Source organism: Acanthaster planci, linkage group LG02 (assembly GCF_054643075.1).
Source record: "Acanthaster planci isolate LZ-2023a linkage group LG02, COTS_SCS, whole genome shotgun sequence".
In the NCBI taxonomy this organism is placed as follows: Eukaryota; Metazoa; Echinodermata; class Asteroidea; order Valvatida; family Acanthasteridae; genus Acanthaster; species Acanthaster planci.
Window position 1 is genome coordinate 6,116,730 of NC_141778.1, and position 251,595 is coordinate 6,368,324.

At 40.8% G+C, this 251,595-nt stretch overlaps 8 protein-coding genes and 1 pseudogene across 22 annotated transcripts; 4 read left to right on the top strand and 5 right to left on the bottom strand.

Moving 5' to 3' along the window:
- Nucleotides 1-3,058: 3,058 nt before the first annotated feature.
- On the bottom strand, nt 3,059-16,216 carry LOC110985739 (monocarboxylate transporter 11-like). 3 transcript variants are annotated; one of them, XM_087133607.1, is made up of 6 exons: nt 16,015-16,216; nt 15,386-15,771; nt 9,253-9,456; nt 7,008-7,151; nt 6,091-6,900; nt 3,059-5,433 (listed from the first exon to the last, which is right to left on the bottom strand). In XM_087133607.1, exons 3-6 carry the CDS (start codon nt 9,392-9,394, stop codon nt 5,309-5,311), a joined length of 1,221 nt encoding a protein of 406 aa, XP_086989733.1. In that variant the 5' UTR covers nt 9,395-9,456; nt 15,386-15,771; nt 16,015-16,216; the 3' UTR covers nt 3,059-5,308. The 3 variants fall into 3 exon arrangements, with proteins under 3 accessions (XP_086989733.1, XP_086989732.1, XP_022102670.2); XM_087133606.1 differs by lacking the exon at nt 16,015-16,216 and having other exon boundaries at nt 15,386-15,917; XM_022246978.2 differs by lacking the exons at nt 15,386-15,771; nt 16,015-16,216 and having other exon boundaries at nt 9,253-9,619.
- A 19,144-nt stretch (nt 16,217-35,360) lies between these two features.
- Nucleotides 35,361-48,440, bottom strand: LOC147799817 (neuromedin-U receptor 2-like). The gene is made up of 2 exons (XM_087133719.1): nt 48,020-48,440; nt 35,361-37,949 (listed from the first exon to the last, which is right to left on the bottom strand). The coding sequence occupies exons 1-2, from the start codon at nt 48,375-48,377 to the stop codon at nt 37,138-37,140; spliced, it is 1,170 nt and encodes a 389-aa protein (XP_086989845.1). The 5' UTR covers nt 48,378-48,440; the 3' UTR covers nt 35,361-37,137.
- An 8,269-nt stretch (nt 48,441-56,709) lies between these two features.
- On the top strand, nt 56,710-82,082 carry LOC147799818 (methyltransferase-like protein 27). The gene is made up of 5 exons (XM_087133626.1): nt 56,710-57,097; nt 77,731-77,853; nt 78,371-78,506; nt 80,695-80,787; nt 81,184-82,082. Exons 1-5 carry the CDS (start codon nt 56,951-56,953, stop codon nt 81,384-81,386), a joined length of 702 nt encoding a protein of 233 aa, XP_086989752.1. The 5' UTR covers nt 56,710-56,950; the 3' UTR covers nt 81,387-82,082.
- An 11,010-nt stretch (nt 82,083-93,092) lies between these two features.
- On the bottom strand, nt 93,093-115,801 carry LOC110986691 (O-acyltransferase like protein-like). Of its 2 annotated transcripts, none has more exons than XM_022248793.2 (16): nt 114,950-115,801; nt 113,453-113,607; nt 112,722-112,803; nt 108,742-108,811; nt 107,495-107,654; nt 106,824-107,037; nt 106,137-106,304; nt 105,322-105,418; nt 103,931-104,204; nt 103,094-103,173; nt 102,316-102,420; nt 101,311-101,464; nt 97,858-98,041; nt 96,498-96,640; nt 95,956-96,083; nt 93,093-94,635 (listed from the first exon to the last, which is right to left on the bottom strand). In XM_022248793.2, the coding sequence occupies exons 1-16, from the start codon at nt 115,650-115,652 to the stop codon at nt 94,623-94,625; spliced, it is 2,730 nt and encodes a 909-aa protein (XP_022104485.2). In that variant the 5' UTR covers nt 115,653-115,801; the 3' UTR covers nt 93,093-94,622. The 2 variants fall into 2 exon arrangements, with proteins under 2 accessions (XP_022104485.2, XP_022104486.2); XM_022248794.2 differs by having other exon boundaries at nt 95,928-96,083.
- Nucleotides 115,802-134,287: 18,486 nt separating this feature from the next.
- On the top strand, nt 134,288-150,703 carry LOC147799819 (O-acyltransferase like protein-like). The gene is made up of 15 exons (XM_087133784.1): nt 134,288-135,676; nt 136,488-136,642; nt 137,442-137,523; nt 138,636-138,708; nt 139,931-140,087; nt 140,482-140,695; nt 141,419-141,586; nt 142,479-142,575; nt 143,187-143,460; nt 144,145-144,224; nt 144,600-144,704; nt 145,222-145,375; nt 146,422-146,605; nt 146,947-147,089; nt 147,329-150,703. Exons 1-15 carry the CDS (start codon nt 134,302-134,304, stop codon nt 147,458-147,460), a joined length of 3,393 nt encoding a protein of 1,130 aa, XP_086989910.1. The 5' UTR covers nt 134,288-134,301; the 3' UTR covers nt 147,461-150,703.
- Nucleotides 150,704-152,440: 1,737 nt separating this feature from the next.
- LOC110986720 (O-acyltransferase like protein-like) lies at nt 152,441-168,135 on the top strand. The gene is made up of 15 exons (XM_087133824.1): nt 152,441-154,173; nt 155,083-155,237; nt 156,117-156,198; nt 157,125-157,194; nt 158,869-159,028; nt 159,419-159,632; nt 159,970-160,137; nt 160,744-160,840; nt 161,868-162,141; nt 162,914-162,993; nt 163,349-163,462; nt 164,282-164,435; nt 164,985-165,168; nt 165,453-165,595; nt 166,689-168,135. Exons 1-15 carry the CDS (start codon nt 152,814-152,816, stop codon nt 166,818-166,820), a joined length of 3,387 nt encoding a protein of 1,128 aa, XP_086989950.1. The 5' UTR covers nt 152,441-152,813; the 3' UTR covers nt 166,821-168,135.
- Nucleotides 168,136-170,206: 2,071 nt separating this feature from the next.
- zc2hc1a (zinc finger C2HC-type containing 1A) lies at nt 170,207-189,217 on the bottom strand. Of its 6 annotated transcripts, none has more exons than XM_087133826.1 (8): nt 188,996-189,213; nt 179,308-179,504; nt 178,360-178,495; nt 176,355-176,503; nt 175,459-175,633; nt 174,316-174,430; nt 173,152-173,280; nt 170,207-171,670 (listed from the first exon to the last, which is right to left on the bottom strand). In XM_087133826.1, exons 1-8 carry the CDS (start codon nt 189,048-189,050, stop codon nt 171,481-171,483), a joined length of 1,146 nt encoding a protein of 381 aa, XP_086989952.1. In that variant the 5' UTR covers nt 189,051-189,213; the 3' UTR covers nt 170,207-171,480. The 6 variants fall into 6 exon arrangements, with proteins under 6 accessions (XP_086989952.1, XP_022104536.1, XP_086989953.1 ...); XM_022248844.2 differs by having other exon boundaries at nt 175,450-175,633; nt 188,996-189,209; XM_087133827.1 differs by lacking the exon at nt 188,996-189,213 and adding an exon at nt 182,471-182,675.
- On the top strand, nt 182,770-232,635 carry mtmr9 (myotubularin related protein 9). Of its 6 annotated transcripts, XM_022248839.2 has the most exons (15): nt 182,771-182,918; nt 183,128-183,173; nt 212,258-212,433; nt 213,788-213,947; nt 214,290-214,435; nt 215,540-215,668; nt 215,995-216,151; nt 217,631-217,762; nt 221,499-221,624; nt 223,403-223,505; nt 224,215-224,353; nt 225,052-225,206; nt 225,987-226,086; nt 227,806-227,933; nt 228,928-232,635. In XM_022248839.2, the coding sequence occupies exons 3-15, from the start codon at nt 212,287-212,289 to the stop codon at nt 228,980-228,982; spliced, it is 1,677 nt and encodes a 558-aa protein (XP_022104531.1). In that variant the 5' UTR covers nt 182,771-182,918; nt 183,128-183,173; nt 212,258-212,286; the 3' UTR covers nt 228,983-232,635. The 6 variants fall into 6 exon arrangements, with proteins under 6 accessions (XP_022104532.1, XP_022104531.1, XP_086989951.1 ...); XM_022248840.2 differs by lacking the exon at nt 183,128-183,173 and having other exon boundaries at nt 182,770-182,918; XM_087133825.1 differs by lacking the exons at nt 182,771-182,918; nt 183,128-183,173 and adding an exon at nt 185,430-185,502.
- Nucleotides 232,636-233,403: 768 nt separating this feature from the next.
- LOC110986711 (uncharacterized) lies at nt 233,404-251,450 on the bottom strand (annotated as a pseudogene). Its single transcript, XR_015424592.1, has 6 exons — nt 251,350-251,450; nt 248,119-248,300; nt 239,599-241,337; nt 238,553-238,900; nt 236,049-236,126; nt 233,404-234,796 (listed from the first exon to the last, which is right to left on the bottom strand). The product of XR_015424592.1 is annotated as an uncharacterized LOC110986711 (transcript).
- Nucleotides 251,451-251,595: the final 145 nt, after the last annotated feature.

Sequence of the window (251,595 nt, forward strand, 5' to 3'; positions counted from 1 at the left end):
GATACTTGCTGAGATGATAAAAATTACTGTGATTGCACCAAAGCCATATTTTTATCATGTAAGTCGAACACCGCACACTTTGACCTGAGCTAAAGCATTGTCATTGGCTAACCGAAAACTAAAAAACCGCTTCGCTAACAGGAAGTGTTAACCTCGCGGTCGAAGGTCATGCACAAAGCAGCCAATCACAGTGCAAAAGCATCAGCTTTTCCCAGCGCCCGCTTCGGGCGCTGGGCGACGAGGGAACTGGCTGCGCTCCTGTCAGCCAACCGGGGGCGCTGTGTATTAAAAGCAGCCGTTAGCACTGTCAACTCGGAGCAAGCACGCTTTTAGATTACAATATGGCTAACAACTGCCTTAAAATTCAACACGTACATGTTTGTGTTCGAATTTAAAACGATGGTTTGTTTTTTTTGTTACACAACTTTGACTAATTTATGTTACCAGCTTCAATCAGAAAGCGCCGTCTTTAACAAATAGTCGATCAAGCCTGTGCAGGTTTTTAATATCGAATTCCCATTAATGTCAAGTGGGGTCAGTGGTCTATTGGATAGCGCAGATATCTCAAGATCACATGTTATGCCTCCAGCCAGGCCGATCTTTACCTGCAGTCATTTTTGCCCCCCGAAATTAAGAATTTTCTTCTTTCTTTAAATTGACTCGAACATTCAATTACAGAATATTTCATTTTCGTGGTTTGTGGCTCTAGAGGACTCAGGCAAAAAAAGGCCAAAATTGGAAATATGATGTGATTTTCACCTCACCTATGTTGGCCCAAAACGAGACTTAGATTTACCACGGTAAGATATCCAGTGCTTTTTTTGTTAAGCTGCAAGCCTCGCTCAGCTACCGCAAGAAAAATAATTTTATTGTAAAGTTTGAAATAAATGATTTTCTACAAATGGCTGTAATAGTGAGACTCTTAGATTTGCCTAACTAGCACTAAACGAGTTAAAAGCTTCTTCCCGCTTCAAGGGGATACAACGAATGTTCAAATTACTCTCAGCAGCCGTTGGGGACAAACACTAAAAGACAAAAAGGACTCTATATCAGAATTTAGTACAGGACTTATCACTAATATGATACTTCAATTTCATTTCCATCCAACAATGCACGTGGACTTGTAGGCCTACAGTGTACTAGAAGGCTACACGTATTACGCACCTAGAGCAATACTGTGACGCTGTCCATTATTTTTCTTTTGAATTATGCATCTGCCAGTAACTTTTTGAAAAGAAAGTTATAGTTGTTTTGCATCCCAGGACTTGGCCCTTTTTTGACCTGATGCCTTCGGTCATTTTACAATCGATGTTGGCTTATTATGAGTTGCACAACAGAGAAGTGCATGTAGATTACAGGTAAAATGTGTTTTAAAGAATACGTTTGTAAATGCTACATTATCTTCTGTTTAGACTGATTCCAAGTTTGGGATTACGTATTTCAATGCTCAAAATAAAACAGTTTCAAGCCACGCTAGAATGTTTGTAACAAGCTGATTAATTGGTCTACCATCAAATACAGAATAATCAGTTCAATCGAATAAAAAGCGACATCCCGACAGTCTGAATGTTGGACAGTCTTTAAGGTCTGTCCGAAGGGTCTGTTTCTTTTCAAAATCATACTGAGGTTAAATAGCCTAAAGGTTCGATCGTCTGAATGAAAATAAGGTTCCAGAGACTAAACTGACATTGGGGCTCGATAGTCTGACTTGATGACTTTATCATCACAGGGACTATCGGACCTTATCTTCGATTCTGAATGTCCAACCTCTCAATCGATTCGGAATAATGAAATGACCTTCCGACTGCTAAACCTTGTTATCTATGGGGAACTTTCCAACTGATGAGCCCCCATTGTAACTTTAGACAATGATCAGATATTTGGATTAACGAACCCTATTTCCTTTTTGAACTAATGAACCAGTTATCGGGAGTTAGCGCACTCGGACTACAAAACCTTCAGACTAATGCACCTTCGAATTATCTGGCGGACCCCTAATATAAGTCATAAGTCTTACAAAGAGCTATCAAATTGATGTTCATTTTGTAATTTTGAGTTGTTATACCGAAGTATTTTGCCATATGTCTATAACAAAATCAATGAAGCATTACGACACCAAAAACTCGATTCCCAGGAAAACAGCTGTCATCACAAACTGCAGCTTGAGTAGACTAGGCGAAAAAAGGAACGTTGCTTAGTAATCTAGGCCTGGGGCACTGGCAAAGGATATGTGCATAAATTAGGGCACCTACATATTTAAGTGTATCTCTGCACGGTGAATGACAGTAATATTTTTGCTTCTGAAGGGAATTACTATGGTGTTCTACATCTGCCATATAGCATTTCACATTTCACTTGCTGCAAGTTCTCCACAACTGACAGATATTGACATAAAAGTAAAAATACCAAACGGAAGGTTCGGTTGGCGTACTCCTGTCGCAAGTCTATTATGCTGTCTTGGCAACACTGCCGAAGCAGCTGTTGCTTTCCTTATTTTTCTATTATCCTTTTCAGACCTTTCTCCATAGGGTTTGTAGACGTCTTTTTGTCCAAGGGGACATTGGCTTTCCTGTATGCTCCCCCAACATCATGTTGAATGAACCCAAAGACGCATTCACTGTTGAATTTGCTGTCGCCCCCCCCCGGCAAAAACTGGGTACGCCCCTGTGAGTGCATGGACATCTACCACAATTCAGATCAGTGTGTGGAATATCTGAGAGTATCTAAAGTCCAAAGGACAAGATGCTAAACAGCTCTGTTTTGGGGGAAGAATTCATTTAACCTCCAGGCTTCGCCAGGGACAGCCGGGTTAAAGAGAGTTCATGCTTGAGGACAGTTGCCACTCTTGCAGTAACAACATTGAACAATCGCCGCAGTAACTTCTTGTATGGCGTGCAAGATTAACATTTAAACTGCGTATACAGATATGTTTATTCTTAATAGAGATCTCTATTCCTAATAGAGATATTTCTATTCTTAATAGAGATATCTCTATCAATCATAATAAAGATATCTTTATCCCTAATATTCTTATTCATCATATTCTGCGTTTTGCATTTTACAAGTCCTGTTTGCTCACTCAGAGGCTTGATCACCTTGAACCTACTTAAAGCGTCTCTGACATAACTTCACAACAAACCTGCCAATCATGAACACGGCATGGACTTCCGGCGTTATTTTCTTATTTCAAAATCTGAGCCAATAAAATCAGACTATCACCTGCCCATCCATGGAGCTACAACTTATTGTCAAGGATACTCACATGTATGTGTGCATTGTGTGACTGCACATGTATGCTATTACTTAATAACCGTCATGTTGGACATTCATTGACTTAATCTGTCACAAGAGCAGCCTAAATTTGTCACAAAGGATTAACAGATGGTTGTAGGAAACAAAAGTAATTGTTTAGGTCCGAAATGCCTATGTGAGCCAGTTCATTTGTGCAATTTTGAAAAGGGTGGTTCGTTTGGAAAGAGTTGTATTTATTCCTTGCAAAACAAAATTTCAAGAATTCGACATTATGTTTTCTTTTTCTTTTGTATTACATTTGTGTACAAAATAAAATTTTATTTGACGTTTGCATAAATGAGAGCCATCAAATGATGTTGATACTGATTTTATAGATAGATATACTGTATAGCTGTAGTTGAAATTTAAGTCATAAAACAAAAATGCCAATTTTGACCTCAGTTGACCTTTAAAGACTTCTAGGATGACATCCGCCCGCGTCTTGTTTGTTATCGTATAAATAATTGATTGAACATGGTTACTTGCTGTTACCGACTTTTTCATATTTGGCCGGCCGACTATTGTATATAGTTGGGAAGGGAAAGGTTAGACCCAACTTGATTGACCTGATGTGCTGACGACGTCATCAGGTGACAAGTCACTTGACATAAAAGGTGCACTCTTTAGAGCACTTTATCTCGTGAAGTACGAGTCCGATTCGGTTGAAACTTGGCAGATGGCTAGAAATGGAATTACTCCAGAATAAAATTGATACCATGGACGACAACGTCATTATGTCATAAGCCACGTGACGTTAAAGAGGCACTCTTCAATGAAATATATGTTCTAAAGTCCATTCCCAATGGGGTTGAAACTTTCTTTATAGCTGTAAAGGGAAATGCTTCAGACCCTCATTGACCTGACGTGATGATAACGTCCTCAGGTGACAAGTCATGTGACATTAAAGGTGGTCTGTTTGACGCACTATGTCTCCTGAAGTACACGTTCGATCTCTCTCTCAGATAATCTATTAATAATAGAGACATCTCTATTCTGAGATTAAAATAACGTTAATTTTACTCTCCATAGGCCCTAAATACCAATCCGATTTGGTTGAAACTTGACAGATTGCTAGAAAGGGAAGTGCTACAGATGAAATCATGATGTCCTGATCATGCAACAGGCCAAGTGACAAGTCACGTGACATAAAATGTTTGTACTGTGTATATTGTCCATGCGTCATTAATCTTGGAACTAGTTTGTCAAGAAGATTTTTACTGGTTTTCAGATAAATGAAACCAGTAGCTGTGTTTTCCACAAACACATTTCGTTTTATGTTGAAACTTTTCCAAACAGGTCAAATGCAAGTTTTTGCACACCCCGCTGTTGGGGTTAATGTTTAAAATCAAACGCGGCCCACACACAAAATTTCAGACGCAAGAAACCCATACGCCATGACCACCATTTTACGATTATTGCACTTTGTAAGTACGTGTGTATATATATATATGTACGCATGATTATGTGCATGACTCAGTCATGAGTACGTAGGGTTTTGTTACGGAGACATTTTGTTACCAACATGAAAACAGCAGAAAAGGTCAGACTGACGAGCATTGCCTATGACATACTGTGAATCTGCTTATATATACAACAGTCAACAGTGCTTATTTTGGGCGAAAAACCTGCGACATGTACATAAATAATAAAATTGTACACTGGCCGAAGGACGTTCCACAGTAACAGTGGCGTGCTACAAACAACATGCGAATGTACCCTCATTTTGTACACCACTTAGTATTTTAATGAAACACAACAGTCACCAAGGAGAAGTAATACATGCTCTTAAGACTGCCATATATAAACAACTGAGTTTAGGCTTTGTCCGTTTTTACATAAATATTAATATAAGGACTGCTTAAACTAAAGTCTTCGGTCCTGTTCCTTTACGGGGCAGCACGTGAACTTGAAGATCCCGAAATACCCAGTAGCTCCACCATTTTGGAAACCTCTTTTACCGACCCAACTCCATGTGGTGGTATTATACACGGAAATTGTTGACAATACAAATTAAAAGTCAAAACTTTCGATTATGGCGTTCTAAATATTTGAGGGCGGCAAGAGAAAGAAGGGGAGCCAACTGCACACTGCCGAGGAAAATAAATGCAGCGTCATAACTTCCAGTGGTGTCATAAATCAAACCTGGAAATGAAAAGTAGAGAACATAACGAGAATGCTTTAAATTTGTATTTCAACTGAGCAGCTTTAATTCTTTTTTTTTGTAATAATGAATCCAGTTTGAAGAAATATCAATTATGACAGAGGTTTTTACTCCAAGAAGCAAAGAGATAGACTGAAGTGTCAAGTAAAAATCAATTCATTTTTCTCCATCCATCATACAAATGGAAAAACTCATAACGCGAAGGTCATGATTTTTTTGCATTATGTAGGGCTTATGATGTTTTTGTAACCTTTGATCACAAAACACCACCTCGAATGAGTGCTCAATGTATGATGAGGCCTCGTGCATTTTCGAAAAAGCACGCTTCTGTCTGTTAAACACTGAGCTGAACTAATTGTTAACATCTGGCAAAAAGTGTACACATGACGTTGGGACGTGTGTATTATTCCTAATCTGGATCCCTGCTCGACAAGCACTGCTTTTAAGGGACCCCATCCTCATTAATCCTTCCTGTAATATCTTTATTACATACCTTCTGTTATGTGTAAAATATTAAAGAAATGACTGAATGAATGCATTAAAGTTCATGAAAGATTTCTACCAATCCATCCTGACTGTTTCAACAGCTCACAAGGATGGTTGTCTATTGGTTTAAATCAAAATAAAATTGGTTTTACCTGGGATACAGCCGAAGAGGAGTCTTAATATAGCGGCTTTGATATCCATCCAGCCGTGTGCACTAGCCAACAACTCCAACCCAATTATTTGCTTAATAAGAACATCTTGCAGACAATACAGAACACCGCTGCAAACGACCACCATCGACGACGTGAGCATCATTGCCCAATACCAAGACAGCAAGGGGGTGGCAAGGAACCCAGACGAACTGACGAGGATGCATATGGCCATCAGTCCCCAGCAGGATATTATCCCTGCGTCTACGATGAAGCCCTGCAAGACTTTTGCTATCAGGTTCCCAAAGCCCGCCACAGTGACAAACACTGCTGCGTCGTCAAGGGAGTATCCCTTTGATACAGCGTGGGACACAAAATAGATCACCCACATCTCATAAGTAAAAGTAAAAGAAAAGACAACAAAAGCCAACAACCAGTACCGAATATTGCAAAGCAATGACAAATCAAAATTGTTAAAGACACTTGTCCAACATGACGTGCAGTCAGTGCGAGGAACTGAATTCGGTAGGGAGAGTTCGTCCTGAGGTAGCTCTTGGTAACGTGTGCTCGGAGCTTTCCCAAGCGTCCTCATGAGAGCACCACAGGGGACAAGATGCAGTGATATTCCACTTATCATTAGCATGGTTCCTCTCCATCCATACGTGCTGAGACATAGCTGAATAAGAGGTGCGACTACGGCCAGACCAACAGAAGCGCCAGTCCTTCCGATGCCCGTTACCAATGCATGTTTCCTGTGATAGCCTCTGCCTAGCGCCTCTTTTGAAAGTACCAAAGGCACTCGCAATGCCGAACCTATTTCAGTGATACAAAATAATTAGAGAGTGAACAATTTGTTGCTAAGAGTTCTCTGGTCGGCCTTTGATACATTCAGTCAAACTAACAAGGTAAAGGTTTCTTACCTGCCAAAACAGTTAAAGCCAGCAACAGTTGAATCGGAGTGGTTGCGTAGGATCCAACGATGAAAGAAACGCCAATCATTATGCCGCAGACCATGATGACGTTTCCGGCTCCAAAACGTCTACCAAGAGGGGCTGCAGTGACAGCTGGCAAGAGAGATTTCAACTGCAATGCTAAATTGCTTTCCCAGAATCACTCAAAAGATAGCTTCTGTACGTTAAAAGCCTTGATATCTTTTGCCCGAATAAAATTTGGTAGAACCTTTTATATAACAGGAACTGTTGACTTTCATTTTAAATGAGTTTAGATTTAGTAAGAAACTGAGAAAGTTTGAGAAGAGCTGAAGGCTATAAAATACTGGCTCTGGCAGACAAAGAGAGAGAGGGGGAGGGAGAAGGGGGGGGGGGAAGGGGAAAGGAAGGGGAGGGGGGGGGGAGAGGGGGTATTTAGGGAGGCAAGAGTAGTTTACGCGGGCAGTGAAATTAGTCGTGGACTCATTGAGTTCTGCACCATTTCAACCCGTGGTAGCGAGTAGTCTGTGGAGCGAAATTTGTACAAAGCGTTTGTCCAGATCAAGTGAAGTGCAGAGCAAAATATTACTCCGGAAGCGACAGCTTGTGAAGTGAATCCAGTTCCAGAATGGGGAATCATCATTTTATCATCATTATCCTGTATTTGTCACGGTAATCACGCCCTGGCCGTTTCGTTTCAAGCCCTGTCGTTTCTATTGGACGTGATCTTCACCCCGTTTTGCTCGGTCAAGGAGTGAACTTTTTCTCGCCATTTGTGGACTGCAGCGTTCTTCATTGTATAGTGCCTGCCAAGCTACACTGTAAAAGCTCGGGTGTTAAAATCAATTTTGGGTGTTATCAGACGACCACACCACAGGGTGTTACTTTGACATTAATGATGTTATTTTGCACACCTATAAGTGTTACAGTGCACTAGAAGGTGTTACAACTAACACCAAATAACACAAAAATGTTAACACCAGTGAAAAGCGTTGGTGTAGTCTTCTGATAACACCGTGAGTGTTAAATTTAACACCCCAGTTTTTGTAGTTTATTGCCCGTAAGAGCTTCTTGTTCTTGATTCCTTATCTCTTTCATTATAAAATAGTTCCAAACAACACCGTTCTTTGTTAACCTTATTTTCGACAGGCTAAGTGTATTAAACGTTCTCAGTAAATTATAATTATGTTTGTTCCTCAGGTCAGCGTGATCATGTTTGATTTCTTTGTTGCATCGGAGAAAATTCAAGGTTCAGAATTCAAGGCTCAGAAATTTCGACGCATTCGCGTTCGGATTCCCCCGACACCAATAGTTGTATACGTTGCTGCAAACATTCAAACTCTTAGTATCTCTTACAGACTCCACAGCAAGTCCAAAACCATTAAGACGTTGGCGTCAATAAATTACACGTTAGTATTTTGCAGTTGATCGGATGACCAAGTGTTGCATCACAAATAAAAAAACATTCAAGATACTGGGAATTGGCACTAGTTTGGTTTAACCTTTTTCAAATCTCCACTCCTACTGTCCCTAATATTCTGAAACACCTCTTTAGTTATTCAACACAAACGTGTCCACATTTGGAGCTGTGTTTGGGCTGTCACAATGCGTGTATCAACAGCATAATTAGAAAATATGCACGAATTCATTTTGTCTGAAAACGGGGAAAAGACTATTTTTGGTAATAATTGACACTGTTTGTTCTACATCACGCACTACGTTGTGCTGTACCAGCTATTCAAGGCATCTTCACTGACGAACTTCGGCTGTTTTATTTTACAAAGTATCGAGGAATCTCATCCAGTTCTTGCTTTCGGTAATTAAACGTCAATATTGAATTTTTTCATTACTTGAACACTTTCAGACTCTGCTAATACATGAGAGAAAACTCACAGAGATAAAAACGTTGAAAAATCTTATGACCGTCAGCATTCACCAAAAATGTTTGATTATTTTCCCCACGATAAGCCTTCGTTTTCTTTAGGTCTCCTGTGAAAATTTGTACGTGTTATTTCAAAAATGGTCAATTTAACATAATGGTCACAGGTGTAAACGATCCTGCCACAGCAAGGAATAATAACTGCAGAGTTGCAAATAACGGTACCATACTTTTGTAGCGCAGGAACAAAAACACAAGGAGTATACAAACAGACCAACAAATACACCAACAACCCAACAAAGAAACAAACAATTTGAAACCAACCAACAAAGGATTGAACAAACAAAACCACCTTACCAACTACACCTCCGACAGCGACTATCATTGAGGTCATCCAGCCAACGACCGAAGCAGTTGTTTTGAATTGATCCCTTAGCGTTGGCAGCATCATTCCAAGCCCCTTGAGTATAGCTGCTTGCACGACACCCCTCACCCACATTGTCAACACGGCGCTCCATCCTGCTCGGCCCTCCTTGGTGTCGAACGGCGTCTTCGATATAGCTTTTCCGGAAAAAAAATCACCAGATTCAACCCAACTAGTGGCTGTACGGTGTTTCATGTTTGGTTCGAAATATTTACCAAAGGGGATAAACTGTATACGGGAAAATCGAATGTGCGATACCCAAAAACAATGATACCTCAGTCTGGCTGCACCATTGACTAAATTGTTTCTGGCCACGTCAGGCGCGTTTAGCTTGGTAGCCTCTAATTACGGAGCCCCTGAAGAGACACTTATTGAAATAGAAAAGTTGGGCAGGTGGGAAGTGACTTTTGAAATTCACTCCCACGAAAAAAAGTTCCTTAATATGATTTTTGAAGTTCTGTCTAAAACGCTTAAGCTGTTTAGTAATACTATTTCATATTCCTTGTGTGTAATATTGAAACTTTTTCACGGTCTTTGCTGTTTGAACCTCTTGTATTAACCGTGGTGGTAGTAAGATTGGCCATTACGGATTGATTTTTGGGGGGTCAACCGTTGGAGTTTGTTTAGGACAATGAACCCATCCAGACACAGCATGTATCTGTATGACATCAACTTGCACCATCTACGAGACACCTTGTACACTGCTTTCATTCCACAGTCCCTGTTAGATACTTGTCATGCGTACTGAATTATTTCGTTGTGCGAATGATTTCAATGAGCATGTCTTGCTTGATCGAAAAGCATTTACTTATGGAAAAAACGAAACATGCAGCATTTTGGCGTTGTTTCTATTCTGTAAATACCTACGTATAAATTTGTTGGATTTCTGACATATTTGATACACAATAATGTTCCAAAATACAGACCTGATAATATTTAATTTTAAGCAATTGATATTTAATTTTTTCAAGCCAAGCAGCAGCACAGCACTTGGAATAAAATACGTCAGTATCAAACAAACAAACATACAAACAAAGACGCAAAAAACCCCACCAAAACCATTAATGTCCCGCTCACAGCCCAAATCATGAAATATAATTGGGCGGGGCTTAGTAATGCGCTGAAACAGGTGTAGGCATGGGTGCCAGTCTAATATACACTCTTCGAAGGGTTAATGTATGCGTGGACTAATTAGCGGTGCGTATTGTAACGGACGGAGCAGTAAGGAAACCTGGAAGTGGGGTGACCCCCAAGTAGGCAGCAACAATAAAAAATAATTTACCGAAGGCCAAGAAATAAAGTGATCATGAACAAAAACTGCACACAGTTGTACAGGTGTTCCAATGGGGCCCCTCCAGATGATAAGAATTTAATTACTCAACACTTACAGTAAGAATTGCAAATAAAGAAAAGGCGAATATGGCTGATTATGCATTAGGGCGTGGCCCTACATAAATTACATGACCGTATCAAAATTAACAATATTAACAGCATAAAGACAAGTTTGACAAATAGCGCTAGGGGCTGGAGCTGATAGTAATGTGCTTGAACAAGAACAAATAGAAACTAACTGAAGTTTGGGGGAGAAAGAAATGCATAGACTTATCTGCTCAACAAGGAAACCAAAGACCCCCAAAATCGGACCATGGAGGAAGGACACAGAAAACGTTATAACTGGCACATCAAAGTGCTTGATGATCAACGCAGTCTGGTTAGACGAACAATGGTAAACATTCCAAAAATGCCTGATTACTGAATGGAGCTTTTCTGGACAAGTTGGGCCAGTAATATCATAGCAATGTTTGTGTTGTTTTCTCTGCAATAAACTACAACTTATCGCAGTGACCAGGAAATAGAAAAAAAGTCTAACATTAGATTTACTTTTGCCGTAGCGAATTGTTTTATTTTGGGATTTTGATTCACTTTTCCATTTACCATGCAATGTTTGTAATTAGATTTTGTAACTCCAAAGCATAAGTTTTCAAAGTTTTTGTACGAATTTGACTAAGACTGCAACGCATTGACCACCACGGGACAGCAGTGATGTATAACTTGAGTACAGGACTCGGACTCGAGTTGAGTCACATTAGATAATGACTCATACTCGACCACGATAACTCGGACTTGAGCTTGGTGACTTGTGACTCTAGTCATGGGTCGTCCCAAGTGGGTTCTTGCACGTGTTCTGTGTGTAGGCAAAGACCATACATGCCGGAATAATTTAGTTACGCGTACTCAGCGTGCTCGACGTCAAACGCGCATTATACTTGCGCGCCTCATGGCGCGTCTATACGGTGAGTATCCCCCCAAACGCCCTATTTTGTTCCGCTCGGAGCAGATTACCGACTTGAACAATTTGCAAGCCCTTTTGCTACCAAAATTGGACGAAGCACTCCGATTGGCTAAGAATCCCAATAATATGAATATTCATTTCAGGGGCAGTTTGATTGGTCAGTTGAACGCTTATTAACAACCACAGTCTTGTTCATTGAAGAGGGTGTATACATTATCCTAAAAAGATGATTCTCCATAAAACATCGATTCTCTTATTGAAAAAAATAATTGTTGCAGTTCAGTTTTTGCACACATGAATGTCTATCCAGAATCAGGCCGATCAAGTCGTTAGGCGGCCACAAGGGTCGTGGGCCGACGTGTGCCGAAACCCGGAACTGAACAGCCCACGAGCAAATCGGTGTGGTATGTTGCATAGATAGCGGGCAACAGTGAACGCGCTCTGCACTAATTGTAAAAATAACGCAGAGAATGGACGACAAACACGACCGACTAACGACTTGATTTCAAGTCTATTTACACGCAAGTACGGACGTACATATTTAGCCTCATAGTCTCCACAACCAGTCGCGAAGATGAACCCTATTCGCAATATGGACAGGTTTGCGTGACTATAAAAGATGCGTGGCCTGCGCTGGGCGTGACTATAAAAGGTTTTTGAATACCCTCATCCTCGGCTCACGCATTCTCCTGAGCCTGTTTTCAATGTACTTTAAAACCAGCCCAGCACTTCATTCTCTAAACAATGAAACAAACGAAAATAATGAAATATAAAGTTTAAATGGTGGATAAGCAAAAAGTACCCATAGCTTTTGCAATGTATGTAATTAATATATTGAGCGAAACAGATAGCACACAATAAACCTGCAACTTTAATCATGGATGTTCCTCCATCGTTTGTTACACTTACAATAATTGTCTGAACAACTTGATTCATGGCTTGTGACTCGTGACTCAGACTTGGACTCGAAGTTTGTGACTCGTGACTCGGACTCAAGATTTGTGGCTCCAGATTTGGGCTCGGACTCGAGGCTTGAGACTCGGGACTTGGACTCGATATTGGTGACTAGACTACAACACTGCAAGACATTTAAGTTCACAAAAAACTAAATGTGATGTTTCTACTCAAGAAGTGATCAAGAGATCTCATAAAATACCTTTTGTGTAAATTCCGTAATTTAGGTTTTCCCAGCCGAATTCATCATCTTTGCACACGAATTAGCGACAGTTCCATTCAAATTAGCACGAAATAGACTGACAATCTCGATCACCATTCAAAGAGCAAAACTGATAATTCAATTTTCATTCTAAGAGCATGCAACTGCACAATCTTTTTATTCAGAAAGTATGGGTCAGCATTCAATTTGGAAAAATACGCCAAAAAGCATTCAAATTCGCGCAGACAACTCGTGGTATGTGCTTTGGCGTTCAATTTCAAGAATCGGCAAGCGTTTATGAGATTTGTGCAATGTTATTCAATAAACGTTAATTTTTTGGGGAGGAGGACTAATTTATGCAAAGGTACAGATACAGATCTTTATGAAAATAATGATTGATCAATGTTTACTTTCTAATTTGAAGTTTCTTTCTGTTTGAATTGTCATGAAAAGAATGAATATCAGCAGAGTAAAATTATTTATATCACAATGCACTAAGGGGAAAATGTCTTAAAAAGAGATGAGAAATAGAATGAAACATTAACGCAGAACATTACTCTAAAAATGTTGCAAAAAAGAAAATAAGCCATTGATTAAGAGAATCCAAAAAAAATATCTTAGTGTACATGCACATTTTACGGAGAAAGAGAGTGTTTCTTTTGAAAAAAAAATAAAGAAATTACCAATCAGTAAACTGCATCTAAAGGATTTTTTTTCAGCATCCGTGATGAAATTCCCAGGAGTTTCATTTCTACATTTTAATTACAAATGGGCAATCAGTATTGGAGCAAATGTACTGTATTCTGTATGTGTAATTTGTTTGAGATATATGCAAAAAATATACATTCAAGTCAATACAGCTATGTGTGCCAGAACGGCATAGAGCTACTACGTGTATCTCGAACCGCACAACTCTGTTACCCGTTTCATGTATCGGATTGCACAGCAATTTGTGGTCAGTGTCGCAGAACGAGCGGTCAGGCCGGGACACAAGACGGCAGGAGTTGTTGTTGTTTGTTTTAATGGCGCTTTCAGCAACTCAGCTATTTGCGCCGGTAACTGTACGTTTATTCATACACTTTATTAACCTCCGTCTACTCTGTACATAGAGATATAGCAATTTATACATAATCAAGGAGGCAATAACGACATTGCATTCGAATAACAGATAGAAACCCGATTCCTTATATAACGTACGAAGAAAACAGCTGTCACCACTGCAACTTGAGTAGGTTTGGCGAAAAGGGAATATTGATTGATGTACAGTCATGTGTTGGGTGCTGGTAAACGATATGGCATCGTGCTTATTACGGGCACAGAAATTTTAATGTGCATTCCTGCACAGTGACAAAGACAGACTGAAATGGTAACAGTATGAAATAATGCTGCTCCGAGTCTGCCATTTGGAATTTCACATTTCATTAGCTACCAGTCCATTGGCAATTCTACATGTTTTTAAGATTAAAGTAGATCACCCAAACTGAGGGTTCCGTTGGATGCAACAGAACTTTTAGTTAATACGTAAAACTAAGAGGTTGAAAAATTCCGAAATCCCGTTTTTTTGTAACGCATACCATTGAAGGAATAATGTGGTGTTAAACATGAACAGCCCGATGGCCACTTTCATCTCATCAGTCTTGCGTACATAACCTTTGTTGGGGAAATGGGATTCGTTTCAGAGTTTTGAATGAGAATGAATTTTTTCCCTCATTTTACAGACCCTTACAGTCTACATGTTCCATCTCACTGCGATCGCAGTCAATAATATTTTTCACAGCCCAAGGGACACAAAATGTCAGATGCGGCTAACCATTAGCCATGCATCATTTGAGGATTAGGATGGAGCTGTCAAAAAGTACCTTATAAGTATGTAAGATTAATATGTCAATGACTCCAATCATAGGTACATGGGAGTTTAGTTACATTGGCACCAACAAATGAAAACGATTAAATAGTAACTAACAACCTTTTTCTGTGACATGCATGTACTTGGTGTGTACCTATACACCTACAACCGCCATCATTGCTTGATATGGGTGCCGGGTGAATCGTTCAACTCTTGTGCAATAACAGCACCGGGTAAAATGTGGAGGTATAAATAACATTTGTTCCAACCGTTGGGTAAAATACGACAAGTTTGCCTATATTTCAGGAGAGAATCAACACAGTTGGGTAATAATGCATGCTCAACAATTAGGTGACTCACCTAGTGCCCAACGTTGGGCAAAAAACTGCCCAGCGTTTTTGCAATGATGTATTTAAAAATAATTCGAATTTATAATAATCATAACGAAATAACGATACGATACAATTAAAGTGTGATCTTCCTGTACGTTGTATAATAATTAATAGCACACAACTGTTACTCATTCTTAAATTGGAGCAACAGTGTTTTCAAGTTAATATATTTTTACAGTGGTGCAACATCATCTAGTGCCAGATACCCAAATATTTTACTGTTTCACGATAACTGGAATAAAGTTCATGTCATTGATTTCTTCCACTTGATCATGATTGAAATGTCAAAGAAGGGTATTCATAAGGGTTGCTGTTCAGCTATAGAGTATCGATGAACCACTTATACGATAGTGACTCGCCCAAACAATCTTTGATTTACCTGGATAAAGCCAAAAAGGAGTCTAGATATAGTGGACTTGATATCCATCCATCCATGGGCTCTAGCCAACAACTCCAACTCAATCACTTGCTTGGTAAGAACGTCTAGCAGAAAGTGCAGGACACCATTGCAAACTACCACCATCGAAGCCGTCAGCATCATTGCCCAACACCAAGATAGCCATGAGGCTACAAAGAACCCAGACGAACTGACGAAGACGCATATGTCCCTAGCAGGATATTATCCCTGCGTCTACGATGAAGCCTTGCAAAACTTTTGCTATCAGGTTCGATCCTGAAGCCCGCCACGGTGACAAACACTGCTGCGTCGTCAAGGGAGTACCCTCTTTGATACAGCGTGGGACACAAATTGATCACCCACATGTCCTAAACGAAATCAAAAGAAAAGTACACAGAAGCCACTAACCAGTACTGACACTGGTACTAACCAGTACTGCAGGGACAAATCAAAGGGTACTTTACTGTCGTTCAGTTTTTATGCTCGTGGACATTTCCAGATTCATGATCAAAACTCTGATGTCATCACAGGAAGCAACCAACGATGTTACATTGGTTTGTGTTTAAAAACTCCAGCTTATTACAACCTTTGCTTGAATAAATCTTCCTCACCTTTGGAGCTTCAATATTGTTGAGTACAATCAACCCTTTCTTAGAATTGATTTTAGTGCCTAAATTCTGGGCTCACAACTTGAAAAGAAAAACTCATGCACTGGACCATGACTTCCTGGGACATCACAACAACAGCCCCCTCAGATGTCCAGGAATGCATGGATACAATTTAAATATTTTAAAAAGGTACATTTTTTATGCATTTAACCAAATAGGAATGAAAATTTTATTTGTACATTAAGAGTGTGAAATTGCAAACTCTTATTACACTTGCAATTGTATTCATTAATGGGTGCACAGACTGCAGTTTTATATATTTTAGCAAAACGTGTTTCAAGACTGCAACACACAATCTGAAAGAAATATTGGTGGTTTACTTTGCAAACACATGGACAGAACCCTGGAGTCAGGGAAATCCTCAGATCTAGGTGTCCATATGTCTATGAAAGACGGTTTTCCCGGTAAATGTGTCAGGTAACAATACGTAGTGCTCTTCCGAAATCGAACTTATAATTGGAGGTCTATGACTATCTCCCAAAAGAATTCCCAAAGATATTTCTCTCTATTGTGTGTATTCATCCAAGAGCATTATGAATAAAGGGACTTGTCTACTTGCTGAAGTTGTACATAACTTGGAAAACTCTAAAGTCAAACTAATTATAGGTGATTTTAATGAATGCGGTTTGAAACCTGTGATGCCTCACTATACCTCCAGTATATGGACATTCCAACTAGAAGTGTTCGAACACTTGACAAATGCTACAGGAATGAACCCGATGCCTACAAATCATACATCAAGGCATGGCTTGCCAATGTAGATCATGAAGTGAACACCTCCATACATATAAACAAAAAAGCCACTCAGCTGGAAAGTCTGGAGTTGAAGTAAAAACAACATTGAAACTCTTTGAAGGTGTTAAGAATGTACATGTACTGATTGTCTATGGTGTTTATTGCTAGTTCAGGGTCGACCAATGTTATCACCGCTTATGTCAAGTTTTGTGAGACCCTTGTCGTTCCAGAAAGAATCATAGATATTTATTCCAACCAGTAAAACCATGATTTTCTAAATATTTGTGCGATCATGCATAGAGAATGCCTATGGTTCACATTATTATCAGTCTTGCAGAAAAACGGCAACAATGCAGAGAAATCAAGCGTCTTGTCAATCGATGCTAAAAAAGACAACAAAAATACGGACGTTACATACAATGTACATTTGAGAACGACTGATCTTAATCAGTTGTACAGTTGCTTTGACAGTGCAAGTACTCATCAAGACACACCTTTTACTACATGCGGCCTCCCAAGGAAGTACACACGATGCTAATGTACTCACAGCCTCCAAAAGTAAGCCTTTAAATCTGACAACACAAAGGCACTGGACCAGACAGGACCTCTGCTAAACTGGGAGCGTGTGATAAAGAGCTCGCAGGAGTATATCAGCTGTTATTTCAATGGATCCTCGATGTTCCCAGTTGCGAATTCAACTGATCCAGTGATGCTTGTGTGAAATTTGAGATCTCAGAGACAACGACAGCCCCTTTTGTTTTTGTTATTTACATGTGACTTAAACACAGTTATGCTCCGCATACTCCGATAATTTTTCAACCTTAATTCCTACCTGACGGTATTAAAGTGCTTGAAGTACTTGATTCATAACTGCTTGTTTATGTGTAAGGAATGGTTCAAAATGATGTTGCCGTTGTAACAATACAGTTAAATCTATGTCAAACGTCAGCGGAATCAATGACCCGTATTTTTCACTTGCAGTTGGGCGTAAATCCTGACGCGGGGGCTATTAATCCCCTCCACCTTTTGACTAAGGGATGGGACTATTGAATCATCTCTCCCTATTTTTCGAAGCACGGGAAATAAACGGATTTTGACTTTTTTCGGATTTCCTAGCATAAGAGGTATTCAAAAGGGAGAACAATAAATATTACAGAAATATGCCGTTCTGATTTCAGATTCTGCAGGAATGTAAAACATATTACAGATGTATTAGGAATATTGGCCCCTTCAGGGTCGGTGTCATACGATGTCAGCACCACCCCCTTTTAAATTTCCTTGGCCGAGGAAGTCAACCCCCCCCAAAAAAAAATTAAAAGTTAAAAATTTTCCATATCCCCATTTCCGGCATAAAATTTACACCACTCACAAGTACCAGTCTCCGGCGCAAGTTTGAAGCTATCAGCGAAATGTTAATAAGTTAAAGTACGAAACACCCCTGTGACAATTTATGCGAACGCAAATGCCTCACAAGCATACACACAGACTCCCAGCGGGCGCTGGACACTACCACATGAAAATGTTGTGAACATTTTCACATTTCCTAAATTAAGATAAAAAATAAATAAATGGTACGCAAGGTATGAAAATTATCACTGCATGGGTTGTAAGTCTACCCTTGCTTCAAGGAATACAGATAGTTTTACTTTTCATTTCAAAAATAGAATAGCATAGCCTTATATCCAGCTACGAAGAAAATGTGACGCGTGGTATTGATATTAATAATTTACCACTTTAAGCTATAACATAGTGCTGGAGTGAATTAATTTGGCAAAAATAAAAATAAAAGAAGAAAATCATCTTGTTAAAAACACTGTATGCAATGTTTAGAGCTTTACGATGATTTCCCTTGAATGTTCTTGCCCAAAGGTCTCCGAACAATGCAGAACTGTGTGTCAAGAACCCTTGATAATTTATTTTATCGCTTGAGATAAAATGCATTATTCACCACAAACGCATGACGTGAGACCAAACCCTTTGGATCAGCTGGTTACTGCCATTGTAAGCAAATTTGTAAACACTACTGTTTGGCCATGCCTTGCATACGAGACAGATATCAGACTGGCTCATACATACTTAATGGCACGTTTGAGCACTCAGACTGAGCGCAAAATGATTACAATTACTAATCCAAAGCTTAACCTTTTTTTCTTCACAAATTTAAACAAATACGTGTTGATGTGTTAACAAACTTAGACACAATAACACATTATGGTGTTAATAACAAGACAAAAAACACGTTTATGGGGTGGTCAAACTTTCTGAACACCGAAACAGGTTTATTTCCAGAAAGACGTTTATTTTAATTAAACAGTTACTTTTTAACGATTGACGCAAAAAAAACACGTTTAAAATAGTCGTTAAGTTTCTACAGATACATTCGTTTCTGGTCTGAGTGCTCACTGGCCAATAGCGTATTTTGCGATATGACATACACAATAGGAGGGCGCTTTTTGGTTTTGATAAAATCTGTCGAATTTACTCCAAAGCTGTATAAGCGCATAGACCGCCAGATCACATGCAAAACAATGTGGACGTTTCGTGATCTGCTTTGCGCCCGACGAAAATCAAACTACGTACAAATTTACCACTCAGTATAGGGAATTGATATGCAGTTAAAGAATTCCTTTACTTACTCTGGTTCACATAGATTCAAAATAATGTGGTTGCAACATTGGAAATGATGGCAGCACTGAAGAGCAAAAAGGTTAGGGTATTTTCAAATCACACAGATAGAAGGCAGCGTAAGTTCGTTAGCGTAATGCACACTGAAACCGCTGTCATTCAACCTTTTTTCCCTTGCTTTAAAATCTCGGGTGTATCCTCGTATGGCGTACTCTTTACGACACACATTTCTGCCGCTCTCTAGCCTTTTCCAGAGCGACGCAACTACAAACACGACGGAACGACGGCCCTTTTCGTAGTGCCGTCGCGTCTCTCCGTCGCCTTCTTGCCATTACATTTGTACACACGAAGCGCTGCGTCGTGCATCGCGTCGTATGTCGTGTCATGCGTTGCATCGCGCATTATTACAAGGTTTAATTTTGTTGCATACAGGTAAGCGTGGCCTGACAAAGAATTGAGTTAAAATTGAGAACTGACAGGGTCATAATGATGCTTTGGTCGAGGATGTTTTATTAGGAAAACACAGACTAATATCATTGGACATTAGCGAGGAAGACTGAGTTGAAGACAGAGGGAAGACTAGAGGGAAAACTAGTGGACAGACTATGGACATACTATGGACAGATCAGACTTACCATGTAACATTTTGGGGGCGATTATATATAGAGGGGGGTGCAGGCTCGCTGGTATGACTTCCTGAAACTGTGGTCAGGCTTGTGGTTGTAAAATTATGGCTGAGGAGTCTTGGGGAGTGGGGGCAGTACTTTGAAATTGACCACAAACAGGAGCTTCATTAGGATCTCAATTACCAAGGAATTAAACGAAAGTAGGATCATGGGAAACGTGAGATACCAATGACTAAATAGTTAATTCTGGGCATACATTATGCCACCTGAAGCACGAATCGACGCGCGACATGGCTCACGTGTGCTGTCGCCTTTAGCTTCATGACGTTTTAGAGGGCGCCATCACAGTTTTATTTCATTTTCGTCCCCTACGCTTGCAAAATACATGCCCTGAGCAGCGGGCGTTGATTTTTTTTCCTTGATTTTATTTCATCCGTTCAATTTGAAATACTTTCTGTCATATTTTATTGAGAAAAGGGAAAAAAGAGCAATTTGAAAATCCGAGTACCTAGGTACTGCTCTCACGTGATTAGCGTAAGCCCAGAATTCGTTAGTCTTTAATTACCCGGCCGGGTTAAGTTCCAATTTCCGTCCAATCACTTTTTACTAAGACCTTTGATGAAGTTCCCATTCGTGGTAGATTAAACCTCACACATATTTCTCTGTGACCCATACAGGCAATTTACAAATAGTACTCCCACTCCTCCAAACAATTTGTCTACAACTGTACGCAGGCAAGTTTGACCACAGGTTTAGGAAGTTACCAACCAGCCTGCACTATCCTCAGAATATTCTTTATACATTTTGTAAAATGATTGTTGTATCTTAGAATGAGTTTGCAAATGATTACTAGAAAGATCAGAATTAGAGCAGATAAAGCTAAAACGTTGTGGCTGACGTAAATGTTATTTATTTCCTGGAGACAATGCTGACAGTCGGTCGCAACGCTCTTCCTAATTACATTTGATTTAAAAAACCAACATAAAAAACCATAAAAGAACCTTTTCTTTAACAACTCACTCTGAATGAAAACACAAAGTTAGAAAGAATGCATGAAAAAAAACAACAGGATCAAGCCCTGCTACCTACGGCAGGTACTGTATAAGCACGGCTACATCCAGTACCAGAACACCGCCAATTGCTAGTTATCAGAATTACCGCGAATCAAAAAAATTAATAACGACCTGGATACATATTAAATACATCCTTCTCCATCATCATCATTCCTCATAGTTAGGTCGGGTTTTTCTTCCCCCAAAAAACTGCTGGGGCATTTTTTTTTGTAATTATCCAACCTTACACTCTATTCCTGGCGCATATAAAATATGTAGGGAGGCACAACTCTTTGAGTTGAGCATGTTTTTCCCCCTGAGTTCTTCTTTTGGGCCGTTTTTCAACCGGCCTGGTAGGATTTTGCTGCCTGTCCAGACGTCAAACTGTTCAAATTACAAAAAGTCCCTTGCGTGTATAGGCTCACCCGCAATCATGTGTGTTTATTGTTTCGATACAAATGAGTTGCTAGTTGGAATTTCGTGCCTTATCTCTTCTGTAAGTGTGGCTTCACTTCCTGGCAAATCGGTTAACCCAAACAAAGGAAGTCTTTAATCATTTAGCTCTTTTGTGTGAAGTGTGCGCATTAAGAAGCAAGATATGGGACGGAGAGCACCCCCCCCACCCACACATACCCCTTTGTGGTGGTCATTGTTTTATCAGAATCTCAGGCTTTCTTTTCAGACATTTGGGGGATGTGTTAGGTAACAATAGTCTAGAGTGTGTAGAGGGATAGGAGATGTAGGAGGGTGCCCCTCTGTCCCATATCTTGCAGGGTATGATTCAATTTCGAGTTACTCAACAAAGGCATGTCCGCATTGTTGTGGGCCCGCGCATGGGGTCCACTTAGTAGCAGCGTCCGCACGTTTAGGATGTTTTCCACGCTTGACTCAGCCAATCAGGACTGTCTCGTTAATATGCCAACTGCAGGCATGATGAAGAATTCTCAAACGAGTGTACACGTCCTACGTGGAACAAATATGGGAAATAATGTATTTACACCTCATGTGGCGACAATTCATTAAAATGGCCTAGGTGATTTCATGGGTTTTAGCTTCTGTGAAAATAATTTCTACCATAATTTCTGCCACAAGGTAGATTTTTTTGCGTTATATTAAGGCGTGTTCTAAGCCAAGGATCAAAATTTCTCCTTTTCAGTCTAAAGATCTCGACTATTTGGAAAATCTCCAATTTTGTGAGTCCTATTTCGGACAATACTGATCCTGAGCAGAGCCAAAATACCTTCTCTTACAAAAGAGCACTCGGCTCTTTATTAAGCTTTTTTGTAAGCGGTAAGAAAAGCTAGGTTGGTCTCTCTGTGCGAAATTGCTACCATGAAATTTATTCAATTATCAATGCTATCAATTTCAGTTGAGGTGTGATTAAATGAGAAAAGTACATCATACACTTTCAAGGACATGCTCGATACGTTTAAAGTCTCATCTGACTTTAATCTGGACATTGCCGTATAACGTGATGGTGGGCTAGGACAGCAAATACACCTTCAGTAAAATTCAAATTATCAATGTTTAGCCTACGCTAGTCAACAATCCGTAAATAAGTAAGATTTGATACCTTGAATATGCAGATTGCAGAAAATCTCGGATTTGGACATAATTGCCCACTTTCTCGTTGTCTTTTCCTATTATTTTAGGAAAAAACAACAAGAAAGGTCGTCTTTATCATTTCAAAAGCTCATCCACGTGATCTTATGTTACAGGCATTCCAGGAAAGTCACAGAATACGATAATGTTTTAATTCTCTAATTAAACAATTTGTAAGGCTGAAGATTTGGGCATTATATAAAAAAAAAGATCTTTCCAACAGGACGTTTTTCGGCCAAATTTTATTCAAACTGCTCAAATTCCTTATTCAGGCAAAGCCCAAATCAGGGTGAGTACACCTTTAAGCAATGGTGAAAGCTTTGACTGAGACTTTTCCGAGGGCAAACCTAGACAGAGTGGCAGGCCCCATCTGTAGGCTACAAGTTGTTTACCATGCCATTCATTCCCTGGGCTTTTAACACATCAAATCAATCATTCCGTCATCGTTGAAATTTACAATTACTTTTTGAAAAACAAAACAAAACAAAAACACACTCTCTATCTAATATAGTGACACTTTGATGAAGGATTGTGCTCACCAAACATGACTACTAAGTGAAATTCCAAGGTGCTGTTAAAAACAGTATCTCGACGCAATGATGCGTCGATTTTTGCTCAGTGCAGATAAAGAGTTCCTACTTTTACACCCTGGAAGCCGGCTCGACCAGACTTCTTTTGGTTTTCACCCTCTGTTGTTCCTAGAAACTCCGTCTAATGGTGCTGAGGGTGCATTTGATTAGCTTACACGGTGAAACCCTGACCTGGGATCTCTCTATGTCCTATGTCAAACAATCAGGAAGGTGAGGATGAGGTTGTACACGAGTTAATTAACTCGTTTAAGCTGATAGAACGTACCGAGGCTGTTATGTATTTCAGCCTGCCTGTCATTATTCATTATTGGCATTTTGCCTAAAAGCTTCTTTTGCTAAAAGAAGGGTATCCGGACAATTTCCTTCTAATTGATTGTAGGAACGGGAAAAAATTCAGTAGACCAAGTAACTCTAAAGTCAATCATTCAAACGGCTGGTTAAGTCTTTTTCATTTTTGCGAACTCTGCAGACACTATGCCCGCAATTACTATTACTACTAATTATTACTACTAATTATTCTTATACTTGCCAACAAAAGCGCTTTGGTTCGAGGATGACAAACATATTTAGTGGAACATTTTGGCCTTAGGGAGAAAACGCACAAAGTTTAGGAATATGTGTTATGCCAGAATGTTGTAGGTTGCTTCAAAAAGAGTAAATAGGGTGGATCCAAGAGGAGGAAACATGTTCCCTGAGCTGAAAAATAATAACGAGTAATAAAATACATCATTAGGAAAAAAGCAATTTCTTGTCTCTTTTAATTCTCTTGCTTCCAAAAGCTTGAAAAATCCCCAACTTGTAGTTCTCCTCAGGGAGGCCTTTAAAGGTTACACAAAAATCACAATTCCCCCCCCTCCCAAAAATGGCTCTACTTGCCCTTGCAACTGACCAGCTGTGCGTTCCCTTAAAGCACAAATTTCACGGCAGTATTCACAAACAAATTCACGAAAAATGTGAAATAAAAAAAAACTTGAAAACTATTGCGTCATTTTCAAAAAGATATTATTTGATTTTTTATTTTAAAAATTGTTATTGGAGTGGTTTGCTCTTTTGTTTCCACCCCTCTTCTCTTATTTGTTTCCTTTTGCCCCGCCCATTGGATATGCCTATGAGTTGTGTTTGACTACCAAACATTTCCTTTCTTCGACGATTCTCACACAGAACTAAGGATTTTCAAAAATTGCCCCATGCTGTTGTTTGAAGAAGTAATTGGGCATTATTTGCACAGACGCTGGAGCTAATGAATGTCTAAATTGAATGCCTCTCTTGAGTATGGGTGACAGGACGCATTGCATGCAAATTGACGTTTATGCTCCAAGTCCATCAGTGATGTGTATTTACCTTGAGGTTTAGTCAACGTTGTTTTTTTTTTTGTTTGTTTTTTGTTTTTTTTGCCCTTTCTGATGTGATCTGAACTGGTGAATAAGCAACAAATACCAAGTCAACAAGACCGTGGTAGGTGAGCCTACATGGATGAGGATTTGTCCAGAGAGTGTTCACATGTAACAATTACCATTTCAGTAATACTGGCGTTGGGGATAGTTTTTTAAAATCATGGGCAGGCCTGTAATCCGTTATAGCAATTTATATTGGAAATACTACAAAAATTAATACACTGGCGAGTTTGCATAGTTGGTTTAACTGCTGTCATTTATCTATGAAAACTGACTTAATTAAACCATGGAGGAAGGACACAGAATATACAACATCTAGTCATTTACTGTTTTCTGGCATGCCCGGGATGCCCATAGACAGAGCGCAGCCATATTTGGTCATTGATGCAATTTTTCGCTGGTAATCTGCATCTTTAAAACGTTGTGTACTGCAGTAAAGGAAGTTGAATATTTAGGCCATAGTTGGTGCTTGGTATGGTCTGACAACATGCTTGTCCATTAGCTTTTATTAGGCTGTGTACCCGAAGTGTTCGTGTGCAGTTACTACCCTTACGAACGTTTGTTTCTGGACTTATTTTGGGAATAAAATACTAGCCAGCTGTTTATAAGATTTTGTGTTTTATTTGAATCATTTTTATTGCAGAATTTATACAAATAGGTATTCTATGAAATCACTCCTTGTGATCAAAAAGGGCATTTTGTTTTTCGTAAATTCTTTCCTGTGGTTGTCAACATGTTGTTGGACAGTCTTAGCCAAATTTGTACTAAGACTTTGAAAACTGATGGCTTGGAATGACAAAAGAAATTTACAAACATTGCATGGATAATGCAAAAGTGCACCAAATTCTTTTTAAAAATACTTCACGACGGCAAAAGTAAATCTGTTGCATACTTTTTTCTATCGATTTTCTCGTCACTGCAATAAGCTGTAGTTAATTGCAAACAAAACACCACAAATATTGCTAGGATATTACTGGATCCAGTCGTCTGGCTAAGTTGCCGCATTTTTGTAATGGTTGTTATTGTTTGTCAGCGAGCACTTTGATGTGCCAGAGTTGTAACTAACTCCTTATGTGTCCTTCCTCCATGATAAATCTTTAAGTGAAATGTATTCATTTGCCCTTCTAACTTGGCCTTGTTCAAATTTCTTCAATGTTAAGATCTATTTTTCCCGTTTTTACCAAATTTTATCTCTTACAAGCGCAGAGAACTGTGCTGTAACTTATAACCCTGTTTACTTCTTCGCGCTTTGTAACATATTTACGTACACATGCCTGGTTATAACGTTCACCGTGTTGTTAGTATTGCGACTTCATGAGGTGTCTGTTGTCAACTGGTTCATGTATATGCATCGGTCCAAAGCCTGTAAACACAGATAAATACAAATTAAAAGGAACCCAGCACAGAGCTTGTTTGCTTACTTGCTTGCTCAGGCGCTCGTCAGGGACTCATAAGATTATCACTAGATAAATAATAATGGTCAACACTTCAATGTGCGGTCCACGCGTGCGCACGGGGTGTAAGACATGGAATAGCTACTTCGGAAGATATTAAGGCAGCATATGTGAAAGTTAAGGAACGAAAAAGCGGCTGCCCTCAGCACATTCCCTTGGATATCTTGGAACACGCTTTCAATCCCATCAGATCAACCTTCTGTATTAACACTTCAACCGTGGTAGCCTCAGGCTGGCAAAAGTCCCTTCAGCAGGGAAGGAGGAATATGGGTTCGGGTCAACACATGTGCACACGTGTGAAACCAATGTAATTCATTATTGGGGCTTTCTTTTAGGGTAAGTTGTTGCCAACGAACCTCGTGGCTAATTTGAAAACACCTATGGGTTTTTTGAGCTATCAACGTATAGTTTGCCTGTGAACTTATAGCATATACATGGAAATTGGAGGAGTTTCATAACTGATTGCAAAATTATCCTGATAACGCTGAAAATAATATTTGACATAGTAATGACATTTAAAAGACGGTTTCTAAAACACCCTCATCCAAAAATAGGCCTATCTTGTTAACTTTTTGAAAAAATTTGAATATAGATCAGAATGACAGTTTATGAACTTCTGCAAAATGTTCGGGATTTTTTTAAACTAAAATAATGAAAAAAATCACAAAGGTATCAAAATACCATTACGTTTAAAAAAACCTTTGAAGTGTAAACTGCTTGCGATTTGCGTTCCCAAGCCTGTGACTCGAGGGAAATCTCAATCATTGTTATCGTTCGTGTAGCGAATGAAACCGTGAATGAAACTTGGATCATGCATTAGGCTATTATAACAATGAATGTACGCCAATGCCAATGCGGAGTTTCAACTTTACTGACGTAACAGCTCTCCATTATATGCATGTTCATAATTCGTATCTGCTACACTATTGCTGTCCTCCTCAGTCAAGTCAACCAATCACTATATTTGTTTAGTTAAACTCTTCTTGGCAAATTTGCTCCTTTGGACTATCGATTAGTATTAAAACAAAATGTAAATTGCAACACCTTACAAATGTATCGAAACTGAAAGTCTGTGGTGGAAAATATGATAAATTTGTTTCACAACAACCTGAAAGTTAGGCCAAATTAGCACTATTGTATAGTCATGACAATATATCCATGTAGCACATTATTTTATTAACATAAAATCATGCAGAATAATATCATGAAACATTCACACAATACGTTCACAACACTCTTGATGAGCAGTTTAAATGTATTACTAAAAGTTCTGTGCGATTGAATAGTGACGGCCTGCTCTGATGTTTTTCCACTGTGTTAAAAATTTCACGGTGCATATTTGTATTTTCAAAAAAGTAAAATATACAGTTCAAACTAATTGTCCACTTCTACGTGACAGTAGTGAATGAATTTGCGATGTCTTAAAAATTCTGAACGTCGTGGATAGTTGCGTGAACTCAAACATAGGAAAGATTTTTAATACAACTGGAATCTTTTTTTCAAGATGTATTTTTGCGTTGGGGAGATGTTAATTATATATAACGGTTTGCCCGTACCCAACGTATATTAATAAGCACTGTATGCTCAAAAATACATCTTGAAAATAGTTCGCGGTACCCGCTGCTTCATTTGACTCGGACCGGCCAGCCGACCCCAGCAAGCTTGGTGGTCGAGTGGTTAAGACATCTGCACTAGTGAGCAGGAGGTCGTGGGTTCGAGTCCCACCCGAGTAAGCTTGTGAGGTTTTTTTTCCGCAAGCTCTCGGACAAGCACTGAGCATACAGTGCTTATTAATATACGTTGGGTACGGGCAAACCGTTATATATAACAACTGGTATCATTTCAAATTATTTGCATGAAATTCATTTCATTAATATAACAGAAAAATTTCATCAATGAAGTGATAATATCAAAATATTTGAAAAAAAATCAAGAATTTTGTCTACAACGTTCTCATGTTTTTGTGAAATTGACAAAGCATATTTTTTATAGCTAATATAGCACACTTGATTAATATCATACAAATAATGCCGATATGACGGTATTTAAATGAACCTTTTCCAAATTAAAATCACCTGCAACAACCTTTGGGATGGAATTTAAATTGCAACATCACAACATATTAAAATAGTTCAAGAAAAATGAAAAATCTTCGGTTTACAGTAACAAAGCTGAACTGTTTTTCAGAAAAGTAAATGAAACTTTAATGTTTTGTAAAACACTGCAATTGTATGTTGTGATATGAAATCTACCTTTTTAAAACAATTTATCATTGTCTTAATTTCGTTAAAACAACGCTTTCCATTTAGTCAAAATATTATTCAAAGATGTTTTACATTACAGATAATTAAAACTGGAAAGGTAATATTTCATGATTGGTAAGTGTACTATAAATGCAATATTGAAATTGCACTTAAAACTGCATACACGTTTGGGCATGACATTTAAACATTTAAAAACACGTATAAGACACTTTGGACAGAATATATCAGTAAAGTTGTTTACAAACATAGGCCTACAAATGAATTTGACGATGGAGTTATGCTTTAAAATTAGTTGGTTTCATTTAAAGATATTCTGAATGCACTGAAAATTTGCTTCAATATTGCCGAAGAAGCTTTCTCCTAGCCGTTTTATTTAATATTTAATTGCAGAATGCATTTCCAATGTTATACTAATGATTCAGGTATATGACTGTGGTAAAAAAATTATATGATCAAAATAATATAGTTCAATTGTTGCAATAAAAATCAAATTGACAAGAGCTTCACAAAACATTTGAATAAAACAAAATACATTTTCCAAAACTGTAATCAAACATTTTAAAAAGAGGTTACTTTTTAAAATGTTATCATACAATAAGTTATACCTAAATGTGCCAACAATGTTTTCAATATGTTTCTAAATATATTGATATCTTATACATATATTATATCATACAAATGTTGTCACTAAATGCATTGTGTTTGACGCTAAAAAGCATTTGAAATAGCTTAATTTAAATAAGGGTTTTTAATGGGGTTGTAGCCTAAGGATTATCTCTACATTAAAGTTTTTACATTACAGAATATTGGAAATAAGAGTGAAAATTTGAACATAAGAAAGGCAATAGCAATACTAAGATCAGCTTTTTTCTACATTTATGATACACGTATATGCGGTTTTTAGTTAATTTTTTCTGTGTACTTTTTATACCACCGACCTTGCTGTTTCATCAATCCTTATACATATATGTAATTAACCTTAGAGATCCGTGCCAACTGTTTGCATAAAATAATTAGACGAGACATTTGAAGGCATGTTGTCGTGGGCACGTGATAACCATAAACCGGCTAAGTTAATTTAAAGTTCTGCAGCGAAAGTTACCCTCGAGGTCAGGCTCCAATTTCACTATTGTAATGATGTGTTGCGGATCGCAACGACCGAAGACAAACTGATGATAGGGAATTATTTGCGTTGAACCTATGCAAAAATCAAAGCTTCCGCAGATAGCAGCGATGAAAAGGCATTGAAATACTATTGACACACTTATTGAGTTTCTTGGATCGCCACGAGAGGAAACCGACTTGAAACATATTACATGTTATTAATTTTCTCGGATTGCAGAGACAGGAGAAGGGCTTTTTCTGTGCTTCCTATGTTATTGGAAGTCGTCGATCGCTTCAACAGGAAAGCTATAATGCCAATGAATCAGAAATGGAGCTGGCAATAAACACCCTTTGAGGCCGACATGACTCAAACAATTTATGGCTTCCAACACACTTTTAGTAAGACGGATCTTGACAAGCCTGCTCTTTTTACCCTGTGCGGTTCGATATTTGAAACGAGGCCAAATAGCCAATATTGGCATAATAAACTCAAGGAATGGTTAAGCAATTTTGCCCAAGCAGTTTTGTTTCCGTGCAAGCCCTCCACTTAACTGCCACCTGTTGAGTAGGCCTAAGTCCAAACAATGGCAAGATCAACATTAGCCCAATTCTGGAGTTACACCATCCTTGGCTGCCGAATGGAACCAGAGAGACTTTCCTCCCGTATCCCGTTTTTGATGTTTCAGAGCAAAGAAATTGAGGTCTTTTACAGGCCCAAGGCTTACATCTTTGTACCAAAGTTTCGGTTCTGCATCCTAATTTGGGAGTTATATATTATTTGAACATGAGAAAAGGGCATGCTAGGAATATGCTTTTTCCCAAGTACTCTATGATATATCTATTATGTAGCTGAGCCTTTCTGTGGAGTGTTCTACTACTACTGACCTTGTTGTTCTATTAGTCCCAATAAAAAAGTGGCCTTCGATATCCCGCTACATGTTTGTATAAGGTAAACGGATAAGAATTATGATGGCATGTTGTGCTGGATCGGCAGGCGGTAAACGGTTCTCCAACGTTATAATACACGAATTGCTCGGGACTTAAACTTAATGTTTTGGTTTTAATGATGTCTCGGGATCGAACGACCGGACACCAAGGAATAACGATGAACTACTTTGGCTTTGAACCGTTCACGCTTTCAAGGATTGCAGCGAGCGGAAGGCATTGAAAAAGTATTGGCACAATTGTTTCACGGATGGCCTTGTAGAGGAACAAATTTGATAATTGCTTGCACGATATCAATGTTGCAGCCTGCAAGCGACACTGAATGAACAGTTGCTGCTGTGTTACTTGGATGTCGTGGATGCACGCAATTTGGCCAAGGTTGAGTTATATTGGCCCAGTTTGGGTTATATTGGTCCAGGTTGGGCTATGACATCAGTAAGCTGGAGATTATCACAGATCGCTACGACCGGAAGGCAGTGTTTTGGAATGTTATTTAATGCTATTTAAAAGTGGTCGTAATACGAATAAGTGTTCGCTGTTCGCCGCCATGGGAAAACTAATGTCGCTACTAAAACGTTCTGGCAATGAACCTTTCTGACCGTATACGGCCGTAAAAAGCTTGAAGTTACCTTATCAATACCTGAATTTCTCAACTGTCTTGTCGCATAGAATAATAACGTTTTTACGTTGGCAAGAACGGGGTGCAAGCTAGGAATTTTTGCCTATAATCCCTAGCAACCTAAGTAGTATTTCGTCAAAGCTCTAGTACGTTTTGTAACGCAAGACTAATTTAGAAAAATTACATGAACTTTCAGTCAACTGTGATATTCACAATGATATCAAAATCTTTCCCGTTATTGAAACCTAGATGAACTTCCTACAAACTTGATCGCAGTTCTAGTGAATTTGTCGTTTGCATATCAAGAATCAATCGCGTCGGCGGTGGTGTAGCTCTTTGTACAAAATATGAACCCATAAACGAAACTGTAAACATTTTGATAACCTTGGAATTGCCTTGGTCGAACTATTTACTTAAAAAGACCATACGCCTATGTTCTATCTCCAGTACTTTCTGTGCAAACGTTTATTATTCACTAGTCGACAACGATGCATTCGATACGTTCAACTAATAATGCTTTTACTCGCAATTATCCCAATGCCAGTTTCACCCTTTCACCTATCACTATCACATGAGTAGATCGAATGACACCATATTGATCACTAACGTAATAAATGAACATTTATATCAACTGCAGATGATTTAGGGCCACTAAATCCCGCTAGACCTCCCTTTTACCTTCCTTCACCCTAATTAGCACGACATTAATATGACAGCAGACTGAAACAGCAAATACATAGTTAGTAAACTTCGTATGAAAATATTTCTTCGTGGAAAAAGTCAATCCCACAGGCGTAGGTTAACCAACTCTCCTTCGTAAATACCTTAGACAAAAATGGATATCTTAAGCATTCAGACTATAATTGGAGGTCACAACACTCCGTCAAGGGCCCTGGCCCGCTTGGAATGAACCCGTCAAGCATTTATTTACTCATTAAAACTGGATGAGTCTGGGAGTTTTTGTTCAGACTTTTTTACAGACCTAATGTCCCGTAGTCGAAGCTGAACGAGTCACCGTGGATACATCTCTTTTTGGGCATGTGGAGCTCTGAAAAGAACCAGTGGTACTCAACGTTTCGGATAGCAAGGGCATAGGCTGGGGGTGCAGGGGTGCCAACCCACCCCCGCGAGCGAAGGGAGTTCCGCTTGAGGTGTTCATATTTTTATTTTACTAAGCACCAGTTTAAGTAAAGTGAAAGTACGTGGGATTTTGATACACAATTACCAAAAAGTAAACATGCAAATACGGTCTACTCTCGTTTTTACAATATCGGCGGGACCCAGTGGAAATGTTCGTTGTATCCGAAATTCTTGTAGGTGGAATGCAGTGCAATGGCTTTTTGTGTATTGCATGAATAGGTCTGATTGTGTATAATGCCATGTACAGAACATTTACAAGTTAATGATGTCAAAAAGATCTCTCGGTTCTGAATACTCAAATATAGTGTGATATATTTAGAAAAATCAATCTCATTTTCATAAACAATGTAAATGTAAGACACTGTGTATACCTTCGAGAATGTGAAGTCTCATCAACTGATGCCACCCATCCATGTAAGTAGTCTTTCCAACACAAATTCTGTCATGGACAGACATTTTATTTAATTTTCCGTCTCTCTTTTAATGTTTGGCACTACGTGCAAGACCACGATTGATCGATAGTCTGAGTTCAGTCACCCACTGCAGCGTGGCAGCCAGCGCCCCAGAAGCATGACGTTATGAGGGAATATTGTGATTGGATAACTATGTCTTGCAAAAGGTACGACGTGTAAGCACAGAATCTCATTAGCGTGCGCTAGTTCTTTTAGCAGCAATATAAATAATTCAGTGTTGGGCGATGAGTCTGCATCTCTTGAGAAGCGAGAGTAGTCAAGCGAACTTATTTGGGGTGTAATTTTTATCGGAATTGAGAAGGGGTTTTTGTTCTGGCGTTGCTATAATCAGTATGCTAAAATCACCGAGTTTTCAATCATGCACCATGCTAGTCATGAGGCCAGGTAACTGGCGAACAATGTCCGTATATCGCCATATATCGGACGATAAACCTCATATGCTGCAGCAGGAAATTTCGTGGAAACACGCTTGCTTTGAGTATGAGCTGTACAACCTCAATTAAATTCATGAACACATAAAATACAACATAAACAAGAGATCAATTTCTGTGAATAACTTCCAGAAATTTTGAAACGGCAGTGATTTTGTTTTACTTGCAACTGTAGAGCAGCATTCGTATACGATGTAGTGCAACGTTAGACGCTTTTTGGCTGGAATGCGTACAATTGTGCTCAACATTTATAACCTTTGGAAAATTTCATACTTTTCTAAAGTTGTCATTTGTAAATGCTATTACGTTGGTACTTCAACTATATTTTTTTTTCTGTTTGTTGCAATACACAAACCCACATGTGTATTGGCTAAGCTTCACTTGTATACCAACAGATACGGACCGGGTTTCATTTTGCTCCTGGTCAAAATTATTCGTACCCCAGGTTTACAAAGTCCATGATATTGATAACTGCCTCAAGACGGTTCGTATACGGCTCTACAAGCTTTCTGCACGTCTCCTGTGGGATGTCGGTCCATTCTTCCTTAACGAAAGCCTCCAGCTGGGTCAGGTTGGATGGTCTCCGGGCCATCACTCCAGTCTTCAGCTCCCTCTACAAATTCTGTATTGGATTTAGGTCAAGACTTTGTCTTGGCCATTCCAGTACCTGGATACCACTGTCTTTGAACCAATGCTTTACTACCTTGGTAGTGTGCTTGGGGTCATTGCCCTGCTGGTACGTCCAATCAGGTTGGAGCTGGAGTTCCTCAGCAGACACTTTCACATTGTCATCCAGGATCTTGATACAATCCTCTTTTTCATGATATCCTGTATTTTAATGAAGTTCCCGGTGCCACTAGCAGAGAAGCAGCCCCATAACATGTTGCCACCTACATGCTTGAAGGTTGGGGCTGAGTTCTTCGGCTTGTATACATCTCTTGCTACCTGATGAGGCAGCTTAAATGGTGTGTAGAGGGCAGTGAGGTGTGGAGAGGATGCCAACTCAGGATCCAACTGGTGGCTGGGGTGTTAAGGTGTGAAAAGGATGCTAATTCCGGATCCAACTGAGGTGACTGGGTTGCTGGAAACCAGTGAGGCATATCAATCTGAGGGAGGAGAGTGTTGGAGAGGGTAGCCAAGGTTACAGGGGACCCATAGGTTGGAAGTGTCCTTGGGTATAGGGGACCCATTGGACTGGGATGTGGGGATGGGACGCCAGATGTCGCTCATGTGGAAACCGGTGTCTTGGGGTAGTGTAGTGGGGCGGGTACCAGTGCTTGATGCTTGTGAGGTGTTCGTCTTTGCTCCAGTCGATCTTGTGGTCTTTGATGTAGGAGTGCTTGGTGATGGTAGATTTGTCGTAGTCCCCTTTACTGCCATGGGCTTTGTGTTCATTGAGTCTGGTAGGGGGGTTCCTGTCTGTCTCGTCGATGTACACTTTGCCATATTGGCAGGAGATCTTGTATACTCCTGGTTTGTGCAGTGGGTTGTGCCGGTCCTTGCGGGAAGTCAGCAGGTTCTGCACTTTTGGGGGGTTGTATGGAACACTCAAATGCCATGCTGGTGGAGGTGCGCTGGATGGGAGGTACTGCCTAGGTAGGGGAGAGTAGGGGTCCTACACAGTTGGCTTTGGATATAAGAGACCCTTCGGGCCAGGGTGGATCTTGGGTCTTGACTTGGTTGGGCTTGTATCCATTTTGTTGTAGGGCCGTGGAGATGTGACGGAGTTCTTGGACTGAAGACTTAATCTTAGGGTGATGGAAGGACGCGCTGTGGAGGTACTTGTCTGTGTGGGTATGGTTCCGGTATATTCGGTAGGTGAGACTGCCATCCTGCTTTCTGGATACTCAACATCAAGATATGAGATGTTGCTATCTATTTCTTGTTCCGTTTGAACTAGATGTTACTGTGAAGTCCGTAAGGCAAAAATGTTTCCAACAGTTTGCATTGTTTTGTGGCTTGGTGTGATGCGTCATCGATGTTCAGACCGTTGTCCGCTTTGTCGTTGCGTTGTTCACTGGCTCCCAGCCCTTCCAATGTCGTTCTTATTTTAAGCGATTTATTATTGATGCTTTGTCGTAACTTGTAAGTGACCTTTTGTAAGTATTCTTATTGACAAAAGTCCATTGACAATTACAGATAACAATCGACTGATATAATGGCAATAACAACCGACTGATAATGTAGTACCACACGATAAAGTCATTACTAAAAGCCAAACAAAGAGGTCAATAATTGTGATCACCACAATATTGCTTTTATTTGGCAAAGTATAGAAAACATTAAGAAGCAATTGCTTGTTTTGTACATTATTGGCCTCATTCTTATGACATAATCGGTCGGCATAACATTATTTGGCGATTAGATTATTTGCCGTAACAACATCCCTATTTGGACAAACTTTCCATCAGAATGGCGATGGGCATTGATGAACTTGATATATTGATAAAAGAAGCTAAGATACACAACCTTGACAGCTTTGTAGCAAAAAATTAGCTACAGTTTACTTTAGTACATATTGTAAGGACCTAGATGCAGCGCATTACTTTTGCGCGCGATTTTCTGTGGAGTCTTGTGGCTTTGTGGTCTGGATTTGTGATTCACAGACACTAAGCTGGGGGGGGGCTCAAATCCAGATGCTGTTTTGCGTGTGTGACCTTTTGGGAAGGTCGGCTTGCTCCCACTTGCATCTTCCCACCCAGCAGTATGAATGGGTATCTGTGAGTGTACAGGTGGTCATTGTGTTTTATCAGGCGTTCTTGCCATGTGGCAGCATCAATCTGTGTACTGCTTTAGGAGCTAAAATCATTTGATGATTGCTTGTAGGGGGGTGACCAGCGACAACAATAAGTGCTTGCATCTCCTGTTTATTTGGCGCGATGTAAGTACAGTCATTACCATAATAGGAGGGAACATACTTGTGGCCATTTAAAGCTCAATGTATATCCTTCCTATTTTACTGGCGCCAGCCAGCCGTTTCTGTTTCTGGTTCACTAGGCTTCGTCAAGGCGACTATTGTGAAGGACAATTATTGGCTGGTCTTATAACAGCCCGTGGCGATCATTGTACATGGTCAAATACCTTGACAAAGGAGAATGTACCAGTAAATAGTCAACGGCCTGTGACACTAGTGAACTGATAAAGTTGGAAAGGCAAGTGTCGAGACAAGGTTAATCGGTACGTAGAGAGTACCGAAGTTTGACGTCATTTCAACCAGCAACTACAGTGCAAAGGAATGGAGCGAATCTTGGTTCGCACGTTGGTTTCCGTGCTCATGGCTTTTACAAGCATAATTTTGCTAGTGAAGTATTCACTTCCCGGCAAAATGAGGGGCTGGATTCGTGGAGCCTTACTTTCAAAGACACTTGGTTTAATAAATTTTGAAAATAATAATTTATTTTGGGGGGTCAAAGGTCACAGACGCGTGTCAAAGGTAATCTTGACTTTTGATTCACAAAGCTAAATTTCTACAACATCAGTGAAAAGAGCATGTTCCTCTGATTATTTGGATACCACATTTGCATATGTTCAATAAGAAATGAGAGGGTTTTGTGTAATTTTTATTCAAAGGTGGATTCTCAAGTGGAAATTGTAAATTTTTATTGATCTCTGACCTGACCACATGGAAGGGCGATTTCCACAAACAAAATGAAAAGCCTTCATTATTCATTGATGTTTACAAGCACAGCAATATTAAAATCTGAAGACCTAAGGTCAAAAAGTGTGTTAGTCTGACATGGAATGGCCCATTGATCTAATTGATGATGCAATTATATCTCATATAACTTACTAAAGAAAACTTAAATAAGCATTTAATAAAAATTATAATTTCACACAATCTTATCGGGAATATAGCTATCATTAATCTGTTCAAACCATAATTAACTTTCAGAATTTTTTCAATGAGCTTTTTTTCGCCAGCCCTGTTTTGCATTTACTGCTCATACAGTCCCAATGTTTAGATTTATGGCCACTGTAAAAGAGGCTTAAGTCCTCACAAAACGAAACGTGCTTAGCAAGAAGTCTCAATCGGCCCTGAACCTGGGCAAAAGGCGTGAATAACAGCCATTCGGTAGCGCTTGTTTGAAAACGCATACAAAAGAGGGTTTATGACAGAATTTAAATTCACAAGAATGTTGGTTGAAGTAAAGAGAATGAATAGTACACCTTGAGGGAGGGCCGGGGCACCAGCGAAATGATTGATGTAATAGTACACACTCAGTACTGTGCGAGGTGCTAGTAAAATGTAGAACACGGTACCAGCGATCACCAGCATCTTAGCTACACGATCACGCGTGCGACGAGGTGTCTTCTGATTTGATGACAGTTCGCAAGGTGTCTGTCGAATGCGCTTGCTGAGCTCTCGCACGATCAGGAAATATAAGACAAAGGTAACAACGATAGCCAACAAATTCGGAACAGTCAAACCAAAAGCTGCCAGAACTTGTGCCCACAATGCTGGGAAAAAACACCTCCCGATGGTCTCAGGAAAGTTCATGTAATGGTCAACGTCGGGCCATACGACACACGTGACTACGTAGTCGAAGGCAGCCGGAAGGAGAAGAGCTTCACAAAAGATGGCCACCAACCAAGTCACAGCAATTAAGGCAATGGCACGCCCTCTTGTGTTGATTGTCAGGTGTTTGATTGGATGACAGATGGCAAGGTATCTTTCGACTGCAACAATTGTCACAAGTAATGTTGAAGCGAAAAAGGGCGTAGAGTTCAACACTTGGGTAATGATACAGCCGTGGAGTCCTCCAAGAATGGAATAATCACTGGTCACTGGTGTCGACAAGAACTTCCAAAGGCCAAAGCCGGCCCCTGTGCAAAAAAAAAGAGTGACACTGTTCTTAAAACCATAAATACATATCAATAGCAAAATACTGAAAATGAAGCTATACGATCAAATGTCGGTTGAAACAGTTATTTTTTTAAAATTGCATACCTGGGTAACCGAGGCTAACCTGATAAATTGTGTATGTCTTGTCGTGTGTAGCCTATATGCAATTAAGGGGTAGATACTAAAATGAAAAACACGTTGTTCAGCTTGGATGAAATACACACAAATGCAGATTGCGGATTTCATCCATGGTGAAAATCAGCATTTTTAAGTTAACTTAGCTCCTTCACCTTAACAGGCCGGGGCAGGGTCAGCCCCCGAGATGTCTCCGCTGAGTATCGTCTCATGCATTCATTCGCACTGAACACTCACAAATTTTTCCACTTATGTCTTAGCAGCATTTTGACTCCACTTTTATTTAAAAGCGGACGTAGGCCTACCATTCTCGCGAAGTGTGCACTTTTTCTGAGGCAGGTCAGCTCCCTCCCCGAAAAACGTTCCCACTGACGTGCTCAACGCACATGGCCAGGCCGAGCCACGGCCGAACTACAAGTATCAATTTCTCTAACCACTACACCAGACGTTGCATGAATGGATAGGCCTATTCAACTGAAGCATAAATTCCAAGTTTACAAATATTGGGAATGGGACAACCGAGACGTTGGCGAGGCCATTGGATGATCCGATAGAACGGGCCCTTTGAAGGTAAAAGAAAAGCCTTCTCATTCGCTTCGGCTTCCTGGTGTCAGCTCGAAGGTGCACTTCAAACTTGACTGCGCACAAACTTTGTATCACTAACGTTGGTACTGGGAGCTTTTTGTTAACAGTCAATTCATTTTCCTGCTGGAAAAGGTGGGTTTTTTTCATAGGCATACATTCTTGTTGTGGGAGTACATACTTTTACTTTTTGAGCAGAGGAATAGATTTTGAATTATCCGCTCACGTTTTAGTAGTGAGGAAAACATAAGGCGGTTTTAGAAGAATTTTTCGAACATGCTAACAACCTAAACGCATTCAACAGCATTAAGTAAGAGGAAAATAAAAAGTAATAACTAATCCGCTCTTATGTAAGGCTCGACAGGAATGTAATACATTTCCGATATAGTTTAATTTGACCACCAGTATTAGAAGCCATTACTGCGGTGGCACAACGCTCGTGGACAGGTGGTACGCGCGCGTTACATATACATGCCTCTTCGACCAATAGTGGTGTCGTGATTCGCCAAATGCACCTGCGCGTCAAGCTGAAGAATGTGCGTGTGAGTGAGATACCACCGCAGTTATGACATCTAATCAGATTAGTCTACTATCTGTATCATAAACATTGCCTCCTATAATAGTATCATGTGGTGTCCGATGACCGAGCAATTCATCCCTCCACAATTCCCCATCCCTCACCCTCACCCCCGATTTCCTAAACAGATTTCCGCCACTGCATGTTATTCTAAAAGCGCACAGATTTTCACATTTTCTTTCGAAAGGTGGTACCTTGACCATATCCATGAAGGGGGGTTTACATTTTAAAAAAACAAAGTGCTCAGATCGTACACGAAAAGCACACAGCTGTATAATAATCCCCAAAAGTATTTCAATTGAACATGTACACCACGCTATGCGTCCCTCGGTCGTTCAACTAGTCATATCCCATACCACAGCGGTCAACAATTGTTTTGTCATACCTCTGTCCTCAGGAATTTATCAAAAGAAAAAGGTTCTGTATTGCAGAAGACGATGGGCCTACTGTGAAACTGTACAATTAACGTAACATACGTAAACGATATCGTTTGCAAATGCACTGTCCCCTCACTTTCGCTAATTGCGTAAACTCTATTCCGTGAAACTAGTGGGGATACCAGTGAGTACATTTATATAGGGTGCGTTCGATTACCATACACATGTAAGTCAAATTTACACGAGAGAGTTCGTTTAGCCATCATGTGATCTCTGTGCCAGCCCTGGTGTCAGCCACCACTACTCCGTCAGGCGAGCGGGTCTCTGCAGGCTGCCCGAGTGTAATGACGTCACGGATAGACTGTTCGTGCATGGACATGATGGGACGTGGCGGGGACTTGACCCTTTTCCCCGAATACCTAGGCAAATACACTGCAGCGTTCGATTAGCCTCATTTCGAGGCTTCCCTTGCCTGTAACACCGGTGTATTCAGGGAAGCTCATCGAACGCACCCATAGTTTAGTTAGCAGTCTCCGCATTACCTTATACGCTGCGGGGACGGGAACGAGTCTGTTATACGGGCGCTATCATCGATCGAATTCCTTGGCAGCCTTTGCAAAATAGGTATCGTGGGTACCACGCAAACCTGACTGAAGGACTGCAAATGTTCGTTCTTGAACATCCCGAAGCTCTTCAGTTTCGCGTACGTATACGCGTGGGCGTACACACACCATCGGTAGAATGAAATGTCTCACGGTGAGTAAGATATGCGGATATGTCGCCCTGTCGTGGTCGTTCTGGGCCAATAAACGGACAGTATCCAAGACAGAGGTATGTACATAATACATGAATTAATGAAACAGGTCAATTTTGTATTTTTCATTTTTGTGCAAATGAAAATGGTGCTTTGTAATATAGTCACTTCCCACTGTCGTAATACACACTGCATCTTTTAGGGTGATGCATTTCCTATTACAGATATTCTTGCAACATTTTAAAATCAAACTACCCTATTTTACAATTGCAAACCAAATTACGTTATAAACTAGGAACTGAAACAGTAGCCACGTTGGTTATCCGCGTTTGATCCAGCTGGATCATGTGTTTTGCACGTTTGGTGGCTTCCAATGGGCTCCCTCCGATTTCCGCCTCCGCGGCAAAATCTTAGCCAAGTCTTTGCTGCTCCACCCTCCTTACACAAGTTTGATCCAACCATGCAACCGGGATCCCCCAGCATCGCAGATCGCTTCGCACCCTGTCCAGAAACTGCAGAGTTGGCCAGCCCTTTGGACGGAAGACTGATGCTGCCTCGCTGAAACGTACCACCTTTGGTATCGACTTCCTAATAACCGGCTATCAGGAATTCAGGAGACCAAACCTTCTAATCCGTCTGATTGAAGAAGACTGGGTGCATGCAGTCACACCCACAAAAATTGAAGCATCTTAGCGCTTGATACGGTGTACTTCCAGCTAATCCACAAGATGCGCATCAGATTCTACAGGTGAAACGTGTTTAGCCTAATATGCTTTGGGAAGACCGGCCAAGTCTCTCTGTAGGACAAAACTGAGGCAATGCACGCCTTCAAGACCGAAACTGTCATCTCTATCATCAGCTTCTGGTTTTCCCACACTTGCTTCCGCAGCGCCCAAAAGAAGCTAGTAGCATGTCGGCTGCGTCTGTAGAGATCTAGCTCCATGTCCACATAGCATAGCTGATCTACAACTGTCAGCTGTGTGTCATTCAACTTTAAAACAAACTTGATCCAGAGACGCGCCCTGGTGTACCAGTTCTTGACACATAGTACTGGTAACCCTTTTTTCTATTTCCTGATCATGAGACCAACAATAGAGCATGAGATAGCAAATAGGTCAATCAGGTTTTGCGGTGCCATTAACGAAGCAACAAGGGCAAGCACGAGGATAGCATTATCGACAAAGAGAAGTTTGGATACTGTGGTGCAAGCATCTTTGCACTGGCACAGAACACGGAGTGCTTTTGTCTCAAAGGCGGGGCGCAGGATGGCGAAAAGTAGATAGCAATTAGACTGGGAGCCATCATGCAGCCCCTTCCATCCCTTAGTAGTGGAGAAAATTCTTTGCAACATTGCCATAAAAAGAGGCGAAGGTCCGTATGCCGTCACGTAAGAAGCACTGACCCCTCTGTAGAAGCACTATATAGACGGAGTCAAAGACCTTTGTGTTAAGGTCTACAAGAGCCACATGCAAAGGCAATTTCTCATCTGCATCTCTCTGGCTTTTGACGGAGGTGAATACCATGTCCACTGTGGAGCAGTTGGATTGAAGGCCAACTGGCTCTCAGGATAAACCCATTATCCAAACACTTGCCGCCTCTTTAGAACAATCCCACCCACTACCTTTCGGAACATGTGAAACACAGAAGTCCCTCGATAATTGTTGCCCTCTAATTTATCTTCATTGCTCTCACAGATGAATTGTCTGTCCGTAAGAATCCAACGTACTTCTCCGCACTTCTTATTACCAGTCATAAGCCTTTGAACCTCTTGAACACAGGATTTTCAAAAATATCAAAGAGCGTCAGTAATTCTGGAGAAATTTAATCACTCTCAGTCAACTTGTTGTTAGATCACCCAGAAGCTCACTTACGGACGGGACGTGTGCAGCGTCGAGGTCAGGCTGAGGAGGGCTTGGAGTTAACTGATGGTTTGAAAGTAAATCAGGGGTTCGCAGCTGGAAGCATAATTCTTTTCCTAGGAGGGTAAGGGGTAGTTTTGTTATCAAGACCCATACACATGGGTGTTATTAAGAGAGGTCAGCGTTTGTCGTTTAAGCTACCAAAAGTACATGTACAGGTGGCGGCTTTTTTACCGTTCTGAAAGTTTGAGAACAAAACGCTAACCTATGAAAGACTGCCACGAAAAATATGCAATATTAATTTCAGTGCACCACATTCGATTACTGCCCAATTACGGCAATGATCAAGTATTAAGAACAAACTCTTGCAGATGGTGTCCTTGTCTCCTGAAAATTCACTGAAGGCCGAGTGTTAGCGTTCACAACAAGTGCTTGTCTAGTTTTTGTCGCTTATGCGCATATTCTCAGCGGGATTCTCTGAATTTTTAGAAAAAGGGATTTTCTTTCACAAGAACTGAAACATGAGAGGGTTATGCTGCCTTGTGATGCCGCAGTGTGCAGAACATTTGGCAAGACTAACTCCAATTCTCAGGCATGTCAGGAAAGACTGTCCTTTACATTTCACTGGTAGATTTCTGACGATAACCTTTAATTTAGAGAGAAACTGAAGGGTGCTTTAAGACATTCATGAACCCCTCCCCCAAAAGAAAACAAAAGTTAAATCCATTTGACAGGGTATGACATGCATGAACTTAAACATTGTGGAGATAAGTCTTTTGCATTTTGCCATAACACTGATACCGCATGAAAGTAACAATTCCAATTGTGGGCCTACAGTATCGTATACGTACGCTCTTGTGTTTAGTACCTCGAGTGGACGTCTCCAACACGGAACCAGGCCCTGACCTGACTTGGGGATTCATCCAGGTGGTCTTGTGGGAAATTCCTGCAGCAAAATATGTGTTTGGCACAGCTGCTTGGGACAAATGGCTCGAGTACTTACTGTCCATCGCTGCCCATCTTTCCAACGTCCTCCTTCCCAGGACGGGTGGTCAACCTGTTAAGACTGGTTGGCCAGCTATTCCAATTGCAACCCACTCTAGCATGGAGGTTACCCAAGACCAAAGGTGAGTCATGTACCTGACCTTTTCTAACCTCCTCCTCTGGGAGCCTGTAGGAAGTTTCTTTCTCTTCCTCATCTGCGTCCATCTTGCGTGTATAAGAGGAGCAACAAGTGCCCCTCCGCGTCGTAAGCCTTAGCTCCACCATTTAAGGGGAGAAACCAATAAGAGTTCCCGCATGCTTTACGAGACAGTTCATCACGGCAGACAGTTCTTTACATCATGCTGCCGAATGTCCTTTCCCCACCACTAACCAGTAAGTTTCTCCTGAATGCTACCTGAAGCCAAGCCAATAGGTCTTTGACAAAGCTACAAGGTCGACATCCAAACGGGAAAAGCTTTTTGTCTGAGAAAACCTTTTTCCACGGATAGCAATCAAAATCCATTGGCCATGACCCAGTCCAGTTCAAAGTTGATCTGACCATTGAAAGAGCCAACCCAAAGTTGATTTTGTTTCTACCAGGAACAGGGGAGTGGGGTTGGCTGTTTGGCCCTCGGTTTCTCGGGCCCTCAACAGACTGTGGCGATCAGACCACCCGTAAATACGGCTGCTCGGTTGCTGCTGCAGGACACGAAGTCCTCCTCCAGGGAGGGAGGGAGGATGTAAGGGCAGATCCGCGGATCCATGCTTGTCCAGGACAAAAATCCGTTTCCAACTATAATTATACGCAATCATTTTGCAACAACGTCATCGCAACTGCCGCAAACAGGGACGGCGACAGTCCGAAAATTCGAAGGTTGCCGACTGTCTGCACTGAGTCGCCAGGGTAGGCATATACAATCACCCACGTCGGCATGACTGGCGTACAACGATGGCTCTCTTGCTTAGTACCACTTATTTCGCCCATTTTCTCCTCATTAATGGCACAATGACACCGCAATCGTCAATAAAATTGCTGATCATGCACATAATGCACCAAACTTGAGTTGACGTTAAGAGGTGGCATTGCCACTTTGATGTCTTGCATGCTGTCGGTGTTCGTTACAACCATATGGAAACTTGTCTATAAAGGACATAGTACCGGGTTACATGGTTACTGATAACAGGTGTAAAACCTGACGGGACAAAAAATTAGCAAAATGAAGACAGAAAAATGGAAAAAAAACACTTGAAGATTTGTTTTAAATCTTTGCTATTCATATTTATTAGCACCCATCAGCTAAGAACTTAAATGAAAGCATTTAACAGTTGGATGAGGTCACTTTCGATTTCCCTTTTTATCCTTCTTTATGTTTTCCTGGGACGGAGAGACTCCCCTTGCCCGCACTTCCCGGCCCTGCGATGCCCATAAATGGTGTCCAATATAACAAACCCAGAGAATCGAACTTCGGGAACAAACACCGCTTGTAAACCCTTTGTAAACAACACATTAGGCAACTTCATCTGAGAAAAGTATTGTAATTCCTTCATGAACGATTACTGTAAAATGCAAGTCATTCATGCTGGACGGCATACCGGTCCCAAAAAATGAAAAATAGGCAGAAATTCAGCAATGAATACAATAATGTATATACAGGGTGTCCACATAAAGCATACCGAGATAAAAATTACTGTAAAAGTAAAACTACTTTATGTATGGGAAAGAGAAATATATCTCTAGAAAGGGCAGAATGCCCTCTTTGCAATGGTATACAGCTTGTGATGTTATTGACACAGATGAGTGAACAAACTAGACCTGTGTTAAGGGTGCTGAAGTTGGCACTGTGACAAGTTTGCATATGTGATATACAAGGCTAGACCATGCAAGTGTGCAAAATACCAAATGCTTTTGCTATAAGAACACATTCTTAAAAACAAGGAATGTACCTAAATCAACCTTATCTGCTTTGTTTTCGCTACTTACCTTATTAGTTTAATGTGCTAAGTCCTCCACATGGCCACCATTCCTGTCAATGCACATCTGACATCTTCGTAACATGTCCCATACTGCTCGTCTGATCATTTCAAGGTCTTGACGGAGATAATTGACTTCTTCCACTATTCTCGCACGTTAATTCCTGAACATTAGCTGAGGGTGTATTGGAAATTTGGTTCTGCAGGTAACTTCATAAAACGAAATCGCCTTCACCCTACTTGCAAACTTTTGTTATCAATATGCAACTTCTCACAGTTCTCAAAGCAAAAAATTGGTAGTCTGCACACTTGCATGGTCTAGCCTTGTTAATCACATATGCAAACTTGTCACAGTGCCGATTTCAGTACCCTTAACACCGGTCTAGTTTGTTCACTCATCTGAGGACACCATGTATAGTTAATTTTCGCTCTCCCTATTGATCTTTATCTCCCCTATTCCATTCAATATTCCGATTATTCGGAAGGTGCGTGAATGAGGAAAAAGTTGCAACAAGTTTAAGATAATTCCCAAAAAGAGTCAACAAATTTCGTTAATGCTATTTTGAATTCAAACGTGTTCAAGAATACCAATTTGTTATTTTGGCATGCAAAATGCTGACTCTGAGCATCCAAGGTGTGAGTAAAGTTGTACTGATATCGAAGGACTCATCGCTGTTGGTCTAAAAACTTTGAGAGGTGTCATTTAAATTTACTTGAAGGCTGAACTCATAGCAAACCAACCAGGAATGCCGCCTAAAATGAACAACGTAGGCCTCAATTAAGCTTAAGAAAAGCTGAATACTCCAATCTAACAAAAACTATATTCATTGATGGAAAAGAGGAGTATTTCTTTTAGTAGAAATATCTCAGGAGAAAGATACAAGAGAGATGACACGCCAAGAGGACATGAAATTAAACATCCACCAATAAACTTAATTGTAAGAAATGAACCCATATAATGTCGCGACAATTCGAATTGACTTGTTCTTATTTTTGCTCTTAAAAAAAATTGTCTCGCAAAATTCATCTATCATGTTGTTTGCGTGTGTACACTGTCACGTTCCCAACCATTCTTTCAAATCCGAAATGTCACAGGAATTACAAAACAATTCCACTGTGTTGCAGTTTGTTTGACGTGCATTTTATTACGTCCGTTGAGCCGGTAAAGTGTGTGTTTCAATGGCAACGCCATACGCCGAAACAATAGTGCTAGCCTCGATCCAGTCGTGTTTTGTTTAATTTGACATTCTGTCGTTCGGGAATAAAGGTGCTTCTTCTATATTCATTTTCTAATGGTTGGTTTACGTCAAGGATAATGGACTGGAACTGTGGATTCGTGCTAAGAATGGGCGAGGCGAAGCCGTTAATCCTTCACTTAAAGTGCACACCTTTGTTTTATTCATTACCGTGCACGGGTTGGGCTGCGTGACACATCGACAGTATTTGTGCAGTCAACACCGTCAGTGCTGGATAGGCCTACTCTATTCTCTTCCTCTTGGGCCTTGGAGTCATTATTACACGTGTGTCATTGCAGCCAAACCTATCGGATTTAAAACCGTCATAGGAATCTCTGATATTGAGGAATGCTATATCAACTTTATGAAAGTATGATTAGCACTTTTCGAACCACCTTACAAACCACTCAAAATGAGGTTCACAGATCCTCTTATGTAGGAATAATAAGGAAATGCCCCCTCACCACAGGTTGCTATTTTGTTTGGAAAATGAGCAACTTTGGATTCAACTTACGATACAGATTTTGGAGAGGAATAATAACATTAAAGTATTTATATGAAGTGCACATGTCCACTTAAAATTGCTTAAAAATTACAAACATTTACAACACAAAAATAATTACAGGCTATAAACTCTTCAAGCAAGATTATAGAGGACCGACATGATTTTAGAATAACAAGAAAATGTACCAAGTTTGCGTCAATTCAATTAAGCTATAATCCAACGTTTTAAAAACGATATTGGGCAAAACATAGAAACAGAGAAACAGCCACACACATGAAATTCATTCCTCATTGAAAGGTGAGGAGAATATTCAAATCCCTGATGAAATTTTTGCTTTATAAAGCAGTGATCTTGAAAACACGAGATAACAAACTATACGTCATTTTCTATGGAGAAAGGCAAACATACGCAATTAGGTCGAATGTGGGCGTTCATGGTATCCCTTTTCCCCCACTGTGCATGTTACAAGGCCCAGTAGAATCAGTGTTACGAACCTAAACCACCGTTATGTTTTTACCCAGACCTTCCTCGTCGTTCGTTACGAATCTACAATTTGCTGTAGATTCGTAAAAATAATCTACTTTGAACAAAGGCTTGACGTCGCAGAAATAGTTTAACGTAAGAAAAAGGCTAGTTGGTGTACATTGAATATATCTGTAAGCGTGCAGACGAATTTGCCTACGAAACTTTTCACTCTGCATCAAGAAACACGATCTTCCTTTCCTGATGACGTAAAGTAATGATACATGCTGTTTATAGAAACGTCAGGTACAGTTATTCATGCAATCTAGTCCATTTATAAAGTGTTTTAAATTTATTGATTTCGATACTTACCCCGGTTTTTGCCCTCATAACTAAATCATCAACGAAATAATTTCAGACAGTAGAAATAAATGAAGTTTCAAATTCATTTTAAACTGGAATTCATTCGAATGAGACAAATCGCCCAGGACAATAAAGTTTCAGCACGTTAAGTATCATTGTTTCGATTACAAATAAGAGAAAGCAGTGAGGATATATCCTTGTAAACGTACTCTAATGTGTCCCTTGTATTAATTAATCAATGTCTTACCTGTAGACAGAAACATGATATCCGACACCGCCAAATTGCTCAAATAGATGTTGGTTATAGTCTTCATGTACGGCACCCGAACAACTGTCAACAAGAATATCGAGTTGGTCAGAATACCGAAAAGGCAGATGCACGGGTAGACGATGGTGACCAAAGCTGTCTGAACCGAGTCATATTCGTGGCGAATAGCAACACTCGGATCCGAAAGATTGAGTATCTGTGCATCTTGAATTGGGCAGAAGGTCTCGGGTTCTTCGAGAGTTAACACCCTTGACATCAACCCTTCTTCGTGCTTAGCCATGACGACCGGTAATTCTCCTAAAGCCAAGGCATTAGCAAAGTGATAAATTTCACCCATTGCGTTTTATAAATAATAGGCGCGTGCTAGATCACTGTATTAAAACAAGGACACTCGCGGGTGTTGTGATGGTGCCGCCACAAATACTGAAACAGCTGTGATCTACGTCCAGTCCCCACTACACCAGTGTGGTCTCAACTGTGTAGTGTGGCATGCAGATCTAAATGCAACTGCAAAATATGCAGATAATTTGTGGTGATGTGGATGACATCAGTGAAAAGCGTGCCCAATCTGCCTGTGTAGTCATGATTTCTCCCTTTCATAATGTGCTCAAGCCTAACCACCCCCTCACTTTAAAACAGGTAGAATGCATCTGGAGTTTTGCGGCACTAATCAAATTCAAAGTATTTCAAAGTATTTTATTTTCTGTTCCTGTTTAGTGTCATTCAATAAATTTTGGGTAATTTCTCTCCAAGGATGACCACCCCGTCTTGGTTTCAACTTGAAAATGATACAAAATAGAGTACTTTTTATGGAAAATTGTATTCACAGTCTACAAACTGCAAGGTCCGAGTCTCAATGTTAAGGGTAAAATAAAGCGCCACGGTTCATTCTAGAAAGTTGTAAAACGATGCATTTTCCACGGAACATACGTCCAGAATTACTTTGGGAACAAAAACAGTCAGGGAATTAAGAAGCACAGGCATAGTTCTCGGAAACATATACGGGTTTATGCATCAGTGGCGTAAATCTTGGGGGTGACGGGACAATTTATCCACCTCGGAATGGCTCAATGGACCATCCTTCTACTTCAGGTGATATTAACTGCACCATAAAAGATATGTATTGTATTATTTTGAAATTTCAAAGAGCATGAATGGAGAACAAACGGTACAAATAACTTTAAACACACACCTTCCAGCTGCACATCAGCATCCCAGTTAGCCTTATTTTTATCTTTTGTTTCAATATTTCAAAGCGAAATTTATGGCCTTGTTGGTTTTCGTACCAATAAGTATTTCCATATTCATCAGCAAAACCGTGATATCCCAGGAAGGAAGCCTTTATGTTACTCAGGTTTGTAACACAAAACGTGCTGCATTGTTGTAGATTTTGCTGGACTAAATTTTCTGTGCTGATTCACTGCTGTTTACGTGCATTCTCTGACAGGTTTTTAGTAACAAAATCCTGGCTTCGTACAGAAACGGCTACATAATAAACTGTGTCTTCCCAGGCCTGGATGACATTTCAGCAACACCGCCCTCAGTTGTCCAGTAAAGCAGGGATAATTTTAATTTGTTTTTCAGTACATCAAACAAATGGGAGTGTAGAGTCTTCATAGATTGAAGAATTATGCAGCAAAAGTTTGTCTATAGGAAGATTCATGCGACTACACTTAAAATACAAAGTTTCGACGTAAAGTATTCCTCAAATTTGAACAAGATGAGGCAGGTTGATGTATCATAATCCTTTTCAGGTGTTGTATTTTATTTGAAAATGGAGAACAAACGTTACTTTTACATTATATTTTTTTGTCATTTTTCTTTGTGTTTTTCTCGGAAAATATTTTCATATAATTAATTTTACTTTTAGTTCATGACATTAGTTTTAACCTTTATTAAGAAACGTACCTATCAATACTTCCAAGATGATAATCTAAATATTTTCCGAACGAGGGATACTGTAAGCATGGTCTTAATTTGTGGAAACAATGAAGTGTAATTCTCAAATCAGCTGTTTGCCAAACTTGCAAGTTAGTGGTGTAAAATCTCCTTGCAGTCAAATCAAAAGTATTTGATAATTTGAACTAGCATATTTCTGACGGAGACGGCTTATACATACAAACCATTTGGACTTTTGAAGTAATGGAGACATGTCAGCGCCCTGTGATCCACTGGTATAGAGCTGTATAGACGCAGAAGATTCAAATTTTAGAAACAAAATAGCCGTATTTTATGTACAGTATACAGTAGAGAGTGCAGCTATATAGACTGTTTCACTAATAAATTCATATTTATGCACGCGTGTGATTTTCATAATTTATTACCAGGTTTTCTGGCTAGCTGTGTTCATTTTTATCTTCAGAAAATCCCATTAAATCGTTTTTGCTGTTAGTTTCTAATCTAAACGGGATTTTTTTCCTGCTGGATCTCGCGCTAACAGGAAAAAGTATGGTTGTAAAGGGTTTTTGAAGAGAGCAAAAAAAGAAAAAAAATTAAAACCTTTAGCAAAAACTATTTTAGCGATTTTCTGAAGAAAACACTGAACAAAGCCAGAAAACCGGAGAGAATTAAATGATCACAAAATCTTACCCCGGTAACCTTTTCAATGGCCCTTTTCGGAAAGGTCAATTGTGTGCAATTGAGCTTAATCGTGAATTTATTGGTGAAAAGGTCTATTGTCTGCTGTAACAAGTTAAATCCCTCTAGAGTGTGTGTAAAATCACAATGCAGTCGGAGGATTTGAGACTGTTAGGGTTAATGCAACGTGGTTGTGTCTACCCATTTTCCACTCTGGGTGAGACTTGCTTTGTGTTAAATTCCTACCGTCTCTTGGAGTTAATACAATATACTAGCCATTGTGGGTGGACCTTGGTTACAGTTCTGTGCTGGGTGAGCCACAGTCTGTTGTTAGTGCATAGTTTTTACAGTCTCGTTGATAATCAGTCAAAGAGACTACATGAAGAGTTATATAAAAGTCACTGACACTAGTTCGAACTGTAGTCATTTCACCGAAGTCAACTCCTTTCCGTCTCTGGGCCAAATGTTTATGCACCAGTGGCGTAAATCCTCGGGGCGGGACAATCTCTTTACCTCGAAACGGCTCATTGGTTCATACTTTCACTTCAGATGTTATTCAGGAAACCCTAGGTGATGTGGAGGGAACCGAAAAACTGTCTTATTTTGAAATTTCAAACAGCGTGAAAGGAGAACAAGCGGTATAAATAACGTTAAAAGTATACTCACAATCAATTTGTTTTTTAAATGCGCCACTCATTTAACTTAGACCATGTTTGGCTACTTTGCGTAAAAAAATATATATATATTTCTCTTCATCAAATTAACCTTACTTCGTGATAGTACCTTTGTGCGATTGTGCTCTCTAGTATTTCATGAATTTACGCTCTAATACCGGAAGCTCATTGCCTTGTCCAACATATGAGAGGTTTTTATCTGGCGTACCAATAGCCAAACCAGACACTGAACACAGACTGCAATCTTTCTATTGGCTTCCCATGATTTTGTTTTTGAGGGAAAACACATTGGTGTAATGTGTTATCAGTGTCTTTACACACTCTTTGCGTCCAATGCATGCCCTACCTGTATGCACTGACAATAAAGTAACAGGAGAAACTTGGTCGTGTGGCAGCCCCAATCTTCAGCAGCAGTCTGCTGTTGTATACGAGGACATAGATCATACCCTGGAAAAACAGTGTTAGTGTTCAAACACCTTTTAAAAACCACCTATAGTTACTTTTATTTCAAAGGGCTTCTTAGCTCCCACGTAGCAACAAAAACAAAATGGGACCCACTCAGGTAATTGGGCAAAACTGGGATTCAAGTGGGGCCCAATTTTGCCCATCTGGCCCACATGAGAAACGCACCCGAGTATTTTAGTGTGGCCCAAGTGGTTAATCAGGGCAAAACCGGGTAAAAATTGGGATTTACATGGGCACACATGTGGTTTAAAAGCGTTACACAGGCAAATTGCCTTTTCATGACTAACTAGCTGATCGTTTTATTGTCCAGAATAAGATTTCACCTTTGCAAATCATCTCACACAGTTGTTCATAAAAATGTAACAGTACATTTACAAATTGAGCAGATATAATAGGAATGTGACACCTTTTAAAGAGGAAAGATTGAGGCATAACTAGTATCATCAAAAAGGTCGTGGAGAGAGATTTACAATGGTGATGGAATCACTCTATTCCGACATATAAATGTAATGAAGATCAAAGCCAATTGGTTCCATGTAAAAGGATCAAAAGAACTCTGTGACCTCGCATCTGCTATATGACGGCCCATCACAAAAGAAAATTGCAAAAGAATAATTAAATATTCTGCACATCCCGTGCTGCCAATAATCCGCAACCCGCAACAAGTTACCTTTATCCGCACTCAGATGATTGCACCCAAGATACTGACGGATTATTGGTGCTAATTATCTAACCCAAACTAACAATAACCTGGGGCGTCTGCCAACACTCTGGCTATCAAGTCTTTTACCACTTTCCTAGACGATGGCCTTCCGACAACCCTGTCCACCTCTCTCCCACACTGTATCGTTCTACCCACCGTTACCGTTGGCGTCGCCGATCCGTTGTAGCGAACTCGATGAGGGCGCACCTTTACATTGAGGAATCAGTACCTGAATTGCTCTTTGCAGTAGCGCACACAAAAGGAGCGGTCATACACAGCAATCACACACATGTAGCCAAACCACGGTTCACAACCATGCACAATGCATGACATCAATAAACCAACCATAAAAACTTTACACGTGTAATTAGGCTCCTGCAACAATGGGGCTATATTTTTCTAAAAAACCTCCCTGTCCACAATTTCGACCCAGGATTCGAACCCACACGCCATTCATCACAAACCATTATAAGCAGACTAGAAATATGTAGCGGGCATGATATGAAAATTATGGCACCTGCTTACATTATTTATTTGTTTACTAGTTTACGCCATTTTATTGTCAGCCAACCAGTGGAGATTAGTGCGTTTCCGGCTAAGCTAGCGAAAAGTTTTCACACGCTGTACGAAAATACAAATATCCGAAATCTGAAGGATAGGGCCTAGATATGTTTAAAAATAACAAGAAAAACCCAGGGATTCTGTTCACAGAAGATAATTATTAATTAACAATAAAAATAAATAAAGGGCCTAGCTCGAAGTTGTGTTGAAGTTGGGGATGACTTGTCCTGGCTTCACTTGGCACTAAGCTGGGGAGCCTGCAGTTAAAAGACTTGCAGTTCAAGGGGGCTTGAATGAATTCTGAGGATCGTTGGCTACGTGAAGATGGTTTGCAGGGCTCGAATGCACAGTCTCTCCTTCCCCGGCTTGAGTAAATCAGGAGTGGGGAACACAATGCATGCGACTCCGCTCCAAGTCACTCCCTGTCCAGCAGTACATACAGCTCAATAGGCTCACTGATGTTACCCTAGTGCTTCAGTACTAGTGGTGTCTTTGCCTAGAGCAGGACAGGGACGAATATGTAATTGTGGCAGGTTCAATGCAAGGAGAGATCACAGAGACAACAGAACAGTCTGTTGAGTTCAGTAGCCAAGTCGAGTGAAGAACTAACTGTACTAAGTAAAACAGTTGTATGGACTATCAAAAGTGAAAGTCCCTTTAAAACACTACACTGTGTGTGAGGTTGTCATGGTTACCAGTGCTGGTCAATGCTCTCGTCCACCTGGGTACCTCATTTGTCTGTGTGGGTTGGTCTACACAGACATGACTAAGGTGCTAAAAGGACACTGTCCAAGACCGGTGTCTGAGGAATTACAAGGTTACAACTGTTGCGTATGGTGTTCCATATGTGCCAGTCGCATTTTTCGACGGGCGTCGCATTTTACAACGGGCGTCGCATTTTTCAACTTGCGTCGCCTTTCAATGTGAAAAAGCCATTAATCATCAATGGTCAACCTTGGTCCAGCCGGACCTGACGTTGTTAACATGGATGCTAAAAGTGTGCGTACATATTTTTAATGATTATGGAAACGGATAAATTAGCATGTATGCGTCGATTAACTGTATGTAAATAAATTAACAGCCCTGTAATGAACCCGATTACTCGTGGAAGTTCACCTCGCTCAATTTGGTTTCTCACTTCTGCAAGCTTTTTGAGTGAAAAATGTCCTCGTACTGATGATTACTAGTTGCTACAAAAATCAAACCCAGTAGAGTAGGCCTATTGTTCACTCTGGTTGGTATGGTATTTGCCATCTTGAAGACATGCTTCCCGAGGGAGCGCTTATCGCAGTACGGTCTATAATTTAAAATGTAACTACCCTTGGCGAAGAAATGTCACGCACCATAACTTAGAGAAATTTTAGTTTTTCTTGGTTGAAAGAAGTTGTCAGCAATACAAATCACGAAAAGTTTTCCGAAAACACTTTTTGAACCATGAAAATCTGTTTCCAGAGGAAGCCAAGACTGATCTTATTTTTTTCATTACAGTAGTAGAAAGGTATTTCACACATTGGAAGTTGTTCTGGCAATGGAAATCTGAGTCCGGGAAATATGAGTGACTCATAATCAGGAGGTAAAAGTTAATTAAGATGAAACTTTAAAATGTCAAGGTTCTGGGCAATTAAATCGATTTAAAGCAAAAGGAATACACATCAAAAGATTAAACACCCAGATATAAGAACTGAAATAGAATAAAGAAAAACTAACTACTGAATATATGGAACCGTGGTAAAAACTAGATAAAGGTGAATCAAGTCAAATGATTGAAACTAATCAAGTAATAAAACACAGAAGAATATTGCAAATTCCAAGACTTAACTTGTACAAGAGGGAAATATCCCTCTCTTCACTTTAGTCAAGGGAATGTGATTATTCAATGTATGCTAGAAGTAATATATCATGAAAACCTAAGTAAAACCTAAACCTAGGAATCACGTCTAAGTGAAGTTTTACTTAATTTAGACAAGTCGCCAGAGATCTTTTACATGAGAATGGTAACTTCCAAATCAATGGAAACTCATACAGCAAGTGAAATTCATTCAGTGTTCTGGGACTAGGAAGTCAGAATGTTTGGACGGATCGTGGACGATAAAAGAAATGGTGTTTGGATCTGGAAACAACAGATGTCAACATGGATAGAACTTCTAAAATAGACTTTGGCTTAAATTAAGACGTGCACATTCTTTTACTCTTTCAAATCATTCTCAGCCAAAATTACAATGACTGCAATTCAGAAACGCAATATGATATTGACCTATGACGACTTGGTCTAAACGTTGAGATAAGAATAGACACTTCAATCTAGGCATAAAAGTAAGACAAAAGTATAATCAAACTCACCTAGAGCAGGACAGGGACGAATATGTAATTGTGGCAGGTTCAATGCAAGGAGAGATCACAGAGACAACTGGACAACTGCTGCTGGACTCAACAGTCCCCGTTGAGTTCAGTAGCCAAGTGGAGTGGAGTGGAGGGTCACTGGCCACTGAATTTATCTGCTCCTCCTCAAGGACTCTTGTGGTTGGTTGCAAGTTCTGCTACCGACCTGCCCACACGCGCTGCCAAGCAACCCACACATTTCTACGAAACTGCATGACCTAACTCTGGGGGAGTTAGAATTTCAAAAAAATGGGGGGGGGGGCACAAAATTCATCCCATTACAAATATCAAAACACACACACAATGCAGTTCTGTGTGACTACACGCCTCATCCAAGTTTATTCAGTGCAGATTTTTCATATTTTTTCAGGGTATTCATGGTTGAGGATTGTACATCTGTGTATCACAATTAACTTTATTTTTACAACAAAGCCCATACACAGTGTGGGCACCAAAAGCCCACGAGCACCATCAGCTCTGAGCACCAAAAGCTCACTGAGCACCACAGCTCAATTCAAATAGGGGCAGCCCTCAGGCCTAAATGAGAATACCATCAACTCGTTAATACATGATTATCATAAATGTAAACTTGTTACATTTTTGGCCGGCGGTATTTCACCAAACCAATTGTCCTTTCAAATAAAAACAAAATCACTATTAACTGGAGAATGTGCCAGAATGCATCATATAAAACCTACCTTTGTAAATCAGATGAACATGTGACACTTTTTGCAGGCACTGTTCTTATCCAACGTTTGAACATACAGAAGGAAGGTTATTCTCCCCTGTTGCACTACTCAGGGGAAAACTTGTCGCCTGTAACAAAATAAGAAATGCCTGCTTCAAACTCTTGGTTAATTTACTCTGGGCCGAAGTCGGTCCCTATCGCAATACTTTTGCCCAGATTTGTCCAGTGCGAGCCCATTTGGGACCCATATGTGCGGAATGGGACTCATTATATTGCCCGGCCAATACCCAGCCAGGTCTAAATTGTTTTGCTAGCTGGAAGGCTACCATTGGTTCTAAAGGTGGAACCATAATCAATGGAGGGGGGTGGTAATGTCTTCTTTGTAGGGGCCAACCTATTTTGGAATTGATTATGCAATACATTTTTACAGGTAAGGATAAATATGGGGATTTTACACCCTTTTGCAAAGCAAGGAACTGAAAGAATCCTCCTAGTCGCCTTTCACTATTTTCAAAACTTGAACGAAAATTGCCCTTTGAAGACAAGGCCCCCGTCCCGCAAACACCCCTACACACTTGGTTCTTTCCAGGAAACAAAATTTAAATGTAGGTCATAGCTGCTAAATGCAGCTAGAATCCGTTTTGTCAGGTCAGTGATATACGTGTTGAACCCAGCCAATAAATTTACTTCTTGTACCACGCCGTATGGAAGTTTTGCGGCCCGCAATCTCACGGAGGAAACAAACGAACAACAAAGAAACAAAGAAACGAACGACTGGTTATCAAGTTTTGTACAGGCTCTGTTGAAACAACGCACTGGCAGATATATTAAATAAAAACGCAACACGCAAGGGATAGTACAAGATGGGCAGCGAGTTACAGCAAACTGAAGACGCAATGGCCGAAAGAAGGAGATTATTTCACGAAAATGCGTCGGTCACCTCTGAGGAGAAGCTGGGCAAGTTATCCGAAATATACGGAGAATGGTTTGCAGACAACAAGTACGACAAGGTAAGGGCAGGTTCAATTTCTGTTCACGTCCCGGTTCTCCATGAGTGTGACCTGGGATTTTCGTTGACAATGGATAATCGACAACCACGTACACCTATGTATGGGCTTGAGTTCGATTTTCTACAATCACTATCTCAGGCTCTGGGTCGTGAGTGTATGAGTTGAATACTTGGGTTTGTTCTAAAACCCCCTTGATCCCCATGAGCCCCTTGACCAACAACCCACTTGACCCCACGACCCCCTCAACTTACGTTCAAATCCCTAAACAGAATAACGGGTGCCCGAACCCATGGAAGGTGTGGTTCTATCAAACAGAGAGCACTACATGTACATGTAGGTACTGTGTTACACATCCCTGCCCCAGTTTCAGTCATTAAGCGCACCTCTAAGGAAAACATGTTTTCTCTGATTTAATCTGTTTAATATAAATATGGAAGCATCCAATTCGAACGCAGTGTCATTTGTCTGCAGAGCTCAACTACAACAAGCTAAAAAGCGCTTTTTCTGTTAATTCGTACATGCGAATTCTGAGTGTAGATTGCACTGTTCGTAGAAAATAGAGGAAACAGGGAATCCTCGCCTTGTGTTCGTAGTGGATGCATCCCTTGTGTGTGCCAATGGCTATGGTACATGCATCTCTCCCAAGATGATAAGTTTGTAGATAATAGACGTTTACAGCCATAAAACATAAATTGAGCAACACCTTTGCCCCAATTAATTGGAAGCAGTCTATAAGAAACTTGCAAGAGAGTCACAGCTGAAAGGGGCGTTTTGCTGAAATCGTCGGAAAAGTGGTCTTTTTTCTCCAGAAAATGGCCACATGTTGACTACTGCCCGCAGTCTGCAAACAGTGTACACCAAACCTGCCACAATCATTTGACCAGAATGGCTCAAGCTAGGGAGTGAGGGCAACAAAGCCACTTTTTCTACAGGTTTCCTGAAAACGACTACAACTTTCGTGACCCATGAATGACGGTCACAACTCACGGTCTGTCATTGCAGGAAAGCGGCAGACCTTAATACTTTTTGCCCCTGAGTTCCAGATGTTTCAACTATTCATCGTAAATTTTGAACTTACCCCGACCTGACCTTCTAATACCGTGAACCCTTCACGCTCTGGTGACACTCAAATACAGGCTACTGGCCTGCCGTTCTGTTGTGTATTGTTTTCAAATGCAGATCTTATGTTGTGTATTCATAATAAAGTGCTGAGCCCATTCATCGTTGCCTGTAACTTAATCCATCCAACAGAGTGCCACGCTAATTCGGCCCGTACGGCACGATGCGTGGGCTTTTCTGTAGCGGGTGTCTGCGCACTATGCGACCACACGGCCCACGACTCCACTGTGTCCGCTTAACGACTTGATCAACGTAATTCTAGATGGGACAACTGCACTGCATGCCTCAATAGTAGCTCCCGCTATATAACAAACTCATCCATCACTCTTAAAAAATGCGTGGTTAAAAAGTAACCGCGTCGCGGCCCTTTTTAAACCATGTTATCGTCGACAACTATGCACTGACGACATCCGTGGTCAAACTGACTCAGGAGATGTGGTCCACCCAGAAAACAACGCGAGCCATTGTCATTATTTGACTAGTAATGTGGTTAAAATGTAACATAAATTCCGTGGTCAAATAATACCCCCTTCCGTTGCAACATTGCGTACTGTCGTGGTCACAGCCTTTGACCACGTAACGTGGCCAGGGTCACTAAAATTCGACCCATTACTCTGGTCAAGATTAAAAGCGGAAACGAATCGGAATACACCGCAAAATGACATCCTTCATTCTTCACTCAAAAACCTGTTCATGAGGTGCAACCGTTTATATCTTATTTTTCAGTCGTACACACAACTCACTAGTATTAGTTTGAACAAATAGTTTAAAAGAAATGTGATGTGAAATAAAATGGATGTGAGATTACTGCAAAAGATTTGGGTTAATTAACATGTTTAGTTGTTTCATAATTATTTATGGGCAATGCAGTCTGCTGTGGGCTTGTTGTTATAATAGTTTGCCGACAGGAATACTGTGCGTTGTCACCGGTAGCAACTGACAACATCAATTCACAAATTCAGGAGAATCACTGGAAAATTCGAACATGAGTAGAGTTGCCCAGATTAGAGATGTTTCACTTTAAGAGATAAAAAGGAAGACCTTGACAACTCTAATTTCTGTACATCAAGTCTGATTTGAAATACACTTGCTTAATTTTACATTTTTGTACAATACTTGTTATAAATACCAGAACTATTGACCCAAAATACAAGGTCTGTAAAAAATCATCAACTACAGTTCGACAACTGTGGACCATTGAAAATAAGTCAACTAAGAACGATCAGCTTAGTTTAACTGCATCGCTGACAGTTGTGTAAATTAAAATGCAGCAGTAAGGAGACTGGAGTGTGAGTGGTCATCGATGACTTTTGATCATGGTTCGACTAGAGTTGTTTTCAGAGTAATCTTAGAGCAAGTCAAAATACGCCAAGAACCAAGCAGAGTCAACCAACATGGCCATTGCCTCCTTGATGTAACTTCCTCCACCTAACCCAAATCAGACAGCAGAATCAATGCCTCATTTATTGATTTTAGCCACTTGAAGACCTAACCAATGAAAGTTTTATGTCTAAAATTAAAATGGACAGCTGAAAAACACAACAACCCAACCAAGTGGACTGACCTGACAAATATTACCAAATATTGACTATAAGATATGTTGTATTTTTCTAAAGACTGAAAATATTTACTTTTTCAGAAGGCAAAGGTGAAATCGAAAGATGATCATAGACCATTTTCCTACAAATGACACAGCCTAAGAATTAATTGTTACTCAAACATGTAAGAATAATTACAACTTTGACTTACACTAAATTAAACAGTTGAATTATAACCTTATTACAGTAATTTTAACTATGTAGCTAACACTTGAATTAAACAGTTGAAATATTTATCTGAAAGTCTCATTCTTATTTCACGTTTTCGATGAAAATATGCAATAAAACACAGATGTATTGAAGCACTCAAGCATGTCCATGTTCTGTCATGCATAAAAGTGGCCAGAGGAGTGTTGTATATCCATTGGCCTTTGGCCTTAGGAAACACAACCCTGTTCAGGCTTATTACTCGCGGTACTATGGTGTGAATAAATGTGTATGAGTGACATCATTGCCAGTCCATGTGTACAAAAAGGCACACTGCAATCGCTATGGGTTTTAAAGTTAACAAGAACAGAGTTGTAGCCTCTCTTAATGTTCAATCTTCAGAAATAGATTCTCCATTAGCTCTACAATTGTGCAAACGGAGACTCCTTACTGCAGGTGATGTGGTATCTTTTCCCCTCCCAGCCTTTACTCCATACACCACCTTTTGAAGAAATTCCCAAGTGGGGCTGCACTGCATGCTTGGGGTATTCCATATCAAAGACATGTATCATTTTGAAGTATACGTCGACTGCTTTGAGAGAGGAATTTTGCAGAATAGCTCTTCCTTCAAAGATGACAAACGTCTGTGATGGTTGACTAAGGCCTCAAAGAAGAAGAAGAACAGATGGTTGAGGTCTATCTCCAGACTCAACCAAATTTGGTAGCAACCTGTAAGCACATAGAGGATAAAGAGTAGAAAATGGTTTTAGTTCTGAACTATACACGGCAGGCATGGCGTGCTCGCTCTTTTTACAGGGGTATCCCAAACTCTGGAATGCTAAAGACATTCCGAAAAACTCTGTAAAAGTGACCTGAAATGGTCTGTACATGTATATGCATACATGTTAATTCAGGCATGACCTGTTGCCTGAAGATTAAACAGGGACTTTGAGATTTTTGAGACACTCCCTTATCTTGCAAAAAGCCTGAACAAGTGTAATATAGTACACAAATATTTACTCAATGAAGATTTGCTGTTTGTCAATGAAGGTAGCAAGGGCTTCTGAGTGTGTGGCAGTCGCATATTTTCCCCCTTCCAGTTGGCAAGAAGAGTTGCAGACACTGTAATTTTGTTTGTGGGTCATCTAAAGAATTGAATAAAAAATTCAATTCTGCACAAACTGTATTTGAATCGAAAGAAATCGAAATTTACCCATAGGTGATTGCTTTCAGTTTGGTTCTACCATTTCTTTTTCGGAAAAATGTTCATGACCTATAGAGCTTGAAAGTAAAAGTTCACGCAGCGAGCTTCCGCAGCAAAAGCAAAAAAAAACACATTCTCCCATGGTCCCCATTCCCCTGTTAATACTGTCACGTGGAGCCGGAGCCCAGACCGAGCACTAAGACCCCATATTGAGAGAGAGCCTGTGGGGGGAGATTTGGCCAGGATTGTAGGCTTTAGGTTAAACACGGCCATTTGTTACTGGTATATTTTGACTGAAATTTCACTGTGCATGTCACTTCGAGTAATGTGTGCACATACACTGGTGACAGATGTGGACTTTGTTGCGGTGGCATTCTGCGATGAGCATTTCTAATCCTGTCCTCCAAATATCCTGATGCAGAGTGTTTTCCCTTGCTCTTTGTGAAATATGCTTCCTGAAATGAACCTTCATGAGTGAGGAGACAGGCAAAATCCAGGACACTGCAACTGGTATATTAAGATGCATGTAGTAATTTTCTCTTGAGGTAAAATATACATGACAAACTGAACTGTACACAAAAGGACTTCAACACAAGATTACTGAATGAATTCTATTCCAAACGTTCTGCTCCTAAATGTAACAATGGAGGAACCAATAAATAGAGGTACTTTATTCATGAATGTTTAGGCCAAAACGTTTGAATTTCTACTGAAAAGAACCCGCCATGTGGGATATGAACATCTTTATGCAAACATATCTGAAAATTGTTAAACGCAGTGCCCCAAAACCACACATTATGGTTCCAAGCTAATACACAGTGGAGAAAGCATTTGAGGCACACTCATAAAAGAAAATGCTTTAGGCCTACAGTTTTGGCTTATACGCACATGTATGACAAGCAAGTCTATATCTGTGCAACACAAGTATCGTATGTCATAGTTCTTAAAACCGACATAAAGTGATGGTGGCAATTTGCTACTTATTTCATTTATCAAGATGTGACATAACGAAAGTTACGCGCATTTGCTCACAGACCCACTCAGACAAAATCTTTATTATGGTTAAGTTTACAAAATGAGAGGCCCGTCCAACACTTCAGTCAACTGTACGTTGGAATGGAAGATCGCATCTTTTTAACCAAAGACCAAACTGCACACCATTCAGTGTAGTTTTTTAAGTAACGTTCAGCAATTTTCTGGTTAAAATACATCATGTCTTTTTAAGTTTTGCATTCGGAAGGAAGTTGACAACCCAATAGGAATTCTTTCGTTGCACACAAAAATGATGAACTCTCGGTGCCCATACTGACATTTCTTCGTCAAACGAGGTCGCATTGTCTAGTTGCAAGTGTCTAAATATAGCTGAATATATCATCTTTTACCTCGTGTACAAATCTCTCTGATTGGTTGATCGGTACCTTATGCCTTTTTGAGTTAAAAAAAAGTTTCAACCCGACATGTAATCGACAGCCGGCGCGGCGCGGTTTTGCACAGTGGAGATGTACATGTACATGTATGAACATGCACTGCGCTTCTTGCGACAGAGGTAAGAAACATTCACATTTACCTCCATGTAATTAGCTTTTTTGGAAAAAACTGTGCAGAAAATCGACGAGCTTAATCAGAGGGATTGGGTTGGAACCTACCCACTGGGCAAGTTGTTACCAATTACCAATCTTACCAGATATTACCGGTAATATAAGCCCACTACATGTATTTAACTAAGACCAAATATTACCGATATTACCATGTTATTACTTAAATGATATTACTTGCGTGATAACATAATCGTTATAACTTATTTTAGAAATTGGTCATTCATTGAGGTTATAGGACCAGGTATAACTTATAAGATCACTTAACATGCTCAAGGCCAATTTAGACCAATTTGTGAATTGACATTTGATGCATCATTTGTCCAAAATTTCAAATTCCATATGTTACTGTTGAAACCCAAATATTACCCAGTAACAACAGGGTAATATGAGATCATTTTGGTAATAATGAACGTGTAGTTGGTCCCCTACAGTCGCTAAATGACCCTAGCTATTACTCTTTGAGACCAAGGTCGACTGTTACCATAGCAATACTGCCCATTACACTGACCTAGGTTGCCTTAGGAATTTCATATTACCCCTTTGGGACTTTCCCTCTGGCTTTGCTCTGTTCTAAACCACTGCACCTTGCATTTTCCTTCCATGCACTCCTGCTGTATGTACATGTACATGTACATTGATCACCTCTTCCAGCTCCGAGCTCCACTCTGACAACCATATTCTCCCCTTGTTAGCAGTACCCCCAATGTGGTAAGTACCTTTTCTTTCCTTTTTTCACAGTTTACACATAATGACAATGTCTTAATTGTATTAATTAATGTCCCTTGTCCTTGAGCTCGTTGGGCTTTAATCTGTGAACAACACAGCTTGTTCAGGTTCTTCTCGTTGCTTTGAACTTGAAGTTAAAGGAAAGGCAAGCATGACATACACATGTACATCAAAACCTTTTAGAACTTCACCAGAAGTCAGCTGCTTGTCAAGATTTTACAGGCAAGCAACTGTCCCTCAGATCTGCTTATTTCATTGTTCGGTTATTTTTCCCTTCATACATATTCCACTGAAAATTGAACGATACTGTACAAAGTCTTAATTGCGTTTCCTTTCGTTTCGTTCCAAGTTACATGCGTGGCTTCCATGACCAATTTTTAGAACAATCCCTTCGAGACATCTAGAAACTTCTTGCAAAACCACTCATTTTGCGACACTTAGTAAGGAAACCGTTCTAGTTTTGTCATACTGCCACATTACGTACATGTACATCTAACAATAATACTAAACTGTTTACATTATTTCGTGAACATTTCTAATTATTTCGTAAACAGTAGGATCATGAGATGGCGTTAGAGAGGTACAAAATGAGGATGATCCTGTTGATGTGCGGAGAGTTGGGGTGGCTTGAAGAGCTAGAGACCAGGAAGGCTGTGAAGAGCAGCAGACTGACATGGTATGCGGAAGGAGGATTCATGCTGGGTAAAAAAAGATGGACAAAGTTGCAGATGAAGGTCCCGAACAGTCGTGTCCGCTGACATGACATGCAACTGCTGGGGGCAAGACCAGAGGATGTCAGGGATCGGATGAGATGGAGGGCCATCATTGGAGGAGACACAGCCAACCAAGCGCAAACTGGACAACCGGCTTCAAAACCGAAGATGATGAAACAGAGATGCACAGAGCATTAATACAATTACAGCCAACTTTCAATTTCAAGCTATAGCTTCCGTAATCAAGACAGTTTCCATCACAAAAGGAGGGTCTAAATTTGACTACATATGTAGAAAACGGCAGTCACTTGAAGCAATGCGCAAGAACAGGAAAGAGGCCAAAGAGAAATGGACAGAGGCAGAGGTCACAGTGGACACAGACACAAGCGATTAAAGCCCCCTCTACACTATTGAAACCTAAATTATTTTACAGGAGGGAAGGTGGTTTTCTTATACTCACCAGGTAACAAGAATTCGGAGTTATCATAAGTTCAGAGGCGCCTCTACTTTTAACCTGGGCGACCTGCCCTGTATCGCTAAAACTCCGAAAAGTACATTAGTTTCTCCTCGGGGCAACTCAGGTTCATCGGCTCATTTCACTTTATGGCGACTTCGCTCGACAAGTCGGTCAAAACCCGTCAAGAAAATGCTTTTTCTTTACTTGGGGACCATTTTGCCAACCAAACAGAGCTTCTGTAAGAAAAGGGGGTTTATCCTTACGAATACATGGGCTCGTTTGAAACGTTTAAAGAAACGCAGCTGCCACCGCAAACAAAGTTTTACAGTAGCCTCAAACACGAAACTGTCAGTGAGCAAGACTATGCCAAAGCCCAACGAGCTTTCACCACTTTCGATTGTAAGACCTTAGGCCACTATAACTCTATGTAGAAACAGACACGTTATTACTCGCGGACGAGTTTGAAAACTGCCGCAAGGCGTATCAAGCCAACTACGGTATAGACCCGGGCAACTACTATACGGCACCCGGTCTCTCTTGGGACGCTTTGCTTAAACACTCTAGCGTCGAGCTAGAGCTGCTCACAGACATCCACAAGCACTTGTTTTGAGAGAGTGGTATTTCTAGCGTGGGTACTTTAAAGCAAACAATTAATACTTGCCCGACTATGACAAACAGAAACCCCGGTCGTATCTGTTGTATCGTACTTGTAGACGCTAGCAACTTGTACGGGTGGGCAATGTCGCAACCGTTGCCTTACCGCAGATTTTGCTGGGTCAAAAAAACAGACAGGTTTACCACACAGGGCACGTGTTGTCGCCTTCTTTAAAATCAGACATCGGTTATCTACTCGAAGTGCACCCCGACTATCCTCAAGACCTCCATGATTCGCTTAACGACTTTCTTTTGGCTCCCGAGAACTTTAAGATACCCACGGATTTGGTGTCTGAGTGTCAACGAGACTTGCTTGAGCATGCAGAGCACACGAAATCCAGCCCTGCAGTCGTGTGCGCGTCTGCCTGAACGCAAGTATATGTTGTGTACTATCTTACGTTCCAACTGTACAGTGTACTTGCGTCAAGGACTCACGCTACAAAAAGTACACCGCGTTTGGGCGTTAAGCAGGAGCCTTGGGTTCAATCGTACATGTACAAAAACACTAAATTTCGCACCCAAGCCAACTCTGACTTTTTTTTAAATTCATGAGCAACAGAATTTTCGTAAAACGACAGAGAACGTTAGAAATAGAGTCAGCGGTTATTTGCTCCTTGACAAAAAGATAAATCGATAAATCATAAAGCATGTACATGGGCGTTTTACGCCCATGTACTGTACATGCTTTATTACACGCAACTAACAAGACTACCAAGACAGAGTGCGCTTGCTGTATACAGACACCGATTCTTTGCTTATCGCGGTGTATACCGAAGACATGTACGCAGACTTGAAAGAATTTAAAGGCTAGCTGGGTTTTTTCAACTACTCAATCGAGCATCCGCTATGCGATCCACAAAACAAAAAGGTCATCGATAAATTTAGAGACGAGTTTGGCGGTAAACTCGTGTCTGAATGTGTGTGCACCCGACCTAAGATGTATTTCAGCTAACCGTTAATCATCTCTGCTTAAAAAAAGCAAAAGCCGTCACTAAGTAAGTTACGAGTGTTTAAGCGAGAACCGACGTTCTTTCAACAACGTTTAATTCGATCTGAAAAACATCGGCTTTATACCATGAATCAAAACAAATTGTCGCTGAGTCCTCTGCATACTAAACGGTTTTTTATACCAAATGGAGTAGATACTGCAGCTTATGCTCACTACAGAATTCAAGCTCAACGGTAGCAGGTCTTTGGATACCACTTGAAGTTCTTCTCGCACGAAACTTTGAACTGCCCCCTGCGCTTTTTGATTAGGTTCACGTCCACACTCCAAATATCTTTTGGTCCCCGATGGGTAATCTTGCTACCCATTCAACGTTTTGCCTGCCGACGTTTCGCATTTCTTGCCTGTACTGATACCCGAACAATCTTTCGGATAGAATTCTGTTAAACTTTACTTCGATGGCTCACTTACGTGCACTTTAACGCCTTTGCTTTTCGTCAGCGCTTTATACTCTCCCTTTAACTTGGATCCAGCGTCTACTTGTACTTGCCGTGGGTACTTCAACGGAGACCTGCGTTCGGAGGTTCTGCTTCTTTGTATCTAGAAGCAATGTCAACCACCGTTAACGCGTATTTATACGTGTGACGGCGAACTCGACCCTAAGGCAAATACAACACATCCATTTGTTGCGTGTCATATAGCAAGACCCACTCTTCAGCTAAGGCGGTTTTCCCTAACGACGTTCTCACCACGCTCCTATCGAAGCCGTTTTTGTGCAAGTGCTCTATAGCGCTTTCGCCTTTCCAGTAGCCTGGGGACTCTAAAAAAAAAAAAGCTGTCTGAAACAATACGCGAGGTATTACCGACAACGGCAGTTCCTCCAAAAACCACACGAGATCGCGAGCGCGTTGGTCTTCGGAGGGCACGTAAAAATCGCTAAGCCACAGTTCTCACAGTAACTCCAGTGGTTTGTCTGTTCGTACCCAGCGCAGTTCGTTGCAAAGCTTCGTCTACGTTAGCAAACGTGCGTTGACTCACGCGCTCTTGCCTCATGCGTTCATGCGCAATGTGTCATTGCGACTGACTGCTAAGCAAAAAGTTAGATTAAAGTTAACTATCTCGTTCTCATTTCGTTCTCATCTCGTTCTCATTTTCGTCTTTTTATTATATACGCGTTTTACAAAAGTTGTTGTTTAGTTATGAGCTAAGATCTAACCCCGTGAGAAAAAGCTTTTTTGCTATAATGGGGTTTCTCTCTCTTCTTGGTTGGTTCTGGTCTCTTGTAGGCTGGGCTGGGGGTGCCCTCTGTTGCCACAGTATTTTCATAAATCTTTTATGTGGTTTGTCTCTGTCTCTTATACAGTGACGCTGATTCGTTTTTTTGGGGGGTTGGATCGATCTCTGCAACTAAACGTGCTCGTGTGTCGTCTGTTCGTCTTTTTCCTAACTGCGCTTCTAACGCTTGAACTTCTTGATTCAATTGTTCGATTTGCGCAGCGATGGATGTGAGCAGCTCTCCGAGAGTACCCCGTCTGTTTGCTTATACCAGCGAGTTTTCAGTTGGATGTACCACTTCTAGTTCTGGTTCTGTTTCCTTTCTACGCTCTGTGGCAATACCTACTTCGGTCGGTCTGCCGTTAACGTGTGCTCTCTCAGCGGGTCTGCCGTCTAGTTTTTTGTCCTACTCGATTTCAGTGGCATTAGTCACGTTACAATACCCAGCTTCAAACAGTAGGTTTTTTACTCTAACAACTTTGCCGCCTATTGAGTTATTTATGACGTGTTTCAATTTTAAAGTCTGCCCGTTTCGGTCAAATAAAGAGAATGCGTTTCTATCTGATTTTTCATTTAAATTAAAGTTTCTTTTACTATAAAGCTATTATAAAAGAGAGCGCCCTCCAGCGGTCTTCTTCTCGATTCTTCTAAGTCTAGAGTCTACAAAGTGAACTCTCAGCATCGCTCCAGTGTTTTTCCGAGACTTGAAACAGGTCTCTGACTTTGTTCCGCGTTTGGTCTTCCTTCAGGTCTTGGAAACACACGCCACCAACGACCTTAATACTTGCCCCCTCAATATCTTGCCTCGTAAAACTTGGTTTAACTTGTAAATCTATGCGCCCTACTTGGTGTTCTGTCAATTGTATCCCTAGTTGATTGAAGACTTTGCTTGTTTTAGACTTTGGCCTGTTATAAGCAAAATGTTGATTGTATTGACCCTCACAGTTCTCAGCTTCAAAGTCTATATAAGGGTATAGTTTTTACAACAATCAAGATAATTAACAAATCCGTTTTCTATTCTTTTATTGGCGTGTTTACATCTGCCTTTTTTATTTTCACTTTCACAGACGCTTCTGGTGGAGATTTTTTATTCAACAAATTATAGCATTCTTCTAAATGTGGTTAAAGGTAGTACCGGGCCATTGTATGTTTAATTACGCAGTTTATTTTTTAATTAGAAATAGACTATTTATTTACTGTAGTGAGAGGATACGTTTTGAACCGTGAACCCCAAACACTGCAGAAGACACAAGCGTATCCCTTAACTTTGCACATGTCTACACCCTAAACGTTCAGGTGTCAATCCCGGTTTCTAATGACGTTTGCTTGCATGACTAAATTCAGTTTACTGCTCTCTGTCAATCAAACCTAACAAAGAAAAATATACTGCCGGTATACCTCGCTATTTTTAGAAGTTACAAGCCAAGCTAGCTACGTACGTTCAGCCTAACCAGGAGAATTATACTGCCAGTATTACTCGTTATTTTTAGAAGTGACAAGCTAAGCTAGCTACGTACGTTCAGCCTAATCAAGAGAATTACACTGCCGGTACAACTCGCTAATTTTAGAAGTGAAAAGCTAAGCTAGCTTCGTACGTTCAGCCTAACCAGGAGAATTATACTGCCGGTACAACTCGCTATTTTTAGAAGCTACAAGGCAGGCTAGCGACATACGTTCAGCCTAACAAAGAGAATTATACTGCCAGTACAACTTACAAGTTACAAAAAAATCTTAAGACTGGCTGGCATCCATCCGGGTACCTATTGACGCACCAATACATAAATATATGAATGAATTCAAAACAGAATTCTTGTTCTGTTTTTCTATATGCCCAGTCCTTGTTAAACAGGCAAAGTCATCCCGTCGTTTTCTGTAAAACAAAAAAAAACAGTTTTGAAATCACTTTTAGGTAAAGGTATTTACTCCAAATCCTAATCATCAACCAAACCTTTACTGTTTTGTTGTGCCGTTTACTTGTTTTTCTGAAACATAGAGCTAATAAGATACTAACTTTACTTTTAATTTTACTTTACTCTTACTTTATTTCCACACACACAAAGGTGGAGGGACCGCTAAGAAGCACAGCTTGTCGAGTAGGGGCCCTATACAGACATAACTGGACATGTAAGACAAAAACATTACAGATAAATCATCTAGATATGGCAATTAAGAAAGAAAAAGTGTATATAAGTACGTGTACACGAATTCATAGACAAAATAATAAAACCTGTAATCTGTAGCCTGTAAGGCTCAGTTATTTCCCTTGTAATTATTCAGTAAGCACTTCATTATATTTCTGTTTAAATAGCGACAAGGCGGGTAAATCGTTTAATAAACCTAATGAGTTCCACGGCTTGGGACCCTCATGCTTAACTGTTTTGATTGCAAGTTTCGTGCGTACAGAAGAGAAATGAAACTCACTACATTGCCTTGTAAAATGGTAATGGATTTTATCATTATTTATGAACATTGAGCTGATGTAGTTGGGTACATTAGTATTATTTACTTGATACATGAGGGTCCCTAGCTGGAAATAATAAATATCACTGACTTTTAGTGTTTTACATTGGTAAAATAAAGGATTACTATGTTCCTGAAAAGATGTAGAATTGATAATGCGCAATGCTTTTTTTTTTAAGTTTTCTATATATTAGGCTAATTCCACAGTTGCCCCATGCAAGTATGCCATATGATAAATATGGTAGAACTAGAGTATTATACAGAGTCAGTAAAATATGTTGTGGGGAAAAATGCTTTTAACTGATATAGTATACCTATATTCCTTGATACAATCAAACACATACATATGTGTTTTCCAAGAAAGATCTTCGTCAATATACACTCCCAGAAATTTAGTTGACTCAGTATTTGAGATTTTAATATCATCAATAAATATATCAAGGATATATTTAATTGGCTTGTTACTGAACAGCATAAAATTTGTCTTCTTTAGATTGATTGTCAATTTGTTTGCTTCAATCCATGCAAAAACCTTTTTAGTTCTTCGTTAACTCTGTCAAATAGTGTACTGGCGTCATTATGACTGTAAAAAAGATTGCTGTCATCTGCAAACAAAATGTAGGAAAACAAATTAGAGGATTTACTGAAATCGTTGACGTTAATCTAGAACAAAAGGGGCCCCAAAATAGACCCTTGAGGAACTCCATGGGAGATTTGACAAGAAGATGATTGACAACCATCTATAAATACATACATACTGTTTACGGTTAGTAAGGTAACTCCTGAACAACTCCAAGACAATTCTCCTGATACCATAATGGTTGCGTTTAGACAAAAGAATGTCATGGTTGACTGTATCAAATGCCTTGGAGAGGTCCAGGAAAATGCAAACTGTGGTAAATGAGGCATCTAAGTCACTAGTTATCTTATCAATTAAATGAATAATATACTTGGTTATATTATGATTTATTTACTGTCTTTTTAGGATGAGTGTCATATTTCATTGATCTATCTGTATAAATAAACTAGAGATTTTCTATCCACAATCTGTTCCTTGGTTCTAATTGTTAATGAGCATCGTGTCTCTTGTGTAAATTACACCCTGACGAAACCAATGTGTAATTTCTATTTTTTTATCACGTGATTAGCAGTTGAACCTGGCTCGTCTGATGCTAAGTTCATTTTCTTTATTTCTTTCTTATAAACCTTCATTTTTAGGTCTTTACCTGGCTTTTTATCCTGGTTTTATACTTGCCCAATTGATGATATGTTCCGTTGTCTAATTGCATTTTTGGCGAGCCTATAAGCATACCTTGGTGGGAACGTCTGCTTAACTTAATGAAATAACAAATCTTCATGCTTGCTTGTGCAATATTTTGTGCTGGGCTGGCACAGCAACCGTGAAATGTTTGTGAAAACCAAATTTTACCAGCCTAGATTAATCCTACTTGAAGAACTCCAAGTCATACAGAATATTATTTTTTTCATGTGGTCATTGTTTTTAGTGCTTTTTGGGGGGAGGGAAGGGTCATAACACTATGCGCGTGGGTGTGGTTTTTTTGTTGTTGTTGTTGTTTTTGGTTTTTTTTAGTCTTTGTGGTAACTGATCTGGTAAATCAAACTCCGCATTTCTAATCACATTTTCCTGTGAGGTAGAGGCTTAGGTGGCAGGCCGTGAAACCTGGAGACTGAGTATTTTTTTTAAAAATCTAACATGTTTACTGAACATTCTCAAGGCCCAGCATTACAACCCCATGAAAAATGTTAACTCTATAAGTCTCACAGAGTAGTGACTTGGTGGGATAACTCTAACCTAAGCAAAGTTAATGTTTGTGTAAAAAGTAGGAAACCTGTCCTTATGCAGCCCGTGAAATCGGGCCTAAGGATCAATGTGTATTTGCAGCCGATTGTAGTAACTAAATAATTGGGTCACGCTAGATTAATTAGCGTCAACAAGAGTCAGGTTGGCTTAGGGGAGTCAGGTTGGCGTACTGGTTCTTTCCTCGCCTTCCACCTCTGTGGCCCGGGTTCGAATCCGGCCCGGTCCACATGTGGATTTGGTTTTCAGTCCCTACCTGATTCCGTGGGTTCTATCCAGAATATTCCTCTGGGGTTTTCCTCCCACCTCTAAAACTGTAACTGCTTCTCATTGTCTCCTCTCTATAGGTTTCTTCAGGCTTGCAAGCTACAGTGCCTAGGGTACTTTTGAAGAATCCTTGGTGTCATTACCAGAAATGTATATAATAATCAACAAATTATTCAAGCATTTTATGCAAATAGTTGTTTACAATAATAATAAGGCTCTTACATATCATATTCAATATATCACATCATCGAAATGACATTTGAGCGAAAAATTCAGGCCTGCATGCTCTTGCGAATCCCGAACGACCGTCAGCTTGTTTTGTGTAGACAACAAAAAAAATAAAGATAGCGGCCACAATACATCGCGAATTTTTTTTGTTTTCCTGTGAGAATCCAGCAGGACATTCGCTCTTTCTTCATCAGTGGCAGATGTTAATAGAGTCTGTAAAATATGATTACACCACTTTGAAATCTTTAGAGGGTGCAGGTATATAAGCTGTTGACGTTTTGTTGAAGCTGCTTCTGTGAGTTGATGCTAAATAGCTCGGCCGGAATAATTGGGATGTCACAGACACCAAACAATAGCCTAGTTTTGTGGCAAGTATCCGGACGCAGTTGTTTGGCATTCTGGCCTGGACTAGCCGAGGCCTATTAGGCCCTTGTACTAGAGGCTTAGGCTTACCACCGTATCCTTGGCGCCACGGTCCACCCAAAAAGTGGGGACTCAAAATGCCTTGTATTAGCCCATTTTACGGCTCATTCAATGCAGTGTCAGTGGGCGATTTTCAGTCTGTTTCAGTCTGCGAGATTTGGGTTTCTATTTGGTCGTCTTCACATCAGCTATTTGCTTATCGCGATCGTTTCATGGGTAATAAACACAGTCGCTCTTTGGTGTTGACTTTTCATTGTTTTTATCTGATTGATTTATTAATTGGGATCAATTTCAGTCATATTTTATTGAAAAAATGATAAAAGAGCAAAAGGAAATCCAAATAAATAGGAACTGCTCTTTCAAAATAAGTGGAAACTGCAAGCCCAGAATTCGTCACTCCTTAATTTCCCAGTTAATGATTTCTTTTGTTTTCTCTCATTTCCGTCTAACGCGCAAGCAAAATACATGCCCTGAGCCGTAGGCGTTGATTTGTTTTTTGGGGGGTGTTTTTTCCGTTCATGAAAATGAATTAGTTTTGTCATATTTTATCGAAAAAAATGAAAGCTAGCAAAAAGAAAATCTGCGTATGTAGGTGTACTCGCATAATAAGTGTAAGCCCAGAATTCGTCACTTTTTAATTTACCCGGCTGATCCTTGTTCGAATGTCCGTCCAGTTTCCTTTTAGGACCGTTAATGAAGTTCCCATTCGTGGTAGATTTGTAACCTTATAAATATTTCTCTGTTGCCATGCCAGCAGTTTCCAAGTAGTTCTCCCCCTCCTCCAGTCAATTTGCATTATTGTACGACCGCAAGTTTGACAACAGGTTTCGGTAGTTACCATCCAGCCTGCACTATATCATTACCCTCAGAATATCCAGTCTTCAGTCTTCCTTCAGTTTAGACTTCCTCGTTAACTTCATCAGCACCACACTTTCAATGATATTAGTCCGCCAGCGTGTTTCTTAATAAAACACTATAGATCCTACTGCCATTTTGACGGTGTCTTTTCTTCCTCTCTGTTTGGCCTTGTGCATAATTTCTCATCAGATCCGAATGTTTCATTTTTGCAAGCACGTAATAATGATTGATGTATTGCATCTTAGATTGGATTTACAATAATTATTAGAAAATCAGAATTAGATCAGGAATAGCTAAAACATTGTTGTGGCTGACGTTAATGTTATATATTTCCTGAAGGCAATGTTGATAAGTCGGCGAAGCTCTTTCTGATTACATTTGATTTTAAAAAAGGGAAAAGAGTTTTCTTTAACAACTCACTCTCAATGAAAACACAAAGTTAGAAAGAATCCACGAAAAAGAACAACAGAATCAAGGCCTGGTACCTATGGCATGTACTGCGCAAGCATGGGCCAGGGGAAGGAAATGAAAGAAAACAGTAAAGGTGCCCTCTATAAGCACCATGAAGCAAAGGGCGACAGCACACGACGCGTCGCGTCGTGCGTCGCGTCCTGCTTCAGGCGACGCGGTGCACAACACGACGTACAACGCGAAGAACGACAGCACGACACGACGGGCGACGGAAGGGGCGACGTTTAGGCAGAAAAAAAATGCAACAGGGAAAGGACCTAAGACAGCACGACGCGACGGTACGACGCGACGCATGACGCGACGCGTCGTGTGTGTACAAAATTAATGGCAAGAAGGCGACGGTGCGACCCGACGGCACGAGGCAAGGGAGCCGTCGTGCCGTCGCGTCGTGTAGTTGCGTCGCCTGGAGGGAGGCTAAGGAGAGAGAGAAATGTGTGTCGTAAATAGTACACCATAAGCTTCCAGACACATTCTCAATTATCCCAGACAATGGTCTGATACATTTTCCAAAGGGGGGGAGGAGTATTTTAGAGGAGAGTAGGTATTGCATTTATTAACATATGTAGTACTGTTTTGTGCACAAGTATACGAGGAGGGATATCCCCTCCCCCCCTTTCAGTCACTGCCAGGGCCATGATTGACACCCCTCTCAAAAGGTAGGTGGGGAAAAGTTAAGAGAAGTCAGGAAGATCAGGTGATGCGAGGCAGTTGGTAGAACAATCAGATCACGTGATTTCTGAGGTTGTTTGGTCTTGCGCTCTCTCACTGGAGGGATTTACATTACGTTCATGGGTCTAGGTAGTCTTGGTTTCAAGACGTTAGTGCTTGAAAGTGGACACGGTGCAAAGTGCGCCCCCGAACGACTCATAAGTAGACTGCACCAGTTTGCACTAACGTCTTGAGAATCTTGCAGCAGCGTTTTAACTTGTACTTTCTTTTTCCCTCGGCTTTCCAAGCGAACCAATCAGCACTCGCTAAACTGCATGCATAATAAATTTCGATGACCTCAATAATACACCATGGTATGGTCACATGCATCATGGCTGTCTGCAGTCCCGTCAACACAGACACGACAACACAACGTTCGTACAGAGTTAGCACGGAGTACAACGGTGATACTCAGACAAGGTTAGGCCTAGGATATCACAGAGGATGCTGTTCTTGGTGACCCATAATCATGTACAGGAAAGCGTCCTTAGAAACCACTCGAGGACGAAGTACCCGCACTGCAATTTGGTTGTCGTTTTCTTGCTGCGTGTATGGGTTTATTTGCCGCTTGTGTGAGTAATTTGGCCTCAAGCAGCATGCTCATTGTGAGTTCCAAAAAAACGAGAACGTATTTCTTGCGCGGGGTCAGACAATGATTTTGTTTTCCCAATTTTTCTGCCACAGATATCGCAAACATGATGCGATGCAGCACAAGTGTAGTCCCCGACGATATCTTTTAGAAGAGTGGTAATTCCATGTCTAGTACGGATTGAAAATTATGTCGTACATGTCACTAATGCTTTCCTGCAAACCAGACACTATCGACAGGGTACGTGCTCGCGTGAAGCCGCTATGTTGTTCGAACTTCGAAGTACATTAGTGACGTTAGTGAGAGTAAGTAAAATCTAGTTGTGCGAGGGCGCTTTTCAACAGAAATAAAACAGCTATTGATCACTGACGTCTTGGGCCAAGACTAGGGTCTAGGCCACAACAGCATTCTCTCATCCAACGTGTAGTCTAACATATCTGATCACACCCTTGAAAAGCTCGGCCCCTTGACTCTCTCGAGTAGCTTAAATAAAGTCCCTCACCTATTGCGAAAAGAAGGAGCTCGGCAGCACGAGAAAATCAAGATGGCGTAGAAGTAGTGCCCCAGCGCCCCAGCATGTGCCCAGTGTAACATGTTAAGTAACAATAGGCCTAACACATACACTTTCCTCAGTTACGCTTTTATCTAACAAGGTCCACACTAACAATGTTTCTCTGAAAGGTACCTTTAAACTGTTAAATGTAGTCGGCGAACCCCCCAGTCTGTCAGAAACTTCTCCATTACCGCCAAATCTGGTAAAATCTCGACTTGCAGCCCCAAACGAGCATGCATACCTATACGCAGGGCGCGTCAAACTTGGCGTAGCGTCCGATCCAGGACATTTCACGCGATATACATCCTGAAATCAGACTTTTTGGGGATTAAAACTTATTTCATTACCAATTACAATTTTGAACTTAAATTGCAACCGCACTCGTCACTTTTATAACGTTCTTGGTTGAAAAGGACATATTGACATGTCCTCAAAACAGTGTGTATCACTTCGCCCTGGCGATATGGCTTGACAAATTTCTAACCAATTAGAATGTCAAATTAATGTGACTGTTTCTTCCGTGGTCAAAATTTTCTCATAAACTTGGTTATTGAAAAACACATTAACCAATTTGTGGTTACTTTCTGCAGAAAATGACCCCGAAAGTCTGTGACCACGGAATTTTTAATCCCGTAAGTCTATCTGTAGGGAGGTCTATATTTGATTGAGTGTCAGTTTTGTTTTTCATATTTTGCATTAATAACCCTTTTAATAGAGCGTTTAAAGACAAAGTATGCATAGTTATTCAAGGAAATCTATTAACTTTCTTTGTTCGGTAAAAGAACCGATGCTTTATGAACGAGACCGTTGTTGTTGCTTATTTAGAAACGTTCAACTGACCAATCAAATAGCCCCAAAAATACTTATAAAGGTCTAATCGTGATTCTTAGCCAATCACTGTGCTCCATCCAATTTTGGTAGCAAGCTCCTTATTTTGTGCACAAAAGGGCTTGCAGATTGTTCAAGTCGATATAATTGGGCACCGGAACACGCACATTGGGGAGCAAGGTTGCACTGACCGTTCCTGCGCCTCACCGCACCGAGTAAGCATCGCGAGGAAGGTAGACAACGCCCGGCCTTTTACCAACTTGATTTCAAGTCCAGTTGTATTAATTCCATTGTATCTTTGGTATGAATTGTATGCAGTAAACCAACCTTATTTTAAAGCATTTTAACCTCCGAGTATGCAATATCTGTTTTTTTACGGCACCCTCCCCCACACTCCCCCACGCTATAATATCTGGATGTATGCCAATAAAGATTATACATTGTATTTGTATGCTTTGATAGTATCTTAAATCAATTTGAAGATATCTAAAAATGATTTCTAGATATGTAAAAAAACATCAGAGATGTCTCAATTTGATGTTTTCAAGATATCTTGAATCATTAACGTCAGTGTGCTAGAGAGGCAGAAGTAAGCCTATGTGTCTTTTAAATGTTTCAAAGGTTACCTGGAATAGATCTTAAATGTTGCCTGAAATGAAGCTTTCATAGTCAAGATATCTTGATGAAAAATTGCAGCTATCTTCTCATAGAAAGGGGAGACATTTTAACGTTACTGAGATGTCCCAAAACTAATTCTAAGACATATGGAAAACATTTAATTTATCAATATCATTCAAGGACTTTTAAATTGTAAAAATTCTAGAGGTCATCAGTGTAAATCATTGTTATTGTGCTGAAATAATGAAAAGCACTGATTTCACTTAAGCGAAATGTCACTCCTGCTCGTCATGGGGGATGCGTGTGAATTTGAAGCAGGGAATAAAAAGATCATTTCATTTGGATATAAGCAGCGTATTTCTATTATTTTTCAGAATATGGTCACGCTCGGATACGTTGGTCACAAGAGACTTGCGGATCTTGTATCGAGATATATACCGGAGAAATCAAGTCTACTGCTTGATGTTGGATGTGGCACAGGACTCCTAGGCCAAGAGGTAACATTGGGTATACAAATATACCAGCCTGGAGAAGCTGCACATGATTTGTTGTGTATTGTCGTTGTCAGCTTTTCTCGTTATGGGATGTTGAAGGTCTTGGTGATGGCTGTGGTGGAGGCAGTGGTTGTTGCAAATCGATACTTTTACTCTAACTGCCTTTTGTTGTTGTAGTGGTGGGCAGTGGTGGTGGTGGTGTTGGGGGTGGGGATGGGGTAGTGTTTGTTGTTGTGGTGGCGGTGGTGGTTCTTCTTATTTTGTGGTTTTTGTTGTCGTTTATTGTTGTTGTTATTCTTCCAGCTACTCTATAGGTTTCTGCCCCTGAAAATTTTCAGTAGGCCACTCAAGCTTTTGCCTTCACACTCTAGATACGCATGCACACATCAATTAGAATGTATCAGTGGAAGGGTATGGTAGCCACTCAGGGGCTAGCATCGTTTTCGACAGAATTGTTTGTAGGTTCCCAACAATCCTATGTTACGGTTTTTGAAAATAATCCATGTGACCGCATCTGCAGCTGAAAGGACGAGGTTACCTCACCTTACACGGCCTCGATGCATCTGAGGAATCGCTTGAGATCAGTCAAAAGAAGGGAGTGTACAATACCTTCTACTCCGAGTTACTGGGGCCAAATCGTCTGCCCATTTCAGATGGTAAGATTTTAATTTTCTTAAGTCTGCCGCAGACCCTTAACGATTTGACTGTTTCACCGGAACACTGGACGCTTACCATCGTACTTGAGAACAGTGAAACATGTACTGAAAACGTGGACCGATGTGACTGTACACGAGGTCACAGTATTTCTCATTATCGAAAATAGGTTGATCATGAAACAGGGTAATAGTAACTTTAAGATCTACCGCAGTGATGACAAAAACCCTACCGGTAATCCGGTCATTTTGGGAATGTGCGCAGCGGGCTTTTAAAACTCTAGGCAATATACCTTTACAACAGTTCTTTAAAATGCACCTTGTTTTGGTTAAACGTAATTTTGATTTCTCATTTCCTATTCTAAAAGGTATTTTGATACTTTTAGTTGTGAATTTCTGTGTTCAGGAAAAAACTTCAACGCAGCATTATTTTGTGCATGAAAAAGGCTGATATTTGTTTTTACAAATTTTCTTTTTATTTGAGAGTCGTTTCTTTTTCATAAACTTGGGAGTAAGCCGACAAAAACTTTAGAAATGCTTTCATTGAGCGAATTTTCGATTCACAGTACAGCAGTAGGATACCAGACCCAATGATTCCGACTACTCTTCTTATCAAGGTCCTGTATCGCCCTATGTCCACGTGACCAACACTCCATTCCGAACTTATCCTGTCCATATTAAATTCCGTTTACCGTCAACACCCATGGTGGCAATTCTCATTTATTTTTTGTCTTGCTAAAGTTCCTAAGTGCACCCTCAGTTGTGTACGTGCACAAACCCCACTTTCTCATCAGTTGCGGTCCAGATATTGAAGAATAGGCGAAGCATCATTGGCAACTACGTTCAGTGGAGGAGGTTATACTCTTGAATCGTATGACCTCCGTCCGGAACGGAAAGTCGTGAGATCAGTGTAATTTTTTGCCTTGGCAGGGCGAAGCCGAAGGCACCTGATTTCACTATATACCCGTCGCTGTTAACAAACAAGGTTTTTACATAGAAATGACCCTGTTCGGAACGGGGCTGAAATAGTATAATTAGGTAATATGGTATTATCTGATACAAGGTCTCGTTGAAATGAGTTTTTGTCCTTCAATGAAATCATACATGTACATCAGGGTTACAAAGTGTGGCTGTGAATATAATAACCTTTCAAAATTGATCGTTTGCAACAGGATTCGAACAATGAACACAACCAGCCATAACAAGCCAACCATAATATATTTCCATAATATATTTTGGCCCCGTTTAGGGGCACTTCTGTACAGAAGCCTCGTTTGTTCACAGCTGTGGGTAAAGTCGGATCAGGTAACCTGTTTAACTGAGCGGGGAGGTGCTGTATGGGCTGGGTGTTGAATAGCGTAAGAGCCTGTGGTAGAAACTCACATAACCTGCAGGATGAGAGGTCTTGAGCTGATTGTCTTGTGATTTTATGTATTATATGTTAGATTAGGTTTAATATGAAAAAGAGCAGTACATCGTAGTCAGACCTGCGATATTGTTGCCAGAAATTTGTTTTACAGTGTATCGAGATGTAGTCTGTATGATTTGTTGCCTATGACCCAGTAGTTTTACTGAGAGCTCCTCGACCTTGTGAATCCATGAGTTCAGTGGCACTCGAGATATATATATCTACATAATATAACCCAAGGTCCCACATTGTAGCGTGCGGCAATGATGTTTACAGGGTAGAGGTTTTATACTGATATTAATCCTCCGCTTTGAAGTATATCTCAAAACTGCGTGAGATTTTAGAGATTGCTTTGAGTTAACGAGGTAACCCTAAACCTCTTGAAAGGTTTGGGTTGCTTGTTGATAGTTTGTGGTGGTCAAACCCTCCTTGTGTATTATTTTGTGTAAGGTATGATGGCATTGAAAGAACCAGAATAAGTCACAAAGATTTGCGCGTTACTCTGCGTATTCCTCTAGGCAGAGGGCTCCTCGATTCTTACCAGTCTCAGTCAGTATACAGCCGAAAACGGACAGGCTTAGAAAACCAGTTCTCTGTTCGTGATAATTGCCCCTTCCAGTGTGTGTAACCACTAGAGTACCCGGGAGGATAACATGTTAGTTTGGGGGAAAACCGCCGCACAACCGAACACAAAACTGGTTCTGTAGAAGAACAAAATAAGCAAAACAAATATTAAATTTACCGACTAACAGAAAGAAAACTATTTGTCTCCATTTTACATAGACACGTATGACGGGGTGTGCTTTTCCGCAGTGTTTGGAAGCATGCACGTTGGTTTTGACTGTTTTCCGGAGTTGATTCGTATCACTAAGCCAGGTAAAAGCTTTCTTTCCTTTTGACAATCTGAAGCCGCTGGAGGCATGTACCTTGATATTTGCGGTACACTGACCCAAACTTAAGTTCGAAATGTCTGGACGTATCGTGGGGTGAAAGACAAAGAGCTATGGTTACGAAAACAGGCTAAAGATTTGCAAATACTCAAAACATCGAAGTGCAAAAGTGCCTGCCCTTACATTTCAATAAAATGTGTTAATTCTTGTTTGAGATTCGGAAGTAGTGACATCTAACCATTGAATGTGAAATAGCCGAAAAGGGGGTTTCATTGACAGTTATAAAAGCAGTGGAAAGGAGGCTTCCAATAAGAATGATTAATAGTTCATGAAGTGAACAGAGTTTTTCCTTCATTTGTGGATTAATTTTGATTGTCACCAGGGGGTTACATCATATTTGACACCTATGAATATGGTCTCACTCGATGTGAGCTTTACGGCAACGGTAAGTTAGATGGCGCTCTTCACAAGATGGCAGATGAAGGACGCTTTGAATACCTGGAGAAGAGGCGAAATGTGTACTACACAACCAAACCCGATGGAAAAGCTGAGTATTGCTATGCATTCGTCCTGAAGGTAATATAAGCACATCTCCACAGACCTATCGGCAATGATCTGACGAGGCTTGTCAAGAAATTTAATTATAATTAATTAATTAGCATGTAATCGTCATGTCCTCTCTTATTTTGTAATTCTTTTCTTTCTTTCTTTTTCAGTTTACTTGCATAGTAATGACCAGGTGCAGTGTTTTGTCTGTTTATTTGTTTTGGGTTCCAGGTTTACGTTATTGTTGTGAATTACAATAACTATTTACTGAATCAGACCTGGTGCATATTTGGACTTTGTTTTCCTAGAAAAAAGCCACACCCCAAATCATAAAAGAAAGTGAAATATTTTCCCATTTAGTATTGGATTCTTAAACGAATAATAACATTGCGGGGATTTTGACTGTATACCCCAACCTTTTCCACGGCAAAATACACATTTTGTATGTTTTCGGATTTTGATGTGTCGGACTTTGCATAACAAGGCCAGACTGGGTAATATAGGTTGTACTGACCGATTTCGGAAAAGGTGCTGTTTTAATTTGTAAAACAAAAATTTAATTTGGCGTGGATTTTGTAAACGACTTGAAACTTTGCTTCATTTTCGCAATACGAGCATTTGACTTTGTTTTGCATCCTTCAAATAATTGAATGACTTGTGCATTACGTTTCATTTAAGAGGTTAAAAAAGCAGTTAGGCTATCGATTTGACGTATCCGTTGCAAATTGTAACCCATGTCCAATTTTATTCACTTAAAATCTGTCTTTTACAGTAAACCGTCGTTATTGAGTATTCATTTTCATTTGCTGTAATTCAAATTCACAAAATTTGAGTTCAATTTCATTGGAAATATACAAGGCTACAGAAATCATGACACCACTTTGATAATGAATGTAATGTTACTCATGAAGGATTATATTGTGTTTGTCAGCAAACTTAGAGTCTATGATTTTTCTGTATCTTCCCGTTCAACTGTATTACAAAAAAGCCATACAGGTTCAATTACACAGAAACAATACAGCTTTCTCTCAGTGTCTGTCACTCAGAAATTCGGTATCATTACGCTCTTGCCTAAAGGAGATAAACTTCGTCAGTTTTTGAAAAAAAAAGGCGTCCCATTTCGGATTTTGATACATCTTACAAGCTAGCCTCTTCCAGTATTTCCAAGCAACTTGTTTTATCATACATCATTAACAAGAGGCAAAAGGGATTCATGGCAGGTCGTTACGTAAAATAAAACTTCAGTTTAGCGTAGACTTTGAAACGATTTAATAACAACTGGTTTCAATTTTGCAATAACAAGCATTCGACTTCGTTTTGCATCCTTCAAATCAATGAATGTGCGTTACGTCTCATTAAAAATGTTACAAATACGTGACTGGGATTTCGGATTGACAAAATATTCGCTGAAAATCTGTGTTTTACCGTGACCCTTCGGAAGTTAGTATTCATTTTCATTTGCTTTAGTTTAAAATCGCAAAATATATGTTCAATTTGATTAGAATATACAAGGTATGACAAATTATGACACCATTTTGATAATAAATGTCATGTTACTCATTTAAAGTGTGTTTGTCATCAAACTGTAAAAAATAAGGTTTCTTTGATTGAAATGCAGCACAAGAAGGACTCCCTCAGTGCCAGTGCTGACAGGTATCCCATAGTCGGTAGTTTTCAACGACAACATGAATGGTTTATTCCAATCATGAATATTCAAACAAGTTACCAATCAACTAAACATTTCTAAGAATTTAACTTCTGTTGGGCACACAAACGAATTCTAATTCTTGAGCAGGCACACGACCCTCCGACGAGTCACCTACGTCAGTTTTTGACGAAACTCGGCACGTTGTACGTGGCCAAATTGGCTCTGCAGATTTAGTTCTAGTTATAATCAATTCCTATTCAATGTCTGTTTCTGTTTCTTTCAAAACAAATCAGACGTAGGCTTTCCTATGCAGACTTCTCAGTATGTCTTGTGAAGGAAGTGTTCTTTGGGGGGCGTGGTCTGCAGTGGGGGCGCTGAATTTAACAATACTGAAATACATCGGCAATACTAAAAATACACGGGAAATTCCACTATACAATGTCATGCTCTAAACACAGCAACTCACTCATCCAAGGCCATTATAGCACTACAGCTGGGCCTAGACATTATGTAAATAATTCCACGCAGCCTCTCCAGGCGCAGGCTCGGCCCAATCAATCACAAGGGCTTCTCCAGGTCAACACGCTTTCTGTTTCCAGCATTAGCACCAACCACAAGCTTCCAGACACACCGTCAATTATCCCAGACAGTGGCCTGATACATTTTCCAAAGGGGGAAGGAATACTTTAGAGGGGAGTAGATATTTGCGTGTATTAACATATGTAGTAGTGTTTTGTGCACAAACATATGGGGGTGCATAATTCCTCCCCCCCCCGGTTTCAGTCACTGCCAGGGCCATGATTGACACCCCTCTCAAAAGGTAGGTGGGGAAAAGTTAACAGAAGTCACAGAAGTTCGATCAGGTGAGTGCGAGGCTGTTGATTGAACAATCAGATCACGTGATTTCTGAGGTTGTTTGGTCTCATGCTCTCTCGCTGGAGGGATTTACATTAAGTTCATGGGTCTAGGAAGTCTTGGTAGTGCTTGAAAGCGGACACCGTACATGGTGCACCCCCAAACGACTCATAAGTAGACTGTGCACCAGCTCGCACTAACTTCTTGAGAATCTTGCAGCAGCGTTTTAACGCTGCATTCAATTTCGCGCAAAAATGAATGCCAACATACTAAACTAGTGCAATATCAGGAAATTAAACGCTAACTCTACACAACTGAATGCACCCTCTTTGAAATAGAGTTGTTATTTGTTAAACAGAAACGGAAATTCGAATGTTCGTTCTATGTTGCTTGCAAAAGAATGCTGGTATTACTAATTCATTCCTACATTTTCCGAAATTGGCCAGGAATACCTACAGTACTGAGCCTGGAAATAAGATCCCTGAATTACTGGTCTCTGTTAATTTCGAAAAGGCGTTCGATTCTGTGTCACATGATTTTACATACAAGGTTTCAGATAAATTAATTTCCGTCCATAAATAGGTGGGTTAATACATTTTATAACCAGGCAACATCTTCAGTTCTTGTGAATGGATTTTTTGCTGAATCCTTCAATATTGAAAGGGGTTGCAGACAAGGTGATGGTCTCAGTCCTTATCTATTTCTTTTGTGCGCCGAAGTATTGAGATAGATGGCAGAAAATTTAATCTTTCCCAGTATGCAGAAGATACTGTTCTGTTTCTTGATGGGTCAGAAATTCTAAGAATGCTGCTTTTAAAATTCTAGATACCTTTGCTGATGCTTCGGGATTGAAAGTCGACATTGATAAAACGAAAGTGGTTTGGATTGGTTCAAAATAGGCAGTAGAGAGAAGTTCTGTGGCGAGCTTAAGATGCACTGGGTACGTGTCAGGGAAACATTTAAAATACTTGGTATTATATTCTCTATAAACCTGCACTCGATGGTTTTACTTGATTACATCAATGCTGTTTTATATCTACGTAATTTGATTATGAAATGGTCCAGGAGGAATCTTACGGTGCTTGGCAAGATTACCGTAGTTGATTCTTTTGTCTAAGCTTACGTTAAATTCTTCTTTTAAGCATACCTGATCCCCCCACCATACTGTTAGTGAACTAAACACTATGTTGTTTGAATTTATTTTGAGGGGCACTGACCGGAATAGTAGAAAATCAAATGGTACAAGATTACAGCCAAGGTGGGCTGCGCATGGTGGACGTTAGGGATAATGTCTGAAGATAATCTGGCTCCGCAAACTCCTGGTTGCAGATAATAACTGGGGGTTGGGTATTCCTGTGCCATAAAATATTTGGGATTCCATTCACGCTTTTACTGGAAGGGGGCTCGTTGAATTCACTTTTTGTTAGTACAGATTTCTTTAATGGGAACCGTTTTGGATGGATGTCCTTACAGCTTGGTCAAAATTTACCCAGGCGCACACCACAAGACTATATGTTTTGTAAACAGCATTCAAATTTGTGAACGTACATTCACATTCGAGCGATTTCTTGAAGGCCGTTATTCCCGTGGTTCATGTTCGAAACTTTGCGCATTCAATTTCGTTTGAAGACGTCGAATCGTTCACTTTCAAGGATTCAATTTAGTAACAGTATCATAATTTCATGAAGCACAGGAGTCAATCAATTTCGCTCTGGGTGACAGGGAGGCGGATTGGCACCCAAATTTTATTTTTATTTTCATCAATGGTCAATGTAAGCTTTTAAAAGTACACGTGGCCTGAATATTGGAGACAATATAGAAGTTTCTGTATAATTATAATAGATGTACAGTTCTAGAAACTTCTTGATTGCTGGCGATATTTGCTCTGGACCTTTATTACCCCAACCTTTTCATTTAACTGTATAAATATATACTTTTCTTTTGTTAAATGTTAATGGAGTTAAACGTTAAATGGAGTTTTTATTCTTTATTTTAAAGGAAAAAAATTCTGTATTGCACGAAACAATTTTTTCTTCCTTTTCATAAATCGTCATTATTCCAAGGTTGACTACCAGTTCTAGATAATCTTGGCAATTTCCCATAAATGCTTCAATCAAACGACCACGATCAACATTAGATATCCTTGTGTAGCGAACAAGAGCTGCTGCCATCTTATTTCAACGTTTGAGCTCATAGGATAAGAGGTTCTCTCACCAAGGTGGCTGGTGTACTAAGACAGATATTTTTGCCAGTGAAACATGTTTTCTACAAGATGTAATTTGAATAAATTATTCAAACCTCAAACATTTCAAATTTATAAATTGCATTTCCATTAAAAGCATTGCACGGATTTCAGAAAACCTCACCTATTCACGAATCACATGCCTGTTACGAGTACCACAGAGTGACCGTGCGAATTTGACTGCTGTTCCTAGGATTTTCCAAATTGAATAGCGGTTAACCTGAATTTGCAGTCGCATGCTCAAGGAGTTAAATTGATCGATTACTTTGGCTGAATGAATGTTGATCTGGATCGTCAATCAATTTCGCTCTAAATTGAATGAGCCTAACGTTAATTGGAGCGCCAACTTTAAAACGTTGCGCAGGAAAACCTCTATTAAAGACTTCCTTTTTAATATTCTTTGGCACAACGACAAAGTCAAAGTTGTTGAGAAATGCATTTATTACAAGCATTAGGAGTCTGCTGGTGTCAATTTTGTTTTCGATCTCTTGGGTGAAAATGGTCAATTTCTTTCATGTCATGGATTTAAGGTAAAGTATAATATTAGAACTATTTTTTTGGAATACATAGGTGTAATTATGGGGGTTAACAAATCATTTCCATTTTTTTTTAATTTAGATGAATGTGTTATCCAATTTTCTGTCATACCTTTTAATCTGTACTCTTTTGAGGGACAAAAAAGGCTCTCGTACTATGTTTTTGGTGCTGACTTCTAGTAAGAAAATCACTCGAACGTTTACAACCGAGTGGAATAGTGAGCTTCATATAGATTACGACTCCTCAAAATGGTCCTCCATTTTTAACATTCCTTTTAAAAAGTACCGTGGATACCAGGTTACGATGGTTTCAATATAGATTAACGCATAGAGTCTTAGGTACAGATAGTTTTCTGTTTTAAATTAAAAAGTCCATCACTAAAAGGTGTACCTTGAAAAACCGAAGAGGAAACTCGTGTTCATTTATGTTGCTCATGCACTCACACGCTCTCCTTTTGGTCTGCAGTAGTTTCCTCGATCAAGGAAAAGACTAACCTTTTTATCAACTTGGATAATGAATCATTTATATTAGGTTGATCCGATTTCCAAGATAACACTGTCAATTTAATTTTGTAAATCTGCCGTTTTCATATCTATAAAATTAAAATGAGCGCGAAAGTGCCTTCCTTTCCAGTTTTCAAAAAATTATTTTTAGAGATTTTTTTCTGCCGAAATATATATTTCTTGTAACCACACGGGGTCATTCTGTCGCAAATGGAATTCTTTCCTGGTGCTTTTTTCGACTAACTAATTGCATTTTGTGGTTTTTATAACTTGTATAATTTTACATATTGATGTTCATTTATTTATTTGCCTAAACACATGTGGGCATATGCTCATATATTGGTGAAATGTGAGCAGTTTTTTCCTGGAATATAATAAACGAGATGTGATTGTGGACAAATACAGAACTGTTTCGGAGTTTTTAATTTTTATGCTTATGAGCTCATGGCCCTGTAGCAGATATACTCAACTCCTCGTATAGTGAGGGAGTAGTCCCGCAACAATGGAAGAAAGCTGTGATGGTTCCAATCCCTAAAACCATGCCTGCTACTTCGGACAAACTGAGACCAATCTCTTTGATGGATCATTTCGCCAAGATTGGAGAAGGGTTTATTGTTGATTGGTTGTTGGACGATATTAAATAGCTAAATTGACCCAAACCAATATGGAAATAGGAAAACAGTATCCACGACTCACTATGTGGTAAAACTGTTGGATACCCTGCACAGAAATGCAGATAAACTACGTAATGTGAGCACAGTTGCTCATAATATACTCGTGAACAAACTCATTAAGCTTGGAGCTCGCCGATCAGTCATCACATGGATGGCCGACTTCCTGAGCGAAGAGAGCAGTGTGTCCGCTATCGTGGTGAAACCATGCAGTAACTGGAAATTGCTTAGTGGTGGTGTCCCAAAGGGAACGCGCATTGGCCCCCTGAGTTTCCTTGCAATATTTAATGACTCCCTTGTGAACTCACCACTCACTATCCTCAAGTATGTTAATGGTAGGGAAAAGTAACAATAACACTCCATCGGATAATAACAACGCTTTGACTTTATGCTACTTGGATTTATTTTTTATTTTCTACACCCTGTAAACCTCTTCAATGTCAGTATGTGTATGCGTGTCTTTTATGTCATTTTTCCACAAGTCCGCCACTGGCGGTGAAGGAATGAAATAATAAACCAATTATTGGTAATAGTAATACTTTTTATCTTTTTTGTAAGGAAAAGTTTCCTCTGCTTTGTCTGAAATTCTCACAGTAATCCCCTGGCGAACCACTGATAAGATCGATAAAAGTGCGAAGTGAAAAAACAAACTGAAAAAAACGTAGGTTTTGTATACAACTTTAATCTCGTGTCACGTGACGTCATCGTGACGAATTTATTTTGACAGCCCCACTGGTTAATGGACCCAATATAAAATCACTCAGATGTATGAGAACACTCTTTGACTTTAGAAAAGCGTGCACAAAACCTATGGAGAAAAACTGTTACTTGAAGTCATGTCACGTGACTCGCGTTTCTATTGAAATATATATGAAATATTAGTTGATAGTTTGATTTGATATTTGAAATTCAGGACTAATAATATTGCGTAGTAGAAAAACGTGTACAAAACCCAGGGAGAAAACTACAACTTTAATCTCATGTCACGTGACCCCTGATGGTGTCGGCGTAAAGATTTTATTTTGACAGCCTGGAGCAGTGAGCCCCAAACCGGGACCTGAATAAGTCAATAGATCTATCTCAGGGTTACGTCACTCATGACTCACCCTTCAATCGACCGTGAGCTCTCAAAAGGAACACTTACCGCACCATCAAATAGCCCCTCAACCTAACAATCCCCTCAACGACACACGCATCACTCGGGATTAGGCACTATATAGCCACGCCAACAGCCCTTACACCAACGTACCAGGTGTATAAAGCCTTGCCTGCATGCCCGCTCAGTTGCTCATATACAGCAAGGTATGAGACGGAGAGAACCCCCCCCCCCTGCTTTGTGTTGGTCATTGTCTCGCAGGAATCTGGGGAATTCCTTTCAGACATCTTGGGGGGGGGATATGTTAAGTAACAATAGTCTGGAATGTGTATAGGGATTGGACATGTTGGGAGGGTACCCCTCGGTCTCATTTCTTGCTGGGTATACAGTTGCTCACTCTGCTTAAACCACAGCTCTAGGTATATTACGGCAAGATCGAACAAAATGCAAGGTTCTGCCTTAACGCAGTTCCCTTGCGCCTTCTGTAGAGTACCGAAGTGTGACGTCGCCCTGAAACAGAAAGTGTAGTGCAAACGAATGCCGTAATACGTGCGCATGTTGGTCAACGCGCTGATTCTCGCTCTAATGCCTTTTATACGCACAGTTCTGCGCGTGACGTAGTCACTTTGGTACTCTATCCGGTTCGTGAGTTCGTCACAAAGGTGGACGCCCCACAATTTGCAGGCTCTCATTGGACGATCGCAGAAGTTGTACGTTAACTTCCGGTTCCATGACGGCACCCTACTAAATCAAAAAGCAAAAATGGCTTCATAGTATTTTATAGCTGGAATTCTTCAAGAGTGTGTAAATTCCCTATACCGAGGGGAATTTAGTCAAGTGCTGTATCGGCTACAGTACCCCGCCGTTGTTTTGAATGGGAGCTGTCCGTCCATTTATGGTTGCATTACGCCAAATACTCACCCACTGGGGTGCATTCCTCCAAATGGTTGTATTTCCGCGCGGGAGCTCCTTAATTCTTGGTGATCCCACGGGATTTTTACAAAAAGACTTGCCATAATAAAGAGGGATCATAGAAATATTTCTATTAATCCCGAATTTGGGACTGATAGTTTACAGTTCTGGGTGTTTCTTTCACAAATTGTGGACCTATTTTGGATAGAAGCGGGCGGCTACGGTCAGAGCTGTGCGCATAGTTTTACTACTATTTGGCGATATCTTTGGGGAGAGGTGAATTTTTTAAAAATGCTAATGCTATGGCTAACCCCAATAAATTTGAAATAAAATGTCATCTTCTGGCCGTAATCTTGAATTTCCAGTGAAAAAACGGAGGCCAACCTCTTCCCCAGAGTAACTAGGCGGCGCTTTTTCAGACCGATTTTGCACTATTTTTTATGGGTGCGTATTTGGTGTAGTGCAACCTGTAAAGACAAGATGGCGGCGCCCATGGCAATAGATCAAATTATTATAAAGGTACGTCTATTTGAATACCAGAAGTTATGAAAACTAGCCAACAGTTTTTCAAATAACCTCTTCATAAAACGCTTGAACCCAATAGCGTTAGCACTTTAGCACGCGCGCAACGTCTTCATCAAAATGCATTTACAAATAGTACTTTAGGCGTTAAGTTTTGGTGATGCGGGTACAGTTCTTTTAGCCCTGACAAGTAACATAGCAAAAATAGCTTATGCCGTGTGACTATCTCTCGGCCAGTTAAGATGCCAATTCGTATGACAGTCACATTGTTCGGTTGTTCCATAATTCACTTTTTAGGTATCTTTCAAACGAATTGTAGATGGGTATAGGCTATTTTAATTACGAAATTGTTTTCATATTCCTCAAGCTTACATACCGGGCGTTAAGATCTCTTACCATACGTGTTTGCCTTTTGGTGTAGTATTTGGCGTGGCAATTGAATAAATTCCTGTTCATTGTTCAAATACAATTTTTCACCATTATCATTATTACATGATTTTTATTGTCCTGGATATTTGACGTTTGGGAACCAGCATCTGACATTTTAACCTTTGAACACATTGGTTTAAAGACGCCGTGAGATAGGATATCTTCAGACTACCATGAACAGTGCAAAACGCATGTTCATGCCATTATTGATACATTTATTATTGTAGTAATAAAAAAAATGTTTAAGATCACTGTGTATTTCAAAGTTTGTTTGGTTTGGTGTTTCTTTGGTTCTGAGGTCGCAGAATATGAAGAGTTGATCTCATTTGATTGGACATTTTTGTAAACGTTCTTGAAGCTTATATATTCAATTGCTGCTGTGGCGTTTTATTCCCCAAAGAGCCAGCCAAGCTCATTTTTAGGGCAAACAATTACAACTGTCGGGGAAAGTCACCTGACATAAACTTAAACTATCTGCCTTGGCCCTTAAGTTTGACGAGCAATCTAAAGTCCAGGGGTTAGGGGTCGTTTGGGCGGAAATATACCACCAATTGGTAATTGATTTGGTGACCCGGTCAACTGATACGACAATGAGCCTGTGCGAGCACAAGGAATTTTTTACTGGCTAGATCAAATGATCTTATTTAACATACTGTCTGGTGGCATAAATCAACGCAGGTGTGAGTGTTGGTGACAATACAATACTATAAAAACCCTTCAGTGTCTGACAGTTCAAAGTGATGAATTGGTGGTGTTTTGTACCCGTATTTGCGCAATCTAAACCAGTGCTTCACAAAGAAAAGACCCTGAACAACCATTCTAATCATTTCAGACAAATTTTGAAAATGACATTTATTACAAGACTCAGCAGGTTTGGGTTTTTCACTGAAAATTTAGACAGTTCGTAGCAGTACACGTTGGGACAAACAATATCCTGTTTTTCACAAGACAGGTATAAAGTTATTGCTGTCTTACGGGAACTTGTTTTGCAAATGTATTAGTATGGCTGTTATTTAACTTGGGGGCTGCTGCCGACTAAATCGGGATTCCTTCTTATTATGCAACTAGCACTTGGCTCGTATCCATTTGTCGTTAATAGTTTTTCGATCTTTGCGGTGGCACCATGGATATATCTCTTTTTTTAAGTAAGTGGGGATCTTGCCTCGCATGGAATTTTTTAGAAATGAATTAATCAAGTAAATGTAACTGGCATTCTGGGTGTGGGCCCACTTCGTCTGTCTTGAAATTTGCGATGTGGCGACCGGAGTGTGTGAGTGTGGGGGGGGGGGCAAATTTAAAAGCAAATGCACTTTCGGGCTCAGTCACTATCACAGGGGAAAAAATATAGCTCATTTATTTTATAATTAAATGTACCCATTTTTTTCTTTCCTACTCACCTATGAAGTATTTTCTGTCAAAAAGAAATAATAGAAAATAAAAATCAGAAGGGTCCGTTGGGGGCAAGTTGCCCCCTGCCCCCCACCCCCCAGCCAGATATGCCACAGACACACTCACAAATATATTGGGATTCTTACACGGTGACTTAGAAAATACTAAGAAAATGGCCATGACCAGCGCTGTTTAGTCCAAAAAGCTGATCTATGGAGTTGTTAACTTGGTTGCCAAAGTTCATTGCATTGGTTTTCGCCCATGCCGTGATCAGTGTTTAATTAACGCCTTGATTATTTAAATGTTCACGTGTGTATGATATTGAAGTGGTCTGTATTTGTAAATATTATATGTTTGTCGTATTTGTCAATTTTACTTTTCATTATGAGTTTCTAACTATTGTATTAATTTATGTTCGCAGGGTCCCAATGGAAACCAGTTTGAAACTGTTTGGGCATACCCTGGGTAAAGAAATGGAATAAATAAAGAAATAAACTGGATGGAGCATGGCTTAGCATCAAAATGACATGCAAGGTTCAATTCTTACCAGTGCTACAAAATTGATGCTTGTCAATGGCAACTACAGCAGAGTAAGGCCTATACAGAACACTTGTCAATTAACATGGGCAATGAGGACATACTCTACGTCATTACTGTAAGGGACCAACATCATATTGCTACTAATTCGTGGTGATCACGGGTAGTTGTGAAGACGTCGATAACCATATTTGGTGTTGGTACCATCGAGCTCGTTCCACGACCAAGACATTGCGTGCACGTCTTGCCATCTGCTCTTTAAAAGTTATCACACTTTGGCAGTCCTTTTCTATTTCAAGAGGAAACTTTCGCAATATGGGTTCGAAATCCATGTCAATGTTTACGTTTAGAAATAAACAGTACACACACTTTATACACACTCTCTTTTGTAAAACTCAGGAATGTTTAATTACATGTAATGTTTAGTTAAATTTAATGGGTGTTTTTGTGTTGCATTACTACAAGATCTGGCAAATTCGAATCACTTATACAACGTGTGCATAGCATGTGCAATGGGGCGTTTTTCGCCCACACCTGATCTATCCTCAAAGTCGGTTGGATTACTTGTGTGCAAGATAAATGTAGATAACCATGGAACGGTGCCGAGGCAACTCTTAATACTTCAACGCACTTGTAATGTTTCTTCTTGTGCGAATCACCTCTCTCGCACCAAGACAATTTACTGATACTACCACTTGCTAACTTGGGTGTTTTGACACAGTTCATGTTCCAATGCAAAGGTTGTTAATGTTACATTGCATAGGTTCAATTTGGACAGGAGGCATAAATCCAGAAATGAAAATTACTCGACTCGTGCGAGTGAGCTATCCGCGTGTATGTTTATTGTCGAAGCTACTACCACGATGTCTCATTATGACTAAATGAATGGACAACGGAGACACGGCATGGTGTCTTGATGCTTCGCATGCAAGAGTGAAAATAAGCCTTTTGCGATCGCGAGTTAACTTTGACCCAAAACTGGTGCACTGGGTTCTTTAAATTCACGTGAACATAACAACTTAAATTCTCCCTGCTAAAACCGCTGTTGCTATACCTCGTGATTCGGGACAAGTTTTTGCTTAGTTACATAAGAGACGCCTTGCAACAATACACCGTTCTCAATGGATAAGAAGGGCACAAAGGAACCAGTCCATTCCAGAAATGGTGGTCGCTATGCAAAAGCTTGCCCCGAATCACAAGGTATAGCAACAGTGTCTTTAGTCTGGGGAATTCAAATCGTTATGTTTATGTGCAGTCAGATCATAACTCAGTGCACCAGATTTATTCAAATTTAACTCGCAAATGGCTTATTTAGTACACACTCTCGGGTCAAAGATCATAAGAATACATTGCTCTGGGACACGTGCAGAGAAGATTTTTCTATTGTGCCTCCTTATCGCTAGAGGGGTATTTCTGTCTTTTTCATTTCTCTTCCGACATCACTAAACAGCTCAATCGGTAGAGCGGCAAAACACGTAAAACGTGTCTTTTCTCTCACTTCCATTGAACTGTTCTCACATTGTGAAACCGTGAAGGAAAAAAGAACAAATATTTCCTAGTCATTAGTTCATTCAGTTATAATAATTACGTACACAGCATTTTGGAAATGCCCCTCCCCTTGGGTTTAGTTCGGCTGGTGGCTGCCAGAACAACGTTGGCCTGGGTTCAGAAAGGAGGTGCGAGTAAATGGTATACTTACACAGCATATCAAACTGGGCTCAAGAAGGATTCAGGGACAGAGTCCTGTGATTAATTTTCATCTTTTTTCCAGCTTAATATTTTCTTGAACAAAGGAAGCAAGCTGATGCACCCACTTCTTACAACCAATCTAGGGCGTGTTTTGTTGACCAAACCCGTGAATTTGTGTTGAGTTGCGCGAGCTGGTCACTGGTTAAGTGTTTTCCCGACTTCGGTTATGCCTCTGTGATCTGACATCAATGTTCCAACCTAACGAGAACCAAGAGTTGGAGTTGGTTCAGCACCGAGTCAAAATGGCGGAAAATAAACAGTTTTTGTCACCCCTAAGTGAGTGAATTATACATTTCAAATTTGTTCTTACATGCAGTGAATCAGGGAGATACTTCAGTTCTTCTAGAACGTACGCGAAAAGAGAGATTAGCACTGGAGAGAAACATGCCTAATATTGAGCGAAAATGATGTTCATCAGCAGTGTCGTCGCTTGTCTTTCCGTCAGATGAATTAACCATTTCTGGTTCTTCGTTTTCATGCTCCTGATTATTGCTTCGACGTCGCAAATATGTTTTTGGTTAGAGGTCGCCAAAACACGTCCTTGACAGCGAGAGTTTATGTGGGGGTGCCGTTGACATTATTGCAGTTATCCTGCTGTGCCTCAATGACGCTGATAACAGACTACACAGAGACATTAAAGGGGCACAGGCAGCTACAAGTATTATTTGCCGCATGTGCAAATAACATTTTCTTTCAACTTCATGGTTGCAATTCGATTTTAAAATGTAAAATTTAATTTTATTATCACAGCTATTTTCTCGTCATAACTAAATAGGCTTCTGATCAGATATGTTGCTTGCTCTCTTCGCCTGCTTTTAATATTGAATGTTCCACATGAAAATAGCAACACTGTAGAAGTATAATTAATCATTCCAAATTAATTATGTATTCCAATAATGTTGGTTTAATATGCACAACTACTCAACCAGTCGATGACTGTCAAACAAATGACTTGTTTCAGTTAATGATACAAATTGTAAAAGTGTTGGGGTGACTGCTCTAGCAACCCATGGGCTAAGCAGGAGTGAGGGTAAGATTTTAAGAAGTATGAAACTACGGGAATTTGCAGCAGCACATAAAAGCCAGCCCGCACCCAGCGGGGATGCCAACTGGAACGCGACCTGGATAGCACAAGACAGTCGCTAGAAAGTTTGTCCAAATTTGGTCGAACGAACTGCAGCTTTGGCAAATTTTGTAGCGATTCATAAAGGGTTGACGACGCTAATTTGCTATTAATTACACTCAATCGTTGGTGCACCAAATACGAGTCTGAGCTTGCCCCACCATCTCCTGTCGAGAGATTGTTTCAGAAGAGTATTCCGTAAGTTTCCACCCATTGTATATTTTTGGTTTGAGTAGAGAAAAAAAAAAGGAATATGCGGCATGTTGAACTTCTTCTGATCTGCTGATTCCTTCTGATTTGTTTCTTAAAAAGAAAAAAAGGTTGATCTAGTTTGCCTTCTATCCAGTGTCTCTAAACCTCCTCATACCGAGCATTTAGCGAATTCCGTGCCTTACTTCTTCTTTCCCCCAACTCTGCGGCCGAGTAGAGCTTTCTCCAGTCCCATGACAGGACCTTCCACGCCGATAGCTAGTATAAAGGCCGCAGCGTAGGACAGGACGGTGTTCGAAATAACGGTTGAAGCCTGTGGGAGATTTGGTTGAAAGAGCAGTACAGATCTATAAATACTGTGAAACAAATGTTTCTATCATAACAGTTTAGGAAGGATAGTGATTGCAACGTAGAATCCCGCAATTTGTTGAGTGGAGAGCACAATTTATAAGTGTTGGAAGTCAAAGATTTCTGAAATAAAATTAATACCGTGAATTTTAAAGGAAATTTTATACGACCATTAAAAAATGCGTCCTTTTAAATTTCTTTCCATTTTGGGATGTTTCTTTGTTCGTGTCGTTTGTTTTTTGCGGGGAGGGGTTGAAAAACAATAGTGGCAGTATTATTGTAAATTCTCAGTCCCGAAATTGGATAAGATCTCCAGTTTAATGAAACAACATTTTGAAAGTGGATTTGCAAGAAAGCAAATGGGGGGAATGTTACTCACCATCATCAAGTAGGTGAAATGATACTGGGACTTGGCAGAGGAGTAGAAGGTGTAAATGAGGTTTGTATGAAGGAGGTAAGCACAGAAATTGATGCGGCTCAAGGGGGTCCAGAAACTCCAACTCAGGAAGCTGTTGACAGGTCCTTTGGATAAGATAAAAGTATTCTACACTGTTGTTATAAATGCACTGTCACCTGTTCCATCGCTGTGTCGTTAGCTCTCACTGTCATCGTCATTATGATCGTGAAGATATCATCCTCTTAATCCAAGCTTAGATTTTTTTGGGGGGGTGCTTCACTATTGAAGTTTTCATTGTAGGTAGTGGCGTAAATCTGTGTTGGAAATCGTTGGATGGGGGATGGGGAAAGGGGGGATGACTTGCCCGGCCATGGAAATTTCAAAAGCAGGGTCGGCAACACCATGTACACTATATAGGGGGCAGTATTCACGAAAAGGATGTACATCTGCAATGTGTATCAAATTCATGCAGAATGACACAACTATGGCTTTTTAAGAAAGGTTTTCCCATTTTGGTGAGCGCCAACATTTTAGTTGTTAGAAAATCCTAAAAATTCGTCATAATTCGCTGTCAATTTTTGCTCATCCCAAAAGGGGGGGGGACTCAATATCCTATCCCCGACCTCAAAAAGTGGGAGGGGGGAAATACCCCCATCCACCCAGGATTTACGCCCATGTTGTCAGTCATTCTCCTAGATGAATGATTATGTAATCCATTTTTGCACCCGGAACTGGAGTTATGTACACGTGACTTTTATTCCGTACGCCACCTTTTAACACACGATAAAGATGTACATCGTAATGTGTATCAAATCCATGCACAGTCTTACATCAGAATGGTAACTATATCTATGGCTTTCAAAACTGTTTTCCCTTTTAGTTATATTGCAAAAATTTCAGTCGTTGGTAAATCCTGAAAATTCTTCACAATGCGCTATATTTTTTTTCTCATCAACTTCCCACTCAACTTCACCGTTAACTGGAAATGTTCCGATTTTCGCCCATGATTGTGAGTAAACTTTACCTTTAACTGTCATAACATCACAATAACAAGATGCCTATGTGGGAAAGAAATCTTGACTGGCGCACGTATTTTAGGGCTATGGTCGACTCACTGGATCGCCCACATTTGGTTATAATCATAAACTTCATTTGTCATTTTCAACCACAAACATTGCCATTGATACCACCACTGCCAGTGCTACTGCCATTCGCACTGTGATTGGCAGTGTTAACAGCTTTGAGAAAAAAACGATATTATCACTCAAGATTCACGAGATGGTGTGAATTACACTTTTGTCTCCACTTGAAATTAAAGGAAGTTGTAAGCAAGATGCATTACCTCCGTAGCCCACGACGCAGGAAAACGTTACCCAGCCCACAGCCACGGCAAAGCCTGCTCGACTAAGTGTAGTGTACATCACCGCAGCATACTGTGGTAGGGGTTCTCCATCGCTCCGAAACGGTCCGTAAATGATAGCCAGACCCGCACCAACGGCTGCAATCCACATGATGACGTTGACCCACTGAAAACAGAAATGATACAGGGATGGTTGTTGGTTTGATAGGAGTGAAGTTGGCTCCGGCCTCTCATCATATTTCTGGATCCACTACCAATATTGGCATGGAAGGTGTATCATGCATCAGTAATCAGCAAGATGTTTGTCGGCTCATTAGGTTTTGAGTTAAGCCTGGTTTCCATATGATCGTTTCTAACGCAGACGGTCCAGAAGTCGTCAAGGCGCAAAGAAGAGACGCTGAGCGACGTCATTCCACCAAAAAAAACAAAACCGCGGAAATTTTTCCCAAAAAAATACCTATTTAGGGGGCAATCTTGGCTCTTGAAGCTAAACTGATATTCCACTTTGATGTAATTTGTTAATGTTCAGCTATTTTATTGACGATCAGGTTGCATTTGCTAGTAATAAGGAAAAACTTGACAAAATGAGTGGTACTAAGCGAGAGAAACATCGTTGTACTCCAGTCACGCTAGAAGTAGTAAAAGGAGAGTTCTAGCTCAAACCCCCAAAATTGAAAAAATCTCCTCCAAAATCCCAACCCCCACAAACACCATGCCCCTCACCTTTGCCACCCAATTTCAACACGCCAAACTAGTCGCAGCCCACACCGACTGGTTAGCCATCTTTTCCACGACGGTGAAATGTGACCTCATAGTCCAAGCGAAAAAAAAGACGTGCAGCGCCAAGGCATCGCATCTGCTTGGTGCGGGAGACGAAAGACGTTCTTGAATGTTATCGACCGCATCAGATATTTATTCCCGAGTATTTAGTTTGACCATAAAATACAAAATGAAAAAATAGTGACATAAAATAAAATCAACTCGCAACATCCATCAAACATGGAAACTAAAAAAGTGTAACAGTTGTCACAAAGAAAAACCGCTGATGGAGTTTAAGGGGTTAAAAATGAAACTAATAAATCACATACGAATAGCTGTTTAAATGTATTATACGCAATGAAATATGGAGAACATGCAAACACTGATTATATGCAAACTAGATACGAAAGGAGAATCTGTGTACCAAGGGTATATAAATGTTGTCACAACCATTTTAAATATAAATGCGTAAAATGCAAAAAAGCACTGTCTTGTTCTTAAAATGAAATTAACCCATTTAATGCGGCGTTTGCATCTTGGATTTATCTAAAACGTTAATGTACAATTTTTATTACAATACGTTGAAACAAGATTTGAACGACAAAATAAAGTTGATGTACACCGACACAGATTCGTTGTTGGTACATGTCGAAACCGACGACATACAATTTGGGGGGTTTGAAATAGAACTCTACTTTTACTACTACTCCAGTGTGCGTATTTGTACAGGCCTACTAAGCGACTCAACGCAGACAGTCGACAAAGTTAACCGGGCTCAACATTACCGATCAGGCTGGGTCTGGTTTGCATTATGTCTGGGTTATCGGTTATACTTCCGTTTGGCATGTCTCCATTTGTCTGCGTTGCAATTTGCGTCTTGGTTGAGTTGCTCTCTGCCTTTCTTACTTCGATATGGAATCCAGACTTTAAGCTGGTTCGGTGTTCCGTTCTTTTAGTCATCATTACTTGCTTTTATGGTATAACAGTCGGTTATGATTAAGCTGGTTGGATTTGGGTCGAATTGGGTTGGACTGCGTGAACGTTGGTCGAATGGGTTGTTACGGTTGGACTTGGGGTCTGTAGTGGGATGGGGCTGCAAGGGCTAGTATATAAGTTGAGCTTGGTTAGCTTGATTATTCCAAGGCTCCAATGGGCCCTATGTGGAGTTAGAGTCAGGTTGATTGGTTTTTATCAGCTAAGCCCCAACTTGAAGAACTGCAGAACAAGTGTGACGGAACGAGCCGTCAGGGGCGGTGATTCTAAAAATATTCTGGTAAATGTACAATATTAAAGTGCGCCCCCAGGTGAGAGCACGAAACACACGTTCTTGACAATTGCTGCTTAGGGGTCGAGGATTACACCACGCTGTGGAAGCTTGGTGAGGTCAGCAACGTGGGTCCCATTTAGAGGGTTATACTCTTGTTCAATCTCTGTTCGGGACGGGAGGCTGTGAGATCAGCTTAGTTGTTGGCCTTAGCTGGCGGAGCCGAATTGCACCCGTTCTATTGAGCGGGGCAGTGCTGTACTGGCTAGTGTGTAAAGAGGGGCCTTCGGAAGAAACTTACAGTGAGAGTCAAGACTTCTTTACTGAGCTGAAGTTCTTAGCATTGCTTTAAAGTGAATCGTTAAAAAGCTAGGGATTGTATGAAAGTCAGGCTGTTGGTTCGGATTAGGCTAAGTGATCAGTAATCGAGCGATATTATCGCTGGTAATTTTGGTAAAGGGGTATCGAGGTTTAGTCTGCGTAATCTATTGCCTATGATCCAAAAGGTTTATAAAGAGCTCCTTGACCTTATCGATCCGGAAGATAACCTGTGGTCACGTAATTATTGTGATGTGCGATAATTATTGAGGTTTCAAGGGTAGAGGTTGATTATTTTAATAACCCTCCGCTGAGAGGTATGCTGATTGGGTTGATACTGAGAGCGGTTTTGGTAATTTCAATAAAGTTGCCGAAGTAACCCTCAGGCCCAGAGAGTAACAAACCTCTGGTAAGCTTTGGGACACTTGATATTGGTGTATTTATTAGTGAGCTTTCCTCATTATTTGTGTCCTACCTATTGAGCGAGAGGGCCAGAATAAACCCGCTGAGAGTTGTATAAGGCTCTTGCGTGTTTCTCTTCACTTGTGTAAGGAAGAGAGCTCTTTAATCCTTTCCCGTCGGTATACTGTCAACAAACGGGCAGGCCTAGAACAACAGTTCCCCATTCGTGACAACCCCCCCCCCTCCAGCGTGTATAACCTCTCATGCCCATGGGAGGATAATAAATATTCTGGGTGGGGGAAGAACCACCGCACAACGTTTGGGCTAAGGTAAGGTGTTGAGTTTGCGTAGGGATGGCTTCAGTGGCGTATCCAGCTTCGGTTTACTGTTAAGTTGCACTGGCGGACAAGTTACATGTGTCAATTATAAAAATATTTAGGCATCGAAATCGCCAGTATTCCAGAAACAGATAGTGATGAGAATTTATCTTAGATGGAATCATGTCATCATTCGCTTTAAAGAAAGGTGCTCATTCCCCCTGTCCGCCAGACTGAAAACAAGTATACGCCACTGCAAGGTCTTTCAGCTCAGTCTGCGTAGGGATAGGTTCAGCTGAGCTGGGTCTGATAGATTCGCTTGCATTGGGCTAGGTAATGGTTGTTTTGGTCTAGGGATTTCAGCCACGCTCTTACCTTGTTCATCTTGAAGGGCTGACCGTTGAGCCTGTAAAAGATGTACCCAAATACCATGCCCACCAAATAAGGAGGGATGCGACAATATGGCTTCATGTATATGACATCTGCAGCAGCATTTCCATAGACAACAACAGTATTGTTATTGTATGGTCTGGTAGTAAAAATGATAATAAAATTTACAAAAAATCATCTATATTGTCCCAATTTTTCCGTTATGCAGCGCAAAGAAGTAGGAGTTTAAGCTTACACAAACAGCCATGTGTCATATAATTTTGATCAAAATGCATGAAAGTCCTCAAGTCAATGTAAGGTCGTTACTAGACCGATTCTTTAACAGGGTCAAGCGTCTTGAAATAAATTAATGGACTGATGAGCATGCTTTTTTTTTAGCAAATATGTTCATTTGACGAAAGCACTAACTTGTTGGGATACACGAAAAGCGCCATAATGGATAAATTCGCCGTTTTGTAGGCTTGGTTCTGTTCCGCATACAGAAATGACAATCGGGTAGGAACGAGCAGATGTTTTCGAACTTCGCATTTTGTGTGGGTAAAAGTACTGACGTATTACAGAGCAAACTCCATAGATCCAATAAATCAACTCATTGTACTACATAGCAACTTTGAGTAAAATCATAGTTTGAGTTTCATTTGTAATGGATAATATTTATTTTGTAATATTGGGAGGTTGGGACAAACGACCATTGACGTTGACTTTCATGACAAGTGTTGCTAGAACAAGTCCCAAATTTCTTACTTTTCATAAATGCTAATGATGTTTCATTTTTTTTCTTTTCTTGGTCTCCCTTTCTAATGGCTTCAACCTTTGACCAATCATTGATCTGCCGGTGAATAGGATTTGGTTGATTTTTTCATTTTTTTAATAAATACAATTCATCACGACAAAGCCAGTTTTACAATTCAACAACACTGATGTATGTTTACAAATATAAGAAGTCTAAAGCAGCAGTCAGATTATCATCAATACAGGTTGAATACGTACGGGCTGACTCCAAGCGATACACCATAGTAAGTGGCTAAGTAGGCAGTGATGCCAAAGGAACCCAAACACAATGCAACAATCAATCCAATTCCAAGCTTGGAATACCTGAAAAAAGGAAACATCACGGTGTATTAAAACGGGTTATGTGAAATACAGAACTCTTGATGTTTTGTATTCGATAAAGTAGTAAATTATTAGTTCGAAATAGTGAGAATTAAATACATTCTGACTTCACAACGCAATGAAAAATTATGATATTACTCTGTTCTCCCCCTTTTTAAATTGTCTCAGACTGGAACCGGTAAGACGAGCCAGTAAAATTTGTTTTGTCGAATACGAGATTTTTTCTCCAGTTTTCATAAGCCTTTTTTGAGGTAAATTTGAATACAATCCAGTACACAGACTCATCTTACTGCACATAAACATAGAAATTTAAATTACCCACACCGAAGACACTGTTGCTAGACCTTGTGATTCGGAGCAAGCGTTTGCATAGCGACCACCATTTCTGGAATGGACTGTCGTTTTTGCCTTCCTTTTCCATTGGAAACATTATATTGGTGCAAGGCGTCTCTTAATACTGAGCAAAAACTTGTCTGTGAGGTTTAGCATTTGTGTATTTAGCATGGAGAATTCAAATCGTCATTTTCGCGTGAATTTAAGGAACTTGGTGCACCAGATTTATTCAAATTTAACTCACAAAACGTTTATTGTAGTGTTTCCTTTTGAAAAATATTTCCATTTTAAGTAAATAGGATAGATTTTCTCCTGTACTTACCTATACAGTAGATAAATGATAACAGGACTGATCACGAAGAACTGCATGTCGTTCGCCAGATACCAGGACCAACCCACACACTATAACAGTCATGAGAAAAATATAGAATTATGTGAAAGTTTGACACAACATAGATTCTCATGTTGATTTCAATTAAAAACAGCTCGGAAGTTTATTTATTTGAACTGCACAAAGCAATGCAATTACATGTATTACTTGACAGCGCTTTAATTTAAACTTCTGCAAAACAAAACTTGATATGGATGTGAATGAAATGTTTGTTTACACTCAGCAACGTTTGACGAGACGATGAATTTTACTCTTAGATAAAATTGAGAATATCACAGAAGTCGTATCTGAAAAGTCGCGTCATATGTCCATGACTGCAGTGTAAAGTATTTATCTCCTTTTGTATATGTCTTTCAATTAACAATTTATACCGAATACTTGGATCTTGAAGGCCGTACGTCAGAAGTAAGGCCTATCGGCAAGCAATGTGCGAGCCGTACCAAACGACAGGCCCTGGAAAAAACTGGTGTATCTACAGTATAATATCAACGTGCTCAAAATCGGTTCTCGTCTACTCTGGCCTCGGTTTTTACGTTTATGAGACATATTTATCTAGAGTGAATTCCTTGTAGTTGCTGATCAGAAGCAGTTTTCATGGCACAGAGGAGGAGAGCTGTTACTTCTCAGCAAAACGTTTTGTTGCCCATTTTGTTGTGCAGTGTACGTTTCCAGATAGATTTTTGACTGGTGACTTGCAGGGCATTTTTAACAGATTTGTGTCTTAATTCTGCTTATAAAATCTGGAAATTTTGGGTCCGTGTCGTTTACCTGTTCGCCTAAACTACCGGGAAACGGATACAAGTTGTTGATGTAGAGTAGGTTTGTCCACCATCGCTCCCGGCAGATTTTCGCTGAGCTTTCGAATAGTTCAATTTGGCCTGGACCCTCATTGAAATGGACGATCAAGGTGGAAAAGACAGCGATGCAGATCATGTAGGCCGGAGTGATGCGGATGAAGCGGTGGAGATAGAAGAGAGCCCAGTTCATGCTACCGTTGGATTTCTTGAGATGCTTCAAGGTATTGTACACAAGAAGGAGACCACTGTGGTATTGTAAACAAGGAAGGAACTTAAGAACAGCTCAAATTCTGCAAAGGCAGATCCATAGTTAAATGTTCTGGTGGTCGGAGAATTTTTGTGGGGTGATTTGGGGTATCAATCTGGAAATTTCTTCAAGTAACCTTTTCAAGCCTTTTTAGAGGTGAGGCTAAAGGCGGGCACCAATTACATGTACACGCTTTTGGAAGTGAATGATACCATACCAGGTGAGGCTAAAGGCGGGCACCAATTACATGTACACGCTTTTGGAAGTGAATGATACCATACCAGGTGAGGCTAAAGGCGGGCACCAATTACATGTACACGCTTTTGGAAGTGAATGATAGCATACCAGGTGAGGCTAAAGGCGGGCACCAATTACATGTACACGCTTTTGGAAGTGAATGATACCATACCACCCACCCCCCTCCTCTTGAGGGGCAGCCTCCGTTGTCCCTCCCCATCATTCAGCAGAGTGGGAAGTTTCCGGTGAATTTCACAAAATTAATTGTAAATCTTTTATTAATTCTTGACGCGTTCCGTACTGGCTACGGCATGAGAACAGACAAGAAAGGGACTTTTTACGACGAATAGGGCCTATGTTAATATGCGGTGGCATGCTTTGGTTTTGTTTCCCCCTGCGAGAGTGCACGGCAATGGGCATGATGATAGTGTTAGATGGTGACGATACTGACGAATGACTGCGGTGACTATACATGGTGCCAAGGATGATAACCTGTCACTGAAAGGATGGCAAAGATGGAGCCCCTAAACAACAAATACTGCCATGGGCGTCGCGAGGGAAGGGCAAGAGGGGCACTTGCCCCCCCCCCCCTTGAAAAATGGGGGAAACATTGAGAAAAAAAAAGGCAAAAAAAACGTAGTGAATAGAATTAAGAGAGGAAATGGGATGAAAGTCACGGATTTGATTTTAAAATATCACCCCTGCACCTTTTCATTTCACCACTAGACCAAGCTTGCCCTTTGGAATTTCCCTACCCAATGAAGAAAAAGTCCCCCCTGGAAAAAAATCCTAGCAACGCCCATGAATACTGCCATGATATCGCAGATCAGAGCAGAGCGGAAAAAAGAAGCTGCACTCATATCAGTGCACATGAGTACCTGAGGAAGAAGAAAGTGTCGACAGACACTGAGAAATACATGACAGCGGAGAACCAAAACGATGAGAACAGCTCCGTGGTCGCATAGCGAGGATCATCTGCCAAATCAAAACGCACAGGGTTTGACGTGAGAAGAAAATATTTCTCGAAGAACGGTGTACATAGTGGACAATGCGAACAGATCGTTGATTGGAATCGAAATGAAAAGTAAAGTTTAGCTAGTGGTGCACTAATGGAAGCCTCTTTGGAAGTTGCAAAGGGTCTCTTGTTGAAAAGGGAACAAACGTTGCTTCAGTGAAGATAAAAGCATCACTATATTACTACAGCTTGTGTTTGGATTACAACGTTACAGTTTAAAAATTAAAACCCGTGGCCAGAGTTCGCTGTCTTCGGCTCACGTGCGACTTGTGAATGTCACTGCAGAGCTACGATTCTTTAAGACGAAGAAGTAAGACTTTATAGCAATCCCGCTTCAAAGAAGTAAAAATATAATACGGATATTGGTTTTCTGACCTAAGAAAGGAATTTAAACCCTATTTTGAACAATGAATCGAGTGATTCACAATATTGGGCGCAGCCATGTGTTAGGGCTAGACCAAGAGTCCGCATATAAAGTTACACCCTTAGTGAGAACGCGAATTTAGGAGAGCAGATATGAAATGTTCGCGTTGCGAATTCGTAAAAGTTGAACACATTTCGTGACGTCAAATTCACTTCGCTTTCGCATTCACCTGCAGTGTGAACCAGCATTAAGGCTGTATTTAATGATCTACTTCAATAGTGACTGGCAACTTGTGACTTAGTGTGTGAAACTACCTAAATAAGGAGGAATAATATCAAAGGTGTGGCCAAGAATAATCCACCACATGCTGATGACACGGATCCCGTTCAGGACGCTCAGGTTTCCAGCCGCCTCTTCAGTGTTCAGGACCTTTGCACCGTTGTGCAATGCTGAGAAACCCATAAGTAAAGTATCCACAAAACCTGGTGGAAACATAAGAACGGCTGATAATGGCGTCTGTGAAAATATACCCAGAAAGTCTGAGGAGACACTGTGGCTTTTCCAATATTCGACTTCGTCTCCGTATTAGGATTCATATGTTTACCCCCCCCCTCACTTCGAAGTTGTTAACCCAAAAACAAGTCCAATAAGGCCACAGGAACATCAAATAAGATTCAAAAGCGTAAATTATTGCAATACCTTCATTTAATCAGACCTACAGTTGGGGGCAGTTGGCTCATTGGCCATATACCAGGCTGGAGAAGCAAGATTTTGGTACAGTAGATGTCAAGTTAGTCCATAGCAATTAGTGGATGCAGCTGCGATGAAATGGCTTTCATGCATGCGTATAATGGCCCTCCATACCGTATAAAAAATTGCTTCAAGTGAGGCTTTTCTCTCTGGATCAGATATTTATTCACAAGGGATTAAACATCTTTTTAAAAATCTTTACATATAGTTGTATGCTCTGGTGAAGTAATCCGTTTCCCTTTATAACTTACCCATTTTGATAACTTTTTCCTTACTACCCTTTATATCGCTGGCACTGTACGCAGGCGCGTTTGATGCAGGGTCGATATTTTCTGTTCTCTCCAGACCGCCCTCTACGTCGATGAACCCATCATTGTCATGAGCTGTTTGGCCGTTTTTACCTAAGTGCATCATCCCTGTCCAGTCGTTATTTCCGTTGATGCTAGCTTTTAGCTCGATTTGCGCCTAGAAGCAATGACAAAATCCATCAAGTAACTCTCAGATGTGCCGATTGCACTTAATTGTTTTCCTCACTAGTTCTTTTTCTTACGCCTTTCCTCCGACTCCATTTTAATCCAAACCTAGCCAAAATATGTTAAAACTGGCCTGCTGGCGGAAACATACGAAAGTTACTGATTTCAACGCAAGCATAAATCTGAAACCAGTCATTTGCAGTCTGAACAATGCCTGGTTCAGTGATCATAAGGAATTTATTTTTCACCACTGTTGGCAAAGCCAATAAATAACACCTAAAATGAGTCCGTAAACACATAGAAACTACGAAGAAACATGGATCTGCGACATTAAAACCAAAACTGTAAAAAAGAGACGAAAACGGGCTTTATCAGCTCGCTTACCAAACAAACAGCAGGATGGCCTTCTTGAAAGGCATTTTTCTCTAAGTCTGAAAAACCACACAAACCTCTTTGACAGAGTTCGTCATTTTCTCTTCAGAAAGCTTTTTCTCCATCTTTTCAATGTTGGCTTTTGTTTCAGTGATGCTGGCCTGGATTTGTCTGTGACAAGTCAGGTGGTACACTGTTCCAATGACAACCATAAGCAGAAAGACACACAGGAGACATCTGCAAAGATAAACAATGAATTGCCTACACCTTTACCACTGATCAACCAATCTTAGTATACAATTTTAGTTGTTTACCACTTGTACATCTTATTCAATGAACCGCTATCCCCATGTTTTTACAAGCTACATACAACCCACAGGGCAGCGGCTGTAGACGTGGACCAGGATGGGGCGTGGTAATAATAATAATCAAAATAATTGACATTTATAAAGCGCCCAATTCATTGAGCTGCTCTCAGACATAAGGGCTCTTATTTTATAATTATTAATTGTTATTGGAGATGATGTGTCGTCTTTTATTTTTTTCGCCTGTTTCTGATATTTCTTTTTTATTTTGGATTACTCTCTTAGCCAGGAGCTCTTTAAAAAATTTACAGAATGGGATTGTGTACATTTATATCTAGATTTCCCCTTATTGTCGACTAGGAGACGGCCGAGTGCACAAAGGACTTTGTTCATAGTCAACACACAGGGCGGACTGCTTCGACTGGAATTTATTTTTTTTTAAATGGCTGTTGATGCTGAGACCCCCCCCCCCGTTGCGCCACGGGGGCTGGGGTCTACAGCTAAGTTATTTGATAAGGCAAAAAGCTAAATACCTCTGGGGCTCAAGCTGAGATAGATAATCGCTGATTCTGCATTTCAGAGATACATTATCAATGAAAACAACTTACCTTTGAAATCAGTGTTATCTATTGCATATTTCTGTGTTTCAACGATACATTAGGCCTAATTAAGTAGAGTTGTAATATGCTTCCTAAAAGCTTCCTTAGTTTGCACCTCGTACTCAATGGACTGTATGAGAGGATAGGTTGACAATCGTGAAAAAATCCAGAATGCTGGGGCTTGTTTAGAAGGGTATAAACTGTTTGAAATTCTCAGGGAAACGTGATAACAATTTCTAGAACTGGGGGATATTCTTTGGATTAAAACATGAAGTTTGCAACTCATAGAAAAAGTTCTTGAGTTGTGGATAGTAACTGGCGAGAATTTCAAGCAGTGATCATAACTATTTTAGATTATATTAATTTATAATCTATTTACAAATTATAGCAAAGAAAGAATGGGAAATCTTTTATACTTACAGTGTCACAATTGCTCCTGTTTTCCAAGGATAGTCGAAAATACAATTAAACTCGGCACTTTTTCCAAGAGCTACGATACAAATAAAAATAACAGAAGTCAGCCTTCATTAAGATCTAAGAACCATTCCTGCCCTTCCCGCCTTAATCAACCAGATAATGATCTTAACCGTAAAAGAGCTGGGTTATTTTTGACCACCTAAAAAAGCCAGGGTGAAACTCGGGTGTCTCGTGCCTCTTTTTAAAAACTCTGAATGGTTTTGTTGTTAAAGTCAGTCGAAAATGAAGGTCACATACACGTGCAAACCGACGTGCATTGAAACAAAGTGCGGGAAAACCCATGTATTCAATTTTGGCCGACGTGTCTCGTAAAAAATGGGCGCTTTGTGAGAACCCTAAATTTGGTTGTGACAGAAATGGCACTAAAAGTACTGAAGAGGTACTATTAAGGCTCAGATTGTGAAAAAAAAATGTACTGCGGTGCAGAGTTTTAAAACTAGGCAACACACATAATAAGTAATTTGTAAGCCCCACCCCTTTTTTGCTTACGTTCGATTGGGATTGCCGGGAAGGAATGTAGGAGGATTGCGGTTATAATACAGACGGATTGTGTAAGAGTTGGTTTGATTGTCGTTTGGATATAAAGGCTTACGCCACTGTTGAAACGTAAGGGCAGTTCATACAAAAAGGCCCTATATTGCACTCAAGGATTAGTCAAGCGACGTCAAGTACGTGTTATGAAATGCCCAGGTATTTTATCAGGCCTAACAATATAACAATATACTGATAGAGTTTTTTGAGGACCTAATATCAAGAACAGGACCAACTTACAACAGACTACAGAGACGTACAAACCACTCTATTTGTGTTTCAGTTTTTAGAACTGTGTTGCACATTTCGCTTGTAATGTCCTAAAACGATCAAGCATCTACAGCAGCGTCAAGCAAACAAAATCTTGGAACACATAAAAAAACCTAAATTAAATCCTATGAAAGCTTCATAAAATCGTATGAAAAAACCACGTTGGATTACTGTTAGAGCCACTAAAAAAAGTGTTTTTCTTTCTATGAAAGGCATTATGCACTTAATTATTTTACGCCAATAAATCCAAATGACAATCACAAACTAACTCTAACACAATCCCTACTATAAACTTCCGGTAATCTTCTTATCCATTCACCACTTGCGTCAACGAATTCCCCCTCTTTCCTCTACGTTACCGCCACATTCCCCATAGAATATGCACACAAGGGGCGGTTCGTGAGGCTTTATCCACTCTGCTGAGCAACACTACTAACACGACATTATCTGCAGAATGTTTGGATCAGTTTTGAAACTTGAGTTTATAACGAATTCACAAAAGTCACAAAATGTTTCTACTTTGCAAAGTAATGTGATATCTAAGTAAATCTTTGGCAAGTAAAAGAAGAAACCAATAAACTTTATAAGAAAGTAAATTTACAGCGTGGCTACCCACGGGTGTGAAATACAGATCATTTTTTGAAAACATTTCACCGGGTAAGACAGAAACTTTTCAGATAATACAAAGCATGAACATCATCCATTTCAAAAACTTTAACAAAAACCAGTTAGACATAGGTCTGATGATTCTAGTCTGTGGTGTAAAGGTCCGGGAAGGGAATTTAGACTCTTGCTGGACACCACGACACAAGGAGGCACTATTCATGATAAAGAATTATTGAAAATATTTTGGTTGTAGGAAAGTTTAAGAAAATTCCTCAAAATCCATTGAGTTTTTTCTCACCACGCAAAGCGTATGTGTTTGGTGTGGGGGATCAAATAACCAAACCTCCGATCATAAAGGGGGGGATACCCCAACCCTCGGGCTCAACACCCTTTATGGTGGTCCCCTGTGTCTCTTAGACCATTTGAAATTCATGCGCACAGGCGTTAAAACATACAGCTGTTAAAGACTCCTTTCCGCGCCAGCACATATATTTCCAAGACAGCTGCATGATTCAGCACAATTCAGTCAGCTGATAGCCACTGCCCAGTCAACCGCAGAGAACTTAGACTGGTCCCCCTCCCTATTATACAGGGTGCCCCGGAAAAAAACCCTGAGGAAAGGGTTAATATGATGATTATAATGTATAAGGATGTCCGAAAAGTAGAAGCAGTATTCTTTCTAATGATACCTTGATGGTATCCCTCCTGTCATGCATGACTGAACACCATTATCTTGAAAATGGGGCATCCGAAAGCAGTTGTAACACTTTGGATAAACCAGTGAATGAGGTGGTTCTCTGTAATGATTGTCCTAGATAAGATATCAGGGGCACACCGATTATTATCTTACACATTACGTAATTTACACTTAATTGTGCACCGACATGTCGGTGTCCGCCTTCCCTTTCAATGCAGAGTTCAGAGCGGCGGCGCATGTCAGCCACAGCTTGTCTCACCAATGCAGGGTCATGTCGTAAGATGTCGACCTCCTGTTGAATGCGTCCTCGTAAGTTTTGGATGTTACGTGGTGAACTGGTGAAAAGTTTGTCCTTCAGATATCCCCATAAAGAATAATCACACGGGGTGAGATCCAGAACGGGTCGGCCATTCAATTGGATGGTTAAGAGCAATTACTCGATCTTGGAACAGTTCCCGCAGGAGATTCCTTATAGCGATGAGCCTGTGTGCGGGTGCCCCGTCTTGGGCCCACTACAGATGTCGGAAAACACCATTTTCATGCCAAAGAAAATGCATCTGAAGTTTGGGTATCACATGTTCGTTGATCATGTGCAAGTACCGTTGACCATTCACATTCTGTTCGAAAAAGAATGGTCCGATAATGACAATTTGACACCATTCCCACGCAGTCCTACCCAAACGGTGACCTTCTCACGACTCATGTTGGTTTCAAAGTTAAAATTTAGCAGCTGGGTGGCTTGAAAGCTGTTGTTTTCAAGAAATGTCGTCACGACAAACATTCTTTGCTCTTTGGTGTTTTGCGCCATGTTGCAGACTTGCTGTCCTGCTTCGAACACTTTTCAACACTGCACTGGCCTACCTCGGGGCAAGTCAACACATTTAAACCAGATTAGGCAAAAGACAATCTTTCCTCATTAATAACATGACCTGTTGTTGTCATTTTCAACCAGGACAAGCATGACAGAGGACAACCTCATTCACTGGTTTATCCAAAGTGTTACAACTGAGTTCGGATGCCCCATTTTCAAGACAATGGTGTTCAGTCATTCATGACAGGAGGGATACCGTCAAGGTATCATTAGAAAGAAATTGCTTCTACTTTTCGGACGTCCTTATACATTATAATCATATCTAACGGTTTGGGCATATTAACCCCTTTCGTCAGGGTTTGGGTTTTTTCTGGGACACCCTGTATAGGGACTGATGGCTACCTGCAGTTTAACGTGTGCGATTAGCCTTGATTTTTTAGTTTTTATCAGGCCTATAGCAATGCTTTGACATGAATTACGTTTCAGCAGGTAGGCGAATAAAACACAAGTACCTTTCCCTTGCTAAGTCTCTGTTAATCACAGTGTGGTAATTTACTTTTCAATGGTTATCATCGATAAAACATTTATTTCAAATCAGTGGTTACTGTTTTAGATTTTAGATAAATGAACAATTTATGGTAAAGTTATTTTCTGTAAAGAAGAAATAGCTAAATATGCTGTCATCGCCTGCCTGACTTGTGCATTGAGTGGGCATCGTTTCGTCATTTACATAAAACCAGCAGGATTCTGGCGGATTCATTACCGGCTACTGGTCCCTACCTTCAGATGTTGTTTGTAAGACGTCTGGAGGACGGGACGGGACCCAGTCTACTGAGAACTGATTACGTCACATTTTCTCTGATTGCCTCGGTTAGCTCTCTCGGAAAGTGGCATGAATTATTATACGAACTCTTTCAAAGGTCTCTATGGTTCAAGTACTTCAAAACGGTTTCCTTCAATAGGATGAGGTAATTTTGGAGGAAATCTATAGCGCAAGGATTGCCCTACCTGGAATAACTCCAAAAACTTCCTTTAGGTCGGCATTTGAACAGCTCGAGGGCACACACACACCAACGCGAAGAGTCGTTGCCTAAAAACAAAGGAATGATGTTTGCCAATAAACGATTGATGAGACACAGGCAGGGCCGATTACCAAGCTGTCTTAGAGAGTCATTTTATTTTTTTTTTTGGGGGGGGGAAAGCAAGCTTGTCTCTGCGGCATCACAGATAATAAGCTATACGGAATACAAGTTTCCTGGGCCATTTTCACAAAGTCGTTATTTAATTTAGCGTCTGGCTCATTCAGTTCAGAATGAAATTGACCCACGCCGATTGTCATTCAACAGAACCAAAATGAAGTTTTTTAAGATCATTAAATTTTTGTGAAAAAACGCTGAAATATTGAAAATAACGTATTCTTTAATCATTTCGAACTGATCAGCATAAAAGGTTTTTTAAGTATTTCTCTTTTTTCATTTATGGGCAGACAGTTTTCCTATTTTTACAAGCATCTTTTGAGGCATCACTCAAATCAATATGTCCATAAGAGTTTTAGCTACCTCAGCTCAATGCGTATTTGATGTCTTTGTTTCGTAGCTCTACACCTCACTGTAGGACAGATCAGGCGAATAAGATAGCGGATCGTGGAAATTACAGCAGGGTACAAATTGTAGATGCATGGAGAAATTGATGTATTCTCAAACAATAACTCCACTCATTGTATTGTCGTTGATACCTACCAAGGCCAAGTAAGAGAGGGTGCAGTATTGCGTCTCAAACGGGGCGTCTGGGTTCCAATCCTTGACTACCTGGCACTGCTCCACATTACCGATACTATGGGTGTTGTAAGTAGTCAGGACGTCCAGATTTAGAAAGTCTCCATTGGATAACCACACTACATTAAAAAAGACAAATGGAAGACTTGCACTTTGTTTTCTCCCTGATACAATTTTTTATTGACTAAAAGTGAACTGCAAGATATATGTCTACACAACTCAGATGTCTGCAAAACAATGCAGTTCTATGAGAGTAAAGTCTAACAACTTCTTTGATTAATTTTGAGTGTTGCATTTATAACGGGAATTGCGTAGCAAGATCACACCTATTAGGTAAAAGAGCATATTAACAGCGCACAACACGTACAGGGCAGCCTTTTGTACCGCACGTCGAATGGAAAGTTCCAGATAGACAAATCCCGGTGGCTATTGTAACGCTGTTGGCAGTGACCGCTAGCAATGGCAATAAGCATCATGACAATTACCTAATTCCTACAAACCCAACCCAATGCTGGACTGGAGCCATCTGGAATGTCGGATGAAACATCGTTGGATTTGTCACAAGGAAAGCACCTGTTCCGTCATAGGAAAGTCTACTCTTGGATTTTTAAACAATAACCTGTACGAGTATTACTTTAATTTTGTGAAGGACAGTAGTAAACATCTGATATTAAAAAGTAATTATTTTGCATTCATGGGAAAAGAAACTTTTGCCCAAGACAATATTCTATCAAAAAGTAGTGAAGTTGCCCTACTTAAGTCATAATTTTTCGATTTACTTCTCCTAAATGGGAGGAAAAAAGTTTCTGATAGGATTGTCAACTTTATCGAACTATATTAAAAGATCTAGACGTCGAATATCCATTTTGAAAATAAAACATTGGCCCTCTAACGAAAATGGCATTATAAGCAATTTTTGACAGCGGAAGATTTCTCCTTGGATAATATAGGCCTATCATAATTATATATAATAATAAGGGAAGATTCAAAAAAATTTTGGTTACTAATTGTTGGGCAACGTTTCTTTACTTTTAAGGAAGTTTCTTGAGGGGTGAAATTTAAAAAGGTTTTAGACACACATCTGAAATTTGAAAAGTAAGTTCTCCCCAAGTCTCATTATTTTTCAAAAATAACTAACCCTTTGTGAGAGGGACATGCCCCCTTAAGGTCAGCCCTTGATAATCAGGGTGTTATCGCTCAGAAACATCCGAACGAAAAAGGTAATTACTCAGAAACATTCAAACGGAAAGGGTCATAAAAACTGATCATGAAATACGACTGTCATTCTCTCTGCGCCTTCAGTAATTGGTGCCATCAGCTATAAAGTCAGAAATCATTGCAAACTTTTAAATACCAAGGAGTGCAACGATGACTTAGAATTTTGTGTATGGCAAAACGAGCAGGTAAAGATTCAACGAAATTCAATTATATAAATATAATATGGAAAACAAATCTACTTACTCTGGCTCGCATAGGGCAGGCCGTTGGCGATATCAGTAAGAAATTGCAAAGTGTTGTTGGCGCATTCAGTGGACACATTTTGGAGGACGTGGTTTTGGAGGTACCTCCGAAGCTCACCCTGAACAGTCAGTGCTAAGTATTGCCATTCGACCTCCTCTGGCACCAGGTCAAGATTTGCCAGAAGATGTCGTGGGTCTTGAACAAATGTCGAATTGTTGGAGAACAGGTCAAGCACTGTGTTCGAACCGTTTGCCGCAGCCAGCAGAAAGCCTTGGACTTGCTGGATCAAGCCATCCAGTGAGTCAGAAGCAAGCAGGTCGGCAACTTGCTCCACAACGCCGTCTGGGACTTGTGTGTCTCCTAGCAGCTGACGGGTCAGCTGTTCGACGAGAGATGCTTGGACTGCATCACCAAAAAGGCCCTGGAATTTCTGTAATCCGCTGGCTTTCGACTCGGTGACCGTCTTGGCACCCGTCAATAGCTGAAGGATGAGCTTTTGAATGACCTCAGCCTGCGCTGGGTCCACTGGAATCAGGTCCTGGAGCAGCTGAAGAAAAACGATGGGCGGTTCCGTGGCCACCACCTGCCCCATCATGTCACCGACGCTGTCCCCAGGAAACAGGGGCAAGTCCTCCCCAACCCCCATGCATGTCTGAGGGAAAAGCCCTCCAAGAAAGAAGACGAAGAGAAACACGCTGGCCATTCTACAGCTAAACTTGCTTTACTTTGTGGAATGCCCCCCACTTTTTACGAGGTGTGAGCCTTATATCCTTTTCTGTTGAGATCTACGGGCATACCTTCTTTGTTTAGTTTGTCTCACCATCACATGACTGTAATCTTAAAAGCACCATAGTCATAATTGCCAGTTAATATCTGACTCATAAAGAAAATCCTTTGATCAAACAACATGCGTTACATCACTGTATGTGAAAAAACGTATACAGGGCGAGCTCGTGACCACCTTTTATTGTGACAACGAGAAGTGTGTTTGGTGCAAACAGTGCCTCTGGGGAAGAAAAATTATATCGAAGATGCCACTCGCGATATTATTCCCGGAACACTGAATCATTAAGTTCGCAAGGACATACGATAGGCCTATACGACGTAAGTTGATATGCAAACGCGCTTCGTCGGGAAGAGCAAAAATTTAACGGAAAACTGTCCACAAAAATCTAAAAACTTTCACACTTTTTCACTACAAGTCACTTTTGAAAATTTCAGAAAAATTTCAATTTTTTTTGTTTCAAGCCTTCAAAAGTCGTACAAAACGTAAACAAACTACCGCTCACGAAAAGAACTTTACACGAAAATTATTAGTTTTGACCACTCCGTTGCTATTTCTAGATTTTATTTTCACATAATACGTGAGGAATAGGCCTAGGCCTAAACCTACTATGAAAATATTTGTGGTCAGGTATCGTTATTTCCAAAAATTGAAAAAAGACACAAATTTCATGAAATGAAACAGCTGCTTGCCCGGCACGAATTCTCATGGCCCTCATTTCGTATGCAATGGATCAAAATGGAACAAGTGCAGTTCAAAATGTCCTGCTGAAAAGTACGTGGATTCTTTTAAGTGTGCCGGGAAATCTGGCCAATACACCGACCCGTTAAGCCCCACCTCATTATTTGACGACCAATCACAGCTGCGATTCGTCTTCCGACCTTCATGGTCCGACATAAGTGCATGGAAGTCCGATATGCGTTCAAGTGCGTATGATGTGCGCCGGTGTAAAATTAAGTGTGGCAATGGAGAAAAACGGGTGCCAAGTGCCCACGTGTACACTAGGCGGGGTTTACTGGATCGCTCTTGCACTTGGCTGCGACCAGAGAATACTTGCGAGTCTAGTGGCCACAGCCAGTTTCCGTAAAGTTGTGTGCAATTTCAAGCCATAGCCAAGTGATTCATTGACCCGGCCTTGGAGCGCACTCTTTTCTACGGAGCTCTGGAAGTGTCGTTCGACTTGCTGAGACAGTTACAATTTTATATCCGGGTCCTACTGAACGAAACTAATGGATCCCGTTGCAACTAGATCCAATATGGAATTTTGGACAAATTCTGCTGGGTGCCACTGCAACAGGATCCCATAGGGTCCCACTGAAACAGGATCCCGTTGGGCTCATATTGCAACAGGGTCGTGTTGGGCCCCACTGCAAAGAGATCCCGTTGAGTCCAATAGCAAATCGGGTCCCATACTGCAACGGGGTCCGGTTGGGTCCCATTGCAGAGGGATCCCTTTGGGTCCCATTGCAACTGGATACCATTCAGTCCCATATATTGCAGCAGGGTGTCGATGGACTAGATTTAAAGGTTGTAACAGGTGAGATTAGTTGGGTGAGCGTTCAACTACACTTAATCCAGTTGACAATGGAGATAAAGTAACTGGAAACATGCAGTTCAAAAGAGACAAAAGAAATTCAATACTGTTACCAAATTACTGAACGCTATATTTGGCACTTTACAGAATGTTTATCAAAGCAGCATACTAGGCTTTGAACCATGACAAGTTTTCAAGATGGCAGTGAAAGTTCTTTTACAGTTAATAATTTTTACATTTTTTTTCAAAGGCAACATTGACATCCTTTATATGCAAGTTAACTTCTTTTAAAAAAATGAATAAGTTTGGAATTTGTCACAATAAAGTTAAAGGAAACGTTGGTTCCTTCTAATTTTGTTTTAACCCATGTTGCATTTTTACGCTGTATTGATTTATCGAGTCCACCCCTCATCCAAAATGGGATTATTTCAAAGTTTTTAACCAATAGCATACAATTTACTTTCCCGCCTAGACTTCCAGCAGCCACTAACAGATTGAACGTATGCAGATTCGAAATCTTAACCAATCTTACGTAAGATTTTGTGGAGCATAGGTCATGGCAGTGTTTCGATCTAGTATCACACCGGATATTTTTGTTATTAGATTATTAATTGTTCAAATTCAAGTTGTGTCTAGTTTGTCGTAACTGTTTCGAAGGATTATCTTGTGATTCTCCCGTGAAAGATTCTTTTTATCCTCTGGCGTTGATAACTTAGAAGCGAGCCCCGACTACAGTCACATATTTATCAAATTTTTTTAAGGAAATGTTCCTGAGCCAGTTTTCCGCGTTACATACACCATAAACAATCACATTTTTCGTGCAAATCGGTTTATATTTGTAACTGCTCCACCTTCAGCTAATTTCAAATTTACCAATACTGCACTACATATATACATTGTACACAATAATACTTAGTATTTTTTTCTAATAACATTAGTCCAGCTCAAAGTATAAAATGCTCTCAGACCAATTCAAATTAGCCAGGCTGGCCACAAATAACATTTTTTGCAGATAAGTATGATAAAGTGGCGGTGTGGTTTTTTTCCCAGGGCATAACCTAAGTTTGAGGATCTAACCTAAGTTTGAAGAAAATACAATGAATAGAGTTTATGTACAGAAAAATGAAAAGATTAAAATGGAAAACGAAATAGACACTGGGGTACATTTAAGAAATAAAACTAATTAAAGGTAGAACATTAAGAATCGAATACACAGGGGTACAGACAAATAGTGTGATTGTAGTAATACAAATATACGGGAAGGGGGCAGTCAGGGACCCGCAGACTTTGATATGGCTCTCGACACCGCTGTACAAAAGGCGAAGATAACAAGAAAATTATCCCCAAATCCCATCGCACTCAACACATTAAAAAGATAAGCGTGATCTACATTATAAAAGGCTTTGCGTTGATCAAAAATGACCACACCCAAAGGAAGTTCGTTATAATTACAATAATTAATAACATCGCGAATTAGATTTAAGTTATCGTAAATCGTACGTCTGGGAATACAATAGGATAGATCTAAATAAATCATATTGCCGATATAAAGTGTCAGTCTGTTAGCAAGCAGCTCGGTAAAAATTTTGTAGTCAGTGTTCAATAGCAAAACTGGTCTCCAGTTTGAAATCTCTGTGAGATCACCTTTTTTAGGGATGAGGATGACCTAGAAGATAATGGCCACGTCTAAGTGAGCACTGAAACTGGGTGGCTCCGTAGAGCAGGTTTTTCAGTATTCGATTACCTAGCCTATGCGTGCATCAAAATTTTACTAGCTCTCAATAAGGACGCACACAAGCTCAGGAGAACGTTTGGTGAGAAATCATACCTAGTGGACGAAAGAAAACCACACTACCTGGAAATGATCTCGAATTACCACCAGTATTATCGCCAGAGGGTGACAATCCAAGCTCAGCCTAGTCCATTCCCGACACTCAGTCTGCACACTTTGTCCTCAAACCCTGACAGAGATTCAATCTGGACAAAGTGAGTTACGCAACCGCATACGTAGGCTGGAACAGAACATCAACGACTCCACTGAGTTCCAGAGTAAGCTTACATTGTGTTGATGGCCAAGAATCGAGAATAAAAGAATTTGATCAGCTGAGAGCAACGGTTGCTAAAACGGAAAAAAACCGTGGCTGACCATGCCGAGCTGCTGAATAAGCTTGAGCGTTTCTCTCGGGGAAACGATATTCGGGTCATCGGCTTCCCACAGCAGAAAGGTGAGGACTGCCTGGCTGTCGCTCATGATCTTATTAAGGAGGAATTCAAGATGTCTGACGTGAAGCTAGAACGAGCGCACCGTGATGGTCCAAAGGTGGATGGTAGACCGGTAGTAAAGACAAGTCCTGCGCAGTTGTTTCTTCTTCAGTGTCGAAGACCTGACCAGAGCTAACCTACGGGAGAAGAGGAAATGATCTGTACATATCTCTGCAGCGTACAAGGAGGGACGAAAGTACAGATTTGTGGCCGGTAAATGGAGAAGTGCAAGCAGCGTATATGCTGACTTCTACCGCCAAGCCTAACAACCACTGGTCATACTTTAATACACTGTTCACACTGTTTCTGTTATTGCCGTCCATCCCGTAATGAATCATCCTTGTGGTTTTGTATCGTGTTGTTTTTGGTACATATTCAATTACCTTATATCATTTGGTTCATTTAATCCACTTTATGTTGCTTATTTCTTTGTGCTGCGTTTTAAGTTTATTTATTTCTTATAATCAATCAGTCATTTGTTCTACCTCCATTTTTTGTTTTTTTTCCTTGAGTCGTTCCTGCTTATTATTATTTATTTGATTTTATATATTTATAGTTGAACATTTTATTTTCATTATTTGGTAGTCACCAGTCGACCCTGTATTACTCTCACTTTCTTAAGCCTTTATATAGTTTACGTTGTTTACTTAAATTTGGTTTCACTTTGTTGTGTTCGTGTCATACTGTCCTATGAACTAATTGTGTTTATTCTGGGATGTTTTCCGATTACACCTTAAATAATTCTTTTGTAAATGATAGGTTTTTTATAATTTAGAAGCTGAAGGTTTTAATGCTCTTGACATTTCCAACCAAGGCTACTTCTCTATTTTTTAAATGAACTCCAGACATTTTTACGATATTAAGGATTATCTTTCCACTTTATCTCATGCCTTTTCCATTTATGGTTTGAGCGAAACATTGTTCAGAGAAAGTCCTCCTCCATAAGTAACCATGGCCAATTATCAGCTGCTCCATTGTTCTCGCTATAAAAAGCTTGGAGGTGGGGTGGCATTGTTTGTGAATAATTCTCTGAAATTTCATGTTCGACATGATCTCATGTCTTCTCCCGATGGTTGTGAGTTCGTGTTCATTGAAACTGAACATGATTCTTCTAACCTGATTGTCGGTAATGTCTACAGGGCTCCTGGTACTCCTTTCGATAATTTTCAGCAGCATTTAGTTTCATGCCTTAAAAACCATTGCAAAAGAGAAGAAGTTGTGTAATTTAATTGGAGACTTTACTTTAATATCCTTAGTTGTTCTGATCATCAGCCTACAAATGATCTTGTGAATGCTATTGATTCGATATGGTTTCCGTCCACTGGTTGATCAACCTACACGCATCACCCCACGCAGCTCCATCCTCATTGATAACACACTAACTAATAACGATACCGATATTTCTGACGGTATTCTTAACACTGATATCTCTGACCATTTGCCCGATTTCAAATCACTCATTCTTCTTTTCTCAAGTCTTCTCGTATCAGCACAAGCTTTGTTACAAAAAGCACCAATTCTACAAGCTTATCTTATTTTTATGCTGACATTGAACGTACTGACTGGGATGAAATGAATGCCAGGATGCTGAATCTGCCTACAACGCCTTTTTTCTCGTTTCTCTGACATTTATAATCATCACTTTCCTCTCATCACCAAAAAGTTTCGCAGACGTAAGAATCAACCCTAGATTACTAAGGCTGTCATTAATTCCTGCAACTGGAAAAACAGGCTGCATCTGGCGCTTCTTGCACTCTCCTTCAAAGGAGAATGAACACATCTATAAGAGCTACCGCCTGACATCCATTATCTGTCTTGCCAAGAAACGTTGCTATGGTAACCAGTTTGACAAGTGCAAAAACGACATGACGAGCACTTGGCAAGGAGATAAATAACATCCTGGGTAAAGGCAAAAGGGCCAACATTCCTGATGAATGTCATGACGACGAGCAGGTTTACTCAGACTCCGCCAGTATCGCCAACGCCTTTAATACATATTTTACCAATATCTGTGCATCGCTTGCTAACAAAATACTACGAATTACCTCCAACCTCACGGATTATTTGCTTAATTCTAATACTTCGTGTTTATTCATTACACCAACTTACGCAGTTGAAATAATTGATATTGCCAATAAGCTTAGCAATAACACCAGTTGTGGCTTTGATGATGTTAGCTCCTCTATCATAAAGCCAGACATAAGGATATTCATAACTACCGACCTATTTCTGTTCTGCCCTGCTTCTCAAACTTCTTGGGCGGCTTGTCTACAAGCGACTGTCAAAATTCCTTTCTCAATTCAAGATTCTTTTCGACAATCAGTTTTGCTTTCGTAGCAATCACTCTACTGACATGGCTCTCATTCACTTGACTGACCTTATCTCCGGTTCTTTGTGTGATAAGTTGTATACTGTCGGAGTGTTCATCGATCTATCTAAGGCTTTTGATACCGTAGAGGGATTTCACATTAGCGTCGTCTGCGCATATCCGCATCGAAACCGAAGCTCTGTGTGTTGAACTTCGTCGCGCGCCCGCGGAGTCGACACAGTACATGCAGTACCTGGTTCGTTAACTGTGACACCACTTCAATTTAAACCACGCCCACTGCACAAGATACACGACCATCGCAGGTACGTTAGTTCGCGGTAACATTGCCGTTATTTTTCTTTTGATTTTACGTGTCGAATCATCCTGAAAGACTCTTCCACAAAAATGCGCAGTCTGAAAAGTCTGAATTTAACATACCTTTATGTATTTTGTGTCTTGACTCCTTACTTTCAATCGTCTGACTGTATTAAGAATTGAAGGTGACACATACAGCCTCGTTTTCAAACACGGAAGCGCGCAGATCGACGCAAAAAGCGTCGTATTGGGATCCCTCCATTGTCCTTCTATCCTATCCTATGGCGTTAGGGGGTGTGCGCTTCAGTGGTTTGGGGATTATCTTGATAATCGCCTCCTGTACAACAAAGACTGATGACTGCAACTCATTTTTAAGCCGTAAAAGCTCTGGCGTACCCCACGGCTCCATACTCGGGCCACTACTTTTTGTTGATTTATGTCAATGATCTGCACTATTCCTCTTCCCTGTTATCTTTCCTTTTGTTTGCTGATGACACGAGTATTATCTATTCTAACCCTAGTTTTGACTCTTTTGTTTCTACTCTGAACAATGAACTCACCAAAGTCTCATCCTGGTTTAAGTGTAATCAACTCTCTCTACATTCTACTAAAACTCAATGCATTTTCTTCAATAAATCTGGCTATTTACCATCTGCCATTTCTCCACCAGCATTGACAATACCCTAATTACTACTGTTCGTTCAAATAAATTATTTGGTGTCATTGTTGATATTAAGCTTAGCCGGAGTGATCGCATTTCATCTGTCTGCAAGATTGTTTCCCGTAACACTGGCGTCCTTTCCAAACTTCGTTCCTTTCTCCTAGCTCGCACACTTTTTTCGCTTTATAACACACTTATTTTGCCTTATCTTAACTATTTCAATATTGTTTGGGCACGTTCAAGTAACAACAAACTTTATTAGTACTACTATTCAAAAACGGGCCATTAGAATACACACCCTTTCACACCCTGGGGATCATACACCACACCTCTTTGCTTCTCTTCATAAAACTTTATCTGATATAAACAAACTTCACTCAGGAATTTTCATGTGTGAGCATGTTAACAACCTACTTCCTTCAGTTTTTTCTTCTTTACCGCTGTTCATTTAGTGCAAAGCCACGGCACTAGATCACGTCTCAATCTGTTTTTTGTCTTTTGCACGCACATCCTGTTCCCTGAATACATTGAGATTCTCTGGACCCCGTCTTTGGAATAGTATCAATGGTAACATTAAGTCCCAATCATCTGTAGGATGCTTTAAGAGCAACTACAAAACACCTAGTTTCTGATTGTCTGAGTTAGCTCCTTCTCTTTTATCATTCTAATCTTCCTTTTGTTCTTCTAATGTTTCAAGTGTTTCGTAATTCCAATTTCTGTTACATCTCAGTCTTTGCCTAGATATCACCATTTACAGAGGTCACTCAAATATGTTCCTTTTCCTACTGCCAGTTACTCCAGAAAAGACTTAATATTTTCACGGTAACTTTGATCCTCAATAAGATAATTGCTTAAATGCCAACAGGCAATACCTCTGTGATGGGACGACGGAAGTTTAATATGCAATTGAACGGCAGAGGAATCGGACAAAGAACAAGGAATAATGCGGCATGACTAAGTGGCCGCAATTAAATTACAAGGAACAAAGAAGCGGTTGAGCCTGACTTGAGAGACTTTGTCAGAATCAAATAGTGTTTACGCATCCAGGTGTACAGTTTAGTAATCGGATTTAATCTGCGCCAGACGTCACACAGGTTAAAATGAATAAGTACATTTTGAGAACCATGGAGACACGGGGGCGGTGCTCAGTCGGCCTGTTAGCACGACCCATGAGCGGATCAGAAGTGCAATTAAAATCACCTCCGACCATATTTACAGTGTCATCACTAAAAAAAACAAACCATCAAAATGAGTACAGAATTTTTCAAAAACGTCGATGGTCATGTTGTCAGTTTGGGGAACTAGAAGGTTAAACATATTATACAGTGTGTTTTGACATTTAAGTTAAGTTAATTCGTTGTAAAGCTGGCTAAACCTGTAGAAGTTTAAATGTACATAGTTGAGCTATGAGTGCGAAGAACTTCTGTAAATCTCTGTACGGAACGAATTCAATGTAAGCGCCCCAAACACATCGCACGTTTTGTGGAGTCGGATGTAAGCAGTTGAAATCCTTGAAACAAAGCCTTGCTTCGTTACCTCCACCCGGCTTTGCGGAACATGCCTGATGTGTTTGGGAGCAGATCTGGTTCGGCGTTTTGGAACATGAAGGGGAAAATGGATTAGCGGTAGTTAAATTGTAATGGTTATGGATATGTTTGTAGAGGAATAAGCAATCATTAACTGTTCTTCTCTGGTCAAGAGTTGACAAATTCAATTGTTTTCAGGCCTGCTTTGTTCCACCATAAATGACAGTTTGAGGTTCCTGTTTTCATGATAGGCCTACACTCATTGCTTTTTATCTTTCTATGCAGATTCTTTCTGTTTGAGTTTTTTTCTAACCATACCTTGGAAACGTTTAACTCATAGTAATTGATTCCTTGCATTTATCACAAAATTTAATTGTAATGAAAGTCCTTTAAAGTGCTTAATGTCTTGTCATCTGACTTACTGGTGATTTCAGGCTACGTTCTACCTGTACATGCATGCATGTATTATACTCCCCAGACTCTGGAATAAAACAAAGCTTTTCAAATATGCAGCTTAATTTTGTTGTGTGTGTGTGTGACATCATCGCTCAAGAGATAACACAAAACCGCTAATTAATTAGGACAATTTGTAAGTGTTCATTTCAATTTGAAATGTATTCCTTTCAGAGATCCACAAGCCGTAAACCATCTGCACGAAGAGGAATTTCAGATGAGAGTCAGACGACAGGTCTACCAGTTTCTTCCCATGCACTTGAGCCACTGGCACCTCACACGCCAATATGACCTCATGCTTAGAACCCAGTTAATGCAGGAAGATCATGATTATGCAGATGTACCAAATTTCCAAACTGTATCTCAGTACAACAAAGCTGCAGTCAGTTACTGTCATGCACATAGGCACTGACTGACCAAAGTGGCAAGATTCATAAGTTTTTTGCTCTTAAAGACCTCGGGGGTCTACAGAAAGCATCAGACAGTGTTTATATGTGTGCTTGGAAACAGAAAAGTGTTTCCAAAGACTTAAAAACTTTAGATGGAAAACTTCCACAAGGATTTATCATCTTAGCAGCAATAGCATCATCTGTTCTCAATAACTGCGCATGTCATAATCTCTTTCCTGAGCTACAGTACACGATCACCAATTCCACAAACCTGTAGATAATAATCATGTACATTCCCTCATAAAACTCGTATCCTTATGCTACTCTCAAGCTGTTCCGTATGGGACAACAGATGACAACCCCTTTTACAGAACCAAAACTGCGGAATCAAATGTCTAAACTTATTTTGTTTAGCCATCGGTAAACTACAGAAGCTTAACTGACCAGCCAACTTTTTGAAAAACATAAGAATTTCTTGTATAAATATTCTGCATCGTATTACATTTCTTGTTTCAACAATATGTATGTTGTCAACTATGAATAAATGTATTGGTAATGATCAAAAACCTTCTTTTAATAATAATCAAAAACCTTTAAGCTTCCTTGAGTTTCCAGAGTGAACTAGTGTTTCATGAGAAACTGACAAATGTGCTTAAAGTTTGAATTATTCAAAGGGAACTTTACAGGTGTCAACATGGACTGTCCCATCCAGTGTTCTCTAAAGCCAGTTTTAGAAGGGTAGTTGTCCAGTTAGAATTTAATGCCGACCTCTCAGATTTTATTTTCAATTACAGTTCTACAACAAAGTTAACAATAATCCTTTCTTGCTTTATGAAAATGACATAGTACAAATCTGTGATGTTTATATCACACAAATATCCAATAACCAAGCACAGGTTGTCCTCATGTAGGGGAATTGCTTTTTGTATGTATAAATATACAAATGTGCATATGGCGGCGCTCACCTGTCCGGGCAAGGTCTAAAAATAACTGTGTACATGTATTTGGGAAGGCTGCCAGGGGTCACAGGGTCATTGCACGCCATGAAATGGACGAGGAAAAAGATTGTGGGACTTTGGGCGGGTAAAAAGGAAGAGCGCGGGAGATTGGTGGTAGAAGAAGGCAATAAAACGAAGGAAGATGGTGGAAGGCCAAAACAAAATCTGGTTCGTGAACCCTATTATTTCCTTATATATAACAGGTTTGCCCTTACCCAACGTATATTAATAAGCACTGTATGCTCAGTGCTTTTTCCAAGAGCTTGCAAAAAAACCTCACAAGCTTACTCGGGTGGGACTCGAACCCACGACCTCCTGCTTACTAGTGCAGATGTCTTAACCACTCGACCACCGAGCTTGCCGGGATCAGCTGGCCGGTCCGAGTCAAATGGAGCAGCGGGTACTGCGAACAATTTTCAAGATGTATTTTTGCGTTGGGGAGATGTTAATTATATATAACAGGTTTGCCCTTACCCAACGTATAACGTTGGGTAAGGGCAAACCTGTTATATATAATTAACATCTCCCCAACGCAAAAATACATCTTGACCTATTATTTTCCTCACAGGAACTATTGCTGAAATAGCGATCATAGCTAGCCATTTGCTAAAAATGGTAACACGTATGGGGTGCTGGATATTTGAGAATCGGCATCATGCGAACTGATTGTTGGCGAGTAACAGACGAAAACAGCAAGTGGTAGTAAGTTTGCTACGGGACTGAATTGCGGATGGTGTCGTAGGCCTATTAGCCGTTGGGAAAGAGCTTGAACCTGCATGCCGACAGTCACCGGAGGGTGGGCATACCGACCGAGCGACTGAAGGTTCAGGGACTTGTGGGTGCCGGGCAGAACGTATCGAGGAGTGGGAGAACGGACAGGGCTTCTTGCGGGACGTGGTGTTAACCTTTCCGGGAAACCGACGTCACGAGATTTCACCGAACTGGCGATACTGGCCCGGCTGACTGGAGCGGCGGGGACCGGCGTCGGAGAACACAAGTGGGACGTCGCGAAGGAACGACGGCCTGAACTGAACTTTTAAGGGATAGTGACTTCCCTTCTTGCATGTGTGTCCTGATGGGTGTAACTTTGACTGAATAGACACAGGTAGCATTGCTTCAGTGTTTATTATCTGGTTTGTTTATGAACTGATCCTTAGTACATGTACTTTGGCACTGGTTTTGTATTATATTGTCGCTGATTCAATGTGCAAGCCTAAAAACAATTATAAAGTAGTGGGTCTGTGCCTAGGCTTATACTGCTCTTGGGGTGTTTCCTTAATACATGTATATTTGAAACTTTCGATGACAATGGCTGAGGTAGACCTAATTGCAAGATTGGTGTCGGGGCTTACAGACGCTCTCCAAGCCAAAAACCATCCCCCAGCGTCCTATCAAACTCTCGAAATTCTATGGAAAACCTGTCAAAGTCGGGGATTTAGCAATAGATGATTGGCTAGATGATGTTGATGCAAATTGCAAAAATGCAAAGTCCCTGTAGAAGAGCAAGAGCAAGCCAAAGTGATAATTGGCTATTTGGCTGGGACAGCCCGTCAGGAAATTAAGTGCCACCCGGAGAGTGTCCGCAATGACATCCAAGCTCTAAAGAAATTGCTACGACACCATTTTGGGGAAGTACAAACCGTTCAAGGGTTACAAAAGGCTCTGTTCGAGCGCCATCAGCAGGAGGAAGAGTCCCTCATGGACTTCTCCAGGGCACTAATTCGGTTGCATGACAAAATTCTAGAGGTGGCGTCAGAAGAGGAAAAAGGGTGTCTTCTTGCTCTGAGGGACAGAGTACTCATTGGGTAATTCGTTTCGGGGGCTCGAAACCAGACAGTGCGCCTGGAACTTTGGCACTTAGAGCCGGAGAAACCAAACCAAAAATTCGGTGAAATTCGCAATGCCGCTAGGGAACTTTTCCGAGATTTAGAGAAGACACAGAAACCCAAGCGCAGTCAGGTAAACCCAGTGGTAGCCGAACATTGCGGTGGTACACAAGAAAAATGCCTGAGCCTGAACCCTGCCGATCACATTGAAAGTCATGATCAAAATGCAGGCGCAGAGATTAATGCAGTAGGTGGCGCAATGCTGCAGAATGTGCTCCAGCAACAGCAGGAGTTACTGAAATGTATGAAACAACAGCAAGAGCAGATTGGAAAACTTGCTACAGCGCGTACTAGAAAAGGATAATTCCAGAAGTGGTTGGGACAGTGCTACCCAGCCCAGTCCTACGCCTAACGGTCGGCCCCAGTTTCAGTGCTATTACTGCCGACGGCCAGGGCACATTTGTGCTGACTGCAAACTGCGAATGGCTCGGGAAAGGGAAAACCAGTCTCAAGTGGGGGTACTCAGCAAACCAATGGGCAGCCACAACCTACTTCTGAAGCAGGGGTAAACTAGAACTCTCCACAACTGTGGGCCAAGTTGTGGAGAGGGGACAACCAGAGGCCTCACCGAAAAGGGAATCGGTAGCGAGAGGGCAGTCACCCGAGGCTTCGGCCGATAGTCTTTCAGCCAGGTTAGTGGAGGAAAGCCCCAGGGCTTGTATCACACTGGCAGGTGTCTCTACAAAGTGTTTGTTGGACACTGGGGCCGAGGCTTCGTTGATTAGCTCTTCGTTTTATAAGAGAAATCTTGAGGGCAAAATAAACGGAGTTGATTCAATTGGATATGCATGTGTCGAGTGCAGGCGGCGAGTCAATACCTACTGAGGGGTACATAGAGGGGCCCCCTGTGTGTCTATAACCTTGAGGTTAATGCCCATTTATTGTTGTAAAAGATTCCCTTGGTAGTGGGGCATTTAACTGGGGTCACTGTCCCGTATTGCTGGGATGTAATAATTTAGAGTGGTTAAGGGGTTTGGTTACACAACCTGGAAGTGAAGACGCCGAAGCGTGGGAAACAACATTACGTTGGTATCGCATGGTGCATGATGAAGGTCCTGCTAAGAGACCGCACGGTGTTAGACAAGCCTCTGCCCGTACGGGCTGAAGTCCAAAAACCATCCTGCCAAATGAGGTCCGAAGCCTTATTTGCTACATACGCACGCCACCGCATGGGTTTGAGGGTGAGACTGTAGTCGTTGAGGGATTGAATGGTGGTCAGAACAGTAGTGCAGGTTTGGGGGAGTCGTGTAGAGTGTATGACACATGCGAGGTTACAGAAGGAAAAGTGGTACATGTCCTGGTTGCAAATGCTGGGATGAGAGCGGTAACAATACCCCCTCACTCAAAGCTGGCGAATGTAACTTCGGTTGCACCCACGGTAGATCTGGGGCTTGTGGAGAAATCGGATGGGATACACGTTTCCGTTAATCATGGACTTTTGCAAAGCGCAACCGATACGGATTGCAAAATCCCTGTGGGGGAGGATGTTGAGAAAAAGGTAAAAACGCAGGAACAAGAAACCTACGTTTTCGGTGATGGTTCGCAGTATACTTTGCCACCGGGGCTGGATTTAGGTTCTTGTCTCTTGAACGGAGAGGATAAGGATGATGTTGCTCGGTTGATACGGAAACACGACTCGGTTTTTCTCTAAGGATCAGTTTGACGTAGGGTCATGCGATAAGGTGTTGCACGAAATTCGAACGACAGACGAGGTTCCTATAAGCCAGCCTTATCGGAAGATATCTCCCCACTGCCTGGGAGAGGTTCGGGACATAGTACAAAAGTTGCTAGATATGGGTATTATTCGTGAGAGTAGCAGCCCTTATGCCAGTCCCATCGTGTTAGTGCGGAAAAAGGATGGATCCTGTCGTCTATGTGTGGATTACAGGAAGCTTAACGCGCGCACGGTGTGAGAGTCCTTTCCCTTACCACGAATTGAGGAGTCATTGGAAGCATTGCGAGGGGCATGCTTCTTTTCATCCCTTGATTTGGCACACGGGTGCCATCAAGTTTTGATGGATCCGAGTTCAGTGAGTAAGACGGCATTCCGGGTTCCGTTTGGGCTATTATTGCCTTTTGGCTTGGCCAATGCGCCAAGCACATTCCAGAGGGTAATGGAAATGTGTGTTGGGGATCTGAACCTGACTCAGCTATTGGTATATTTGGATGATATACTAGTGGTTTCCCCCACCCTCAATGAACACCTTTCTAGATTAGACCTGGTTCTCACACGCATATCTGAATTTGGGCTAAAGGTCAAAGGTCAGAAATGCCAGCTGCTACAAAGTCAGGTACGATATCTGGGTCATATTGTAAGCGCTAAAGGTGTCTCTGTTGATGACGAGAAGATACAGCGGATAAAAAATTGGCCTGTGCCCAAAACAGCGGACCATTTACGATCTTTTTTGGGACTGGCTGACTACTGTCGCCACTTCGTATCAGGGTTTGCGAAGATAGCAGCGCCACTACATGCAATGTTGCCGCCTGTTGTGAGCACCGCGGGTAAGGGAAAGGCTATGCGACATGCAGCGGCATATTTGTGGAACGCGGAGGCCCAGAAATCGTTTGATACTCTGAAGCAAGCCTTGACACGGGCACCCGTGTTGGCTTACCCAGATTTTTCATCTCCGTTCTTTCTTGAGGTGGATGCGTCACTCAAGGGTTTAGGGGCATGCCTACTACAAGTAGGGGAGGATGGAGAGAAGAACCCTATTGCTTATGGTAGCAGGGGACTGAGAGGGGTGGAAGCCAAATATACAGATTATAGCTCCTTTAAATTGGAGTTATTAGCCTTGAAGTGGGCGGTGGTTGACAAATTCCGGGACTACTTATTGGGTGTGTCGTTTACTGTTTAACGGATAACAATCCGTTAGCCCATATCAACACGGCTAGACTAGGTGCAGGTGAGACGCGATGGGTGGCCCAGTTGGCCTCATTCGACTTTGAAGTAAAATTCCAGTCCGGCCGGAGTAATTGCTGTGCCGATGCCCTTAGCCGCTACCCAGGGCATCTTTCCCCCGAAGGAGAGGGGGCGGTACGGCAGATCTCTCAAACGAGCACTATTCCATTGCGCACCGAGGTAAACAGGATCAGTCAAATGCGACTGGCTACGGAGGCACAGTCTAACGGTGGGCCCCCTGGGTTATTCCCTTCGTGGTCGGCAGAACAATTAGCGGCATTGCAAACGGAAGACCCAGACATCGGGGTCCTGTGGGAGCACTGGGAGCAAAATGCAGTTCCGGGTGAAGTTGAATCCAGTGGTAAGCGCGGTACGCGAGACCTAAAGCTCTGGCAGTGGCCACGATATGTTGTCCGTGACGGTGTCCTGCTTAGAAGGTGAAAGACCCATTGCACGGAGAAGTTTTTCAGATCCTTTTGCCAAAGGTTCTCCAATCAAGAGCTGTTCAGGGTAGCCACGATGGATGGGGGCACCAAGAAGTAGATCGCACGTGTTCACTTCTTAGGAGGCGCGTGTACTGGCCACGTGTGACTGCCACCGTGCGACACCATATTGCTCATTGCCAACAATGCATAACCGCTAAGGCGGCTCAGCCGCAACCGAGAACTCCGATGCGACATCTAATGGCTTTTCGACCGTTAGAGGTACTTGCTATTGACTTTGTCAAGGTAGACAGAGAAAGTGGGGGATATGAAGATGTGTTGGTCCTTACTGACGTGTTCACGAAATTCTCGCAAGCGGTACCATGCAAAGATCAGCATGCTGTAACAGTGGCCAGTGTCCTACGCAATCATTGGTTCACGAAATTTGGCATCCGGTCGCGTTTGGACAGTGATCAAGGGCGGAATTTTGAAGGCAGCGTGATCCAGGAGTTATGTACCTTGTATGGAATCAGAAAATCACGGACAACTCCTTACCATCTGGAGGGAAATGCCCAGGCAGAGAGGTTTAATCGTACTCTTTTTGGATTGATTAAGTCAATAGATGAGCGCAGCCGACACAAGTGGCCTGATATGAATGGCCCCTGTAGTGCACTTCATTCTGAAGATATGTGGACATTTGTAAGTCCACATTTTCAGATTCAATAAAAGCACCTTTCGAGAAAAAGCTCAAAAAGTGTAGCACTTGGTAACACAATGCTATGCAGGATTTCCTAAGAAATGCTCATTTTTTCATCTTTATTCATCAGTATCCATGTTTGTAGTCACAAATTCTGAGAATATGAATCTTAGAAGACTATTAAAGGAAAAAACACAAAATCACGTTTTGAAGAAATGTTGCCCTCTCCAAATAGAACATGCCATAACATATTTTGGCATTGCAGGACTTATTACCCTTTTTTTGCAGAGCAGGTCACATATTAACCCCATAATTAATGCCAATAATGCTAGACTACCCCTGGTTCCGGCCAACTTATCCACAGCCTTATTCTAATTTGCATATTGTAAAAATGTGCTGACTTGTTTTCATGAAATTCCAGAAAGAAATCTGCCAGCCGATACAGATATTCCATTTTGTCCTCTCAATTTCACCTTGAAAGCCAGAAATACTAGACAGTGCTGTAGATAACAAACTGTTTATTTAATGTATTGTAAGGAGGCAATTTCCACTTGGTTTAAGTTTCAGAAATGTGACGTGTTGGTTTTTGTGGGTGTGTATGCCATGGTGAATAAACCAATGAGAACAGGTTGTCCAGCGCATCAGCATTATTTATGGGTCTAAGAAGTAACGTTACTGTTGAAAAGACTTCTGTGAGCCTACCTGCAACTCAAGTCATGTCTAATTTGGGGTATACAGCAGATTTTATCATAGGTAGACCCGCCCTCAAAATAACGTTGAATCAGTTCGTCTTTTAACAAATCTATTAAGGAATCAAGCATTGTAAATAATTTATTATTTACATTCAGTTCTGTGGGATATCGTGCAGGGACAGACAGAAATATTACATAGGCTATAGACCTAACGTCAGGCTGTCAATGAGTAAAGTTACGTCTGGAGCAAGTTATCGATGTAACAAAAATGGTATTATTTCATATACACGTCACTTACCGATGTCAGTCTTTAAACATGAAAGGATATTATTTTTTCTTTCAAGTGGAGTTCGGTGCAACTACTAAACCGAATACATCTTCTAGTTCTACTGCTAAAATGAGAGTCAGGCACGATGGATCGATTGAACAAGTACATGGACATGTGAAACGATCAAGGGTCAAAGTTAAAAATACCACTGCGCAATCGAGACAAAGAAAAAAAAGGGCGACGGACGACGCACGACGGCGACCCACGACGCACGACGGCAGATATGGAATTCCATATATATTGGTATGCAATAATTTACCCCCATCTTTAAGGACAACCAATATTTCTGCCAGTTATGAAGTGACAGCGAGAGCACGATGCGACGGCTGACGCGACGTCACGACAAAATGGGTCGACGGCGCAACGCAACCTCACGACGCGACAGCAGAAGAGCACGACGTGACGTCAGACAGCTCGACGTGACGCCACGACGGCACGACGCAATACATTAAACACTGCATTGTTTTGATCAATGCACAGAATAGAAAATTCCCGAAACTAAGTTATGGCAAAATCTGATTTTGTCCCACTTTTTCAGTGTTAAAGTTTACTCAACAGCATTTGTAAAACAGCCGAAATCTCCGAAGAAATCTAAAAGGTGCTTGTGCCTTTTCCAAAATCATTTAGGTTTTGAGGCACAAACTCAGTTTCGATAACTTATGCAAATAAAATGTAATGATAAAATCATAACGCAGCGTATCCTCTTTAAAAGTTACAGCTATCATCGGGTGACATTTTATGTAAAAACTAAACGGTTCTAATCCCATTTTGTTTTAGACATGCAACAATGATAAATTGCCTCAGCCTCAGAAAAGACTTGCCTCAACAAATATTACGTAAAAAAAAGTAGATTTCACTTTCAAATATCCTTTCTTAGTACGGCAAGTGACATTTTCAGTTTTTGCCCAACTACACTATGATTCCACTTTCAAAAATTATTCGCTGAGTCACTCGACAAATTGGGTCTTGAACACGCCCTGTAGGTCTTTTCTCACATGAAAAATGTCCACTGTTTGCTCGATGGATTTTCTTTAGGTCTAATACAGACTGCTTATTAAGGTAACCGTATTGTGAAAACCCAGCCAGGTAAGGAAAATTAAACAAACACAGTCTTGCCATAAATCTCCACAAATAGACACAGATATAAGGTCTACAAGGTGGGAGCCATTCCACAGAGAGGAGCACGTTTAGACCAAAGATGGCAAGCTTGTTTCTCATCGTGTTCCTTCTTGGTAGTTTTTTCCCACAAACAAGCAAGGGGCTTGGGGATGACTTTCCCTTGGTATTTCCTGGGGACGGTGCCGGTGACATGATGAGGCAGGTGGTGGCCACGGAGCCGCCCATCGATTTTCTTCAGCAGCTCCAGGACTTGATTCCGGTGAACCCAGCGCAGGCTGAGGTCATTCGACAGCTCATCGTTCAGCTGTTGACGAGTGGCGAGACGGCCACCGCGTCACCAGCCAGCGGACTACAGCAATTCCAGGACCTGTTAGGTGATGAAGTCCAAGCAGCTGTCGTCGAGCAGCTTATCCGTCAGCTTCTTGGAGACACGCAGGTCCCGGAAGGCTTCGTGGAGCAAGTTGCCAATCTACTGATCTCTGGCTCACAAGACATATTGATACAGGTACTCCAGGATCTCCTTGCGCCCTCAGCCGACGAAAGTAACGGACCTCAGGTTGTATTACTCGGGCAAATTATCAACCAGCTGCTTGGTAATGCAGAAATCCCGAACGGCTTTGTCGAGCAAGTGACCAATCTTCTGGCCTCTGGTTCACTAGACGGATTGATCCAGGCTGTCCAGGAGCTTCTCTCATCCTTTGCAGATGGAAGCAATGGAATTCAGGATGTCATTATAGAACAAATTCTTAACCAGCTGCTTGGTGATGCAGAGGTCCCAGAAGGCCTCGAGGAGCAAATTGTAGATCTGATAGCCTCTGGTTCTCTAGACGGATTGATCCAGGTTCTTCAGGAGCTTCTCTCCTCTTTAGCAGATGGAAGCGATGGAGTTCAGGTTGTCATTATAGAGCAAATTATTAGCCAACTGCTTGGTGATACAGGAGCCCTAGATGGCCTCGTAGAACAAGTTGCTGATCTGCTGAACGCTGGCTCGCTAAACGGCTTGATCGATGTTCTTCAGGAACTCTCTTCCTCGGCCAACAGAAGCAACGAAGCCCAGACCATTATTATGGAGCAAATCATCAACCAGCTGCTAGGGGACACACAAGTCCCGGACGGCGTTGTGGAGCAAGTTGCCGACCTGCTTGCCTCTGACTCACTGGAGGGCTTGATCCGGCAATTCCAAGACTTTTTACTGGCTGCGGCAAACGGTTCAAACACAGGGCTGGACTTTTTCTCGGATAATTCGACATTCCTTCAAGACCCACTGCAACTTCTGGTGAATCTTAGCTTGGTGCCAGAGGAGATCAATTGGCAAGACATAGCACTGACCTTTCAGGGGGAGCTTCAGAGGTACATCCAAAACAACGTCCTCCAAAATGTGTCCACCGTATGCGCCAACAACACTTTGCAATTTCTTACTGATATCGCGAGCGGAAAGCCCTATGCGAGCCAGAGTAAGTAGACTACGGTTACTTTCCACGTTGTATTTGTTTCCTTGAATTTGGTCAAGCCTGACATGAACTGTTTTTCACGTCGCCAAATTCCAAGTTATAGTAAAAATTTAGAAATTTGCATGGTATTTAGAAATTCGCAATGATTTTCAACTTTCACATGAGTGGAAAAAAAATTGTCAACTCTTTTAAAGAAGACGAAACTACATCCGAGAGGCTCATAGACGATTGCAACTGTACCTTGAAGTTCCTGACTAATTTTGTACTAAAACCTTTTTGTATGCGTGGAACTTGGAGATACAGTAAATACTAACTGCTGAGCATGGATTCAGAGGAGCCGCGTGGGTCATAACCCCTTTCAAAAAGGGGCTTTGCTTAGTTTCGGAAATATAAGGAAACAGGCAAGTTAAGGTACTTTTCCATTCTTAAAATACCGAGGCGCTGAAGTACTTTTCACAATAACTACACCTTACACAAAATGCTATCATTTCCCAGCTCTTAAAAAAACCCGGAATACGTTTTCTCCATGGATCCAGAGAGATCAGATAACAAAAATAACTTTTTTTCTCAAAGATTTCGGAACAGCGTATGTTTTAAAATTTAATTGGAATTTCCCAATTTTGATGTGGTTTCCTTTAGCAAAGCTTGATGCAGCGACGACAGTTGCGTTAGTATTGTGCCAGAGCAACACATTAACCATATTAACCAAACAGTCACTTTTTTGGTTTTACTTTTTAAAAATTTCCATTGTTATGCAGACATTGCTATGCAGCCATAAACTGAAATACGCAAATTCATTTTTATATTTATGTAGTGTGGTTATCCAATGGTGACTTTCTGAACATGGAGGCCCTGACTACTTACAACACCCATAGTATCGGTAATGTGGAGCAGTGTCAAGCAGTCAAGGAGTGGAACACAGACGCCCCGTTTGAGACGCAGTACTGCACTCTCGCTTACTTGGCCTCGGTATGTATCAGCGGCAATTATCGAGCAATGGTAACAAATGCAGCGGGACAATACTGATTGCTCTGCTCGTTTCACATGAAGACCTTTATTCTTTGGCCAAACAGCGACTGGCAAAACTAGGTTGACCATGGGTATACGAAGAAAATAATAATTCACAGTGTTAAACAATTTTGTGAAATGTTGACGACTTAATAATAAAAACTTCTATTAACCACTTACAATGTCAGCCATTTGAACCGTATGTAGGAAAATGTCGATTACGAGGCAGAAGTTCTTCTCAGTTGCCCGACCCTACAAAATAAGAGAAAGGTCTATAATGCGATCACTATAGCTGCGTCTTTCCTCGTTGTTGGAATACCGTAATCTGAAAGTCAAGTCTGGATCAAAATTATGTTTCCAACATGTGAGAGCAACGCGTGCCACAATACAGGGCTACCCCACCCAACGTACAACAGAGTACACGTGTTTATCACGTTTAACCCTCCCCGTTCAGTGTCGCGTGTAAAATGCTAAATATTCGGACAGAAAAAATGGAGATTGTTGGAACTGGACCGGTTTTGTAAGGCTTGTTGCAGTGAAAGCATTTTTACCATCAATGATAGCACGTATTTATTTTCAAAGTATTACGCAATTTAATTAAGTGAAAAGAGTAGGATTATCCTGCCCAGAAGTGAAAAGTGCGGGAGTAGAATGTTATCACTTAGAGTGGTGTTTTTTGTCGAAACAGTCTCCCTGAAACAAGTTGCAAATCGGTCCTGTCTATCTCCTGTTGTGACTAACATTATGACTTAAATTTCAGGTAGCGACTCTTAGCGTTGGCACGTGTGTACCCTCGAGCTGTTCAAATGTCGACCTAACGGAGATGTTTGGAGCCATTCCAGGTAGAAACAGCCTTGCACTAAATTTTCTACTTCAAATCCCCCCTTATAATTTATCCCTGAAAGGAGGTTCAACTTTTTTAAAACAATGGTTCATTATTATGTACATACAGTATTTCTTTATACCTCACGAGCCAGCCAACCGGAGCGGACTTTGAAAATGAGCCACACGATCCTGAAAACAAAGAAATGGTTTAAAAATAATTGAGCTATCAGCCGACTGAAATGCGCTGAACCATGCATGTGCCTGCCATTTTGGCGTGCACGTAGAGTTCTTGAAAGCTTGCTCTTACTGCTTGTTCCTTGACGTGAATTTCAATGCTGTCAGAGGCACTATATGTTCAACTTGTTTTGGTTGAAGCTGAAGAACTGAATAATATTTATGGTTTATATTATCTAAAAGCTTTCAGCTCAATTGGGCGGAATATTGCGGAGTAAACTAGCTAGCAGGGTTTATTTTCTCTCCAAAGGGGACACACATGAACAGGATTTCCAAATGTTAAAATCTTTGAATTATTCATAAAAGAACACCACGGTTGATTCCACAACACAGTTAGCACAAGTATCAACATAACAACATAGTATATTTCCCTGCCCTGGACTTCCTGAGAAGCCAAAACAACAGAACCTCAAAATAGTAGCAATTTCAGGTGCGCATCCAAAAAGCATCCAGAAAAAAGCTCCTCAAAAGGGAAGCAGGCGGCTAGCAACAGCATTAATTGGCAATAAACAAGGCTACATAAGTGTCCGTTACAATGTTTTCTAGTTATAGAAAATATTTCTAGTTATTTCTAGTTACTTCACATCTCCGTGGTCACTCATTTGTACGTTGATCGACTCACTAACTCAGGCCCCAGTTTCTGCAGCAAATTTTCACTGCAACTTGTACAATTTTCTACATCTTCAGATTATTTGGCAAAGTGTGTACATGTAGTTGCAACTTTAACATAAATCCTAAATTCGTACAGATGATAATGTGTTGTTTATGAGCATCATACCCGTGTTCTATTATGACAAACATGTTCTTATTCCTGTGTGTAATGCACTTCACAACCAAATATAAATCCAAAAATCTAAATCTATTAAGTAACCATTTCTTTCAATTTCTATTACAGGTCTTGAGAGACAAAGTATCGTTTTCAGTTGTATGGTTAATTACCCTTTGAAAACAGGAGCGATCGTAACAATGTAAGTGCTAATGATTTTCCTTTCTTTCTGTTCCCTTCCTTTTTTAATCCTTGATATCATGGAGTGGACCACAGCGTATACTTGTCTTCTAACACAAATACGACATAAAATACCTCTAAACATATCTTTACATGGGATGGTCATTGAGCATTCTCGCGTAGCCTACCCTCTAAATGCCGATCTTTTATATGATAAATTTGTCCAAGTCTGGTATAAATCAATGCCATTCTCTTTACAGATTAATTAATTAAACAACGACATATCTCTTTTTCTACGTATTCTTGCAATATTTTTAACAATTCAAACAAGCCATAGCATTCCAATCCATTTCCCCATGCCACCTTTGTCCACTTGTGAGGACTTTCGTGCAAGTACAGCTGGATTCCGTGAACAAAGATAACGCCCCACCCGAACGAGGGCTGTAAAGCACAGTACAAGAGTTCACATTCTGTAATAGTTTTGCCTGAAGATGCAGTATTTGTTGCCCATCTCGCATGGGCGGAGCCAGAATATTTTCTCGACTAAGGCAAAATGTTGTGCTCCTGAACGGCAAACTGATAAAGTTTGAAATCGGAATGAATCAATTCCGATCATACTTTCGACCAAACGTAAGGCTTTTAACCCCGCCCCTTTCATGTCTCTATGTCAGTTTCTTAGCTTTTTAAAAATTACCTTTTTTATTTTTCACCCTCAATATCTTCCTGACTTGTCTGTAAATCAGGTGTCCGTACATCAAAAGAAACGTCTGCGCACTTAGTATGCATAGCTCTACTGCTAGCAGAGCGTATTTGCTTGTGAATGTTGACTCTTGGGATTTTAAGTGAAAAGTAATTGTCCCTGGCTGGGAGCCAACAACATTCCATTAGACGTGACAACAGAAGGCGCGCCCCTTGTTTATGAACGAATCCCTTGCCCACTCGATAAAAAAGCAAACCATGACATGCAAAAATAACAGTGGCCTTTATTTGGTGTGCTTTCTACTGAAACGTACATAAGTGCTGTGATTGAACCGATAGCTTGAATCTGTGGTAATGATTAATAATTAACAATATATTAAACGTGCACACAAGCTTCGTTTTGATCCACGTCGTTGACCACTATCTCGTAACTTGTAGGGGAATATTTGTTTTTGAACAAGACGAAAGTGACAAACAATTTCATAACAAGATGAGTCGATCAGTAGCACAAGACTTCGTATTTTATTGCTCCCGGTACCTTACAGATGCATCTTGTGGGTGTTCCTGCTAATGGTTGTCATAGGAACTGTGTACCACGTGACTTTCCACAGACGAATCCGGGCCAATATCACTAAAACAAAGGCTAAAATTGAAAAGATGGAGGAAGCCCTTTCTGGAAGGAAAATTAAATCAGTGAAAGAGGTTTGTATTTCACTGTATACTGAAGAATTGTGTCCATGGCCACAACGTCACTCTGTAGTGTCCCCGGCGATTTATTCGGTCTGTGATTTTACATATTCACATGGTGTCGAGATCTTTATACGAATCTTCTATTTTATGGAGTCATTTTAGGTCACATTTATTGGCTTTGCCGACACAATACATAAATCAATTCCTTATGATGATAAAATCCAATCATGTTCATACTTATTACGACATGCGGATATTTAGGGGCCACTGGGGTTATTGCAGGTACACCGGTTTAAAGTTTTGATTAAGTTTTGACTAGAAAGCCTAAAGAGAAGTATGAAATGCAGTCGGTATGCTGGAGAGTCACTTGACGTGCAGAATGCTTGTCACCTGCATCCTTTTGTAGAAGGAAATCGAGCATGGGGCCGATATCAACGGAAACTTGAACTTGACAGGAACGAAACACTTCAGCAAGAACAGCCACAATGCTTATAACAATGATGGCTTCGTCGACGTAGAGGGCGCTTTGGAGGCCACAGAAAATGCCGTTCTTTCAACCCACGCACCTGAGTACTGTACATGCGTTATTGAGGGCAATAAGAAAAAGGCGAAGAAAATGGGTATGTTGTAACGTTTTTATTTTAACTAACTGAAAAAAATTATACCTGCACCAGAAAAATACAGTATACATGGTTTTACAGACATACGTTTGACACAATTAAGACCGGCTACAACACTTGTATTAATGGAAGGTGCAAGCCCGTGGGCCGATCGGGCACTTTTCCTATTAAACGCACAGATGACTTCTGCTAAGTAGCGTAAATCTGTGTTGGAAATTGGGGATGGGGAAAGGTGGGGGTGATTTGCCTGGCCATGGAAATTTGGAAACCGCGGGTGGGGTAATACCGTATACACTATATAGGGGGCGATGTTCATGACAAAGGTGCACGTCTGTAATGTGTATAGGTCCTATACGTATCGAAATCCATGTAGAATCTTACATCTGAATGGCATATTTATGGCGTTTTAAATTGCTTTTCTCTTTTTAGTGATATTGCAAACATTTTAGCCGTTGGGAAATCCTGTAAATTCTTAACAGCCGCTTTAATGTTGTTGCTAATACATGTACATAAAAAGTGTGTGGGTGATTCAGTATCCATCCCCTACCTCAAAAAGTGTAGGGGGATATATACCCCATCATCCCAAGATTTACGTCCATGCTTTTGCTGAAGCGGAGACTTCATGTGTAGATAGATATACACCTGTCAATGAGCCAGTCTTTCTCTTGAGACTTCTGAATGCATTTTCATGGACACGATGTCCATCTGTTGTTGTTTTACCAGGTTTCCTGGATACCTTTCTGATGGGATTTTCGGCGCTGCACAACGGTGCAAAGATCATGAATACCAAAGAGGTAGCTGGAAACCTGGGCGCCCTGAACGGGATCCGTGTCATCAGCATGTGGTGGATTATTCTCGGCCACACCATCTATTACATGACTACGTTTTTAGGTATTTTTTCGCATCTTTACCACGAGACACACGTCACTATTAAAACTGAATCAGGAAGTATGTAACTTGGTCTTAAGATACATGATCACACCCAAACATTAAGGCCACGCTTAACTTCACGCAAAACTCAAATCTCTCGATTTGCTGAACGTTTATGTTTATTCGCTCCGGGCGGAACAAAAGAGGGCGTGTTTTGTATACTCGCCGCATAGGCGCGCCACAAAGCGCGCAAGTATATGCACCTTTGACGCAGAGCGCGCCAAGAACGCGTAACTAATTTATTCCTGTCATGTATGGTCTTTGCGTACACACAGAAAGCGTGCAAGACTCCGCTTGTAACCACCTGTCTTTCTTTACGCCGATTAGGGGTGCACTTCAGCTCGGGGCAGATGAAGTGACTGAAATCAATCTTGCCTTCATTCGATTCGTCAAATAAAAATATTACAGTGACACAGAATGATCATTGCAAAGAGCAAAACGAACAAAGGAAGCTTTTCCCACCTATTGTGCAATGTCGGAATCTTTTTCTCCTGGGTTGAAAAATCTTACACAGTGTTAATATCCCTTAATCTATAATTTAGTCATTCGAGGAGGGAACACTCTTGGGTCTGACCCCTTCCCCATTCAAAAAGTACTGGATCGGTAGCTACATCAAAAAGTCACGCGTGAGACTAAAGAAGCGAGGTTTTGCCGCTTCTCCCTCCCTTGACAGCGTAATCCTATTAATAATGCCTTCCTCTCTAATGAGCCCAATTCATTCCACCAACAAGACGCCCCTTGCAACTCCCAAGGGGCTTCCATTTGATTAGCCCGATTCCTGGGGGAAATTCTAAAGGTGCGTGTACTCGTAGTTATATATCACATGAATTCTGTACTTTTTTTATTTTGGTAGATGATCCTCTCTATGCGGGCACCGAGCTGTACTCGTCGTTCTGGTTCTCCGTTATTTTGTATGCCACGGTCTCCGTGGACACTTTTTTCTTTCTTAGGTACTGTCTACACATTCTTACCCGCATTGCTGTGTGGATTGATATAGAATTATTCTTATAAATGTGCACTGAATCTTCATGTATTCGAGCCTTATCCTTTGTATCACTTCCGTGCAGCAACTGGTTATCATTGTCACCATTGTCACCACAAATCATCATCACCATCATCTACCCTCGCAACCACAGTCACCACCATACTTCATCACCATTCAATGCCATGGATCTGAGAATTAGCAGTGTGCCACCGTGCAGTAGTAGGCCTACAAAGTTATTCATAAAGAAAAATTCAGACCAATTGCTCTAATTAATGTCGTCTTCATCTCTTCGTACTAACGAGAAAATTACGTGAAGTTGGATAATCCACTAGAAATTGTCTACTGCATTGAAGGATGAGGAGGGACGTGCATGCCTCTCTTCCATATCACTTGCTTCAAAAGTATTGAAAAGGTACCCAAAATCTAGCTTTGCTGTTCAGAGAGCCTAAAAAGGGTTACAAAATTTCCAACCCTGCAAACAAAATCCATTCCCTCCCACTCCCGAAAATATTATTTGAATCTGCTTCGCATTCTGAGGTTGTTCCTAAGTTACTACGTTTGTGTACAATATTGCAGCGGTCTCCTTCTGGTCTACCTCACCTTGAAGCACCTCGAAAAAGCCAACGGCAAACTGAACTGGGCTCTCTTCTATCTCCATCGCTTCATCCGCATCACTCCGACCTACATGATCTGCATCGCGATCTGGACCACCTTGGCCATTCATTTCGGCCAGGGTCCGGGTAAAATTGACTTGTTCGAAGCCCAAGCGGAAAACTGCCGGGAGTCGTGGTGGACTAACCTACTCTACATCAACAACTTGTATCCGTTTCCCGGTGATTTGGGAAAACAGGTGAATAATGTGGGTCCCTCGCAGATCTTAAGCAGGATGCCACCGAGTTGATTTCCCTTCCAAGCAAATGTCGGTCGAGAATCTGTCCCAAAAGTATAAGGGCAGTTTGGTCAGGCACAATTTTTGCTATGCAGTAGCATGCATCTTCTGTGGTTTGCAAACTTCGTGTACGAAGTAACTCAAAGCCATTGACTCCTGAAAACATTATTCTCTGGAAAGTCAAAGTCAGGGTAGGCTATATAACTGAGTCAAGGCTCGTAATCATTAGAGTGGAGTGTATGCAGCCGCATGGCGTGCCATTTTTTGTGTAAGTTTGATCAATGCTTTAACCGACTGCCATTGTTACAGCTGTACAGCTATCGGGAATTCCAAATTTGTTTGCAACACTCAAGATCTCACATTTTTCAGATTGTTTATTGCAATTTCGATTACACTAAAATAAACAAAAAGAGTGGCATTATGTTACTGCAACAGACATCATGGCAATTTTCAGTTTTTAAAATGAGATCACAGTCTTGTCGATTGGATCTATTCTCCAGATTTGATTGTGTTCGCCAGAAGATTGTCCGCATCAAGTTTCACTAGTTGTGTATAATCAGAATCAACAAATATCTTCTCTTATTATGCAACTTTGGCATAACATGTCAAACCTTTCAATGTGTATTTTTCTCATGACTGTTATAGTGTATGGGTTGGTCTTGGTATCTGGCTAATGACATGCAGTTCTTCGTCATCAGTCCTGTCATCATTTATCTACTGTACAAGTGAGTGCAGGAATTTCCTAGCTTTTCCAAAGCATGAAACTAAGGACAGAGACAAGTACGAGTGAAAATATTAAAATGGAAATATTTTTATAAGGAAAAACTGTAAAAAAAATCGATGAAATCGACAGAATAAATTTACCGGCTCGTTTCGTGGCCATTTTCAATCCAAAAGATTATAAAAGAGTAAAAAGAGTGCAATGTATAATATCATCGCTGTGCTGTTAAATCGGAGTGCATTTAATTCTCAGTTTTTAAAAAGCATTTCGAATTAGTTCCTCATAGGGACATAATGCACCCTACCTCTCTCTTAACAGTAAAGATACATCGCCATTGAACGAGCTGTTTTTACTGAGTGATGTTCTCCTGCTTTTTCAGGCATTCGAAGATGGGAATTGGACTGATTGTGGCATTGTGCTTGGGTTCCTTTGGCCTCACTGCTTACATAGCCACCTACTACGGTGTACCTCTTGGAGCCAGCCTGTGTGTATTCATCCTGTATTAAAGAGAATCTAACTGCTTTTGATATAGGCGTAATTGGGATATCTTTTGTTCTTAAAAGACATCAGTGCTCTTTTTGGAATTTATAAAATTGGCAATGTTGGCGATGATTTTAAATAATCCGAAAAAATGAAATGCTGACAAAAGCCTCATCCATTGGCAGTTTCAGGGCTTTTTATAAACAAGGGAACTTTGATCTTACACACGTTCATTTTAGAAATTCAAACCAATTTTCGGAAAACCTTTGCTTGTTTCTAATTTTTTCTGTCTTCGAAAACGAAATGTTAACAATTTTAAATCATTTTCAGTAACCCGATAATTCAATAGGTCTTCCATCGTCAATTGAACGTCTGCAGGACCAACAGATATAAAACTGTCCCTGAGATGTAAAGTTTTTTATCTACTTATCAAGGGGTTTTAGTTCTGTCCCCAGCATTTTACTGAAAAGGAAGGCAAAATGAATAAATAAGTCTTGAATTTACTCTCATCTCACCAACAGACCTTACAACAACAACACTGTTGTGGTCTATGAGAACTTTGCAGCTGATATTATCTACAGCAAGCCATATTGTCGCATCCCTGCTTATTTGGTGGGCATGGTATTCGGCTACATCTTTTTCAGGCTCAACGGTCGGCCTTTCAAAATGAACAAGGTGAGAGCCTTACAAGGGTTGACTCCTGAAACCAAAACAAGCGCTGCCAAACCCAGCCTAAGTGAGTCTACCAGCGTCATCCAGCTGAACCCATCCCCACGCAGACCAGACCAAATTCCTATGCAGTGGCGTTTCCAGGTCTTCGGTCACGGCGGGAAATGGAAAGTTTTTCCAAAGACGAATGGTTAAATGTTTACATCGATAAAAAGTCTTATCCCCCAGAATATGATGGCTGCACCAATTTTAAAATGCTCCATTGTTTAAATTTACAACAGATGTTGGGGGAGGGCAACTCGTCCCTGTTCAAACCTAATCCAGCAACTCAAATCTTGCAATGCAGCAACATTTGTGTACTTGTAATAGCAACCGAGGGTTCAGTGTCATAAGACAAACTTAAAGCAAACCAGGGCCTCTTGCATTATCAATAGCCAAGGAAGCCAACCTTAGCTTACTATGCTTTGAAGTCTACTCATACAATACCACTCTATGTGACCCAATCCTCGTACCCTATCCCACACAGCCCATTTTACCAAACTTCGTCCTATCCAACCCAATTCAACCCAGCCCAAACCAATTATATTCTAACCGATACTTTCCCCAGCTAATCACCGCACGAACGAACCAAGCCCGATTGCACAAACTGAAACCCCACCAAACCAAATCAACATCTTGCTGATTGTGGATGTTCACCTGCATGCAGTAGCCTACATGTTGCACATCAAAATAATTTAAAGGAGCAGACCCCCTCCCCATTTCACCGAAAAATAAAGAAATAAAAAAGAGGGAGGGAGGAAGAAGAGAAAAGAGGGGTCAAACTGCCTGAAATTGCACCCCTAGAATCCAATCCAATCCTCGAACCCTTTAAGCGGCCCTGGACCCAAGGCCGTAAGGGCTTCGTGCTACGAGCTTAAGGGCATTATTTTTACCATGCTACTTAAGTCAGTGACCCCCCCCTTAGAAAATACTGTATCCGCCTCTGACGAGGAAGCAAACTTCTCATCCATCAAACCATCGTACGTAACATCCAATTCTTTTCCTTGTTTCAGTGGGTCAATATCATCATGTGGATTATAGCAGTCGGTGTAGGTCTGGCAATCGTTTACGGACCGTATCGCAGCGATGGAGAACGCCTACCACAGTACGCTGCAGTGATGTACACCACGTTTAGTCGAGCAGGTTTTGTCATGGCTGTGGGCTGGGTAGCGTTTTCCTGTGTCGTTGGATACGGAGGTAGGAAATCTGGCTCACAGGTTCCTTATTTTTCAAGTATCAAAAGCAGAGTAAGTCATATGTAAATCTTGACTTACGATACAGTCTTTCAAAGCTTTTTTATGCGTCCTTCCTTGAGGATTCTGATGTATGCTTCATAACTGAAGTGTGCAGCACCTGCAGCAAGCGTGCTCATTCCAGGGATTGTGAAGATGATCTCCTAACAATAATCATGACGATGACGCTGGGACTGGTGACAGTACGGGGATTTCACCAGTGACGACGACGTTGATAAAAATGAGGGACTTGTGTTGCCCTAATAACCAAGAATAGTTATTACTTAGTAATATCATTACCTGCAGGACCCGTCAATAGCCTTCTGAGCTGGAGTTTCTGGGCCCCACTAAGCCGTATCACCTTCTGTGCTTATCTTCTCCATTCTATCCTCATCTTTGTCTTCTACTCGACTGCGAAGTCTCAGTATCACTTCACCTACATCCAGCTCGTGAGTGACTTTCTGTCCTCTGTTGTAATAAACTGACACTCTTAAAACACACGCCCTTCTAGTTACGTCAGGGATCAGGGATCTTGTTAAGGTCTTACTGGCCTTACTGGCCTGGATATACAACAAAAGTGCCTCTGTTGTTTGAGAAAAAGGAAACGAAAAATGGAATAGCCACATTTTGATTGGTCTCATAACATCATTTATAAATTCGATCTCTTCTCTTACCAAATTCCCTGCAGGCTTCAAGTTTCATTGGGAACACGGTGCTGTCCTATGCCGCGGCGTTTATACTGTCCATCGGCGTGGAAGGGCCGGTCATGGGTCTGGAGAAAGCTCTACTCGGTGGAGGAGCTGGAGGCAAGAAGAACTAAGGAAGAGAACTCTGGAGGGGCTCAGAATGAGGTTGAGGATGTATCCCAACTTTGCTCGTACTGAATGAAGACGTGCTGAACAGATCAGCATTCAGAAATCCTGCTACAATCCCAAAATTTCCAGACTATATCAGCGTTTGTAAATTCCTCATAAAGCTTGTATTTTCTCCAATGAAACCAAGAAATCAAACCAGATGTCTGTGATTTAACGAACAGAAAACAATTTGATTTTAGTTATGAGCATATTTACCATGTAAAGTGTCAGTGGAATTCCTTTACGATAGTGTGCCATGATAAGGTCACGGGCAACCTCCTGGGCATGCTTTACAACAAATAACAACTTTAAGGATTTTTAAAATAATGGAAATTAGCTCAAACTTCAAAGTCCTGTGGTAGTCTTGTTGTCTCATAGTTTTCTTCATTTATATACGCATAGGTTTTTCCTATCTAAAGTTGCTTTAGGCCCAACAATTTCGCATCGCCCTAGTTTGGAGGCTTATTTTTAAGTTGGGATGAGTCCAGATCACAGGCGCATAGACCAGGGGATGAGCTATTGAAATCCCCATACTCATACACATTTCCTCTTTGTAGAAAAACAATTATGTGTGTTACTGACAACCCAACAAGTAAAATGAATTCAATAGATCTCAATATGCCGTTCTGACGTAATATTCTAGAGGAATATATTCCAGATCATAAACATTGCCCCCTCTGTAGTTTCATAATATGGTGTGACAACCCCTTACCGGTTTTCTAATTTCCATGGCATGACAAGTCTTCCCCCACCATTTCCCGCCCGAGTCCCAAATTTTCCGGCTCAAATCCACGCCACTTTGTAAGATCACGTGCCGGGTACTTTTTTAGAAATTATATACAAAACTCAGAAATAAGATTATAAAGCCATCTTAATGCTCGGCCTAACAGTGACAGCGAAAGAAATTCGACGTCTTGCAGCCACAGTGGCTTGCGTCAAAACTAGCTGTGAAAGCTGTTGGATGATTGTCTTTTGACATTCATGTCGTCTTTCAGTTAGAATTCACGCCCAATGTGAGATGGCTTTTGCTTGCTTAAGTTACGACAAGTTAAAAATGGCTGTGTTATGTTATACCACTTAAAGGCTGGTTCATACTTAGCGCAAAGGCGAAAACGGACCCGAATTTGGAAGGTCAAATAAATATCCGCTTTAACGAAATTCACAAAAGTTGAACACATTTCAACCTGAGCGAAATAGCGCTGCAATATTTTTCCTGACGTTGAAATGGCTTCGCTTTCGTATTCGCCTGAAATATGAACTGGCCTTTATACTAGGGGAAGATTGTGACAGAAATGTCCTGCATTATGCCGGGAATAGAAGTTCCTGTCGCCTCTAATCAGCATAAAAAATAACTAAGACCTTGGACAAGGAAGACAGAGTCGTTTCCTCACAGTTCCACTGTCATCTGTTCTTGCTCTGAAGACTCTGAGAACAGTGTAGCGAGTGAGCCGTGTAGGCCTACGATAAAAGCTTCATTGCAAATGCGGCAACGTAATACATGAAATAGATTTTAGTTTGCAGCACCTTTTATCACCACAAAACAAAACAGCACTTCGAAACTGCATGTTATTCAATATATATAGTTCCAATTGTTCTGAAGCGTTTGTATTTAATTTTGTTATGTTTAATTCGCATTTGCTATCAGTAACGTAGACAAGTATGCTACTGTGTACATTTGTTACGATTTTCCCTCGCTGAATTGTGGAGTTTGCAACCGCATTTGATACTAAACAGCGCGAGTGGATGGCATTGACTTATATCAGTTCCGTGCATTTGTACAGCATCATCGATTTTATCACTTTTCAAATTTCCTACGTGTACCATGTTTCCTTTATGTTTCGTTACACAGTACAGGGTGGGGCAAACCATGCAGCCGTGTCTTTTCAACTTTAGTTGATACTTCAGACTTTAGTTCATATTATCAGTCTCTTCAAAACTCTCAAATTTACCAATCCCAGAAAAAGACTCAACCGACAACCCTCCGAGGAAATGAAGCCAGAAAAATTAAAGGCAAAAGTGGGTGCTTCACTTTTCAGAAATCGCATCAAACAGTTAAATGGCATCGTTTTACCCACAACACTGTAGCATCAATACAAAACAATATACGTGTAGTCCACTATTTGACTCCCTGGAGCCGTTTAGGTTCAACTTGTCAAGCTGGACACAGGAGTTCCATCATATCCCATCTCGCAATAATTGAAGAGCGGAGTACAACGATGTTAAGTGGGTAACTCAAAGATTCCTGCAAAACAGTCGAAGTTATCTAAACATTTTCCGTGACATCTCTGAATATTTCCTATGACAATGCATGACTTTTGTTTGCACCGAAATTAGGAAACGTTATGTTCTTTGCTGGATCTTATAGATCTCAATTAAGACTAGATTAAGAGATATGGAGGCTAGTAGAGACCCATACCGAAGCATCAGTTCAGCACAAATAATGGCCCTTTTCTTTTCATGTAGGAATTAAGTATATATTTTACATACCCTACAGGTAGTTTTTATATACATGCATGTCTAACAATACAGTATAGTGTTTTGTATGGACCGGGAATATATTTCAAATCTGAGAATGCTAAAGGTGTTAGGTAGTTTCGATGTATCTTTAAAATATAAATTGAAATACTTCAAAAAGGGCACGTGAACATATGAACCCTTGTTGAGATTGTTTTGTTAGGTTTTTTTTTGTTTGTTTGTTTGTTGGAAATAGAAAGGGATTGCCAGGGTAAGAAAACAAGAGAGGTGCATTCAAAAACCTCTATGGCCCAATGCTTTGATTAACAAAAATGCTCATTGAGTCTGATTATCACACTTCGAGCGTCTTACAGCCATCAGTGATCACCTTAAACCCTATGAAGCTGGTCCCTTACAGTACTGACAGAGACAAGAAAATGATCTCATTGCCCGGGGTGACAGTGTTCTGTAAAGGCCGATACCGTTCTCAAGTTGATGGCGCCTATCATTTCATGTTCAACTTGATGCTGAGCTCCTTATGTGTTAAGTTGTGGTAAGCGGCGCACCAGCTATTAAGCTTCCCAGAAACATAAAGTGACAATAAGTAGGCCTATAGAAATGTTCAAACTGTGCTCGTTAATGTCACACTGTGATGTTTTTTCCCAGACCTTAAAATTTGTTGAAGGTCCCTTAATATCCCACAGCTCCGAGGCAAGGCTGTACCTTTTGAGCCTATTGAATAATCCTTTCCTAATTGCTTTGCCTATATAAACACGAAGTACTCTGTCTGGTTACCTCTATTTCTTCTGCAAATAATTTCTCAACAAACACCCGTGTCACTACCTGATAATTTACATCTTTAAAAACTAACTGGATGCATGCTGGCTCTCCCTGCTCTGTATGTATGAGAGGAATGAAGATATTCACAGCTTAAGGTTATCACTTAATACACTGAGGGAAACTGAATTCATTGTGTCAGTCAAACGCAAAGCTTACGCTATATACGTTATTTTCTTCTATAGGCGAGAGGTCCTAAGCATTTTTACAAAAGATTCTTGAACTTGAATCAACAAAGCAGGCCCAAGTGAGTCAAAAGTCGCCAGAGCAATATTTGAGTGAAGAAGCCTTCTAGAAAATCTTGATTCGTGTAAATCAATGGGAAACTTAACATTTTTTACCTTCCTTCCACTAGGATGCCTATATGGGAGATATGTCAGAAGAAAGAACTCATCTCGAAATTCAGTTTTACATAAATATGGTCACATTTGAGGGAATCCGGGCACGACTACCATTGCAGAATGCTGAAAGAGTTCCTATAACATGACATTATCCTTAGTCTGATGACGGGGTCATTATTAACAAATCCTGACAGGAAAAAAGAGAAAATGTCCAATGGAGGACAAGGTGTCGTCTTAATTCCATCAAGTGGTCAATGTGACCTATGTTTGTGTTGTCGCGGAGGCTGTTTCTTGGTATAAGACTGTTTGATAAAGGGTCTTTAAAGATTTTTACTCGATAGAATTGTTATGAGATGAGATAATTTATTAGCAACCATTAGCGGATGGATTATACAAAAATCAGTATTTAAAAAGCTAAAATTCACTAATGACTGGGAATTTATCGAAGTAATTATATACTGGAAACAGCAAATCTTGCAATAACATCAAAAAAGTCTTATAAAAAATATAAATCAAATGACATTTAAAACAACATATATTATTACAGCAGGCCTAGATTAAACATCGATACCCACCGAAATTACTAACAAGACACATGGCAAAGGATACACAAACCAACAAAATTTGAAATCACAATTCTGGCACAGACAGGAAGAAAATTAATGTATGGACAAAATCACAACGAATCAGGAAAAAAAAATAGGTCAAAGGGTCAAACTACAAATAACACACAACTACCAAGTTACAATAAAGATATAAGCAGGAATACTTATCTAACGTAAACACATGGGAGCAAATCTTGTAATTAAAATGTACACAGTAAAAGGTATGTGATATTAAAACAAAAAGAAATAATATCGACAACATGAATTACTGGTGAAACACGTAACTGATACAGTCTGCAGGAACACCTAAATCAGATAAAAGAGACTACTGATTAAACGGGCACTAGGGAAAAAATGAATTCTTATGATATTGAAAAGTTTACAAGGTGAATACTTCAACATCGATATTCAACTGCTTCGCAAGATTTAAAACCGTGCTTACTTATGCACACACTCATGACTGTTTATCAAGGGGCATTAGATAAACATGAATAAATGTTGTCACACTAAAAACGGAGGTGCTGAATCCAACTCTTACAGTGGTTTCGTCAGTGGCCCTTTGAAAATGGTGAATCTGGCATTAGGACCTACACATGTTGAACCTAGCACATTAAACGTTATTATCCAACACTTTTGCCGTTAATACCAAAATTTATATGTCAATTCAACTTTTCCTATATTAAAAAAAAAATTTCTGTTCAGATATAAAAGCTGCTGGTTCTTGTAGAGATAACGAACTGCATTAATCACACATATTTATATCACTGAATTTCCCAAGGTTGAAGTGACATCTCTATGCTTGCACCTGGAAACACTAGATGCTGCCCACACATTCGAGATACAAGCAATTGAACACACCCTTTTCGTCTCTTCTCACGAGATGATGTAAACGCGGCTGTTTATTCAATGGATTTTCTCCCGACCTTATATTGACAGGCGATGGTGCTGTGGAAACCATAGTCATGTGAGACAACTATACCAAAGAGCTTCCCGTAGACTTCTGCTTACTGACACAGATACAAGATCTACATCTCGTGAAGTGTGGAAACCATTCTGCATAGTGGAGGGAGTTTAGCTTAACGATGACCAACTCGTTTCTTTTCGTGTTGCTTCTGGGTTGCCTTTCCCTGCAGACATGCACGGGGCTGGGGGCAGACTTTCCCCTGGTGTTTCCCGGCGACGGCGCCGGTGACATGTTGAGGCAGGTGGTGGCCACGGAGCCGCCAATCGATTTGCTCCAGCAGCTCCAGGACCTGATTCCGGTGGGCTCTGCGCAGGCTGAGGTCATTCGACAGCTTGTCGTGCAGCTGTTGACGGGTGGCGAGACGGTCACTGACTCGCCAGCCGGCGGAATCCAGCAATTCCAAGACCTGTTGAGTGACGAAGTCCAGTCGGCTATTGTCGAGCAGCTGATCCGTCAACTGCTTGGAGAAACGCAGGTCCCAGACGGCTTCGTGGAGCAATTTGCCAATCTACTGACCTCTGGCTCACAAGACATACTGATCCAGGTACTCCAGGATCTCCTCGCTTCTTCAGCCAACGGAAGCAACGAAACTCAGACAGAAGTCATCCAACAAATTATCAACCAGCTGATCGGTGATGTAGAAGTTCCGGATGGCTTCGTGGAGCAAGTCGCCGATCTGTTAGCCTCTGGTTCACTAGATGGATTGATCCAGATACTTCAGGACCTTCTCCTTTCTTCAGGTGATGGAAGTGATGAAAGCCAGGCTGTCATCATTGAGCAAATTATCAACCAGCTGCTTGGTGATGTAGAAGTTCCGGATGGCTTCGTGGAGCAAGTCGCCGATCTGTTAGCCTCTGGTTCACTAGATGGATTGATCGAGGTACTTCAGGGGCTTCTCCCTTCTTCAGGTGATGGAAGTGATGAAAGCCAGGCTGTCATCATTGAGCAAATTATCAACCAGCTGCTTGGTGATACTGGACCACCGGACAACTTCGCGGAACAAGTTGCTGATCTGCTAAACTCTGGCTCACTAAACGGATTGATCGAGGTACTTCAGGAACTCTCTTCCTCGACCAACAGAAGCGATGAGGTCCAGGCCATTATCATTGAGCGAATGATCAACCAGCTACTAGGAGACACACAACTCCCTGACGGTTTTGTGGAGCAAGTCGCCAATCTGCTGGCTTCTGGCTCACTAGAGGGCTTGATCGTACAATTCCAAGACTTTCTCGTGGCTGCAGCAAACGATTCAGCCACAGGTTTGAACTCGACATTCCTTCAAGACCCACTACAGCTTCTGGTGGATCTTGGCCTGCTGCAAGAGGAGGTCAGTTGGCAAGACATAGCACTAGCTATTCAGGTTGAACTTCTGAGGTACCTTCAAAACAACGTCCTCCAAAATGTGTCCAGTGTATGCGCCAACAACACTTTACAATTTCTTACTGATATCGCCAACGGAAAGCCCTATGCCAGTCAGAGTAAGTAATCTTTCATTCCACATTTATTTCCTCAAAATATTGTAGTCAATCCGGACCTGCTGTGCAATTCAAGACACAAAATTTAAAGTTTACAATGTGCTCCATGGTATTTACAAATTCTAAATGACTTCCGACTTGGATTTCAGTGCAAAAATTAATCCTTTTAATGGTTGACGTAACTAAAATCGTAAATGATTAATTTTGAATGACCAATTAAAAGCCATGCATGGGTTTAAAAAATGTTCTGGATTCAATCCCTGATATTTCAGAGGCAAACCCAGAGGTGCAAACGTGGATTTTTTATCCTTTTGTTCAAAATTGTGTGCTTTATAATAAAATTGAAATTTGCAATCTTGGAATGGTATATTTATGGCTTTTTTATGGTTTTCCCTTTTTGAGTGACATTGAATTACGTTTTTGTCGTTGGAAGTCAGAAAATTTCTTCACCATCCGCTTTAAGTTTTGGCTCACCACAAATAGTCGGGGATGATTCAATAGCCAATCCCCCCTCAAAAGTGGGGGATAGATACCCCTACTCCTATCCTGGGACTTATGCCCATGTCACTGGACATATATGATTGCTCCTTTTAATGGCGGAAAGCGCTGTGTCTCGTTTGCGGGGAGTGACTGTCACAGAGCAGTGGCTCCACACAATATTACAATGTCCGATGCTCACTGCCATTGGTGCTGGGCACTGCGAAAATGAACAGAGGTAGCGTTACCATGGTCACTGGATTCGTCGTTTTAGAGTGTTCCATTATTTTGTTCGCATTTTGAACACACTGCGTCCTAACTGAAACCTTGACGTGCTCGTAATTATGTGTCATTTAATTTCATAAAACTTCATTGTTTTACAGCAATGTAAGCTGTGTATCCTACTGTTTTCCAATTTGTCTTGCTTGTATGTAGTGTGGTTATCCAATGGAAACTTTCTCAATCTTGAGGCCCTGACTACTTACAACACCCACAGTATCGGTAATGTGGAACAGTGTCAGGCAGTCAATGAGTGGAACCCAGACGCCCCGTTTGAGACGCAGTACTGCACCCTCACTTACTGGGCCTCGGTAGGTATCAATGGGGACAGCGCAACAAAGAATATTGAGCACGGGAACTGAGTTACAAACGAAGCTTTGTCAGTGTGCTAATAAGCCGTTGGAAAAATTCTGGCTGGCCTTGAGTACAAAGTAAAATATATGATGCACAAATTTACACAATCTCGTGACATATTACATGACTAAATATTTTTTTTAATTTGATTAAATACTTAATGTAGATGTTATCCATTAGAATATTACAAAGCAAAATGTCCATTTTGACCTAAGTTGTTGCCAACTTTAGCGACCCCTTCAAAATGGCCGTCATTATACTTTTTTGCAAACAGAAGAAAGGTCCACAGTGTCGTCACTGAAGATAGGCATTTAGTTTATATTCCGGAGATTTATAGTGTGCAAAACCAATTTTAGAGTGGCCAATGAAAATCCAGTGCGGTGTGTAATACCGTTTTGAAAAGGTAAAATCATAGAGTTCAAATGCTACAACTCCTTGTTATCAGAATTTTTCCAAATTTTAGAAATATTGTCTGAGTCAATGTGCAAGTTACACGGGTCCATTCTAAAGGCTACCTGCACTGAGCTCGCAACGGTCCCTAAGTGTTTTAGCCTGCTTTGTCAGCACTTGTCGGCATTCGTGTTGCTAGCATCAAACTTGAAGTGGAATTGGTTTCCACCTTCCATAACATTTACAAGGTATGCACTGTGAAATATCGTTAAAACTAAAAGAGCCAGCTGATAACATGTAGCTGTGGAACGTGCTGGTATGGAATATTATTGCTTAGAAGCAAGGGTGTTTTTGTCAAAACAAGTATGCCTATAAAAATGTTGTAGAATATCTGAATCTGTCCTGAGTATCGCCCACTATGACTAACATTACCCCTTATATGTCAGGTGACGACTCTTAGCACGGGCTTGTGTGCTCCGTCGAGCTGCTCCAATGCCGACCTGAAGGAAATATTTGGAACCATTCCAGGTAGGAACAGCCTTGCGCTAGATTTTCTCCTTTAAAATGCCTCTCCCCATTCGACTTTGAAAGAAACTACTTTTATTTGCTTGCAACTAATTGCCGAATATTTTGTGTGCGTGAGATGATGCATGCCACCTTGCAAACTAGCCAACCAGAGAAGACTTAAGCAGATATTGGTCCGTCAGTAACTATCAGCTGATTACCGAGTTGCAATGAAAATGGTGCGGCTGAAATATTTTGGCGTTAAGACGCCTTGCGCCAAGTGTTGCGTACCCGTCAAAATCGCTCCTGGGGCGATCATGACGGTAAAACGCTACGCACAAGTGTGTTATGTTATAAGAGTGGATTTTTGTGTCCGTGCAAGTGAAACGCATGAATTAATGCACCGTGTATGCAACGCACAATAAAAACGTACATATGGAAAGCCAGTTTTAACATGGAAATGCGTTTTGACAGGAGTATTGTCCATGTACCAATATTACGCATGAATTCCAACTATTTCAAAGGCACAGGGGACTATTCTTTATGTCCAATGGGAAACACGATACGTTTGACCGTTTACAGCTTATGAACTGGATGATATTCATAGGTTATCTGGAAAATTGCAGCTCGATTTTGACTACACCCTTTTTTTTTCGTTATTAGTTTTCCATACCGTTTTTGTCAGCCCTTTTGTAAGGTTCCCTATATAGAGAGAGCTGGAATTTTTTTCACTGAACTGTGTTCCATTTTCTTGTAGATCGTCGGTCATTTTGCAACGTATGTACATGTGTTTGTGAATTCGTTATGAACGCATCTTCCCCTCCAAAACTCGCGCTGATGATTTTGTGTTGCCTTTTTAGAGCACCACTTATTCTTGTGTAGAACCTTGCACAAAAAGAGTAAATCCGAACTACCGGCTAACAAATGTTCTTGTTTTGTTTGTATTGCAGATCTCGGAGAAAGTGTCGAGATTAGTTGCATTTTCAATTACCCATTGAAAACGGGAGCAATCGTAACATTGTAAGTACATGTACAAACGATTTTCCAATTTTGGTCATTTCTCTTTTCTGGGTCTTGGATTCCACAGAGTGGTCGACTGCCGACAAAGTTTAATTCTAACACAAATTTAACACAAAAACTGCTTCTAAACAAAACTCTTCTATCAAAAATACGATCAATTATAGTACCCCGTTTAACATGCCATAGCAGTCTATATATTTCCCATGACTGCAAACCAGTCTTCACACAAAACCCTCCTAAAGTCGCTTGCGTGCACTTGGGTGCCAACTCTGTTGGGTTCTGTGAACAAAGATCCCCCGAATCAGAAAAGGCGAAGCTACTTCTGTGTGCCTACGCCCATGACAATTTGCAAAAACACTCCAGGTATGTGCACTGAAATGAAATGTTATTGATGAGATGAAAACTGCAAAGCTTTGAGATATCGTAAAACTATAGCGACATGGTGACAAACAAAAATATCTCCTTTAGAGAACCAATTCGTATGTGCGGCCAAGGTGTACGTGTGGAATTTTCCTCGGGGCAAAATATTTCCAGGACGGAGAACTGAGCCGATTCTGGTCAAACATACCCATGGCAGGGATGAATTCTACTATGTTCCCCTTCTTGCCTTTTTAATCCCCAAACATGTTTTTTTTCTCCCTTGTTTTTCTTCTCTTTTCATTTGTCATTCTTTTTCTTGTGAATTGAAAGCCCCTTTGCTACACCTACACTCCCTTGTTTGCCAATAAGACTTTCACCACCTATATGCATCGGTGTGGTCCGTTGCCTGTTCTATTACGTGGCGAATGTTGACTCTTTGGATTTGATGAACACAACAGCACATCAGACTTGAGCACGAAAGAACTGCTAACGATTGTGAACAAAAACATTTACGTACTACTCGGCACAGCAAACAATGACTTGCAAAAGTAACGGGCGCCTTGGGTGTGCTTTGTGTAGAACTTACATAGGTGACTGTAACAGAACCAATGGCTTGAATCCGAGGCGACCATCGAAGGGGGGCCGGGTGCACGTATTATACGCATTTTTTTTCATGGAAGGTACTCTGAACACTTAAATGCGGCTGAAATGTATTTCAAGAGTGGACCGTAATGTTTACCATTACCAGCCAACAACAACAAAATGGAGCTACAAGCTGACATGCAGCATGTTGCTTAGTCAGCATGTTGCTTGTCAGTAGCCAGCATTACGTGAAAGTTTACAGCGTTACCTGGCCGAAAATAGGGCGCGCGAGAGAGATACCTAGTCCCTGTCTATCCATTTTTGAAGAGCTCCTGGCTACATTTGAAAATAGTAATCTATAATGGAGGTGAAATCTGAAAACACGGGGCTTATGTTTTATCATCAGGGTGAAAATATCTGTCTTCAAAATTATCATATGATCAGATTAGAGCAGAAAAAAAGTTGAAAATTTAAATATTTTGTCAGAAATATAAACAATAATACACAGAAATGCATGTCATAGTTTATGGGCCCGCATGAGCTACGCCCCTATATGATCAATGTCCATCTGTAGCCAACAGCCTTCGGTGATGTTGCTTTAGGTGTGCAGCTTGTAGCCCCCCCCCCCCCGGAACACGAGGAAAAATGTCCAACTTACATCAGTTTCACAGCACGAGGTCTCAATCGGTTGCAGAAGACCACGTAATTTATTGCTCCTGATTATCTTTACAGATGCATCTTGTGGGTCTTCCTGCTCATGGTTGTCGTAGGAACTGTGTACCACCTGATTTCGCACAGACGAATCCAGGCCAACATCACTAAAACGAAGGCTAAAATTGAAAAGATGGAGGAAGCCCTTTCTGGAGAGAAAACGAAGAAATCTATGAAAGAGGTTTGTATGGCGTTCACGTGTCTGTGTCTGAAAGGCTACCGTGGTGGCTGTCCGTGGTTGGTGAACTGTTAACGTTCTAAATTTCTTCATCGCTTGTTGCAGTTTGGTTTACGACTGCATGGAGACATTTTACGCCAAGGTTTCATGATGCATGTAAGTTTATAATTTTCAATTGTTTAATCGAGTCCTTTTAGCTTTTATTGATTGGCCTTGCCGACGTGGAACCAGAATCAGTTCCACGTCGTGATGATCAAACCAGGGATTCTTCAACTTGTGCACAAATCACTATAAAGTGCACATAATTCCCCAGTTGAAGATAAAAAACAATGTGGGCTATCGGCATAGAGTTGCTTTATGTACAGAATGCTTGTCATATGCTTCTTTTTGTAGAAGGAAATCGAGCGTAGAGCAAGCGTCAACGGAAACATCGACTGGCCAGGGATGAACCGCTTCAGCGGAAACCACCATACTACGCACGATAACGATGGGTTTCTCGACGTGGAGGGCGCTTTGGAAGCCACAGAAAACACCGTTCCCTCAACCGATGCACCTGTGTATTGCACTTGCGGTGTCAAAGCCAATAAGAAAAAGGTTAAGAAAATGGGTAAGTTATGAAGGGCTGTTTTGACCCAACTGTAACAAACACAGATCACTGCATCGGAACTAACAGTTTTACAAATGTAACTGACAATTTTGAGGAATCCCTAAGAAAATCCCTCACTTAAGAATGAGATTCTAGAATCTAGAACTCCGATTGTACAATTAACCTTTGCCGTCTTCGAAAGGCTCTTTTATCAGTATTGACTTCTACCGGCTAAAACGCGTGTTTTGAATTCGGTTAACCGCGACTGCAGCCACTTTTCTTGTCGACACTAGTGCCACGAATCAGCATCTCTAGACTTCTAAGTACATCTTCATAGACGTTGTTGTGTTTCCACCAGGTTTTCTGGATACTCTTCTGATGGGATTCTCAGCATTGCACAACGGTGCGAAGATCATGAACACCAAAGAGGCGGCTGGAAACCTGGGCGTCCTGAACGGGATCCGTGTCATCAGCATGTGGTGGATTATTCTCGGCCACACCATCTATTTCATGACTCCGTTTTTAGGTATCGTAGTTTCACATACACCTAATCCGTCACAACAAAACTAAATGTTTAGCCTGTCCTGAGTAAGATTCAATTCTGTCTTTGGATACATGATCAAGCCCAAACAAATACCCTCGTTCGATTTGTTAGATACTGAATATACCAACATACCGAAGATCATTGCATAGAAGCAAGGCGTATGAAAGAGATTGGAAGCCTTTCGCGCACACAAATTGTGTAGTGATAAATAACTGATTTCCCCTCCATTCTTATACATCCTGAATGAATACACAGGCAATACATGGACCGATTGCTGTGAACTTTGGCCACGGATTTCAAACTGAAACATTGTCATACCAGACGCCAGCAATTATAATGCCCTCGATTCCAATGAGGCCCCCTGTTTTGCCCCCTTCCAAACAATGAGGAGGCATCTTTGCCACTCCCACGAAGCTTTGGTCTGACGCTTCCTCCACTAACGTCTGTTCCGTTCAGACTCAAACCAACGATTCCCCGTCTACACGTACTCTCCAAACCTCGCCGTGGTTTGTCAAACCCCCTATTCCGGGGAAACATTTCACGTGCATGTTAAATTTCACACGAATCCTGTGCATTTTGATTCGATAGATGATCCTCGCTACGCGGGCACCGAGCTGTACTCATCGTTCTGGTTTTCCGCTATCTTGTATTCCACGGTGTCCGTTGACACTTTCTTCTTCCTCAGGTACTGTAACGTTGATATTGGTGCGCCTCTTCTTACCTGCGTTGCCCTATGATTTTAAACCGTTATTTAGATATCATCTTTATCTAGGGAGTCTTCACCTTCGTTACCTTTGCATTAGTTATCATCACGATCAGTATTCACATCATCATTATCACCTACCCTCGTAACCATAATCACCACCATAACTTTCACCACATACTGTCACAGAGTCGAAAGGAGCGCTAAGTATGCCACCGTGCAGTAGCGCAGAGTTCATTGTCAAAAATTCTTTTCTTGTTTTCTCAAACGCCGCTTCATCCTTGCCCATTAGAAATGTACTAACTTAAAAACCATGGGATTGGCAACTTCTGAACCACACATACTCAAAAGAAAGATATTTTAGATAAGGCCAAACAGACCATCTCGATTTTGTCTGCAACTTGTACAGGCAGCCAACGTTTACCGAATTATCACCATTTGGTTGGTTTTCGAATTCACCGCCCATCTGTTCAAAATGGAAATTGGTCTCATTGATTTTAAACAGGGTTGATATCTGGTGTTTTGATAGCTGCGTTGGATTTTTAACACTTCGTGAGTTATTCTTTTACCTTTGCAACGACGGCCAACCACAGGTGTAGCAGCCACGTGTATAACAAACACAACAGTGACATCCAAAGAGCAGACCCCATACCACAAACCCATTACCTGTACTTGCCACCTTCACCACGAAAAACTTCAAATCTCAAAGAAATCTGCTACTGCGGTAAAGGATTCTGGTGACAATGAGGTCCTTGACCTCTCCCACTCTCCACCCTCCTCCCCACCAAAAAAGAGAAGAACTTAAGAAATTGGGAGAAAATGCGATTTGGATACCATTTCGTTTCTCTTCCTTATAATAATAGGTAGTGTGCTGGGAAAGGCCTTAAAAGGTTTCATGAAGAAGTTTCTTAAATGATGTGCCCCAAACCTACAGAAAACACTATTTCCCTCCCCATTTTCGTTGTGAATTGTTCCTAAGTTAAGTTGGTGTACTTGTACAACACTACAGCGGCCTCCTTCTGGTTTACCTCACCTTGAAGCAACTCGAGAAATCCAACGGCAAACTGAACTGGTTTCTTTTCTACCTCCATCGCTTCGTCCGCATCACTCCGGCCTACATGATCTCCATCGCGATCTGGACCACCTTGACCGTCTATTTCGGCCAGGGTCCGGGCAAGATTACCCTTTTTGAAACCGCAGCAGGCAACTGCCGAGAGCGATGGTGGACAAACCTACTCTACATCAATAACTTGTACCCGTTTCCCGGTAGTCTATCTCAACAGGTATTGTTATGGACCATAAAGTGATTGATATAGTTGAGCGAAATAACCGGTTCATATTGCTGCTATACGCAAATACCAGTCGAGAATCTGTCATAGAAATGTACGTGACAGTTTGGCCTGGAACTATATTTTCGTTGCGTGGCACTGTGCTCTGTAAACTGTCTATGCTTAAGATACAATGTACGTAAATATATTAAACTACGGGCCCTAATAAAGCTGTAAGCACCAGGAGCTTAACTTCTTGGAGTTATGTTATTACATAATTCGAAGAAGATCACTCGTTGTTCTCGTGAACTTAGAGAGAAAACAATATGCCTGAGCAGTTATTCATGGCCTGTCATCAAGTGCTACAGTTTTACGGTGCTTCGGTTGACCGAACCTATTCCTAATGCCCATTCTTTAAGTGCTCAAACTTGTTAACACTCAAGATATGACCGTTTTCTTGAGTCATTTATTACAAGCTCACACCATAAAGATAAACATGGCAAGAATTACATTACGTTGCGGGCACTGACAAGCTTACATGACTTCTCAGATACCCCTGTGAAGAAATTTTCAATTTTATCTTAGAATGAAATTCGGTGTTTCGTCGTGTTGTAACTATAATCTATCTCACGTTTCATGTCAGTTTCAGCTGGAATGGAAGCGGTGCTGGTTGCATGTTGCACTGGCCCAGTGTGTACCAAACGAGTGTTTTTCATTAATAAGCAACTTCGACATAAAATGCCACTGTCAAACCTTTCCCTGTGTAATGTTCTCGTGACTGTTATAGTGTATGGGTTGGACCTGGTATCTGGCTAATGACATGCAGTTCTTCGTCATCAGTCCTGTCATCATTTATCTACTGTACAAGTGAGTACAGGGGTTTCCAAGATGGACGACTGTTTTCTATTTCAAAGCAAGAATCTATTAAGAAATACTGCAGTTGAAACGGGGGTAAAAACCAATTTTTTTCATCCAAATAAATTTTACTGGTTCGTTTTGGCATTAGATATAGTCCAAGAGAAGATGAACGAGTGATAACGGTGTAAACCGTGATTTCCTCGTGTTTTAAAACTCAGCATGCGTTCAATTCTCCATATTTTATACAACTATCGTCTCCAATTAATTAATGTATATCATGTATCTTTAGATTTCTCTCAACTTTAAAAACTATCGTCACTGAACCAGCTTTCCATACCTAATATACTTTTTCGTGGTTTTTCAGGCATTCGAAGCTAGGAATTGGACTGATTGTTGCACTGTGCTTGAGTTCCTTTGGCATCACTGCTTACATAGCTACCCACTACGGTGCTTCTGTACAGTCTCTTGGACTCAGCCCGTGCGTATTAAGCCGTATTTATTGGTGATACACTGAAGGATTTTGAGATATATTTTAGAGGTCTTTCTCTTTTTTAACAGACATTGGTGCTCTACTGGGAATTTTGAAACTTACGACGCTTGCTGTGATTGGCATTTATCCGAAAATGGAAATATTGACAAAAAACCTTCATCAGGAGTACAGGTTTGGTCGCAGATTGTGGTGTTTTAAGTCAACACAAGCAGAGACCATGGGCCTTAGATACAAACATGTTCCAGTAATTTCAAACATTATATTCAATACCGGCCGTCCGCGGTCCCAGTCCATAATGTCCGCGGTCCAAGTCCATAATATGACATGAAGACAATGGATTTTGTATAAATGTAAACTATAGTGATGGAATTCAATTGTTCATTGCGAAGTCGGAACGTCGAGGACAATTAGTTCATTCGGAGACACGGGTAACAAATCTTGACATCTGCACAGTGCAAAGAGTCTGACAGTATCTGCCCGCATGTTTCTACTCAATTGTCAATTTTTTTCTTTCAGATCCATTCTTGCAAAAATGTCATTTTAATATTTGTAAAACGTTTTCAGTTTCCCCATAAAATACTTCTCTCGTCAACTGAGTGGTCTGCTAGACCAATCGATAATAGCAGTCCATCAATTGCTCTGAGACGTATTGATTTAAAGACCAAAAAATGGTTTGTCATTTTTATCATAATTCTCATGCAGGGTCTATTATGAAACGACTTGAAGTACCAGCTGTTTTCGATACATTATGGGTTAATGAAGACAAGGTAGAAAAATTCTTGAATATATTCCCACTTTTACCAACAGACCTTACAACAACAACACTGTTGTTGTCTATGAGAACACCGCAGCTGATATTATCTACAGCAAGCCATATTGCCGTATTCCTGCTTATTTGGTGGGCATGGTATTCGGCTACATCTTTTACAAACTGAATCGGCAGACCTTCAAGATGAATAAGGTGAGACCGAAACAGAGGTAGACTCCAGGTAAGACTAAAATTAGCCCGACCTAAAACCCATGGAGGGGTATCCTGGTATTTGGTGTGGGTGGGGCGAAAATCCTCTTCCCCAAAGAAAGGCTGTAGCACTCAGGAATCGAAATGCTGGCGCTTTCGATTCCTGACATGAGCTTTGACCTCCCTCTCTTGACCTCCATTTCCTAAGCACCGAGGCCCAACTTAATAAAAATTGAAAAGAACACCCCGACCCTATCCTACCCAATTCCATATAGGCCAACCAACCGCCGTCATGTATTACACATCCATTCAAGCATTCGTCCAATCCAATCCAGTTTGATCTAACCCCAACCAGTCAAGGCCTAATCATACCCGATCCAACCTCACCAAAATCCACATGAACTCAAACAAACCAAACCCAATTAAACAAAAGACGTCCAACCCATATCAACTTGCCGCTAATGCATGTACGCCTTCTCTGCCGTGATGGGAGGCCTGGGAGCCAACTTCGATCAAACCGATATACATCCTCGTATTGTCATCTCTTTTCAGTGGGTCAATACCATCATGTGGATTTTAGCCATTGGTGTGGGTCTGTCTATCGTTTACGGACCCTATCGTGACGAAGGAGAACCCCTACCGCAGTACGCTGCAGTGATGTACACCACGCTTAGTCGAGCAGGCTTTGTCATGGCTGTGGGCTGGGTAGCGTTTTCCTGTGTTGTTGGATACGGAGGTAAAAAATCTTCCGTACAGCTTCCTTGCTTTTCAAGTGTCAATAGAAGTATAACTCACATCATCTTGTAAATCTTGACTGACAACATCTTTTTCAAAGCTTGCAACGACATTGCCAATGACTGTGACAATAGCAGTTGTGACGTCAATGACATTTTCGGTGGTTGAGGATACTGACGGATGTTACATCATTCAGGTGCCATGGTAATGCATTACGCTTGTACAGCCTGTTCGTACAGCGTTATATAGTTGGATCGGTGACCACTTTTTGAAAATTATCTGCAGGACCCGTCAACAGTCTGCTGAGTTGGAGTTTCTGGGCCCCACTAAGCCGTATCACCTTCGGTGCTTACCTCCTCCATCCCATCCTCATCTATGCCTTCTACACGAGTGCCAAGTCCCAGTATCACTTCACCTATATTATGCTGGTGAGTGACTCTCCCTTCGTTGTTATGAGCTGATTTCCCACGCATTTACTTTGGGGATATTATGAAAAGTTATGGTTTTGAGGACTTTCAATTAAATAGTCATTGTTGTTAAAACTAGGGAGTAGGCCCTTCTTGATATTTATGCAAATTCTATGCACCGGAACTGAGGCTGTAAGGGAGTCCGCACTGTCGGAGAACACGCGTCGGTGAGGCATTGTTCAATGCCGAGTTGTAGCAATCACAAACGAAGACCATCTCCGGAAATTAGCTTTCATTGCTTTCCAAAGAACAAGAAGGTGGATTGTTAAGATCAAAGGAGACGAGGGGCCACTATTCAACGTAGATTTTGACTTTGAAACGACTTCTTTGGGCACTTGGCCCTACACCGTACACGTTATTGCACTTTGGTGCATTTCGATTGATCCAGTCTTTCCTACTCCATGATTGATCCCGCCCAGCATAATGAAATAACGTCTGTAATATTCGAATCAGCATCTTTATAGAGAATTCTGAACTCGAAAAAAAGGTAATCCACTGAATGACAAAAAATCTTCAAACTGCTCGATTGTGGCGACAACCGGCCGTTTAGGCCTATATATAAATGGTGCATGCTTGCAACGTCAACAAAATTAATAAACCGCTTACCCCTCAGATTATGAATGTAGGCTTCTGAAAAATACTTGAAGCCTTTACTATGCTTTTGTTCTCCACTAATTTTGGAGGCCTTTTTGACGTAATCCTCAACAAACCCGAAGGTATCTCGGGAACCATGGAAAGATCCCTTCCGTTTACAGCTATCGTGACACGCGAGTCCTCTACAGCCTCGTTTTCAGTTGTCGTGAATAGCATTTGCATAAATATTAAGAGAGGCCTATAGGCACATTTTGAACGGTCACATGCAGTTGCTTTTTGACACTGACAACGAAATTTACCCCATTCACGCAATTGGCCGTGTGTTGGAAACCAACGAACAACGCTTACTACTCTTACACTTGCACCTTCGTTGCTGACACAAACTGTACTAATTGTTAGAAACATTTGGCTCACAATTTTATCAATGTACTATGCTCTTCTTTTACCAAATTGTCCGCAGGCTTCAACTTTCATTGCGAATATGGTCCTGTCCTACGCCGCAGCCTTTATACTGTCCATCGGCGTGGAAGGCCCGGTCATGGGACTGGAGAAAGCTCTACTGGGAGGAAGAGCTCGAGGCAAGAAGAACTAAGGCAGGGAAAACAGGCAAGCCTAGTAGAATGAGGATGCTTGAAAACGCCGCCTGGACGGAAGGCAGACATATAACTTTCATATTAAGAGACGAGTTCATGTACGTCAGAAGAAATTCATGTCAACGCCTTAATTCGCATTCTGTTTTTTTCCGAAGACAAAAACACACTGCCCGAAACGTTGAGATCACTAAAACATACAGAATAACTAAAAAAAATAAAAATTGTACGGCCAGTCTATTGTCGGCGCAACAGTAAGCGCGAAAGCAAACATCATGATGCGATGAAATTCAGCCCAGCTGCAAGGGTGTTCGACCTCGACTATACAACGGCGAATTCCTAGTGCCATCCAGGTCGTATTCTAGTTGGCATTCACTTCGAGGGGGAACCGGCTTCTACCGTCTTGATGCAGCAGAATTCCCACCGCTTCATACTTTTCCCATCTTACCTTCATTTCTGCTAGGCCCATTGGTTACTTTATAGCAGTCAAGTTTTCTTGGCATACTTGAAACCTGCATAATTTAAATGATGTACTTGTTTCACTGTCACTGTCACTAAAAGTGACTTTTGACTGGCTGTGTATATACCATTTTTTGTATTTGTCATTTTCAACAACTAATTTTATGTTGGCGTGAGATCCGTATACAGATATATTCTCATAATCTTTTTATTTTGAACACATGTAAGCCCAGAGAGCATACTTTTAAAAATTATGTTATTTCTTAACCTTACGCGACTACAACCATTTATAACATGTTTAACTGTGTGGTGTTGAGAAATACAGGTCTATACTATGCGTTTAGATTTTCAAGGGGTAAAATGGACTGTGAAACGGTGAGAAAAAAAATTGTTTCTTGCAAATGCGGGAAATGAAACATCCCGCCACTCATAACTAGCATGAGCAAACCGAACATTTAGCCAGGCATCGCAAAAACCGTTTCCATGGTACTGTTCCATTGTCAATGCTCTTAATTTAATCAAGAGCGTGCACACACCGGTCTAAGCGACATTGAAAACAAGAAGTGGGTGAGTGGTTGGCTTACTGTACGTTGAAGGTCCCACTGTAGATGCAGAAACATGTAATACATTAAACCGAGTATGCAAGACTTTTAGTACTTAATAAAAAGACTCCCCCCCCCGAAAAATTTTTCATTGCTTGATTGTGGAGTTCTACAACAAAACAGCATTATTTGTGACAGCGTGCGTGTTTGGCATGTGCTAATTTCAGCTCCATATATTAATTCAACATTATCTCTTCTCGCATTACCGGTAGCCACTATGTTCGTTCTGTAGCACGGGGATGCCGACGAGAAAACACTGTGGTTTTTTCTGTGGCTGATATCATGGACCGTATTCTAAGTTCATTCAGTTACCCATCCTAGTCACAGTGTCGACTAACAACCGAAGCTAAAAAATTATATCAACAACCAACAACAACTGTGCATTGCTTTACATTATCTTTTACTGTTACTAAAAATCATCTGCTACAGTAATGACATGGCATCATTTTATGTAAAACAGTTAAGCATAAATACAAAGCCAGCCAAATAACCAGGTCCAATGTAACTGTCTCAATTTGTTGGTTGAACTTGTCATACAGGTCACGTGATGTTGCATGTCTGCCCATGCAATATTATGACAACGCCTGATCAAAGAATGATGTACGCAAAAACTTTGTTAAAACAGAACAGTTGGTAAAACTCTGTGGAAAACATAAGCACTCTACTATCACTGTGTTTACCAAAAATACTGAAGGTAATCTTCCCAAACATGGTCGGATCTAAGGGGGCTACGCCCTTCCCCAATTGAGCCATTTTTAGTTCTTTTTTTAACAATGGCAGGTCATTTTTTGGTCTATTTCATTTTCCTTCCTTCGTGAAGTATGCAAAAGCCCTAAAATGTAGCCTCACCCCTTCGAAAGGCCAAACAAGGGTTTACATAAAAGTGTGTCAAAACTGTAACCAATCCTCACTACCAACCCCAAAGGAGGTCTGGCCCCCTTGAACAGTTGGTTATGGATCCGCCCTTGTTCCCAAGAGCTGAGAAGTGTCAGTAGTAAAGATGCATGCATTGTCCTCCCCTTTAAGTTTTCATGCAGGAATTAAGTACATATTGCACATATACCCTACAGACAAATTTTATCTAATTATCGTCTGCTAATACAATTTAGTGTTTTGTGTGATTCAAGAAATTATATTCCTTATTGAATCTTAGAACATTAGTGTTAGGTACCTTTAATGTACCTTAAAATAAAAGCTCGAAATACTTAAAAACACAAACGTGAATTATTGATGCGATTTCTTCTCCTTTTAAAACAGATAACATATAGCAAGGTAGTGGTAGCAAGTGAACTGCATTCAAGGGGCAAACGGCAAAGCTTCAATGCTGTCTTGTTCACAAAGCACACGCAAGGATACTCACAAGTACGGTTGTCACACTTAACGTGTCTTACCAACCATTTGTGATCCCCATGGAAGAAAACTACTAAGAAGCTGGTCCCTTCCAATACCGAGACAAGAAATTGACGTAATTGCCCCAAGTGACAGTGTTCTGTGTAGGCCTTACCCTGCCCAAGTTACCACCATCAACTTTATGGTGTTACTAAACAAGCAATGAAGCCTTGCATTTCATTTTGATTGTAAGCTGTGCACTAGCTAGTTTGAATTAAGTTTTCCCAAAATTGAGAAGTGACAAATGACCAAAAAAACTGTGCGTTTATATCACACTGTGGTATTTTCACAGGCCTTCATATTTTTTGTAGAGCCCTGAATCTATCATAGGCCCTAGGCACTGGGCCTACTGTGCCCTTTGAATAAATAGGCCGACTTTGCCTATGCACGAGTTGGGTATTTTCATTGGTTACCTTTTTTCCCTTTACAAATCGTTTCTCTGCCCAACGCTCCTGACTGAGCAGGTGAATGTCACCTCTTGATATGTTTGTGCATCTTGTTAGAAATGGCAACATGCATATTCTTCTTGCTCAATCTGTTTTATGCTGTCACCTGCATAGAGGGACTATCAAATTCATGACGCAGGTCATACATGCACAGGTATTTCTTTTCTACTGGTGAGGAGTCCTGGGCCTTTCTGCAATAGAGCCGTGAACTTGAATCACCAAATTATGAAATACTTCTGGAAAATGCTGATGTGCAGACAGATACTTAGTCTAATAAGGGGAGTCATTATCAGCGGCATTTTGACAGTAACAAAGATAAAACCTCAAAAGGAAAGTGGGATACAAAATGTGTATTCATTTCTTAGGTGCCACTGAATGCTTCTTGGTTTGAGAAATGGCTAGAAGTTTTGGAGGAGGGGCACTGGAAAGTATTCCCCTCTGAGCAAAAGTTATTTGTTAAGCAGTTTCAATGATGAATACTTCAACAACAAATTCAATACAACTAATTCACAAGTTTTTAACAACTTTATGCAAGCATACCAACAGAATATTTACATTAACCTTATATACATGTACATGCATGGCTATTTACAAAGGGGCATTATGCAAAAACAAATGTTGCATATATGTCTACATGAACTGTGCTGACTTTATTTACACAGTTAAACTTCTGCAGTAACTACATATGTTTAACATACACTGAATTTCACAAGGTTCATTATTTCATTCAAAGACAGTACTGGCTGTTAAAATAACTGGATTGGAATGATAAAAATAAACAGAAAAAAATTTACAGCCTCAGTGCTTCATATACATCAACTCAGAGTGTGAAATCAATTTTCACATTTCACAAAGAAAAACAATTGTGTCCAACAAATTAACATGGAAGTGTATCTATTTAAATGCCCTTCAAAGATTTAACAACATAAAGTACTTCGAAAAAATATGAACCATGCTTCTTTTCTTCACTCATTCAAGTGAGTCTTCAAGGAAGAATGGGCCAACTCTCGTTTGTGTTTATTTATGGTTTAAAACAGTCAAAATAATTTCCAAATCTTAAGATGAGTGCATAATCACTAGCCTTATAAATTTCTAGCTCTACGAATGCTTCATTATTTGAGAAAATGCACAATATTTTTGGGCCTTGTAACTAAATTTAACAGTTGCTGTATTATGCTCAGAAATGGACCCCACCAACCAAAACTGTTGCTTTTCTCATTTAAAAAAGGGAAAAGACCAACAGTTTTGAATCAGTGCTACCACCTTTCTTTGGAGGGGAAAGGGTGAAGATTCTTTCAAAAGTAAAGGCATTTGAAAATTCACTGTGAGAAAAAATATTCATAGTTTCTATCATCCCCGCCCCCCTCCTGCATGGCACATTAAAGTTCTCCCTCTGATCTCGGTCTACTGGAAAGGAACTAAGACCGGATTTAAATGTAACTCAGGTACACGTAGCTGTGTGTCAACAAAGTCCAATGTGTATATAAAACTTAAACATTTAGCATGACCACTGGTGTATTCAGTGCAGATCAGAGGGGCCATTTGTCCCTTCCCCGAAACTTGTATAATCTTTCTGTCCTCAAGTACTTGATCAGAGCCAAGAGTTGGAACAGCAGAAACATGCTCTGACTGGATGGTCGGTTCCTGACTTCAGTCAAGGGGACAAAGGCTGGAAAAGGAGGTTTCCACAAACCTTCCGATAGGTTTTGCAGACTTTCTACTAAATAGCCTGGCAAGTCACAGGAACCATCACTGATTTGACTACTTCAATCCAGAAAGGCCCGCCTGGTACCGCACTCACAGCAGAACTTAGCCTGGGCAACGGGGTACTGAGTGCCACACTCATGGCAAAACTTGGAGGCCCGGCGGCCGTTGACGTTCTCTAGGCTAGGCTTACGCTGGATGGATCCTGAGGAGTACTTGGAGGGCGGAGTAGGGGTCCTCGAATTTGTTGATCTGAAGCACCAAAGAAAGACAATGTTGAAATAAGAAACAGACACACCTGTTTCAGTAATGAGAGGCTACACCGCAATAGTTCAAGGGTTACTGCAATGCATTTTGTACAATGCAAATCTTCAAACTGCACCATGTCTTGATTTTTAAACCTCAATTTTTAACTTTAGTTTCACTATTTTCAATGCATTTTGTTACTTGTTTTGGTTTTTCTGCTAATGGGTACATGTAATTCTATTTTCACGAGCAAAATTGTGATGCTAATGTATACTTGAGGAGACATGGAAACCTCAATCACGTCAATGCTACAATAGCTTGTGCACGAGAAACAGCTGGATTTTTATGTTGCTGGCCTGATATTTCTTTTCTGCGGCGATGCATTTTGTAAGTACATGTCCATTGCAATCAGGGAGCAACCCTTTTTCATAAAATACTATCAGCTGACAATTTGAAGAGAAACACCTATGCACTGGATCATTGGTTCCTTAGCTGATGTCACTGCAACAGTACCTTCAGTTGTCTGGCAGAACATGGACAATTTGGAATGGTTGAAAAGTGCCCTTACCAATGCATTTATCTAATAAGAGGGAGGTCAGATAGTTTTCATACATTGAAAACATAATAAACTGGCAGAAAAAAATGTATCCGAATATAATATTCAGTGGTATACCTATACATGTGTGTCACAACAGACTATGATTAACATTACAAAATAGTTTTTGACGGCTGGGTCATTCCATGAGGCTGGGGCACAATTTGTGATGGTGTCAATTGTTACATGGGTTCCGTAAATATGAACAGCTACATGTGTACATGTACCTGTAGTTCCCTTCATGTGGTTTCCAAATTGACATTGTTATACATATTGCAAGGCTGAATACAGAGGTGTGCGTTATTTTTACAAAGTAATTGACCTACTCCAGAGATCATGACAGGTGGTAAAAGTTGCAAATGTAACAAGGACGCTGTCACAAATTGTGCCCCAACTTCACGGAATGACCCAATTGCAATGTAACAAATTGACAAATAACTTCCTGCAGTATATCTTTTGTTGTGCAGTGCAGTGTACATGAAGCTGTGATTTAGTGCTGCAAGCCAGCAGTTTGCAGCCATTCCATTAATGGTTTCTGTTAACCTACTTGTATTTTGTCCAAATTCAATGCATTGAATGAGGTTCTTCACTTCATTTAGGGCAGTGTAAATTTATGACTCCAATATTCATAACACTTGTTTCTACAGCTACACTTTCAGCAGAGCACTGTTTGAGAAGCACAACCAATTACTCTACAATAAAGATAACCTGACTATCAGTTTGTTAAGCGATGGATGGACAAATAACATGTACAACAGTGACATGGGAAAAATCTGAAAGTACGTTAAATCATTGATCCATGGGTTGCCTGCTTTATTAGGAATTTGCAAGGGAATGGAACGGGTTGCTTTGAGGAAACTTTTGGGCAAGGAACTGGGGGAAGGGAACAAACCTCTGCACTTTGGCTGCTTTCACTCGTTGGTGAGGCAATATGTGATTGGACCCTGCTTTCCGACGACCGTAGCGGTCAGCCGCATCACCGTAGCCATTGTAATCATACTCATCCTCGTCATCGGTGTATCTGACGGATGGTGGAATTGGTTGGGAGCGTATGTATGGAGGATGGGGATAGTGCATGGATAACAGGTGGATGGGTTGTGGATGGCATACAAATGCGCAAGGAATAATGAGTGGATGATTAACATACATGTATAACATGCGTGAATAGCATGTGGATGAGATGGAGGTGGGAGTAACACACGAATGACAAGTGGATGACATGTGGATGTTGTGTTGATTCCAAGTAGACAACACACAGAACATAACATGGCACAGGGGATTCATCAGTGAAAAACCAAAGGAAGCAACAAGTGGATGGTAGCAATTAACCAACATGACACATGAGAACAAGTGCAACCATGGTAAAAGGAAACACAAAGTGTAGATATCAAATCACATGATAAATGGGATGACATGACAAACAAAGAAGGCAAACAAAAATACAGAATAATCAGTCATTCGGCAATCCTTACATTTGTGTGAATTAATTTGCAAAACTTCAATCATTTTCAGCTCTGCTATTTTTCAATGAGAATGTTTTTTATATAAATGTACATGTACATCAAATTCCTTCAAGTTCATACTTGCATTAACCCTGAACAAGCTTGAAAGCATTCTATGGCTGCTCCAATTTCAAATGTATTGTAGATGATTTTCTGTGTTTGTTTTCTTGAAACTGGCATTTCTGGTTTCAAGAACTGCATTTTGATGGTACACGTACATGTATCTCCATGCTTTGGAATACAGTACCTTTTAGTACTGGTAGCATACTGAACTTATGGTCAAAACAGCAACTTGCTGTTTCTGCTCCATGCCATTTGCTGCTCTCAGGCAGACAGACAGAAAGGACACTGCAGTTTCCAATGGAAATGTGAGTGGCTGTCCAAATCAACTGGCACATCAGTGGCAGATGGCCGCAGCCACTACTCAATGGTTTTCATAGGTAGCCGTGTAATTTCAAATTGCAGCCACGACATTTTGGATAGCTGAGCTCTTCTGCTGCCATTGTACAACACAGTAGCATAGCTCATGCACTTAACTAATGACGTCTCCTTACCTCTTCCCACGCACGCTGTCGCCGCTGGAACTGCGGTAGTTATCAGACGACTTCTCTAACCGCCGTTCAAGACTCGCGCTCCGGGCTTTGGATCCGTTGACCGTCCCATACCCACCTGATGAAGAAGAGCAGTGATAGTGTTAGTGATTATAAATACTTAACAAACAAAATTGATGTTGGTTGCCTCAACATACTAGTATTTTGTATGGTTTCCCAATTCAATCACAGGTTAACCAGTAGGTCTATTTACCATGTTTACTGATGACATCATGCTAAATGTACATGTACGTGTACTGTATGTGCGCTTGTTTATGGGAGCCAAGAAGAACTGATGGATTCAAAGCTCTATAATAGGAAAGTGTACATGTACATGTCAACAAGGTTGGACTTCATCAGCAAATACACAATTTAGGCCCATTCAGAATTCTTCAAAAACTCATAACTTCATTTACTGGATGCTCACACCCACACGAATAACTGTCTGGTGGCTACTCTAATCTCACAGGCAACCTCCATTGACATCCGAGTATTACAGCCAGGCCTGCCACCCAGTAAAAAGAGCCCAGATTGTGTGGTGTTGCATAATTTCCTTTGTTCCCAAAATTGGCCCAGTGCATTGCTGAATGGCAGTGGTGTCTTTTCAAATGCGGCCAGATTAGCGTGCAGCAATACTGTATCGCTCATCGCTGGAGTGCTGGAGCTTTTTTGCCCCCACTGATAATCAGCAAGATCTGAATGCCGCAAACAGTGGTATACTGCTTCAAAACAGTGACGGATTACCTCCGCTTATGCCAGCTGAAAAGGATGACAATTCCCAGCAGCTCGGTCTTTTGTTACAAGGCCCAGCTCCTTTGTCCAATTTTGGGCACCCCGGCTATGCGTACAAACCCAACGTACCCGGTACCGGGAACCCTGGCACCAAGTGGTTAAGAGTGTGTTTTGGTGAGGCGGCAGAGCACTGCTCCCATACTTTGAAACTCAAAAAACCTGACAGACAAAGACCAATGTTTTGTTTTTGCTGACAGTAAACATGACTATAGCCACTTCATGGCGACCTCTTGTAGTTGCACTGTCCTGTGAACTGCATGTATTACCAGTTACAACACAACTGACTATCAGGATTAAATTTCTCACCTGACTGACCTGGTTTCGTTCTCCCTCGGCCAGATGAGGTTTTCTCATTCACGCTCATGTTACTGTACTGGTCCTCCAAATGTTGCATGTTGGATCCGGACCCCGTCCGCCCTGTCCTCAAGGCTGGGCCGGCCTTTGGAGGGACAATCTGTCGCTTCTTGCTCCCTGGCAAAGGCGGTTTGTACTGTGCAGATTGGATGAAGAAATGCACAATGACAATCCTGGTTGAAGACTGGCCTATGACCCACACATGCTTTTGACACTGCATTTATCTTTTCCCTCGAGTTCCAATCTCTACTCAATTTTGAGAAACTTTTTAATGCACCTTTTACAATATGAGCTCTGTCAATTAACCTTAACTGCCAAGGCATTCTTGCTGGGAAATTTTCTGAATAAAACAACATTATTCAAGGTTCAGGAAACCAATGGCATATTGTCAAAGTTAATGGCTGCTTGGAAGTACCCGTACACTTAAGTCATGTAAGTACCTTCCCATTGACATTGACAATGAAAATGTAAATACCACTGACACCATTTCCGATTTGTAAGACTTTTAGGAGCCTGTCCAAAGGGTCACAGACATCATTCCAGCACTATTGATCAGTTGAACTTATTACGGAACAAGTTGACCATGGAGAACATAGACATGTTGCATCCTGAGGTACATGTGCATTCGTGGATTTTCACAAAGGTATCCTCTAACCATATGGCTACACCCACAGGGTGACTGACTGTAGTTTAGTTGCATCAATGTTTGCAATTTTGATCTTGGGTTTAAAGAAAAAGTACCCCGCACTTGTACATGTAAATAGAAATTTTCTTCCACTTTAAACTGAGAATACTTTTTAGGAGTTGGGATACAAAAAGTACTAAGTTCTCTCACTGAATGTTGTCTTAGTTTGTACCTGTGTCCTTATGGCCATTTTCTCCTTTTCAGCTGCTGTTTTGTTGCTGGTAGTTCCTATCCGTTTATTCTTTTCTTTACACCATGGTATGTGCCTCTCTGCTGCAGATTCATTGAAGTTTCTCTGGCATGTTGGACATTGCACGTAATCTGCGGGCATGATTTAAACTCTGGTCACTTCATTTCTGCCATGCCTGAAATTCCGAATTTCCTACTCTCAAACATCTGCTTTGAGCATAAGCAGTGTGTCTGCCAAAAACAAGGCACAAGCAAACATTGTCCGTGGTTTTAAGGACGACACCCTTGGCTTGATGATGCCTATCGTTCCATCTTATTTGCTTTTGGTGACTGTACACTGTATGTTCCAGTACACACAAAACTCAAAAATGGGCTTGCACCACTTTCCAGAAAAAAAAGTTACTCCACAGCATGCTTCAGTGTAAAATCTATCAGTAACCCCTTTGAAATCAAATGGTACATGTAAAATGCATGTTTTTATGATAGGTCTGGTGATCAGACTAGGAAGTGGCACCAACTCAGTCTTGAGGGCTTTTATTTTCTTTATACTGTTTAGTATTTACAAATGTACATGTACTTGCACCATTTCTGGGACACACTGTTAGTAAACTTTATTTTATAACTTTGAACAAGCCAGCCCGTTACCCACTAGACTCGTTTTTGTGTCAAAGCTTCACAATACACTGGGGAGTCCAACTCACACAATGGTGGAGCAATAGGTCCAAATACATGTACATATGATGTCACATTTTGCATGTACATGTACACTTTCCTGTAGAGCTTTAAATCTGTCGTCACCACTTGGCTCACATAAGAGAATGCACATCAGCAGGTGCACCTGCTCACACTCCTTCAGGGCTACAGCTTGTTTTCTTTCAGTTCAGTGGTTAGGTTTGCCTACACACAGGTACAAGTACCGTAAATGGTGGAAGCACCCAAATAAACCAGAGCAGACTATTCGTATTTCCTCAAGTCAACGTGAGGAGCAAATTTGACATTTCAAATGGCAAAGTTATTTGTGAACAGAAAGTGTAAGTATCTGATGTCTTGCCAGTCGCAACATGCGTTGCGTGTATTGGGCAGCGTGTGTGGCCGTGCTGATGCGGCCAATCTGACACGCACAAGCTGGTTGTCCCGAATGACCTTTGCCACACTTCATTTTGTGCACAGGCTGTTGGACTTCTGAACTGGCTCTTTCCAGCTGAAGAGGAATTGTGGACCACCGATGCAATGATCTTCATAGGCCGGTTAACATTTCAGGGGAACAGAAGAGCCAAGTGAATTTGACGTCTCGAAATGCTCGAGCTGAAATGTGTTCAACTTTTGCAAATTTCGCAGCACAAATATTTTACCTGAAGTACAATTTTGCATTCATGTTAACTTTCATGGCAAGTACCGGTACATGTATGAATGTATGTAGTTTCTTTTTTACAGTCATTTGCAAAAGTTTAAGACCACCTTGAACTTTATTGATATTTCTGTCACTGGGCCTGCATTACATTGTCTCACCGAATGATTACTTAACATGATTTTTACGATGGTGCATAACATCGGTGTAGTGCTATATACCCATTTGAATGAATTTTTTTGCAAAGGCAGGTCTTGTGTGACATTTTGCCTGCAAGGCAGCATGGGTAAAAAAAAGCCAGTCTAAGCAATCAGAAATCAGGGAGGGCACACTGAATATTAGACTGTTAACAGTCAAATCATGGAAATGTAGTCAAAAATGTTCAACCAATGTACCAAGGTTACACACTGAAAATAAACATACGTGTACATGTAAGTTGCCATGATTGATTGGTTTAAGTTTGGTTTTCTTTCAGGTTAATGCATTTTCTATGGGTGGTCCTAAACTTTTGCAAATGACTGTTGTAGCACACACAGGCTGCTGCTGGCTCTCTTGGTGGCAATACAGTGCACATGGTGCAGGTAAGAGCCATGCTTTCTCTACCCACCTCTGCCGCTGGGGCTGAGTCTCGACAACCTACCTGGGTTGACCTTTGACTGTGAGGGAGGTGGGGGTAGGGGTGCCCCTGTCTTCATTGCATGAGTGACCCCTCTCGCTGCCCGCAGCGTGGACACTAGTTCTTCATGCTTGTTGCGCCAGTTTGCTGTCGCTCTTTTCTATAAGGTACAAGAATTATGTTTAGAAATGTGCATGTTACAGCCATGCATATGCATACACATATTAAATGATATTTCAGTTTACCAATCATCGCAAACATTTGAACAGATCCCCAATTTGAAATCTTGAAGTTGTGCTTTTCCAATCCAATTTGAACTTTCATAGCAGCAACATCTACATGAATCAAACTCTTTTATCTACAAAGCATGAGAAGCAACTCTGGACTTTAATATACCGGTACATGTACCGGGTATCTCGGGCAGTTTGTTTCAACAGTTTATTTGGAATCCATACGCACTATTCACAGCTTGTACTGGTACATGTGTACATGTACCTTGATGTTTCTTACATGTATGTGCTACGGTACAAGTCAAAGATCTGCATATGTACATGTACATGTAGCTCAATCCCGTAGAATGCAACAGACTGACTGAAAAGTTTGCTAAACATTTAAACACTACATGGCAGTTTCACGGAATACCGGTATTTCCAAAATACACTTGTACTGTAGATTCCCCCCATCAGCTTGTGTATTGGTACAATGTACACAAATGTACATGTGCTAATGCTCATGGGCTTTACCATACCAGAAAGCAGGCAAAAAGGAAAAGGTTTCGGGGGAGGGGTTCATGGAAGGGGTGAATTACATGTACATCCCCTTCAATTTCCGTTTTCTTTTGTGGCTTCTTTTCCTTTTTCTTTAAAAGATTTTTCCCCAGAGAGGCAAGATACAATTCCTTTCAACACCCACAAGGATGCTTGTGATGTCACATACTTGCAAGCAGCCCATTCTGAGCTTTGAGTGTCTTACCGCCTTCTCAAGTTTTTTGGGATCAGCCTTGGGCGCAGTCTTGATGTCCGTGCCCGCCGCACGCTGTTTGAAGGAGTCAAAAGGTTTCCTCTGCTTGACAGCATTCTTCTCACAGATCTTGATATGTCGCTGTAAGGTCTGTTCAATGAAGGACCGGCCGCAGATGTCGCAAGGGAAGACCGGCGGTGGTGTTCCAACTGAGAAGGGAAGAAAAATTTCAGGAAAAATATCAGTAAACAAAATTAAACAACGTTAATTCAAGCTACCCAAGTAAGTCGGCAAGTGAAAAGGAGATGACGGGATCGGATAGGGTGAGTCTTGGGAAAGGAAAATCACCACTACTGCAAGAATTGCCTTGCCTTGGCAGCCAGAAGGATAAAGGAAAGCTGGAAGACAAAAATCAGCACGGAGGAAAAGTGGAATCAAGCTGGATGGCCGTCATGGTATGCCACAAGCTAAACACCTTACTCACTGAAAACAGTGTAAGTATTGGTGCAAGGTGTTTCTTATGTACAATGTAACTAATCAAAAGTTTGCCCCGAATCATGAGGTACATGTACAGTACATGTATAGCAACAGTGTCTTTGGTATGGAGAATTCAAATTGTTATGTTCACCTGAATTGAAAGGACTCAGTGTACCGGTACCAGATTTTATTCCAAATTAACTCGCAAGCATGGCAAAAGGCTTGTCGTAATGTGAGTAACTTAATAAAGTGCAATGTACATTTACATGTACATGTATCAACGTACAGGTACATGTCCGTACATGCCCAGGTTACACTGCGTACATGTACCATGGAGGTACCAATGTTGTTTACCTCCATGCATGAACATGTAAAAGTGGATCACACCCATAAAGCATTCTCCCTTTTATTATGATAACCTTGCACAGTATTGGCAATTTTAAAGCAATATTGCTGAGTCAGTCTGCGGTCCACTCACAATGTCTAGGAACTTGTTACTGTCAACAAGGTGATTTGGCTTGGCTTCACAAAAACGTACATGTAGAGTAACAATGTGTATATAGGCCTATGTACATGTACATGTACAATGTACAGTAAGTACAGTACTTGTATCAAATTCGTATGTACCAGTAGGCCAAGTTTCACACAGGCAGACAGAACTGCATGTACTGTACATGTACATGTACATGTACATGTAGGTCACGTCATCAGCAAGTAGAGGCAGTGTCACATGAAGTCAAAATTTCAAAAGTGGAATTTTTGTCTCAGTTAAAATCATATTGTTTTATCAATAAAAAATATGAAAGGAATCAGGACCGATTTTCTTAGCTTAACATACAGTACTGTGGTACATACATGTACATCTACGTGTATACAAGTACATTTATTAATTGTGTTTACTGTAAGATAATCATTTAAAACAAATATTTCAGAGTTTTCCTCTTTCTAAAATGTTTCAGAGCCATGAATCCGTGAATCACAGAAACAAAAGTGAAATTATACATCCTGCCATTGAACTTGGGGTCGATTTAAAATATGAGCTTATTAAAAAGATGACCCTTTCTTGTTGGAAAAAAATTTACAACTACCTGTTGACCTGGAGATCAAACTGTTGTCACATGCCTCCCTCATGAATGACAGTCACTGAGACTAACTGATTACACCTTGTGTTCGTCCTGCTCTGAAGGAGTAGTCAATACTTACCAGCTACATGTACATGTGTACAGTATGTGCAGGTATTTCAATGCACGTACATGTAATGTCTGACCAGATAATGGTAAACTGTACACCTTGTACCACAGACTACATGTACGTTTTGTATGTGTATGATGTACCTGTACGTCTGTGCCTGTCATTTGTGAATGTTGGTCAAGTCGTCCCTGAGTCATGTCGTCCCCGGGTCAAATCGTCCCCAAGTCAACTCGTTCTGAGTCAACTCGTCCCCTAGTCAAATCGTCCCCCGTATAAATAATTCAATTATAATTTTACTGCGGCCATTTGTTTGGGGGGGATTTATTTTCTTTATTACTCCTCATATTTTTACTGCGGTAATTAATTTTGGGGGGGGGCAGATAATTTATTTCTTAACTTTATTACTTATCAAGTTTTTCCTGCGGCAACTTTGGGGGGGATAATTTATTTTCTTTTTTACTTTAATATCAAGTTTTAACTGCGGTAATTTTGTCACACGCCCGATGCTGCCAGTGCTCACACTGATCGCACTGGAAGGCCTGCTTGCATACAGTTCTAAGAATAGAGGGTGAAAATGAGCCCTTGAGAAATTTGGAAGAAAAGTATAATGCGTCCCAGCGCAGAGCGTCCCCGGCTCAGTTGTCGGCCCGTACGCCACATCTAAAGCTGCTGTGAAACACCACCTTCGTCGGTGAAACCTCAAAAGGGTAGCCGTACGTATTGAGCCTTGCTGCTTGGACAAAGGCTGCGGCTGACTTGGAGTGCTCACACACACCACTGATATGGAGCCCCAATTAGGCGCATACCCTAAACGATCTATCAATAAGCAACAATTACTTGTATAAGTAACTTCATTTTACAATGAGCTTTATTACAAAATATAACTTCAATACAATCCTACAAGATTTCCTTCACTTTACACTCTTAAAACAACCCAGTCAAAATGTTAACTGGTTTTCTTACATGTACATGTACTTCCTAGTAATTCAAAATAACTAAAATTCATTTCCGCATTACTGATTTCAGAAAAATATTCAAATAAACTGGAAATGACTACTGGAAGATTTGAAATTTAAAGATGATCAATTTGCTTTAGCATTTCAAAGAATAGGCCTATGGGCTGTTACATTGGCCTATGCATTGGCACACACCAGGAATCGCCCTTCTAATAATATTATGTGGCACGTCTTGGTCACCGTAGATTTCAAAAGCCGCCAGCTACTGCATGTACATGTAGCTGCATAGAACGAATGAAAATTGTAAGAACTAGTGGGGTGCGACTTACCGGGGACGATTTGACTTGGGGACAATTTGACCCGGGACGACTTGACCAGGGTTACAATTTAAGGGGACGACTTGACCCGTTTCCTCACTGCATCATGCATGTCTCCCACTTGACGTGGTTAACCTGGCTTAACATGTTTAACGAACAAAATTGAAATGGACTTAAACATGTACATGTAAAAACGGCTGGCCGTATTCCAAAAAAAGTAACCTAGTTACCTACCTCTTTCGGGTATATCGAATTCATCCATCTCAGAACTTGCCTACCAATGGCAAATTAAAATGTACTACTGCACTGAATTCCTACAGCTATTGGCAGTGGCAGGCCTAATCTCCGCACAGTATATACAATCTGACGATCAGCAGGAATGCTGTTTGCAAGCACCGAGCAACAAGAAGAATCCAACAAACTGTCAATGACGATTCACTGCAATATCAAAGGAGGGCGCTCTCCAACTAGTCTCTCCGTCTGGTACCTAACGGTAACGTAGTGTTAATTATTGTGGTAAATCTGAAACGTAAGGCGTATGGATCAATCTAAATTAATTTTCGGCAGAAAATTCACTCCCCGTAACACTACAGCGCCAGGGAAAGAAACGAAATATCACAAAAAAAAATTAATGTGCAGCGTTTATTCCTTGAAAAGAAGTATTTTTCTTTCAGGCGTTAAGGTAAGTATATGTCTGTGGTATATTTTCTGCTCATTTGCAATCATGACAATGTATTACATGTCATGTTTGTATGATCGTCATGACGTGAACATGGTGAATTGCATGACACTGCATGCCAAAATTGGCATGCCATGTGCGCATGCGTATGCCCTGGGCCCCTACTTCTGCACCTGCATCATGTATCTTATTTGGCCCTTTTGTTTACACAGGGTTGGTGACACAGGTGTTTTTTACCCCAGCCTTTAAAGTAAATTGGTGAGTGTTGACAAAAATTCTACTGCCATGGTACTTGGTAGGCCTACTTGAGTACTTCTCAATCAAAGTTTCCCATCCCTCGAGAGCAGTTGTGAGGTCATGGACATGATCAGGTCGGGGATCAAACCACAAACGAATGACAATGCCAGACTATGCATGTGCCGCTCATGTGTGCAATGATGATGTAATTTTTGAGCTATTTTTAGATCACGGTCTGCAGATAACATTAATCTCTTTATCGGCCAGAAACTTCAAAACAAATTCCTCTGATCGATCAACTTTACAGGAAACATGCTACCCAAGATCTAAATGAAATTTTACTTTCATTTGGTATCTATAAAAGCGGATCAAGGAGAATTTTTGGTAAAATCTTGCACTGGATGTGTCGAATTCGGTGGGCAGGCAAGTCCAACTCTGCTGATGAAACCTTTACGCGAAAAAAATGAAGCTTTGCCGAAATTTACTTTATGCATGAAAATGTCGCCAATATAAATCTGCATCGATTCAACGTGGCAGATTTTATGTTTACTGTGGCGATTTTCCAAAATAGCGATCGAAAACAACTTTGCCATAGACTCCAATGGTAATGGCAACGGTGGCCATGTTGGCTGCCGACATTTCAAATCTTGTTTTTTTTTCCAAAATCGCACGGGAAAATTACATCATTATCACGTGACCTGATGAAAATGACGTCATTACCGCTTAAACTACAATGTAGCGACATAAGCAGAAACTAGGGACGTTGCTAGATTGTGGTTTGGTCCCCGACCTGATGATGGAGGAAGGGCCTAGGAGGATGGGTTACTCTGTGTCTATTTTTTATTGCAGTAGTTACCACATTTCCCGATCGAAGTGAAAATTGCTTGTTCACATTTCCCGATTGAAATGAAGATTGCTTGCTCACCTTCTATTAAATTATCCAATTAATGCAAAATCGCAATTTTGTAACATTTTAACATTTGGTCGGGCAAAGCTGTGACCATATCGAAACTGTATACTGAACATTACGCTGCTCAGGAAACAGTCATGAGCGTGCATGTGCCAACACAGCATGCTTTCTGTGAATGGTCCGCTAGGCTGGCGCGCCGCGACATCGTCAACAGGACATCAACATATAGTTCAAATGGCAAGATGATGTCTTTGAGCTCATCGACAAGAGCGTTTCTGACTTGAAGGGGAAATTTCTCTTTTCTTCCTATATGCGAGTGAACCATATTATCATCATTGGAATCTTTGATTCTCACTAAATCCATAGATGGGCATATTTGACATTTTAAGGACAGTTTGAGTGGTGAAATCAGAGGATTTTGACTCTTGATACGAGCCAGTTAGAGTGAAATGAAGTAATGAAAGCAAAAGTATTGGAAATGTATATGGAAGGGTACTTGGAACCTACTATCACCTGACCATGTCCAAATGTTAAAAAAAGGCAATTTGTACATGTAGGGTCCAAGTTATTTGGTATTTAGACTACTCATCTTCCTGAATTATCCTGTCCTTGGATCTTGCTGTTGTTTAACTTTTACTTTTTACCTTGATTTAGAAGATTCGTTCGTACCGCAATTTATTTTCCTCTAGGAGGGCTCAGAAAATCTCTGATAGTCTGTGCGCATCGTATGCAAACAGAAGTGGAGTCTTTTTTATCCCATTATCGAGAAATGACTTCTATGAAGGCCTCTAAAGCCCTGTGTTTATGAATAAACAAAGATGTTGCTTTTAAAGGAAACAAATGAGCCTCACTTTGTGAGAAATGTTCCACTTCACTTGTATTTGACTCCATGTTCAGTCTTCTGCTTAAACATTTTAAACTTAAATGTACCCTTCACTGAGAGAACGAGATGGGAATACTTGCACTACATCACTCCAGCTAAGGCGTAATTAAAGAATTTTGTTTGCTTCAGTCCTACCGGTAAATCACAGCTTTGACATCTGTCTTTTATCGCACGAGTAGCCTGTAGCTGTGTGACTGGCCTGATACCAGCAGGACACGCAGCCTGTACATGTATATGTAAGGCTGTAACAGGTAAAACATCCCCCACCTCCGAAAATGAACAAACCAACATGCAAAACTTGATTGGTCCTCGGTCTGCATCTTCCACACCACATGTACAAGATAGCAGCCTAGGGTTTTAATACTACAGGTGCTTGTGACTGACTTTTGGGGAGAAAAATCAGGAGCTCTTTGCTCACCATCTTCTCATACCATTTCTCCCCACAATAACGATCCAAACACACCGTGGACTCTTTGGTAATGTGCATCACACACTGCGCATGCATCTGGTTGATGGACGACCATCGTTCTTTGGCAAGATCGTTTTGGGGGGCAGGGGTATGGAATCTTGTTTTCTTTGCACAACCACGCTATGTGTTTCTTTGGCATATTTGGATTGTATGTGAATGGTGGGCATGTGCTGTAATGCTGTGAAGGAAAGGGATATTCCTGCATGTTCATCCACAGACTTGGAATTGTCACAAGAATACATTTTTTGTTCATGCAAGCAGACTTAGAACCTGTTTAAAGTCACACAAGACAGTCGTTAGTGGTTAATCAGGGTTATATACCGGTAAGTGCTTTCCAGGATTTTTGTTCAGACTGTAGTAAAATAATGTTAGACACGAAAACTGTCGTGAAGAAGCCTCAATAAAAGGGTTTGGCTACTGTAGAATTTCATTTTTGTTGAATCGGGTTATTCAAACTTAATGATCCAGCACCATCATACTCACTGTAAGTACATGTACATGTACGTACCCATAACTCAAGTTCAGCTGCATGTACATGTACATACTGCTGAACTATTCCTGTGTATATGTATGCATTTTTTGTCAGTCTGAAAAGTCTTTAAAACTAAGCTTTTTCATGTTTTTATTGCCTTTTTTGTCCATTACTTATGGCAGTGCAAACTTCATGAAGAGCACCACTTATTGTCTTATACACGTGTGCATGTCCTGGTACATGTACACATGGTACATGGACATGTACCGTCAAGGTTAAACAGTGCTAGTATTTAAAGATGATTGGTTTCTGAAAAACTTGCATGTACAGTGTACATACATGTACATGTTTGTAGGCTGCTACCCTTCTCCCACCTCCAATCCCCTGAGCTCCTATCCCTGCCCCTCCCCACATGTACACTTGTACATTTTGTACCAGTAGATTCGTGAAATTGCCCCCTCCCTACCAAAATGGGTGATCTCTACTGGTACATGTACCGCAACATATTAGAAGTAGTGAGACTGAAACAATTTTTTAAGGCGTTTTGAAGTTACAACTACCGATAAGGCCTATGACATGAATTGCAGTGTTCTGTACGAACGCCATCTGTACCGCATCTGTACATGTACATCATCAATACCGCCCTCTTTGGGTTTTCAGTGCCAGTCATGCATTTGTTCAGCATATTCAGGCATGGTTTATCTGAACATAGACCCACGAAGGATTAAGGAACATGATTTGAAGGAGGCTTGCTGATGATTTTAGTTATCAAATTGGAAGTAAAAAAGATTGAAATTCATGGTGTTTCTTTTTCTTACGACCACTGCTGGACTTTTATGAGTTAAGCAACATGAAAATCAATGAAATCTCATTCCAAGGTACCCCTCAGTCATTTAATTTCCACTGAAGAACCTTTAATTTAAAAAGAAAAATTTCTAAAGTAAGTTGCGTAACACCACTCACCGTACATGTACATGTATATACTTATGTATTTCATTTAAATATTAAGTACCGGTACATGTACATGTACTCATTAAGTACCCATGTATGGGTACATGTACTGTACCAGTATTGTACATGTACATGTACCTTAATATACAGGTATTCAAATGACATACGTACATGTACATGTATACATACCGTACCTGTACATACCGTGTAGTCATTATTTAAACATTTTTCAAAGATCAGTTTACATTTATATTGTCTCCTTGGTATTGATTGCAGTAATCGAGAACTTACATGTACATGTACGTGTATGTACCAGTACATGTATTTTATAAACCCAATTTTGAATACCATTACACGTGTGCATGTACATCATGCACTGTAAACATGGTAAATAATAATGCATTGGGCCACTAATGTACATGTACATGGTCAGCATAAAGTGCACTGGTATGTAGTACTGTACACATGTACATGTATGTACATGTACATGTATGTATGGTGCTGCATGTACATGTACATGTACCATGGAGGAAGGAACACGTACCTGCATATGTATTTAGACAATAAATTACCAAAATGTTCTCAGGGTGGCCAATTACAATGTAACTCTTGGCCCTTTCTCTGTAGTTTCAGTGAGCAAACTTTGGTGTCAAAATTTCAATAGAAAATCCATATTTTGAACAGTGCTTTCCCCGCTGGACATCACAGCAAACAGCGCCCTCAGTCATCTGGAAGCATGTTACACTTTACCAAACATTGATTAAGATCCAAAGGGGTGTCAAATAGTTTTCACACAAATATCCTTTAATTGTGCAGAATGTTTGAAAATAAATTATGTAGTGCTTCAATTGTGAATATGGTACAAGTATACATGTACATGTACATTAGTACCGGTACATTGTAGGCCTATTGCACTGCATTTTCAGTTCAGTTTTACATGTTGTTCAGTGTTTGTTCGTGGATTCTCAAAAGAATGGAAATACGTAATACATTGGAACACAGTGTATTACATGTACCGGTACGTACAGAAACCTACATGGAACTCCTCCATGATAAAACCAACCAAGGAAGTAATTGATACGTGTAGTACGGTACATGTACATGTGCATGCATGGGTACCCGGTACATGTACATGTCCATGTACCTAGTATGTCTGTGCCTTTGCATGCAAACATGGAATAATCACGCTGCTCCCAAAGGGAACTCTGCACTAGAAAGCTTAGAAATTAGTCCTGAGTTTGCCATGGCAACGATTGCTCGGAGATCGTGATTAAGACAGTGTAATTTAATATGTTTGCCGGGCCTGCATTCTTTGTCTGAGAATACACATAATCAGCTTGGATTTTTAGGTCCTTCAGGAAAAAAAGTGCAATGTCTTTCTTCCTTTAGGCAAAATGGATTGCATTCAGTACGAAACCCACACTAGCAGTACACCCATTACGCGCATTGAATGTTAACCACACAGTTTGTACGGTGTGTACATGTACAGTGTATCATCGTTTAGCGGTACCTGTACCAATGCAGTAGCAGGGCACTCTCAATATCATGTTTGTAATATTTGCACTGTTTCACATGCATGTACTGTATACATGTACCGGTATATTTGTATCAATTGATGTGTACATGTACGTACATGTGCCAGTACACATCTAAAATAGTCTCTCTTTGGCAAAACTGTACATACAAACTACATGCCTTGTAAAAGTTTACAGTTGTATATTGCACTGTGCATACTGTACGTGTACAATGTACCTTTAACAGACTTACAGTTTTTGTGTTTTGGTTTTTCTTTTTTTTTTTTTTTTGTTTAATTTTTCCCACATCTCTCATGTCAGAGAATTACGGTACATGTACAGTGCTGCACATGCCGTGCAGAACAGAACAGCCTTAAATACAGAGCACATGTACGTGTACATGTACTGGTACGTGTACGTGTATGCACCGTACCGTATGTCCACGAACTGTGCCTGTGTGACCCTACATGTCTACATGTACTGTACATATTGTAGGGTTACTTGTACATCATTCTGAAACTTAACAATCTACCATGTACATCATGCTACATTACATACAAATGTTCGTATGCATTTTCATAAACTGGTACAGCTGATGAGTACACGAAGAGTAATCACAATTTTCCCTATCATTGATTACATACCAGTACCATCCTGATGGTTCTCTGTAATCCAGGGTCCCAGTGTAAACTGTAGCATATATACATGTATGCAGGGGACACGAACCGAACAGGTGAAGAGTAATGTCCATCTGGTGTGGTAGGATCGTCATCTAGACTAGCCATGCTATCGGTATAGTATTGACTTGTACATGTACACATTGTACCAACTATGGTACAGTACCGGGTACCATGACTGCTGGTTTATACATGTACACTTTTGGACTGAAAAAAACTGCTCCCAGGTTCCTTGAAGTACGTTTCAGGAAGGCCTAGTTAGCAGTGAGGAAATCCACCACTTCCCTGGCAGTGTTGTGCAGTGTAGTAGCCATCATCATTGGCAATAATTGCAACACACTGGAGCTGATTGGGCCACCAACTTACCAGCACTCTTGCAGTGGTTGAATTTTGTGGACGGCAAAAGGGAAATCAAAAAACGCCATTTGTATTGTTGGATTCTGTGAGGGTTGAAGATAACGCTTCACATTAACAATATACCCCTGGGTGTACCATGCCCATAATAGTACGAAACTTTTACACACCTTTCCTAGCTGACTCTTCATTCAGTGTGTTACTAGTGAGCAAAAGGTTTTTGATAAATGTTATGGTACTTACCGTAGAAAGCAGCAATCAAGACATCAAAATCAAGGTACCGGTAATTTACTTATAAAAATGTATACACCTGTACCTACATGTACATACATGTACAGTACTTATAATTGAATCATGATATGTTGTTGGTGTACATTGTACTTGTACATGTACGTGCACGTACCGCTACATATTTGTGTTACAATGTACTGCTTGTACCTACATGTACATGTACTGGTACACTGTACAAGTAGGTTTAAATTTCAGAATTAGGATTCTGATTCTGATGTGGGTCACTGCAAGGACATTCATCAACACTCAGGAGTTTTTTCGATTGTAAAAATGGTTGTCTTGAGAACTCATGGTGAGTGGACCGGGGAAGAGCTGGCAAACTGTCGATTTGTCACGGATCTCATTCTGAAAAGAGGAAGAGTACATCGCAGCTGTACATGGTCAAAAAAATTGGCAAACGTTTCTTTGTTCATGTGTCTGTATCTCCCAGGTTACATGCATGCATCTCAAGAAATGTTGAGCTCTTTGAGATCATTATAAATCAACAGGAAACTTTTGAGGAATCTAAGGACAGGTAGTCAGAAAGTGGAGGGAGTTGAAGCACAGAATACTTGTTTCATACATGTAAAATGTCTCTTCTCAATCATGTTCTGCATGCAGCTATTGTACCATTACAGGTACTGGTACCCTCCTCTGCCTGTAATTTCAGCGATTTGTGACTACGAGTAAACTTGGAGCTTCTGTACTAACCAGGCCAGATGCCACAGACTTGAATAGAGTCTACTCAGGAAAAGCCAGCTTGAAGCCAGACATGGTACAGTGTACACACCACTGCGTGTGGATATGAGTAATAATGTGGATTTGACTCATTAGTGGCATGGACAGCAGCTGGCATATTGGGGGAGTTGTGCATAAAAGTTCATGATTTACTAGTAAAGGAGGATTTGATGTAATTACGTGGAGCGGCACATGTACATGACTGTTCTCTCCGTGTGTTGCCTAAGCCACGTGTGTTGCGTGTCTGATTTGGCCTGCGATTTACATTAAGAGGACATTTAGCGGTATTTGTACATGTCAGTACTTCCTGAGCTGTTTGTTGGTGTTGAAGGAAGAAACATGAATGGTCCAGGTACTGGTAAATTTGAATTTAAATAAGCGTAATTTTCTAGGTGTCTTTGTTCCTTGACATGTTGGTCTCTATCCGTTGCAAAATGTATGAACATCCCAGAGGTTTCTCTATTTGTTTTTAGTTTTTAATTACCTTTTCTTTTGGGTTTGTTTTGTTTTGAACTTAATTTGAGAAACGTATGGTATTGTGAACAAGATACTGTACCGTGGGAGCTGGGAGCAGTTCGTCTTCAAGGTGGTGTGGTATCAATAGCAGTCATTGGTGATACCGTAAGATCAGTTGTGTGATGTACACGTACATGTGTGTTCATGTACATGTATACATGTACGTGCATACATAGTGCAATGTTTCTACATGTACATGTCTATGATTCATGCAGATATATATACATGTACATGTAGACGTACATGTACGTGTACCATGAAGGGCAATAATGTTCCTACAGTGTGTACACATGTACATGTACGTAGTCACATGTACACGCATATGTACTAAAGTGATTCCTTGCTAGGAGCCTACATGTATACCAGCACATGTATACATTTACCTGTACAAGTATACATGTACTATACATGTACATGAACTGTATGTACAAAGCGTGCAGTACAGTACCAGAACCGGTACATGATAGACTTTTCTCATCCTCTTTCAACACAAAAAGATTAGCGGGCAATGTATACTGTATGTACATGTACACCGGTACATTTACATAAATTTTAAGGCCACTATAATGCAGCACATGCATCACAGGGTACGTACCGTAATGTATGTACCATACCATACCAGTGCATTCTGTAACTTACACTGTACATGTACATTTTTACCAGTAAATGAATGTAAACCAGATGCTGCCATTTCTAAAGTGACATCTTTGGCATGTTTGGTGCAGCACTGCACTTGTTAATGAATGAGGATAAGTATGAACGTGCTTGAGAACATGGTATTGAGTGTAGTGCACTTAAGCGCTACACGTGTGAGGAGCATTGCATCACGCACGGCCTGGGATATCACTGTCACATCTGTCACTCCACCAGTCCACACATGCCGGCAGTGGGTTGTAGGCAGAGCCCTAATCAATGTGGCTGTCTAACGCACAGTATGGGGGGCGGTCTCAGTTAATGCGTGTCTGTGGTGAAGTGGTCTCTGTTATTGACCGCAGTGCACGCACAACAGTTGGTGGTGCACGCCACGTTGTGAGCCAAACAAGTGGCCAGGAAACGGCCATATGGTTAGCTCTTTGGGCTGGAAACAAAAGACTGAAGATCACTTGCACCATCGCTGAAGTGGAGAACAAATGAATGGAAAAGGTAGAGTGACTCTTTTCGCAATTTTCCATTTGTTTTATTTTTGCAAGCTTTTTGTAGCTGTACGTATACGTACATGTATGGAACTGTTGTGCCAAAACTGTGTGAATTTTGAATTCATTCTGAAATTTGAATATAAATTCCTAAAATGAATTCACTTGAAAACCTGTTAATGATGAAACCTTGAACTTGCTGAATTACAAACTGAATCCTGCATTTTCAGTTACAGTAGTGCTTGGCAAAACTGGAAAGGAGCATACAGCGTGTGTACCGGTACATGTACCGGTATGTAATTAAATACTAAGGGAATATTATTTTTTTTATCTAAGAATCTGTTAATTATTACAATTGTGTGGATTTTCTACAGTCTATTTTTGGCTCTCCTAAATTACCAGCTGGCACTACATGTACACGTATGTACCGGTAGCTTTGCCATTTTTACCGAATGGCAGGGATTTACAGATCATCCTGAACAAGTACATATAGTGAGAGAAAAAATAACACACACACATACATGTACCGGTACATGTTTGTACATGTGGCATGGTACATGTATATTCAGGATTATGCACAGTACGTGACAAAATGCGTGTGTGATTGTAACATTGGCTATTTGGAATATGCCAGTTTGACAGTGCTGAATTGTATTAGTCTATCTGTGATCCTTTGTTAAACGTGTTTGCTTCAACGATGTGCTACATGTATGCGTATTCTGGCCAAAACATTGTAACTTTGTTGATACATGTACCATACCCGGTACCTACATGTACATGTATGACACGCATTTAACACACCGCGGTGGCTCATTACTAAGCATGTACCGGTAGAAGGTACATGTAAATCTGGTAAAGTCACAAATTATTACTATCAAACTCCCAAATCATCTCAGGTTTGAGTTAAATTTACCTCATCTGACTATATAAAGCCTGTTCAGTGTTAAAATTTCAAGTAGCATCTGAATCAGTGGAAATGTTATTTTGCACATGTTATATTTTCTGCAAAACTTATCGTTACATGTACCTGTACATTTGTTTCTCACATTTTCTCCTTGGAGGCATTTTTAATCATAACATTGAACAATTTGGGGTAAATTTTAATTTGTGATCAGTTACCTTGGAAAATGGGCAAAATAAAGCATTTTTATATGCATTTCAGGAAATATCGGTATGAATTTTGACGAATTTTGAACAAGCGTGATAATATGGCAGTTTGCGTTGAGTGCGCTTTAATAAATACCCATAACTAGTACGACGTCTGAGCATGAACACGAAGGTCCGTAATGAAGATACATTTCAGCATTCATTAATTGTGATGAATTATATGCAACATTTCTCAATGAAATTTACCTACATGTACATGTATGTTCTTCATGTAAATCTGAATCAAAATTCAGAGAAAAACCTGAATTTCACAAAATGTGCAGTGACGGCATTTTTTCACTGACGTGACGGCATGATGTATGTTTCCATTTTCCAGTACCTTGTGTACGTGTACCCAGGCCAATTTTCCTGTTCTTGCAATTTAAAATCCTGCATTTTGTCACTAATGATTTGTCATTCAATTTCATTGAAGTTTGACAACTCATGATAAAATTTCACAAGTTAATAGAATTTGAAGAGTACATGTACGTACATGTACTGTACATGTACTCTAAATTTATGCTGAATAACAGGAAAAATATTTCATGACTTATTCTCTCAATGAAACATACAAATTGTTTCTATACAGATTTTCATCTACATGTAAGTAAAACAATTCGAATCCTGACATTGTTTAAACGTTACAAAAAAGGACCCTGTTTGGATGGCGTGGCTGTAAATGGCTGGCTGGAAAGTTTAGGAAAATGCGAACTTGGAAATAAAGGAAGATAAATACCTGTCCTTTGTAGTTTGAATGTGGTGCTAAAAGTTTAAATGGACTTCGTTATAAATGCATGCAACTAGTAGCACATGTACATGTAATGAAAGGAACCATGCAGTTTAACACGTTTAAAGGGTACAGGAGTACCAGTAGTACCCTTTAAACTGTTCTTCCTTTAATTGCAAATAAATGCCACTGACATTAATTCAGCGAACACTTGCCAGTAGCTGCACTATAAATTGATATTAAAAAAGAAAAAAAATCTTACCTACACCTGTACATGTACATCACATGTATCATGACATAATTATTTGCATTAAAAAACCTGGTATTGTGCGATATGAACATTGACACTTACATTTTCACTTTTGCGCATCACATGTACAGTGTATATGTACCATGCCAAGGAAATCGCAGTTTCACCAGTACAAGTACCGGTACCCCCACACCGTAGTTATTGGGACATACACTGTACATGTACATGTACATCATTCGACATTTCACCTACCGGTATTTTGTGGGGACGGAAAAGAACTTGTCTGCTGAACATGGTGAAAATGCCTACCCACACCTACATGTACTCATACATGAACATGAACATGTACATGTATACCGGTACACACCGTACATGAACGTGTTTACCATACTTTTTCTAGAAATCTTAATATTTGCACATGTACATGTACAGGATGAGTATAGTACAAGTGGCAGTGCTACATGTGTTGTATGTACTCACTACTCATGATTCTCTCTTTCAGTATGTTCAGTAATTCTGTATCTGTCTCCCTTTGGACTTCCAGTTGCACCCAAATCTGCTGGATATGTATTGATTATGAAAATGCAATTTAGCTCTGAATAATTTGATTGCATGTGTTACATGTACTTCAATCAAACTTGCCCATTTTCTGTGATGCTTGCGGAATTTAATTACCGGTACCTTCTACATGTAGAAGATGTTCATTCAATCAAAGTCCATCCAATTTGATGGATGACTTTGATTGTACATGTATTGCATTATACCAATACAGCAAACTTGGTGCTACGGGGGGGTAGGGGATTACGTTGGGAAATTGGGATTAATTGCGGAATGATGTACATGTACATACATGTATAATATTGTACATGTACATCTGTATATTTACATGTACATTTTGTACATGTATGTGTTCAATATTTCAGTGTGAAAGGGGATGACACTGAAATATTACCATTGTACAGATCACGAAAAACGTACATACATTGTACGTATGATACATACTGTATGTACATTTTGTATATATACACGTACACGTGTGTACAGTATTCTTTCGCCTTTATGATTTAAGCGCACCAACGTCTTTTAGAGACACCTGCTTCTAACACTTTCCTTTGTGATGAATGGTGTCAATTTAACTTTCTCCAGAGATGGTAATTTCTACCCGTTCACAAATCTGCCCCATTGGATACAGTTCGATTGTGTTACAGATGTTTACATTTAGAGTCGGGTTGGTGTAGTGGTTCTTTCCTCGCCTTTCACCTCTGCTGTCCGGGTTTGAATCCTGGCCCAGTCCACATGTGGATTGGGTTTTCATTCCCTACCTGATTCTGTAGGTTTTACCCAGACTTTTCCTCTAGGGTTTTCCTCCCACCTCTAAATCTGTAACTGCTTCTCACTGTCTCCTCTCTACAGGTTTCTTCAGGCTTGCGAGCTACAGTGCCTAGGGTGCTTATGAGGAATCCTTGGTGTCATTACCAGAAATAAATAATAATAATAATAGTTTTCGTAAATAGTGTGCAAATTTATTACCGGCAACTTCACACAATGTACCGCAATTATCATAGAAAGTGCAATGATACATATTACGGTTCATATAGTTAGAAAGTGGCTCAAAACACCTCTCTTGTGGGACAAACTGACTGTAAATGTACCGGTATCAGATAGAGTGCATTTTTAATTCTCTTTCAAAATCAACAACTCTGTGATGTCTTTGGACATGTGAAAGCCTTTTTTCTTCTAAAAAATCTCATTCCAGAAGTATACGTGTACATACTGTACGTACTGTACACTTACTGGATGTATTTCTTTTTGATGTGGTTTACAGAAATGAAATTTGTTGTTTGGGTGTCAAATCTTGTTTCGTCGTTGGACATACATGAACATGTATATTACTGTACCTCATGTACAGGTCTGACATTGCATAACAAAAAACTATGATGACATGACAATGTAATGAATTCCTGTCTTATAAAGACAGGGCATTTGATACCAAAATCTTACATGAAGGTTTAGCTCTTCAACCAGATTTTGACCCAACGTGCTCTTTTATGTGTATGTGTACATGCACATGTACGGTACATCTTTTTAGTATTTTATTCATTATTTATTCATTTATAAAATGCAAATTTCATATAGATGTGTTCAAATGCACTGTACAATGTTAAGCTTGGAACAATGAATACATTTAAACATGGTTGAGCCGATGGCATACAAGGGGGCCTCGCGCAGCCGCCAAACGACCCATATTCACCAACATCAGTAAAGGGGAGACAGTAAGAAGCAGTTACAGTTTTAGAGGTGGGAGGAAAACCCCAGAGGAATATTCTAGGTAAAACCCATGGAGTCAGGTAGGGACTGAAAACCCAATCCACATGTGGACCGGGCCGGGAATTGAACCCGGGGCCACAGAGGTGGAAGGCGAGGAAAGAACTACATGTACCATACCTTGCCAACCTGACTCCCCATCACTCAAATAAAAGGGCTTGTTCCCTTTAAATTGATGCACATTTGAGGGTTCTCACATGGAGTTCTCCCAAGTTCAACAGACTTGGAGTTGGGACGTTGACATCCTTTGAAAATTAAGGTGTGAGGTGGCTGAAAATATGTATAAACACCGATAATTGTGGATGTAACAACCTACATGTACAGCATTACGTGTATCAGGTACTGTGCTGGTACAATTAATGTACATGTACATACAGGTACCGGTACATACATTGAAAATCTTATGGTCCTTGTGCCAGCAGTTACCATTCTTAATATGAAGTGAATAAATCATTGATGTACATGTACACATACGTGTACATTCATGTACATGTACCGGCACTAGTACCATACATGTACATGTACATGCTGAAATAACAATAATTCCACACTGTTCGTAGAACATGCATCCACATGATCAGGCTGCTGAAACATTAATGGTACCAACATCATCTGCATCAACATCATGTACATGTAGCTACCTGTACATGCTGTAAACATGTACATGTACAGCTGTACATGTGTTGAAGACACAGACTTGTTCACTTTATTGACCTTAAGTCACAAGTGATAGCCTGTTACCATTTACTGCGATTAAAATACGGTTGGAGCACCTGCAGCTCACTCAGAGGCACGGATTTGCCAGCTTAGTAACCTTCAGTGAAAATGTCAGCCGCACATAATAGAAATGTGGGCTTGCGTTGGCCGAAATGTCAAGAACAATCGCTGTGTGTCTATTCCGGCAACCCAAAGAAATGCCATCGATGTTAAGATCCACTTGGTTAAAAACAAGAGGGTTAAGGTTACTTCGTCATCTCCTGGTCTCGTACGTGTTGGCTGCAAGGAATTGGAAATCAATTCATGTTGGAGAGAGGTGTGGTTTGGCTCAGGTAGATATGTTTTGTATTGATTTGGCTGGCACAAAACGTGATGTTTTAAGGTTGTTTTCAACTGGCTGCATGATTTCGATGAAGACAATTTTTATCTACATGTAGTTCGAAGTGCTTTTGATTATATTTTTCTTAGTTTTATTGAAATACATGTACATGTATGTAGTTACCGGTATGTACATGTATGGTATGTTGAGTGCAGCATTTTTATTGCACAATGTCATGAATACACTTATGGGTTTGTACTCAGGTACAGTGTACATGTACCGGTATGTACGTATGTACTGTATGTACATGTGCATATGTGCATGTACAATGTACTGTACATCCAAATTTCCAAATGCTGCCTTCTAACCAGCAGTCATACTCGCCATACATGTACATGTACGTATACCGGTACATGTGCTATTACTACCCATTATCCACCCTAGCTGAGCTGAAGTGCACCCTCACCGGCGAAAGAAGGATGGTACCGGTATGTACGTTTTCCAATCAGGTTCTTGCATTCTTGCGTTCAGCGTGCACATGAAGACCACACATTCTAGACTAACATCTTTGTGTATACTCAGCATGCTCCACGTTAAAAATGCATAAAGTTGCACACCTGTGCGATGCGTGAGTACCAAAGGACTGTCAATTTCCTTCAAAACACGCCCTCTTTTGTTCCTGCTCGGAGCGGATTGCAATGTAGAAATCAACCTGTTTTTACTCTCATGTTGGGATTAAATGTACAGAAAAGTTAAAGCACAATGTAAACCCAGCTCTGTACCAACCACTCTCGAGTGACTCATGAAATGTGTTTCTTGGGTTGCTTAAATATTACAAACATCAAAGTACAAGTGGAGTCACCAGAGCAAAAATTCAAATTGACTGGCACTCTTTGTACCGGTATGTGAAGAGAAGGGCTTTGTTTTAATTTAAATCCATGCAGTCCTACATGTATAATCTTTCACAAAAAGCTATCTGAAAATTGGCATCAAGCATCAAGCTCACCGCATGTACTGTACATGTATACATGTATGTAGCTCCCCTGTGCCTCGCCACACCTAATACACATACATGTACATGTACATTTAGACAATTTAAATGGTACCCTACAGGTACCGGGTAGTAAACTTATTTGAAGAATTTTTAAAAATTGTTTCAAAGCATGTATGGTACCGTACCCGACCAGTACCGTTACATGTATTGGTACATTTGTTTAATATCACTGGTTTACTGTAAGTGAACCATTTGCCCATAGCATTGGTGATTGCAGTGTGGATTCATGTACTGGTATACATGTGTCTAATATCACCAGATTTCCAGCTACAGTAGGCTCACTCCCCGTGGGATGTTCCTGTACTCCCGTCAGATTGTGCGATTGTAGGGATAGCTGTCACATCCCAGACATACAGGCGCTCTCCAAATGGTAAAATTCACTAATGCATGAAATAGCTCCTGGATGAGCGGCGCAGCCCCTATGCTAGGTATGTGCCAGTGGGCAGTTCTGTGCAGCTGCCAAGGAATGCATCGTTCATTTTCTGCTCAGCCAATTTGGGAAGAAATTTGCCTCAAATTGGGCACCGGCCATCACACCGCAGGAATTGTGCTCATCGTAATATTCCGGACTTGCCGACTTTTTTTTTTCCCTAAAGGAATGTTCTTACCAACACTCATACATGTACCAGTATGTACATTGCACACTGAGCAAGGTTCCTTAATAGATTGTCATGTCAGCAGCAACTACTGTAAGGTTAGTCAAGGAGAATATTCATACCATAAACATGATAAAATAGCCAGTGTACTGGTACCGGTGGTCTATATTCTGTGGCTTTAGGTTAATTGGTGGGTTCACCTCCTTCAGATCTCAGCACATATATTGTAAATTTTGAAATTTATTTGAATTTAGTGATGAGCGACAAATTTTTCTTATTTATTAGCATCATTATTAACAGTACATGTATATGTAATTTAATATCCAAAGAAGTTTTCGAAAAATAAAGAATTAAAGGTCATGATAATACATTCTACTCACACGCACAGTGTACAACTGAGTTGGTTGTTCCAGGCTGTTGCAAGATACATGTACATATACATGTACCTGTAACACGTTTCCCTCCACCAACCATCCAATTTGGGAAGAGATTTATTATTGTTTTATTATTTGCCTCAAATTGGGCAATGACCATGCAGCACACTTGAGGGAGAAAGTGCTCAGTAAAGTAATCTGGGACCACAAAAAGCAAGATGCTGTCTGACCTGCAGGCATTTCAATAGTACTGAGTTCATTTTGCAGTGTTGAACATTTTTGCCGTCATTTTATGTACATGTACACATGTATAGTGATGTACATGTACAATGTACATGTACATCATGTATGTACATGTATGTGGGGCGTATTGCCCCTCTGTCATATCAGCAGTCACCCACTGGATCACTCCACTGATCTCTCTGTGACAAATGCTTTCAAACTTAATCACCTGTACCATAGGGTACAATCTGGATGATTGCTGCATGCATCCTATGCATGTACATGTATGTATGTACATGTACAACATGTACAATGCCTGTTTCAATGAAGAGGGTGTCCCTGGTGTTTGTTGAGGGGAATTTTTCTAGGTACCGGTAAATGTAAACATGTACATGTATGTAAACATCTAACTGAGCCACTTGATTTGCTTTCATATGTGAAAGACTTAAATACATGTAATCTTTTGCTTTCCAAGGAAAAACTCAATTACAAGTAAGCCAGTAAGTTGCTGTACATACTGATACATGTGCGTACATACGTGTACACTGTATACACTGTACATGTACATAGGTGTACATGTAAACTGTACCCTACTGTATGTATTTGCGAAAAAGGATTATGGAAAGATTTGGGTTTTTTCAGAGTGTTTTGTATGGTAGAGAGGGAGTTAAAGGTACATGTACATGTACCGGTACAGTAGGGCCTTCATGTACATGTACATGTACATGTACATGTAGTACTGCTGAGCTCCATTGAGCAACACACACAGGTTCTACATGTACATGTATTGGGAGTGCAGTCTGCAGCTAGGCATTTGAAACTCATCAGTAATGAGCATACATGTACATGTTTATGCCTCAGAACATGCAGTTTCTGTACTTATACATGTACATGCATACATGTACCAGGTACATGTACATGTATATGCATGTACACTGTACGATGTACACGTACCTGCATATACCGTGTAAACTCATGTACCGGTACACTGCTTGTCACTGAGTGAGATGTTCTTGTTTTGAGACACTCCTGAAAAACAGTACTTTGTTTTCTTTTGCAAGCACAGCACAATACCAGTAGGCCTACATCTTTACCATGTGTTCAAGTCTGCGTAAGAATGCGACTGCTAAATGCGACTGCCAAAAGAAATACCTGTAAGTTCTGAACTTGAAATACATGTATTCTCATTGTCTGTACAAATCTTTACACCACCGCATAAAAAGAACAAACAAAATCAATCACTGAATATTAAGGCAAATGAATAAAGTCTGAAAATAAAAGGTTCCAGGTACATGTACACTACCGTACATCTACATGCACCTCCATGATGTACCCCGGTACATGTACACTTACATGTACAGTGTAGATAATCGAGTGTCAAATTGATTTCCAATTTAACATGAATACTCCAAGATAAAACTGAATACATGTATATCTTTGCTAAACTAAAGGAATAACCTACAGTGTCCATATACAAGTACCAGTATGTGTATACTTTGCCGGTCTTATTCATTAAAGACTGGTCAAGCAGGTAATCCTATTCATAAACACCTTACTGATGTACCAGAAAGTCAAAACAAGTTAAAAGTTATAAAAACACCCCTCTAGCTACAATTTACCTTCACGGGCTAGTGCTTTTATATCACTCATTTCAGACAGGCCACATGATAAGCTCTCGACCAATAGGAATGGCTAAATTGTTGTTTATGAATACAAAATCAATTAGATGACTTAGCAAATCAGATGGGGCTTCGTTCAATCAAAAGATAATTTCTAGACTTCTTCAGCATAAAACCACAAAATCACAAGTTTGCCCGGTCTGTCATGGTACATAGCATTTTGTTACATGTACCATTTACAAGTCCTCAGAAGTCCTCAACTACATGTATTCCTAGTGGTGATCTGCTGATCGCAGAATTTTTTTTTTTAATTATATCCCGAGCCTCTTGCAGCAGCCCTTACTTACTTGCAACGTCCAACGTCATCCACGAGTTTCACTGTCTCAACAGGACTTGTCTCATCCTTGCATTTGATACATGTACATCACATGTACATCACATGTACCGGTACATGTAGAGCTGCTTGTCTTGATACTTGACGCTGCCCTCGTGCATTATTCATAGACCCCGGCTCACTCGGCACTGAAAGGCAGTTTTTTATTACACCACTCTCCTTTTGGATCAATATATTCCACCTTGGAGGCACATGGTAATCTCAGCTAAATCTTACCCGTAGGCTTGCTGCCTTGTTGGGAGTCACAAGCACCCAACATTTTACATGTACATGTACTTTGTGTAGGTGTCTTGTAGAGGTTTACTTTTTATGCTTAAAAATCACAGAAGTTTCCACTTACAGGTTGCATAAATTGAAATTGCTCAGTGACAGTTTACATCAAATTAAAAGTGTGCAATTACCTTGGACAGTTTTTCTAATTCCTATTGGTCGAAATGCATCATGTGATCGTGTATTAACATTAACATTATGGACATAACATAATGCCTGCTGAGAAGTGATCATGCCCGCTGTTTATGCGTAAATCACACGCTGGCACATGGATACAAGACAGTTTAATCAGGTCTGATTGGTCAAGAGTATGGCACGACACACCACGTGCGCTGAGTTCACTGAAGTGGATTCTATTGGACAACTTTCAAAAGGAATATGTTGTAAAATGGACAGGGATGTTCGGAATAATGAAAGTAGCGTTTGAGAACAAATCATTGGAAATACATCATACATGTATGTTGACTTCTTGTGACCCTCTGAATAAAAAGGTATTTATGAGAATAAATATGTGCTTGCATGGGCAGTCTTAACTAATGTTTAAGACCCTCGCTCTTGAGAACAAATGCTGATAATGCCCGAGCTGCAGTCGCGTCCATTCTCCTGAGCCAGTCTGAAATGCACGTTTAAGACCAGCTACGCTATAAGCACATATTTATTCCCTTAGTCAGGGTTAGTATATTTATAACCAGGTCAAACACTTCAGACAAATGAATCCATCATTTCATATGCCTTATAAAGTGTGGGTACATGTACCCATATACATGTACATGTACAGTACACCTGTACATTTACATGTACCGGTAGTACAGTTGCATCCGAAATTAAGTGGACGAATTACGATTGAGTTATTTGCGTTTCAAATCACGTTTTGCACATCATAGACAGTTTTCCAGGGTACTAGGCAGTTTTCTTGAAAATCGCAATGCAATCGCGATTTCCACTAAATCGCAACGAAAGTGCGATTTGTAATAAACCACAATGAAATCGCGATTTCCACTTACATGTACATGTACATATACATGTGTATTTTGTGTACATGTACATGTACCGGTACATGTGTGTACCCTCTTGGTATACTGGTACCGTACGTTGATGTGAAAAAAACTTTGTACTGGTATCAGAAATTACTGCAAATCTAAGGTGTATGATGTATTGCGTCAAATTTATAAGCTGTGTGTGCCGGTATGCTCGGTACATGTTCATGTACGGTGTATGTACATGTACATGTATGTAGGATGTTTTACAAGGTTATAAAATGTACATGTACACTGTCCATTGAGTTTGTACAGTTTGTAAGAAAAATTCAAAAATTATCTAAAATCAAAAATTATGTACCTGTAATAGATGTACATGTACCATGGAGGAAGGACACATGCATTGAAAATAGAACTACAACTGTACAGTACATGTAAGAAATAAGGAATATACTTTTATTGAACTGTTCAAGTGTATATATGGGAAAAAGTCTTTCATTCAGAGTTCCATGGGGCTTTTGGCAAGTTTTGTCTTAAATGTTGCGTTCAAAACTGTTCAGACCGACTGCAGTAGGGCACAACTTCACCTGTGCACTGATTCTCTATAGTCTACAACCTGCCTTGAGGTTTCAATTTATGGGGTACACCTTCAGACATGTAGCTGTCCTTCCTCCAACAGTATTCTCTGCAATTGGCCTTGCCGTGGGGAGGGGGGTGGTAGGTTGAATATTGTTGTCAGGAGGGGTTTGTCTGAACAGTGTGCCCAGCACAGCAGGTAGCTTATCAGTAGTGACAGCTGCGTTTATTGGGAAAAGCTTTTCTTTCTCTCGTTCAATCTCTCTGTGAAAGTCTCATTGTGTACAGTGGGAAGATACGTGTACATGTAAGCTGTGTTTTTAAATTTGGCTCATCCTTTTCTGACTGACTTGTTACTGATGGGAAGGGAGCTACCCTACTATGGTAGGTTGGGAAACACATGGATTGGAGTGTCTGAGAAAATTACATTTGTATTTTGTGGAAGATGGGGCTCTAATTCCATGACAGTGATGATGATGAAACATTTATTTCAATGCTGTCATTCTTTACAATGAAACCAAACACGTTCACATTACTTAAGTACTGAATATACATGTACATGTATGGTATCTGGCCATTAAAGCTCATTTCCAGACCATCACCTAGAAAGGTAATTTTCCGAACTTTCCAAAGTGCTTTTTTTGTCAAATTAATGTTTTTAGTATGTTCATTTAGCAAATGAACACCAACAGGTATATGGAAATCTACATGTACCGTATGTCAAGAGCATTAAAGGCAATATTGCGTATACATGTACATGTGTATAAATTTGCCGATAGAGTGCAAGACGTAAATAAATCATCACCATGAAAGAAGGAAGCACTTAAAGACAGGATATCACATGAGACGATCATCAAGAATCACTTTAACCACTCCCAGCCAGGGATTCTGGATCCCAACACCTATGCTTTATATGCATGGCCGGTGTCTCTGAACTCGGACAAAGGGAACAGGGCCTTGTAACAAAAGACCGTACTCGGAACAAAAGACCAGGCTGCTGGGCATAGCTGACATTTTTTCACTCTCAAAAGTGGAGATAATCCAGCCTTGTTTTGAAACAGTATACCAGGGTTTGGGGCATTGAGAGCGAGCGGATTACCACCGTGGACAAAAGCACTCCACCACCGCAGCGATGAGCCACGCAGCACCGCTGCTGCACACTAATCTGGCCCCTATTGAAAAGAGGTCAGCAGCACACCGAGCCAGGTGCGTGAACAAAAGAAAGTTATATAACACCGCACAATCTGGGCTCTTTTTACAAGGCTGCAGGCCTGGCTGAAATACTGAGGCGTCAATAGATTTTGTCTGTCAGGCGAGAGGGGCCACCAGACAGTCCTTCACATGTGTGTAAGTGTCCAGTAAATGAAGATAGGAATTTTTAAAGAATTTTGAAAGCAGAAAAAAAATGCCCCGGAAGAAAGTTTAACAAGCAAAGCTAGATTGTGTGGTAGGCACAGACCTGAAGAGAAGGTTTGTAAATGTTTCCAAACGAGTACTGGTAGGGCACACAGAAAAGAAAAGTAAACTGAGAACTCCTGTTACATGTAGCTCACTTGCCGTGCTAAGGACATATAAGCTGCAAAGGAAAGCTTGCAAAACAATTAGTATAAGCTCGTAGGTAATTGGTGCTCATCCCAAAAATGTAAATCCAGAAATGCAGCTTCTTTGTCACAGCAACTAAACAAGTTGTGTAAACTAGCTTCTGTGAAAGCAGCTCATCTCCTGACCCCTGCAGAAAGAATATAAGCGCTACAAGATCCTTCAAAGCACAGCAGATTTTTGATAGGCGTGTTGCAGATGTCTTTTTGAGTTTCAAGAAGTAATCTGATCACAAGATCAGCTTGAAGTTGTTTTTCAAGTCAAGGTCTCCACACATCAAGACTGTGCGGCATCTGAAATTAACCGGTTACCTTTGAGAATATCAAGTTGAAACTTAAGGTTATCCACAGCTGCGCTGTAACCCAGCAAAATCCAATTGCAAGATAAAAGACGGGGAGTCTTTGCCCAAAGGGTAATGATAAGTACCACAAGCTTTGTTGCATTGAGAGGAAATCCCCCAATATGCAGTAGGGCCTAAGGAACGTACATGTACATGAATTGGATAAGACCTCTCACCTGGAGCAGGTGGGGAACTGTACAAGAGAAGCAAGCTGGCAACAAGATGATAAAGAAAAATGGAAACTGATGAAAAAAAAGGAGCACTCTGAGACATGGTGAAAGAGCTTGAGAAAGAAAGCAATCCACTTTCACAGCATCTGCTTAACAAATACCGGTACAACATTGGAAAAGGAACAGTTCCAGCATTTGAAGTTGATATCCAGCATGCCAGAGAAGCAATGCCCGAACCACTCTCAGGGGATGTTAGATTCGCAGATGGCTTTGGTAGCCAATGCAAGTCAAGGGGCCCTTTTGTGGATGCCTCATATTCAATTGCAGAGAGTAATGTTCCAATGCAGTATGAATATTTTGGTTAACGTCATGGATGGAGGAAGTGCTGTAGTGAAACAAAAACTATCTACAGCTGTGTTGGGACAAGTTGAAAATGTATCAAATGCTAAAGATGTCTTCAACTACTGCCAGCAAAATCTGACAAAGGATGAAATGAACAATAATAGTACTAGCTGCATCCATTTCCAACATTCTATTTTTAGGTTCCAACATTCTATTTTGGGGCTCCAACATTCTATTTCGGGGTTCCAATGTTCTGTTTTTTTGGGTACCAAGTGAGGTCATCAAGAGAAATCAGAGAAATGACAAAACGGTCCCAGGTACAACAAAACTACATGTACACAGCTTGAAAGCTGTTAAACCAGGTATCATCACCATTTGTCTTGTTTTTTTGACTTGTGTATGTGGTCTTGATGACTATAAAATCGAAACCATGTCATGAGTCATGGATCCAGTGGACCTGAGGGAGGATCCCAGGTGTCCCACCATCCTGAATTCACTTGTTAAATAAATAATTAAATTTCAGTATTGACCACACTGTACATGTCGTTGATTTCCAAGATGAGTTGTTCCAGAATTAAATGAATAGTTGAATTGCAGCTACTAGAGAATAAATACATGTAGTTAAAATCCAGGGAAAATGAAATAGTAGAATTCCAGCATTGAATAAATTTAACCTCAAAATTGCATGAATATGTGTTCTCAAGTGATGGAATTAAAAATATTGTTACTAACTGCTTTCCTATTAGAATGAGTAATGTGTAAAATCCTGTGAATTTAATTATCCCGGGGAAATTTTCAAACAAATTTTTCCCTGAAGACAAACCCTGCACAGTCACTCAAAAGTGTTGTCTTACCACAAAAGGAATAATTACATGTACAGGTGGGGGGTCTTCAGTTCAATGCTCCGTGCTTCTGCCTGTTCACTTTGACAAGTGTGACCTGCCAAGATAAAATGAGCGTAAAGTTGCATTCCATTCTTTCTTATTTGAGGGTTTAAAGTCATATGGAAGTGGAGGTCTTTTTTTTTTAATATTCGAAAAGAGTAACCCGTTTTCTATTCTAAATATTTTGTTAGATCAGGTATTTTAAAATGTCATTTTTTTCAGCAATTTTGACGATAGCATTATTCGTACCTGGTCAGAAATATTGAAACAATGTTGGAAACAAAGACGCAAAGCTGCCATGATAATGTCACATTGTCACCTTATTCCAGTACTTTTACCCGAGTGTTCTATGTACAGTACGTACATGTACCATTGGAGAGCTCTGTTTTTCCTGCTGAATTCAAAAACACTAGGATCTCAATTTTTGAAAATTCTGACTTTCAGTTCATTTTGTGGTGACAGGTCACAAGTTTGGTTGGTTGGATTTTACTGATGTTGATAGTTAATTGTATTAATGAATCCAGTTAATAGTAGTTAATCGTTAATTAATAAAATCAACTTAATAGTAGATCTCTCTCGCACCGAATAGATTTAACATCGAAAGTAGATGATTATATCGGTTAATGGACCTTGTGACATTAAGGAAAAAAAACAGTCTGCGTTTTACTCAAAATGTTTTAGGACGAATTAATTTGGATACTGTTATGAACTGCTTGCCAACAAGAATGACCTGAAATGCAAAAATCATATAAGGTTTTGATCCCAACAGGTGGGAAAGGTTAATGACAAAACGGAACAGGTACAGGTACACTGTTAGGAAACACTTCTACTTACGTTAGTGAGAATTTTATTGGCAATAACGCTTTGAAAACTACAGTATGTCAACACATTGCCAAGCAACAGCCATGACCTAAAATACAAACACTGTCCTTGTTACATGTACATTATGGTACTTCCGCATTGTTTGGAGTATAAAACTATTTTGACCAAGTGGACAACTTCACCTGCAGCAAAAAGTGTTTGTTTTCAAGGGAATATTTGACTGAGTTGCATTTTCATTTGAAAATGTAGTAAACAATGTATTTTTGACAGTGTTAAGAAAATAATAGGATGAGTATAACTCACGTACTGGCAGGGTTCGGTCTTTTTGCATGAAATACACAGTGCTCACTAAATGAGTACGTACATGCATGTCTAAATCTAACCTACATGTAAATCCAACCAGTGACAACCTCAAAAAAGTAATTTTAAGACGAACTGGGGATTTAGTGATTGAATGTTTATTTTAATGTCTAGCTGAAGACAATACACAAATGTACTGGTAACATGGAAGCCATGTCCCTGTTACCTGTATATGTACATGTACTTCCACACTCCAAATTCAGGGTACTCCATTTAGCCCTTGTGAGCAAGTCTGGTCCGAGCCAATTCGGCTCATCAAGCCGGTGTTTATCTCCGGTTTCCTTGGCATGAAACAACTGAGAATATTTCTATTCCCCCCTGGATGGGATGCCAGTCCATCGCAGGTTGCTTCCTCAGCTAATGCTGGTACCCATTTATACTCCTGGGTGGAGAGAGGCAAGCAGGAGTGAAGAGGCTTGCCAAGGGCCACAACATACTGCCAGCAGCTGGATTCGAACCTCAAACCCTATGATTGGAAGCCACAAACCCTAACCACTTGGCCACATACCCCCCCCCTTTGGCCCTTGTGAGCCACCGGTAAAATAGGTACATGTACAATGTATTGTACCTACTGACTACTGTATTGAGCAACCTGTCAATAAAACAGGCAGGCATTTTGTCAATGTTAAGTGTAGTTTCCTCAATAATGGCGTTCGTTAGCTCAAATTATTACAAGTTGTGAATGATTGATTCCATATAAATGCTCTGATCATTGCTCAGTTCTATGAAACTCGGGATTCGGCGCCATTTCACAAATACAGGGTACAGTTACAACATCTCTAACACTAAACATGTGAACAAATTTGTTTCTCTGATACTACGACAGAACTAAAACTAGAGTTTCATGTCCATGTTACTTCGGCATTTTGTTTTGACTGGATGGCAAAACAACAAAATTGATGCTACAAAATAAAAATGAAAGTTTAATATACACATAAAAAGAATGCAAACAGGTGTTAAATAATGCATTTTCCAACTTGGAAGAATAAATTGTATTTACATAAATATGTGTATAACTCTAATATTGAGGGAAAAGAGGGAAAGTTTCAACAGTGGCTAACTTGCATTTATTAACAGTGGACTGGGTTGAATTTGAGGTACATGTACATGTACCAGTATTTTCAAGGAATGTTGCTATTTTGATCCCCTTTTGCTCTTTTCTTTCCCTTTATCTTTTCCCCCATTTCCTTTTAGGTTTATTCTTGACATTAGCACCCTCTTGCCTTCAATCCCTTGTCACACCCACAGTTTCATTTGCTGTTTCATTCCTGCCATTGTCAGTCCTTTCCTGTCGGTTACCGTAATTATATATGTACTGGTACATGTTCATGTACATGTACGTATATTAGATACGTACTGTACATTAAAGCACAGAAGTTTTTAATGTTCATGTACATACATGTACTTTTAAATTTTAAACATTTACATAATACATATATTGTTGTACATGTACATCTCAGTGTATGACAATACCATCAAGCCATTGTCAACTACGCTTACTCAAAATGCCCCAAATTTTCTTGGGGAAATTCAAGCAGCAGAGCTCAGAAACGAGGCATGTTAGGACATGTCAAGAAGGAAAAGAAAAAGATGTCATCTTACATGTACATGTACACATATACACGCATGCTGTGCACTTCCCACTTTCCCACGCATTTGCGATCCCAATCATGTTCAGTTAAAGTGCTTTCATGACAAACACTCAACCGTGCCCTACCTCCAGAAAAGTCTAGCCTGCTGTGCAGCTGTCTGTAAGGAGCAAAGCCCCCGTACCATTCTTGTCATGCATGAGGAACGATTTCGGTCTCTGTGTTCTGGTCAGGCATGCCACCTTGAGGTATAGTACTTCAGTTACAGGTACATTTCAATTTTAAGGAGCATCTGAACCAGCTGGAAATATGGAAGGAGCGGAGTATTTCTCCATTAAGGAAACTGTTGGGGCTTGGCCATGATGTATGTTCAGCCAATAAAAAACACTCCTGTCGGTGGCTTTCTCAAGACCATTGCTTGTTTCACTGCTCGGGAGTTGTAACTCTGTCCGACTATTCAAGTGGAAGGCTGTGACAGTTACTTCTCACTAGTTTGAATATTTAATTCTGTAATCCAAAGGTTCCAAAGTATGGAGGTTTGTTTTCTGAAGGTTTAATGCTCATAAGGTCTGATAGTCAGAAAACTGAATGTACATGTAGATTGATGGCTACATTGTCTGAAGCTTCAACTGTCAAAATCAACACTATGGTTTGTCAGTCTGAATTGACTGAATTGAGCAGTTGTCAAAAAAGTTTTAAAATGAGAGGTCTAAAAGAAATCCAAGCCAGGTTCAGACTTTTAAACCTGGGGCATTCTTGAGATTAACCTTTTGATTTGGGAACTTCTCTAACCTTTGTACTAATAAACCTTATTCTATGTACAATGTACTAGTATTTGGACTGTAGAACCTCATGACCAGTTAACCTCCAGATTATCAAACATTTGAAGTTATTAACCCTTGGACTGTTGCACCAATGTTCGGTAATTACCAGTGTAGTCCTTAGTCCTCCGGCTACATGTAAAAAGTTATATAGTGCATTCGGACAATTTCAACTCCACACCCCCTCCTCCCCCAATTAGACAAGACAAGGCAAGAGAAACATTAATGGTCGCTTGGAAATGCCTCGGAATAAACCCCCTCTACCATCAGTGGTTTATCAGTGTTGCCAGTAATGAGTGCTTTGCCCTATCTCCCCATGGAAAATCTCCACCCCCCCCCACCCCGGGAAAAAATCCAGCTGATACAAATGATGGAGTCAGGATAAACGACCGCAATTGAAATATAATTTCAATCAGGATACATGCATGAAGTTGACGGGCCGCTGTGGTCCTGATGTCTCGATTCATATCATTCATCTAGCTTTGTCAGTAAATATCAGCTAGCAATTCTGACAGGCTCCACAGTCCAGTGGTTCAGACAGCAGGAGGTTGTTCATTACGAGTCTATAACCCAAGCAAACCTGTCACGAATTTCCCTTATTCAAAAAAAAAAAGGAAAAAAGCTACCGGGGGGGGTAACTTTTAATAAAATTGAGACGTTACCTTCCAGACCTCATACCTTCAAATGCTGCGTACAGATTTTTGTTTTTTTTTTCATTTTAAGCTGATTACATGTAGCTCGTCTGGGTGTACACGTAAGCACGTACATGTTATGGTGTACATGTACTGGACAGGTACCAGTACAGTGTTTTCTAAAAGAAAAGAAAAAAACTTACAAGCATACAGTATAAAGTTAAATGTACAGTGTACATTAACATTCATTGATCCTCACTCTGCACATCTGGCATGTCTGGAAGCAAACATTTGAAGTGTCACTTGTATGGCCAAGTGTGGATATATCAGTGTCAATTGTTTTCTTTCGTGGTGCTTTTATTTTTCAGATCACAAATGCATTCAGGGTGTACATGTCCAGTAGGACTGTACACTTTCTGACATTCTACAGACTTGAAGTTTGACAGATTTCACTCCTACATGTATCATGCCCAATGTATAAGATTGCACATGTATGCACATGTGCTGTATAATCACCTCAAACCAATAAATGCTGTTTCTGTTTTGCTTTCCCCACAAGGGATGTGGGGTTCAGTGAAAATAAGCCGGGAACCAGTCATAAAAACTGTAAGTCATGTACATGTATGGCATTTTGGGTGGTGACCCATTTCTGCTAAGCATACATGTGCATGTACATGTACATGTACCGGTACCTGCACAGTGTACAGTACATGTATGTTCTGTGTCAATCAAATTTGTGAGCTTACAAGTTGTTCCAAGTACACTTGGAGTTCACTCAATTTGGTGTTTTTGCGTACTACCGGGTAGCTGTAACAACAATGGTCCTTTGGTAGGAACCCACCACGCGCATGCGCTATTGCAGATTCATGCGCAGTTTTATGGGGTGCACTGAGCACACGTGATGCACATTCTTTGCACGTGTGCCAGGTGCGTGCGCAAGCCCAAGGTTGCAAAATTTCCCACTGAGGCATGCATGTACGGGTGTATATTTTGCCAGCAAGAGTGCACTTCAGATTCAGGCAAGCGCTTTCACATGTCCTGTACATGTAACTTTTAATTGAAGGAATTTTTTTCTGTGTGGTTTTTTGTACAGTTGTAAGAAGACCGGTTGAGTTTCATGCCATGGAGTTTGTCGAGTTCATCAAGACACCCAAGGTAGACGGCGTTGTTCTCCACCGACCATTCTACCCAGCTGTTGAGGGCACCCTCTGCCTGACGGGCCACCACTTGATCCTGTCATCCCGCAAGACCAACTCAGAGGAATTGTGGGTAAGGTAGCCCGGTTGTGTCGGCCAAGTCCATATCAAGTCTTTCCAATGAAGTTAAAATGGTTGTTTTGTGTCAAGCAACCAATTAGATTTCATCTTGACAGCCAGGAAGGTGTAGCCTGTCAGGTTACCAGCCTTGACAGACTGGAGCCCGCGATATGCTGAATTCGCAGGCCTGGAGGCTGAAGAGCACAATTTGTATTCATGTAGAAGTGGGGTTGAGAATGAGAGGTCACATGTTGTCACAGGATTGTGGTACCGATGCTCAGCGGCAGAGCTTTTGCCACACTTGCTTGTTCCATTTCAACATACCTACATGGCATGTACAGATACATGTACATGTACCTCTGGAGAGCTGTAAGAGCCTAGAGGAGAAACATTGGATACTGCATGCATGCATGGGCTTTGTCAAGTTGCTACCGGTAACTGTACATGTACAGGTATCATACATATGTACATAAATTATATGTACATGTACAGTCAGTGCTCTCAAAGGAGTTTCAGATGATCCAGGGAATGATTAGAGGTATTGACATGACAATCATGCGTAGGCATGACACACAGCACTTGATGCCAACATCATTGTTTTTTTTTTTTCCATTTTATGGCTGCAGGCAGTATCACCTTAATCGTTGCATTATTAATTCTGTTCATTGGCTTGCGTTCTCACTCGGCAAGCTGCAGAAGCTGACATTGCCCCGCAGTGTAGAAACCTGAGCCAATGGCAGGCCTGCATGCTGTGACTTGATAGTACTGAAGTGCCATTGGTTCCGAAAATTGAAACCGTTCTTTAAAAATTGCTCAGAAGTTAAATGATGACCCCAAAAAATGCATTGGCCAGAAGCACTTTTGAGTGCAAGGCCTTTACAAGAATCTTGCATGATCCACCTCAAGCAGAAGAACATGTGCCCCCCCGCATATGGTAAATTGAACTGAAGCATGTTAGTAGGGGAGTGTTCATTTTATTGGTATTATTATACCATTAAGATTAAAATTAATTATAATTATAATATACCATTATAAAATTGGCATTTTATAGTAGGTTGTGAACCAGTGAAGTGGTTCCCACCCAAGGAGCCTCTGTTGCCAGGAAAATTGTACTCCCTTATGGTCCCGCTGTGGGTGGATTACAGTCAGTAGGATTTAACTGTCAACATCTTTTACATAACATTCGTTTTCATCAGGATGCCAAACTGAGTGATTTACCAGAATGAAGAACTCAGTTTGCTCTTTCTTATAGAAAGTTTAAGCAAAATTCCTTGAAAGTAGCCTTGCGACTTGTGTCGGATCCAGTCACAATTTTCTTTGTTAGTGTTACCAGACAATGGCAACTTCTTTGATTTTTATTTCCCCAGCTTCTTCATAGCAACATTGACACCATCGAGAAGAAGTTTGTAGGCTCTGTGGGCCACCTAACCATCAAGTGCAAGAATTTCATGATCATCCAGCTGGATATTCAGGGCATGGAGGAATGCTTGAACATTGCCAGCTCCGTTGAGATGCTTTCCAACCTCGGTGAGTCCACAAATGAGGCCCAGGCCACAACCTTGCAGCTGTCCAACATGAACACCATATACCCATTACCGTCCTCCATGGGCATTTCCTTTGTCATTCGTGCACCCCCCCTTCCCCTCCCGATTTCTCTACCAAAGACGAGAAAGCTACCGGTACATGTACATGTAGTTACATGTACATGTAGTTACATCATGTACTTCGTGTATACATGTATGTAGTTACATGTACATGAGGTTTTGGTACTTAAATATAAACATGTAGCATTATATCAGTACATGTAAATTCAGAGTCGTTGGCCAGGCACCGTGTTCCAGCATTGTGGTTATTATTGTCTCACTGTAGAGTCTGTGACCCTGACCTATCCGTTCTTCTACCGTCCCATGTCTGATATCTTGGAGGATGGCTGGCAGGCGTTCCTTCCAGAGAGTGAGTTTGCCAGAGTGACAGGGGATGAGTGGCGCTTGACTCATGTCAACAAGAATTTCCAGGTACCTGATTTGTCCCTTTCCTTTCAAGAAAAAAAATTGTCGGAATGAAGGCAAGATGAAAATATTAAACTTGCCTTAATCCTGATCTTGCAAGGGAATGGGAAAATGTATTTTGAAAAAAATGCAAAAGAACCATCTTGCTAAGGCCAATGACAGAGAGGGAGGGTGCTTTGTTACCTGGCAACGGCATCCGAGGAGGGGGGGACCCACACTCTGCATTGTGCAATTGTTGGGAGTTGGTGTGACTGCTTTGCACACAAATGAGTCATCATGTGGATGTCAGGGGCACAGGTGGCTAAGGGTCAACCCTATCTCTTTCACTGTCACCTTAAAACAAAGTTGGTGTACAGTGTATTTTTCACCGGTGCAGCATTTGAACCCTAGATACACTTTGAATCAAAACAAGACACAAACAAATGAAAGAACAAAAGCATTCTGAAATAACTTTTTACTCGACAAATGAAGTTCTTTGAATAATTTAGCGACTCTGTTTTATAAATGCCAGTGAGTTTGTGTTGGGTCCTGTTAACAGATAGCTGAGTCACTTCCTCAATCAGAAGTCTTGCATTCATATACCGATATCCCAACAATTACTGTGACCATTTAAATACACAGAGGATGTGAAAGTGTGAAGTGACAATTTTTATCTGCAGTAGTGGATGATGTACATTGTATGTATGCCACCTGGGATCTGAATAGGGGTAGTTAAGGAGGCTAATCATATGTGATACCCTAATTCGGCCTGGTGCAGTGGCCAGCCATTTAAGCAGATATTTCTCAATGGCCTTGCTCAATGGAATGTGAAAAAAATGTTTCATTGAGAAGGGTACAAACATGTTACAAAGTTTCACAAGTCAGCATTGAGGTGTACCACATACTGGTACATGTAATACTGAAAAGTGGCCATGGTACAATGTACATGTCCAGGTTTGTTTTTAAAATTCCAGATTTGGGGCTAATAATGCTTTTCCTTGGGCCGGTGCATTGCAGAGTTATATCACCTGCAAGTGGTTGAATGGGTTTTTGCAGCAGCATTCAGTCTGTAAATGCTTGATGCATTGTCTGTGTCTTGAATAATTTTTGACATTGTTTTCCCCTCCCGAGGTCTGTCCCACCTACCCGCAAACGGTGGTTGTGCCCAAAGCTGTAGATGACGACTGCATCATGCAGGCTGCTGCATTCCGTCAAGGAGGGAGGTTTCCAGTTCTTAGCTACCTTCATGCATCTAATGGGGTATGTGATTCCACTTACATTTTCAGAATTCTTTTTTGAATCACGGATTTCCCCTTTTTTATTGTAGTTGCTGATTTTTGGCTGCCTTATTTACAAGTACAATGTACTGTACACTTACATGTATTGTAAGTTATTATAAATTTTATGGTTTAACAAAATACATGTAAGTAATTAAACATATTTGAAAATCTATTTCCCTTATGATTATTCTTCCCTTGTGCAGTGTTACAGAAGGTTCATTATTAAAAGTCACTTTTTACTGCAGAAGTTTTAAGTTTAGTGTCCATTTTGTTTATCAGCTTAATTTGCCTTTATTCTAACTTTAGACGGTAATTCTAAGAAGTGGCCAGCCACTTCCTGGCCCTAATGGCAAAAGATGTAAAGAAGACGAGAAACTAGTCAACTCAGCACTATGCATTGGCAAACGAGGTTACATCATCGACACAAGGTCCTACAACTCAGCCGTCAACTCCCGCTCAAAAGGTAGAGATAGTGCAGAGAGCAGGGAGACATAAGTACCAGACAGATTCTACTCCATTTAGTGGCCTTTCAGTGGCAGCTGATTCCACCACTCGCCAGTGTCAACAAAGGAGGCTTTTACAAAGAACAGCCCATGTTCACAAAGGGCCGAAATATATTACAGTATTACCTGAGAATGCGTTGAAGTGAGCTTTTGTCCTTCAATAAAATATACTTCAGGGCTGCAAATTTTAGCGTTAAATATAATAACCTTTCAAAATAGATCTCTTCTAAAATAGGAAAAAAGTTGAAAAAAAAAAGAATTTAAACCGACAACACTAACAAGTCAGCTTAACCATTCTTTTTTTCTTCTTTTTTTTGTGCCCACAACCCCACGTAACTCGGGTAATATCGTCATATACTTTGGCCCCATTCTAAACGGGCTATTCTCTGTAAAAGCCTCGTTTGTTAACCTCTGTGGGTAGTCAGATTGGGTGTCAGTGGGCAGTGAGTTGTTGTAGAGTCTGTTCAATTGTGACCCCTTTCCCTGGGTGATCTAGCTGTCAGTGTTCCTAAGCAAGCTACTTTACTAAATTGTACGTTGTTCAATAGATGGATGTCTAGGCTGTGCAGGCCCTGAGGTTACTTACACAGGTTATCCGAATGATCACCAGGAAGAGTGTTTTCACCCTTAACCCCTGATCTTTAAAGTTCCCCTTGAAGATTTGAGGAACTTATGAAGATTAAGAGAGGGTGCTAGAACCCAGGTAGTGCCGCATTACATGGGGCATAATGGTTCTTGAGCGCTGGAGTACAAGAATGTGCCATGGGCTCCCATTGAGTGTTGAATGGGGGTGACCCTGTTTGGTTCCATTTTAAAAGAGACCGGACTGAAAAAGTCTATTTCTGCCTGTGTAATTTCATTTGCCCATTGCTGGTTTTACTGCATTCGGTCTCTGTAGCATGGGCAAAGAGTGTGTGACCACAAAAGCCGTGTACTAGTCCCGGCATAATATTGTTCATAAGTGACTTCGTCAGATACGTGGACACACCTCTGATTGCAAGCTCCCCTTGTATGAACGGTAAAGTATCACGTTAACTTCGGGTTCCATGGTTCCATGTAACTATGTGCAGTGGGCATTGTTTAAGCTGGTGACGTTACACAAACCAGATAAAGGAACGAATGAGTCCGTGAAGTTGAAATCTCAGTTTATAATCATTTTAATATCTCTTTTCATAATCATAAGCAATATGTTCAAATCCCATAACTGTCATTGTTTTCTCCTTGTTCAGTAAAGAACATACCTACATACCTGTGTTTTATACATGGAACAATCTACCTTCATATCACGTTCCTCGGTAGTCATGTCTGATAATGTTTACATTTGTTTTGTACTTCTGTAATGAAATTAGTTCTCTTTCCTTTCCATTTAATTTGTTGTTCCATGTTTCCCTTCCTCCCCTTTTTTTCTTGGTTTCTCTCTCGGTTACCTTTCCGTTTAGATTTTTATTTGATTCTTTTCCCTCCAGGCGGGGGCTTTGAGACCGAGGCCCATTACCCTCAGTGGAGGCGGGTGCACAAACCGCTGGACCGGTTCAGCAACCTGCAGGATAGCCTGACCAAATTGATGGAGGGTAGGTCCCAGCCCCCCAACCTTCCTCCCTCCTTCATGCTGTTGCCACAGCGATGAGCATATCTCATTGTTGCATTTCATTCCTTCGGAGCATTTCTGCACCAGTGTGATACACCTCTTGTTATGTGGATGTTTTATCCTTATTTTCGAGCATTACATACCCATAATCTTTCCTGGTTTCTTTGGTTCCTTTTCTTCTTCATGGTGCACTCAGTCTCCATGGTAATTTTTCGTTCCCATCATGCTCCAGAGGCATTTTTACACCACGGTTTATCTCACAACTAGAATGGGAAATCTTTGAGACACTTGATGGCAGCAAACAAACCGGTTCCATGTGACTGGTCCACTGTCATTTGTGTAGTATTGAGCATGCATGTGTGAGCTCAAATGTGATGCTAACACTGGAAGTCTCCCATTAGACGCCCTCACTGCAATGATACTGCAGCCTTGCACAGGTTGTACCCACGCTTAATGCCTCCTCAACCAAAAAGGTGTTGTGACTTCTTAAATGCAAGTTTAAGATTTGGCCTGCAAGTGTGGTGCTCTCCCCACAGTAACGACGTCCCGTTAGCAGTCTGAACATGTACCAATTTGTGGAGATGAATTAGTGGCTATCCTCTCTCTTCACCATTTGCAATATTTCAGTCTAGAGGCAGCCTGTGTATGGTCCACCTTTCGGTAGGTTGAAGACCCAATGTACACATGTAGGCTGCACTTGCATGAGGCTTTGAATATTGGCAAGGTGCTGGCAAACACGTATCCTTAATGAAGCTGTTTTCAATGTGAAAACAAAGTTTCCTCAAAGCAGAACCATTGGTAGAAGTTGTATTGTATGGATGGCTTCTCAACTGGATTTAAGTTTCACTTACATGTAAAGTATATTTGAAGATACGATGGAATCTGATTATTAAAGGTTAAGTGAATTTTGAGTCAGACATTTTGGAAACATTAGCCAAAGCCACCAGCAGATTTCTGCATTTGTTGCAAACATTCAACAACATCAGTGGAGCACAGTCTCATGAGTGCAAACATCGCCAGCGTTGGTAAATGATAGCATTGTTTACATATTAGAAGTGGTGCTACATGTAGGTGCCCACAATCAAGCACTATAAACTTAATTTTTTAAAATGTACTTCAAATGTACTTCATTCAAATCTGCTTGCGTGTAGAACCCACATTAAAGACCAACTTCAACCTTGCTAAGTTTTCTCATATTGAATCTTATTCAGAAGAGCCAAGTCTAATAAAAGTGGCATGTATCAATATCGCCCGTGCAATACACATTTTTGTGTTGATAAAACAGTTTTATACCAATTTTTCCTGCAAGTCCAGTCCGGTATTGTAAAAATGGACCTGTTGCCACAACTCATTAGCATCTAATGAATATTGATTTTTGTGATGTATTACTGTGGAGAGGAAATACCACAGTGTGTGCACATAGGCATGCATAGCATTCCTAGCCACGGACGACAGCATGAACTTTAAGAATGTTCTCATTCCTTGGAAATTCAAATTTCAGTTCCAGGTCTTTTACAAAATCTATACATCTACCCATTATGCGTAATTTCGGCATTATTGTAAATCATGAAGAAAGGAGCACAAACTCTCGACTTAAAAGAGATACTCTTAATACAGCACAGTAGACCCGGCCCAAAGATCGGTACGCAGTGCATGCACATGTACATGTACTGTATGTTTGTAGCGAACCAGTCATCCGATGGATACCAGTTTCAGTGTTTTCTCCAGTATTATATCATACAAATTTTGTTTCTCAACAGCACTGCCAGTGGACAGATTGTGAAAAATTTTTGTAAAACTCTAAGACAACGTTCAAAAGTTTCGGCAAAATTACAAAAAAAACAGACGCAATACAGACATGATTTGGTAATGAATATATGATTTATTAAACACTAAACACAATCATAGTTAATTTTCAAAACTTTTAAAACTGTTGGAGTTGGTCTTTAATACTGTTCAAATAGATTGGTGAATAATCGTCAATTAGTATCAAAAAACCACACTCATTAGGTTAATATTAGCAACACTGAAATGCCTCCAGTGTCAGAAAGTCCTCTGCAAAATTATTATCATGACATTTTATTCCCACAATGAGCCAGGTCTCTGCCTTCATAAAGTGTGTGGGCTCGCTTTTCATATACACCTGTGCAAACATCAGCATTGAGTATCATTACTGCTTGCAAATATTGGCTGTGCTGGCCAAAACTTTTAAAGGGATAATAGACATACACTGTATTTACTAAAATCCTTGAAATTGCAAGTGTTTGTTTCATTAAAGCTTTTTTTTTTGGCTATTTTAATCTGTATATTGGGCCTCTTTGGTTTTTAAGCTAATGTGAATTTGCATATTCATGGCCAAACTGTGATGTAATCAAGGCACTGAACCTCAATCTTATCTTGATTTGTGCACAGAAAATTGATAGGTTTTTTTTTTTTCCCATCAAAGACTTCCATTTCCTTTGGCAATTTATTGTTGTATAAGTACCGGTATATGGCAATGAGTCAGCAAGCAACCTTTTATCACAAATGTTTTCAAAGAGCAAATTTGGGGTTCAAATTTGAACATGAAAACTTGCAAACTGAACACGTCTTTCTTGGTTTACCGGTACTTCACACAAACAGTGCCCTCACTTGTCAGGAAAATCTTGGTCGATATTGAATGTTCAAAAGAAAGTTTTCTTTACAGTTCGCTTAACCATTTCTTGCTGGGTGCTTTTGAAAATGCAGTGCCCACATACGGGTGACATTTCAATATCTTCAGTCATCAAAAATCTTTAAAATTCTTATCTTTTTTCCTAAATACCTAAACCCAGTGGAGTGACTGTCTGGTGGCTACTATAATCCGAAAGGCAACATCTATTGATGCCAGAGTATTTCAGCACAGTGCACCGCTGGCTTCTTTTCAATACGGGCCAGATTAGCATGCAGCGGTATTGTATCGCTCATCACTGGATTGCTGGAGCACTTTTGTCCCTGGTGGTAATCCACTCGCGCTGAATGCCACAAACAATGACTTTCAAAACAATGACAGATTTCCTCCACTATTGACAACTGAAACAATGATGGCAATTCCCAGTAGCTCTGTCTTTTGTTGAGTATGGTCTTTTGTTACAAGAACCACAGCTCTTTTGTTAAATTTCAGGCACCCTGGTACAAACCCAAGGTACCCGAAACCAGGCTGCCCGGCAGGATATGGTTAACTCCAAAATGATTTCAAATACTTTTTACGCATTATTTCAAAGAAAAATTAATTGCATTTTTCCTTTAAGTGGTGTGCCTTGGTGCCTTGGATCAGGCTATGAGCATTTTAATCATCTTTGATAAGGAGGATCAGTGCCTTAAAAATAGCTACGTGTATGTATGATTTCATTAACCTCACTTAAATATTCCCCAAAAATTGAAGTTTGATTCAATCCACCTACGGGCTTTGTTTCATGTTGTTTTGGTCACATGCACTTTGGCTCTTGTGTTGAGCAGTGTTAGTGGGAAAGGTCAAACTTTGTTTGGCCATAATGGGCATTTGGTGAGAATGATATGTCAAATAATAATACGAAAGGAGTCAAAATGACTACAAGACAGCAGCCGAGAAATTCCTGAAGGCTCCGCACAATAAAGAAATTCACTGTGCTAATATTGGAGAAAATTTACATCAATGGAGGATGTCACCCCAGCTGTCATAGGGTCACTCAGCTCACTAGTCTTATTCCATCTCTTGACAGCGTGTAATAAGAACACCAACTCCATGGATAAGTGGCTGGGTCATCTAGGTGCATCCAGTTGGCTGAGCAACGTCAAGGAAGTCTTGACCACAGCGTGTCTGGTGGCGCAGTGTGTGGACAGAGAGAGTAAGGCCGGCCTGTTTTTCCTCCTTTTGTTTTTGAAAGCAGTAACAACAGAGCAAGGGTTTGTGTAATTTAAGGCTGCTACTATAATGATTTGGCTGTAGTCAAGTCCATTGTAAGTTTGTGACAAGCATAGAGCTACATGTATGTTGAATTACTTCAGCACTAACTTGCTGTACAAAGTGATGCCCTCTGGGTGTATCCATTTTGTACACAAACCTATGAAATGCTCTAAATTTTGTACGGCTTTTGAACAGCCATTTGCATATAATGAATCCCTGTCAGTTTTCTAAATTTCTACATTAAAGGCAGTATGCCAAATACCAAAAATATGCATACGATATATGAGCATTTGGTTCTTTCTGAGTATGCAATGCAGACACATGCGCATATGCAAATTAATTTTACTGAGGCCTTTTCACACATTGACTGCTATGCAGTGCATATTTTTGAAGGGGCATTCCAGTTTGTCTAGTGTACTCGTGCGTGCATATTTAATAGGTACATGTACTGTACCTTTCAGGTGTCCGGGTGAACATGAGCATGTCACGGATGTACACCTTCCACACTGCCATCAGCGTATTGGTTGTGTTCTTTGGTTATGCCAGTGTATCAATTCACATTACAATAGACTTTCATTTTGAGTATACTCGCCATTAGGCATGTTTGTAGTATACATGTACTCACAGTGGCATAATCCGGTACGCCTGTGACTACTGCTATATTGGTAGTCAGCAGTCAATGTGTTAATGCCTAATAATGCAGACAACATGCTTGCATGTTATTTGAGTATATTATGCTTACCGGTATGCGTTACATTTTTAGTACTTTAGACGGAATTTGTTATCTTATTCTGTTATGCGCCACAACGTACATTTATACATATTCAAAATGTCCGCACCTGGGACAGCTTCAAAATTTCTCCACAGAGGAATGAGGAGAAGGCACTCTAGTCATTTATTATATCTCTCTGGTCACAAGCCATACATTCTTAAGGCAAGTCACAAAGCTGTTCAAATGAACTGTGACAAAAGTCAAAACGAATTCCTCTGTCATTGCTCATCCAGTGTGCTTGTACTTGTGACTAGGCTTGTGAAAGAACCTGGGACTTACATGTATTGTACATGTACCTCATGATGGACTCAACTACACTGCTAAATAAGAACCTGGGACTTACATGTACTGTACATGTACCTCATGAAGGACTCAACTACACTGCTAAATACGAACCTGGGACTTACATGTACTGTACATGTACCTCATGATGGACTCCACTACACTGCTAAATAAGAACCTGGGACTTACATGTACTGTACATGTACCTCATGATGGACTCAACTACACTGCTAAATAAGAACCTGGAACTTACATGTACTGTACATGTACCTCATGATGGACTCAACTACACTGCTAAATAAGAACCTGGGACTTACATGTACTGTACATGTACCTCATGATGGACTCAACTACACTGCTAAATAAGAACCTGGGACTTACATGTACTGTACATGTACCTCATGATGGACTCCACTACACTGCTAAATAAGAACCTGCATTTTTACATTCAGAATTGAAATATGTTACCAGAGCTCTGTTGGGACAAGCAAAACTGAAACTCCAATGAATTACTGTTTTTTTCTCTTATTGAATGTCACATAACAACATAGACCTTTTCATTTATATAGCAAATGTCAGAATTTGACTGATATGAATGGGTGAGAATGCAGATGCTTTTGTTGTGCATATCTTTGTACACATATCTTTGCTGTTCATTATTCTAGATTCATCTGTGTTAGTACATGGATCAGAGGGTCTAGATGCTACACTACAGATAACTTCCCTAGCACAGATCATACTCAACCCAGACTGCAGAACACTAAGAGGGTAAGATCTCTAGCATGAAGGAACTGTTGGCTGGGGTACTGAACATGATTTGCAGGTTCATACCTGTACTTTCACCAGTTCATACATCCACCTGATCCTTAAAAATTAGGGATCAGGTTTTACCGATTGCTGCATGGAGAACTTTTAGGGTACTGGCCATTTGCATTGTGAGCAGTGTTTTAAGACCACATCGGGATAAGGCTGGCTCCAGGCAGGCCAATGGGGCCAGAGCCCCCCCCCCCGGAAAAAAGAGCCAAAACCTTTTGTTTGGGAAATAATGAAAGGCAAATATTTTGGTCTGTTGCATGTCCCTTCTTTCAAAACGTACGTAAAAAGCCCCTGCGTTTGTAGCCTCATTCCTCTGAAAGGCCATGAAAGATTGCATGAAAAAGTTTCCACAGTTTTTCCCCGCCCCCCCAAAAAATTATTGTTCTGGATCCTCCTTACATTAAGGTAATGTAAATTCCAAGACGTTTAACTTCGCCTTCCGTCAGTGTTATGTCACCTGCACAGGAACTTATGCTTGGTACTTACTCTGAAAAACTTCATATATTTAAATCTTCGATAGGGACTTGAACCCCAGGTCCTATGCTTGCTAGTACATTTATGCATTAGTTGGGATGTTTTAGTTAACCCTTGAGTTCACTTAATCCTTGGCATGATGCCATTGACTTTGGTCATCACCCGTACGATCTTTCATTTAACCCAGGTTTGAAGCACTGATTGAGCGAGAGTGGATTCAAGCTGGTCACCCGTTTGCCAGTCGATGTGCCAAGTCCTGCTATGCCGGCAGTAAACTCAAATGTACTGGCCCCATCTTCTTGCTCTTCCTGGACTGTGTGTGGCAGGTAATCAGAACTGGGTTCTATACTGACAGCACCTGACTGTCAACATAATATCTGGAAAATCTTTTTTAAATTTGTAAAAACAGTAACAAGCAATCTATATTTTCTGTGAAATGTTTGTTTCTGGTTGATACAAATATTAATATTTGGTTTTTTACACTTCACCAAAGTAATTTTGTATGTTCAGAGTGGTCCGAGAAATTGTGAGAACATTACCGACATGTTTGGCGGATATCCAAACTCTTAACCTGCTGCTCTTTAGTTCAGACATCTTAACCACTCAACCACAGATTTGTTGGGGTCAGCTGGCAGGTTCAGATGTCAAAATTACATTGGTGAATTGCAAAACAAGAGGTGGAAATGAGTCGTGTATTAAAACTATCTGATTGATAAAAGTGGGGGGCCTATACGTAGAATTTATTGCAGGGGACATAGGACTTCATATAATGAATAAGTGAAGACAAGTCAGTTCAAGGTTCAAACTTCATACATTTTAATGCCTCAACTACAGTCACAGAGTTCTCATTGGCTGTACAAGCTACAGATAACTTTATGGGTTGACTTGAGGGGTTGACTGACACCCCACTCTCCTTTTTGCCTCCCCCATGTTCACATGTCCAACATTGTGTATGTCACATGTCAGCCACTGCCGTCTGTCATTGTACAATTCTTGCTCACCATCTCCCCTGTCTTTGATTCAGGTCAGTCAACAGTTCCAGTGCTCCTTTGAGTTCAACGAACAGTTTCTTATCTTCCTCTTTGAGAACACCTACGCCTCCCAGTTTGGGACATTCCTGTGCAATAACGAGCATGAGCGACAAATGCTGAAACTTGCTGAAAAGACTCAGTCCCTCTGGTAAGATGACTATGCCCCAACTCACTGTCACCAGATTGGAAGTAGTAGTACAATGATAGCCGTGAAAAGGCCCAAAAGTCTCTTCACAATTCCAGTCCCAGTGAACAGGGAATGAACAAAGATATAGGCACGCCTTTGTCACGTTTCATTTGAGTTGCTTGTAACTCAATGACTTGTGATGAACTTTGTGAGGACATGTGAAGGGCTCATCTACCACACTGGATTGTGCATTTGGAATGTACATCTTGAACCCAACAAGGATGAGGTATTCAGGCATGAGTAACCTGTGCTGTACCCACTGTAAGTTTATATTCCACAGCTGTGGAATGTATCCGTTGAAGTGCACCCCCAAGCGGCAAAAGAAAGACAGATGGTAGTAAATTTTCCAAGCAGGTTCTTGCACACGTTGTGTGTGTACGCAAAGACCATAAGTTAAGGAATAAATTTGTTACGCGCACTCGGCATACTCCGCGTCAAATGCACCATTGGTCCTATTATAAACGCGCGCCTATGAGGTGAGTACTAAAAAAAAAAAAAACCCTCTTTTGCTCCGCTGGGAGTGGATTATGTCATCATGATGCATTATTTACACTGATGTAAAATGCCATTGATAATTGAACTGCAGATACAAAAGATCAGTACATGGTAAAAAGTCTCAGCTCCATTCAACTTGAAACACCAATCTCAGGTGAATTTTCAATGCAACAGAACTGTCGTTCAAAATAGTTGCAACATATCATATCAAATTATAACCTAAATGTATTTCTTCCTGTGCTACAGGAGCTATGTGAACAGGCCTCAGATACTAGAGATGTACATCAACCCACTGTACCAACCCAACTCCTCTGTCATATGGCCATCTGTAGCTCCGCAGAGCTTGGTAAGTTTGATGCATGGGGTCTTTGTGTAAACAAGAGAGGGCGCTTTATCAGGCGACAAGGTCCTCTGGGGTAGACATGCCATGTGCGCATGCTGGTTTGCGAGCATGATGTGCTGATTATGCATGAGTAAGTTTCATCTGAAAATGCACAGACTTCATGGGGATCACTGCAGTCATTGTATTGGAGTCTGTGCATGGCATACGTAGCGCTTGAGGAAAGACTAGCACATGGTTCAGTTCTTAGCCGGCTGCAACTGCCTTCACCAACTTACTTTTCTGGACTACACATGTATTTTTAAAGATTTTTCCTAGCGTTTTTGGAAGTTATATTATTTGTGAACACAGAAGATCTGGATTTCATTTTGACTTCTGTGTATCAGATTAATGTTTATACACGTGGCTGCTGCCCTTTGCGCTGAGTGGTTGGAATCTGCACATGAAACTTTTCCATTAGTTAATTAATTTGCATGTGACTTGCAAACAAGTCACGTGTAGTACTAGTTCCATCAACAAGCAACGTGTATGGTGCACAACACATTCACTTTTATTAAAGGCTAAATAAGTATTTGAAAGCAGTTGACCATATTCACAAACTGGCTGTAAGGAAATGAAAGGAAGGATAAAAAGGTTTTTTTGAGAACCTGAGAGAAATAATGAAAGCAATGAAATAATCATTCATAACAAATTAATATTCATGCTGATGAATGATTTCAAATTTGTGATCAGTTATATGTAAATGTTTTGAGCCACATTAACCCCTTCGCGCTGGGAAGCAGCTAGAGCTGCCATAAAAATTGAGATCCTCAGCCAGCTTTTCAGCTATTATTCTCGGCCCACGCTTGAGCGAACATGGTGAAAGAATACAGACCCTGGCTCTTGTACATATGGTAATTGGTCTTTGTGCGTAGCCCAGAAATGAAAAGACCGAATTTGCATCATAATCACCAGCTCCACAATAGTTCCCACTTTAAAAACAGGCAACGGGAATGTGGAAGCATGAGTAGAGCCGCATGCCACCGAACAATCAGCCTTTTCACCGTGTAATTCAAAGCGTGCCGAGCACGCAGGGCCACAAACCGAGAATTTGTGGTTTGGCAGGTGGCCTTCAGAGCTAAGTGAGGCTGGAATTCTTGGAGTCGGCTTTTGGGAAGAAATTCCCGTCGTCATGGGGTTAAAAACAAGGAATGTGAGGCATGAAACCCAAATAGTCTGGCATCACCCCATTTAACAGATTACATTGAGTAAGATAGATGCTAGGAACACAACCAACATGGCTTCCGTGTGGATAATGTCTGTTGTGTTCAAATGCCGACTCGGCCAGTCTCAGTTTGTAACCAGTGAGGGCGCTCTTCCCAGCATACAGAGTTCATGCTGTCATCTCATTGTGAGCAGCGAGCCTCTTCATCAGTTTGTTCAAGGATAATGATTCCTGTCTGAGAGTGTATTTGAAATCTGTTGCATGTGAATGAAGGATGAACCAGGTTTGATCTAGACTGTGTTGAAGCAGATCTGTGATTCCACTTATTCCATGCATTATATGCACCCAGTCAGTACAGTCTTAGTTTCTTGACTCGTTTCTAACCATACCACCTGATGCATATATGACATTGTATTACTGAGACTCATCAAAGAACTTGATTGCATCAATCCATGGTTTCTTTGCAACGTCGGCACAATGATCTCTAATTCTGCCCCGCTGTTTTGCATCTTTGGGGACAGATGCTGTGGTCAGGCTTGTTCTTACGATGGGACATGGACAACACTGTCAATGACTCTATAGACATCGAGATCCGTAAAATCCAACAGAACGACAAGAAGCTCAAGACGAGAGCGATACAGCTCAGGAAGTAGGTGTCCTCAAATATCTCCCACCCAACCCCCAGCTTTCTGCCCACCCCCATTTTGCTTTACATACATGTAGTTAACTGCTTAGAACGTACCTGTTCCAAGCCCAAAGTCTTTTTACAATGGTAATGTACATCTCACACTTCAAAATCTAAATCAGGTTTGTTTTTCTGTAGAAATTTTAAAAGTTTTCAATTCTGTGTAAAAAACTTGAAATTTGCAAGAACTGTGCGCCTGAACTGTATGTCCAAATGAAGACTTACATTATACCATCTCTACAGGCCAATAAAAGCACATCACCAAAACAAATGTGGTGGTGATACTAACAAACAAATGTTTTCCCCACCATTTGACTTTTTAGGGTGAAAATACATGTATATAAGCTGGACATTTAACCACTTGCTGCCGGGGAACCCCATTTCAGACACATAGGCTTAATACACAAAACCGGGGAGTCCGAAACTGGACAAAAGAGCTGGGCCTTATAACAAAAGACTGTACTTGGGAACAAAAGACCGAGCTGCTGGGAATTGCCCATATTTTTTCAGTTGTCAATAGCAGAGGAAATCCGTCTTTTGTTGAGAGATTATACCACTGTTTGTGGCATTCAGCACAAGCGGATTACCTTCGGGTACAAAAGCGCTCCAGCGATTAGCGATACCTATCGTGGCACGCTAATCTGGCCCCCATTGAAAAGATGCCTGTAGTGCACTGTGCAAGTTTCAGGAATTAAAGAAAGTTATACAACACTGCCATACTGTCTTTTTTTTACAAGGCGGCAGGCCTGGCTGAAATACTTGGGCGTCAATAGATGTTGCCTGTCAGATTAGAGTAGCATCAGCCAGTTAATTGTGTGCGTGTAAACATCCAGTAAATGAAACTATGATTTTTTTTAAGAATTTTGAAAACAGAAAATCTCCTGGGTTTACATCATGCAACTTCAAATTCCACCCAGCAGCAAGTAGTTAACCATCATTCCATGTTCTCTTATTACAGACAACTCGCTGAATTGCAGAAAGAAGCCCTGGAGAAAGGTCTCATCAGTGAGTAACAGTGGGGCTAATGCTGAGTGGAGGTTCAACCTGATCAGGAAACAGCAGCAGGGCAATTTTGTGAAATTAAGGTTCAGGAATTAGCCACAGGGAACTTGCTGTTTTCAGCTTCAGCACCAAACTGTGGCTCCCCGCAGAATGGAATGAAATGTCTCCCAAAACTTGTGGAGTGCAAAATGCTGGTCAGGAAACAGCCACCCGGCCAATTGGAATGTTTTTCAGCTTGATCAGCAAACAGCAGTTGGGTTGCACTGCAGTGCACTGGTCAGCTGAGGTCTGCAGGATGAGCTTAGAATGCAGCTGGATTGTTTATAAACTCTGCCATTCTACTTGTACAGAGGGTCAAAGTTCAACCAGGAAATGGACCTGTCAGTTTTAGTAGCAAGAAACAGCAGCAGGGTTGTACAGAGAGCTTCTGCAGGATACTTTTTTGTATACTTAAAATAAATTCCACACTGAATGGACCTTGGTCATGTGACAATGAAGTAGTTGTCCTAAGGCCCAACTGCAGCGAAGACAGAAGTTGTAATCCATGTTAAAGAGAAATTCTGTTCATAAAATGTACAAGTACATAAATGTACATGCAGAAGTGCCATTACACATCACGGTCACAAGAGATTTCTGGACTGATACATCTAGGTAAAGAAAGAACTTTTTTTCCATGCAGGATTACATGTGCATTCGTATAAAATGTACTCCTAAACATTCACCGTTTGGGGCTATGGAAATCCCATAACTTTTAAAATGGCAAATAGCAGTAGGTGTGATCGGTGTGCCACCATTATTTATGCTAAAATATGTCATTGTATGAACCAAAGACCATGGGGGCAGTAATGTAATTACATGTAAGAATTCCTGGGAAGGGGCATTTGAACCCCCGGTTGTAGCATTGTGCTCTTCTTTTTGTTTCTTAAGATCTAATGTATAAACCTCTGAGCCAAAGAGCAGTTGTAGTAATAACTAAGCTGCATGTCCAAGGAGATATGACAGAGTCAACATGCATTGGTGGCACGTTTGTACACATTCACATGAAAACGAGCCATTCCTACTGTGCAACCTTATGTTGTAACCAGTTCACGAGCATGCTGTATTTCATACACTGGTGAGCAGAGCTGTCGGTGTGCTGAATGGTGGAACCTACTGTTTCTACAGGAGTCCATCTACCAGTGTTGGATTTGAGTCTATCACAAGTCCCTGCAAGTCTGTCACAAGTCATTCTCTCTTTCAATTCACAAGCTTTTCAAATGAAATATGACAAAAGCACTGCAATGCCATTTTTCACCCTGTTAGTTACTTACCGGTATGACTGGCCTTGTGAAAGGATTTGTGATTGACTTGACTCCAACACTGCCATTTACATGTACAGTACATGTGCACATGCTGGCATCACAGTTGTGGGGATTCCACACATGTTGAGGAACAGTTATTGCAGGGACAAACTTCCAAAACTCACCCCGGACTTTTCTAACGAAAGAAACTGTCCCCTCAACAGAGGACTGGTGTAGGGCATGCACCTTATGCTCACACAACTGTGCTGTAATGTACATAGTAATTAAATACACAAAGAAGTTACTTGTATTTAATAAGTGACAATTCCATATTCCTCAACCCACCCCTTCCCAACAATTTTTCACAGATCCGGAATGCGGATGTGCAGTGTGTTTGGAAAATGAGAATGTTTCAAATACATTGTGAAGCTTTAAGTTTGGGTGTCACAGTGAGCACTGGTTGATGGAAGTTTGAAACCATGAACTGTGATTTATAGGTGAGTGGACTAGGAGCATCTCTAACCAGCACACAAAAGACAGCCCTGCGGACATCCCGGGACTGTCCATTCCAACAGAAATTGATGGCGTGTGCTCAGTGTGGCCTGTGGAAGGCATGCACAAAACTCTTTGTGCACACGTTACATGTACGTCACAACCACAGGGATATCATTACTGTGGAAAAGCACATCCTCTCTTGATCCTTCATGGAGCAGATTGTTTCAAGTTCTTCAGCAACCACATAATTCAAAATGACAAGACACCATTGTAGTGGAAATTCATGGAGTGCATTTGATTTTCTATCAATCTACATGTAAATTGACCTTCCATGTTTTATATATTGTAAGAAAGATGGACTGACAGAAAACAACTTTTTATTCTGCTCTATTTTTTTGGTGAGGATGAGCTTCGAATGCGACATTTGTCTGTAATCGAATTTGCCTGTATCATGCCAAATTTGCCATTATGATTGAAAACGAATTTACTTTGAATGAGGCAACAGATGATGTAAATGTGTTTACATTTCATAAAATACACGTATTTATATATTTAGCAGGGAAAAAAGTAAAAATGTTTTGTGTGCATCAGATGCAATGAATTGATACGCACAGTACAAGAGGGGCGGGATTCAGAGTGGCCATAACATTCCTTGTGCAACTCATCAACCAATGCCTTATGTGGATATTCCTTTGTCATCCCCTGAAAAGGCCCAAGCTCATTGTTCATGTACTTGCACTGTGAACTCTTCTTCAATCTAATGTTTGCCTGTGATTCCCTTGAATTTTCCTCTTCGTTTTGTGAGACACCCTATCCCACAGAGTTCCTCTTGAACTATTTTTTGTTTGTTTTTTTAAAGCATGGGAAAACTCTTCATGGACCTGAGCAAGTCCTCAGAAGGTTTCATTATCTGCAGAGTGTGGGGTCCTGTTGTTCACGTGTCCATATATGCAATGACATGCTGGTCCCACTTAACAAGTGCTGTGCAATTCCCATTTGAACACCTGGCTTTTACTTTAGTTTTAACTTTTAACGTGAGAAAAATGCCACCTGACCTGCCAAATAGTCTTCTGGAGTTGACACAAAAAGGGCAAGAAAGATTGAGTGCATATGACATGCATGTCACAGACATGTGAAAACTGATAATTCTGAAAGCATCACAAATTCAATGCTATTTTAAAGCAACATTTAAACTTCTGGGTGTGGCTATGAAACAACCCAAAAGCAAAAAAATAGCAAAACCACATTTGGGGAAATTTCTTGAATAAACTTGAAGCTTAAATTCAGCATTTATGCAAGTAATGTTGGAATTACATGTAGTTCTGCAGAGTGAGCCTTAGAATTTCTTGAATTTTCGCAAAACAGTCAGTTGACACTCTAGTCTTCTAGAATTTATGCACGAGTTGTAGGCGACCAGGCATTTTGGCATGGGCATCATATTGAAAGTCTGCATTCAGTCACAGAAATCATTCATTTCTTTTCATTAATTGTATACTATTTCTTTGGGATCTCTTAATTTTCAGACATTCCACAGTTTTCAGAAAATCTGGTCTTCGGACTGCAAGTGTTGTGAAGCCCTCATACCTTTCTGGTGGCATGACTCTTTGGGGTGCCTCAAAGAGTCCCACCTCCAAGGATTATCTGTCTTAGCTAAAACATAAAATGTCTTTATTAAGCCTGCAGCACTGGATTAATTACATGTTGATCGCTTTCAAACTGCAAGACTGCACCAATGCACAGCAGTGTTCAGGTGTTATTGTTGAACTGTGAGCTTGTAGATGCAGAGTAACTGTCGTGCCTCTCATGCATGCAGAAATACAATGTTAAATGACAGTGATGTACTGTACTTTGAAAATCCTGTGAACAAACAAATAAAATTCACTTTTCTACACTCAGTTTGACATTTACATTATTCTGTGTTTTGGATAGACACCCCCCAACTTGTGCCCTGGGAAATGTAAGATGGAGTATGAAACAAAAAAATGAACTTTTTGTTTGTAAACAATGTAGGTTTTGCCCTTTCAGATGGACTTAATTACACTGTGTTTTCAGTGTAGTCTGAGAAATGTGAAAAAAATCACAAGCTTGCTCAGGTGGGATTTAAACCCACAATTCCTGCTTAGTAGAGCAGACTTCTTGGGGCAAGACTTGACGCCATGCTACTGCCCAGCTGAACTTAATAAAAATGAGTGTGACAATAGCTCAGCAATTACGCTGAACACTCAACTTAAATAGAGCAGTGTCGTGCCATTTGAATGATGATAGCGCAGCATACCCTGTCGAGCTCAAATTCAATTTGCCAAGCTGAAGCGCTAAGCGCCGTGCTATTGCTGTGCCGAACTTTAAATAATCAAATTTTTTTTTAGTTCAGCCCGTCAGTAGCATAGCCTAGACCTACACTACACAATCACTGAGTTTGCCCAGATGGGTGGTTGGCTTGAAAACATACACACACAACAATCCAAACTCTCACAAATACCAACCCTCAATTACAATGCTCTCTCACTACAACTGAGATAGCCTTAGGTTGGGGTTTTTCCAATGACTGTGGGACAGGTTGCATGGATTTAAGAAACCTTTTCCAGACGTTTTAGAAAGCTATCAATCTAAAGAAAATTAAAGCACTTAAAGTAAAGAAAACTTTCTTAGGCAACATATTAAACTCTGTACGATAGACATTTTATTCACAACAAAAGCAGGAAATTAGAATGACAACTCTAGGCCTACTTGGCATGGTGCTGCTTTGAATGAAGCTAAAGAGAAAAAAACTACGCTCAAGGAATTAAGAGGGCTCGAATTTTATGCTGTCCAAACATTTATGGGACTACACTAAGGTAGTTATTTTCTCAAGTGCAAGAAGTTCTGTGCAATTCCCCATTTGCAAACAGCTGGCTTTTACCTCATTTTAACTTGGTTAAATGAGAAAAATGACACCTGATTTACCAAAGTCTTCTCGAGTCACCTCAGCTTTATACCAAAATGACATGTGTATCCATTTGGGACTTTGCACCATCAGCATACAGTGTGGATATGCGCGTCCCTTTCAGCTAGTCAACTGTACAATATTACTGACGACAACTACAGCACCATTCTCACATGAACATGTACCGGTATATTCATCACTCACAAAGATGCGACCAATTTTATTATTTGTGAGTTTGAATTCATGTAAGCTTGTGTGCTCGGGTAATCATGACATTGCCACAGTTATCACAAAGTCACACACAGCTTATGCATATGTAAGAATGTCTTGGCTATCACAAAGGCATTCCAATGTAAATGTAATCGTATTGTGGTGTACTTTGTGAAAGCAGTCACCATACAGTATTGACTATTGTGCATGTTCTTCATTGGCTCTAGTGATTAACCACCCACAAGGCCTCAAGACAGTTCCTTTCCACTGTCCACTGTCTGTACAGTGACCATAAGGGTGACCCCGTGCCAGCTACCACAGCCAACAATGTAAATCATGCACAGAATCTTTGGTCAAAAAGTTAAATGCAAAGGTCGAGTATTCCCACACACAAATACTCTGCGCGCAATGTGTTAACTGTTGATGATGCCTTGGTACATGTACATGTGCATTAAACAAATCTACTAATGGAGCAACAACAAATAACGTATCTACCATTTACTTAAAAAATCTAAAATACCTCAACTTCTTTTGGTCATCTCCTACAAGTGCTGCAACACATTGTACATGTGTACTTTTTCAGACAAGGCAGGAATGGAAGAGCTACATGTATGTACAATGGTAGGCTGGTACCTCCATCGGTTCCAACTGGTACACCCATCAAGATTCCCATTCACTTGGAGTCATCAGATCACCATCTTGCAAGCAGTCTTGCATTTTTTTTTTCAGTTCAGAACATCTGAGTGGAACATTTGTACTTCATCTCCAATGGGTAAACAGCAATTTGAAACGAACCAGTTGCCATGTTCCTGGCTACTGTGCGTGAACGTCTGTACATGGTCTGGCACCCCATATTGTCTTACAGCTTAAGATGCAGTTTCTGTTGGCTCTAGCGCCTGGGGAACATCATTGTTTTTCTAAAGAAAAAGGGAAATGGAAAATGAACACAGTAACAGTAATTCTTCAAATTCTGTAAATATGACAGAAAGGGGGAAAAAAATCACTGTGAATTTGCAAGAGCCAGTGCAAAGATGCATGGTAGTGTTACTTAGCAAATTTTCTGGTACTTAATTTTAGCTGCATATTTAAACATGAACACCATACTGCCTAAACAGAATTTTGTACCCAGCATATACCGTACCGGTACAATGGAACCCCGTCATGGGACTCACAATATTTCCTTATTACATAATGGTCCTTGAATTAACAGGAATGGAAAGCAATGAATGCAAACACCGAAAACGTATGAGCAGGATGTTGTACTAAGTTACTAACGGTGATCTTACTATCAGGGTTTCACTGTGAAACCTACTCAATTACGGCAGCCTGGTAGGCAATGTAGATGCACATGTACATGTCTGGTAAATGTAAATCTGAACGTACATGAACCGGTTTGTGATTTGATGATTAAATTAGAAACCGTTGTTCAGTGATACACGTGACCTAGCCCATCACCAGCACAGCATGTCCTTTTGAGAAGAATGCTTACATGTAGTTGAAGCAATCATGGAAATTAAAATAGCCATTTCAATAATTAATAATTCATTCATTTATAAAGTGCAAATTACATATATATATGTTCAAATGCACTGTGCAATGACGACATTAAGCGTAGAACAATGAATACATTTAAACATGGTTGAGCCAATGGCATACCGCTACAAGGGCGCCTCGCGCAGCCACCAAACGACCCACACTCACCAACATCAGTAAAGGGGAGACAGTAAGAAGCAGTTACAGTTTTAAAGGTGGGAGGAAAACCCCAGAGGAATAAGGCTGGGTAAAACCCACGGAGTCAGGTAGGGACTGAAAACCCAATCCACATGTGGACCGGGCCGGGAATCGAACCCGGGACCACAGAGGTGGAAGGCGAGGAAAGAACTACCTTGCCAACCCGACTCCCCACACATCACCCACATCCTGCCTTAATTTGCGACAATGCCCTCCATGAATGATCTTTCCATTACATGTAGGGAAAAAACACCTAAAAAGCCCACAAAAAAGTGCATCGAGCTCCTCCCTTGGTACCAAACTATAATTCTTACATGTCAGAAGTGTCATGTTGCTGCATGCAGAATAGCAGCCTATTTCTTGAAAACCAATCTCAAAACTAATATTGGATATATTACGCATGGGGTTGGGGTGAACCGTCAGGCCCTTCATTCTCACCTGGCCGGTCTCCGACCTGCTGGGGCTCTTCTTAACTTTCTTGGCCTTCTTGACTTGCTTGACTTTCTGTTTCACCACCTGGAGATGACAAGGATTACAAACAAAAGGAGTATCATAAAAGTGGTGATAAGAAGCAAGTGAATTATTTGACGGCTGAAACAGTTGCAACAAACAGTGTGTGTTCTAGACATTCTCAAACAGAATTGCCTTTCTGTATTTCATAATTAATAATTAACATTCATGTACCTCAGACAGTCCCTCTGTTCAACAATGTGCAACAAGACCGTGTATTAACATTTGATAATACCTGCTGAAAAGTGATAATGCCCACTGCATAAATAACACGCTGGCACCTGGATATGAGACAGTTTAACCATGCCCTGCCAGGGATTCCAGATCCCGACACGTATGCTTTATATGCGTGGCCGGGGTCTCCAAACTTAGACAAAGGGAACAGGACCTTGTAACAAAAGACCGTACTTGGAACAAAAGACCAGGCTGCTGGGCATTACTGACATTTTTTCACTCTCAAAAGTGGAGATAATCCAGCCTTGTTTTGAAATAGTATACCACGGTTTGGGGCATTTAGAGCAAGCGAATTGCCATCGGGGACAAAAGTGCTCCACCACAGCAGCGATGAGCCACACAGCACCGCTGCACGCTAATCTGGCCCCTATTGAAAAGAGGTCAGCAGTGCACTGAGCCAGGTTCGTGAACAAAAGAAAGTTATGTAACACTGCACAATCTGGGCTCTTTTTACAAGGCTGCAGGCCTGGCGGAAATACTCAGGCGTCAATAGATTTTGTCTGTCAGGCTAGAGGGGCCACCAGTCAGTCCTTCATGTGCTTGTAAGTGTCCATTAAATGAAGGTACAAATTTTTAAAGAATTTTGAAAACAGAAAAAAAGATAAATAACCGGGCCCAACATCATCAACAAGGAAGTGGTTAATCAATTCTGATAGGTCAAGTGTCTGCATGCACGTGGCTCACAAAATCATGTACACGTACATGTACATGTGTGCGCTTAAGAAGACTGAACGCCGATAAAGCCCATACATTAGTCCATTCTCCTTAGCTGGTCTTAAACGCACATTTAAGACCAGCCAAGCACACACAAAAATTTCTTCCCTAATTAATGGTATTCCTGTAAACGGTATTAAAAATTATACAAGCAAGTCAAGATGAAAAAAAAAAATCTCCATATAGTACACTTTGTACAGGTGTATAGACATGTATGTAAATAGGAAACTGAAAATTATAATCTGAGGGTACCTGAACTCATGAGTTGATATTTGGTCCCAATCCTTTCTTTTTCATTGTTTTATTCCTGATTAGACAAGGTTCCTGTTATAACAAGGTAATTTGTTACATGTACCTCTTATTAATGAGGTTCGACTGTATTTGATTTCAAACTGGTCTGGCACAATTCACGAAATGCACTAACAGCAAGATAAAACTTTTAATTATGGGTTTTGCCCTTACCCAATGTTTATATTCATTTAGTGCTGGGAGGTCGTGGGTTCGAGTCCCACCCGAGTAAGCTGGTGAATTTTTTCGTAAGCTCTCGGACAAGCACTGAGCATACAGTGTTTATAAATATATCCATGTACATTGGGTAAAGGAAAATCATGTGATTAAAATTAACATCTCCCCACTGCAAAGTACATGTACATGTACATGTACTGTATATGTGCATCTTAACCCTAACAGCCCTGAATACTACAAAGTACTACTTAGTAGTAAAATGTAGTATACAGCGCTGTCACTTGCCAGAGGACATGACCTAATTGTTCTCTGAAGCCATAAAATACAATAGATAAGACAATGTACCATACAGTGCTCTGGCAAAAAAAGGCATGGCTTTATGGTTCTCTGTACGAGGAACAATGGAAGTAACCTAGCCAGAAGTAGTACTTTGTAGTGCTAAGTCCTTCAGGCTCAGACTACTGCTTAGTACATGTACCTTGTCCACATGTTACTATTAATCTCACGTGTAGAGTTGGCTCCATATATTCGAGCATAAAAAGCCTGAAAATTAAAAAAAATTTGCCAACAAAGTCTCAACTGCAAGGACATGTTTCCCTAGGGTATTGTAGTACTAGTAGGCCCCACTGAGTACTGTAAGCCAAATTTTATGCAGAACTGTTAGGGTTAAAGATAAAACTTGTAAGCACTTGCCATGTGCCCCAATGTACATGAATGTGTACATGTGCGTGTGGCTTTCAATATACATGTACATGTAAGTCTTGTATGGTACCCCCCCGGACTTCAAGTAAGACGTGCCATCACTACACACTGCTAAAAAGGCTCAATGGAGTAGCAACGTTGTACTCAAGTATGGTAAACTTAAGCTGCATTCAGATCTGTTGTCCACAGCTAAGTCTATGTCTTTATTGGAAGTAGGCATAGACACGCAGACAATAGACTTAGCCATCCTCCTGGAAGCCTGTTTCAGACGAGGTCTAACTCCTTGAATTCTTACTAAGGAATAATGTCACTCTTACCTTCTTCTCTTTTCCCTTGTCAATCTTCTGCTTCTTCTTATCCTTCTTGTCCTGTGCATCCTGAGGCTCTTCCTTCTCCTTGTCAAACAGGTCATGTGTCCAGGTGGGGCTCCTCCTCCCGGCGTTAAACGAGCCTCGGCCACCCCTGGGCATGTATCTGCCCCTCATCCCGCGATTGTAGCCGGGGATGTAGTTCTTGCCCACGTAGCCGCGACCCCGACCGCGGCCGCCACGGTAGGTGCCGCGCATTGAGCCACGGTACCTGTTGGCTGTGCCTCTGTAGCTGCCTCGCTCACGCGAGTCACTGCTGTCCGGGGACCTGGAGCGGTCTCCTCGGCGGTCATGTTGCTGAAGAAAAAAAATTGATTCGAAGTAAGAATATTCATGTGGTATGCATTGAAATGACTGCAAACATCACAAATTTTGTGTCACAGCAACTTTACACTGTTGACTTTTACAATGTTCACCACATGTATTTATGATGTTCATGTTCCTTGATAATACAGGTGTTCACTTTTGTCCTAAGCATGGCTGTGCATGTAAATGAATCCATTCCCGAGTCCAGTCACAAAACCAGTCATCAGTCACAAGATGGACAATGACAAAGGAATGTTCTTGTCACAGGTCACCTGAACAGCCTGTGACTTGGTTAAAGACTGAATGACTTGAAATGGACTCTTAATGAACCTGCAGGGGCTTGTGCGGGTTTGTGATGGACGCTACAACACCGTCCTCTTGTGATAAACGTATGAGAGGCTAGTACAATGATGAACAGGACATTACCGTACATCTGACACGTACGTGTACATGTAATAGACATCCAAGTTTCAGCTGTAATAGTTATTCTTCAGAATATTGGACATTAAAAAAAATGAGGGGCTCTTATTCTGAGAGGTTTATCAGGGGAGTCAGACATACTGGCTACAGTGCCTAGGGCACTTTTGAGGACTCCTTGGTTTCATTACCAGAAATGCAGATTAATTTTCAAATATTTCAATAAGTGCCATAACGTACATGTACTGGTATCATAAACATGTTCCACTCACCTGGTAGAATGTGCGCTTCCTGGTCCAACTGAAGGACTTGCTATCTCCTTCACCATCAGATAAGGAGTTGTCTCCAGATCCTTTGGACATGTTGCCAAGCCGCTCTCGGACAGGTCTGCGGTCCCGGGATCGATGGTCCTGCGAGCGTTCGCGGGAGTGCGAGCGCCTGTGATGGTAGGACTTGTAGTGCTGACCTGGTGAGTGAGAGCGAGAGCGAGAGCGCGAGCGTTGCCTGGGCGAGGGACTAATCCTGCGCGACCGTGATCTGGACCGCGATCTTGATAGGCCTCCTCATCCGACCCGGCGGAAGCTCCTGTTGCTGTTGCTCAATCTGCTTCCGGCGTGACTCCAGATCATGCCTCAGGTCATGCGGGCCTTTGATGTCTGGCAAGTCATCCGGCGGGTACTGGTAGGAGACGGGGCTCTGGGGCAGGCCCATGACGGGGGATCCGGCCCTCTGGACAAACATGGATTGGCGGTTGAAGTCCTGCAGGGGAGGAACCTCCTTTGGCGGGCCAAACTGATCCTGGGGCTGCACCTGGAAAGTTGTCTGCTGAGCTGGGTACTGGCTGCTGAGACCCATCGGCCCACCTCGAGGAGCATACTGAAGGTTTGGATCAGGGTAGGTGTCCCGCCTGGGCTCAAAGCCAGAGAGCAGAGGCTCCCGCCTCTCGATGATACCTTGTGCCTGGGGTGGAAGGACGCCACTTGGAAGGGTACCAGTGAAGTGAACATCTTGTCGATACACGACTGGCTCTTTCTTCTCCACTGCAGCACCTGGTCGTGTCTCAGGAGCTCCTTCCGACGACAAGTGCTCCGAAGTGAAACGGGCCTTTAGCTCCGGCCGGTCAAATATTTCCTTCAGGCCCTCGTCCTTGCGGCGAGGGATCTTAACTGAGTAGGGGTCAAATATTGGCCTGATGATTGGGGGAGGGGCCATCTTGACATTCTGGGACTCAGTGGGCAAGGCCGCCTTATACCCCTGGCCAGATATGCCTGGCTGGCTGTACTTCTCTTGGACTTTATAGTACTCTGGTTTGGGTTTGGAGATCTTGCGATCGTCACGGTAGGGTGATTCGCTGCGTCGGGAAGACTTGGGGGTGAAGCGCAGATCATCTGGGGACACAGCTTCGTATTTTGTCTTGTCGTTCTCTCGGTATCTCTCCTTGGAGTAGGCCCTTTCGAAGGGTGGGGTTGGGGTAAACTTAGATTGACTGCCTTCTGACTGGCTGTTGCCCCTCTCATAGACAACATCTCGGGAGGTCAGAGGTAACTGGTCTTGTCCCTGGACTCCTCTTCCATATTCCTCCCTGAATACATTATGGCCCGGAGGAAGCTGGGGCCCCTCTGTATCTCTGGCCTGACTGTCTGGGTGTAACTGGCCCCCACCTTCTTGGTAACCACCTTCACTTTGTTGGTGGCCTGGTTCCCGCCCACCCCGCTGCGGCGATCTCTTGGGAGACCGGTACCTCTCCTTTCGGTACGACGGTGAACGAGAACGTGACTTTGCCTTGCCGTAGCGGCGCTTTCCCGGTGAATATGAGCGTGAGCGTCTCCCGCGCTGTTTGGAGGAGGAACCCTTGTAGCCACCGCCAAACACTCGGTCCTTTCGGGGTGGGGTTCGGGAGTGGGAGCGCCCTCTGGAAGTCTTCTTGTCATGTGACCGATACTTGGGGTTGCCCCTGAGAGGGGATCTTGATCTGGACCTGGATCGTGAACTGGTGCTGCTGGAATAAGATCTGCATGAAAAGACAAATCAGGTTAATGTTTGTGTTCTCAGCCAACATGTAGACTAGAATCTATCAGCAGATGCAATGTTACCATTTCTAAAGTACTAAGATACTGATCAAACCCACATGGCAAATTAACTTTTACAAAAGTGTGCTTAAATTTTTATACTAACAACATGTACGTATACATGTGTACATGTACAATCACGCGTACCCCTATGAAAATAAGCACTGGCAATCTCAAATGCATCTTAGGACGACTACAAAATTCCATACATGTACAAACACAGAGTCCAGGATAGTGTATGTATTAATAATGCCATTGAGTACTTTTCAAGGTATTGTAATGCCCGAGACACAAAACTCTCCGATGACTTACAATACACTGTTTGAAGACAGTGGCATTCATGTACTGCTCAGGACTGCTCAGAGTAAGTACAATATATCCTAAGTTTCTTCCAAGTCAACTTGCTGGCTCTTCTGAGAAGTTGACGATACAAAATACATGTACCAGTACTGTTACATGTACATGTATATTAATTCTTGTTGCCATAACAAATTCTGGACTTCACAATTTAAGTTACACTTTGTCCATGAATATCTCATACATGTATTGCACACTACAATGCTACGGGTACATGTACATACATTGTATTGAAGTTATTATTTCTAGTCATACATTCTGCATTGTATTGCACATCTTGTCAGATTTTGATTTATGAAATACAAAACTCCAGAATACAAGTTACATGTACTTCTAAAATCCAGAAACTTAAATTGTATATAGTAAAACTGGACAGAGAAAATATTGCTTTTCTATTAAGGGAAGCTATTTGCCAGAATACACCAACAACTAGCCAGTGTTACAATAGTCAACAACTAGCCAGTGTTACAATCGAGTCAACAACTAGCCAGTGTTACAATAGTGTCAACAACTAGCCATTGTTACAATAGTGTCTAACAATATATTCAACTCTGTGTATAATGTGCAGTAACTACACGTTAGACATTTGTGATTTGTTGTAAAGCACTCATTACCGGGTAGAGGAAGTGTGACTCATTTTGCTCAACATAAAATGCTATAATCACATATGTGTACGTGAACATACATGTACATGTAGAGTCATTCACAGCATAAAGTGACATTCTAGTACATGTACATGTACTGTCACATGTACTGGTACATGTGCACCGTACAATGGAATGATAGATACATGTACATGTACCCTCGGTACATGTATGTTTTTGTAGCTGCATGAGCGTTATTGCTAATACCACATGGGTGATTTTGCACAATGGTACACATGTAGAAAGGAAAAAGGGGCAATGTTTGAATCTGTTTCCTTCCCACAATGCCTTTCTACCACTGCCCCCATTTCCTTCCCACAATGCCTTTCTACCATTGTGCAAAATCACCCATGCGGTATTAGTAATAAGGCGAATGGGCAAGAGCCCGGTCGTCACTTTGTTGTAAAAAGCATGTTGTGCACATGAAGAATTAAAAACCTTCAAACCAAAGCGTGCCATGAACACATACACATAAGTGTCAAACATTAACTTCAAAAGAAATCTCAAATGGGTGGAAACAAATCAAACGTAAAAAGAACAGGGCGGGATGGGCTACTGTACTGATGTACATGATGTCACACTTGTTCATGCACTTTGCTATGGAGCCAGTGGGGGCCTATGGTTCACTCAGCTCCATTTAAGAAAGCAATCACGTTTAAAAAAAGTGTGGTGTCATCAGTGCTGAGGTCTACTGAGGTGAGATGTACAAGAAAAGGGCAGGTAAAGGTGTGAATTAAGGGATGAAGTGCAAACCAAGAAATGGAGGGGTGCTAAGTCACAGGCAGAGTGATTCTAAATCATGCAAAACAGAATTCTTGCCTAATAAATACTGTACCTTTTCAGTTGACTAATGATTGCGTGACCGCAACATGAGCCGTCGTGGACAGTCCACTTACATGTACATGTATGAAGATACATACACACGTGCATGTACAATGTACAATGTATGTACAACGTGTACAACATTTCCCTCTTCCAAGACACCTGCGGCGCTGGTAAACACCATCTTTTTTATTCCTTGGCAACTGACAAAGATTTGTCATCACACCACACTTTCTCAGTATCCACAGAGGGAACTGTGGACACCGTATGCCTAGGTTGGGCGTTTTTTTCTCTTTTACTTGGCACACTGTTCCTTTTGCTGGGCACTCTGCTTCCATTGCTTGGCATTTTGCTTCCACTGCTGGGAAGTGTGTTCCAACTTGTTTGGTGCTGCTTCCCCGCACTGGGTGCTTTGTTCCCTTTGCTGGGTGTCATGCCCCCAACATCTCCCACTTTGGGCCACTCTGGTTCCAATGTAAGACATTCTGTTCCCATCTGTGGGCACTGTATGGGCTCTCCTGGTTGGGTGCTGCATTCCATTAACTGGGTGCCCCCATCCCCTTTTGCTGGGCATGTGATTTCCATTGCTGGACATTCTGCAGTCACTGCTGTGAACCACATTCCCTAAACTGTCGGTGGCTGTGAACTATTCTCTTAGCAGCATACCACATCCAAGGGCACTTTTGTTTCAACTACTGAACACTGCCTGTAATGCCAGCGCCAGAGATTTTGTTTCCTAGGTACATGTACATGAGGCACCTTGTAGTTGTACATGTAGGTCAAATGGGTGCATACTTCCTCCATTTCCTTTGTTGGGTGTTGTATTCTCTTTCACAGAGGAATCAGGTACCCCTTTGAGTACTGTACATGTACTTTGTTTCCACTCCTGAACACTGGCAATATCCATAGCTTGGTTGCGTATTCCCAATGCTGGGTGGTATGGTCCCACTGCTTGACGGCATGTTCCCATAGCTGGGTGGCACGGTTCCAATGTTGGGCATGTTGGTGGTACTGTACATTGTACAGTATGTTCAGATGTTCTCACTGCTGGGTGGCATGTTTCCACTGCTTGACTGCATGTTCCCATTGCTGGAGGGCGGGTGGCATGGTCCCACTGCTTGATGACATGTTCCCACAGCTGGGTGGTACAGTTCCAATGTTGGGTGGTACATGTGCATTGTATGTTCTCACTGCTTGGTGGCATGTTTCCACTGCTTGACTGCATGTTCCCATTGCTTGGGGGCGGGTGGCATGGTTCCAATATTGGGTGGTGTGTTCCCACCGCTGGCTGGCATGGTTCCAATGTTGGGTGGTACATAGTACATGTTGAACATTTTCACTGCTCAGTGGCATCATAGAGGAAGGACACAGAAGGAGTTTGAACTGCCCGGGCTGTAACATCTGGCCAATTACCACTTTCTGGCACGCCCGGGATAGCCAGAGCGCAGCGAACGCTTGCTATACACCATCTGTTCACAACCATGAAACCCCTTTGTACCCTATGATCCCCACCGCAATTTGTCAATGGTAATCTGCATCCTTAAAACTTTGTGTACTGAGGTATAGGAAATTGAATATTCATGCATTTGTTGATGCTTTGTATGATCTCAGTACAACATCCAATGTAATGCTTGTGTAGTTGCTTGCATTATGCTGTGTGCCCTAAAACCTTATGTGCAGTCATTGCCCTTCATGAACTCTTTCTTCTGGAGTTATTTTGGGAATAAATAGCCCGGTTGTTTACGAGATTTTGTCTTTGGTTGAGTCATTTTTATTATGGCGTTTGTACAAAAGTGTATTTTCTGAGATTTCACGATCACTCCCTGTGATGAAATAGTGCATTTTGTTCCCAATTAACTAAGCTTTCCAGTAGTAATGAAGATTTTGTTTTGGGCAGTCTTAGCCAAATTCGTACCAAGTCTTTGAACACTGATGTATTGGAAGTTTATTTGCGATGATAAAGTAGGTCTAATATCAGGGATTTTTCTCTCTTTATTTCCTGGTCAAAGCAATAATTTGTATTTAATTGCAAGCAAAAAAATACAAGTATTACTGGGATATTACTGGCCCACGTTGTCCGGCTAAGATGCCGGCAGTACTCAGGTATTTTTGGAATGTTTTCTATTATTTGTCTGACTCAGCGACGACCATCACTGAACACTTTGAAGTGCCAGAGTTGCAACTCCTATGTCCTTCCTCTATAGTGGCATGTTCCCAAGTCTTCAAGAGAAAGTCATTTTGTGTATCCTCTTGTGGCACTTGTGGTGTTGCTCATCACAGCATCATATTCAGTCTGTCCAGGTTTTGTACTATCTGGCTCCACTCAACTTAAAATAATTTTTCTCAGTTATTCTCCTTGGCTTACATGTATCCTCGCTTTCAGGCTCAACACTACATGTACATGTACCAGTAGCCTTCATGGATTTTTATGGTGCAGCTAATGTTGTGAATGATGTACATGAACCACTTTATAGTACATGTATGTACATGAATGCAATGACACACTGATGTCGTGAGATGATCCCATCTGACCCAACTCCTCCTGAAGGGTCTCTTAGCCAGTCGGCTAGTCAGCTTGATTCCACGAGGGGAACTCTATTCATTATGGCAACATGTGCATGTGCCATGTATCATATTCTAAGTGAAAGAGCCAAAGAAATGCATTGTCCAGTGGTCAAGCCCATAACAAACTTCCAAGATTATTCATGATATTTTTGACTGACGGGAAATTGGCTTGAATTATTTGCATCATTTTCATGTACATCATGCCCACAAACAGCTGTATTTTTATCACAGGTCTTGATCAAATTTGTTTGCATTTCATTTGCTGAATTTTCCATAACAATTTGCAGCCGGTGACCGTCTTTGCTTCAAGCAATAGACCCCACGTCTCACACTCATTCCAAGACATCCTTGGGCAACTACATGTACAGGTAACGGCCGGCAATCACTTCATGCACAAAAGGTGTATTCGATGCTTATCAGGTCAAGTTCCTTTGCTAGCCACCGGGCCAGACTTTCAAAATCCTTTACAGTTCAGAAGAGTTGCCACCACAGAGTCCTGTTGCTTGAACTGTTTCTTCATGTACCCGGTACATGTGCCGGTAAATCAAGAACTTGGAGTGGTAAGTTCCTTGCTCTGGTCCATGGTGCGGTACATCATCAAGTACATGCACCTAAGTGTAACTTTCTCCTCCATAGAATTACCAATATCCACTCCCTGTTTCCAATGCACAGGTACAGCAATGCTGTACTGTAGAGTACATGTGCGGTGTACCAGTACGTTCAAAGCGGCACATCAATAGTTTTCTTCAACTGTAAGCCAGTTCCAGTAAACTGCACACCAATTTCAGAAAAAGTCCTGTAAAGTTCATGGCTGTCAGTCAGAAGAATGCATGGTTGTTCCTCCCAAACAATGGCAAGATGTACATATATTCACCACTTCAAGTACACGTAAACGTATACATACATACATGTATGCACATTACCGTACATGCACTTTACATACATGTAGAGTATGATGACTGTATGCACAAGGTGTTGTCAAAAAGTCCTCTAATGGCTAAAGTCCTCCGATGACGAGACGTCCTCACTCAGTTATCTGGTAAGACATCAATCCATTTTTACACACTGTTCACAATTCTTGGCAATTCCTCAACGTCCTGCGCAGAAGATGCCAAAGAATCCCCTTCTATGCACAAGCACAATGAGCCAGTTCGGTATTCCAACAGCACATGCCCAGTGCAAGGTTTTTCGGAAACAGCTACACGTTGCAAAAAAAAACTTTTCCAAGCAAAAGGATGTATGCAAGCAACTGTTTTATTTTAATGAAATATAAAGATTTCTTTGCGAAAAGTTTTGAAAAATTTCCCAAGTCGTTTCATAAATTGTTCAAAGGTTGCTTTTTGTACAGCCGGTGTTGATTTTGTAGATAATTTTATCCATTTTTACTAAATAAAGGGAGTGTGTTTATTACGCCCTTTTGCGGGGAACTTTTTTCTGATGTAATCATGCTTCCCGGCAAAAGTGCGCTTACGCCCCACGGTGGTCTGTCCTATAAGTGCTGCCATACGCTGATTCACTCATGTGCTTTGTTCCCGAAAGACCTTGGCTTTTTTAAATTTATACCAAACTTGCTCATTTGTGGTGACTCTGAGACATCGAAAGATATTCACTGGCAAGTCAACATTGTCACAATTGCTTATGCACAACTTGTGACAACCTCTCCAACTTTGTCGTCAGACAGCGAGATGAAATTCTCCATTCTGCAGGGCATTTTCTACACACGTCTACACGGTGCTTCAGCAAAACTGGGCCACTGGATCCCGTAGGAAATTCTGATGTCTTCTTTCTCAGACAATCATAAACTTGACACATTTTTGAGTAGTTCATGTCAACTTGTGGTTGTGCTGATCCTGAAAGTTATGCTTTACACAAATCTCTCCACTACATGAATGTTTACTCCAAGAACAGCGCCTTTTCACGGCCAAAACTAGCTCCAAGGTTCAATTTTACTTTAATTAATGTCATCATAACTTGGTCAATGTAGCAACATGCAACTGTTGTGCTGCTTTTTGCTCCAATTAGCTATGCTAGATTTTGCTGGCTAAAGAAAACGCTGAAAAAAGTTGGGCGTTTAAAGTTATGATGGATCACACAGCTTTGTAAAATTGAACCTTTGGTACTGAGTGGTCCTTAAGTATCAAACATTTGACAAGTACACTCCATTCTCAATTCTGGCTTATAAAATACTTTACATGAAAGGTGACAAAACAATCCGACAGCAAAGTACATTTCTGATTTTGACTTCAAATTCTGCAATCGCAACATCAGCAATTTTGTTCCTGCATCATGTACTCCCGCTGCAAACTTTGACCTTTGACCTGTGCCCTCATCTTACCTCCGGCGACGATGTCTTGGAGACCGTGACCTTGAATAACGTGGCATTATGTCAGCTGTTGAACTTTTTTCTCTAAAGAAAATACTCAAAAACCGCCAATCCCTTGGTCGTTTCAGGTCACCTCTAAGTAGGACAGGAGCAACAGCAAGTGAGGCAGCAGTACGTCAGGTAATTATGTGAACCTGGAACAAAAAAAAGGAATTCAGACAACCATTCATAAATAAAGGAAAGTCAACGTACATGTACATTACATGAGAATGTGCATGCATGTACATAACACAACAATTAACAAACGTCTCAATTTGTCAGACACACCTCCAGATGTACATAAACACACAGTAGTGCAACCACTTCCTGTTAACCACTTCCTGCCGGGGACTCCGAAATCGGAGACGTATGGTTTATATGCATGGCCAGGGTCTCCGAACTCGGACAAAGGAAACAGGGCCCTGTAACAAAAGACCGTACTCCGAACAAAAGACCAGCCTGCTGGACATTACCGACATTTTTCACTCTCAGAAGTGGTGATAATCCAGCCTTGTTTTGAAACCGTATACCAGGGTTTGGGGCATTGAGAGCGAGCGGATTACTGCCGGGGACAAAAGCGCTCCACCAGCGCAGCGATGAACCACACAGCACCGCTGCACGCTAATCTGGCCCCTATTGAAAAGAGGTCAGCAGTGCACCGAGCCAGGTTTGTGAACAAAAGACAATTACACAACACCGCACAATCTGGGCTCTGTTTACAAGGCTGCAGGCCTGGCTGAAATACTCGCGCGTCAATGAAGGTCACCTGTCAACTTAGAGTAGTGCCTAAAGATTACTTTGTGCAGCTATAAACGACCGTTAAATGAAATGATGAATTTCTGAAGGATTTTGAAAATGGAAAAAATGATAGTCATGCCGGCCCAGCATCATCAATATTGAAAAATGCTCCGGCATGAAGTGGTTAAGATCCCAACTACAGAATCAGTCCCTATACTATAATTGGGACAGTCCCAACTATAGCACTGCAGTTGAGCTAGCCCAACTGTAGTGTGCAGACATGTATAAACAGACAGATTTCTCCCTTGTTTTTAACCTTCTTCAAATTTTTGCAGCTCACACTTCAATACAAGCCACCTAAGCATTTCATCCATGACACAAGATCTTAACGTTTTCACCTCTTAAAGCTCAGAGTGATGGAGCTAGAGGGCCCGCTAGTGCAGTAATGTACAGTAGGTCTGGGGGTAAGAATTGATTTAGAACTATAAATGGATCATTTTGCAGCTGTATTGGGGTACAAGCAAAAGGGTGGATTTGAACATACATGTATGTACACCTTTGGTGCAGGGAGCTGCATGCTGTGATGACCCCTGGTAAACAATGCACTCTAACGATCACCTCAAGTGCTGGGTAAGTCATTTTACTAAAGAGAGGCTTGCCCCTGTCACTACATGTAGGCTACCCCAAGTACATGTAATTTGCTCAACTGATCAGATACATGTACACGACGTACTAGTCCTGGTATACCAGTACAGGTGTACATGTTGTACATAGGCTTACCGTACATGTACGTGTATACCTGTATGTACATGTAGGCCTACATGTATGTACACTGTACATGCACAGGTAGGCCTACATGTACAGTGTCGTTTCACAATTGCACAGTATCAGTTCAATATCGGCTATAAAATAAAAGTTTGACTGTTTCATGCCACAACACATGTGTAGTATTGTCATGATTGTTTCTAGGTCCCTAATCTCCCCACCTACATGTACATGTACTGGTACTGTAGGCCCTTTGTCAAGTCTGGCATGTCTAGTTTTCACAGCATGTTGCAAAATAAAAGGCCTGGCCACTGTAAAGTCATGTACATGTACCTCCACATCATATCGTCACCTTTTGGCCCCACACCTGGCAAAAAACTTGACAGGCCCATAATTGATCATTCCGGCATGGGGCAGCGCGGACATCCAGTTTTGCAAAACAACTGCAATGAACATGCACGTATGTACTCATCAAAGAAATTGTTGTGTGATCAGATCTTCTGACTGGCTGGTGCATGCGTACGTCGCCTTGGTTGCTGTTTTCATCAGTAACTACCCACCATTTTGCAACAGTCCCGGATATTTACGCCACCCCATGGCACATTTTTTATTGGCCTCACACTTTCCTCAGGCTCAGTACCAATAGGTTTTCAATGTCAAACCTCAAATTCCCTGAGTTTCGGTACCATTCGTTACAACACCAACTCGCCGCACTGTTTGGCCTAAGTAACAAGTACATGTAGCATTAGGCCTAATACATGTACCGTACAACATTAGCCTAGAACTGCCTTAAGGCCAGTTCATACTCGCTGCATATTCACTGTGTACGCAATGCAAAGGTCTATTTTGAGGTGTCTGCAATGCGTGAACGAAAGCGCAGTACGTAATAAAAATACACCCCCTTGCAGACAGTTTGTAAAAGTAATGGATAGTGGTACACACGAAATGTATGTGTATTCGGACAAATTTATATATTTACACTTTTGTAGGATACGCACTTGCAGACGAGACTTGAGAAATGATGAAAGTGTAAACATCAGATGCGGCATTCGCATCATGTGCAGCGTGTGTGAAAACGCAGCGAGTATGAACGAGCCCGTAGCAGCGTAGTGCCTAGGACCCAAAGTCATTCTGGCACAGCCTCCAGACTGGCCCCACACGTAGGGCTGTAGTGGCTCTCTTTTACAATCTGTCTCTTATCAACATCACAGCCCTACTTGAACTCAGTTCAAGGCATGTCTTTAATGCCTGAAATCCAAACTGCAGGACTGTATCACAAACTTCAAATCCTACCAATAATCTTCCTAAATGAGAATGTCTTGACAATTTTACTTACACCGGCGTATTCCTCAGAGTTTGGACTTATTTAAATTTGTGACAATCCTGCAGTTTGGATTTCAGGCATGTCTTGAAGTAGGGCTGTGGTGGCGACAGATAAGAGACAGACTGTAAAAGAGAACCACTACCTGACGACAGCTGACAGCCGGCCCTGTGGCCTAGTGTGTGGGGCCGGCTACCTCTAGACTTGCATGTCCGGCCAATTCGGCTTTCAAATTCCCATTATGGTGGAAATAAACCCAATAAAAGGGATGTATAATTTGTTAACAGTTATTCTTTTGCGGCTCGTTCTTGAATGAGTTCAAATAACAGCATTTCGTAGCAAAATTTACTTCGGCATGGCAGCACATACATGTACCTTACCTTGGTGGGCACACGCCATGTTCGTAATGCACGTAACGCGTGTCCAGCAACTACATGTACATGTACATACATCTACTACATGTACTGTATACGTCGCGTCGATCAAGCATGCAGCCCTCGCGCGTCCATCAGTTCTAACAGCGCCCTCGTGGGCCCTTTCGAAGAAGAATCAACCGAAAAGTTGTACGCGTTTGAAGCGCTGTATCACGTGCCCCCTGCATCCTGTGATCAGACGTCGCTGCCAAA

What these genes read in the sequence shown, in the direction of transcription:
- LOC110985739 (XM_022246978.2), bottom strand. Translation starts at nt 9,514, where the DNA reads ATGAAACACCGTACAGCCACTAGTTGGGTTGAATCTGGTGATTTTTTT. An exon ending in GGCTTTAACTGTTTTGGCAG is followed by an intron (nt 6,901 to 7,007) that starts GTAAGAAACCTT and finishes TCACTGAAATAG; the next exon opens with GTTCGGCATTGCGAGTGCCT. An exon ending in CCTCTTCGGCTGTATCCCAG is followed by an intron (nt 5,434 to 6,090) that starts GTAAAACCAATT and finishes TTTCATTTCCAG; the next exon opens with GTTTGATTTATGACACCACT.
- LOC147799817 (XM_087133719.1), bottom strand. Translation starts at nt 48,377, where the DNA reads ATGGGTGAAATTTATCACTTTGCTAATGCCTTGGCTTTAGGAGAATTA. An exon ending in TATCATGTTTCTGTCTACAG is followed by an intron (nt 37,950 to 48,019) that starts GTAAGACATTGA and finishes TTTTTTGCACAG; the next exon opens with GGGCCGGCTTTGGCCTTTGG.
- LOC147799818 (XM_087133626.1), top strand. Translation starts at nt 56,951, where the DNA reads ATGGGCAGCGAGTTACAGCAAACTGAAGACGCAATGGCCGAAAGAAGG. An exon ending in CAGGACTCCTAGGCCAAGAG is followed by an intron (nt 77,854 to 78,370) that starts GTAACATTGGGT and finishes CCGCATCTGCAG; the next exon opens with CTGAAAGGACGAGGTTACCT. An exon ending in TCGTCTGCCCATTTCAGATG is followed by an intron (nt 78,507 to 80,694) that starts GTAAGATTTTAA and finishes CATTTTACATAG; the next exon opens with ACACGTATGACGGGGTGTGC.
- LOC110986691 (XM_022248793.2), bottom strand. Translation starts at nt 115,652, where the DNA reads ATGGCCAGCGTGTTTCTCTTCGTCTTCTTTCTTGGAGGGCTTTTCCCT. An exon ending in ACAGGAGCAATTGTGACACT is followed by an intron (nt 107,655 to 108,741) that starts GTAAGTATAAAA and finishes TTATCTTTGCAG; the next exon opens with ATGTCTCCTGTGTGTCTTTC. An exon ending in GGAAAAAGTTATCAAAATGG is followed by an intron (nt 106,305 to 106,823) that starts GTAAGTTATAAA and finishes TGTTTCCACCAG; the next exon opens with GTTTTGTGGATACTTTACTT.
- LOC147799819 (XM_087133784.1), top strand. Translation starts at nt 134,302, where the DNA reads ATGGCAAGCTTGTTTCTCATCGTGTTCCTTCTTGGTAGTTTTTTCCCA. An exon ending in TTACATGACTACGTTTTTAG is followed by an intron (nt 141,587 to 142,478) that starts GTATTTTTTCGC and finishes TTATTTTGGTAG; the next exon opens with ATGATCCTCTCTATGCGGGC. An exon ending in GGCCTTTCAAAATGAACAAG is followed by an intron (nt 145,376 to 146,421) that starts GTGAGAGCCTTA and finishes TCCTTGTTTCAG; the next exon opens with TGGGTCAATATCATCATGTG.
- LOC110986720 (XM_087133824.1), top strand. Translation starts at nt 152,814, where the DNA reads ATGACCAACTCGTTTCTTTTCGTGTTGCTTCTGGGTTGCCTTTCCCTG. An exon ending in CCGGTAGTCTATCTCAACAG is followed by an intron (nt 162,142 to 162,913) that starts GTATTGTTATGG and finishes TGACTGTTATAG; the next exon opens with TGTATGGGTTGGACCTGGTA. An exon ending in ACTTCACCTATATTATGCTG is followed by an intron (nt 165,596 to 166,688) that starts GTGAGTGACTCT and finishes AATTGTCCGCAG; the next exon opens with GCTTCAACTTTCATTGCGAA.
- mtmr9 (XM_087133825.1), top strand. Translation starts at nt 185,445, where the DNA reads ATGCATCTGGTTGATGGACGACCATCGTTCTTTGGCAAGATCGTTTTG. An exon ending in ACCTTCATGCATCTAATGGG is followed by an intron (nt 215,669 to 215,994) that starts GTATGTGATTCC and finishes TTCTAACTTTAG; the next exon opens with ACGGTAATTCTAAGAAGTGG. An exon ending in GAAAAGACTCAGTCCCTCTG is followed by an intron (nt 225,207 to 225,986) that starts GTAAGATGACTA and finishes CCTGTGCTACAG; the next exon opens with GAGCTATGTGAACAGGCCTC.
- zc2hc1a (XM_022248844.2), bottom strand. Translation starts at nt 189,050, where the DNA reads ATGCTACAGTTTACACTGGGACCCTGGATTACAGAGAACCATCAGGAT. An exon ending in AAATGGCCATAAGGACACAG is followed by an intron (nt 175,634 to 176,354) that starts GTACAAACTAAG and finishes CAATCTGCACAG; the next exon opens with TACAAACCGCCTTTGCCAGG. An exon ending in AACGAAACCAGGTCAGTCAG is followed by an intron (nt 174,431 to 175,449) that starts GTGAGAAATTTA and finishes CTTCTTCATCAG; the next exon opens with GTGGGTATGGGACGGTCAAC.